Below are 243,793 nucleotides of genomic sequence, written 5' to 3'. Positions count from 1 at the left end.
AGGCTTGTCCTCAGATACTCATGTCAATGGTATATTATCTTAATTTGTACCCATCCCAACCATAGCAGTTATTCGGGGTTGAGCTAGAAACGATCTGTGACATGATCACATCCAGTGCGTCAAACAAGGTGCCGAAACGATAATAGTATTCTTAATAATATCTAACTAATCTAAGAAACATAAAATATTTATTTTCAGGAAATTTATCCTATGTGGTTGTGTTGTGCCGTACCTACACTACGATACAAACTAAAATTCACACTTCTGAAAATAAATCCTATAATCCAAATGAAATACTTTCGCCCTGGATTCACCTTTCGTATGTGTTGGTGGTCAAAAATCGTGGGTCATGCTGTATTAAGCAGAAAAAAAAAATGTACTGTAAATACATTTAAACTATTATTAGCATAGTAAAATTGTATATCTGTCCTACCTTCATCAACTTTATGTGTATAATTAGGTAACTTGTGGATAACGTTGTTGGCTGTACATAAAAACAACATTTATAATGTATCACCTTGTAGATTGTATTTGTATAGTTGTTTGTTATCCCTTAAAAACAATAAAATAAATAACAAAAATAAACATAATTTTGTGAATGAATATTTCATTCTACGTGTGTGATACTGATAACCGGGACTTTTTTTATATCATGTCATCCTACAACAACCTATCGGTAGATATAGGTACGTACGGTAATATGTTTACACAATATGAGCCGTTTTCATTGACCTTCAGTCATCCTTCAGTGAAGTTTAGATAGAAGTGTTCTCATTATTTATGTAGGTAATTGAAGAGCGTGTTTCACAGCATTTTTGTGACAACCACTGACATAATACCTACACGACAAAGTGCTATCGATTGAGTAGTAGGCGCTGCAGAGCAGTCGTTTATCAAGATTGAAGATATCAAATCGATCCACTAAAAATCAGTGTTGTATAAATAGAAGCACAGCGATTATTTGAAGCATTTATCGTTAGTCTCGTGTATTACCAACAGTTACAGTAAGTATCCAACTTTCAGATTAATATTTTAGCGTCAAATATAATAGCAAACAATTTATACAATTCATGTAAATTTTAATTCATCATTATAACCTCAAATCTTAGAGGATTTAAAAATTGGAGACGCCTCGACTGTAATTTTCTGTACAAAAGTCTGCCGATTTTTGCGGGGGAGGGGCAAGTCAAATGCATGACTGTTTCAGGTTTCTACGTAACGTACAAATAGCCATGTCAGGTAAACGTAAGTCCATACAATACATATGACCATTGGCCGAGCTTAATCTTAAAGGCGTTTTGTTGTTAAATCCTTCAAGACTCAAATCATCAAAGTTTGCAATAAACATGTATATATCCCAAGGCTCCCAAAATGTATGCAAACCTTCTGGGATTCACACACATTTAGGACTAGTTGAAGGTATTAAAATGATTTCTAGCTTGCTGGGAATTAATTCCTCATAAGTAACTTTTTTGGATCTAATTTGATTGGCCTACTATCTAACCGATCTAAGTTGTTTATTACGACGGGTCGACGCGGACTATTCACTCCATTTGTTTATTCCCACTCGTTAGTCTCCATTGGGACAAAAGACCCTATTATCTACCAATGACCAGCTGTTGGTTAAATTTTCAGATGGCTGTCCGCTGGGGTATCGTGAGCGCTGGTAAGATCAGCAGTGACTTTGTGAACGCGATTAACTCTTACCCTGGAAATGAACAGGTAACTTTGATCATTTTATAATCATCTATTATTATTGGAACTAGTATTTACAATAACAATTTAATAGCCACAAGCCACAGCAGGTAAAAATCCTACCGCGAAGTATAGTAGGTATTAGGTACCTAGTTGTAAAGGGGACTTAGGACTTATGATGATGGTTGCATATACAATAATAAGATAGGTAAAAACTTATTGAATCTGAACATATTGCTTGATGATTGATACTAATGCTGCAGGTAGTAGCAGCGGTGGCAGCCCGGGATCGCAGCAGGGCCGAAGAGTTCGCTAAGCTGCACAACATCTCGAATGTGTTCGACTCTTACAAGGCGATGGCGGAGAGCAGTGGCGTCATAGGTCTGTTTGATTAAATCACGCGCGCTGTATGAAACGTGAACAGCTTGAAGACGAGGTCTGAGGTAGCGAAATGACAGTCTGTTTGACTTGCCAACAACCAACTATAAGCCTCCGTGCCAGATACCCAACCGCAGTGCACGGATGCTTCCTATGTGCCGTGCTCGAGCATATACTCACTGTGGTGACCTGGGGAGCAAGTGAGGCTGCTCTACACTGTTTACAGATCGACGATTTCGCAATTCGCAAGACAGTAACTCAGTACTGCTAAATAATAACTAAAGGTCTACCCGTGGTCTCTTCAATAAAAATAAAAAAATATAACGAAGTGCGCCTAAGTATTCTATACTTAAGCAGTTTTCGATATATTAAAGGTAGGCGCACTTCGCCCCCCTCACCTTACTTAATGCATCGCAAACCTAATTTTATTAAACACGTTAAAACATAACAATACCTCTTTTTCAGATGTCGCATACATTGGCGCGTTGAACCCTGAGCATTACGCTCTCAGCAAACTGTTTCTCGAGAACGGAAAACACGTTCTTTGCGAAAAGCCTCTATGCCTCAATTCCAAGCAAGCGCAGGCCTTGGTGGACATCGCTAAAAGGAAGAAAGTGTTCTTCATGGAAGCTATTTGGTCGAGGTTTTCTCCAGCATATATATCGCTGAAGAAAGAGATTGATTCAGGAAAACTGGGAGAGGTCAAATTAGCGGAGGTTAACTTAGGAGCTCCTATTGCCACCGTTGACAGATTAAGGTGAGTACGACCATTGTATACATTGATCTTATATCTACATCAGGTAAACTTGCCTATTTTTGACACTTGTTCAGTTATAAGCTGGCGATTATTTCAACCTTTGGTAACTATTTCAAACCAGTTTTAGTGATAGCCCTGAAATACAGATTCCCATTTAAAGCTACCCATTTTCCATGTTCTTATGCTACATGATCACTACAACAACTTATTAATCTTGATAGCCCCGATAACCTTACATACGTTTTTTGTATTTTCAGCAAAAAGTCTCTAGGAGGCGGTGCCGTGCTCGATTTGGGTGTTTACGCTATTCAAATAGCTCAGTTTATATTTAATGATGAGCCAACGAAAGTGATAGCCACTGGAGCCCTCAATGAAGAAGGAGTGGATGTCGTAGAGCACATAATTTTGGAGTACAGCGGCGTCAGGCGGGCGGTCTTAAATCTAGACGCAACCATGAAGCTGTGGAATAAGGCCACTGTCACCGGCACCAAAGGACGGGCTACGGTATATTATTTGATATTCTTTTGTAAAAGAGCTGTGTACCTCGAAAACACATTTAGAAAAATTTCCAAAAAAATTCCATTTAACTATCGAACTAGCTCAATTTTTTTTACAACAATCTCCTCTTTAACCTTGTATATTTTTCAGCTCGAAGAACCGTTCCATTTCCCCAATAGCCTAATCCATGTGGACGGCAAGGTGGAGAACTTTACACTGCACACATCCAAAATCCCTTACAATTTCGAGAACAGCGCAGGGTTGGTTTACGAGTCTCTTGAGGTCGCGAGGTGTATCAAAGAAGGTAAATTTTAAGCGCGTACGCTCGTATAAGACGCTAGTCTGAACTGAACCGCCCTTATTGTCGATGGCGTTTAAACGGCACTGCTTAATTCAGTGTATAAAGTAATAGAATGATTATTTTATTTCAGGACTCGTAGAATCACCACATGTGAGCCACAGAGACAGTCTTATCATCGCCCAAATTCAAGATTCCGTCCGAAAACAACTTGGCGTCCAATTTGATGTTGATAACCAGGAGTTTTCTTAGATGGCTTTAGTATCATGTATATTTAATTGTTAATATTTTAAATAAATAAGAATGTTGATATTTTATTTTGTTGTTTTAGTTTCATAGAATATAACAAACAACACTCCTCTGATAGGTACTGGATCCAATCATCTAATATTTCTGACGCCAATAATTTGATGTTCTACAAGTTCATGGCATTGATACCAAAAAGAATATTAAATTAACAATTGATTCACAAGATGTATTTCATATTCTACTATATGGTGCAAGAGTGATGTGCTGAAATTGGTATATTATTGGTATCATATTCAGACAAACACAAACCTATAAAAACTACAAATTCATTTTCATCATCATGCTAATCAGCTAAGTCCAACTGTCCGAAATACCTGGCAACAATGCAAATAAATAGATTCAAAGGTGCAGCCCTCAGTGAGGCATCTTCTTCTTCTTGGTTAATATGTGACCTGAAACAATTGAATAATGGATCACTAAATGATTACATGCCTATTAACGCAATATAAAAATTATTAATAACATGACATACAGCAAATTGCTAGAATTACATAGTAAGTAAGTTGGCAGCAATTTATATAACTAATTATTTAGTTGAGTAACACTAAGATGAAAGTAGACGTTTTTGTACTACTTAATTGTCAAGTATCTATACCAGTTAACTAAAGAGGTTAACAAAATTGATTAATTATTATGAAAAGACTAATTGGCATCATACTCTATGTAGTGTGATATCATTTTTCCATCAACAGTATCACATGTACAGGCCCTGGACATAGCATATAGATAACACAAACCTAATTTCAGCACAAGCTCTGGCTAGATTTCTTAGGAGACTAATGGTTTCCGAGAGTGGTGGGTGTGTTAATCGTGCTAAGAATGCATATATCCATCTACCTGCAAATGAAAAGTTACATGTTTAATTTTTATGGTAATTAAAGTATGACCTTATTTTATAGAATGAGCTTTGGCGACTTCTGGCCGAAGGGTGTCGTGTTTCGGAGGTTCCGGGGCAAACTGCCGAATCCGACACAAGAGCAGCCAATTCAACGGAGCCACGCCGTCTTGTCGCCTAAATAGTGTTTAGTTGTAATTTTATAAAATGTATATGTATGTTAGTCTGTAAGGTATTTGTAATATGGGCCTTGTTGCCTGAATCAAATTTTAAATAAATAAATTAAAATAAATACTGGATAAAAGTATTCTTGCATAGCAATCAGATGATGAAAGATTTTATTTGGTAGAAACTAAAGATCATGCTTCTACCTGTTTTGTGGTCTATAGTGTCCCCAGGTGCGACTTCTCTTATAATATTTGTAAGCATTTCTAAACCCATATCCAGCAGTTGGGGAGTAAGGCCAAGCATACATGTAACAGTAGAATCATTGTCTATAAAAAATACTTTCCAACCCACAAGTGATTGATCAGGAATTACTATTGTTTTCACTTTGACACTCCACAAATTTCTTTTAGAAAGCTCAGCCATTATGTTACTCATGTATGTTCGAACATCTGTGAAATTTTTAATTTGAATTTTTTGCCATTCTATTGTAGGCTTAAGTTTATCTGGTGCTGGTTTTGTCCTTGGAGGCTGCAAAAAATACATACAAGCTAAGTGGATATATTGAAAAATAAAATCAATATGACTCTAAACTATGTAAAGATAAAGATAGTTTATTATTCAAGTAGGCATATTACAATGCGCTTATGAACGTCAATTAAAGGTAAATGAACTATGACTCTAATAGGGTGGTGTTTTAGGCGCTAAAAACGTAAATTATTACTTGGAACTCAACAATGCCGCTAAATAAAGTAAGTGTAATTTTATTTAGGGTTGGTTCTGTGGTTCACCTTCATGTGTGATGTGCTTAGCTTTACTAAGGAAATTGAGAAAAAACTTACCTCTTTGTAAAAACGTGATTGATTTTTGGTAAACTTTGTTATGTCTTTATCGCACACAGTTACTGCAGCAACATTGGCACGTTCTTTTACAACTTTAAGAAGATATTCTTCACCAGTGTTGGGTATTTCTTTCATTTCCACATCGGACCCAATTTCAAAGCATTTTGGTAACAAATCGTCATCTGTTTGATTCTCGACGTTTGCTGTATAAATTACACTCCTTTTCTCAGAAGCCATTACCGTTAATAATTTTATTTATTGTCCTGTAGACTGTTTACCGTTTACTCATACTCGATTTATTCTTATTCGTATAGAACAAAGTGCCTGACTGCCTGTCTACCCGCCTACCCGGCATTGTTTTGTTGTTTTACTTGTTTTTAGTTTTTTGACATTGACTTGACAGCTTGACAGCAAGTGCGTTCGAATAAACTATCAAAATACTTTTTCATTAATTCCTACGGAAATGCAATAAGTGAATGTAAATAATCGGCAATTGAATATTAAACAGAATTTAGTGCTCATTCGCCTTCTTAGTGACGAGCAAGTAACGAGCGTGCATAAATCTGAGTCTGTAAGATTTTTTACTATACATTTATTATATTATTTTTGTAAGATTGTATCTGAATGTATCCCCCTAACCTATCCTTACCAAGTTACCATAAGTACTGATACTGATTGATTGCTGATTTTGTGTTTTTGTTTCCAGAAGAAATATTTAAGAAGAAGTAAGAAAAAAATTAATCCCATTCGATCAGAAGTAATGTCTACATCGAGTAACAACTCCCAGTCTGCATATTCTCCGTCGGAACCCGAAACTCCACAAGTAAGTGTAGATTCATATTAATATGTACAGATCCGCTATTAAACTACGCAAATTGTTTTCTGTAAGTATTTTAAAACAATTGCAGGGCACAGCAAAGAGTCGTATCCAAGCACTGGACCAATCTCTAAACAATGTGGATGTTAGTAACAGCAACTGCTCAGAGACGTCGGTAAAAGAAAAAGAAATGCACCAAAAACGGATTCAAGCTCTTAGAAAAGAACTTGAATACATAAAGGTGACTGAGTGGGCCTTTGATTACGACAAAGGTTTCATTCAATAATTGACTTACAGCCAAAAGTAAACATGTTGTCCTATGTGTTATCTTTCTTTAATAACTTATTTTCTAAAGAACCCGAAGAAGATGATTATTCAAAAGAAAGTTTTTTAGCCGATCAACTATTAGATATAGAGAGCTTGAAAGAAGAATTAAAAGATGACACTGAACCAGAAAGTCTGGAGATTCCAAGAAATGTCGCATGTTTCCAGAGAACAGGTATAGCAATTTATTATAAGCCAAACCACAACAAGAAATATAATCTAATTAACAGCATCTATAGCTTTACAATATTTTTTTTTATTTTATCTGTTAAAGTTGTTACTGCTTTGTTAATCACTGGCTGTGGAATGAAATCCATAGGACATAATATGTGACTGCAGCTGGCAAAACATCCCACTTTGTTGCTTGACATAAGAATGAGATTTGCTTGTATTTTTATCAGTATAACCTGTCAAAGCAGGCGACAAACAGGGACATTCTTCCGGTCGTGGTCACATATGGTAGATAACCCCATGAAATGTTCTAAGAAATAATCACCATTTGATAACAACATCCTCTGATTCAAACTACAATTTGTATTTTTTAGGTTTAATAACATACACAGGTGACAACAACTATGTGCTCATAGACGGGAGTCTCTATTTTGACATAACACTTTCCCCCTTAACATTCAGTGTTAACGACAAGATCCTATACCTTGGATATCAGGATGACAATGAAACTATCAAAGTAGTGAGAGTCCTAGAGAACTATGGACCATTCTGGGGAGATTCTATGGACATGGAAGAGGATAAGTTCAAAGTGATAGAACATGTGATAATAGGGGAAGTTGGATACAGGGAGGAGAGGCTGGTGTTTTTAAAGGATAATGATCTGAAGTTCAGTCTTGACGAGGTGGAGGCAACGTTTATACCAATGAAGGGTGACTGGCTAGAGCTGATTTGCACTGTGCAGTACCAGGATGACAAGCCAGCTGATATTTCCGCTGCTCAGGTAAATTGAATAATTGTTCTTTGAAAGAAATTTCCAAAAGTAGATTATATTTGTTTGCAATTGAGATAATGGACTCTGGGATTTTAACTCAATAGAACAAAAAAAAATTAAGACAATATATATTTAATTTATTGCATTTCAGTGTTTGTGAAATTTCTGAATATTTCAGAATGCTAGGTTATATGGGGTATTACTGTAATGTCATGCTGCCAAAGTGCAGCACTAGCACAAATTGTAAACCATAGAGTATCTTATACCAAAAGAGTTAGAAATAGAGGTGGATTGTCAAAGTAAACTTTGTAGCCACAGTAAGGTTGTCTGGAAGAGATAGCTTTGTAGCGATAAGACCGACTGTTGTTTCCTGGTTCTATTTCCTATAAAATTCTCAAACAAAACAAACAAACATTTATTCAGCAAATAGGCCATAGGGGCACTTTTACATTCAAATTTTTACAATAAAAAATAATAACAAAATACACAAAAAAAACTATGACAACAAATATTAAAATTCTTTAGATATGTAAAAGTCTCTAAGTGTCAGAGATAAAATATAATTTAAATAAAAAGATAATTAAAATAAATATCCTTAGAGATTTAAATGGTCTCCAAGGCTTGAATTCTTATATAAATAATTAAGACACGAAATTAACAAACAGACAAGAACCAAATGAAGTGTCTCACTTAATGCCACTCAAAAGTAAAGTTACATACTTATAACATAACCTGTAGGTAGCCCATGTAAGCTCAAACAGACCGGTCTCCACAAACAGCATCGTTCACGAGTATGACGCGTATCTCTCTTTGCTTCTACATACTATGCCTTAAACAGTTTTTTGACAAGTTTTAAAAGAAAATTGATGCGTCCAAGGCTATATCAAGGCGGTGTGTTTACAAAAGGGCCTATTGGAAATGTTTAAAAACGGAACTTCATGAAACATGCTAATAGTGATCAATGAACATCTTATTTCAGGTACTGAAGGTGCTTTCATTCAAGCCACTACGAAGTAAAGTAAAGAGCACAGTAGTCACCAGCTGGGACGGGGAGTCTGGGACTTGTGATAGACAGTTCTTCTTTAACAGGCAGTCTGTGCAAAATGGGAGCATGCCACAAGTAGGAGCCAAGGTGAGTAAGGACAGTATCCCAATGTGAAAGTGACTTTAGGGTAATAAACATCACCCTAGTTAGGTAAAGTTGAGATTTGTGCTGGAGTTTCTTTAAATGTTGAAAAATTCAGAGTCAGTAATCTAAAAAATTCTGTATGGTAAATCGCAACTCCGTATAAACTTGTTTTTCATGGCCAATATTACGATTTTCTTGGAAAAAATCCACTTATTTTCTTATTATAACTTTTGATTCCATATTTTACTGTTCTCCAGGTCATGGTGGAAGCAATAGAAAGCAATCAAGGAGCTTGCACATGGAGGGTAACAAAAATGATGATTATAGAGGGTAGCCCTGTCCATCAGAACAAGAACAATGACAACAACAAGAGTCCCGAGGAAAACATAACACTTGAACTGGAAAAGGAAAAAAGGATCTCAGTAACATATCCCCTAGTATTTGAAAATGTTGACTTTCATCAAAGTGAAAATATGAATTTAGTGATCACAAATAACAGTGATCAAAGCTATTTTCTCAACAAGTGGATCATGCTTAGCAAGAAGAGGGATTCCCAAATTGAAGTCAAACCATTTCTCACGCGGCCAATGAAAGTTTATCCCGGACGCACAGTTTCGTTTAGCATCACCTGCTACCCAAAGTTACTGGGAAGTAGCAAAGAATGCTTGATATTCATGTTCAACGGGTTTCAAGTAAAGAGATTTATTAACATTAATGTTGTAGACAACAATATGAAACAGATTAATAACAATGCATACATGAATGACTCTGGATTTAAGTCCGAACAAGAAAAGATTAATGGAATGAAGGATGTGAGGAGAAATAAAGATAGGGGCTTTATCCCAGGTGTGAAGCTAGTCAAAGCGCCGAATTTCGTGCCAGTTAGACTGGGATCTTTCCCAATCCCTGACAAAGTGTGGGCTGCTGTTTTAGGAAACTCTGAGCAAACAGTGTATGGTAATGATTACGACAAGGTAGTGGACAGGATAGAAATGTCCTTGCCCTGTTTATGCCAAGAATTGAACATTACTAACTATCTCGACAGATGGCATACATTGCTATTCATGGAGGAAATACAAGCGAATATTTGTATGAGAGTGTATGATATGCCTAAAGTGTACTTGATCCACTGTCAGGAATATTTGGGGATTGAAATAAAGGGATTATGCGAAAGAAGACCCAGCTTGATAAAAGGCGATAGAGTGATTGTTAAAGATACTTGGAGCTCCTCACACTTTGAAGGTTATGTTCACGTAGTGAGAGGGGATTTGGTTTTGCTCAAGTTCAATCCTCAGTTTCACGAGATTTATTCAGGGAGTGACGTTTCTGTAGAGTTCCACTTCAATAGATCTACTTACAGAAGAGCTCATCAAGCTCTCAATTTAGCTATTTCAAATCTCGGCCCTGACATACTATTTCCATCGCGTCTTGTGACTCGCTCGCAGCAGGTGTCACCTCATGACATAGGCAACATTAAATGGTTTAACAAACTCCTTAATCCCGGACAAAAAGCTGCAGTCACAAACATTCTATTGGGAGAATGTCGTCCCATGCCATACTGCATTTATGGACCTCCTGGAACAGGTAAAACGATCACTGTGATTGAAACGATTCTACAAATAATCTCCGTTATACCGGATAGTAGAATTCTAGTTGCGACACCATCAAATAGTGCAGCTAATCTTATTACTGAAAGGCTGATTCAATACAGAGATCGTTTCTCTGGCTCCATGATTCGACTCATAGCCAATTATCTACTTGATTCTGAAAACTTACCTGATGTTATAAAGCCATTTTGTGCTACGCTGGACATAGCGAGGGAGGAAACCTCTAAGCCAAACTATCAAGTTAGGAAAGATGGAGTGAACCTGAATTGTCAGACATCTTTCATCGGAAGACATCGTGTGACTATCGGCACTTGTTTCTGCATTGGGACGCTGGCACAGATGGGGTTACCACGCGGTCATTTTACACATGTCGTCGTTGATGAGGCAGGACAAGCAACGGAGCCAGAAATAATGATACCCCTGACTTTTACAGACAAAGACAATGGTCAAATCATTCTTGCTGGAGACCCACAACAGTTAGGGCCTGTGATATTATCGAAATACTGCATGGAATTTAACATGAATGAGTCATATTTGTCTCGGATTTTGGAGACTTTCCCATACCAAAGAGATTTCGAAGCTTATGAGGATGGATTTAATAAGAAGCTGGTTACCAAATTGAAGTACAACTATAGATCTTTAGAAGAAGTCTTAAAACTGCCGAGTCAGATGTTTTATGACGCCTCTCTTGTGCCTAAGATGAGCAGAGAGGAAGCATGGATCTCCGATACTATAAACACTGTTTCGGAAGTATTTGACTCATCAGAGAGAACCGAGGGGGGTGTATTCGTATACGGCATTAAAGGAGTGAACGCTAGGGCAGAAGATAGCCCTTCGTGGTTCAATCGCGAAGAGGCAGCCATGGTGGCTCTCATGACATGCAAACTTTACAAGAGGAATATCACACCCGATGATATTGGAATTATCACACCTTATATAGCCCAGGTACTTATGCATACTTTTCTAACATATTATTATTGATTTTATGAACACCATTACACGCGGCTTTACGAGTAATAATGCACTAAAGGAAATTATTTAAAGTTTAAGAGTAATCATAGCATTTTTCATACAACTTTTGCAATGGCTAAACTTTATTCTTTCTTTCAGACAAAATACTTCCGGGTTCTTTTCGAATCTATGGGGCTACCTCAACCAAAAATTGGAACTGTTGAAGAATTTCAGGGGCAAGAGAGGAAAATCATACTTATATCAACAGTAAGGTCGACCGAGGCTTATTTAGTAGACGACCGAAAACATGCGCTTGGTTTTGTCCAAAATCCTAAACGCTTGAATGTGGCTTTGACCAGAGCCCAAATTGCTGTCATTCTTTTTTGCAATCCTCATTTGTTGTGTAAAGATCCTCTATGGGGCATAGTTGTCAGAAAAGCAGTAAAAGAAGACAAGTATAAGGGATGTGATTTACCTTACGACCTTGAAACTGTAAATACGGATATTATAGTCTAACTTACTATGCTTAAGATAATACATTGTGTTGTGAACTGAGTACGGGCATATGTGTTTTTGAGAAAGTAAAATAAATAAGTGAAATGATCAGGCACACAATTGTTGTTTAATTTTGTAAATTTGGGGTGGGAGTAAATAACCCAAAATTTATTTTATGCCTAAAATGTAGATGTTAGGGCAAACGACGATACACGCGAATGTCTATGATTTTCTCTGATAATCTTACAGAATTCAGAATCTTAGTTCTTCGAAATATATTAATATTCTGGCCATCAATCTAATTCAATCTTTGAATTGAGTTACGTCTGCAGGTCAGGGATCCTGAAGGAATATTATGTAGCAGGTAACCAGTTGCCTTGTGGTTTAAATAAAATAAATAAATATGACATTATTACACAAATTAACTAAGTCCCGCAGTAAGCTCGATAAGGCTTGTGTTGAGGGTACTTTGTTTTTTCGTTCGCTGATTAACAACAACGGCTGTAAGCAATATAGTAGATCTCATTGCACCCAGGATAATTCTTAGAGCTCTTGATCGTATTCGATCTAACTGACATAGTCCGGATTTGTTCTCCAGCACCAACAAGTGTGTAACGTAATCTAAAATACTGCGAACTGTAGCGTTGTAAACTAAACTAAGCGAAATAGGGTGAGCACCCCACCAAACGCCTGAACACTTTCACACTTCACACTTTTTAATTAGGTATTCAAAGTGCAAAGACCCATTCAGTTTTGAATCAATAATAGTGAGAGTCAAAATGGCGGGTGTACCTAAATAAAATCAAATGAAAAGCATACCATATTTTTGTACCTAATTTGTACTATTTAGTACCTCGTTTAAAAAAAATTGTACCTCACGGTACGTAAAGTTATGATCAAAAAACAGGTCACCCGCCATCCTGACAGTCAGAATGGCGGGTGTACTTTATTACGCTATGTTCCCGTGGTTATTGATAAATTCTATAAAAGCCAAATTTTTGTACCTTTTTTGTACCTTCATATTCAATTATAATATGAGTCATTTTATTTGTGCTTTCCAAGTTTTACTCATTTTATATTTTGCTTGCTATTACAATTTTGCAGGCGTTATAATTTTTCAAGTTATCGATTTAATTTTTAAGAAAATACGCTAAGGTACAATTATTTTTATTACGCCAGGATTTAGTACCTTTAATGTTTAATCTGTTAAGTTCTAATAGCTCAGAAAATCATGTCTAAAAATGATTTTTTTTAGGAAGATTTCTTTGAATTGGCGCCTAACCTTTTTAAGACATGATTTACTGAGTTATTTGAACTTAAGCAAAATATAAAATGAGTAAAAATTGGAAACTAAAAATAAAATGACTCGTATTATAATTGAATATGAAGGTACAAAAAAGGTACAAAAATTTGGCTTTTATAGAATTTATCAATAACCACGGGAACATGGCGTAATAAAGTACACCCGCCATTCTGACTGTCAGGACGGCGGGTGACCTGTTTTTTGGTGATAACTTTAAGTACCGTGAGGTACAATTTTTTTTAAAGGAGGTACTAAATAGTACAAATTAGGTACAAAAATATGGTATGGTTTTCATTTTATTTTATTTAGGTACACCCGCCATTGGGCTCAACACGGAGCCCTGGGGCAGTCCACGCCATATCAATCTTGAAGAGCTAATTTGGGGGTCTTTACCCCGGAAAGAGATTTGCATTTCAGAAAGGAGGTTACCCACAAAGCAGGCCAGCCTCGCTGGTATACTCAGCTTATGGAATTTTTCCCTGAGAATATGGAGCTGGACATTATCGTAGGCAGCCTTCACATCAAGGAAAACAGCAACAATCGAAGCCCGTTTCGAGAAAGCAAGCCGGATATCGCAAGTAAAAATGGCTAAACTATCCATTGTACTTTTTCCCCTTCGGAAACCAAATTGAGATCTTCGTAACAAATTATGGCTTTCTACATACCACTCGGGTCTATTTTTTATCAGGTGTTCAAGAATCTTTGTTAAGACTGAGGATAGAGCTATGGGGCGGTATGATCGAGGGTCATTAGGATCTTTACCTGGTTTCAGAATAGGCATAATCAGTTGTAATTTCCAGGATGAGGGCGGATGGACCGAAAGTAAGATGCAGTTAATCAAGTCTAGAAAATATTTAAGGAATTTATCCCCTGCTTTGGCTATAAAAGAATATGGGATTCCGTCATATCCAGGGGCGGAGTCTTTAACCGCTTTGAGAATATTTCTAAGCTCCAACCATGCTCCAACATAGTAAAAAGTTGATCTAGAGCGCCAGAAGAATGATTGTTTAGCAGTCCGATGGGAGAATCAAGGTCGATCAGATTTTTGGAAATCGTACTTCCCATAACCTGTGAGAACTTCGCTCACCTGTAGAGTAATCTCAGGAAAACACTATATACAGTTAAACACTTTAATTACTATTACATAACACAATAAATAAAACTCAATACAAAAATCAGCCTCCGCTGACAATTATAATTTTTGCTCGACAGAGAACCGTCACATTCCATTCAAACATCCCTCAAGATTCAAACCAGCCAGTCTGTCAACAATAGGGTTGTTTCCAATTTTTTGAAACGCTTGTATTACGTTCTATATCAACTAAAAGTTGCCGGAAAAAACAATTTTTATACTGAAAACGGCTTTAAATATGTTAAATTAACAAAATATATTTTGACAGATGCTTTCGCGCCCAAACGCTCTTTGAAAATTGTGTGACACAGTTTACGGTTTGACACTTAACTACATACACACGTAGAAGATACGAACTGTCAACTGACATTTGTCATTTGTTGTTTATCGCCTAACTGTCAACAGTGTCAATCCGAGAGTTGTGACGTCATCAGGATCTTCGAAGACGTTTCGAGTTTGGTCACGTGACGTGTGCCAAAAGATATTTTAAATTAAATATTTACAAAAATATGGTCATTACAGGTCCCCTAAAAGTAGTTTAACATGTTCTTATAATCCAAAAGAATTTATTGGGATACAATTCTGCCCTAAGGTTTATAGATGGAAACAACCCTATTGTCCAATCCTCTTTGCTCTAATAGTTTCAGATACAGATTATTCAGACCAAGGCCTGTCGACTTCCTTAGAAAGATATGACGCTTCATAATTGCGCATGTGTGGTCTGACGCTCTGGAAATAGATACCAGTTATTAATATAAAAATATTTTGCTACAGCAACATTGCTCCTATCTGACTTTGTCTATTCAACTTTGGGACAAATAAAATCATTTTTATCAAATATTTTGATTTATGTCACACTACCATATGTAAATTATTATTATTTTATATAAATTATTACCTATTTCAGTTTGTCTTTGTCTATGTTCATAAAATCTATGGAGGTCAGAGGCACATATACCCTCCATAAAGCCTTGCACTTGGGTCTGGCCGGTTAGAACATAGACAAAAGTCTGCAATGTCAATGCTGTCAAAGTCATTGACGCAAAACTATTTTCATTTTCAAAACTATCAATTTTCATATAAAATGATTAAATAACGATTTATGTTGTTGAAATAGATTTATTGATTAATTTTTAAAATTAAAAATCCACCGCACAGTATCTCCGCTCAGACTCGGTTAAAGTTTAATCCATTGTACTAAACTAAGAAACAACAATTATTTCAAGGTAAGAAATATTTTAATCTATAAATAAAATAAGTGTACTATTGCCAAATTCAAATATATAAATTTAATCTTACCACCCTCTTAAGTCGCACGGCCGCCCTATCGCGTCCAAAATTACAATCTAAATTCATCATAGATGTAAATTCTAACATTGTTTTAGCTGGCAATTTAGAACTCTGGTAGCTATTAGCAAGGTTAGTAATTAGGGACATAGGTTATAGTATTGTTTAAAATGTGACTGTTTTGTTTTAGAGGGTGAACGTGAGCAAAAAATCCTTGGGCGTCATATCATTTCCTTGGAAAGGCTCAAAATCAAAAGGCACGGATCCGCCACATAATTGTGACTAGTTGTAGTTTCCCGGTGACCATCAACAAGACCGCTGCACTGAGCTGTGGAGCAGAAAGCGTCCGACAATCGGATAGATGTAATAACAGGGTCTCTATTGTTTCCCATAAAGTTTTAAGTCATAATGTATTGTTTGTCCGCATTTTCGTTAGTCATAATTTGGTTTTTCTCAGAAACGCGTAACTTTTCAGGATTGCCATAAAACAAACCTAACCTAACCTAACCTATCTATAGGATAATCTAAGGAAATTCCTGAAAAGTTAACGGTTTCAGAGTTATGACTAATGATAATATGACTATCATTACATTATGACTTTCAATAATTATGTCAAACAAAGGGATTCGGTAATAACAACTTTGTCTGTCATATATTCATGTAATTTTTAGTTTTTTGGGCTGATATATGTGATATGATTACAAGTTACACTAATTGCAATTGTGGAGTAAAATCAGATGTGCCAAAGATCATGTTTTAGATATATAAAAATCTATATTAAATGCAATAAATAGTATATGTATATATATAAAATTGTTTTTATCATGAAAATTTTAATGACTTCTATTTATTGTTATGAAGGTGATCTGGGAATTAAAACATGCGCTAAAAATAGACAACCTAAACAAAAATAACTCCTTAAAAAAATCAAAAGATAATCACACGCACAGGATAGGTTAACTATTTGGTACCCACATCAATTATGAACCGAAATTACCGACCTGTGGTCTCATTGAATAAAATTCATATAGGTATGTAGATATTATATGGAAGTGTCACAGTTAGTTCAACAAGCCCCGTCCGATACATAAATTTATATAAAAAATGACTTTTTTCCTGCCTATTGTATGTTTTTCGAACGAATTAAGCTCTTTTGATCCTAATATATAGGAATAAAAATATTTATAACTTGATAATAAACTGTATTGTTACCTTTTATATTGAATAAACTTTAAAATATAGATATCATTATCTCTTAGGACAAAAGATGCCTGTGATTTTGATTAATATGTAACATAATATTTTTTTATTTGATAAATACTAATTTAAAAACCTCACCCCAACAAAAACAAAAAATGAAAAAATACAAAAAGAAATTCCGTCGCCGGGATTCGAACCCAGAACCACTAGCTAGAACTGGATCACTACCTACCAAAACCCGCCAGGCTAAACCGGTTGTCAATTTTAGTACTGAGATACAAAGAGAGCGCCACTAGTATAAACGAACTTTTGAAGGGGGCATTTTTTTGTATGGAGTTAGCGTTCTTCTCCTAGTGAGTATTATATTCTTTGATTCAGACACAATACAAGCATTGTGCTTGAAATCATAACGATATAATATTAAACTATATACAGCCTTAAATATAAGTTTAGATGTAACTACAATTTAACAAATCAATTAAGTTTACTATTCGTAATTATCTTTGTAAATGCAATCAACTTATCAGCGCCTGTCTTTGTAAACGCAATAGCAAACGTCACGCTACGGTTGACTACAGTCGACGGGAAACATTTCTTATTTTTCTATTTATATCTAAAATTCCTAATTCTGATTATGCGACCAAATGTGATATTTAATTAAGCACGAGTCCACTGTTAATTTCATTGACTTCACAGTGCAATACGCTCCATTCATGCTAGAATGGAGCAACCAAATAGCATAGTTCTGTGTGACAATCTCATTAAATGGTTGCAGACCTTAAATCTTAAGGCTAAACATGGAAATCCATCAGGTAAAATAGCATAAATATTGTATTAATATAACTATGTTAGGGTATTGCTATATACACTCTTGTTATCAGTGTCACTACCTACTCTGATATGGTAACACAAGAAGGAATAAATGGGATAATGAAAGTGATTGTCTCATGATTGCTTGGCCACAAACAAGTGGAGGATGCAACAACACTTACATTTATGCTGGCCTTTCAATCTTAGAGAAAATGTTCAGTACAATACCATTTAGTCTTAGACCTAAGTAAAGGCTTAGTCATCTATAGCAACATAGATTATGAACCAAAACAAAATTGAAGTATTTAATACTCTTTGTGTCATGGATATGGAGTCGTAATAAAAAAAATCTGGTAAATTCAGGGTCTAGGACATAGTAAATACTATTTCTCTATGACTTTTCATTACAGATAAGAGTTGGTTTAAAACAATAGTACTTTACCACCCACAGCTTAGTTAGTCATCAAATATTTTTTGACAGTTGAATAGCTGTTTGGTAAATTAATTTGGAATGGCATCTCATTCACTGCATTTGTAGTACAAATTTAATGTGCTTGATCTTATTGGAATCTGATGTCATCCTGAATAGAAAATGGATAAGACAACTCTTGTTCTCAGTAGTCGCACATTGATTTTCTAGTAGAAATTACCCACCAAAAACATTTTCATGTAAAATGTTGCCTAGATGAAAGGCTTGCACTGTCTAATACTACAAGCTCTAACTTCACAAACTCTGCACCTATGTGATTTGGCTGTTTAGTTACTACAAGAACTATTGTACCTATTTATGACAAAAAAGTAATGAACAGTGAATACATTTTTCAATTGCCAAATGGCCAAACCACATAATGATATTGCGAGTACATTGAATTCTCTACTTCCTTTATCTGAAAACATTCTGATCAAGGCTATTAGTTAACATTTCTAAATAAACTTATTGAAAATATAGGGGTTATTCCCACTAGTTACCACCAAGTTGGTAACTACTGGGATTTCTTTTCCCACCTTTTACCATTGGTACTACTAACTCAATTTGGTGGTAACTACTGGGATTTTTTTTCCCAGTAGTTTCTCACTTGTCATATTGCCAATTGAAAGCTTTAGAGGAGGCCTTTGTCGGAAACCCCAACAAACTAACTAGTGACAATTCAAAACAGTGGAACAGTAACTAAACAAAACTATAACCTCTAGCCAAATCAAAACTTGCCAAGACAAACACAATTTTTATTTGACAAAATAAAGATTTGTATTAGAATGGAATGGGAGACCTTTTTTATAGGCCTCTGGGCTGCTAGAGGATAATTAATTCAGTGAATAAAGGCTAATTTACATATTGCCAATTTTATTTATAAACTTATTATTTTTGATTTATAACAGGAATTGTTTTGTGTTGATCAGCGAAATCCTAAAAGAAAAATAATGACTTTTCTTCCATAGAGCTCTCAGATGGGGTGGCCATTGCCGAGGCTCTTACACAAGTTGCTCCAGAATATTTCTCTCCCTCATGGAATTCCAAAATCAAAACAGATGTGGGTCACAACTGGAGGCTAAAAGTCAGCAATCTGAAAAAGATATTGGAAGGTGTATTTGGTGAGTTGGTGAAAATTAACTAATTTTTGTATAGGTTGTTTTAGTAAATAAAAAAAAAAAAAAATTATAGGAGTAAGCTCAATAAGGCTTGTGTTGTGGGTACTTAGACAGCAACATATATAATATATAAATACTTATATAGATAGTAAACACCCATGGCTCAGGAACAAATATTCATGCTCATCATACGAATAAATGCCCTTACCAGCATTTGAACCCGGAACCATCGGCTTCATAGGCAGGGTTACTACCCACTAGGCCAGACAGGTTATATTGTATTGTACTGTATATGGGCGATTTTCCGCAACTCGATGACTGGCGCCTATTTTGCGTGACATGTGGGGGTGAGCTAGTCCTGCCAGCCCAGCTCCTCGAGGAATCCTATTAAACCTTTAATGTTGAGTAGGACCTTGGAGAGGTCTCTCGGGGATCTGAGATGTTTAGCCCTGTATGGAGTCACTCCGCTGCATTCCAGCACCACGTGAGAGGCTGTTTCTTCTGTCTCCATGCATTCTCGGCATAGGGGACTGTCTGTGACACCTGTCCATGACCTGTTATGACACTGGTTACCATACTCAGTCGGACCTTCCCTAGTTGCAGGAGCGCCCTTGTGAGCTTTCCGTTGATGCCAGGCATGGCTTCTTTTGCCTGTCTGCATCCAGTCTGGTTCAGCCAGTGTTCTGTGTGTAGTTTCCCTGTACATGGCAGAAGCATTGAGCGTTGTCAAATATAGCTTTGCTAATCCGCAAAATAATAATGTGCCAGTCAATCAGTGCTAAGCCGTTATATACTTGTGTGTTACAATTAATTAATTAATGAACAGAATATGAATATACAAAAGGTGCCACAGCATTGGTTGTCGATAGGGTTGATTTCCAATAGATTTTCTATGTATTTAAGTCTTTTTGAGAACCAACAATAATTACCCTTAATACTGGCAATTATCTATGTACTTGCATTTCATTTGTAAAATTAAATACAATTTTATTGTATTTAATTTTCCAAAAAAAAAAATCTAATTTATTTTATTTAGATATATTTGTGCTTGGAACAGGGTTGTATCCAATATAAAATCCATTTATAACATTAAGAAAATGGGAAAGATGTTTACAGAATTTATATTGTTACAGATTATCATCAAGATATATTAAATTTGAGCCTGCAAGACTTTTCACGGCCTGATGTAGTAAATATTGCTGAACATGCAGACCCTTCAGACTTAGGGAGACTATTACAACTTGTTCTTAGTAAGTACTTTAATCTCATTTCAGGAGCTGAAGTTTTGATTTGGGTTAAATTTTAGTTTAGGCTTGAGTACCTATCTGTAAATCTAGTCAAAAGGGGAACAAGTCTCGCGCAGCTTACGTATAAAAGGGCGTAAGTGTTACGTGGAACTTACACCATTTTACAATTGGGCTGCCTGAGACTTGTACCCTTATTCACTGGGGCCACAGCTATATCAAATAAGCTAGTCAGTGGATATTAGGGTTCTGTGGGAACATCACAATATTCTGTCCAAATAAGGGTCTCCCCACATATATTGACCCGGAATCGGCAATAGCCGAGCCAATAGAAAAAAAGCTATCTGTCTATGCAATAAAATAAAAATAACGTTGTTCGGCTCGGCTCGCATCAGCCGACGCGTATTTAGTAGCTTAGCTTAGTTGAAATAATAATTAATATGTAAGAACTGGTTTATCAGTCATTTGATGACTGATAACCACTACATTACATTAGTCACGTAATGAATGATAAATATAAAATCTATGCATATAAACAATATATTGAGGTTTCATGTCTGTTTTGGGGACGCAGGACTCATTGTTAGTTTTACTATCATTTATTGTAATTGCCCCCCATTGACTGGACGCCGCCGGCAGTACCAAATGTATCAATTTAAAATTTCTAGGAGGAAGGAAGGGACCGCTGTAGCTGTCCGTCATACCTATGTATATGAAGTGATCCTTATATGTATATGTACCTACTTATAGTGATTATTTGTATTTACTATTCAAGAGAGAAAATTGGCAAAACAGATCCTCAAAATTTCGATTTTGTCCAAAATTATGTTGGTGACTATTTTTAACCCCTAACCTAAAAAGTAGGGTGTTATGTGTTTGACGCCAATGTCTGTCTGTCTATGAGTATAGTATAGTCTGTAATATCGTACCTCTTCAACGGATGGATGCGGGTTTTTTTTTACGTGAAAGCGAGTTTCCTTGCAGTTTGAAGAGTATCTGCTCTTTTCCAAAATGATGTAAGGTAGTTTTGGCATAAAATGGATTTGGCATGATGATGATAGCTTAAGGGGTTTGTTTTCAAAAATATTAAAATTAAGTTATTGCTGATATAATTGTTAACCAAAAATTAGGTGTTAGTAGGTATCCCTTATTTTAGTGATGTCTCTCCTTGAGTTTTAAATGCCTAATCTGTATGACACAAGTCGTATTACCTAATTAGCCTCTATCTAAGATGTCCGTTCTTTATAGAATGGAATAGAATTATTTTATTCGTAAAAACAAACATAATATAACAAAAACATAGAAATTATAAAGTGCCATGAAATGGCCTCATCTCAGCATGTTGCTGGTGGCTTCCAGCGCTGATCTTCCGATGTCTTATCTGTCCTGTAATTTCAATAATATATTCGGCTCTTACATCGCCCCTCATACAACATTATTTAAACGTGAATGTGATTGTCGTCGGACATACCAATAAGGGACAATGTGTTGCTCCATTGACAAGAATAGACGATCAATGTCAACACCATAATGTATAAAGCAATATACTTGTATTAACAGGTAGACTAGATCCATCATATACATGTAGGAAGATTGCCTATGCATGGAAGCCTACGGTTTTAACAACAACACTGATATAGTGATAATTGGTAGACTTTATCTCGTTGCCATAAGGTATAAAAATGGTCAATTATTTGCTTCAAGGATGGTTCATTTGTTTGGCAAAAATAAGGATATGTTTAAATTCTTGATTGTATTAATAAAATACGTTAACTATCAGTGGCGGCGCGTCACAAATATCCATAGGGAACCCGGAGCTAATTTTGCTTTCCTTTTCTCCATGAACCGATCGTGCAAGTACTCAACGGGCTGAAATTAGACAAGCCGGTGGGAATCGAGTTCTTTGAACGATCCGCCACTGTTAACTATGCCTGACCTACCTGACTTTCAGAATTATTATTTACTCTTCGGAGGCTGCAAAAATATGTGACACGCTTTTATGACTGTCCAAATAAGATCGTGTCAGTTATTTTTCGGGCCTTGGTTGTGTTGTGACTGTAATACAATTTAGCTTGTATTCTATGTGTCCTGCTAACGAGAATTGATTTCATTATATTCATGAGGCTAAAACTTAAAGTTTTCTGCGTGTCCTATCATCCCCTAGTTACACATCCCCTGTTGCACTTAGGGACTTATCCGTGTTTATTTTGGTCATGTTACTATGTTTGTATTCAATAGGTTGTGCCGTGAACTGCGATAAAAAAGAAGAATATATTACGAGGATAATGGAGCTGGAACTCTCTTGTCAGCGGTCGATCATGCAAGCTATACAGGTACTTATTAATTTCCTTCCACATCCCAATGGGCCTGGTGAAAGTGTGAAAAGTGCCATAGCCCCCTTGGGGTCATTGTGTTTTAAAATACATAGCATATCAATAATGTCATTTTATATGACTACGCATAGCTAATGCGTCTGGGGACCTAGCCAAGGTAACAACTGTTGATAAAACATCCTATCGAAACTGACAAATGTATTGTCATAGTCACGTACGATTGTCATCTTCTCTAGGCCCCCTGGACCGTAACACTGGTGGTATGATGCTCTCATAATTGTGTTTTAGCAATATTTACAAACCGTTATAAAGGAAAACAAATATTTATAACTTTTATTAAACAAGACAAGGTTCCCAATACAAAAACGAAGCAAAAGCTTATGGGATCCAGGAGGCTAATTGCGTCGCTTAACTTCAAACTCAGATAAATCCATTCGACCCCCATTAGGAAATATCTACCCTATTACCTCTTCTTAAAAAAATACAAAAAATGCGTGAGTGTTGTGGAACACTTGGTTGGAACGAAGTATATTATTGTTGATAAACGTAGTATATTGCTGATTAACAAGTACAAAAAACAATTATCGAAACTGCTCACAAAATTTCAAAATTTAGATTAGAAATGCGACTTAAAGGCAGGGAGAGCAACTAAATTTAAGAAAACATTTTTGTACAAGCTGAAAATGATACGCTTAGCTCGAGCTTCACACTCGCTTAGTCAAACAAAAATATGAAATTCGAATGCAAAAAAATACAAAATGTAATGTCTGCACGTACATGTCCGGGGATCGAACGCGGATATCATCATTATTACAAATTACAAACTGTTTCTAAGCGGCAGTTTGCGAACTGCGCCACTAGGTATATGATATACGTAAGTCGGTAAAATTAGGCTAACTATTCTCGAGAAAAAATCTTAACGAAAGGGCTGTGACGGAAAAATCTTGCACTTTTTTTCGCCTAGCCCCCCATCCGCCAACCGTCCGATAAGTAACTTCGTTCCAATAAAAATAATAAAATACTTTTCAATAGCAAAATCTGACAGTTGGATTCATCTGAGTGTGAAGTTAAGCGACTCAATTATAAGTAACAGTAGGTAATATCTTGTTACCTTAATTACGAATAATATCTTAGCGGCTCAAACAAGAGTACACTCGGACCAATCTAACTCTGCATGGTATTTTCAATGACAACGTGTGGCCTTGTCATCATTACCTAATGTCAAAGTTCTATCAAAATATGACGTTTATACCTAATGCCACTCCGTCACTTTGATCTATTGAAATCGGTGCAAATTTAGCTTAGGCGGACTCTAGGTACTCTTCTCCTCATGAACTCAAACAAAAATACGTACTTTGCTGTTACAAAACAGTGAGCAAAATAGGAGTCACGTAACGGAAAGCGCCACAAATTAATTCCGAAATAAAATTAGTTTGTAACATAAATGTGGTTTATTACGATTAAGATATAAATCAACATACAAAGCAAAGATTAAATAAACACAAGAATCGATTTGTCGCTTTCAACTGAATGAGGTTAAAAAACTTCTGATTTCGAACCATATACTTAGTATTTTCTATATACCTACGCGTGAGGGACAGAACATACGCAATGCGACGAAATTAAAAACACGTTGTAACATACCTGACAACAACTTACCAAAAACAACCTACGTAATTTGGCCGGGTTCGTTGTCATAAAAACGGTGGTCAACAAAAAACGCCTACGTCACTTAGGACACTTTAGAAGAAGGCAGAAAGGAAAAGTGAGACATGACAAACAATAACAGCGATTTCTCTGCTACTCCTACTGAAAGTTCCATAAGACCGTCCTGTTCGGTCATTCAACGTCTAATATCCTTCCAGTTAAATACTAGATTGATGTTTCAAACTGAAACCTAAAGTGACAGAAGTCTTTTTCGTCTATGGTAGGTATGCGTTTCTTTAAATTTGGCATATCTAATAATATGTTATTTGTTTAAACGATTGCAGCGCCATTTTCGTTAATTTTAACACGTTTATCTTCATTGGTATTGTAGTTTATTGTTATTCTACTCGTTAAAAAACATCACAGACGTTGAGAGCAGATTATGATTCACCCTGTAGAACATACACGACAACGGCACGCAGTAACGTGTTGGTAAGAGTGTCATATCTGCGTGTTTTGTACAATCTGTGGCGAAAGTAAAAGTAGCAAGGGGAAGCCCCACATAAAAAGTACTCCCTGCGGTTGCTTCACAAATAGCAATCAGCTTACCTAAGTTAATCTAGACTTTATCGTGAAAGTGTAAACCGCTCATTGTTAAAAAACTGGGTTAATTATCGTAACAACAAACCACCATTTTCTGTGTAGAGAAATGGATTTACAGAGAACATGAATTGGACAGTCAGCTGATATATTCTATATGCATACTGTTGTGTGTACTGTTATATTATTGTCATTGTGACAAAATGCGAAGCGGAACAGAAATCAAATTATTATATTATATAGAGAAATAGTAGCTTTTAGGGCCTTTGCCAGAATCAGTTAGAGGTAGAGAATATCAACAAAATTATTTTTATTCGCAAGATAAAACTATGTACTCCCACAGAAACTATGTTCTCAGAAATACTCGTAAAATTCCTAGACCGTACACGGCGTTTTTTGTTTTGTTTAAGGTTTCACAAGTGCCACTGACAAATTAATATTAATGTCAAATTCACATAATTACATTACGATTATATCGTAACATACCATTTTATGGAATAAAGTTGGTCACTTAGAGAAAAGACAGAAAAACAATGTTTTCAGACATATGGCTTTTGGGAATTATGATGTTTCCTCAATTACAAATTAAGAAGCACTCATGTTGCGTAACCATTTTTAAAATAATTGTACGCAAATTAAATCAGCAATTAGCTGTATGCACCTGATATGCAGTTGAGCATGTGATATAACTGTATTACGGTTTACTTTAAGTAATTATACTAATTCATTCTTACTTGGTCTGAACGGTCTGAACACGATGATTCTGTGCGGCGACAACATAACATTCGCGTGAGTTTTACTACTCTAACATCAGGTTTTTATTTCTTGCCAGTGATAATGTATCAAATTCATTGATTGTTGATATCGGCTATACTGTGTAGGAGTTAGTTCATGTTGTATTTTTTAAACTGGTTCAAAATAAACTTATCGTTTAAAATTAGACACAAGGAAAACTTTATTTAATGCCTTAGTGGCGAAGCCCTGATGAAATAGATTTATTTATTTATAAATTCTGGTTTTGTACAACGTTCAAAATTATGCCTTGAGTATGAATGAGCCCATAAAGGAAATGAAGTCATCTTGAAATAAACCGATCTCCTGAATCCTCCACACTCTATGTAGATCGAATGCGTGAACGTGAATGGCATTTTGTTTCACACAAGACATTTAAATATTTGCTCAATTGCTTCAGCAGTTTTCAGGATGCGATGTAATTGATGTTCATTCATGTTTGTCCAACAGCGACGCTCACACGACCACGCTTCAGTCCATATACCCGCTATATCGCGTCACGTCCGTTAATCGTTTATGCAACCTGTGCTGTTGTTCCGATCGTCAGAACGTAGGCAATCGAACGATTTGGCGTACCAGTCAAATTGTGCTCTCCGGTTACGTATAGTTTGGAAAAAAAAAACCTGAAAATCCCTTTCGCTTGGAACGTTTTTGGTTCTGTCTTATCGGGGTTAAAATATAAAAAAGGTAGATTTTGAATGTCGATTTTAATTCCTCCTACACGTAACAATGCTCTGTTTACGTATCCCAAGGTTTCACGGTGAAACTTTGCTTGAACGTTTGATTCGCCTGAGCTCGCTTAAGCAGTTACAATAGTTAAGTATACTGTAATTTAGTGCACTCGATCACTTCACGCGTCATAATACTCATAATCGTATTACATATTGGCGCGACTTTACGACATTATGTCCGTTGCGTTGTTATAATATTGCTCAAGCGCGCTTTCGATGCTTGCATTTTTATACGGCTAAGAAACTGTATATTTTAGTTACGCTTATTTTATGTCCTTGGATCATGAGTTGAGCGCGAGCGTTTGGATGCGGCGGGCGCGTCGCGTGTGTTACAATGGTGGTTGTAGTCGTAGATTAAGCCTAGCAGGTGAGTTCAGGCGCTCATAGTAAAGCTAGTGAAATAGCCAGTACCTTTTATTCGAATAGTAACGCTCATAAGTGCGACAGAGATATAGATATTTGTGTTTAAGTGTAACTTTATGGATATGGTTAGTGATGTGAAGTGTTTGTGTTTAGGAATTGGAGACGTTGACGCTGGGCGGAAGGGGGGCGCCGCCCGCGGACGCGCCGGAGCCGGACACGGACATGAGGGAGGTGCTCGCCCAGCGGTGCCATGAACTTGACACGCAGGTTTGTTTGTTTACTTATTGTTTGTTTTCAAAAGTGACCTACTTATGTCAGTTGTTAATAAGGTCGACTTTATGCTAGTAGCGTTTTACTCGAAACGCTGGACTATGTAATCTTTGTATTGAAATGAATTGAAATGATATAAATATAATCCATTTTAAGGTTGTTGAAAAAAGATGGTTTTAACTTTTATAAAAAACTCGTGGTGGAAAATATTTAATCTCAAATTACAAATATTAAGACAATGTAATAACGTGTATGTTCAAATCCTGGTAAGAACATATAGGGAGCGTGCATGAACTGTAGGAGGCAGCACAGGAGCCGTCAGATTTTTGGCGCGAGGCGTAAATGTGATGTTTATTGTTCCGATGTAGCCCACAAGATGGCAGAACCTACTATGCACAAGAAAACACGAGACGTGTAAATATACATGTTTATGGTTCCGATTCAGGCCACAAGATGGCAGACCCTCCAACGCGCACGGTCCCTATATTTTGTGTGATGAACACTGATATTTGTTTCTGAGTCATGGGTGTTTTCAATGTATTTAAGTCTTCTTCTTCTTCTTCTTCTTTAGCCCTTCTCTACCCTTTGGGTGTAGGCCTCCTTCATTTTATGCCACTCGTCACGGTTCTGTGCGACCTGGAGCCACTTCTTCCCCGCAGTCCTTTTGATGTCGTCGTCCCAACGCATCTGGGGTCTACTTTGAGGACGTTCCTCCCCCCATGGTCGCCACTCCAGTAGACGTTTGCTCCACGAATCGGTTTTTCGTGCTATATGACCGGCCCATTCCCACTTCAGTCTGGCTACGCGTTTTACAACATCGGTGACCTTGCTCTTCTGTCTCAGCCACTCATTCGTTTTACGGTCTCTCAATGTGATCCCAACCAGTTTTCTCTCTAGCGCCCGTTGGACAACGCTTAACTTATGTAGTATGTCCTTGGTGAAGAAGTATTTAAGTATTTATAATTATATATTCTATATTCGTTGTCAGGGTACCTACAACACAAGCCTTATTGAGCTTACTGTGGGACATAGTCAATTTGTGTAATAACTAATAATGTCCTATAATATTTATTTAGTTTTATTTATTTATGTTAACAGCAATTTGTCAGAATTTTCAGGACGTTTTATCATTTGCTAATCTACGGAAGATTTTGTAACTTACCTTGATAATCGTTTCGTTATTATATTATTTTCCATGATGTTAAATAAATATTATAGGACATTATTACACAATTTTTTACGTTTATAGTTTACGTAACTGGCTGTCATGCCACAATCGTCTTATATTAACGTTTGATAACAATATTTAATACTGCGATATAAACATATACACGGTGTATCTTGAGGAACCTGAAATATTATGACCACGCAAATCTGAGGCTAAAAGAAGGGAAACATTTTAAATAAGTTTAAGTCATTTTTGCCATTTTTTTTGTTTGATTTTTCTTTTTTAATGTATTAGTAGTCACGTCGGAAAGTATCGGTACGAAAAATGTGCCAAAAATGTGTATACACTACCTTAATATATGGGCATTAAAGACGTGTATACATACTTTTGGCACTTTCTTCGTATCGATATTTTCAGACGTGACCGTACACAAAAGTCAAATGTTATTAATAAAAACCTGTCACTTAAAATTAATCTTTACTTATTTTTAGTAAAACCTAGTTTTTGTACAGTAGACAAATAATTTGTCACTTTTTTTTCAATTGGCATTAAATTTGAAGCTTATAGGAAATTTTAGTCTTTAAATAGATAGATAGACCAGGTATATAAGTAAGTAAGTAAATATTCTTTATTGCACCAACAATTATACATTTTACATACATGTAAAACTACAAATGAATTAAATAAGTTATTGTTACCTAACCCTATGGACGTCATGTTCGAAATAAAGATTTCAATTCTATTGAAATATGATCAGGAACGCATAATTGATGTAGAGTCCGTCCATGTTAAGTCGCCCGCTAACTTTTAAGAATCATACGAACCCGCCGCCAAAAAGCAGCTCCCATACAATCAATTTTTCGCTCTCATTTTCAAATTACACGGTTAAATTACACGAAACTTGCCATGAACATGAATTTACGTAACATATATCTATTGGTACTAAAGCAGAGACACTCTTCAGGTAGATTTTCGTACATTGACGCGCCTGATGCTATGCATGGGCGGGATAGAGGCACGCGCGTAATTATATTGGTATCCCGCCCATGATGCCGGTTGTCAATGTCACTGTGCGAGCTTGACAGGAGTATAATCATGCGCGGGCAATAGAGATAGCAACAGGCGGATATGTACGAAAATCTATCTAGAAAGCGTCTCTTCTTATTTAGCTATCGTTGCTAAAAATAGTTATTCAAGTAAAATAGACTTGTGCGTGTGAGTACTGTGCGGTTTAAGAGGAATTTCCTCCCGCGGACGCTGCGGCTGTGGAATGAGCTCCCTTCCGAGGTTTTCAGTATGGGGTTCTTCAAAAAAGGAGTGTACAGGATTTTAAAGGGTCGGCAACGTGCTTGTAACACCTCTGAAGTTGCAGGCGTCCATAGGCCGCGGTGACTGTTTACCATCAGGCGGGCCGTATGCTTGTTTGCCACCGTCGTGGTATAAAAAAAGAGCGCGTAGATGTTATGTATTTAAACTTCTTATTTCTTCGTATTACAATTTCTAGCCACGAAAACTAGAACAGTCACGGACTTAAATTGTTGAGCCATTAAGGTTTTACTTTAAATTGGACATTTCATACCGTTAGTATTGTCAAGCAAATAAGCTTGAACTTGTAAAAGTCGTTTGTAATGAGAGCGTAACTTGGATTGTATGGCGCCAAGACGTTGCAAACTAAGCGTGGTCGAAGTCTAGTTAGGATTGTTCTTCCGACAATTTGTCTCTGTCTGAGCAACGCTTGATCGCCCAGATATTTATGAGTAATGCGGTATATGAATGCAATATAGGTATTGTTTTATGCATGTGTTCTCGATAACCATTATTGTCTGCTGCTGCAGACTAAAACAGAACCATGAGTTGCGTGACAGTATGTCGTCGAGCAATACATTATATTTTCTAAACTTTCGTTAGTCAATCTGTTGACCATGTAGTTTCTAATTACTTTTATCTATTGAGCGTGGTCATTTAAATTCCTTGCTTAGTATATTCATTGTAATTTGGTGACTTTCTACATGTAATTGTATTAATTTAGTCACTGTAATTTTAAAACTCAGACTAATTGTTTCGACGAATATCATTAGCCCAAATCCACTAGATATAAAACAATTTGCAATATGCTTTTTTCTTGGATTGAAAAATAATGCAAAGCAGAGTCTTTATACATGTATAGTTTCTAGAAAAGTATATTAATTATGGTTAGGGAATGCTTCCGGGACTGAATTTATATGCGATTCCCGGGAATTCCCGGTTCCGGGACTGACTTTTTATAAACCAGCAAAGAGCACACTAATTATGGTGAAGCTAATTGGTGCGGGGAGTATTATTAGTGCGTAAATGAAATAATAGTGGGGTCGTTAAACGTTCCATAGAATCCCCATGTATATTTTACGCCCCGTGAGTACAGACTTAACTTTAATAATATTTCAATTACTGAACTTGGGATTATAATTTTCCAACAAACAAACAAAACATATTAATGACTAGCTGTTGCGGTTCATACGGTAACGGTTTGAGCAATAAATTTCGAGTGTAAACTGTTTTTTATTTATTTCACGTACGGTTGTTATGCGTGGCGGTGCGTCCTTGTAATAATATAAAGTGAGTAGAAATTACTGTAGCACTTGTGAATGATTTTAGTGATACCATCAATAATTTTACATCCAAACAAAATCGAATCAATTATAGTATTCTCTGAAAATTAGGGACTTAGGTCATAGTCCATGCGTTGACTGTTATAGTTCTAACTATTCGGTGGCAGGTAAAAATCCTCCAAGAAGAGAAGATGACGCTACTAAGCGAGGTAGCGCGACTAACCGCGACGAGGCAGGACGAGAGGCCCGACGACGATGATGCCGAGCTCGACGAGGCAGGCGCTTCACTCGGACCGGCACACGCGGGAACATTACGATACAGGTGCGTGTATTAAGGTTGCGCATCTGACCGCTGCGAGGCAGGACGAGGGGCCGGACGACGATGGACGATGACGCCGAGTTCGACGAGGCAGGCGCTTCACTCGGACCGGCACACGCGGGAACATTACGATACAGGTGCGTGTATTAAGGTTGCCCATCTGACCGCGGCGAGGCAGGACGAGGGGTCTGACGACGATGACGCCGAGCTCGACGAGGCAGGTGCTCCACTCGGACCGGCACACGCGGGAACATTACGATACAGGTGCGTGTATTAAGGTTGCACATCTGACTGCGGCGAGGCAGGACGAGGGGCCTTACGACGATGACGCCAAGCTTGATGAGGCAGGCGCTTCTTTTGGACCGGCACACGCGGCTATATTATGATACAGGTGTGTGTATTAAGGTTGCGCGTCTGACCGCGGCGAGGCAGGACGAGGGGCCTGACGATGATGACGCCGAGCTTGAAGAGGCAGGCGTTTCCCTCGGATCTGCACACGCGGGAACATTACGATAAAGATGGGTGTATCAAACTCTCACTACCCACCGTCCCCTATCGGTCAGCAAAGAGAATCAATCAGAAATTCAATTCAAAATTTTAAAGGTCAAAGTCGTCTTTAGGATGGCAAATGTAGATCCCTGGAAGGAGTTTAGACCTTGCTCAAGCTACTGCTTTCGCAGCTGTCACTATATTGCCGCAGTTCGATCCGGATACAAACATGCCGCAATGGGAAAAGTGTAAACATTAACTGTTCATTCCGCTCTCCAAGTCTACTGTTCAGTCATGCTGGACGTTTGACTGCGAGTCTGCCGTATGAGCTGAGCTTTGCTCTGTCCACAGCGCATAATATAAACGGGTCTTATTATAATTTTTACAGTAATATGCGAGCACAATTAGACGCGTTGAAGGACGAATTGGACAAAGTGGAACTACAAAGAGATGACCAGCGGGCGAGGGCTGACGCGCTCGAACGGGAGTTAGCGCTCATGAAGTTAAGGAACGAAGAGCTGCAGGTAAATACCCTAACATTTTTGACTGCAACTATACTGATATTACCAAAAGGCGATGACTGATTAGAAGAGGCCGGAATTAAATATGTATATATATATTTATTTAACATAAAGGGACATTAACAAAGGCACTTGCGGTGAGCCCCGCACTAAGCATGGCCCGTGTTGCGGGGGTCAAGGTCGTCACGAGTTACCACTATAATATATATTAAACATATTGATATTTATATATAAGGATATTTACATGAATGGAAGAGGAGTGTGGACTTGTATGTGTGTATGCTTGTTGTTAGGAAGGAAATGTTATACCGATATAAAATAGCTGTCGTAGGGTGTTATTTTTCTACATCAAAATGGATACTTGGTTTAAAAAAAAATACATAATTTAAAACCACTATCGTGTGGATAAATTATGACTATCATTTTCTTTTATAGAGAAACTAATAGATCACTTGATTAAATGTGAAATTGTTAACTATTAAGTTTTTTTTTGCTTTCATTGCACATCTCTATTTCATATTTTGAACTATTCTAAAGTTATCCGGAAGTGATCGCTCTTTAGCGAAAAACCTCCTGTTATTTACCTCTACATTTAATCTACTTTTAATTTACTGTGTTCAATATTGTATCGATATATGTAGTTATATCGGAAGTCGAGAAATGAGAAGTCACTATGACAAATTAAAAATACCACGAAAATTCCGGCCTGTGCTGATTAGCGTCATGATGCTAAGGAATGACGACTCATCCCCCTGTTGGACCAAAGTTCTTAAGGATCTTCATAATGATCTGTTGTGCGCTGCCTACATCCAACTTTCGTCGTCGAAGTCGTCGAACCATCTTGTTGGATCTGAGTCTGCATAATTTATGTTACTCTAATTCAATTTAATGATTGTTAACCGAAAGAATAACTTCTAGACATAATTGTTTATTGTATTATTTTCAGATAGCAGCATCAGAAAACGTAACGCTAAAAGATGAGGTAGATGCTTTAAGGGAGACGGCTGCGAAAGCGGCTACACTAGAAGCCACCGTGGCTTCGTATAAGAAGAGGATGGAGGAACATGTTGATTTGAGAAGACAGGTAATACTTGTTCTTTTTACTCGAATATCGCAAAGCTAAAAGGAGGGCTGGGATTTTAGTTATAATTTGTATGCACACAAATAATTTAACAGGCCCTCAACCTTAACTACCTGGCTGTCCGCGTCCGCGTCTACGTAACCATCTACGTTTCATCGGGGATAAAAACTGTTTGCTTCGCAGTTTTAAATAATTGCAACCTTTAATTTATTGTCATCTGCGAAAAATAATAGATTTTGAAAATGTGGAACTTGCGGAACTAATAAATAATCCATAAGATGGTTACAGCCAGCAGAAGGTGTAGCTAGGCGGGCGAGGTGTTCAAAATAAAGACTTTTCTTAACAATATATAGTTGCATTAAGTTCATTTTGAACACTGACTGACTATATTAATGTTTCGGGCTTCTCTGATATATTTCGAACTTCTTTGTATAATGTTAATTATGATTGTGATGTTTGTTTTATAGGTGAAACTACTCGAGCGAGCGAACACAGAGCACGTACAACGAGCGATAGAACACGAGCAGGCGGCCACGCGAGCGAATGCGTTACGCGCTAAACTAGACATTTATAAAAAACAGGTTGGTACCTTAATTCTAATGGGTGATGGACATCGATATTTTTATAGTTGACAGGGGCGGCAAACCGTGGCTTGCGAGCCACATGCGTCTTTTTGGAGGTAGGATTGCAGCTCTTCAACTGACTAAAAAAGTCACATTTTGAATTTCTAAAACTGGTGTTTTTTACTGCGATTGGCTCTTCTCAAAAGTTTGCCGACCCCTGCCTTAGATAGGTATAGGTATTCCAACGTTACGTCTTATATAAACTGTTATGCATCCGTATGTAATTTAAATTATTCGTGTTTTTAAAGTACATACATATCCTTTTATTAAACCACGTAACAAGTGTGCCTTCTTGCAGGTTATAGATTTAAATGAGAAACTAGACGCTGAAATGACGAAAGCGGACAAACTGGAGATAGAGAACAAAAAACTGTCGAGCCGAGCAGATTTCCTGCAGCGCGAGCGAGACAAACTAGCGTGCGACAGGGACGCACTGAAGGAAACGGTGGAGGACCTCACCCACTATACTATAACTGCAGGTATGGAATTATACACTTGCAGATAAGGTTCCAAAACACAAAACAAAAGCTGTCGAGTTAACTTGCCTGCAGTGCGAGCACGAAAAACTACAGGTGACCAAGATGTATTGTACCTAAACGGACCTCTACCACTACCCTATTTTTGCAGGCATGTAATAATTATTGTTCTAATATTGACCTTATACACTCACCGATGAGATCTACAATTATAAAAAGCTGTGCAATCGAGCCGCCTTCCTGCAGCCACAGAGTCCCAGCCTAGATCGTGAGGGAATGTCCAAGAAAAGAGTAGAGAAGTCTAGTTTTATGCAAAAAACGACCAAACGAACGCGCATTTGCCACTGCGTTTCTATTACTCTCACTTTCTCCGAGTTACAACTTCAGCCTTTTTATATTTCCTATTCGTACTTAAATTCAGTTACTGAAAGGATTCAGGAGCAAAACGGATGAGTTTATAAGTTAATTTGTTAATTTTCAGGGGCCAGCGAAGACAACGTATCGCAGGAGCTGATCCCGACAGAGATGAAAGATAAGCTAATCCGGCTTGAACATGAGAACAAACTGTTACGGCAGAACCAGGGTGCGCAGGCGGACCAAGGTTCTGTACAGGTAGTTCTTGTTTTGATTTAAAAACTCATTTATTCTGCGTCAGTAAAAAAAGAAAAAATGATAAGTTCAAAAGGGTTGGGGGCACAAAGAAAGACTAGTTTAAGAAATGAATCTGCGTTGAAAATCGATCGATCGATAACTGAGATTCCAAGATCGCGCTAAACACGTGTTTATCGTCAGTATTAAAAAAAGTGACCGCCATTTTAAACTTCTTATTTAATGGTCCGATTGCGTTCAACTTGATGTCGGACTGAAATACGACCCCATAATACATAGATAACAACGGTAAGTACCATACGAAAACATTCAATAGGCGTGTGAGGACCCTCAGAGCGAGCATACGCACAAGGCAATTTCTTTGCGCACAAACCGGCGTAAGTGTAGACTTGCCTCGGCCGAGGCGGCGCGCTCGGGCGAGCAAAACACGCGCGCTGCCTCATCCGAGGCACGTCCATACATTGGCCGTTTTGTACGCTAGGAAATTGCGTAGCGCGTTTGATCGCTCTGTGTGGACCCGCCTAATTGTTTAACGTATTCACGCGCAAAAAAAAAAACAGTTAAAACTGGCACCTGTACCATAGGGCAGATTGGGCAGAATACACTGATGACTTTCAAATTTTGTGGCTAAGTCTAACTCACACTAAATTGAACATGATTGCGTTCTAACAAGATGGCGTATTCCCCAGGCTTTGCTAGAAGACTACGCAGCGCGGTTAGAGAAACAACGCGCGTTACACAGAGAGCAGAACCAACGCATCATGCAGCTCGAGGCCGCCCTCGAGGCCGCGCCGGCGAAGGACCCGCGGCTCGCTACTGCCATGGAAGATAGTCAGCGGAAATGTAAGGCTCTCATAACATTGAAAACATTCGCGTTTTGAACACGCATTTATTTTGTTTAAATACCTTTATTTCCGACGTGTCGACGCAAATTCCACCCCTTAACATTATCATATGTAAATATTTATTTATCCGAGTCCTTTTCACGTCAAAAAACGCCAAAAATAACTCAGATTTGGCCTAAAGGTTTATCAGGAACAGTTCAACGCTCATGTCTGCAGACCCCGTATATACTCATCTCCTGATTGGGATCGAAACTACCTCTCTCACATCCTTACCTGTTGTCACTCAAAAATGTCACGCAAATGCATGCAAAACTTTACTAAACAAATACTTTACTACGGCACCTAACGGCGTTTTTTCAGTATGTTAGTTATACTGAAAAAACGCCAAAAATAGCGATGCAGTATAATGTAGAAGTATGCACTGCAAAAAGTTGAGTTATGCGATGATTATAATACTTGACTGCTTTTTGTTGCAGCATTACAAGTAGAAGAGTTGCAAGCCGCTCTAGCAGAAGAACGTCGGCGCGCCGCCAAACTGCAAGAGGCGCTCGCGGCGCGGGACGCCGAGCTCGTGGCCACGGAGGACAAGTACAAGCGCTGCGTCGAGAAGGCCAAGGAGGTCATCAAGTCTTTAGACCCGAGGGCCGCGGGTAAGCTCACGCTCATGTGCTAGCTGCACATTCATTATCATTTTCGATTTCATGTATATCATATTTTTCAACACAATTTGACTAAAAATATAAAAAAGGGTCCAAGCGCGAGTCGGACTCACCCGTGAAGGATTACGTATCATTTATGACGTATAAAAAAAACGACTCACTAGATCTCGTTCAAACCAATTTTCGGTGGAAGTTTGCATGGTAATGTACATAATAAAGTTACAGTTCTAAGTATGGGGAACCCCCAAAATTTATTGTTTTTTTTTTCTATTTTTGTGTGAAAATCTTAATGCGGTTCACAGAATACATCTATTTACCAAGTGTCTACAGTATAGTTCTTATAGTTTCGGAAAAAAGTGGCTGTGACATACGGACGGATAGACAGACAGACATGACGAATCCATAAGGGTTCCGTTTTTTTCCATGTGGCTACGAACCCTAAAAATTCAAGATGGTAGTCGATTTTTACGAACTTATGGAATCCTCATGGCATTAAGTACGCCTTTTGTACTATAAGGTTTTCTTTTGTGCAATAAAGATTAAATAAATAAATCCTTAAATATAAATTTGTGGCATAATTTATTTTGAATTTGACAACGATCGAATAGACCACGCAATCTTAACGCAATCTAAAATGATTGGAGTCGGCTTACTGTTGAGAACTCTGCTGTTTTATTGAAGTGTTTCTTGTTTGCAGCATTGCCGTCGCTGTCGGACATGACGTTGGGCTACGCGCGCGGCGCAGGCGCCGGCGCGGCTAGAGGCGACGCGACGCCCAACAATAACCGACACGAGTTAGTACATACCTTTATTAATTTTGAATATCATGTTAACGCGACACAGTTGTATTAGTTTCATTACGGGAGCTTGAACACATTCTTTAACCCTGTTCACAGTCTAGTTTTAGTGCTAACAAGTGTTCCATTAGTTTCTTTATAAAAGAGATAGTGATATTGTTTCGTTATTATCTGGTTAAATTACTTCTTTTGCTGTCAAATTCCCATTAATGTTTTAATATGTTGTGATTTGTTATGTTCTATATTATATCGATATATGTATATAGGAAGTCGATAAAGGAGAAGTCCCTAGGAGGAGAAAAGAAAAAAATTGAACGGAAGTAATTAAATGTGAAATTATAAACTATTAAGATGTCATTGCATATCTCTTTTTCACATTTCCAACTAGGTAATCAAAGTTATCTAGAAGAAATTATCGCTCTTTAGCGATCGATAAGATCGCCTGTTGTTTACCTCTACTTTTAATTTTCTTTAATATGTTGAGTTCTAAATTTTATTGATATGTGTATATCGATAGTCGATAAATGAGAAGTATCTAGGAGAATTAAAAAATGTCACAAGAATCACACACACATCACCCCGGCCTCTAGTTATGATTCTAATATGACAGGTTTTTACATCTCGGTACTCATTATCAGTCGCCTAGCATTGTCCCGACTCTCTAAACGAGGCAGAAGCCCGCCCGGCCATCTTATTTCACAAATAAGCGTATATTCTTATTGTGAAAACAATTGTCATCTAGCTTTTAAATTTAGAACAGAAGTTGTGTTTTTATTACTTCAGTTCTCTCACGATGTTTCCCTAAAGACATATCACAAGATGCTTCATACATACGTTTCAAGAAACTCATCGTGACAACCCGCGACCTCTAGTTTGGAAGTCGCATGCCTTTCCATCTGTAGCGCTCGCCACATGCACCCTTTAGGGTCTTTAAGGTGGTTCGATTTTCATACAAAAAACAATCGCTATTTATTAATTAATTACACAATATTATTACATAAATAGTTGCGCATCTATCTACTTTCGAATATTCATTTGCGCTAAATTAATAGAAAAACTTTGTTTCATACAGAAATCATGCAATAATCAACGTTATATTTTTATAAATTTTACTCATGTGTGTGTGACAAATGTCGTGTACAAATACATTGCGGCGTTGCCACTCCATGCATCGGCGCGACGTTGCGATGTTTGACGCGTTTTTAGCTGACTCTGTCGACACTGACACTCAGTGTGACCAGGCGTACGATAATTGTCGTACATGTACGATAATTTGGGCCCCGGTATGACGTAATGTTCCAAAGAGCATTATCGTACACTAAAGTACTATAATTTCAGCCCTTGGATGATGCCACCTTAAAAGTCAAGTAATTTGAAGCAAAATATGACACTTTCTCTCAGAAATAGGCTAAAATTAGTATCTTTTGGGTGTTCGGCTCCTTCTTGTAAATTTAAAGTTTAAAATGTCACAATTTCCTGTATACCGTTTGAGTCTATCCCAAAAATACACAAACATAAACAGATTTTTTGCGCAATTTAGACGAAAATTGTCTTTTTTTTATTATTAATTGGAAGTTTAAGCTTATTTTGCAAGACATTTTTAGGGGCTGCCTTTTTGATTGGCGTACGATATTTTTTTCAACGGTACAATAATATTGACACTCAAGTACGATAATTCTCTTCCGCTCACCTGGCAACACTGCTGAAACTTGACAGGACCTGGGGGCCTACCGCGAAAACCTAAATTCGCAAATTGCGGGGATCTTTCTCTTTTACTCTCACTAAGACGTAATTAGAGTGACAGAGAAAAATGCCCGAAATTGACGAATTTCGATTTTCCCGGTAGCCGCCCTGGTGCTTGAGGTACTTGATAGAAAGCAACGCTGCCGCATGTTCTGAATTGTGATTTTATGTGTTTTTGGATTGAAAATGATAGCAACGTCTAAATCAAGTTACAAAAATCATCGATATTCTGGTCCGCGAAAAACCAGGAAAAGTGTAACTGTAATTGGAGTCTACAAAAATGACCAATTCATAGAAAATATGACCTAGAAACTAGTTCACTTTTATAAAACTCAATTTTGCCCGAGATTGTACTTAGGCGAATACCTAAGGGAGCTAAGTGTATTGATCTTGAATAATTAGTTGGCTAATACATATATGACTCCAACATGATATGGACATTTACATCATAACTATTATACCTAGTTGGTTACTAAGTTCTGTTACTCGATTTCTTTCTTTCTTCCTAGCGTTGTCCCAGCATATTGCCACGGCTCAATGGAGCTTGGGGTCCGCTTTGACAACTAATCCCAAGATTTGGCGTAGGCACTAGTTTTTACGAAAGCCACTGCCATCTGACCTTCCAACCCAGAGGGTAAAACTAAGCCTTGTTGGGATTAGTCCAGTTTCCTCACGATGTTTTCCTTCACCGAAAAGCGACTGGTAAATATCAAATGATATCTGTTCTGAAGTTCTGTTACTCGATTTGCAACCTCTTTATTTCCGTTAAAACAAATGCTACCGAAAAAATAAAAAATGACATAATGTGGTGGATTTGTGAGCTATAATTATATACCACAAATAACGCTTATCTCGTCGTATCTATAATGAATTGGGCCTAAAAGAGAATCGTATTCCAAATTTTTGAAACGCTTGTATTACTTTTTATATTAACTAAAAGTTGCCTTAAAATTCAGCTTTTATACTAAAAACGGCTTTAAATATGTTAAATTAACAAAATATATTTTGACAGATACTTTCGCGCCCAAAACGCTCTTTGAACATTGTGTGACGTCACAGTTTATGGTTTGACACATAACTACATACACACGTAGAAGATACGAACTGTCAACTGATATTTGTCATTTGTTGTTAATCGCCTAACTGTCAACAGTGTTGATCCGAGAGTTGTGACGTCATCAGAATCTTCAATGACGTTTCGGGTTTGGTCACGTGACGTGTGCCAAAAGATATTTTAAATTCAATATTTACAAAAATATGGTCATTACAGGTCCCCTAAAAGTAGTTTAACATGTTCTTATAATCCAAAAGAATTTTTTGGGATACAATTATGCTCTAAGATTTGTAGATGGAAACAACCCTATTGCATTGCACAAATGTGGGCACCCGCCAAACATGATTTTGGGTGTGTCATACTCAGGGCTAACACAGATTCATTTGTGTGAAAAAGGTGTGAAAACCGGAAACTGGAAACCGTTCTCGAACCAATAGTGAAGCCCTTAAGTCACACCCTAATTCAAAACCAGTCATGGATCTTTGAACAGGACTCGGCTCCTGCACATAAGGCAAAAACAACTCAAGCCTGGTTTCGAAGGAACAAAATTGACTTTATTGCCCACGAAGACTGGCCGTCCTCCAGCCCGGACCTTAACCCCCTGGATTATGCCATATAGCAGGTTATTGAGGAGAAAGCCTGTGCTAAACCCCACACAAATCTTAACTCCCTCATGCGGGCCATAGTTAAGACAGTGACGGAATTAGACATGACAATCGTGCGTGCCGCTATTGATGACTGGCCTCGTCGTTTGAGGGCCTGTGTCAAAGCCAGAGGAGGCGATTTTGAATGATATTGTCATATGTAATTCCTGATTTTGTGTACTTCATTTTAATATATACTTTATTAAACTTTCGTTGGTATATTTTATTCAATTCAATTCAATTCAAATATACTTTATTCATGTAGGCCTAGCAACAAGCACTTATGAATAGTAAGACAGTATTAAATATAATTATCTTAATCTAATTATCAGAGCAATTTATTGATGTTGTAAATATTATTCCGTATATAATACTAATGAATATAATTCATAGATCAAATTTAATACTAAAAATTTCACAAAATATAGTCATATAAAAAAAATGTATAAAAAATACTAGTCTAGATTGTTTCTAGAATAAATTCTAAATGTCAAGCAAATATAATAAAAACAACAAAGGAAATACATGCATTGGAATATTCATTTCATCATCATTATTCCAATTTAATAAATAATAAATCATTTCGAATCACAATTAATCCCACGTTGCGTTATCATTCATGTAGTCTTGTGTGGTATAATAAGCTTTAGAAATAAGTTTACGCTTTACATGATTCTTAAATTTATTAATTGATAACTCAGTAATATGGTTTGGAAGTTTATTATAAAATCTCACACAATTACCCATGAATGATTTTTTAATTTTATGGAGCCGAGTGAAGGGCACGGCGAGCTTATGTTTATTTCTAGTATTAATATTATGAGTGTCACAATTTTTCTTAAAATCGGCAATATTTTTATGCACATACAGAATATTCTCATAAATGTATTGACAGTGCACTGTCATGATGTCAATTTCCTTAAATTTATCTCTCAGTGAGTCTCTATGGTTCATTTTATATATTGCTCGAATAGCCCTCTTCTGCAGAACAAAAATGGTATTTATCTCTGAAGCACCACCCCACAGTAAAATACCATATGACATAATGCTATGGAAGTAACTAAAATATACTAATCGAGCTGTTTTGACATCAGTTAACTGACGGCTTTTGCTTACTGCAAAAGCTGCAGAACTCAGTCTATTCGAAAGAGTAGCAATATTTATGTAGATAAAGATTATTGCAGTAACAGAATTTAATAACCAACTAGGTAGAAAACAATGAAATACATAAACACATAAATTGGATATGATGTGATCCGTTGAATGAAATTGACAATAAATAAAATAAATAAAAAAAATTCTATCTCTAGGCATTGTGTGAAACTTCTAGTTGTGTCAAAATATCGGGAAATCAATAATATAAACAAACATGGTAAATATCTCATTTCTTTTTATAATGGTTATAAATAGAAGGCCATCCAATTTTGTAACTCACTGTAATTTAATTAAATGTATCGTAAAAAAATTTTTTTAATTCTACTGTAAAATATTACCTACTTTTTTAAAGGCTGGGCAGTAAGGGATTGCTTTAATTTTAGAACAAAACAGCGTTTTTTTTTTTTAATAAATACCGGAAAATCTGACTTACAAATTTGGACTTTCTTAGGTTCATTCTACTTAGAATCTTCTCCACCCTAGCATTAAAAAAAGATATCCTAAAATATCCATACCATTACGTCACATTTTAGTGTGAAAGAAATTTCAATGTAAAACTAAAATTTCAATACAAATTTTCGGGTTTTTTTAGCACGAGGATTGATTATGCTAGTGATTCTGAGTTGGAAGAACCCAAAAATATCATGATGTGTGAGAATCAGATTTTTAATATTTTTATGGAAAACGCTCATATTTCTCATAAAATAATTTATTAATAATAGGTACTTGATAATACTGATAACAAAAAAAATTAATGAGTCTCGAACCCACATCCTCTTGCATGTATTTCCACGTACATACCGCAACGCTATTGAAGCCTACTCCCGCTGTGCCAAATTGTCTACTACAAGGATCCCAGTAAGACTGTTTGAATGTGTGAGTGATACTTAGAAATAGAGTCAAGAAACATTCTGTCGACATTAAGGGGTAGTTTTTGTACAATGAAGTGTTCAATGTTTGTTGTAATAGTTCAATATTTATTTAAAGAGTGCGCTAAACATAATTTACAGAATAGAAATACCAAGACTACTCCACAAAAAAATTAAAACTCAAAATTTGCAATTGTGGCGCCATCTAGTGAGGTTTAAGCTTTGGGTAACCTAGTCGAACCACCTTAAACGACGGCTCGGTATGTCTCATAGGACAACCAAACAAATAGTTACACCATTAAACTTTGGTAGATGGAGCGGCAGCGGCAGCGGCGGCGGCAGCTCGGAGGCGCGCGGCAGCACGGAGCAGCGGCTGCTGGCGTCGGCGTGGTACCAGCTGGGCGCGCGCTGCCACCGCGACGCGGTGGAGACGCGCTTCGCGCTGCTGTCGGCCGGCCACTCGTTCCTGGCGCGCCAGCGGCGCCAGCCCCCGCCGCCGCGCGCCGCCCCGCGCGCCGGCCCGCCCGCCGTGCCCTGACCCCCCGCCCGCGCCCGCGCCCGCCGAGTGCACTACGACAAGCTCGCCGCCAGGATACGGGAGATGTAGGCGCGTCGCCCGTTACACGGTACGTTCCCTTGCCGTTCCTGCCCTAGCGACCCCGCTGTCGGCCAGTCCCTCGCCAGTCGGGGTTGTCGATGTCCCGTTTGTTCTATACTCCGATCGAATATAGTGCGGTATCCTCGGTCGATGCTATTTGTCTAACGTTAACCCTTTTCTAAAGCTTTTTAACAAAAACTGCGTCGACTAAACACTGTTTATAATATCAAATTTTATCAATTAAGTATACATGACGCGTAATACCCCGACGAAAAGTCCAGCTGTGAGTGCATTTATGGTAAGATAAAATTTGGCATTAACTGACGGCGCTGGCCTGCCGGTGCCTTAGTAAAATGTGACAAAAGAGTAGCTCTAGATGGGCTTCTAATACATTTTAAATAATATTTAAATTATTGTAAATTATATGATTATCTTCTTAACCTCGTAATTTACTCGATTTCACGAAAGTCTTATAGTTAAGTTCAACGAAGTGTTTGTTGTTCAAAGTGTTAGTACGTATCTAAGTATGCTTACAGTTATAACTTGATATAACAGGACATCATTCTCACTATGATAGATTTCATTTATTTCGATCGAACATTACTATTCAGAATACATAGTAGTCTTTAACTGAATGGAATTTAAAACTGAAAACGATCACAAATACGAGGTTCAGAAGAGATCGATCCAAAAGTAGTTGAGGTAAATATACCGATCTATTTTTTTATTAGTGTAAATTTATGTAAGGTGTAGACGTACACTTGGTACATACATGTATCGCGTAGATAGATTCGCAATTAGTTGGGCTAACTTTTTGCGTCGTTGTAAATCTAAATGGCGAATTTCAGTACGGAGTTGGTCGCTTTTTGAGAACATTAATACCCATTGTTATCTATCAATTTATATTCGCTCTGTGCATCACTGTGGCACCGCCCTAGTGGTCTAAATTTATAATAACTGATGTGTTAAATTTGTTAGTGGCGCCATCTGCTAGAGCATAGGCCAAAGGTATGGCGCCATCGCTCGAAAAGATATCAGTGAAAGAATAAGGATCAAAGTTAAATGGCGTTCTTAAAGTCTTAATCATGTTTCGAAAGATGGCAGTAAATTTACCGTGGCCACAGAATTTACTAAACAATCCACCCCTATTTCAAATTCTCTTTGCAAATAGTAAGAAGATGTCGTCCCATGAAACTTGATATTTTCACCACGTCGTGCGTTGGCGTCTCTTGTATTTCCCCCACCACCAACTTCGCACATAGCCAATATAAGTATCCTAAACATATTGCATAAAAAGGTGCAATAATGCTATATAATCCCGAGACAATAATCTTGTTTCGATATAATTAAACTCAGACAGTAAATTACGTTACACTGTGCTAACATCGTAGAACGTAAATTAAGTTTTAAAATGCCAATTGATAGTGCGCAAAACTCGTAGGGACTTCCGTTGTTCCAAATTTTAAACTATCTACGCTTTGTAGAGACGGAATTTTAACGTTATGTTACGTTTAACAGGCATTTATATGATTACCAGCGGAGATAGTAGGGTTTGAACTGCTTTATTTAAATATCGTGTCATTCACGACGACGCGTGCCTTGACTCGTATTGTCGTGTTATTAAAGGTTAGATTTGACAAATCTGCGCGTCATCGTGGATGACACGAACTGTAGTATTTTGTTTTTCTCCTTTTATGAATATTCTGCATTTGTTACGCACACATAGTCCTCGCAGTATATTCATAAACTAGGTTTGTTATGGCTCGTTATGTTAACATTACCGATAAATATAGACTGCCGGCCGTATTTTAAATAATACCAAGCTTTTATTACTGACCACTGTAACAAATAAAACATATTTATGGAGTGTGGAATTAAAAGGAGTGAAATTTCTTATGGTAGAACTGTTGCAAAAGTGTCCAGCTCTCAGCTATAAATAATAGTTCCAAATCTCTCCAGAGTAGCGCTAGATAGCTAAGAACCTAGGCGTTATTGACGGAGTGAAGTGCGCTGTCTATGATTTGATTTTTTGTTCAAGTACTCTAGGTATTGTAGCGCCACCTATTTAAAGTTTTTTGATGACACTTTTTGGTACATGGACATTCCATTCCTTGCCTCCACCCTCCATAAACCTATTATTAGACTTTGATTGCGTTATAATACAAATTATAATATTCTTCATCTAATTGTGAGTTTTAATGATTTGCTGTTTACTGAAATGCTTCAGTTCTCCATTGTTTTTGTTTAAAGTATTATTAAGGTTTATTTAATGCTCAACCATTGTTAAAGTTAAGCAATGTATTAATACAGGATTCTTTGCAGTTTTCTTATAAGGTTCCTTATTGACTATTGAACAAATTTAATCTTAGATTTATTTATGATAAGTTATAGAAAGCCTAAGCAACTTGACATAAAACATGTACAGTTGTGTGCAAAATAATAGCAGTGAATGTACATTGTACAGTCAGCGTCAAATACTTTGTAGCAGTCAAAGTGGCCAAATAGTCCGGTACACCATACTAAATATATGGTGTACCGAACTATTTGGCTACTTTGGTTGCTACAAAGTATTTGACGCTGACTGTACCAAGCTGAAATAGAATCAAGCTGTAAATGTGACTAAAAGATTTATAACAGATGCGTAGGTATTTTCGAAAAAAAAAACAATGAAATATTTCTCAAAATAATAGCAGCGTCATATATTCAATGATCAACAACAATTTAAAACTAATAAAAACGGCACCAACAGTGCCAGTTCTTCTTAATATTTAGTAGCTTGGCATTTATTGCCAATAACGGCTTTACATCTCTTTGGCATTGAGTCAACTAAAGATTGACACCTTTCCCTAGGGATATTGTTCCATGCCGACTGTACCACATACCATAATTGGAACTTCATGGTAGGTTTTTGATTGCTGACAGCGTTATTGATTACTGTCCACAAGTTCTCGATTGGATTTAGGTCCGGCGATTGTGCTGGCCAAGGGAAACGTCGATGTTTTTTTGGTTTTAAATCACGCCTTCACAACTTTACTATTTGGATCATTATCTTACTGGAAAACCCACTTTAGCGGCATATTGTCAGTATATGGATACATTACGTCCTGAAGCACATTCAGATAATATTCCCTGTTCATTATGCCCACAATTTCAAAGATAGGCCCTACACCACCGTAAGAAAAGCATCCCCATACGATCAAACTAAGTTCGCCATGTTTGAGTCTATATTGTGTACTGCGGCATGCACGCGGTTCCTGCAAGTCACCTTACGTACTCTCGACGTCCCTTACTCCCAAACATTGCTTTCGTCACTCAAAAGTATATTGTAAGTAGTAGGCCAATCGCGTTATTGTTTGGCAAAGGTGAGCCTATGTTTTATGTGCCTCTTAGTTAACAGTGGCACTTTTCTCGGAATTCTGGCGTATAAGTTAGCTTTGATGAGTCGCCGCCTAACAGTAGAACTACTCACAGTTAAGTTCAAAGAGCTTTGAATGTGTTTTGAAGTCAGGAATGGTTTTCAACAGAGAAACAATTCTTGAGTCCTCTTTTTTTCGTTGTAGCCTTATTTATTTCTCTTGTTTCTGGTTTTTCTTCCCATTTAAGTGCATTACTGATCATTTTTGCTGAACATTTTATAATATCCTGGATATATTTGTATGTTTTTCCTTCATGTATTAATGAATGAATGATCAAACTTCTCTCTTGTTTAGAGGCTTCCCCTTCCCATATTTACAAAACTTGCTAGCTTAAATAACTTTCACACAACGGACAATTTATTATGGTACGGTACGGTCACGTCTGTAAATATCGATACGGACAAAGTGTCAAAAATATGTACACACTACCCTAATATATATATGATGATGATGATATGGGCCATAAGGTCGTGTATATATATTTTTGGCACTTTAATCGTGTCGATGTTATCAGACGTGACTGTACTATAAATAAATAACAAAGTGCATTCAAGCTCGAAGACAGCAATGTAATAATAGTTAATTACAATACAAGTACAGAAAATAGGAAATTCGCTACGAGCGGTGATAAAGTAAACCACGACCGAAGGGAGTGTTTTAAACCGACACGAGTTGCGAATTACCCATTCGCACGTGTATCGTACAACGTTTAACAGTACATATGGCTCTTTAAAGTATCGACATATGCACGGAAAGTGCTCATTCCCGCACGTGTGCGGGAAAGTAGCACCATATGTGCTGTAAAGACATTTTGATGACACTGCTATTTATATGAAAGTGTAAATAGTTATTCGAATTAAGAAAATTGAATTGATTCAGTGGCCAGTACAAGCAGTATTTTGATACACAGATTCTTAATATTAGACAGTCTTTTGAGTGGGCCTGGTTTTAGAAACTATTCACCATGGTACATACATGCTGCTATTGTTTTGCACACAACCGTATTTTATTATTAAAATTTTAAGTAACCAGTGATCCATTTATCAAATATGCTAAGTTTACACGAGATAAGTAGGTTTGTGATGGATGGGTTTGCAAATAAATTGGGCATAATTAAGCGTAGTTAAGAAGCTGTGATTAGTTTTAAGTTGATACATTTGTGTTACCAATATTAACCATGTATTTAATGCTTAAATTTTGGAGGATTTAACAACTGGAGATGCCTTGTCTGTAATTTTCTGTACAAAACAGTCTGCCGATTTTTGCGGGGGAGGGGCGCGTCAAATGTATGATTATTTGTACGTAACGTAAAAATCAGATAAACGTCAGTCCATACAATACATATGACCATTGGCCAAGGTTTTCGACAGAGGGGTAAGCTCTTAAAGGCCACTAGGCCACTCCAGTTGTTAAATCCTCCAAGGCTTAAATAGAAATGGCTTAATAGTGGTAACACAATGGAATCAATTAACTTTTGACTACGTACAGGTCCTTAACTATGTAAATTTTTTATGCAATTCACTCGTATTCATAACTGCATACAGTGGTGGTTTAGACACCAGATAGGACTCAACACAGGAATGTTTTTTTTTACTTTAGACCTACTTAGCTCGTGTAAACTATATGTTGTCTGTTAATTAACAAAATAAGACTATTTTAATATCATCACACCTAAAGCCAATTATTATTATCCACCTTTATAATATAGATATTTATGTGATAATTTCAATGTTATTATAAGAAATGTCAAATTGACGTAACATCGCCGTAGGTAAAATATTGACAAAGTGTACCTTTAGTGTAGATTCTTTTTTAGTTTATTTATTATGCAATATTCAATATTTAAGGTGCAGCAATCAAATTGTTTATTTGTATAACTTTACGTTGTATAAGTGAAATGTGATGAATTGTTGGAAAGACAATATACATTATATTATTCAGTTTTGAGATGATAATATATATAACATTTTCCTAACGCCGTGTTTTCATTTTGCCGTTACTGGTAGCCGTTTTTCGAAATGATCTTATTGGAGCTTTCTCTTATCTTAAAAATGAAATAAACGATTAATGGAGGTTCTTAGATAGTTATTAGGGCTTTAACTCCGCAAAGGACATCTTTATATATTTTTTAACTTAAGATTAAGTTCACAGCGTCTTTTATATCCTTTCCGTCTATAGTACGGTCAGCATCAAAAGTAGCGGATCAAACAACGCTTTAAAAGTGTAGATACTTTTGTTGTTTCATCCGCTACTATTGATGCTGACTGTACCAACACACTGACCCTTCACATAACACCTTTTTTGTTCTTTAAATGTTGTCTTAAATTGTTGCTCATTATTATGTACCTATTTTGTCTTGTGTAATAATAGTCTACCTTAACGAGATATATATTAAATCGTATTTATATTATACCTAAATTATCGAGCCATGGAAACTTTTTCATGAACAAGCTTGTTTAGACACTTATACATACCTTAATCTACTATAGATATTACGGAAATAAAAACCATATGATATTTAATAATTTATTTATAACTGAGATCACAAGCCACTTACAATTTACTTCCTACGGTTTCCAAAGCCAAAACAGGGTGAGTACAGTTCACAGACAATTTTATACAGTACGTTACGAAAACAACTACTTATATTAATTTAACCCTAGATACTTACAACAATATTTGTTCACTACCAGCGTTGTAACTGGAAACAATACGTCTATTTATATTCGGTTACATCATAAGTTACAAATGGCATGGGCATTGTAATTACATTATTGTAGACACACATGTAGGCACCATTTAATGGGATAACTCAATGTTTAGAAATCACTTCATAATCACTTCAAAGTTGACTCTACTTAAGGGGCCCACTGATTACCAGTTCGCCGGACGATATCGGCCTGTCATTTATTTGCGATTGTCAGCTTTTGCGAATAACTGACAGGCCGATATCGCCCGGCGAACTGGTCATCAGTGGGCCCCTTTAGTCTGATCTATTATATTAGATCATTCGGATAAACAAAAATAAGTAAAGTTGTACTACCTCAAGTACCATTTGTAAAATAAAATAAAATGTAATACAGAATCAATCATCATCCCATTATATGGTACACATCTTGCAGTGACCGAGTGCTATAATCAGATCGTCATTAATTGCGGTTGTAGAGACGTGTCCTTTCAGGTGTTATGGTGAGTTCGCACTCAGCTAATCGACTCTATGTTAGTCGAAGTCCTCGTCGGAGTCGGTACGCAGCACGCTGTCGGAGCCGGAGCCTGGCTCGCTGTCCACGGCGATCGCACTGTGAAAAAATACTATTAGGAAAAGCTAGCGTAAACTGGATAGTGATAGTGACGGCCAAAGTAGCCAAATATATCGGGACACATCCTTACTTCTGTGGTAACAAAAGAAGGCGACATAGCTGCGGGTATATTTTTAAAATTATGTGCTGACACACGAGAACTTACTAATAGATCACTTATGTAACTACATATAGTAATCAAGGGCAGTAATGAAGATTAGAACATTTGTTTTTGCTATCACGTCCTGTTATGATACATGCTATTGATAGCATGTTTATTAATGGGACTTGATTAAGAAATATGAATAATTATACATTTATTTTTAATTATTAAGAAATGATGATGATACCCGCTCTAAAATCTTAAACGGTCCACAAGAAAAACAGACTGACTGAGTGCTATTACATTTTGTAGGTTTGTGACGGCAAATTGTAGAAAACTACATTTCATGATACGTGAAATTCCAAGAAAGGAATGCCTTATAGAGAAAGTGGTAGTTACGTAAGTAGGTAGGTACTATATAAATCCAGCGGTTTGTCCTTTACACAATTCTCGTACAGAACACTAAAAGAATGTAGGTAATTCTATCTAATTATAATAGCGCACACGCCACAATCATTACAAAAATAAACACGAGTTGAGTTAGCAGCGGAGAGAGATGTAATTAGCAGGGAACTAGGTATTAGTATGTATGAGTTTGCAGAACGCCGTCGCGCTAGGGTCCGTATGCATTTATCAGGTTATTAGTCGGGCAAAAAGGGCAAAAACAACAACATCGAGGGAGGGTTATGATTAACTTTTGTTATTTCATGCGATTCACTCTGTTGCTGAGGTCAGACTTGCCTATTCACTGCTTCGCCGTTCAAACTAATTTCAATGATATTTCTGCAGAACAAAATATGTTGTTAAGTTCCCATGCGATTGATCGTAAGTAACGCAAAAGAACATGTTGCATTTTTATGAGTTGTATTTAGGTATTTAATTGAGGAGGGGCTAGATAATAATAATTGGCCCTTGCTTAAATTATAATATATTATAAGACGTACACACACACTTCTTTTAGTTTGGCTAGAAATACCTAAGTAATTTCTAAGTTAGACGAATGATTCGACTAAGTAGTCGAATATATACCGAGCCAACTCATATAACTCTGCGTAGGTCAGTAGAAGTTATTTTCCTTTGTAGGCGACACTACTTACCTAGTTGGTTACTAAGTTCTGTTACTCGATTTGCAACCTCTTTATTTCCGTTAAAACAAATGCTACCGAAAAAATAAAAAATGACAATGTGGTGGATTTGTGAGCTATAATTATATACCATACATAACGCTTATCTCGTTGTATCTATAATGAATTGGGGTCTAAAAGAGAATCGTATCGCAGTAATTGCGTTGCACAAATGTGGGCACCCGCCAAACATGATTTTGAAGTGGCTTGAAAACCTAAAAATCAATAAACAATTTGTTTATCGCACAATTAATAGATACAATAGTACTCAGAGCTTCGATGGCCGCAAGAGGTCTGGAAGACCACGCACCGTTCGGACCCCAGCTCTAATAAAGGCAGTGAAGGCGAGAATTGCAAGAAACCCCGTCCGGAAGCAAAAGTTGATGGCAATACAGATGTCTGTGAAGAGAAGCTCCCTAAAAAATCTGATTATGTGTACTTCATTTTAATATATAGTTTATTCAATTTTCGTTCGTATATATTTTATGTAGATAAAGATTATTGCAGTAACAGAATTTAGTAACCAACTAGGTACTACCTACTACCTATATGGTATTTTGATTTGAATTGCAATAAAAAATATGTTTAATCACCCGTTGAGATCCTTTGTGAGCTGGATATCGTCGCAGGTGGCGCTGTCGTTCAGGCCATTGAGCGCCTCGCAGAAATCGCTGCCCACACTCTGCAGGTGCTGCGTGTTTAGGTGGAAGCCCTGTTGACAGCAAGAACATACAGCAATCGCTTCCGCATACCCGCCGTCCGTAAACGAACTTAATTAAATAGTTCTCTCAGGACTCGCTTTTTACCGGCCTTAACGCTGTCCACATACATGATGACGTACAGGCTAGCGGGAAAAACGACGGCGCGATGCTCAGTAAATGTAGTACGGCCGCGAGCAAAGATGACACACGTTGCGGAGTTTGTTGCGGGCCTTATCGGGAGATCTAGCGGCTAACGAGGCACCGCTATGGACGTATTACCACGCGTCCTGAGAAACGAGAACCCTTACAAAGTTTTATCCATATCATCCATATCTTTACTTACCCCATTTCTATACATGCCTCGTTTTGAAAGCTAAACCGTAAATTGAATCACCCAGGGTCGCTTTTATAGTTAAATAATTGATCATCTTCCGAGGTTGCGAAATTAAGTAATCAACTTATGCTTACACGTGAGCAAAAGAGACACCATCATAACGTACATACGCTAACGACCATGGTATCCAAATGCAATAAGTAGGTACGACGTATAAGATTACGCCCTCGGGTATTTAACCAAGCATGTGATTAATCTTAGAGACATGCGTTAATTTCTAATGGCCTAATGGGGAAACAAGTGCACCAGGATACATGTCTCACATTTAAATATCATTAAATGGAAGCTACTGCAATTTCAGCCTTATGCCTTGATAACTATATATGACATTTCCATAATAATAAACTGATTCCTGATCAGAGTAAATAAGTAGGTAGTTAAACTGAAAGGAAACTGATGATGTGAAGGAATTTCCTTCTACGTTGTGCGTGACAGACGCAACCGTGCAGATGTTTCGCTACCCTAACCCTATATGAAAGATTGACATGAGTGACAAAAACGGGATATCGGTCTCTGTAATGTAAAAGTACAGTAAGCTGATACAGACAAGGATTATTTCCATTTACGTGAGTGAATATTTGCGTAATTGGTGGTAATAGATACTTCGATTATGTCACTGTGTGATTATCTCCGTTTATGACGGCGTATGTATGTTATACTTAGGTAGATACTGTAAATAGAGTTGCTGTAGATACTCTACTATTTCCTTTTTTTACCTAAAATCCCGAATTGGGAGTCCGCCCAGGGGGAAGACGCCACGGGGATATAGGAGCCGATGCCCCCAAACGTATCTTCAGACTAATCAGGGATTATTTTTTTGGGTTCTCACGGGATTAGATACTATGGAACAGATATGCCTTACTGTAAAAGTCCTAGATTGAAGCTTCAGAACGTCGACTCTTATATTATATGGTGTCATACGGTGACACAATCAAAGCTCTCTCGTTCCTACTCCACTTGGAACGAACTTGAGCCTGTACCTTGAAAGGTCCTCGATCGAAGCCGCAGAAGGTCGCCTCCATCGTATAAGAACGTGTGACGCCGAGATGACGCCACACGGTAACGCGAGCCGTGCTCTCTCGTTCCCGCTCGACTCGGAAGGAGCACGAGCCCAAAGCGAACGCCGGAGAGATGCGATGCATCAAGGCCGGGAGCATCTGTCGAGCAGTAAAAGAAATCCACATGTTAAACCATATATGAATGGGGGCATCTATGTTCATCTTTATATATTTTTTGTTCTGGGATTTTAAACCAATTTTCGTAAAATAGAGTTTTGTACAAACAATTGGTGTTAACACCTAGGAATAACCCGAAGAATTGTATCTGTGAGACGTTCAGGAAAACTCACGAGGTACTTGACGGGCTCGTCGGGCACCCCTCGGTCGCTGCCGCACCAGCTTTCAGCACCCGCACAGCCGTAGAAGAACACGTTCTTCTTGCGCGAGTGCCCGTGGTAGTCGCAGTACACCAGCGGAGGCTTCTTCCATACGCGCACCAAATATTCGATCAAACCCTGTGTATTGAAAAGCGCCATTAATCAATGGTTTATATAATGGAGATTGCACATAATGGTTATACGGAAGAAAATTGTAATGAGAGCTAGTATTTTGGAAAAACTTAGTGGACACATTGGTAGACAAAAGAAATAAGTCTTAAGTTTAGTAATGGAATTCTACTACGCTTACACCTATTTTTTTATTTTATTTAGGGTGTCTTTCATGATTTACGGTTTTTTTTTATGTACCAGTAGATACCTTATGTTACTCGCTTAACACTTATAATTACCTTATAGTTATAACCCACATACTATGTACATACATATGTATAAATATGAAGGTTCACGTACCTACAATCTCTAAAGAGATTGTGCAAAGATTGTAAGGACATTTAGGAATATTAACTAGAGATGCAACGAATAGTGGCTTGGCCGAATACCGAATATTCGACGGAGCCATCGGCCGAATAGCCGAATATGCGGCCGCCGAATAATCGGCAAGAAGTTTTACCTAAAATGAAGTAAATTCGGACGCGCGCGTGCATGCGCTGTGCAAGTTGCAACTTATTTCTCGCTGTAGGCAGTCTTTGATAAATATTGCGCTTATTCTGCACGACATTGCGGTGCGTTACATTTCGTCGTGTGTGTAAAAAAAATATTTTGAATTATTTTTCTCATCTTTTTGTATTACCTACTATCTATGAATATAAAGGTAGTCTGACTTGTAGTTTGTTACTTTTTATACCCCTCGTTTGCCGTTATAGATCTACGTGTTAATTGCCGAATAGTGAAATTGTGGCCGAATACCGAATAATGGCCGAATATTCGTTGCATCTCCAATATTAACGATGAAACGATTAAGTTAATCCACTAGAAATTACATTAATTTAATATTATTTCTATTCCAATCGGATCAACAGCAGTTGTTTTTATGGTTCTTAGAGGATTTTAAAGCTTGTCTCATAATATTATTATTACGACTACAAAATAAGTACATAAGCTTATGTAATTCACCAAGTTATTTTCAACTATCAAGCGCAACTTTACAACCTCAAGTCAGATGGAAAGATATCATGGAAAATCTCACGATTATAAACGTATCATATTAATAAAATGCAATTTAATTACGGTACCTTGGTGTGATAAATAGAAGGATGCAAAACGGGACTTGGTTTACTCCATCGCCGATTTAAATCTTCATTAGTCAAGCCGCATCGATGGCTGCAACAAGGATTAACATGAGACGGGATCGAGATAGGCGGCGAATTTATCAAACCGACACCGAGTCGCCTGGACGTGGATGTGTCCACCGCTTGTCGTCCGGAACTAATTAAATGTACAAAACTGACACGCGATCTAGAAGTATCTACATAAATAAATTTGTACTGCCAGATCGCGTCTACCACTATACTACCAAATGGTAGTTAGGTAATGTATAATCTAAATTAATTGCCAAATTATAAAATACTTCAGTGAGATTGTTTTTAACGCCTCGACTCGAGCATCAGGTACAACGTTCAGTGCGAGTGTCTCGTGCTTCAGAGGCTTCGCTTGCTGGCTGTCACTGTTTTTTCGCGACCCTAAATTCATTACAAAGTGAACGCTTAATTTGGGAATTGATAGGTAATTGCCAACTTGTCATATTTGTAAAATAGGTACATCCACTCTTCAATCAATAACTATTAGGTACCCCATTGTGTCGGTCAATTGTGTAATTATCAACCATAGTTAATAGCTTAGAAGTAGGAGGGCTTGTTAGGAACTTAGGATCAGTTGGAATCTTTAAGAGGGAATAATAGCTTTGCCATTCTAGCGAAATACAGTACGTTTTCAATGAAATTATATTTGCAATTAATAAAATTTATATCACAAACGTCATTAGTACTTCGTCCCTATTACCCTCAGTTTTCAATTGATATACACGTTTCTTTTCGTTCTGACATTTACATATCGAATGAATTTTGGATTTTTAGGTAGGTATACCTATTGCTGTTTTAAATATACACACCGTGTTTTTTTTTTACTTCCGTTAATATCAAGGGTGCATTCCTGAGATTGAATTCATTTCGGAGATAATCAATAATTTATTTTTATCTTATAAAGCCTTTACGAGCGTAGACATTTGCCTTAGGGCCTATTTACATGTTGATTAGTGTTTAGTACGAGTGTGTACATTTGCTACTAAACGTTAATTACCTACTATCTCGGACGTTTCATGTTTGAAATGACATTGATATGTCACAGTTTTCAATTGTTTGGTTGAATTAAATGTAATGCCCGTGTTACAACAACGCTATATGCAATATTTTATTTCTTTTTATTAAAAAAATAAAAATACTATAACATTTTTTTTTATTATCTATGCTATTTAGTTTCCTTAAACGTAATTACCCATACCCCGGAGTTCAAGGAATTCAATAAAAACACGCTGTACAGGTATTTCTAATTATAGCATTTTTTGTGTAAATCGACATTTAGAAACTTTATACATCTAAATAATAATATAGATAATATTTTATTGAATTGATATTTTAAATTGTATTTTATATTTACTGATGATTTATTTAAATCATTTTTATTGATTCTATACATTTTGACCTGTAAAAGTGGCCTTGAGGCCTATTTGCTAAATACATTTTCGAGTTTGAGTAGTGGACGACCATCTACTCGTATTTAAAAGTGGGTTAGACGTTCAGCATCGCGTAAGTATGACAGTTATTTTATAGAGCATCTCTTTCTCTGTTGTAAGAGCACTGCACCTGACCTAATAGCGGCAAAACGAAACGCAAATCGCGCATCGCATTTGTTATTTTATTACAAAAGTTAGCACGCATTTATTGCGACATTGGCGACAGTCAGCGCATTAGATGCGCGACACGCTCGCGTCGACAGTAACATTGATATTAAATAAATGATAATCGATTCTTGGGCTTTATAAGGTCGGTCTCAGGAAGAGCTTTGAGGGACAGTTTAATATGACAAGCTATTAAATAAAATGAATGTGTGACCACGTAGGAATTCGTCGCGGCGCGGCGGAGCTCTGCGGCGGAAGCATGCCGCCTGGAACCTACAACCCACGGCTTTACCTACTGGCTGTGCAATTACAATCAGAGTCGATTACGAATACTAAACGGATAGAACAAAGGTTTAACTACCGGCCAGAGCAATCAATCTATTTTCATGAATCTTAAAGAAAATTTGCGTTATCAAATCAGTATGTCGTCCAAATCTTTCTTTTTTCCTTTCCAATTTTCGTTTTTTCCGATGCGCATTCTCCATTAATTTTGTTTAAATAACAGCAGAGACCTGCAGCATTGTTGCGTTTTTATATGTAATGATATTTAATGAATTTTCATCGGCGCGTTTCGGGGTCTGTCATAATGCGCGACAGACCAAAATAATACATCGAAAGATAAATGATTTATTGTTGTCAGCATAAAGTCACGTACGCGACAGTAAATTTTGAACCAAATTTATGATTGGAGTTACCATCTTTAAGAGAGCAGACATGTCTGACAGTTAATTGAGTTTTTATGACAAACGTGAAAATAAAATTATTAATGATTGTAACAAGTAAACCTTAATTTTTTTACTCGTGTAATTATAATTTAATAAATAAGTTTTTAGCAAAAATATCATTTTTTGTACAAGTTTTTATCGCTGACTGTACTTTTCTTACCACGGGCATAAGACAGATAACTTAATACTCATCGAGCAAATTCTAAAAACTCCAAACACAATTAGGTTGCGTTGTTTTATCACAGAGTTCCTATGTCCACCTCTTGTCTCCATCATCAGATCAGCTCGATGGTACCATAATATTGCATTGTCACCCGACTTACATATGTATGCAAATTTTCAGCTCAATCGGAAACCGGGAAGTGGATCAAATTTAACTTGCAAGATTTGATTACAAACAGACAACGGTCAGGTGAAAGTAAAATCAAAGCTTGTAAAAAGCTTGTACCTAATATGGTTTATTAAGATTTTTTGAAGAGATGTTCAATTCAAACTCTTATCTATAGATAGCCCATATTTAATAGGAAACTTGCTGGTATTACCGAAATAAAGTAAGGCTTCTAACTGTATTGAGCGGGCAAATATTAGGTACTGCCACGTCTACTTCGCTATTGCATTGTGTATAGTACGGTACTGCATCAGTCGGGAAGGAAATAACATCTTAAATTGTGTCATTATTTACAGCTAGGTAACTTCAGCTGAGTGCGTCTGCAATCTACAACGATTCACTACAGCTCTCCCGTTATTAAAGGGCAATTCTTATCGTGTACGTGCTTCTGGCTGGCATAATAGTATTCATGCTACTCAGTTCATACACAATGTAACGGAGCAGAAAACAGTCACACATATTTATTTACCGCCGTATATAAATTATTACACGCCAGTGCGTCCTGGAACTGGAAAAGTGCCGTAATATTAAAACAAAAACTTAACTGCTCCTCAAAATGACTTCCCGAGAACGTCGTGGTCGCCGTGTTTTAAATTCACACCTCAAAGATCTTGATAAAATGAACGACGTAGGGCGGATCGACAAATTATTCCTGAGATAATGCATGTTTTGTATGCTCCGGATTTTATTGCGCGGCAGCATTTTGAGATTCTTTCGTTTACGAGATTTAATCCTTAACTTGGCAGCGTATCTGTAGCTGTACATATTTTTTGATCGTCTTTTTATGTAGAAAGTTTTTATGTAGTTTTTTTACCTTTCATGTTATTTTATTGTGCTGAATTTAGGTTTAAAGGAGTTTAATGCAACTATAGGTTTATCACTGGATAGCCGCGGGATGTATTGCGCTCATTTTTTCCTGATGGAGTGGTCGGGCGTTCGTCCAATTAGGAGTGGTTGTGGCGCATCATTAGTGGGAGCGGGTCCTCGGGCCGGCCCTGGCCGCGGCCTTCGTTCGCCGACCGGTTGCGCATCTTTTACTCTAATCAGGGAAAAAAATATGCGCCGGCCGCATGCGCGAACGAAAGCGAACAAGCGAGAAGTTGCAACCCGCCTGCCGTGTTTTATGTTAGATTGTTGCGGTACCACAGGCGCAATGAACAGGGCTGTCGTTAAATTTGAAAGTTATCACTGCAACATGAGAAAAAATCGGGTATTAATAACAATAAACTAGGAGTTCGGGCCGAAAATAGACCTTGTTAATACTATTAGTATTAACTTGTGGTACGAGTAGGTGCGAAATAGCGTTCATTTTCGGACAATTTCCGGAGGAGATAAAAAACTAATAAGAGGAAGAAATGACAATTTATGCATTGATAATCATAATTAGTTGAAAAACGGCATCATATACAAAAGCTTGCAGCACATGTCATGATCTGGTGTCATCAATCTATTTATCATATTTAAATCGGAGAATTTGTTATTCGTATTCGGAGGCTCCACATGCGTCAACCCTGCACGCAGGCAGGGCGCGGACGCGGAGAAGCCGAGCGGCTGGTTCAAGGGTCCGCCCGCCCATCTATTTATAGCGCGCGCCGGCGATGCTATCGGCCACGGGCAGCGCCTGCGCCGCCCGCACCGCCCTCGACGCACCCCTCGCATAACGCTCGCCCAATAAATAGACCAAAGATGCACTGCCATTTTATATTTATTCCGACTATTTATATCGTAATGACCATTGTTTCAGGCTCAGGTGGAATTAATAGCCGGCAGGCTATTTTAGTGCCACGCTCGAGATCGTCGTTACTTTGATAAATTGCACGTCGATAAAACAGGAATGCCATTCGCATTGCAATTGATACGTAGAGATAGTAATATTTCAATGGTGATAAATATCTACATCGACGGTTTAGATAAGTCGGCGTGGGGGAGCGGGGCACACGTCAGGCTCATCCGTATGCGTGTGCGCAGCTTCCTGCTGCGCGCCGCCCGCCACAACCATCAGTTCTCGATTGTTCACTTTTTTTTACAGTGGTTTTTTATCTACGTTGTTTTAGATGTCCACAGGACGGGTGCTAACTCTAGCAGTGCGGACACTCGCTACACTCGGCGGGGCTGCCGTGTAGCGCGCTCCAGGCTGGCACCGGACACAGCGCGAGTTATTTACGATAGTCGCGAGACAATCGCCGGCCTTATCCGGTGCTCCGCGACAACGACAATAACATGACGTGGCTGTCTTCATTAAATACCTCCTTAGGAATTATCACACGTGCCTAGTTTATTCTTGGCGCGCTGAATCACCGTGTTCCGGGCAAATTATGATAACTTTAGATTGTGTATTCAACAAAGTGCTCATGCTTCTGGTTAATTATTTCAGTTATAGTGCTGCTGCTATTAGTATGCCCATTTACTCGTATTGCAAAGTTGGGTGCTTAGATTTCTTTAAAGACGTTTTGTACATTGTCAGCGACTCGCCGTGGCCTAACGGTGTTCCTCCACTAATTGATTTCATTTGCACCCGCAGTGGCGGAAGAGCTATTCGCTGTAGAAGACAGTTCAACGACACGCCGCCGCGCCCGCGTTGTTGAGCCTTCGCGCGTCCTTCAAGGGACGTTGTTTCAATCGGTTAACGAGCACAAGCGAGGTAAACGCTCTTAACTCAAATTTTTCTAGGTTGTTTAATAGGTTTCTCTATGATATAAGTAGCATATTCCTCATATTTAATGAGGAATGAGGTGATATGCAGCAGACACAAGATGACTAACATTGGCCTTAGAACTGTCAAACTTAAGGGGTAGTGGGTAGGGCACATTGTTCGTAGATAAACCATAAAGTACGGCCACTATGAACAGAAAAGCGTAGTGTGTGTAGACTTCCTTTGGCTGATATGATGAGGTTTCGTTAGACTGGTCTGCCAGTGTTTGAATCGCTTGCGCTCGCCATGTAATGAAAATACACGGTCAGGAATGCGTCTATTACTTCAACCACACGCCTAGATTTATTTCCCTGATTACGTTCCTTCTTAGAGGCGGCTTAAAGAACCTTAGTGTATTGCAAAGTTATGAGCTTATTATTCCCTTATCGGTCAGGATTGTCCCATTAATGGTGTCAGCTATGTGACAAAGTTTAATAAATAAGCACCATTCATATAAATTTAACATCGATCAAGTGTGTACTGTAGCTAGTTATACTTCGTTTATCTTAATCTTACATCAGTTTTTACATTTTCTCATCCTTAAAAGTTAAGTTCACATTTCTTTGGCGAATATAGTTTTTACGTTATTAGTTCGTTGTAGATAATTCATATTAAAATTCAGCCATGCAGCTATAGGATTTTCCTTGATGTTATTATATTCTCAGGATATAAATGATCAGACGAATCAGCATAATTCCTCATTTCGATTCTGTATAATGACTCTGGTTTACCCGAGCGTTCGCCTCACATCACCTCCGCGCGATGAACATTGTATGAGTGAGACCAGATTACCTTCTGTATTTACATCTAAACACTGCACAAATGAATGAAGCATGAACTGACCTATCATTAGACATAAACGAAGAAATTGTTCCATTACACAGACCTGTCTGTTTTTGACAGCATAAAATAGATTACCACGAACGTCATCTTAATCTACGAGCATTCCCGTGCAAGATCATCCACAATTCTTATTCTCTTCGCATCCTGTGCACACGCTTCGTGAGAAACAGTGTAATTAGGACCTAAAGAATCGATCATAACAACAATGTGTCTTTGATGATGGGGGTTAATGAGACAACCGATAGGTTATGAGTACGGCTTTTATTCTATATAATTTGACATAGCACTCGTATATGTATAAGGCTACGCTAAGAGAGTTAGAGGGCTAGAGAGTGAGAGTGGCGTTGCATACACATTAAATCTCCCTTCTTGTTTAGGGTTGCGTAGCCAAAGGGTGAAACGGGACCCTATTACTAAGACTCAGCTGTCCTTCCGTCTGTCTGTCTGTGTGTCTGTCGGTCTGTCACCAGGCTGTATCTCATGAACCGTTGTCGCTATGACAACAAATACTAAAAAGTACGAAACTCGTGGTGAGTCCGACTCTTGTTTTTAAGGTTAACACAGGATTACATAGAAGAAAAGAATTAAGAGTTACAACATTTCACTGTTTATTGTCCCGAGTATTAGTTTCATCACTGTCCATAAGGGCACTGAATTCTTGATTTAATCTATTGATGTACTGGCTGGCGGGGCCCACAAAGCCACACTGGCAGGGCCGCCATGTATTGTGATGATGGGCGTTAATGAGATATCCGATAGGTTGCAAGTGCAGCATGTATTCTGTATAATATGACATAGAACTCGTATATATATTTAAGCTTACGCTAATAGAGTGTGTGTGGCGTTGCATAGAATACAACATGTCTTTCGAGAGCCGGTATAAAAAAAAACTTACATTTTGAAAAAAAAATAGCGTTCTATTTAGAATCCAATTACGAGCTTTATATCTTAATAGAGAAAAGACGTTAAAAAAAAGAACGAACACCGTGAATATATTTTACAACATTGATTTCGATATAAAATCTCAAAAGAGTGGTTTAACGGTTTATAAAAACGGCCCTGATATATTTAAGTTCACCCTAACTCTAGGTGGGAACTAGAGCTTGATTTCACGGGCGTCCATCGTGCGCGCGCGACGACAATCGATGAATGGTGATAAACCAACACGAACGCAAATGCTTCCGCGCCGATTTAGTATAGTCGGGCGGCAAATTAATACTTTACTAGGAAATAAATGAAGCAATAATTTCTACCTCCATTTGTTTTGATGACTGCAATATCAGTTATTTTTCTTCGTGTCTCGAACTAATAACTAGTTGAGTAGAACTGATGTTTCAATTGACTTTTAATAGGCAATTCGCTAGGTATTTTCAGTACCAGTTGCACATAAATAAAACTAGATCAAGCTTAATGAATTTACACATAGTAGTAAGTAAATGAGTGGTATTCATCTTAAAAATGATTTCCTCAGAATTACCTTTGATTCCTATTTTGGGAGATAATAAAAAAAATGAGTAAAGAAACTTCTTTCCAAAAAAAAAAATACAAGTTGCAATAACCTAACGTATTTGTTGTTCTTATGTTTGAACTAATTCTGTCTTTACAGTAGTTGATTTTTGGGCATTTCCATCTCAAGTTGTAGCCCGAATTTTTGTGTTAGAATTGGAAACTATCATATCATTTTTACGCAGAATCAATAGCTCTTTCCATCCTTACCGCAAAAAAGTCCCAATTTTTTTGTCCATTTATTTACGTTTTCAATATAACCTTAACAAAACGATAAGTAAATGTATAAAATCTTAGGGACACTATTTTATCGTGTTATTAAGGATCGAAAGAGCTCGTGATTCTGAGTGGAAATAATATAAATAATACGAAAATTCCAAAATTATAGATGCAAGTTGAGGCCTCAAATAGAAATGCTCTTTTGCCTGAAGTAACTAATTAACAATTATTAAGCAGATACTTATATGTTTCATGTGTATGGTTTATATCAACACACACACACACACACACAATTAAGCATATAGGTAGTCGCAAACTTTTCTAATTCCATTATTCGACGGTCAACTGTACTTACTCCTATTGATTTAGAAATCTTGTGATTGTTTGACGTGCCGCACGACTTTCATGGGCCATTCATTTATCCACAAAGCGCAACATAATCCCTGGACCAGGATGGTGGCGTCAGTCTCGACTGTCGTTTATTTATCCCACAGGATCGCTACAAAGGAATGTACACGTTTAAAGAAGTACCTATCTCGCCGCCAGCTCTGAAACATTAAGTGAGGATACTTAATGGGTCTCACGGTGAGGTTATTCAGGTCGAGTTCTGCTTTTAATTTTAATGCTAATTTTGTGTGTCGTTTATATATTCAATGAGAGTGCGTTCTAGAATCGTGGAGAAAGGACTGTTGATCAAACTGAAAAACATTTTGGAATAATAATGCAGTTCCATGAAGGAGACTTTTTAATGTAACTATGTTGCCAGCATAATATTATTATAAAATATTTAAGACACTGAATTAAACCTATGTTTGCTTACAATTGATTGATTTAAGGCTATTTTGCTGTACCTACGGTTACCAGCTCTGTCCTGGCGGAACTGCCCTTGGAGTAGGATCGAATACCATTTTTACACATTAGAATTGGATCATATTCTTTAACTTTAACACTGTTCTTAGGAATTCAGCCAAATGCCAGAAAACTTAATCATGATCTATCAAAACACAATTAGTACTATGGACCATGTTAATTGCAGGAATGTTACACTACATTTATGGGGGTATTATACTTACTTTTTTATACTACGTAGGTTACAAAGAAGCATACGGCACGCCTGATACTTATTATAGGGATACATAAAGGCACTGATTCGCTTACCAATTATATTTATATTAAAAATTACCAAAATGTCATTGCACAACTTTTATCAATTAAATCAATATTATTATAACATGTTTCACAAATTGAATGTCCCCTATTTATACTAAGCAGATAAGTAATTGAAGTAATCTCGGGGTAATGATAGCAGAAAAGCGTTTATGTTGATACTGAGGTCTTTTTTATGATAATTTGAAACGGGTAAATAAACAGTGTTGAGTCACGCCGTGCTCAGGGGTCAATAAGATGGGCAAGCACTCTGGTCGGAACAGAATGCCACCGAGTGCAGAGGTATTATTCAAATCGCTACCCAAGCACTTGCTAGCCGAGGGCTAAGGTAAACTAGTACAATTACGCTCTTTGGGTTCGCATTGTTGCTACGGAACTTGATGTTACAGTATACTGGTCTGTTAGAGCACGTGAGATGTCCGCGCTCGCATAAGCAAAGAGAAAAGACGGGCAGTGCGGCGCATTATTTACATAATCGCAAGGGACCGGGCGGCCTTGGCTGCAGCGCCCCTCGACTCTGAGGGACTTCTGCGATTCTTTAAAGGAACTTCAGTAGGTACCTACTACGATTAAATTTCAATTTGTTTTTGTAATGATTTAAATTATGCACAAAATTTTCATTTATTTTTGGGTAGGGGTGACGACCAAATAAACATAATAAGATCTCTTATATAAATAAATACTGATTTGACTAATTAAAATAATGTTATGAATGGTGCAGATAACCATAAAAAGCTCTACCATTACGTGCAATGCGCTACTGACATTTTATTTTTAAATAAAATAAATCGTTGATATGCTTACTCGTGAATATGCAGGAGCAGGAGTCTTGCCGGTCAAAGTTACGAGTACAATCAACAAAGGACCAATGAAACGATTTATAACATTATGTAGCTATTTTATAATTCAGAAACAACAATATCCAAAATAGGCCAGCTATACCGTTAAGTTTCACCTCCGAATTTGCATCGTAACGTCTCATTACGCGCTTAAGCATCTGCTTCAGCGCCCAGCGGGCAGGTTCAAGTTCAAATGACAGCAATGACTTGCACGCCAGTGTCGTTGACTCCGCTGCAGTGATGCAAGAGACGTAGACGGAGCGTGAACTATTTGCACGAGTCTGCCGAGCTTGGCCGAGACTCTGGCAAAGCGGCGTAAATAATTCTTAAAAGATTCAGATAAGGCCACGATAAGGCTGAACCTGATATTATAGGCTGTGATTGTCAAAATCGTAGTGGCCTTGAACCTGACTGCTACTTACCTATATATTTTACCTCTATTTCACTTTGATTATGAGTATTATGACAATATATAAATTCAAAATTTGTCACGACGTTAACAGCAGAGAAGTAATTTTATTTACCTTATCCTAAACAAAAACACCCTATTCTGCGGTAAACTGTTCAAATTTTGATACGTCATATTTAGGATATTAATTGTACCTAATACTGCGTACATATTCCTAAATACGGCGTTTTATATTTATCATAATACACCCTTGTCAGAACGAAATAAATTTGTCTAGCAAATCTACCAATGGAGAGATACACACACCTACGCCTTGATGCTAAGTTACACGCGTATGATCCTAAGTTACACGAGTAAAGTGTTAAAAACTCTGGAGATCAAAATCACCTAGAAGATCTTCGCCTGATTGTATGGGGTCTTAAGGCACAGCATACGCAGCTGGTCGGCGTGCTGGCGGTCGGTTGCTCGCAAAGCCCGCGGCTGCGCGCTCACTCGCGCAGTATTAGCGCTGCGACCCGCTATTATGCTGCCAACCTCACGTAAAAAGGGAGTAACGACACATGTGCGCCATACAAAGATATTGCCTTGCTGATTCAAGTGGCTGTATGCTTCCAGCTCTAGCTGCCATCGGAGGTAATTCATTAGCCGGCTCCGCGGCTCGTATTATTTATGGCCGCTTAGGTTTTATCCGAGAATTACTCGCTCATCCCTACTTCTGAAGCACTTAGGGTTACCAGATCAAACACATCTGAAAAAATCAGAATAGAGGAATTTCATAATTTGCGTTGAGAACAATAAAGAATTCATCTCAGTCCTCGATTATTATTTTGCTGGGAGATTTTCATAATTGGTCGGGAGTTGTAGGAAATGTCAGGAAAATACAAAGGAATCCATACCATCTGGCAACCCTAGATGCGCTGCGCTTTTAATAAAATACGACTTGGAATAATGGGAACATCTGAATAGAATCTCGAGGTCAAGGATTCGCGCTACAAAGTTCCTTTATGCATTTTCACAAGTTCATTACGGGCGTGCAGTTTTTGATTTATTGTATGCTGGGTTATTTATGCGAGACTCATTAAACATTTCAAGTAGATGTGGATGGAATGGCACTTGTTAGAATAACAAGCGAAGGGTTTAAGTGATTCCTCTTTTTAGAATACACAGGTACGAGTAAGAATAATGGGTAGTATTACCTGGATACATACTAGTACTTATACAAAGCTCTTATTACGTACTTAAGTAATAAACGGACTATAAAGATAATAATGGATGACAAGTTTGTAAGAAGTTAGTATGTACCTCACCTAATCCTCCTCCTAACCTCCTCCCCTCATTACCCTCGCCTCACCTCCCTCACCTCACTCCTCCTTATTTAATTGAATTTGTTTCTTTATCTGTATAACGTTGACATCTGATGTGATTCTATACTTAGTGTAAGTGTGACATAACCATAATATATATATTACGTAATGTGTATAATAACTTTACCTTTAAGCGCCTTGGTCTAGACTGTAAGCTTATATGTGAATTGATTAATAAATAAAAATGTAGAAAGCTAACCTGACCTAATCAACTACTTAGGTACAAAATATACAGTTTCCCATGTCTTGGATTGTCAGTATTTATAGACCAAGCAACAAGAAGGTATTGAGGGAAATGATTGGAACACAATTTTTGACTCCGGAACTTTGTTTGGACTAGTTAGGAGGTGAACATACTTCTTGATGCTAAATGGTGTCAATGTGATACCATAAATGAATTTAGCACCTCCGATTTATACAAAAACGATACCAAACACGGCCTAGCAGCTTCACTGATGTAGATGGGTTAAAAACTCAAAATTCTTTTCGTTGTCTTGTTTTTTGTCCCCAAAAAATGTGAGTGTAGCTTTTTGTATGATGGAATTTAGTTTTTAATTTTTCTGATGGTAAATGATAATCTACAGCTAAAAATACATTCAATAGCATTTTTTTATTTATTTGATATAATACGGAAAATACGGAAATACAAGCGAGATAGAGTGGTCCAAAACAAGACAACGAAAATAATTTCGACCCAGATATCAAGATAAAATTGAGAGCCCTAAATAAGCAATCAAGAGCGAATATCTCAAAAACTATATATGATATAGAAAAACTTGACTAAATTCAACATTGAGCATCGTTGCCTGGCCTAGTAGTCGTGTCAAATTCAGGCTGAATACTTATATATTAGAATTAAAAAAATAATTAACACTAACTACCACTAGTATGTATACCGAACTATTTGGCCACTTTGACTGCTACAAAGTATTTGACGCTGACTGTACTAGGGGAGCACATAAGACAATCGAGCTACAAGTAAAATTGCAGTTATGTGTGGTGACCTCATCCTCTTTGTAAACACTACGAATGCGGTGTCCGACGTCCGTGTAGCTTGTGGGTTACTGTCAGGGTCAATTTGGCAGTTTGATGTTTATGCGAGTAGTACGTAGTTGTCACGTGAGCGGGCTGAGGGGCCGTCTGGTTTCCGGGAAGGCCTCTGGACAGTTTCTAAATACAGGGCGCTGATGTTCGCATGTCGGAACAAGATCCAAGGTGAGGGTGACCACGGTCATATGTCCATAGACGTCACATGTCAGCGATTACCAAAATTATCGCCTAAAAACTTTAACATTCCCCACGAAGCAACTGTTAAACGTTGTACAACATTTTATATAAAGGATAGGATTTCATAATACAAAGAGTAAAGAGATTTAACACAATAGGTTTAAAGAATGTTATGCTGGTTAAATCATACTTTATTATATTTTATTATTGCTGTGTGCGAACACTAAGAACGTTATTTTGTATCACTCTGATATAATTACTTCACCTTTTACTATGTTTGGGAAATTTAGAAATATTCGGAATATAAGTACTATTTGAAAAAGGTTTATTTAACCCTCTTTCTATGAAACTAATCTCTCTGACATTATCAAGGACTTTTAGTGTCGGGTAAAATACTTAGTCGGCTTAGTCATGTCACTGGTGTATACTGATTCCTATCCTTAAATAGGTACACTGAAAGAAAATTAAAAAACACATATAATAACCTAATTAAGGTCATATTTAACTCTTTATCCGTCGGAAACTATTTGATTTGATCTAAAAAGATTTGTGAAATGTTGATTGGCCGACGTATCCAGTACCCAGGTTTGGGTTGTATTTAAAATAATGTCTGTGATGTAGACTGTTGTTAAGCATGCATATCAAACGCCGCGGGACCGTGGCGGCGCATAAGCGGCCGGTTTATTACCGCTAGGACAATGCGAGAGCTTATCAATCTTATGCACTTATGTGCAAAGACATGACGATTCTTCGGACAGTGTCGGAATTGCAAATCACCGGCTTGACATACCACATTCCGAGTCCGGAGGTGCTAACGTGCTTGAGATGCGTAGTTGTGTACCCTTATACTGTCCTAACCTTTTCTGAGTTTTTTGCCTGAATAGCTCGGTAAAATTCAGTTGTGAGAAATAGGTACCTAGGTTTGTAAACTATGTGTTTTGGTTATCAGAAATTTGGAGTTAAATTCGGAAATCAATAAGTGTTTTACTTAAGTAATCTCAAATTCTGCCATTATGCCAGATTACTTACTCATTTAAGAAGGACGGGACACGTGATAACAGCAAAAGGCGTACGAGCGTGAACTCTGCAAAATTTATTATGGTATATCGTAGGCGACGGAGCGGAAAGTGAAGCGGAGACGAAGAAAACCGATGCAATCCCCAGGGAATCCGGAAGCTCAGCCCAACGCTAATTGTGCAATTGAGCTTTAGCTACGCCGCGCCGGAGCACCCGATGTGAACAACTTCTACTTTTTGAGCCAAAAGGTCCCAACCGACTATTAACCACGCAAGCACGGAAGACGTTATGCTTCCAGAACGTAAAAGTGACGCTTACTGTTTCCCATGTTCAGGTTTATGTAGGAAGTAGTTGATTTTACAGCGCAAATTGAAAATTATGACCGACAGCTAAATGCAATACTTAAATGTTTAAGAGTTTAACGAACAATGAGAAGTGTCGTTGGCTCGCTTTTGTAGTGTTGTTTTTCTCGCTGACATAAAGCCTATGATCCTCATGATACAAAACGACGTATGTTTTATGTCGGTGATAAACGCTAAAGTGCTGGCTTTGTCAGTTGTCTACTATCGACTTCGCGCCCGGCCCGCCCGGGCCCGGCTGGTCAGCGACACCTTCTCGTAACTCATGAGGCCCTGGTACTTGCTCATTGCTAAATTCAATCTTAGGACAGTTTCTTCCCGATTTTGGCCACAGTATGCTATGCCTATGGAGACTAACAAGCAACGCTAACCGGCCTTCGTAGTCTATGGGTGTTGCTATATTACGGGTGTCACATGCGCGTTTCTGACTTATGAATCAATTGTTTTTACTAAGCAACCAAACCAATATTTTGAAAGTTGGCAGCAATGCACTTAATTTAAAATTGTACGTTTGTTTTTTTAGGTTGATAGCCATTAATCACACTAACGTTATAGCGATTTTAAAGCACAAGTGCTGTTATAAAGAATAGATAATATAGACTTTTCTTCAAACTTTTTATGTATGTTCTTATATTGGTGTTCATGAATGTATAATTGACAGATAACAGTAGAGGGGTAGGAAAAGTAATTTTTAAATTTAATTTTTTTTTAATCCTCTACTTAGTGTCCCTGGATGTCTTTCTAGCTATTTTTCTCAGGGGCCAAACCAATATTACAATCGTCGATAAGAAACTTAACTTCAAAGTCACGTGACTTTGAATGATAATATAGACTTTTCTTCAAACTTTTTATGTATGTTCTTATATTGGTGTTCATGAATGTATAATTGACAGATAAAAGTAGAGGGGTAGGAAAAGTAATTTTTAAATTTATATTAATTTTTTTTTTAAATCCTCTACTTAGTGTCCCAGGATGTCTTTCTAGCTATTTTTCTCAGGGGCCAAACCAATATTACAATCGTCGATAAGAAACTTAACTTTCAAAGTCACGTGACTTTTTGTAGCATCTGTCATCAGACATCACGATAAATTTTTTCTTGTCGTTTGGCGTTTGTCGATATACGATTGTCATATTGGTTAGGCCCCCAGTCGTCCACGTCACACGTCACTACACTCGGATTTCAGTTTCGTGGCCTGCTGGTATCGTCACCATCATAAGCTCTTTGCATTACCCTAAGCACGGCATCCTGCCATCCGTAAATGTTTACAAAATAAGTTAAATAGAGAAATATGCACAGAAATGCAAATAATTATGTGTAAATTATTCTAATGAAATGGTTCTAACTATAAAATTTCAACGCTTTAAAAGTTACGATAATCACTATTAAAAGTACCACAAGCAATCTGTAAACAGTAGACTGGATCCAAAGTTTATGTTGTGTAAGTATTATGACATGGAAAATTACTGCTGAGTATGAATATCTATTATTGCATTAAAAAAACATTGATTTATGTATGTATATATAGATAATTTTAGCCAAAATTTTTCACCACACTAAAAACTTCCAAAAACTTCGTTCAAAAACTGATAAAAAAGTTGCATTTATCCACAAGAGTGCCAAAATAATATGATGCAAATTTTGAGTTGTTTTCTTATGTTAGCTGGTAGGTTTGGCTTTAACAGTTTCATGTTTTACAGTTCGTATTTACCTCGCGTTGGTGTGGCGAAAATTTGATGTTTCACTCGGTGGTATAATTTGTTTAACCCACGTGCCTGAAACCCTCGCAACGCTCAAGATTCCACTTTTTGAATCACCCGCTACGCTTGAGTTACAGTTCAGTTTTGGAGTCTTTCACTTGCTCAGGTATCATATATTAGCGCTCGCGGTTAAACAACAACTTTAACTCCTTCTTCTTTTCGTGTCGTTTCGTTCCGTTTTTATTTGTAAAACAAATAACTTTTGCAGTCTAATGTTTAACAACCAAAGAAATTTACTAAAAACGACTCGAAAGATAAGCTCATTTGGTTCTAATAAGTAATAAAAATATATGGTAAACCTTTAAAACCCGCTAATTATAGCCCCGCGGGCAGGTTCAACAGTTCTTTGTCCAATTCATTTCAGAATGAGCCGTAAATATCTGACAGCCTATTCAGAAAACATTATGGAATTTAAAGGGTATTCAAGAAACTTAAACGTATAGCATACCTGCTTATTATTCATATTAGATTCTTTGAGATGATTGCCGTTTTTTGGTTTTGAAGTGTGTCTGCGCGATGGGACAGTCTAAGTGCTATTAAATTCAGTGACGCAAATATTAGTTTGCCTTTATGAGTTTTATGTAACACTTTTTAGGGTTCCGTAGCCAAATGGCAAAAAACGGAACCCTTATAGATTCGTCATGTCCGTCTGTCTGTCCGATTATTTTTCTCGATAATAACACGTGGCTTAAGCTGAATATTTATAATTTTAAATAAAAAAAAGTGATCAAACACATTTTGCCTGGGTGCTGGAGTGATGTGTCATTTTATACTATACATAATAAATTCAGCATCAAACGTTTTTAGTTATATTATACCAAGTGGGATTTATATTATCAAATTCTCCACTACCTAAAGGTTGCCGTGAAGAGATTTTCTTTTTTCAGCGATAAATAAGATCGCCTGTTGTTTACCTCTGTCTTTATCCTTGTTAATTTATTTTGAGGTTGTGAAATAAAGAGGATTTGTATTGTATTGTGTATGGATGTAAGGAGTTTCCTTCAATACAGGACTAATAACGATGCATTCCGTCTTTCATTCACACAGCGCAGCACAAACAGTCCGCTGCGCCCGAGCAGTCAATATTGACCAACCAACACAGATAACAAAGAACCGCACAACTGGTTGCAAACAAGAACTCCAAACAAAACACTTTATAAAACACAAAAAAGGATTTGGGGCTCCGTTTCAAAACCAGCGTGAATATTACAGATTCTAAGTAATATGTTAATAATAATTAGACCCCATAATATTCACGTTGTCTATTTAATTAAGGCGTATTATCGTATTAATCTTACTTAGGGAATAATAACGGAACATTTATAACAAAATAAATAGCGATGAAAGATTTTAAATATCTACTAGATCGAATCAGCAAAATGAAAAGAAATTGTAATAGATAGGTATAAAGAAGAAATTTATCTCAGTATAGTACATATTAATATGAACCTTCATTGTCAAGCCCCATTCACACTTGTCCAATTTTGAAATATCGTGTGTCAATATGAAAATTTAAATCTGACACTTAACACGATGACGATAGAGGCGTTTTCTGCAGACCAGGCTTCGTCGTGAGAAAGCAGTGATCAGAGTCCCAGATGAGGTATTGAGATTGAATTTACGATATTTCAAAATCACGTTCATAACCTTGAACCTGTGGGAAGGAAATCACACCTCGACACTACAATTCATAATCACCGGTGCCGAGTCTTATCCGCCCCTTTGAAAGCAAAACTTATAGTCTTTTGTTGTGTTGATGAAATCTTGTGTACATATTTTGATATCGAAAGTGGGCAGGTATATTTGAGAAACATACATTTAAATGCATTAGGAATTTAATAAGCTAATAATAATTATTTCAATTGCAACATTGCAAGATATCACAAGTAGCGACATCTAATCAGCGTAATACATAAACAATACAAAGAAAGCACGTTAAGAAGAGGTTAACAACAGGCGCTAAAAAGCGATCTCTTCTTGACACCCTTCAAGTAGCGGAGTACCTAAACTAACTGAATAAAAAAATTACGCAAAATAACGATAATGATAAAGATTTATGCGGTCCAGTAGATTTATTGTCACTTTAAGCGATGACAACGACCTTATCCTAAACCTAATTTAATTAAAATTAATTACTATGAGACGCCATGCAGATAAGCCTAGCACTAAACAAGACGAGGTCATTATCCCAGACTTACGAGCGATGTAACGGAAAACACATTAAAAATATAACTGCTTATCTATACCACCTACCACAATATTCTTAGTGAATCTGATGAAATGATAATAGCAATGTATGCCCGAGGAGCTGATTACCTACGATGAATTACGTAAGTGATTATTTTATTTAACATCAAGTGAATGATGGGGTTGGCGGGAAATTATAGGGGAAGTATAAGGTAGTGACCACACCTCTGACACCCCAGCATCGAGCACTGGGCGCAGGGCTTATTATAACGGGACCGAGCTAGCCTCGGTCCAGCTTCTCTGGGAAGCCAATAATTGCATAAACACGTAACCGTCGTTGTCTCGACGATGTCGGGGGAATCAATACATGGCTTTCCTTGCCATGTCACATTAATAGAGTATGGGATGGCCACCGGAGCAGAGACTAGCTAAAGAAATGACGAGCCGATGTGCAGATTTTATGGTGGGCGCATGCAATAAGGTGCAGTGGTTTCAACCAGTAGCTTTTGGAAAATGGGGATTTTATAGATTTTTGTTTACCAAAAATATGAATAGCAATTTTGAGGCAATTCTGTACTAACTTCATTGATTCGAAACCTGATTAAAGCGTGTGGTTATTTTATGCGATAAATGCAGCACCGTTGAATGTAAGAAAAACAACAATGCGCTTACAGCTGCGTTTACCGCGTAAAACAATGTAGTGTTATTAGGTTATTTGATGTAAAATGGGTGTGCCGCAAACGCATTGCGCTTAACACTGCGTTTATCGCATAAAACAATGTAGTGTAATGAGGTTATTTGATGTAAAATGGGTGTGCCGCAAACGCATTGCGCTTAACGCTGCGGTTATCGCATAAAACAATGTAGTGTAATGAGGTTATTTGATGTAAAATGGGTGTGCGGTAAACGCATTGCGCTTAACGCTGCGTTTATCGCATAAAACAATGTAGTGTAATGAGGTTATTTAATGTAAAATGGGTGTGCGGCAAACGCATTGCGCTTAACGCTGCGGTTATCGCATAAAACAATGTAGTGTAATGAGGATATTTGATGTAAAATGGGTATGCGGCAAACGCATTGCACTTAACGCTGCGTTTATCGCATAAAACAATGTAGTGTAATGAGGTTATTTGATGTAAAGTGGGTGTGCGGCAAACGCATTGCGCTTAACGCTGCGGTTATCGCATAAAACAACCGCGTGATTAAACCACTTTCGCTCGATAGAAAAAAATCACGAACATAAGTCTAAAAAGCACCATTTAAAATTTGTAAAAATTTTTGCACATAATGGGCTAAAAATATGAAAATTGTTTCTAAAATGCGCAATTATATTTTTGAACAAACTCTTTGATTTTTTTTTGTTATAACTATATAAATCCCAGGCACGCACATCCGTCTCGTTCAGGCTCAATGAGAGTGAGAGAAGAACCTGAACTCACAGCGCCTTACTCAGGGAGAGTGGATAGAGGGGCAATTCTCATTGTAAACAAACACAAGAAAAAAGTTAATTAATTGAAAAGTTTGCAAAAGGAATTGAAATGAAAGCAGTGAATCGAAGGTATGAGTTTTTTTGTCGAGATAGGTTTTGCTCTTCTTAATAATAATCATGCACATATGCATAATCAATTCCAATGAATGAGAAAGTGATGGGAGTAAAAGGGTTTATAAATATTATTCATGCATTACGATGCATGATTTTTTTTTCATAAGGTTCTTTATTATTGTAAATAACTAGGAAATATTGTGTAACAAATACAGAAGTTTTTTTGTGTTGACAATTACAGAACAGATTTTAAGTCCTGGTACTTTTTTGTTTTATTGCTGACATAAAGAAATAATTTGACGTTGAAAAAAAAAACCACAAACATCACACTGGCTGCCTTTTGCAGTTCAAAGACATTTGAAATGAAATAGGTACGGTTATAGTATTCGGTATTGTTTTCATCAGTAACGGCGTGGAGATGCGATATCATCTCTAGGGAACCAGCGGTGACCACGGTTGGCTGCCCGTACAGCACGACCTCCACAATTGGCCAGCATTCAAAAACTTCTGATGCCGTTAAGCAGTCACGACTTCCAGAGAAATACATCGAAAACCAAGCAAAAACGAGCAATTAAGTAAAGGTCGTGGAAATGAATTCCTGTTACAAAGAGTAGCAGTAAAATAGATCAATGACGACAATAATAGAGGTCTTTAACCAAATGCAGAAAAATACAGTATGTATCTGAACGTAAGGCAATTACTCAAACCCGTTTACGTTTAGGTGATACTGAGCAACTTTTACTACGGGAACAACCCCGAAATCGGAAAATAGGAAATTTCAACATCAAACCAGCAAAATGTATGAAACAGCCAATTTTATGGTTGGTCCCATGGTAATAGTTACTCAGTATGACCAGAGGCTACATACATGTGTACATTTATTTGATTTCGTGACGTGACGTCCGCGTTTGCGTTAAGTCTCATTTAGGGGATTTAGAAACAGCGCGCCAAGCGGAACGTTTTGGAAACTCAAAATCCCATACAAAATGAGACTTAACGCAAACGCGTAACATCACGTTACGCAATCGAATAAATGAACACTAGGGGTACTGAATAATAACGCGTTTAAGTAATTGCTTTACGTTCAGATACATACTGTTTACCTGCGGATTTGCTGCTTAAAATCAAGTTTAAAAATATGTAGAAACACTTGTAAAAATGTTCTAATACAAACATAAGCCAACTTTGATATCTCAAGTAAACCCCACTCAAAAACGACATTAAAAAAAATCGTAGATATCGTTTTACAAGCGATTAAAATCCCCATACAAATAAGTAATAGACACGTACATACATGCATATTTAGATTAAAGGATATAATTTCAATGCCAAACCAATGCCATCCAATGCCCTGATGTCTAGCAGGCGTGCACTTGTTTTTTTAGGATATTCTTTGGGCGTTGCATCTTTAAAGAATTTTATATTTATTACCGCAGCACTCGCACCAACAATATCGCTCAGTAATTCGTTCCGACAATTTTACGGAATGCCAAACTTGGGCGCTGCAATGGAATATCTATCTACAAATAAGAAAAAAACGTACCTATCTCATTACACTTCATCGCAAATGTTGGGTAATTGAGCTTCAGTTCAGGCCAATGATCCCGTCATCGATCGGTGAGACGGAAAAACAACCAGCTTCTAATAAGCATTAAGACAAACAAGATTGGAGTCTTGGCTTTTCCGTGGGATCATCTAAGCTGGACGTAGGGGGACAGACAAGCTGAGGGGCCCTAAATATGTAATTAAAATGTGATCTTATATGTGTTCTTAGATCGAATTGTTTGAAAAATCGAGTTTAATGTTTCATAGAACAAAGAAATAATCTTGCCATTAAGTATAATCTTGCTTATACACGATACGATAAACAACTTCTGAAATATTTTGAACTCAAATTAAAAAATGATGCCGCTCTAATAGGACTCGGTACTGTGCGTAGATAATCCTAAGAACATTTTTTTAGTTATGAACATTATATTTATGCAAAATTTTGATAAATTAACCGTGAGAGTATCCGGATGTTCCCTACTACGTTACAGCAGTCCCCTGGAGGAAATCGTGAGACAGCAGGGTAATAATTTGTTAGGCTTACGGAAGACCGGCGACTGCGGCTAACTGCCCGATTTGCTCGAGTTAAGGATGCAATTGCTCCATTGAATGGGCCACCGCAAATGCGCACTTGTCTCGAAGCGCCGACGCATGCTAAGCGAGCCCCGGATTCAGCGGGGCATCAGGCTTGCTTTGTTTATTTTCTCTCTATAAACTGCGGCAGCATGGGTGTGTCAGTTTTATCAAAGCTTTTTGTTACGCTTTAAAAGGTTAAACTAATTATAATTGGGATTGATGTTACATGAAAAACCGGGCAAGTGCGAGGCGGACTCGCGCACGAAGGGTTCCGTACCATTATTAACGGCAAAAAATATGTTTATTGTATGGGAGCCCCCCTTTAATATTTATTTTATTCTGTTTTTAGTATTTGCTGTTATAGCAGCAACAGAAATACATCATCTGTGAAAATTTCAACTGTCTAGCTATTACGGTTCATGAGATACAGCCTGGTGACAGACGGACGGACGGACGGACAGCGAAGTCTCAGTAATAGGGTCACGTTTGACCCTTTGGGTACGGAACCCTAAAAAGTATCTACATTCGATTACGTTATAAAAATTCATAGGTATGTGAACAACGATTACGCAATATTAAAGTGTGGACATGAAACAATTTGGTTATGCATGATATGGTAAATCTTTACCGCACTTTTTTTAAATAATACATAGTTAGGTTGTCTGTGACTTTTAGCATTATTATTCCACCGTAGATTTAGGAACATAAAAATTTGGAACATTTCAGAAATATAGATCACACCAAAAACATTTTCATGTAAAATGTTGCCAAGACGAAACCATAAGGCTTGCACTGTCAAAGTTATCAGATCTCATGTAGAGCCAAGCTTCTAATTCTACAAGCCCTAACTTCACAAATTCTACACCTTTCCGTTTCGTTACTATTGCATAAAAGAAAAGTAATGAACAGTGAATAAGTTTTTCAAGTTACGCCCATGCGCCATGCAAGAAACGGCCAAGCCACATATTTTGACTAAGATGTAGAGTTTGTGATGTGAAGTTAGGGCTTGAAGAGTTGAAATATGTATTTTTTACGAGTATTTATAACAAGGAACCCTCATTAACATTTTCATCCACTAGTTTTAGGAGTTGAGGGCGGGGGAGGGGGGTAAAAGTTCCAAGTTTTAGAATATTTTCATTGTTTGTATACTAATATTAGGGTATATAACAAATTTCACGTTTCTAGGACTTCAGGAACTACCCTAAATATATAGTATGAGATAATATAAAGTATGAGTAGGTTCACTATTGCAGTCATGTACAATGCATTATGTCTAGGACTTATGCTATTGACATTATATCCCGAGAATTTTGTTTATCTGGGAAAATTCAACCCTAGTTATGGAAGCCCAAAAAATTACGAAGCGCTGCGAGAAAAGGTAGGTAGTGCTTTTGTTCTTCGCTTGGCGGTCTTGATGGGGGCACTACTGTGCCCCCAGATTAGATAATATAATATTTCCTTTTAATACAGTGTTTGGCATCACATACCTACAGTATCCTGTATTATGGACTATGAAAATAGCTTGGACACAATAATTTTTTTTCATATAGTGTTGTGTTCCTGCCGGAGAGTAAGGTTGTCAGAGCTCAACGAGGGTGCGGAGTGTTAAGGTCGGCAACGCGCATGTAACTCCTCTGGATTTGGAGGCGTACATAGGCTACGGAGACTGCTTACCATCAGGCGGGCCGTATTCTTGTTTGCCACCGACGTAGTATTAAAAAAATAATAATTCCTGTAACATTGTTTCAAACAATCAAAATATGAAGTAAGAATGTACCTAATCTACAATTAAATGGGTAAATTCGACAAAGCCATTATTTTAACTCACAGACTACTTCTGCGTAAAGCAACATTAACATAATACTGTAAACAGCGCGCAGCCACTAGATACGCGAATTACGCGGGCTCTTCGTGCCGAAGTCACTCCGCTCCCCATACCATTTTATTTTCAATTTCAATTAATTTCCTTTGAATACAATTTTAACTTTTATAGCATGTTGTTTGTAAATCATATAAGAGTAGGAAACGATTCCTCCTTACTAGTAAAAACTGTATGACGGCAGAGACCACCTTTCCCGGATTTTACTCCCGTGAATTTCCATTACAATGGCGGTTAACTATTACGCGTTTTTTTAGTGCCATTAAAACGATAGCGGTACGCATTTTTATCGTAATAGTTGTAATCAGAGAACATGACAACGACCACCGAGAGCGCGGCGGCACTCACAAACGTTAGATTGACCGTTTTCATCGCAAATCTCCCGACAATTATCGAGAATCTGACAACAATCTTTCATTTGTTTTATTTGTTATTTCTGAGATTTAGAATTTTATAACCCTCTCAGCATTAAAAACATTCATCGCCGTGTCAGTGAACTTTTAAATTGCTTGCAGACATAACTATGCATAACTGTCGCGTTCTTGAATTCCTTGAATAAGTTAACAGAAAATGTTTGTGAAAAAGTTGTGCAATTATGGGATTAACCGCAAAACAGATATGCTTAACAAGAAAAGAGATAATGTAAAAAAAATGCAATTCGCAAGCATAATAGTGTTAATAGTAGTGCAGCATCTCGCAGCATCAGCATCACTTGCTGACGCTGTAGAGATTTTTCATTCTACTTTTAGTGTCATTTAATATATTTCTGCGGCAAAATATAAAAGTGTACAGCAACTTCAGAACCTGATTGTACCACGGTTGCGCTAATAGTTTTGTTTGGGCGCCTGTGCGGTCCCATTATTGCCACCTATTATTCAAAACAACGAGTCATGCGCCTGCTCAATTAAATGCTCTGCGTAGCGGCGCGGCGTAACATCTTCAGATGTAAAAACCCTTTGTATCAGCAATATATCAAACATTTTTACTCTTTTTGCAGTTATTAAAGTAATTCCTTGATTCTATATGGAAAAAAGTGCTTTTATTTTATCGGCTTGCATCAGCGCAAAATGAAATTCATCGCATCAATAACGAGACAGATAGACATCAGTTGAGATTTAAAAAATATTTTTAATATACCTTTGGGGTTCTAGGATTCTGTTATTGCGCGTCTTTTAAGTGCTGTGTCTTGTATTGTAAGTCCAATAGGGTAATAATTAGCTGAGTATAGGTCTTAAGTACGAGGTTTACGAGGGTAGCTACGAGAGATTACTTAACGTAGGTAGTGAAGAATTGCGCTAGTTGATATTAATTAATTAGTTCTTATTGGTATTTGTAGCTGTGGATTTGCAAATGTAGTTGTTACGAACAGTATTGAAACCTGAAGGAGTTTCTATTAATATTTGTAGTATATGTAAACTACAAAACCGTAGATTTAAAACAAGGGACCGGCCCGCTAACCCTTACAAAGGGTTTTGTATGGGTTTTGCATAATGCTTAAGTCACCATATCTTTTGCCCGACAAAACCCTTTTATTTTGCTTTAAAAGTACTTATCTAAGCGGTATCCCATTTGATTAACCTCAATACCCTTATAAACCCCTTATCATCCGCTCACCAATACCTTGCATATTGCTTATAATGGTTACCCTTATAAAGGGTTTCCCATTTAGCATATACTCGTAGGCGTGCTAATTTAAATCGTTTACTTTGTTCATAAAGCACACATTACTTCGCATCCGATAGCGAGCGATCGTCTATTATATGATGTACTCTGAATTCACAGTATCTATTCTACTAAGTAGATATTGTAAAAGGTTTCATATGTATAAATGCCAATCAGTACTGGCCACCTACAAAAGTTGTATTTGGAACTAATAAACAACAAGGGAAAGTTTTATAAAAAGCGCTAAATTGTTAAGGTAGCCCTTATAAAGGGATTGCAAAGTAGATAAGGCACATAGGATAGCAGTAAGCAATATCAAAGAGTTTATTATTTGGTAAGTTTTTCGGTAAGGGATAACCAAATGAATGGGTTAGCAGTTCGAACTCGTAAGTCTTTCACTGGGATAGCCGTCTTAAAGGGATGCCCATTGAAAGGCTTTTATCGAGGAAAGGGTTGTCCGGGCCCTGGTCAAAACTACCGAACGGATTTTGATTTGATTCTTTTTTATGACGCAGGTACCAGGCTGACACGCTACGTTTTTTAACCGATTTTAAAACAGAAAAATGTTTTTAAAGAAGAAAACCGTAGTTAGTAGAAAGTTTATCTTTGCTTTATAATTATAAGGCTTTAAATTGGGACACGAACGGCTTAGATACAGTATTGTTTTTAATTGGCTAGTAATAAAAGGTATAAGATACGAGTATATAATTATGTAAAATAAGCTAGTTAAACTAAATGGTACATTTACATACCAATATCGTTTCGAATTTCCGAGGAACGTTGAAAATTACATTAGAATTGAAAATAAAACATCCTTTAACGACTCTGAGGGCTGAGATTGGGCTAGATGCGCGTCAAAGACCGCCGAGCGGTGCAAACACCGTGCCACCAATTAACGTGCTCCCAAGCAACATGTCTGAGTGGCCCTGGCGGCGCTCTTTTAAGCCTACTTGCTTTTATTTCAACATCTAATATTGAACTCAGCTCCGCATTTGTTTGCGCGGCGCAATGTCAATGTCACAGCGCGCGCCCGCTGACCCCTCGTACGAATAATTGCTAATTTTTAGTTAGAACAGAATGGATTTTTTAAATACACAGTCACTGATCTAGTCTATTACGGAGAGAGTAGGTATATCAGAATTGCAGTTAAGTAGTTAGATACTTGGTAACCGAATATTTAAACAAGTGTATTTGAACAAGTTTGTATCTTCGAAAGAACCAAATACAATAGGTACCTAGCTAAAATGTTTGACATCGTGAATTATGTGCGTAACATACTGCGTTTTAAATATAGAGTCGTTTATTTAGCATGATCGTTCCGTTATCGATCATTACGAAGATAATCGGTGTTGGTCGTTAAGAAAATTTACGGCTGTGGTGTTTACATCGTACAGTGTAGCTTCAAATGCTACAAATTGAGGCCGTCATTTCGTTGAACGTGATATGATATCATATAATTACGTATGGATATTCAACTTCTCCGAAAACAGACTGATGAAAAATTTGCACCTCCCTCTGATATGTATCGGATCTTTGGGAAACGTTTTCCTTGTGGCTTACATCCAAGGCTTTTTAAGAATGCTAACAGTCGTATTCTGTTTTAATAACAGGTTCGTAATGAAATATGAATAAGTTATGGGTCTGATATGTCACTGTCAAAAGTGACGGTTTTGGTTGAAGAAATGTCACTTTTCAAATCAAATAAATATTGTCTTCAATGTACGCCATCATCGTTGTTATTGACGTTCCTTGTCACGCTTTAAACATGACATAATTCGCAATACTATGTCTTAGAATAAAATTTATAGTGTAATAATAATCAAACCATAATTTATTTTTAAAAGTCGCTGAGCAAATGTTGGTCAGTTTGAGGAGTAGGTACGGTCACGTCTGAAAATATCGATACGGAAAATATGTATACACTACCCCAATATATGGGCCATAAAGTCGTGTAGACATATTTTTGGCACTTCGATCGTGTTGATGTTTTCAGACGTAATTGTACAGCCCACACTTTAATTTATTGTTTCTGTTATATGCAACACCCAGTATAATTCATGTGCAGTGGACTGCCAAAATTACAACTGTACATGTTTTACCAAACCTACTCGTTGGATGGCAGACAAAAATAAGCGTGTTACTAAAAAATACCCTAAGTTTGAAGGGTATGTATTAACTGAAGTACAGACTTGTGGGAGAACTAAACACTGGTGACATAATAACGTCCTAATAAAGTAGGTTTATACAAATAAACAATTTTACCTATTTTAGTAATGTGACACTGATTTTTACTCCTTCTTGTGAAGTATAATTTTTCACAATCGAGCCGCGTATTCGATTCTAACGACAATCCCAAAGTAAACAAGAAGTAAATAAAATCGCGTAGTAAATTTTAAACTAATTATATTACGTTTTGATCAGTATAAAATAAGCTTTCGAATCATGGTTACCTTTTTTATGTTAAAAGCTTTATAAGTACATATTGCATTTTATGAGACAACCTTTGTGAAAGAACTTATGACCTGACTAAGTATTTCGTTTCGCTTTTAATTTATTGCATATGTATTTTATGTATTAAAAATGCCTTTTTTGCAGAATTTTCTCATTTTAATATGCCTATTAACAATCGAATAGGGACATAAATAAACACTAAAGAGAGAACTGTAGATATCTAGTGGATGCCTGTTAGGCGGCATTTATGTACGAACCAATTTTTTCTATTCTTGTTTCTGGCGTATAGAGATTGCAAAAATAAATTAGTAACGCGAGGAATAATTGCAGTCAAGTTGCGTGCCCCGATCTTCAATTGTAGATATCTATAACAAAGGTCGGCACACCCTCGGACTTGGAACGCGCCGCGCTCGTGAAAAAACTACGAGAACCCTTTGTATTAAGCAAAGAATTCGCGTCGACCGCAACAAGAACAAATTGAGCGCGAACTATTGTGCGGAGCGATTTGCAGAGATAACTCCCGTGTCGGGCGTCGCGGGCGCCGAGCGGCCCGCCGGACGTCCGTGCTCCGCGGGTCCCCCGCACCAGTCTCGTGCGCACATGACGCTCCGAAATTTCACTTCTGTTTACATTTCTGGCTGAATCCTAATCGTCTTCTGAGTTAGGAGGCAACGGAAGGCAGTGTATATGACGCAACGGGCTGCGGCCGCAGCAGAGAGGTATAGTTTGTTTCAGTGGTGGTTGGCGCAGGACGCGTCGCTGTTATAAGGGGGGATCCCGGGCTCGCGCGCTCAGTGTGCCCGAGAATCCCGTGTCGTGCGCCCCGCGAGTGTCCCGTCTGCTTCTCACCGCCAATATGCAGCTCGTCCTCGCAACATGCTTCCTGCTCTTCGCAGCCACCCTCGGCCCTGCTGCAGGTATATAGATCAATGATCATCCTTTGCAATCCTATGATTAAGTGTCAACAGGAATATTTAATTTATTTGGTTTGATAAAAAAAAAACACTAAATGTAACTTACGTAACCTTATCCATTAGGAAAATGTGTTCTAGCAAAAAAAAATGTTGGTACCTACCTCCTAATTCTAGAGACTACACCCAACCAACAACCGGGTACCACTTAAGATTTTTTTTGTAGGTAAGTACTTATACGATAATATAGCTCAATTTATCCAAATCAAATTAAAGTTTAAAAAGTGAAATTTTATATTTTCATTAAAATTTCTAATAATATTAACTGTTTTTAAACAGACGTAGTGAGGTTGTGACTAAGCCATTAAGTGTTGTTTACAACAGAAAACCTGTACCTTACATGATGAACGTAAGTACTGCATATTGCTAAAGGAACGATACAAAAAACAGGGACGCATCAACGCAATGCGACTTCTGCGAGTACGACAGAAGCGAGTTGCATTCGCAGGAAAGGCTTTCAACTTGTATTAGTAATGAATGACTAGTAAGATTTAGTCTTTATGACGTTCAAATAACAGCTTTGCGAACAACAGAAGCTGTTCTAGTAGGGGCAAGGTGCCCGCGGTGACCTACAGGTCTACGACCTTCATTGTTCAACTTTCATAAGAGTACAATGCCTATGCCTGCTGCGCCACCCTTACTGAAAAAACATCTATTAAGTGGCTTATAATTGCATTCTTGTTGGAACTTTGAACATTGTTCTTCCCATAACAATAATGTTGTAGGGGTTAATGAGTATTTTATTATACAAATTATATATACATTCAACTTTTTTAAATATCCTCATTTGGAATCCACATTAGACAGAACATTGGTGGTCGCTTCACGACTTTTCACCGATTAAGTATGAACGGATTGAACTACACTTAAGAGTCAGCTCAGCTGTTATAAATTTCTAGGGTCAATAAACGGGGTAATTTATTCTCTAACATTGTAATAAAATAGATATATTTATCTTGTTTATCTATGTACCAGATTATAATGGCACTGCACTATGTAAAAAGCTTTTACTTAAACTAAGAGATAAGATAAAAGACGAGAAGATTTTGACCTTTACAATTTATCTTTACATGAACAACTGCTTAAGAGTGATTTTCTAAAGAAAATATCAATAAACTTGCATACCTATAAGTATATTTTTCAAGTAAAACTTTAAATTAATCGGATAAAATTCTAAACTCGTTACAATTTTGAGTTTTAATCAAAGAGAAATGATTGTAATAGAGAGGTAAAGTCTAAGAAAAAACGGGTACCTTAGTTTGACATCCAACATGGCGCTGTGCTGCGCCATATATATTGCGATCACTGAATTGTCAAACGACAACTTTTGACAATCAGAGTTCCCGCAATATGTATGGAGCTATACAGCACCATCTCGTTTACCTGTCAAATCTAAAGGACGAAATTGTCTTATATTTTACACATCTTACACAATCAATGTATTTTTGGCAATAGCTACCTTAGATAAAAACTAATATTTTCAACAGTACGCACATATGAAGGCAAATGTGATACCTACATCGTACAACATGTTTTTATTCCTCTAAGGTAGGTAAATTACATTCAAGAATAATAAAAATGATTCGCTCTCTTTAATGTATCACAATATTAAATTAAATACGAAATAAAATTTAAAGCCTTAATTCGCGGCTAAGTCCCGTTTTAGTATAGTTATTTGTACAACAAGAGAGCAAAGTTTGATATTTCTTCGAGTGTTTATTTTGAGTCCCATGCAAGTGAAAGATTCTATAATAGATTCACGAGCGTAGCGAGAGAATCTAATTTAGAATCTTGAGCGTAGTAAGGGACTCAAAAGCGCACGAGATGTAAATAACTTTGATCTCGTGTAGTACACACACATTTTCACATCGGCAGTGGGAACATATTTGGAAGGTAAAAATACAACCTGAAAAAAAATTATCCGTCTTCATCACTATTTCACTCATTTTTCTGAAGGTATTCTAACAATTAAGTTTAATTACCGCAATAAAACAAAACCAAAGAAATTTAAATAAAATAATACGAAAATAATGAAATAACAAACATCAATTGACAGTTCAATCGACAACTTTTTTTTTGTAAAAAAAAAACTTTGTAAGATACGGTCCGAATTGCGGATAAGTACTACTTTCGTTAACTATAGGAGTGATCGTTAAAAGTAAAATTATTTACTTTGCGTAACAATTGCGTAAATTTTTATAAGTTCATTGTTTTGATTGTATGATAAAATACTTAAAATATGGTGTTTTTATTTAATTTTAAACTTTTAATTCATTAATTAATTATGACGAATGAAGACTCGTAGGATGTTTTGGAACAATGCGGTATGACTTATTTCGGGGGTCTATTATTAACCATCAATATACCGTTGAATTACGTGTGAATTTTTTTGTCTTTTTCTTTTTGCTAATGACGTGAACGGGACAAAAACAATAGAATCCAAAAATTTCGATCTTGTATTAGGCCTCGCACGTTGAAATGACATTCGAATATAAAGATCACTTGAAAGTTGGTTTGTCTCACTCAGTGAGCAAAATGCGACTTTGCTCACTGATTTTAAGCAACAAATTACCCTTGTTCGAGCTGCTGACGTGAAAAATATTTATTACAATTTTGTTTTGAAGTTGCATTCATTTCATATGGAAATAAATTACGTTTATGAAAAATGCCTTTAAAACTACACTGCCATAATAATTGCGCGTACAGGCTCGTATGATGTATTACAACATTGCGTACGTCCCATAGGATGCCATAAAGCGGGCACGGGCGCGGCGCCGTCGTTTTGCGTGTGTTGACTCAAGTGTGCTGCACTCTACCTGTGCACTGTGGCAGGCTCGACTGTTACAAAGCTAATTTAACGCATAGCTTCACAGGCGAACCAGCATAAAAATGATCCCCAATTGCTACGGATCTCGACGACCGGTTAAAATAGACGAGACCATATTCGACATAAAATGTTTTGGGAATTAGATAGCTGGTCGCACGCCACGACAGTGCTTCGTGCGCCAAGAACAATGCGACAGCCTGCGAGCACGAACACGGGTCCCCGCCGCTGTCACGACGCAGAATATGCAGCCTATATGGACTCGACGTAACTTAAGTTGCAATGCTCTTAAAGGCATGTTAGGAATATCCGCGAAGACGGTGCAAAAAACTTCCATTAGTAGAGATCAATATCAGTGGGAAAAAAAGACGAGACGAGATCAAATATTCGTTTATGCTATCATGGTAAATTATAAGTTATAACGATTGTCGATTTACATGATTGCTTTCTCGGAAATCAATTTACTTAGAGTCAACGACACAGTAAATCGCAATAAAATTTGGCTTGCGGTTTTACCTTGTAGAGGAGATTTGAGAATCGCTAATCAACCTTAATGATTCACAGCAATCAACATCGCTGGAACGATTCCGCTAATGATCCGTATCTGCGATTATCGGACAGGTTGTAGCGAGGGAACGGAAGTCAAGTGTTGGGAAAAAAACTCGAGGGGGTGAGGAGATGGCCGCAGGTGCGGGGTTCATCGGCCCGGAGCCGCGTGCGCGGGCAGGATGTCTGTCTCTTGGACATAGAATAAATTATAATTCTTTATCCGCAGACCGTAGCAAAACACCTCTTAGTATAATACTGTAGCTAAGATTAATGATTTCGAATAACGCGATCTAAGACAATACGGGACCTATCTGTTTAACAGAGCCTAGAGCACTCAATGATCAAATTACCATATGCATTGACCACGTTCAACATATCTCAACTCGGGCGAAATGAGATGATGTAATACATTAAAGCTCGATATACATACTTCAGTGTAAATCGAGCTTTAAACGGCTATCGTATCTTGTTACCGTGTGGGAAAATGTAGTTCATAACTCGCATTTCTATTCCCTGTAATCATCTGCTATACGGTAAACTAATGCACTCTACGTCTTCAGCAGTTCGTGAACATGAAAACTTTATGCAAACAAAATAAAATTAAAAGACTTCCAGGAAAAATGACTAAAATTGTCTGTAAGTTAACTAAAGTATTACTAATGCTAGATCAAAATAACATTCAAGGAAATTTAGCGATTAGATTTTGCTTAATCTCAGGTGATGATGACGATAAAGGCGTTCTTATAAAATAAACATCGAGTGGATATAACTGTTTTGCAAAATAGACCTGTTGTTAAAGATAACTGTTATATAGAATTACAGACGACGAGGTGCCTCGAAAGCATTGTTCCGGTCGTAATCACAACACTTAGCAGGTGTCGCTTTGTACCAAGAACTAGGAGATATTCAATGTTTATAAACTCTGATGTCTATATATTCAATATTATTGGCTTAAATAACACTAAATCCTACTAAGTTAATTCAATCCGTTGTCTTCTCTTACCAGAGGTTTTGGAGATAAATTGGTAACTAACAAGATTAAACGAACGCGCGCACGACGAAGCTAATTTAACAGACGAAAAAACTGCCCAAAAAGGTTTTATAGGCTGTTAAAATACTTTTTGAAGGCAGTAATCAAAAATTCAATCAAATTTATTAATACCTTATTGCGTCGGGTGCCGAAAGCGATCGAGCACTTATTGTGAGCCTCTTCTTTTTTGTCGCCATAATTCAAAGTAATGCAACAGGTGGTGTGATTGTATCATATTACATGATAAGTGTAGAGTTACCAGCAAACCCTCCTAAATAAAATTTCAGATGAATTTTTGGGTGGCTTTTAGTAAAAAAACTTGATTAAAAAAACTTAAGCATCTTTTATATGAAACTATGTAGGGGCTCAAAGGTGCGATGGCATCTTAAAATTATTGTTTAGCATCTTTAAGTTCGCTCATTTGCTACATTGATATCTCGACATGACGGCTGGATAACAGCGGCAGCGGCCCAATACATACGTCGGTGACAGGCTGGACATGCGGGCTCGTTAGCTATAGATTTCAATGGAACTATTAGCATTCGCGAACATTTAATTCGTCCGGACGGGACTGGGTCGGCATCGGGTTTGATTACTAAAAATAGTCCGGGAGGGTGCATTCCGGTGCAGGCGGGAGGAGGGCGGCCGTCCTTGGGCTCGTCTCCGCTCGATCTCTCGCCATTATCTCGATCCCTTTTTTGCGAGTCAATCGTTACCCGACCGCGAACAATTCGATCGATGTTCTCACGGATGGGAGTAATCAAAATGCTGGTACATTTTACGCTAAATTAACTCGAAGAGATTAGTTCGACATCCCGGATTGCTTTAAAGGTTCTCTTTAAGCATTTAGTTCTCTGGATGCATAGTCAAGTAAGTGCATCAAAAGCGACGCAGTCGTTTAAAATAAATCGTTCGAACGGTTAAGCCCTGAGGCTTAAATCATTCGTCGATAGTTTATCGTGCATGCATCGTTGAGATTCATGGTAATGTTCAAGATTAAATCCTATAGCGGGTTGTATCACCTACGAACATAAAGTAGGTGGGTAGATAAAGGCGCGCGCTACGGGAACTTGCAATATGGATCTGATTGTAAAACTTTATTGAAGCGGTTACTTTTTAAGTTCCTTGGAAGGCAAATCTCGAAATTTGTTACGATACGACATAATAAAATATACTTTGCGACTGGAGTTTAAAGTATTGGATAAATTTTCACTCTTAGCCTTTGCTTTGGTGCTTAAAACGGCGTAGGGAAATATGTTTTAGCAGTTTATTGCATTAAATCTGAGCACTAATGTGCTCGGTACAGAGTTATAGGTACTTAATGTTAACAATTACAACTCAGATAATATATCGAGAAATATTAATAACTAGCGTCCTGAACATACCAACAAACAGACACACACGGCGGGAGACTTTGTTTTATAAGGTGTAGTGATTTAAAGGATCTTGTTTCTTTTAATTGAGAGATTATAGATAAGCACATTAACTTTTCGGATCTATTTTTCTAGAATCTAGTTACCTACTGTTAAATTTGAGTAAATATAGTAGGTACATGTGAAATGATGATTTACATTGTACACTATTATTTTGTAAAAACCGTGCCAATGAAATTATTACAAATTGTAACATATGATAACATTCTAACTGGATATGTTTAAGAGCAATTTGCTCAAGTCTCGCCACTAGAGGCGTCAATGATTACCTTCGCATGGCCAAGTAATTCGCGTTATGCAATGCGTTACGCGCGCTGGCTTCACAGCCAGAGTCAAGTGTACACTGAACCAAAGTGCGTGCCTTTTTTCACTATGAAATAACTAACTTTTCAGGATTGCCATAAAACAAATCTAACCTAACTATAGGACCTATCTATAGGATAATCTAAGGAAATTCCTGAAAAGTTAACGCTTTCAGAGCTATGACTAATGATAATATGACTTTCTTTCAATATATATATTTCTTGCAATACTTACCTAAAAGTGGGTATATAAATATAGTTTTCTCAAACTTATAATGAAATTTTGACATGACTTAGGTACTTTAAATCAGGTCCGGAAATAGGTCCGTATCCGTTTTTTTTTTTATACTATGTCGGTGGCAAACAAGCATACGGCCCGCCTGATGGTAAGCAGTATCCGTAGCCTATGTACGCCTGCAACTCCAGAGGAATTACATGCGCGTTGCCGACCCTAACCCCCTCCCGCCCCTCGTTGAGCTCTGGCAACCTTACTCACCGGCAGGAACACAATACTATGAGTAGGGTCTAGTGTTATTTGGCTGCGGTTTTCTGTAAGGTAGAGGTACTTCCCCAGCTCTGCTCTTGATCTGGAATGACATCCGCTGTGCTGTGCCCTACCACACAAAGCGAGATGCCATTCACAATGCCCATACCTCTCTTGTGGACGTAGTTTAAGGACGTTGCGATGAGTGAAGATGACTTAGGTATGTAAAGGAATTTCATACAACCTTACACACCTAGGCCTGTAAAGCAACCTTCTTTTGTTTTAAAACTTCAAATTGTGACACAACATCTTGGCATTCAACCATCAAATAGGAGTAGATTCGTAATTTGTTTTAGCTGTGTAAACCTACGAATAAAACAAATTGACTACAATTGTTTTTTCATTGCAAGTTTGAGAAAAGCGCTATAAAAATCTCCCGACCTCTATAGTAAATAGTAATGTACTAGAAAAGAACAAAACATAAGTAAGTTCAATTTTCGCCATTTTCAGCAAGTTGTACTGTGTCCTAGACCAAAATGATCTATTTCGTGCAATATTTTTATAAACAGTGTCTAAGGTTATTACTTCTTAGTCTAGTAATTTTTAGTAGTGACTAATATTTTGATAAAAATACATATTACCTATGTATGCTCGCAAAATAATTTATAGCAATTTTTATGCAAAATTAATCATTTCATCGTTATTCGTTTAATCATAAAAATACTTAGCTGACTCCATTATCTTCTGTGTGAAATTCGCCACCGCTACTCCGGACGCTAGTGATGAGCATGGATATTTGTTCCTGAGTCATGGATGTTTTCTATGTATTTAAGTATTTATAAATATGTATATATTATATATATCGTTGTCTAAGTACCCGCAATACAAGCCTTATTGAGCTTACCGTGGGACTTAGTCAATTTGTGTAATAATGTCCTATAATATTTATTTATTTTATTTTTTATTTATTTATGTAGTATACCGATCCGAAAACTCTAAACTAGTTCAGTACCCCTAGTGTAAATAAATTCGATTTCGAAACGTGACGTACGAGTTTGCGTTTAGTCTCATTTTGTATTGGATTTTGTCGTCGTCGTAAGGTCATCGGAGTTCACATCTGTTCCGTATTTATAAAATGTTTAAAAATAAAGTTTTAATAGAATCTAATAAATCTAGTGCCCAACATGTCATAAACAAGTCAAAATTTAAGCTCAAGTGTTTTTATACATTTTTATACTAGTTAATAAAGGATATTTACGTGTTAAAATACGGAAGAGAAAAACATAAACAACATTAATAAATATACATAAAGACAGTGCAGTAGTGAGACGTGCAACAAAAATACTGTGAATTCGTGCAAAATTGGTGTCAAACAATAATTCATTAATCAAAATATAGTGAAATTCCAATAAGGTGCGTTCGGGTAAGTTTCGGACAATTTTAGGTGTTTTTTGTTGATGCTGATAGAATTTTATTTTCTCAGCTTGTGTATACGCTACGAGCCTGATTCATATATCAAAATAAAGAGAAAGAACTAATCTACTGCGTGTAATTTTATTAAATCCCTACACGTGCAGGTAAATGTGTAATGAGTGTTTAAAAATGAAAAAAAAAATTTTTCGGCCTCTGTGAATTTTTACGTGGTGGTGTAAGAACGGACGGGTCTGTAAAATCGATTCTATTACTGCTAGTAGAGAGTTCATTATAGAGAATAATCCGACTTTATCCGCTGACAAACATATATAGTAGATTTGTACAAAAGTATAGGAAACAAAAGTTTCCGGAGCTATTATATTTTTTTTCGACTTTTTCCGTCCGATCTTACCCGAACCACCCAAAAACACAGAAATTGTGGATCTCAAACTTTTTATCGTGGGGTCAACGACCTACAAGTGTTGGGTCAATAGCCGTATCTACAAGCGCTAAGAAAATCAGGAAAGTGTTTTTTACTAAAACTAAAATAAATACAACCATTGTAAATCAGTCTCGAGTTTTACTCAACATTCATTATATACTTTTAATACAAATGTCAGAAAACTCAAAATGTGTGTACCTAAGTAATTAGAATTAGATATACCTAATATCTTACTTAGAGATCAATCTTATTTGGTACACGCAGTTTTTTTGGCTTCTTTAAGTTTATACTAGTTTAATTTCAGTCGAAATAATTGAACACGATTGGAGTTTTACTTATTTATAATAATAAACATTCTAAATCGAAATAATTAGGTAAAATATACCATTTTGTCAACAATAAACCAAGCGTAACCGAACCATAATTTATACCTTGAGTGCAGGATAAGCTTGGATTGACAAATAGAAACAACTTGAAATTGCACTAAGTATGTACCTACACGTATTAATAAATCTTCTCTCTTATTAACATCAATCATCAAAATAACTAGCTGTAAAGATCAAGCTAGGAGAATGACATAATAAATATAATGACAGAGCGCCATCTATTCTTATAATTTGGAACTAAATCTTTTCTTTATATAAAAATATACATTTTTAAGCTTAAGAACAAAAAGCAATAAAATTCCAAGCCCACACTCAAAAGGTATACGAAAACCATTGAGAAGTTCCACTATCCTGATCCTGACTCCATGATCAGACTATAACACAATAATCAATATCATAATTGAGCTTCCTTATAATCCGTGTAGATTCAAAGTTTGGGAATACCTGACAGTTTCAGATCAAATAATTTTCATCCGATCTTTCACTACCTCGGGTAAGACCGGATCTCAGCCTACAGTAGCCGTAGCCCAATTTCAATTATACAGATATATCACAAATTTAATAAAACTAATATGTACTATGTAAAAGAAACAATAAACGCAACTACTTACCAAATAATGCCAAAACACTAGCGGAGTGTATTTTCGGACACACGATTTCTTCTAGCATTTTACTTCGCGGCACATAACACGCGACTCGTCGGTCGGAGCGACCAGTGCGGACTGAAGAGGGGAGCAGAATAAAATGGCGCATCACGTGGGGTTGCCAGCATTTAAAAAAGTCCACAAAATAAGGGTACAATCAAATAATACGATCATACCCGATGTCCGAGATTACCCGAACGCACCTTAAATAATACAAAGTAATAAAATTGATCTTGTGGTCGGTAGAACTAAAAACATAAAAGTGAACCCTCGATTAAATTTTAAGAAGCTCGATTAGATTTTAAGAAACTATAAATTTCTTCGACAGTGTTGTATTTTTTGTTGTAGTGTGCATAAAGCATTTTATTATTATTATACACATTGGTTCAGTGGTGTAGCGCTCTTATAACTTAGCAGTGCGCCGTATGAGACGTCGGTTCAAACCCAGTGTACAATGTTGACACGAAGTAAAGACACCGAGAATAAGTTACGAGTAGCTCTGAATGAGCTTCAGAAATCCAAAGAAACATGTGATAAGTTATTACAAGAAAGAGAAGATGGCGAAATCGAAATTAAGATAGTTTTGGAACGCCACGCGGCCCTAAAAAGTGAACTGGCAAAAAATTACGCTATTCTAAAAGACGTATCCAAACAACGCGATAATTTACAATCGATAATTGACACATATGAACACTGTACCGATGCTGAGATTTATGAAAAGTCCCTGTCTCGCATAACCGACCTTGAGCAACAATTAACCGAAGCTCAAAAAAACTTGTTAAGTCAAAAATCACGCATTGAAGAACTGGAGCATGCTTCTACCATGTCACTATTTAGCGAGTTAATTATCTCTAGGGAACATCCATGCGACCCAATCATCGAAATTGACCTCACGTCGGCTAACACTAATAGCGGAACCATGAAAAATGTCAAATTTGGATCGAAGAAAAGACACGCAAAACCTAAATATATAAGAAACGAATGCTTGAAAAGCAGCATTCGATATAAACTAAGCCTGCAAGGTAAAACACAAAGGAATGCTATCCTTAGAAAGAAAATAAGCAAAATGCAACGACAGTATAGGCTTGACATTAATGATCTTGAAGCTCAAATAAAAAGGCTGCAGTCAAACCTGGATTCGACATCAATAAAATACTGTGTAGCTCAAAAAGAAATTAAAGAATATATAGGAGCTCTGAAGGTGCTTACTGCCGAATTAGGGGCCCGCGAGGAGCAACGTCGTGAATCGCTCTCACCAGTCTCCCCGCCCGACGGACATACGCCGCTGAAGCCAGCCCAAGGGAATCAGCTTGTGGGCTCGAGATTGTCGTTGACAGGTGAATCCTTGAGAACCGAACAACCTAAACCAGAACCGAAATCTCAACCTATTGTTACAGACGCTAAGAGTGTTTCAACCTGTAGTAATAACGAAGTTATAGTGTTCTCGGATGAACTAGGCCAAGGTCTAGGAAAATTACTTAAGCGAAATTGTCCCAACTATAAAATTATTAATTTCTGTTATCACGGTGCAAACTTACTAACGCTTGTAGATAACGCACTTAAGCATAATTTGCCCCATTTTCAGGACAAAACTGTAGTGTTTTTATGTGGAAACAATAATAACTATACTAACATTAATGAAAATCAAATCAAACACTATTTTAGGCTCCTCTTCAAGCTTTACAAAGATTTTAAGTTAAAAAATATAATTATGTCAACATTGCCGTATTCATCTGATTCCTCATGTAATAAGGGAATTTACAACATAAACAAGCTGTTATATAATTTGACAAACTTCCATACGATTGGCTTTTATTTATTTGATATTAATAAATTTATTTGTGACCGTACGACGACGTATAATGAGTATGATGATAACCTTTATATCAATGTTTCTTGTACACATAAAAACAAGTATATTACCGCCAAATTATTATGTCATGTAATCAAAAATGACTGCTTTCGTGAATGTAAGACCAGCCTGATCAGAGTAAATATGGAAACTGTAGAGTCACTAAATTTAAATAGAAGTTTAAACTGATAGCGTCGACAGCGCCCGAGACCGCGGCCGCGCGCCCCCTCGCAAGCCGCCGTGGTCCGAGCGGCCGCCTCCTTCCACCGGAGCTCTCTTGCTTATATAATAATACTCAAACATTTCTTAATAATGACAGTAACAATAACGTTAATAACAGTCCTATGACGGAGCTAAACCAGGATATGACCTGTAAGTTGTCAATTAATGTTAAACCGATAAATAAATGTATGTTGCAGTTAAGCATTGCCCATCAGAACATTCAGGGTATGTTAAGTAAAGAATTAGAAATTGAACTTTTTTTGAACCATCATCAAATTGATATATTATGTATTACAGAGCACTGGCTCAGGAAACATCAGTTCCTTTTCGGCTTTAACCATCACAAAGTAGCTAGCTTTTTCGCCAGAGAAGGCGCATGTCGAGGTGGTTCCTTAATAATTATTAACAAAAATATAAAGTACAAAGAACGAAAAGATATTATAGGTTTATCCGTTGAGCGAACTATTGAGATAGCTTGTATAGAAGCAGAGCGATTTATTGTTCTTAGTGTGTACAGACCTCCGGCCTCGTCGTATGACTTATTTGAGAGCCAAATGGATGAAGTCTTGCGTAAACTCAATGGCACAACTAAACACATTATAATTTGTGGGGATTTTAATGTAAACTTACTGGTTGATTCTCCTGAATGTACTAAAATTAAATCTCTATTTTTGAGTCATAATCTTGTTAACCTTTTTATGTTGCCTACTAGAATCACTGATACTTCTTCAACTTGCATTGATAACATTTATGCTAACTTGGATCCACTTGAAAAATATATTATAAACAAATTGAGCTCTGATCATACTGGTCAAATAGCAGTATTTCCTGATATTAAAAATGTTACTGATAAAAATATTCAAAAAGAGTGTGTCCATGTAAATGAAACTCGTCTTAATGCTTTTAGAGAAAATATTTCAGATAAATTATCTAGTATACCTTATAGTAACAATCCAAATGAGCTATATAACTCTATGTTTAAACTGATCCGATCAGAATATGAAAATGTATTTAAGTCTAAAAAGGTAAAGGCCGCTGATAAACTCATGTTCAGTGACTGGGCGACTACGGGAGTCCACAAAAGTAGACAAAAACTATATGACCTTTATCAAGAGAGAACTTTTAACAAATCTGAAAAATTTGCTGATTATGTCAGAAACTACTCAAAGCTGTTCAAACGGGTTTGTTTTCTTGCTAAATCCAATTATATCAACAATAAAATTAAAAATAGTAGTAATGTTCCAAAAACAACTTGGCAAATCATAAACAACGAATCTGGGAAAAATGTATCTCGTACTTCCAGTTACCAATTGCACTTAGGAAATCAAATCTTAAATAAAGATCATGAAATAGCTACAGCCTTCGAACAGTTCTTTACTGAAATTCCAGTCACAACAACTCAGCTCTTAAATTCATCTTCTGCAGTTGCTGAAAGTCTGCTCAAAGGAAATATAACTGAATGCAGCACTACTTGTAAATTTAATTATGTCTCACCATCGGATATATGTAAAGCCTTTAAATTACTTAATATGAAAAAAACAATGGACATTGATGGCTTATCTGTATACATTATTAACTCAATAATAGATTATATTGCTCCATTTTTGTCACAAATATTTAATAATTGTATTGAAAGTGGCCAGTTTCCTGATCAATTAAAGTGCAGTAAAGTTATACCTTTATTCAAAGCGGGAAGTCACTCTGACCCTACTAATTACAGACCAATCTCAATTCTTCCGACTTTAAGCAAAATATTTGAAAAACTATTATTACATCAATTACAAAATTATTTCTATCGTAATAATCTAATGCATAGCACACAATTTGGATTTACTCGCGGTCGTTCAACAACAGATGCCGGTGTTCAACTAATAAAACATATTTTTGATGCTTGGGAGGGGTCACAGGATGCGCTAGGCGTTTTCTGTGACTTATCCAAAGCATTCGACTGTGTACATCATGACACCCTCATCAGGAAGCTACGCCACTATGGAGTTAGAGGTCTGGAACTTGGTCTTCTGGAATCATACTTGAGCGATAGAACTCAGAAGGTGACTGTAAATGGTGCAAGATCATCCGGCAGCAAGTTAAGAATGGGTGTCCCACAAGGTTCAATTCTGGGACCTTTTTTATTTCTCGTATATATCAACGATTTGCCTCAATTAGTACGCAACAAACATGACCTTGTACTGTTTGCTGACGACACCTCGTTGTTATTCAAAATTTACCGACAGCAAAACAATTATGATGATGTTAACGCTGCTATATCTAGTGTTGTAGATTGGTTTACTGCTAATAATCTTCTCTTGAATGAAAAGAAAACTAAGTGTGTGAAATTTGTATTGCCTAATGTTAAACCAGTAGTTTCAAGTATAAAAATTAAAGATGAGCTGTTGGATTTTGAAGACTCGACTATCTTCTTGGGTATGAGTTTGGATGCCAAACTCCAGTGGGGATCTCATATCAGTAAATTGTCAAATCGACTTAGTTCTGCCACATTTGCAGTAAAAAAAATTAGAACCCTGACTAATGAGGACACTGCTCGATTGGTCTACTTTAGCTATTTCCACTGCCTAAGGTCATATGGCATCCTTTTATGGGGGCATGCTGCAGATGCTAATTGTGTCTTTATATTGCAAAAGCGAGCAGTAAGAGCTATTTATAATTTGGGAAATAGGGTTTCCCTAAGAGACAAATTTGGAGAATCAGGCATTTTGACATTTGCGTCGCAATACATTTATGAAAATTTATTATATGTGCAGAAAAACAAACACCAGTTTAAGAAATATTGCGACATACACAACAGAAATACTAGAAACAAAAACAAACTTGTACCTACTATAACTAGACTTCACAAAATAAGTAAATCATTCATTGGCCAATGTGTTCGTTTTTACAATAAAATTCCTTTAGATTTTCAGATTTTGCCATTAAATCAGTTTAAGTCAGTCATCAAAAGGAAGTTGTGTAAAAAGGGATATTACAAAATCTCAGATTATCTAGAAGACCTTAACCCTTGGAGTTAATTAGTATGTGTATAGTGTAAATAGATAACTTATTTTTGTAGTAAATGTTACTATTTGACGTCATAAAGTGATTGTAAAATCCTATTATGAAAATAAAATGATATGATTTAGAAAGAGCGCGCCAAGCGGGACGTTTTGGAAACTCAAAATCCTATACAAAATGAGACTTAACGCAAACGCGTTCGTCACGTTATGATGTCGATCAAAGTTACACTAGGGGTACAGAACTGTAAAATAAACCTAAATGCACTGGCTATTTCCAACAAAGTCATACTTAGATGGGTAGCAGGGCACTCCGACATTACCGGAAACGGAGAAGCGATGAACTTCCTAGAAAGGGCGCAGACACACCCCTAGTTTGCTCGGAATCGTTATGTGGTATTACAAAACGGGACGCATATTCTCTGCTCAGCAACTTAGAAAAAACAAGAGCAATCGATTGGTGGAGGTTTGTCAAAGGACAATAACACTCGAAAGCTGTAATCAAAGGGTTCAATAGTAAAACTGCTAAGGAGCTCTTAGGGCTCAAAAGACACAAAACCTGCGCAGTGACTAGAGTATTGATTGGATACTGTAAGTTGAACAAACACGTTTCAAATTGGAAAGAAAACAGTTGCGACATGCAGGTTCTGATAGGAGTCAGAGGAGACTGCAATGCACATTCTCTGTTCCCGTGGACCTTGGATACTTAGGGCGGCACGTTGCAACTCTATGTGGTATAGAGCATTACGGCCCAAAGAATCTGGAATTTCCTGGATTCAACGGACATTAATAATGAACTTTAAAGGGCCGTAACAATAGATCACTGCTTGGTCATCGTGGCACTCAAAGGCCCACAACACCCCAATAATAATAATAGTAATACCGAACCTCTTCTTTTTACATAAAGGAACTAAATTGGAACTACCTTATACTAAAATGTTTATCCTATATAGTATACCTAGGTAAAATATAAACTATGTATTCAAATTTAAAGAATGTATCTTAGGCAGGTCACGTAATACTGAAATAGCTTTTTAAAACACAGAAGTGTGACGATAATACATTACGATATAAATCTCAGAAGTTGAGATAAGTCGCGTATCACATAAAACCGTGTTTAACATTCTGCTCTTGGGATTAAATATTAAAAAAGTGGCGGTGACATAATCGGACAGACAGACGGACATGACGAATCTATAAGGGTTCCGTTTTTTGCCATTTGGCTACGGAACCCTAAATAGGAGGATGGTCCAGCTAAGGGCACAACTTATGTTTTATTTTTTATTTATTTATAAAATACTATAATAACTTTTTACAACGTAAAATTGAATAATTTTATGAACACGAGGTTTTGATTCAATGGAAAAAGTGATGTTCCCCGCTGCTTTGGCTAGTAAAAATATGAGTCCAGGTAGCGAAGCAGGCTATTCAGCCTATTCGGGTTCTACAAATACTATTTTTAGCCTCGTTAGTGTTCAGGTTGATAGTAGACCGGTTCCTTGAGCCTGCCGCTCCTGCCCCGGCCCGGCCACTTAATGTCTTATTCTCCCAAGTATCTAGTACATCCTACAAAATGAATAATTTATAAATGACCTTTTAACAAAGAGTATTCTAATGAATTCAGCCCGTACAATTACATTAACAAATCAGTGCTTGTAGTTAGATTTAAAATAAAAACTAGCATTCACGGTGCATAGTTTCCCGTTTTTCATCTTGTAATGATTATTATAAGAAGTGCGTTCCGAGGAGCAGGAAGCCAATTAGATAACTATGTATGTTTCCCTGGCAAGATGCTCACAATTACACCCTAGACCATGGCGTGTTCTTTGAAATGCAAAAAGTTATTATGCGCACGTTTAATCATTTTAATTTTACTGCTCTATGTAATCATTTAAGGGCTAGCCGTAATAATTAATCTTCACATTATGAAACAGAAACGTCATGCGGAACAATGCATTTCTTTGTCGTGAAAAATAAACTATATTGCTTGAATCTGACATCACATGTATTTGAATGGAAAGGAACTGTCATTACGAGTACAACGTCCGAGGCGTGATTCACCAAGTTATTACAAAAGGGGAATCTAATTGTGATGCATCGATGGTCTTCTTCGAGGTTCGATTAATAATAGAACTCGCGCCCACGATATCTGTATGCGGCAACATCTGCTCACTTCCGACTGGTGACTACTACGGCTGAATGAATTAGTAACGACATCCGAAACAGTCTCTCTATTAAATGACTTGGTTTGAGAAAATAATCAAAAGGGCTTTCTCAGACTCAATATGAGCATCGGTAATCCATAAATTTCAACTTAATGTATCGCAATTTCAAAATATTTTTGTTAGAATTTTCATCCACTTCCTCCTTTCACGGCTTATAGCAATTTATGTAGACTCTTCGGCCTTTAATCTGAGTTTATAGCAAATAATAGTCCCGTTACCATCGAAATCATCGACGATGCAGCACGTGCGCTACATATTTGCTTTAAATTGCGATTGGTCGGCAAACATGGCGTCGCAATGTCAACGCCGTGACATTTGCAGCGATCGCTTTTTGGGCCACGGTCCGTTATGCCTGACGCACGTCCGGTGGATCAGCGCCGGATATCCATAGTTTCCTCGAGTGCACTTACCTTGGCAGTCCAAGAAAAGAAGAAACGATCTCTTATTGTATTTCTGATAGTCATTTCTAGCAGCTTATGATGATCGGCTCGACCCTTCTCAGTGCCTATCTTTACAAATATACTTTTTGGATCATCAAGTTAATGTCGAGCTCTGGTTGTTTGTCCATGAAGTTTCCAATGCTTTGCAGTATCACTCCTTTTCCACACTATTTGATTTAATAAAATCCTGCCTTATTAGACTGGCAATATCTTTTGTGATTAAAGTGATAGTAGTAGTTCCGATGTGTTCGGCACCGGAGGGCGTTCGCGCGGCGCATCAGTATGCACCGTATGCACGTGACTCAAGAGACGTGACTTGCCTTCCCAACACTCACCTCACTTCAAACACTACAAGATTCAAGTACTGTACACTTCAGCAACACATACGTCTGATAGACTTTATGCTACGGTATTGTTACTGAACGACATCCCACGGACAATCTGCACTTTCTAAAAGCCCTTTAACTTTAACGATCTTCATATCGATAAATTGCTTAGTAATCCTTACTTGGTTGGTTATAATGAAAGTCAGGGAAAACGAAGATGATGCAATCATCAATAATCAGGAAGGCAGATAAGTCAATCGCTTCTATTCCATAGGTATGCGTATTACTGCCGTAATATATTGTACTACTTAGCATTAGACAGATAGATAGTACGCATCTAGTCAATTACTTCATCAAACAAGGTAACACATTAATTATTGCCCATTTACGATAGCTTATAACATACTAAATTTAGCAAAATGATAATTATGCCCAACACAAACATTTTAGAAAATATCGTAAGGACTTGCAAAGATGAACTGCCTGAAGCTATTAAGCACGACATTCAGTTGAAAAGTTTGTAGTACAAAGGCAAAAGCGACGTCCGCTAGTAAAGCGCGGCATCACTTATGCATGAGCCTGCATTATGCATGGATTCCGATCGCGGGCGCAGGGCTCTAATAGCCGAAGAGCCGCGAGCGCCGTCCGACCAGCCTCTAAAGAAATAACGCTTTAAAAGGACTAACAATCCTTGTTAATTTTAGCAAACTATTAACCATACTGGGACCGGTCAATAGGCCACTTTCCGTTGGTAAATCTTCTGCCAATCGCATTAACATTGCCCGTTTACAGCAGTAAAATTGTGATCTGTAATCTTAAAATGCAAGAGTACGTAATTAGGCACGTGGAGCAGCAGGCTGTTTGTAACTGCCAGTGTGCATCTCGGAAGAAATTGAGTTGCTATTATCATTAATAAATGTTAACTTTATTTAGAACTAAATCATCAATAAAAAATGATGAAATGATCAAAAGGGAACCAGAAAAACCCTGAACAGCGTTTCAAAACAAAAGGCAGAACTCATAAATACATGATCCTGAATGAATCAATAGTTTGAGTAATAGGTATGATTGAAAATATGTCACAGTCACAGTCACAGACAATTATTTACTATATATTTATTGCAAAAATTTTTTTTAGTAAAAGCGGCCATAAAGCCATAACGCATTCTCTTTCAGTCAACCTTAAGACAAATAAGACAGATGGTAATGTTGCCAATGTGCTACTCGTGTTATAAATAAGTCAATAAGTCAGAAACATCCAAGAAATAATAAAGAAGTGTGGTTTCGTACTTAATTCGGACGAGTATTTTTATTAAAAAAAGGATGCTTGCCTATAAACAAAACATCATTTTACATCATACTTATACATTTCAAATCTATTCCCTAGCCTATACCTTTTATTACACAACAATATAGTTTACAAACATTATGATATCCGTAATCTAAACCAGTATAATAATATGCCAGAAAATGGCTTAGGTGCTTGTAACGAATCAGTTAATGCGTGTAGCACTCCGCGCAGCCGCCTATGCAAATAGCATCATGCTACCCGTAATCTCGCCAATAACTTCTGAGCAGGATCCAGATTCTATAATATAGAATCAGTAGGTGTACATTTTATGTACACCTTATTTTTCTCTTCGTTTATTATTAAAATAGAGTCAAGGATCACAGTCACTATTTTTATTTTTAATAGTTTACCACGCACTACTTAGAGAGAGAGTTGATTTAAACGCGCGCTGAGCTGCTTATACTTCATCCTTTGGTTGAGTTAATGGGCCCATTTCACCATTAGTTTTGTACTTAAAGAGCCCACGAGACGAAGGGAGAGGATTAAAAGCTAAGGATTTAACAATGTGACTATAAGGTCTTTACTTACGTTACTATAGCAACCCGTATTAAACGCCATATTCGGACCCTTTACGAACGCCATAATGAACTTTTAATCTTGATTGATTGGATACCCAATCGAAAATTATACAAAATAAACGAATCTCTATAAGGGACCGACTGGGACTAAGAGACAGATTTGAAAGATTAAACCTACCAATTAAATCGACTAAATATATTTATCATAAGTTGCGTGCATTTAGTATACATTTGTGCACGTTTGTACCCGATTTTCATATTTTTTATTTTACACGCCCAAGAATTTGTGGTAAACTCGCGGTATACCACAATTATTGGGTTTGTGTTAATTTAGGCCCATCGTAAGTCGGCAGGCAGCGACCTGCGCCACGGCTCGTTTGGTGTACGCTCCTGGCCCACTTGACCTAGCCAATTTCACGAACATTTATGTGGTGTACTTCCAGTGAATTTTAATTTACGTTTTTTATGTATGCAATGAACCCGAAACGTTTTGCATACCGTTTAGAAATCAACACGATGGACATGTTAAGATATTTTTAATGTAATTCATGTCAATTCTCGCGTACATTATACATACATCACACGTAATATATAGTGCCGTACTGTAGGACTACTAAAATTGGAGGTTCGATGTGTGGTACTATGTACAGATTTTAGTGAGCCAGAGCGACTTACATAACTCATAAAAGCTTGAAGCACTAGCTCATACCGAACCAAACCGCAATGAAATCGGGCCACTCGTCTCATTCGATGTTGTACATAAAGGCGCAGACACTGTCTGGCGTGTGGCAAATGTTTTTTTGTTCCTTTATACATATGCAAAGGCAGTCATTTTGTTAAAAAATCTGAAAACTTGGCACTTGCATTAAGTTGTAAGAGTCAAATCTTGAGCTTGATTTACATCCAAAGTGAAATATATGCATTGAGTAAATAATTGTCTGTTACATTTTAGAAGTTTATACGGGGTGATGTTTAAGTCGTGAACAGTTAGCACATCTCCCGATACAGCTTCCTTAAACTAACGCGGAGTGCTATAACAAATCACAATGAATAAGCTTCTTAATTAATTATCAATACAAAAAAACATCCCTATTTATCACCAATCATGGCCACCCTACTAGTCATGTGACTTAATTGCAATTCGTAGCGTATTGTCATGACTTATGACATTTGTCATTGTCAATGTAATTTTTTTAACGTTTCCAGCCAGTCAATGCAAAGAGGTTGAATTGTTTTTTTTTTTATTATGCTACTCGTACGAGTCCGTGACAGTCGTAGGTATGTAAAAAGTAGGGTAATCATGAGACTCAGTGAATTTAAACAAAAATAGTAATTAATTATAAGAAGATACATTTTTAGAGATACATCTTATAGTTTATACTATACTAAACGTACAGAAACACATATTTCTGATCACGATCTGTATTACCTATCAAGTAGCAAATATTGTAGTGTCAAGAAATAAGAAATTGTAATAACATTTTTATTTTAGAATATTGCATGTTCTTGTCATAATTGTTTTAGGATTGTCTACACAGAACTTGGCACACATCTCTCAATTCTTTGGTCGGCGATGTCTATAATGTCGGATATTCGTGATATTGAACTTGGCTTTCATCTCACATTTATGTTTTGATGGGATAATAGTTAACAAATCATCACATTAATAATTAATAATGAAATCTCCCGACGGCTTGATAAAAATGGCAAGGTATGACAATTATTGTAAATTATTCGATTTCGAGACGTCCGTGTTTTACGGGACAGATGCGGTTGAGTTTAATATAACAGAGTAAATACTATTATACTCGTATCTAGAGCGTGAATAAATACGTAGTACATATTTACTAATAAAAGTGTAATAAGTAGTAGTGTAATAAGTAGCGATATAGCACTGAGCGGAGGCGAGGCGTCGAGCGAGCGTGGTATGAACTTATGAAGACGAATGGTTGCGACTCGCGACGCGCCTACCCGTTTCCTCGGGGTCATATTCATATTTGTGTCAAGTCTCATTGTCGAGTCCCCTACAGACACACTAATGTTGACTCTGTACCGAGAGATGAATAGGCCATGTTACAACATTTACTGCAGGAATTTGGTATGGTCGGGAGAGATAAAACAAACACCAATGTATTTAACTGCTTCATTGTTCTTTTAAAAAAAAGTTAAAATAATAAAAAAGTTCGATAGGAAACTTAGCGATGTCACTTTCACAACGGAGACAAATTTATCAACACATCACGACTCTGACGACCGGTCTGGCCTAGTGGGTAGTGACCCTGCCTACGAAGCCGATGGTCGCGGGTTCAAATCCTGGTAAGGGCATTTATTCGTGTGATGAGCTTGGATATTTGTTCCTGAGTTATGGGTATTTTCTGTGTATTTAAGTATTTATAAATATTCATATATTATATATATCGTTGTCTAAGTACCCTCAACACAAGCCTTATTGAGCTTACTGTGGGACTTAGTCAGTTTGTGTAATAAAGTCCTATAATATTTATATTTATTTATCACAGAAACACCAACTCACTACTGCTAAAAAACGCTATAGATGTAGGTACAGTCAATGAATTAAATATCAACACGGACAAAGTGCCAAAATATGTATACACGTCCTAATTGTCCATAAATTAAAGGTAGTGTGTACATATTTTTGGCACTTTGTCCGTGTCGATATTTATTGTTTGTACACTTGTACAACATGTACCTACTTATAATAAAATGTTTCGTTATAATTCTGACTCGACGTAAATCCTTATTTATTTTTTGATACAACGTTCTGTAAAAAATACATTGTAGGTAGGTATATTTATTCCATCAGTAAATAAGAATTATAATAATCGGGTTCAAGTCGTTGAGGGAGTGCGCCTGAACATGAGCACGGCTGACCGCAAGCTACAATAAAAATGTGCCTGATAATGGGTATTCGTGCAGCCCAAATTGAATTATGCGTACCTATCCGATCCGATATATGGACTCATAAAAATAAAAAGACGACGAGGGATATTGCCACGAGATAAAATAGCTTGGGTTGCTTGGTCGCGTTAAATCCTAAATCAATTAAAGAATACACGTTCCTATTTTCTGAGTGTCGATATTACAGTTTATATTTATACGCCAATCGCGAAACGAGATAGGTAGCATAAGTGGTCAAATTTGGTGTTCGATTTTATACAAATAAAATAAACTACTTATTTATTAGACAGTTAGTCCAGTAACTTTTGGTGAAAAAAGTAAATAATAAGTAACTAAATATTCTTATTGTCTTGTTTCAGCACAAAGGATAACAACAATTCAGCTGGATGGCGTTCAATACTTCATTTCAAGAATGAACCCCTACAGTCCCGAGCTCAACTATTTCCTAGCATATCAATACTGCAGGTAATATTAAAACGATATTTAAAGCAATTAACTATAGCCAACAGTTTCCAAATAATCGATGATGAAATATGGAATAGCCTATACCAATATCTAACTCAAGAAGCATTCCCATAAGTACCTAATAATAAACCTGATATAAAAAATAAGTAAACTAACTTAACGGTGAAGCAAAACTTTTAAATCGAAGAAAATCGATTGACCGGTGTCGAATCTAGACCAAACTGGATCTAAAATCCGCGTAAACAAAACGTTCTCAATTTCGGTGTTAGCTTACATTTCTCACGGCCAACTTGATGTATTAATATTGTCGTGACTAGCGATCCTTATCTAGCCGTGTCTAGTGATCCTGTTTGGGTCCTGCTACACCTAAGCCGGTGTAGTATAACCACTACCTGAGCCAGGGCGTTAACAAGCGGACTCGCGGCTCACTCCGACCAGGAAGTGAGGACATTTACATAACCGTTGGGAGTTTCTGGAAACTACACAACAATATCGGAACGCTTCCGCGAGCTTGTAACCAGGGTTAACACTCGCACATAAACTGTATTGTATTGTAATCGATGACGCCGGCAAGAACTGGAACGCTGAGAACTTGTCGAAGTTCGCTTAATTTGTTCGAAACATAGAGCTGTATGATGCGCTTAAACACTCCCTGGGAACGTTATAGTTGCCATAAACGATAAGAATCGGTAAAATAAATCATCCATTAGCTGTTTCTCTCAATGAAAGTAATAGAAAATATTTAAACTTATTTATCTGAATACGCAATTATGCGTCTACAAATAAAAAAATAAATAGGCTAGTTGTCTAATATTTATTAATGGTATCAGGTTTGTTTTCAGTATGGAAGGTAGAGTTAAGGAATAGAATCTCCATATACCAAAAAGTGTCCGACAAAAAACCATAAATAGGTGGCGCTACAATACCTAGAATACTTGAGAAAAAAATCGAATCATAGAGAGCGCACTTCACTCCGTCAATAACGCCTAGGTTCTTAGCTACTCTACCTCTACCAGAGACATGTCAGTCGCTTCGCTTGACAGACAGATGAAGTGTGCAAAAGGGAAGCCATGACGTATATGAACAAGCCATAAGTGCAAAAGAGGCAGACTACATATGAGAAAACGTAACCAATTTTGAGTTCGAAGGCGGCCGAGGCGGCCAAAATCATATTGCCGTATTTTTTAACGTGAAAAATATAAGCGAAGTAATTTAGTGACGATGGTGTCATGTTGTGTGCCGGGTTGTAGTGTTTCAGGGCCAAAAAACCCAGGAAAATACTCATTTCACAGGTAATTATGATATTCGTAGCGAAATTTTCGTAACGATATTTTATCAAATTAACAGCATAAAAAGTGTAAAAAATCAATTATAACAGTTCATTATAAGTTTTTCTTCAATTGTGTGTTAATATTTCATCATATTAGTCAATAATTTAGAATATTTTGTGTAAAAACCTAAACTGTTACTTTACGCTAGGGCTTGACAAAATGTTCATATGACTGTATCGATAACTTGTCGGTATATTAGTAGGTATGGAATTAGTTGTTCACAAGACATCATTAAGATATTACCTTTATAACCGACTTAAAATAATAACGATTGTTATAATACCTTTTTTGAACGTGTACATGTTTAGCGATAAATTTAAACTTCACTTTCCAACACAGTACTTACATTTTAACCACTTTTCCACGGCTTTGCCGCCAACACAAGGAAACACAAGACAGCGTATACTTGTACACAGCGTATACACATCCAACCCAAGTTGTCAGCAGGAAAAGGCGCGAAATTCAAATTTTCTTTGGTAAGTCAACTCTTTGCGAACACATTTTCAAACAACTTCAACTTTATGATTTTCAACTTTTTCAAACACATTTGAAAAAGTAGTCGATAAAGCAGTTAAACATCGATAGATTATTAATATGTTGTAACATGACATCACTATTTTTGTTCGCACATAGACTTTTTTATGCACACACTTGCATTTCATTTTTGGTCACACTTTCCAAGTTTGACAGTCGTTCTATACTATCCTATTTCTATGACCTCTACTTTGGAGAGATTTGGAACTATTATTTATAGCTGACAGCTGGACACTTTTGCAACAGTTCTGCCTATGGAGAGTCTATTCCTTGCCTCTACCTTCCATAGTTTTTAGGATCAAATATCTTTATGGGATCCATTGCGTTAAAGCGATACAAAAGTAACAAATGATACTTAATGGCTGACAATCGCACTTTACTAAATAAACGCTTCTAAACAAATGGCAATACATCATGACGTCATGATGAAACGTCACTATTGCTTAGAAGCCGTTTCGATGTATGGAAAACAAAGAAATTTCGATTTTTGTGGGTGAAAAATTTCGATTATGTATTCTATACAATATATTATTTAATAAAATGTAAGGAAATGAATAATACCATTAATTAAATAATAATAAATAAATAATATAGGACATTATTACTTAAATTGACTAAATCGCACAGGTAACTATTTATTAATCTGTGCCCACAGTAAGCTCTATAAGTCTTATTTGTGAGTTCTTAGACAATGATATATTATATATGAATACTTAAATATATAGAAAATATCCAAGACTCGGGAACAAATATCCGTACTCATCACACAAATGAATGCCCATACCATTTTTACAATAATTAAAAAAATCGAAAAAGGTCAAACGTACATCAAGTTATGTAAAAATATTTTCGATAATGTCAATATCCCGAGAGGAAAATAGTCCCCATTTTCCTGAACTGAACAATTGTATGGAGAAGCGGCCGTCCCGCTTCCTCTTAAGTACCAGAATTTCAACCCAGGATCATCGGCTTCATAGGCAGGGTCGCCCCTACGCCAGACGGGGCGGTTTCCATCTTGGATGTTTCAAAAAACTTAAATTTTGAAGCTTTGAGGTCTTGTGTTTTTTATTATTCCCATATATATTTTAAGTTTCCAATTTATTTTAAGGAGAAGTGGCCCCTGCGACGAATATCGGATTTTTATAATGTCATTTGTTGGCTATCTTATAATATAGAAACACCTTAACTTTCAGCCCCCTCTCTTGAACCGTCACTGTGCTCATTTTCTATCTATTGAACTAGATTTAGTTATAAAATTCAAGTATCCACAAATCCTATACTTGCAAAATATCTAAACAAACACGGCTAAATAAATAAATTAATAATTGCTATTGAGTTAAACAGTTAAACTGCGGTTTCCGCTACCTAACTATTAACGTAGCATTTATAATTTGTGGTCTGTGGTTTGCGATGCATCATGAGAATGCCAGTATTATTAAAATATCCAGACAAAGAGTAAACAAAGACATTCTGAATAGTACCGTTGTGTTTAGTTTCCTTTATTTAAGCCTTGTTTTGTCACTAATGGCTCTTTCTTCGGAGTAACGATCCCGCAGCCTAGATCAACCACGTGCACGGTCAAACAGCTAAGAAAGGTCAGTCGCCTCGCCCGCGCACGATGTCCTTCCATTCCCACAGTCACGACCTATTTACTGTTCCAATATTGTTAACGAGCTCTGAGGAACAGAGTCGTGATATTTGAACATTGGCTATTTTGGAAACAAAGTTGGCGGGTATAAAATCGATTAAGGTCGCTTGAAATACTACAAAGAACTCATCGAAATACTTAAGATTCTTAAGAAACCGTTAATTGTTATTAACGACTATATGCATTCGATCTCTACCTATATTCTATTTGTCCCCTGGCAGTCACACTAGACAAGAAATGGGAATATTATTTTTATAGATTTAAACATAACGATGGAATCGATTAAGGACGCTCCCGTTGTAAAGAGACGGCGACAAAAAGATATTATGCGAATTCGTCATTCAAGTTGACAGGTTCATTGAGGTGTCGCGGGAGCAGGTGTGTGACGAACATGCGCCGGCGCCGACTATAACACACAAATTGCAGGAACCACAGAAGAAATAAGAATATACCATTATAAACCTTATGTGAATATCATAAGGACTTCGATCGTATTGTAGAAATTCTGCTTTGACACAAAAAGGAAATAATCTTTTTTACAACCGTTTGGGTTCTCAATAAAATCAATAGTTACGTTTTTGTCACCATTATAAAAAGATTAAAGTTTACCGAACTGTTTTTATCCTTACTGCTCGGGTCATAATATAAACAACACCTGTGATTTGTTTTAATATTAGATCTCTAAATCTTAGATATAAAATGGCCTTAATAATGGTATGCTAATAGTAGAGCTTTTTTGGGGCACATCACAAACCGCCAAAATTTAGTAGGCATTGGTAGTTAAGTATGTGGTAGATAATTCAATACTTATGTATTTATGTAATAAGTAATACCCTATTAAAATAGTATCAAATGTTGATCGAAACCATTCACCGCGGTTTTTAAATTGCTATCATGAATAGACGTCTCGTTGCTGTTGTTTTACCTTTCCAATGTATTTAACGGTTTATAAGAAAAGCTACTCGTATCTAAGAACGATATTTGCAGAAGGTAACTGAATGTAATTATATTACGGCTTGTCGCCGCGCAGTTTTTAGCATCAAGAGTTTTCTGAACTTGGGGCTGGAATGTCGTCCCCGCGGTGCAAGCTTGAAGCCTGTCTTTAGCACATAAATTGCCTCGAACAGGCTTCGGCGTATAGTTTCTATGCGAGCTAATAGCTGAATACGATTAGTTGGAATAGGCGGTTATTTAGATAAATCGCGTTTATGGATCCGGTGGAACGGGTTCATAACTGCTCACTGTCAAAGGATCTCAGGACTAGACATCCTCAATTACCCTCCCCAGAGAAATTCAATTTCTCTGCAGAGAGTATCAACAGATAATAATTTAATAATTTGTCTATTCAAGTACTGCATACAATAGTAAATCCCTTCTTCTATAAATGCGGAAGGAATTCTGTCTGTCTGTTTGTTGCCTCTTCACACTTAACGCAAAACCGATGGTATAGATGAAATTTGTTAAGGACATACCTATAAGATACATTTTATCACGGAAAGAGAGATATCAAAGTACTAATAAATAAATCTAGGCAGACGAAGTCGCGAGCAGGAGCTAGTAATGCATACATTTGTAATAGGCAGCATGAATCGTGGTTTATTCATAATCGTAATAGGTAACTAGAGAAATACTATGACTTTCATATGATAAAATAATATACCACTAAGTCTCGGATAACGATCCCGGGATAATAGTTTACAAGTTATTACTGTATTATAAAACTGTTGTTGTAAAGTGTTGTGTACCGTAGCGTATAAGTTGTCTCTAAATTGTACAGCGATTTGGTTTAGACTGTCAGACTGTATAAATTTTGTTTGAATAAATAAAATAAAAATAAAATTACCTACACGCTTAAGTATTAACTAAATTTACGCTTGTTTCAGATCGCTAGGTTTGCAGCTAGCATCCTTTGAGACAAAAGAAAAGGCGGACTCTATAACAACGTACCTCACAAATGCAGGTAAGAAACCTAATAGCGTTTCTGTTAACATTATATGTTCCACGCTTCATGCGACCCATTATTTTGTCGGACGCTGTATGTTGAATAGGTTTCGGATTTTGCATTTGGTCTCTTTCCAACACCAACCAACTTTTAATATCATCATGTTCCATTTGTAGTTTCTCCTAATTAATTTTAACGAGTAATTTACTACCCAATATTCAACTATTTTCGTCCTACGTAGGTACAGTTTTCTTTAAATAAACCACGTTAAATTCCAGGCTATAATAAATACGACTTCTGGACATCGGGCAACAACCTGGGCACGGACATGTATCTGTGGATGAGCACCGGGCTACCGTTCAACGCCACCTTCAACTACATGCGGCGCCTCACCGTCGACGTGCCCAGCACGCGCGATGACAGCATTGACCCGCTGGACGTTCCGCAGGGCAGCACCGCGCCGCAGCGCACCGCACGACATGGGTATGCACGCATTTTCATTATAAATTGAAAGACGTTGACTGTTCGATTGATGAAGGCTTTTGCAAATTGGTTGTGTCAAGCTGTATATAGATAGGTGCAAGCAATACAATAACGTGCATCTGAAGCTCATCCATAAACATAAATATTTGATTATTTATACTTTCTCTTTAGAGTCGCACTAATTGGCTAACAATTATACGAGTAACGATGTGATTTTATCTCGCTATGAAAGTTATTCCTGTACTCGTGCGATGGCTTTCGAGCTTTTAGAACATGATAAGGGATTCAGTATGCTTAATCTCGTCGTGGGATGAAAGTGCTTATGAAGTACCTACTTAGTAGGATGACGCCATCTTTCTCTTCTGTCATAATTATTAATAAACATCCCAATTTTGAAACAATTTCATACTCTTGTCAACCCTGGAGGGTCAATATGATGGGAGTGTGAATATCAGAATCTAAAAGTTAGAATAACCCCCTGGAGTGTTACTCTAACCTTAAGAATCTGATATTGATTCGATATTACTGTCAGTGTATGTATTATGCAATTCGCACCAATATATAGGTGACGCCCTCCTGAAGTATGTAAACCAGAATTTCTTAGAATATCGGTTACATTCGACATGGTTCTTGAGCACTAGGTCAACAACAAGAACTCATACTCGTATTGAGCTGTAAAGCACTAGACCGGTCTATAGTTCGTACACGTTAAGCACTGTCATGTCAAGATATTTTACCACGTCTTGTTAACTATGTTTTTTTTTTAAATAATAGCTCAAATTCGTTTTTCCAGCACCGAGCATGTGATGACGAACGGTTGCGTAGCCCTCAAAGCGCCCACCTTCCACTGGGAGCCCCAGCACTGTGGCGAGATCAAGGACTTCATCTGTGAACAGACGCGCTGCTACTACTACAACTACGGCTCCATCCCCGTCTCGTCCGCGCAGGGGTAATGCCAGGTGAGATGCCAGCCGTCTCCGGAGGCCCATTCCCCGACCAGCCGCGCGCATTTCTTAATCCTTGGGTATACATGCTTAACATCCACGAGTATCGCACTACGTTAACAAGACAACGTATTTACTCTTCTGGGCTAGATATAGATAGTAGATGTAGCTATGTGTGTGCTAACATGGAAGTCTTGTCCAACTGGTTCGACCATGGTCCGTCCAAGCGCGCGGGCCCGCGGGACACGGCCTCTGCGCCTACCCAACCACCAAACAAGAGCCCTACACCCAACATAATGCATTTGGCTATAAGTATTCTATATTTCTTAACAATATGGAGATCTTTTCAAAATTTTCAACAATTATTTGGTGGGTGGGTGAAGGGGGCTTTGCTTGGTATCTCTTGCTCAAGTGATACAATATTTGTAGTTTAAATACCTATATAGTTATGTCTTCTTCTAATATTAGTATAGTTACATGTCATAATAATTTCTTCGGTTTCATTAATCTCACTTATTTGCATACATATAAACTTTATTTTAAACTTATTTGTAAACGAAACTGCCTTATTTGTTTATTTTTCAACTAAAAAAGTTTTTGGTTATCTTTGTTGGGTTGACATTTGTACATGTGTGCATTTTGCAAATTGTAATACAGGCCGTTTCCTTTGCAATTCAACACCATCCAATGTCCGACTTATAACCGCCCAAAGTCCTCCACGAACCACGCGAATGCCACTCGATTAATGTCTAATTTACAAAAAAAAAAATACGTTTATAGTTCAATTACGCGGCAACACTATTTATACAATTTCAACGGTGTTGCTGTATAATTGTATTTTAACTTTCGTTAGCTAGACATTACTATTATCGCATCGAGTTTGTGTTGGCATGGTGTCATGTCGGACCGCGGGTAACACGAGGGGCGTCGTCTGTTTGTTCGGCAGGAAGCCGCTGTCTCTCACGACCACGACGACTGCACATCCGCTTACGTCGTCGTCTCCACCGCCGCCGCGCTCCGAGCATCTGCCGACCCATTTCACTCTCAACGACCTCATCGGCAAGCTGCGCCCCTCTTCGCTTGACGGTCTTCAGTCACCGCATCTTAAGACCGGTGCTCTGTTGAAATCACCGCCGCAAATCGATTCCCACTATTCGCGTGCTTCCGACGCTCACGCTCACGATATCGAACAGGAGCAGAAAGAGGAGCCTACGCAGGGCCCTTACGAGGAGGATGAGGGCATGGTTGGCGACGACCCGTCAGCTTATTTGACCAATATCGCCGACACTGCCGCCGATGAGCCCTCCACCGCCGAGCCGGACGCAACCGAGCACTCCGTCCACGCCAGCGGTATGCTGGCTCCGCCCGCCTTCTAGTGTCCGGCAGGGCGCGTGGTAATTTAAACCTATTAAATCAATCGGGTATTCTTTCTACCAAAAGTAGTGTTCGATTATTTAATGTATCGTGATTTACAGTAATTTTGCGATAGAGCTTGCTGAGGGTGCTTAGACTGTTCGTGTTGTGTAGATTTCTTAATAAATCTTTGTAATCGTCGCCAAACGACGTTAGGGACTAAAGTTCTTCGGGACTGTGTGTTCTCGTGAAGGTGCTGGCGACTCGCGCTTGCGACTTGCCTCCGTCTTCGGGAATGTTGAATATCACAAAATGAGAATTCCACGAATGGATACCTTGACTTCTACGTTAATTAAGTAGTTATATCAGATCTCTGGTGATTTCATTAAACCGTAACATGTATTAATTTAATTAAATAAGTGCAAAATCGGATTATTTGTCAGGACATATCATTCGACATAGTGGTATAGGTAAGATAGTGTTTATATTGATACGTACCTAGTTAAGTATTTTAAGTTGAAACTCAAGAATTTAAAGAATAGTGATGTAACGAAGTTAATAAAGTTTAAAATTTGTAATTGGATGTATGTTTCATTTCACAAATTTACCTACCTCTAGTAGGCACGTCCATGACACGTAAATTCATTATTTCATTCTTTTGGTATAGGGACCGTGCGCGTTGGAGGGTCTGCCATCTTGTGGCTTGAATCGGAACCATAAACATGTACATTTACACGTCACGTGTTTTCTTGTGCATAGTAGGTTCTGCCATCTTGTGGGCTGATCGGAAAAATAAACATCACATTTACGCCTCGCGCCAAAAACCTGACGGCTCCTGTGCTGCCTCCAACAGTTCATGCACGCTTCCTATAAACATTTTTAAAAAATCGACCAAGGTTCTAAGAAATGAATTTTGAGCTGTGCAAGCCGAGGACTTACATATATTGTGCAGTATGCTAAAGTCATGTGAAGCTGTTATATTGATATCGAAAGCTCTTCTTCGACTGTCACCGATCTTAATTTTGGTTGTTAGGTAATCATACCAGTTGACAAGATACGACGTTAAAAGCAAAGAGTGATTATAGAAAATTGACGGCTGAAATAGATGCGGCAACTCCGGCTGCGGCAACTATCAAAAGTTTACTGACTGTTTCCAGTGGTTACTACAAAACATATTTTATTAAGCTGTGAAACTTAGGGGTATTTTTAGGCAGAAAAGTAATGGTAAAGGCGAGTTAATGTACGAAAATCTATTTGGAAAGCGTCTCTGCTTTGGCGTTAAGCGTCATTACGCCCACTAGTACCCCGCCTGTTGAAGTGTTGACGTATTGTCAGCAAACGCGGTAAACACATTAAAAAGTCAAAAGGACTCACCAGCCGTTGATGACGCCCTCGACGTTGAGCATGGGCACAATCTTGAACACGTACTTGGCGCGCAGCGAGGCGGCCACGTCGGTGTCGCCAAGCAGGCAGCTCAGCGTGCCGTCCATCACCCACGACGCGTTGCTCTCGCCGGGGTGCACGCGGGCCGTTAGAAAGATTATTTCTCTGTCCTGCAACATTAATTAATTATACCTTCAATTAATATTTGTATGAATATCATATAAATTACCTACTTCAAATTATGAGAATAGCCTACAGGGGGCGGTTAGCAGAAATCAAGGCGATTTGCATTAGATGACTGGTTAAAAAATATCGTCGACGATCCCAAACTCACAAGCGGTATTGAACATTTAAGTCTAAGGAGAGACTTTGCCTCCTTGTGTGTGTTCTACCGCTTGTACAATGGGCTGTGCTCTGAAGAATTGTTTGACATGATGCCAACGGCCGCTTTCTATCATCGCACCGCTCGCCGTCGGCAGGGTGTTCATCCTCACACCCTAGAACCTAAATGGTCGCGTACTGTGCGGTTTAAGAAGAATTTCCTCCCGCGAACGCGTCGGCTGTGGAATGAGCTTCCTGCCGAGGTTTTCCCGAGGGGCTACAGTATGGGGTTCTTCAAAAAAGGAGTGTACAGGTTTTTAAAGGGTCGGCAAAGCGCATGTAATGCCTCTGGTGTTGCAGGCGTCCATAGGCTACGGTGACTGCTTACCACCAGGCGGGCCGTATGCTTGTTTGCCACCGTCGTGGTATAAAAAAAAGTAAACTAGTTTGCTATTTTTGAAACAAAAATCGAACATGTTAAAAAAACGATCTGTCGAAAATATTGTTTCAATAAGTAGACTACTTATGGGAAGAAATATTTGCTTAAAATCCAACTGCTTTAGAAGTTCAAAGTTAATTTCTCTACTTTCATGTTAAAAAAACGATCAGTCAGTAAAATATTGTTTCAATAAGTAGACAACTTATGGGAAGAAATATTTGCTTAAAATCCAACTGCTTTAGAAGTTCAAAGTTAATTTCTCTACTTTCATATTTTTATTTTATTTCTTAGGAAAACTTACAGCTAGAGTAACAAAATAGGTTGCGAAATAAAAACAGTAGGTAAGCCAAACAAGTTTCCACAGGTAGAAACTGCGTAAAGTACATGACGTGCGAAATTGAAAAATTAATAATAACTATTATGCTTTTAATTATGTTGCTTGAAAGCGAGTTTATTTTATGAATTAACAAAAGAGGTTTTAGGAAAATGGAATCCACGACAAGACTGCCAATGCCAATCAACCTTCTATAGATAATAGCATAATATATAGAGGAATAACTACACTGACCGTAATCGGGTTAGTCGGCGTATCGTCGGCGGATATCGTCAGCAACGGCACCTCGTTGTTGTTGAGGGAGTAGCAGAGCGGCTCCGCCCGCAGGTACGCGTTCGGCGGCAGCTGCAGACTCCGTTGCCAAAGTTTGGTCTGTCATAAAGGTACATAGTTAAATAAGGCATTATAATTTCAACCCAGATCAATCTTAAAATAAAAGAAATGCTGAGCAGTAGGATATTTAAGATTTCATAGCGAACGGTCTGGATGTTATGGACAGTGGGTAATCAGCGTTCCTTCAAACAGGGAGTGATAGTGCTGTGCTGTCACTAGTAAAAATGCCAGTTTGAAAGGTTTGTAAATAATTTCTAAACGATATAACTCACCATCATCATCGAATATGTGAAAGGGAAATGATAGGCGAGATAGACCACGTCGTTGGTGTGTGGGAACTCGATGTTAAACGTTACTGTGAGATAGCATTTGTTGTGGCTTCTCGGGCTTGCGTAGTGGTAGCTATTGCGGTAGTAACAAATGTCTGTGCCAGCTCGGACCCAGCCTGAAAATTCCGAGGTAAGCTTGGTTTTTGCTTTACATTGAGCCATGTCATAGTTGAATATAGCAAAGCAAGTCATAAGACTCATAAGCCCGCAAGAGTTTCTCATTAATAAAATAAATAACTGGTGCTATAGAGAAATAAGTAAGCATAAGAGTGCTCACTCCATCTATCAGTTTTCTTACCAAAGCGCTTATTATTTTCATAGTCGACATCTAGCATCAAGTAAAGGATTTATCAGTACTGCTACTTGACAATAGATGTCGCGACGAACGAAAAGTCTAATGAACAACAATTTTTAGCTAATATTATAACGATTAACTGGAACTCTATTTTTAACTCTTTTTGCTTGTAATATTAGTTGTAAATTTTTGAGCAATACACTTTTCGTCAGTCGTGGCATTCGTGACATACAGGGTGCCTATGAGGAAAGGAAAAAAATTAAACCACGCATTCCTGGGGTTATAAGGAGGAATAAATGTTATTAAAATCTAGGTCGAATTATGCTTTTTTATGTTGTTATTTTTTTCATACATAATAAATACATAACGTAGTACCTAGTAACACTAGAGAATCAATCTAGTGTAAAAGTGCCTTAGGGCGAGCTGGCAACGTTTATTGTTGCTATCTGTTTTATTTTTTATTTTTACAAGAGGCAATGTCATGTAGACTTCTTTGGGCATAGATTATTCAAAGCCAGGTCTAGATCCTTCTTTGTTAATAACCGCAACAAATACCGCACTGAATATTAAATAATAAAAAGGTTGGTTAATACAAAAATACGAATACGAAATATGTCTTTCTCGCTTTCTTTCTTTCTTTTACAAGAGTTTCGCCATCATAGGTACTCCTTAGATTAGATGCGATAAATGAATGGCCACTTAAAAATTGTCCAAGTCATTCAACATTCAGAATGACTTTAAACGTCAGTGGTGTTGTGTTAATTTTAGCAATGGACCTGAATTTCCAGAAATGTACTTTTAACCGAATAATATTAGTTTTACGAAGTACATACATGAAACTCTCAAAGTCACCGAATAATATTAAGAAAAAGAGGGTTGTCTAGTTCAACCGGTCAGCCTTTAATAACGGAAGTTTAAGGAAACGATATGGGAGCCTACCGCGAACCACGTTCGACGTGTTGCCTCTCTGTCGCACTTGTAAATTCGTACGTAAGTGTGACAGGGAGGCAATAAGTCGAACGTGGTTCGCGGTAGGCCCTCTGTTGAGTGTAACACTCATGGTGAAAAAGTTCCATCATGACAACATCGTGACACATCACATTGGCAACATCGTGACTTGAGCATTTAGAATATTTAGATGTTCCAGATGGGAGGACGGATCCCAGACAGCCATCAAGGATTTGCAATTCAAATTATTCTTGAAAATCGTATTGGAGATAGTGATAATACTAATATGTATTGTATGATTTTAATTGAATAATACCTAGGTTGAAATTGTAAATTGAATTTCAGGTAGGTAGCCTTTTTTAAATAAATTAATACTAAAGATATTGTGTACGTTAAGTTATGGGCTAAATGAGATACATAATAATAAGCGTAAACTTTTAATAAAACCCAATAATTACAAAACGAGCTTGAAACTACATTACTACCTTTTACTACCATATCCGTCATGGAAAAATGCATTTAATCTCCTAAACAAATATCACTTTCATTTAAATACAACATCGTTGTAGGTATGTATGTGGCTTTCCACGTTTACTACTAAATACGAGAACAAACGATTCACAATTCAAAACTTGTTGTTGGCTTGCGGGCAATTGCATTGCAAGATTCCAATTAATTCATAAACTGTAATTCTTCATATTTACTGATGTTCTGTATTTTGGGAGAGAAAATATTCTGAGGGTTAATAAGTCAACAATGACATTATCCAACTCGATTTGATTTATGCAGTCAATTTAGAAGTGTCAGTCTTGAAACAGTTGAAACGTCGCAATCATAAAGGTGTTTTGTACTGGTGATTTACTTACAATTTTTTTACACAAAAATGGCAATATCTCTATAATAAAGCCGAACTTAGCAGACATTAACGAACATTTTTAACTTCTAATATGGTCAGGAATATGATGAAAATTTTTCTCTCCTCATGGGCACCGAGTGTCAAGGAGCAGTACTGATAAATCCGCTACTTGACGCTAGATGTCGACTACGAAAATAATAAACGTTTTAGTAAGAAAACTGATGTATGGAGCGAGCACTCTATGTTTACTTATTTCTCTATGCTGGTGCCATATGTGTGTTAACCCTTTTCCAGGCATAGTACGATTTATCGACCACATACGCGCCAATAGAATTTCAACCTTAGCCATCCGATTTAAGGTTCAAATTAGATTGCACTTACGGAAAATGTGACTTTTCTTCAAATGAATCGTCGTCGAAACGAAATGTCGTCAAAGCTGGATTTATTGGAATATATTAGATTTTTTTGTTAAAACTTTGTAGATTGGTGCGGCCTGCAAAAGGGTTAATGTTCATATCTAATTCCTAATGAGATCAATGTGGAGAAGACCGTATATCGGACAAAAAGGTAGACAAGCTCTTACACAATTACACATACTCCACTTACAGAAGGTCTGTAGAGCAGAAAGAGCGAAGCTCTTTAACTATCTGAGCTAAGTACGTGTACAGATACGAGAGTTCTTGCCCTATAACGGTCTTATTTCAACTACAAATCTTATATGCCGTTCTTCCCCACATTGGCCTTATTAGAAATTTGTAAGCATTGTACAATTAATTACCTGGTCTTCCCAAAACTGCTTCCTTGACTGAGTACATAACTGGTTTCATGCCGAAATTAAATTGGCTGTCAGACTTCTCACAGTTGACGATGTTGAAGACGTACGGGCGCCCTTGTATCATGTTGCGCACTTCAAAGTAGAACCACTGATGTCTTTTCGTGGAGTTCACGTCAGGCATTAAAATCAGTTCGTACTCTCTTGGACCTATCTAAAGATTTTAAAGATTAAAATAACAATACCAAAAACGTTATTTACTAAATAGGTATCAAGATTATTCGTAAAAGAAAACATGTGTGAGTACGAGATGATCTTGTAGTGTAGTGGTATTGTAATTACCTGAATAGCTTTCCTCAAATTGCCAGATTCAAACCTGGATTCAAACGACAACCGGGTCGAAAAATTATTCACTTTTGTTATTTCTTCTTCATCTGTGTTGGACAGGAAAGTGCTCTCCGTACTAAAATATAAGTAATTCATTTGTAAAATATTTTCTAAATCGTGAACTATATAATTAAATTATTTTCAATAATACCTTTTTTGTGATGAGTTATCGGATAACCCAGCTAAAGAATTTAGCTGATCTAGATCATAGACCACTTCATTCATATAAGCTTCAGGGCTGATTGCTCTATCTACACATGATAGCAGCTTGACTCTGTAAATGTATAATTTAGACATAAGTAAATAATCTACATTCTGCATTGGTGGAATCTAAAAGTCTTAAGATTCACACGAACGTAGCCGTCGGCATACAATCGGACTTACTTACGCTTTGGTTTCAACATATTTTTTTATAAGGTCCAATTATGTTAAAATAACTTTTTTATACGTCACACTACTCACACTTACCTACAGGTGGATCGCTCCATTTTATTTAAAGGCTCAGGATGTGCAAGGCCCTGTCCACCTATCATGTCTGGAAAGGCCACTTTCACGAACGGAATCACACTTCTAACCCGAGACGCTATCGTGCAATACACCAGCGCAAATGAGCTGAACTTTGAAAGGTCTTTGTGTATCTTGAGGAATGAGCAGGAGGATGTAGCTGAAAAATAAATAATCAGAACCGAAGAGATAATTCTCATACTTTTACATACTTGTGATTCGGTAAACTGTAGACCTCGTGAATCTACACAGCTCAGTCATTTTGAAAGAAACCCAAATACAGATATGATAAAATAACATATAAATCGTTCGAGAAATGCGATCTGTATATAAATCGTTCGAGAACAGCCTGAAAGTATGAAGTACTTTTTCCTAAGACATTAATACCTCTCAATATGTAATTGTTTGCAGTACTCGTAATTATTAGAAAGCATACAATAAATGCCACAGTTTATGATGTATAATGTTTATATAGGTAAAATCTACTTAATTCAACAGCGAAAACTCTACTCTCGCTTCCTAATTTAAATAAAGTATTAAAAAAAAACATATTTGTGACATAATACTCACATGTACTTTCGTTAATTTTAGTGCATGTTTGGAACAGTGGAGATGACTGCAATGGGGCGGGCATCATTGGAAATATACTGTCACATTCTTGAGTGAGCGATAAATTAAGTGAAGACAATCCGTTCTTATTTGATTGGCACTGAAGAAAATCTTCGAGAATGGATCCTCTAGAATTAGAACGGCTCTTGACTAACCTAACTTGTTTATGGTAAGATCCAAATTCTTTAAAAAAACAAAAGTATCTGAAACAAATTAAAAACTCTTATTAATTTCTACTTTCTATTACTCACGTGCTGCTTCGTATAAACAAAAAGTAATTTTATTGATACAATTAATTTACCTTTTTAAGTCTTCTATATCTCTCTCATTTGGATTGAAAATCATTGCACTTTGTATACTATCTGTTTTCAAATTATGTGACTTCTCTACTTCCCCTTCGGTTGATTCCAGCTTATCGCCATCATTCAAGTCAAGGTCTGAGTATTCATCAGTTGCCTCCAAATCTAATTCAGGATCAGGTCCATCGTCTTCGAGGTCCGAGTTGATGGTCTTACTATCTGAATTTGCTCCATCTTCATCGTCTTCGTGACACGGCCATGTTGTATTAGTACCTGAGAGTAAGACACATAATTTTGCACTACATTTATTTAAAATCACGATTTATTTCGTAACTATATTCTCTCATTCCCAATAAAGTTCTAATTGTTACGTACAAAGCTGAAAAATGGATTTATTTAATAAATCTCATATATATATTAAGAATTCAGTATGAGGTCAATGCGGTCATACGGAAAATTTCGTATACGAGCGCATATTTCTTTTTTTTATTCAAACCGTAGGAAAAAGAGCCCATCTCCTTTTGACTGCTGAAACTAAAAGCAATCATGCTTTGCCGATGAAATTATTAATTGTGCAATTTTCCGTATGGCGGATTTGCCGCATGGACATTGGACTGATTGTGTTTTCGTGAAGGAGTAATAAACGCCTTTTATTATATTATAGCAACTTTTGTTACTAAATAACTCTGCGATGAGCAAACCTTAGGGCTTAGATATTGTCGTCATAAACTTCAAAAATATACAATATGCAAAGCTATTTGGTATTATAAACTTTCCACTGCTAGGAACAGGCAGTCTCATCTGGTCCAAATAAGTTTCTGGGGATCAACTTGAAGAATTGAGTTGAGGTTGAAGATCACGGCTGGGGTTAGTCCATCTCAGAGTAATTGAATTGTTGTATTTCATATCACAATCATTTCATGAAATAATCGGTTGGCCGCATCATGAAAAAGTTAAACGAATTATGAAGTGATTAATTTATAATAAAATGGCATTTCACGAAATGATCAAATTCTGTGATCTGGCCACGACATATATAATCTTACCTTTAAGTATAGGATTAAGGTTGAAGACCGCAGGGCTGGATGCAGGTACAGGCAGCGCCTGGTGCTTCAGGCAGAGCGTGATCACCGAGCACACTCTCGCCAGGAGCCCGTCGAACTCAGGCTCATCCGGGCACTGTGAGCAGAAGCGGTGAAGCGTCTGCACGTGCTTCTTCGTGCAGAGGGAGCGCCGACCTGCTTCTGAAATTTGTATACAAACGACATAGTAAGAGAACTATAGTGGTTAAAAGGTTAAACGCTCAAGTTTTATAATCATAAATACTAAGAGAGTATACTAAGAGAGAGGGTTAACGACCAGTCTGGCCTAGTGGTCACTAGTCACTACTCTGTCTATAAAGCCGCCATCGGCAACCTGGATTCGGATCCTGGTAAGGGCATTTGTGTGATGAGCACAGATATTTGTTCCTGAGTCATGGATATTTTCTATGTATTTAAGTATTTGTATATTGAATATATCGTTGTCTGAGTACCCACAACACAAGCCTTCTTGGCATACCGTGGGACTTAGTCAACTTGTGTAAGAATGTCCCCATAATATTTATTTATTTAGTATGTTTCTAGGTTCTTCGAGCTAGTTGTATTAGTTGTTAAAAAGTATCCCCTATGAACAGAAAATATCCAAATAGTGTTAACTAACAAACGAGTGCACATTACAAGAAACCAATTTGAGATTTGTTCATAACAAGTGTAAAAATAAATGGATAACTTCATTTCCCCTTTTGACCAAAGATAGACTAACGCGTGCGGTTACAGCTAGATATCAACCTTGGTGCATTCCGATAAGGTTCAATCCAACCAATGACGCACCGCGTGGCGTTCAAAGGGTTAACTTTGATCAAATTGACAAATAATTTCAAATATTGTGTGAATACGTACTTATATTGCAAAGGTGCTGCAGCGTCCTTAAGATGTGGGCACATATTTTCAGCCTTATGCGGCCCTCGTAGCGATCCCAGCGGTCGAACACCCTGAGGAGCACGCTACAGAGGCCTGTCTTCACGATCTGCATGCAGCACACCTCTGTGTGAGTTACGCACAAGTGACTATTGCATACACAATACACATGACATGCAATCGTGCTCCAACCAATGAGGATACGTTTTGTGGCTTAATTTCTGTTATTCGATATTTTTGCAGTCTTAAGAGATTTAGTAAGTAAAGTAAAATATTAGACTATTTCTTATCTATTGAAAAAATCCACTAATTAAAATTAGGCACTAAAATTCAGAAAAAAATTATGGCCATATTGTGCACTAATTAGAATATACTTCATGCTTGTTTGATCGAGTTGATAATTGGTCTTGATAAATAATATCACATAGCAAGGTATCACGCAGCTTTCTTATGACGACGACGGTATCTAAAACCTCATTGGTTGCAGTAGTAAATGAACATTCCTAGAGCACTATTCTGTGTTGCCGATCGATTCGACGAATTATCATGCGAATTGATCCAGTGACATTCCTCATTGTAGTGTTTCTCGGGCGTTTTGCGTTTTGAAAGGAACAATGATATTTACTGTCGTGAAATTAACATTGACATATTTAGTTACAATATGACAAATTTATGAACCAACTGTTGAATATATCTGATGATCAATGAGTGTAGGTATCGAACAAGACTAAACGGTAGAAATTAGCGTGACAATGTAGTCACTAGTGTTGCAGAACCCGAGTCATGCCAGTGCAACTTAGAATAATAAAACCTAGAAGACAAGTACAAGTATGGACTGCGTTGAAGTTAATTAAACTTCGCTTTGCTTTTGCTATTGGTTAAGCCTCTATACTGCAGTGACTGCTCAACAGTGCTCTTTTACTGGAATATTGTACGAGCGAGCGATTAGGAAATAGAGGGTTCTAGGTTTTTATATTCCCAGTGGCAGGTATATTCATGTATTGTCTCTAATTTTGTGTGACGATGGATGACTCAACTGTTCTTGCTGAAATAGTCGATGGCGTCGAGGCAGAGGCGCAGGCGCGCCGTGGGCATGAACCCCAGGCTCACGAGCACACGCTCGTACGTCGTCACCACTCCGTCGCGGATTAAGATGGCTGTGGTCACGGCTGGAAACGGGAGATTAAAAACAACATGGAAAAGGAGATTGAAAGCATAGAATTTTAGTATACTGATTAATAATTAAAATTATTTCATCATGCACACAAAATTAAACAAGCAGTGCCCGATCATCAAAGCACACGTAATCAGAAATGTGTACTTCTAAGAAAATGGTGTAAATATATTCGATATATTTATTTCCGATGCGACAATGCAGGATATAAATTCAAAATGCCGTTAAATATAATAATTAAGTAATTCTAGTTTTTTTTAATACCACGTCGGTGGTAATCAACCATACGGCCCGCCTGATGGTAAGCAGTCACCGTAGCCTATGGACGCCTGCAACTCCAGATGTGTTACATGCGCGTTGCCGACTCTTTAAAAACCTGTATACTATTATTACTCTAGGTGTGCGTTAATTAGCTTAAATTTAAACAATTTTCAAACAGTAAAGTACAGCAAGTCAATTCAGCATGCAATAATAATAAAAAAAATGATAGTGAAAATAATAAAAAAAAAACAGCACATAGGACATTTTAAACGTAAAAACAAGATAGAAAGTTAATAAATATAAAATATCATCTGAAAAGTAGCTTGGTGGATGCAATTGACAATACTTTGGTTAACTTGTTTTTTTTTGGTCTTGCGTTTTAGTGACGATTACTATAGGTAGTTAAAAAAAAAGCAAAATGAAAATGATATTAAGTACCACAAGAATAAGAACATAAGGGTATGAATATACTCACAATTCTTGGCTAGTTGTTTTAAAATCACTAGTAGCGGAAAAATTAGTTTGTTGTCTGTGTAATGTCCTTTAAATATGAGATGCATCGTTCTAACACATCCCAGTGTCCTTACTTTGTTTGCGAATTTCGGATCTGAAATAGTAAAGGCCAGTAAGCTCACTGCTATGCTATATTTGATAGGTTAAAATAAAGGTTTTTCAAAGTAGAGGTAAATTAAACTAAAAGTTGGTAAAACACCCAATCTAAACAAAAATCGAACTTCTACACGTTCGATTAAATGTAAACCACGACAAGTATCCACTCAATTAGGAATGGCTTATCCGAAAATTTTACTCATTCTGTTTTAGAATGATGATTCAAAAGTTACAAAACTTATAAAGCCAACCATTCATCTATGCCCGCCTTCCACTGCGAGCGTAATGGGCTACGTACGAAGTCGCAATGGCAAACTGAAAAGTTATGCTTCTACTGAATAAGAGTGAGTGGAGCGGATCAAACGGGTTCAAAGACTCGTGAAAGTGTTCGTAGAGTCGAGCGGATTCCGCGCGGACTCCGCTGGACTAGCAACACTGATTATCATAGGAGCACTTCCACCGCGAGCTAGTCATGGGAGCGGACTGAGCGAGTAAAAATGGGTCCGTTGTGTCATGGCGTCGTACGCTAGTTTTTGAGCGGACTCCTGTCTCATTTCCCACCTCGATCGCTCCGCAAAGTCCGCTGGCAGTGGAAGGCAAAAGCTGAAACTATTTCTTGGTGCTAGTGCACAACTAAATTTACTTCGGTCCACTTAGTTCGTTACCTCCGTTTCCGCTCATTACCCTTTTTAGTGGAAGGCGAACAAAAATATGGTGATTTGGAGGAGGAGTGGTGTTAGGAGAAAAGTAAAAATATAGAAGGTGAAAAGGATGACAATTAGTGTAACCTCGGGAGGCAAGCGGAGCAAGGATCCAAAGGAGGTCTTGCAGGATAACTTCGGTTCCTGAGTGGCGGTCCCGTTTATCGTACATGATACCGATCAACTTCCGTATTATGATCTGGGTACCCTTCAACGATATGAAATAGTAAGCGCACTGCATGCGGGCCAGGTTGTTCACTGGAATTAACAGAACTAATTAGCATACCTTTGGGAGCCAGCGCGGCGAGAATCCAAACTAAGTCCTGGACAATTATCTCGGCACCGACGGAGCCATCCCGTTTGCTATGGGAAGCAACGAGGTATCGTATAATTATTTGGGTGCCGTTTAATGCTATCAAGTGTTGGGCGCACTGAGTCCGCGCCATGTTGTTGGCTGAAAGATTCCCATATCATCGGCAATTCAAAAACATCAGAATACACCTACTAGCTAGTAGATGAAATAAAGAAGCCAAAAGGTTCGCTCGCGGCATTCATGCTACTAACAAACATACATATACCAAGTAATAACTATGTGCGTATGTTAATCTTGTAAAACACACTGCAGTGAAAGACATTTGAATTAACAATCACCTCATTATTCTGTTATCTAATATTGCAATGCCAAGACTTCAATTTGTATTCACAATGTCAAGCTTAGTGAACACATTGTAAATGTCACTGGCTCGACCACTGTTGTTACTTACAAAACAAAAGTATTTACAATGTGTAGAATACTCGTACTTGTCATTAAAGTTGCGGTTAGATTAAAGCATACGTTGTTTTTTATTTTTTTCTTAGCCTATTGGGCAAAGGCCTCTCCCCTGGTTCTCCATAACTCCTAATTTTGTGCTTCCTCCGGCCAGGTGTAAAGGAAGGTGTCAAATCGCTTGCCATCTCTTCCTGGGCCTGCCCTGCCCACGCTTCTCTACTGGCATCCACTTGGTGACTATATTGGCCCACCTATCCGGATGCATGCGATAGACGTGGCCGACCCAGTTTCATTTGAGCCTGGCAGTTTTTTTGCCAACGTAAGCAATGCGGGTTTTGGAGCGCAGCGTAGTATTCCGGACGCGGTCGGTCCTTCTAACACCTAGAATGCTGCGCTCCATACGTTATTTAAGTTAAGTATTTTTTGTCAATTCATATTTTTCTAGAGTAATGAATACGTATCAATTGTAGATTATTGTAAAGCTACGAGCCAAGTTCTGTAAAGCATCAGACTTATAGACCGAAATTCAAGCGTAGACTTCTTTTGGGGGTCACAAGACAGATCGTAAAAATAAAATGAGTTTAAAATAAACTTAATATTTTTTAATATTCTAAAAGCATTCTGATAATAAATTCGGTACAAGAGTTCCGCGGTCTTCCAGTTCAGTCTGAAATTCGACTTGAGACAGGAAATTCACGTTAGCATTACAAGGACAGTCTGCACCATAAAATCACATTTCCTTTGTTATTTACGTCAAAAATAAAGTTGTCATCATAATACGCGGACCATCAATTTAGGTTGATTTCGATGTCATATATGTAAATGTAAACGTTGGCATTTGATCGAAAAATCAAAATTAAGTTGCCATCATCGTTTAAATTGACATTTAGGGGTTGCCTTGCTACCGACGTTTGAAAATTTGTGAATCCAAAGAAAGGGGATATTATTATTTTAAATTTATATTTTTACTCTCAATCTTTAAAAATAATCTATTGTGTTGGAAAACAGTCTAGATTTTTTCACATATTTTTGACAAATTGATATTTAGGGGTCGCTACCAATATTTGAAAATTTGTAAAATTAAACAAAGGCGAGGTTACGGTTAGGTTATAATGACGCTTTTTATTATGTAGCAGTCACATAACAACTATAATAGGTAAATATTGACATGGAACATAGTAAAAGCATAGAAATAGGATAGTATAGAACGACTGTCAAACGTCAAAAGTGCGACCAAAAATGAAATGCTAGTGTGTGCGTAAATTGTCTATGTGCGAACAAAAATAGTGATTTATTTATTTATTTATTTAATCTTTAGTGCACAAAAGAAAACCTTATAGTACAAAAGGCGGACTTAATGCCATGAGGCATGATACAACATATTAATAATATAATCTATCGATGTTTAACTGCTTTATCGACTACTTTTTCAAATGTTTGTTTTTATAAAAAAATGTTGTAGGCATGAGTATTATTACTACTATTAGACCCTATTAGCGCTTCTAGTACCTTTAATTTATTTTTTAAATTTGATATTCGTGCCTCTTTCTACTGACAAGTTGGGTTGAGTACGCTGTGTACAAGTATACGCGGTCTTGTGTTTCCTTGTGTTGGCGGTAAAGCCGTGGCAAAGTGGTTAAAATGTAAGTACTGTGTTGGAAAGTAAAGTTTAAATTTACCGCTAAACATGTGCACCTTCTAAAAAGGTATTATAAAAATCGTTATTATTTCAAGTCGTTTATAAAGGTTAATATCTTAATGATGTCTTGTGAACAATTAATTCCATACCTACTTATATATAAGCAGGGGTCGGACAAAAAGTGCGAATGACGTCAAACCACTTATAGGATGATTTCAAATAGTATTTTTGATTTTCATAAACAATTATCACGTATCATTTATCAATCTCTTTATTGACCTCTTTATTAAACGATATCGCCACTTGAAATGAGTAAGTACGTTTTTGACTGACACATTGTCAATCAGATGAACAGTCAGCGTCAAATACTTCGTAGCAGTCAAAGTGGCCAAATAGTTCGGTACACCATACTAAATATATGGTGTACCGAACTATTTGGCTACTTTGACTGCTACGAAGTATTTGACGCTGACTGAACAATAAATTGACTTCGTTATTGTTTAGCTATTGTATCCTCACGATTATATTTAGCTAAAATTTATATTTACTAATATATAAGAAAACGCTCTAAAATGTCATCTTTACTCGAATATTGTGGCAATTTTCCGTTTTTGGAGGTACGTGACAAACACGTATACTGCTAATCTTACCTACTGTTCCCACTTTTGACTATTAAACCTATTTATCTGAGGATCCCACAGACTTGTTCTAACTAATTTGAAATAATTATACCTTATGGTAACAAGTTTCGTGAAATTTATTTTATTCACTACATCACCCTACCACCTGTATTATTAATTCCATGGATTTATTTACGATTATTTTGTTACTTCATTAATACTACTTTGTTACTACATGTCACACGGAAGTTTAAATACAAACTCAAACATCATCCTGTGTGCAAGATTAAGTACGTCATTTTTACGTCATCCGCACTTTTTGTCCGACCCCTGTATATAAGTTATCGATACAGTCATATGAACATTTTGTCAAGCCGTAGCGTAAAGTAACAGTTTAGGTTTTTACACAAAATATTCTAAATTATTGACTAATATGATGAAATATTAACACACAATTGAAAAAAAAAAAACTTATAATGAACTGTATAAATTGGCTTTTTACACTTTTTTCGCTTTTAATTTGATAAATTATCGTTACGAAAATTTTGCTAGGAATATCATAATTGCCTGTGAAATGACTATTTTCCTGGGTTTTTTGGCCCTGAAACACTACAACCCGGCACACAACATGACACCATCTTCACTAAATTACTTAATACATATTTTTCTTTTTAATTCTCTTATATTTTTCATGTCAGAAAATACGGCAATATGATCTTGGCCGACTCGGCCGACTTCGAATTCAAAAATGGTTACGTTTTCTCATATGTAGTCTGCCTCTTTCGCACTCATGGCATGTTCATATACGTGATGGCTTCCCTTTCGCAAACTTCATCTGACTGTCAAGCAAAGCGTTTGACATGTCTCTGACTAAAAGCAAACCATATCACACGTCACAGTAAGAACGTAATGGTAGAAAATTTGTAAAAGTTGGCAGGTGTTACTGGTGCCACTGGTCACTGGTGGTAGCGACCCCTTAATATTAATGAAAAATTCTCGTATTAATTACTAATTATTATTTTAGTAGGTAGGATGAAATTATGGGGTGAGAGTTTAAATAATTAAAACTGTGATTTTTGAATCAGCCTACTTGTCTAGGCTCCAATATATTTTTTCATTAGTTGCGTTATACAATGTTATTTAAGCTGATAGGATAATTTGTGTTATCGTCATACGTAAACACAATGTAAGGTAATATAATTGGTTTTACATTATCAAAGAGAGTTTGACAAATAGAGGTGTAGTGTCAAAGAAAACTTTGTTGCGACGTAAATGTACTGCCATCTTTCGACACATAATTAAAACTCTTAGAACGCCATTTGACTTTGATCCTTATTCTTTCACTGACATGTGTTTAATTTGTTAAATATCGAAAAGTGACGCCGTCTTACCGGGCACTACCTAAAGGTTATGGTGCCATCGCTCGAAACGATGCTGCTATACCTTTGGCCTTTGATATATTAGATGGCGCCACTTTTTTATATTTAACAAATTGAGCACGTATCAGTGAAAGAATAAGGATCAAAGTCAAATGGCGTTCTAAAAGTTTTAATTATATGTCGACAGATGGCAGTAAATTTACGTCGCTACAATGTTTTATTTGACAATACACCTCTATTTCAAATTCTCTTTGACATTATGCTGTGGTCTCTTTGAATGTCACCTGGAGCCGGTTTCATGCCGTTTGCCACCGGAACCGGAGACAGTTGTACGGATTTTCATAAATTTTAAAAACATTATTTTTAAGAAGTTGGTTTGGTGCATTAGCAAACTGATCGCCATCTATACGACTACCACCAGTTTGACACTGGCATATACGCTAGCGCGGCTAGCGAATGCGTAACTTACTTTCTATGCATCTCGCTCGACACTGTTAATAAAGGCAGTCGTGGTAAGGCTACTGGTCTTTAAAGAAATGCTTGAGAGATATTTATGTATAAGTATATTATCTTTAAGTATGTTTAAACATTAAAGAATTACTGAACTACGAAGAATGAAATAAACGTAGCGCCAGTAAAGGGCAAGGCTAATTAAAATGCATATATTTTTAATGCACTGAACATCATTTCTTTTGCATCCGTTAGTTGTCGCATTAAACTTTTTTATTACTTTTGTGTAATAATGTCCTATAATATTTATTTATTTATTTATTATTTTATTACTGCCACGCGGAAATAATACAACTAACCCTTAACAAAACATACGCTGTAAGCGTCGGTATTATTTTTGACAAATTACCATGACTGATAACTTATATACTTTAAATATACTTATATTTCTTGTTTAAATTGTGACAACTGATATCAATACACGAGGTGGATGGTCTATGTGGTTTTAGAAACTTTTGTTCGACTTGATGCCAACCGTTTAATCTAACTGGACGCACTCACTGATAATAAAAAGTAGATAGTGACATTTTAAAGACCCTAGCATTAAAAGCATCAATTCCCATGCATTAAATTTTTTAAGATCGCTTGCAATTTAATCGCAGGTGTTAGGCTCCTCCACGTAGACAATTGTAAAATGTTGTATGCCTAACGTAACGCATCATTTTATAATTGCTGACGGAGTACCATTAGAAAGCCAAAAACTCTTGGTACACAAATCACCTCAACATACCCTTTTTGAGCAAAGGATTTTTATTTTCTTTGCCTATCTTTTTGACATCTTTCTTCATGTTAACTGCTGCTTCATTGCCAGCTAATTGATATACAAAACAATTCAATTCATTGACCAATTTTATAAATGAAACAAGTTTACATATGTAGATATTTGTCATGATTCTCCTCAAGTCATTAAAAGCATTACAGATAGTTACCTACCTGAACACTTCTTTCCTTTTCCTTGTTTTAAACACAATGCTTCTCGTAATATAGCTGTTATATAAGTCGACGTTGGTGTGTCTCTTGATGTCTGGAATAAATTTCTAATGATAAAATAATCTGTACGATAACTGCTAAGTAAATTTAACACATCTTGATAGAGCAAAACGCCAGGGCGTCTCAGAAATAAAACGTATGGGACAAAGTAGTGTTAGTATTTACTTTGAATGTATGCATATCTGCTTGCATACGCTCAAAGTACATTTTCTACACTTATATAAGGGAATGTATTTTTTTTACCTCCAGGATCGTAAGAAGCATCTGGATAGCATTGGTTCTCTTGTCCCATATCTTTTCCAGTGTACATTGTCGTACATGCTTATCTGTAACAGAAAATATTATTTAGGTAATGAATATATGGTTGGTTTGTTTTGACTAATTTAACTAAAATACTTGAAATATGTCCAAAAAATCATTAGATATTTAGTGATAAAAATACATCTTGTGGTTGATGTACCTACATTAAAACTATATAAGAAAGCTTTTGAACCGTTTCTATCGAGACAGGGTCATGTAAAGATAGCCGTCCTCTTGTGACCTATGTATAAGTAACGAATGATCGCCTATTCCTATACCTATAGGTACGAATATGTAAGTATAAATTATTTAATTTAATTTTAATTTTATTGATAAAAAAGTTTACATGACGTTACAGTTGAACCAATGCGTCACGAAACTTAGACTAACAGCAATAATAATTATAAGCATTAACAATTATAAAACAATAATGACACTTTGACAAATTAAATTGGAACAGTTGAGCACCTAGCATCCATCGCCACACAGAATCTCAAGCATTCACTATACACTGCCGCCCATCGCCAAGCAAATAGATCGCATTCAGTCGTCGATGCGCATCATTATATTTTGTTGACGACCGGTCTGGCCTAGTGAATTGTGACCCTGCCTATGAAGCTGAGGTCCCGGTTTTAAATCCTGGTAAGGGCAATTTGCGTGATGAACACGAATATTTCTTCCTGAGTCATGGATGTTTTTTTTATATATTATATAAATCGTTGCTTAAGTACCTACAACACAAGAGGTTTTGAGCTTACTGTGGGACTAAGTCGATCTGTGTAATAAGGACCTCAAAATTTTATTTATTTATATATGACCACTTTTTTTCAATATATTGAGATAAAGTTAGCACAGATGTCTGATACATATTTTTTGTCTAGTTTCTTGATTAATGTTTATTTTCTTAATCGTACAATATTTAAAATACAATAATAAGATGTGGTCTTGTATATGTATTGTATACCTAGGTATTAATCGGTAGCGTACCGATGTCAACGTCACCTCTTAATCGTACACTATTAAAGAAAAGGCATACGATAATATAATTATAATTTAAAGATCTTGATGATATTTAGAGATTTGAGGTTTACGAAGTAAACAAGTGCTATATGGCCAATGCGGGGAGAGGAGGCGGCCTCGCGGGCGCGATGACCGCGCGATGGAACGCTTCCGCGAGATCCGAGATGCTTTGTTCTGTCGCAACTGGAGCACAAGGAAGGCCGTCTTGTGGTCTTTCCAATACATCGGCATCTAAAATTATCTTCGTAAATAACGATAGGTATGTACTTTATAATTGCTCTATATGCCAAGTCAACAGCGTGACTACGACTGGTCCACGGACGAGTTTTAATAACGTATGCCAAAGTCAATTATACGTTCGAAATACTTTGAGGTTGTGCAGTTTTATTAAGGATTACAAAAAGGAAATAGGTATAATAACGAATTGCATTTGAGATCTAGATCTAGATACCTATCCTAGACAAACCTGCTTAAGCGGCAATCTCTTGTTGCAATAACTTTCAAGGTATAATCCATAAATTTGACCGGTAGATGATAAATAAAGAGAAAACATATGTTATACCTAATGTTGTGTCTACAAGTTGTAAACAGCTGTCAAAATAATAAAACTATCAATCACTGTATTTAATGTTACATACTTTATCAAGCGAAAGCATGCCAAGAATTGCGGAAGCGTCTATAAATTAGCCCAAGTGGATGGGTGTTTATGTACGGATTGTACGGTCCAATAATGCAGTAAATGGCCTAGTGGGGCTGCGACAATGACAGCCCCTCTCGGTCGCGCGGTTGGCGCGCTGCCATCGGGATCCGCAGACGTCATCATCCTCTCAAAACATCATACATTCAATACCAAAACATCTAATGTTCTACATCAGATTCGTTCCAACCTGAGACATATATCCAGTGAATAAAGTTGTTAATAACAAATGACATCACTTGATAGTGATACTGTTTTGCAGTGTTACATCAAAAACCAAAACACAGTTTCTAGGAAATGCTGATGCTATAGCAACAGACGGACGGAAGCTCAGAATATAAATGTTGATTATACTATTAAAGTGCTATAGCTTCCGATGTCAACAGTTACCTACGCAGTGACTAAAACCTAGAAGTACGTAAAACTGTTCTTAATTTAGTACATTGTGTTAACACTTTACGCCTTATTTCCAGTACAAAATGAACTCACTTAGCGTATTATATTGGCAGTGAATGTGTTAATTGCTAGTCATCGTGGGTTTCTTTCGACAGCTTTTCTTGTGGGAGATTGTGACGGCTCTCTTCCGTATTCCTGCTGTGAAGACTGTGTCCATTCACGCCCCACCATGTGGGGCGGTCATTCGCCGTCATTTTGGAGACAACTGTGAGATCTTTTAACTATCGCTATAACCGCATCACATCACAACCATTTATTGATAAGATATTTTCTCCATTTATGGGGACTACGGCATTTTTCATGGACTATTGTTACTAATATGTATTTAACTATCTTTGTTGTAAACTTTTCTTAAATGTTGGTATGTAAAATATTGTTCATCATATCCTGTAGGCCATTAAGTCTGTATTTGGTTACCTAATGGTAAACGGATGTCCAAAGTTTTGATATACTTTTTAAGCTAAGAAGTACGTCATTTGGCGTTACCATGTTAGAAAACAAGCCTTAGCGTTTTTTCAAAAAACTTTGCAAGTTTCGGAAACACAAAACACACTTATTTAGTAGTTGATTGTTCCTAGATTATGCCCCCAGCAGCAAATACGATAGACTGTCAGCTACCAAACTGTAGATTGATTATTTTTTAGGTTCCAAGCCGAAAATAAATACTGTGTTCAAGAGTAACACTAATATTGTGCAAAGAACGAGCAGGAACAACTGATCGGCCGCATCAGTAGTTATGATCACTGATCAGCAATCATAATCATAACACGCAACTCATTAACGATGCGGATGGTGCCAACAACGCCGCGTTGTAAACACAGTCTGTTTCGGAGCACTCGAGGTGCCAACTGAACTAGGAATCCGATTGGCGGACATAACGTGGACAAATTATAACCAGAGGTACCTAATAGTGGTAGCGTTATCTATTTTATTATCAGTATTTGTTTTATGCGCTTCAATAAAATTAAAAAATAAACTAAGTGGTAAAAGAGAATTTTATGAACAGGGGCTGTAGCCAAGATGAAAATCCTATATCGTCAAACGTCAATAGAAAAGTAATAATATATTAGGATGATTAACAACGAAAAGTGATATGATCAATTCCATACATGATACCTAAGCACATATGGAAACTTGATTATGATTGATATCTTGTTGACAACTTTAAACCCCGACTTACAAATGCATTGCCAATAGAGAATATTAAACAAAACTCTGCGTAGAGAGCGCCACTAGCATACCTATACTGAGGGTCTATGGCGAAACACAAAAATCTAAAATTCGGTTTCTGCCTCTCTACCACTCTTCCATAAGTATTCGAGCGATAGAGAAGCAGATAACGAACTTTCAATTTTCGCGTTTCGCGATAGGCTCTCTGTATTTGATGCATCAATGTCATAGTGAACACATCTCATTAAACTGCACTATGGCGGCAGAACAATGCAGTAATACCCCCTTTTATTGGATCTTTGGTGGTAGTAAAATAAAGCAGACGTATCTTCTGTAAAGAGCAAGGTTACTAAAAATAATGGTCCAGAAAGCACCGAGTACAACTTCTTTCACATTCGTTACCCGCCAGTCGTCACCGCCACGTTATCCTTATTTTTTGTGACACGGAAGGAAACCTTTAAAAGGTATTTATTAACCTTTTAAAAATTCATTCGTGCGAGGATAACTTAACATGTCTTTCATTTAGATTGTTTCTATGGAATTAATTGTTGTATGTGTATAAATTGCAAGTAACGACTATGCATAGAAATGACAACTAAGTGCAATAGATGCGCCACTTTCAATTGATGTATGGCGTTTGGCAAACGTTCAACAATTACAATATGTAAATTATAAATAATCGTTCTATATTATAAATGAAACGAGAAATTATCGGATATAAACGGTTGTTTTTATCTACTAACGAAAAATATTTAACTATAGTGGGGTATAGGTTCGATTTGCAATTAATCGCTTAAACTGGTTTCGTTTGTTTAAACACTTAACAAAATAGCAAATTTGCATACTTACCTGTAGTGAATTAGACTCCTATACGATACCAATAAAAGATTGTAAAAACTAGTTAAATGCTTGGGCAATTATAGTTGATTACACGTAGGCATATTTAATGTTTTTTTGGTAGGTACCTACTTTCGACCTTAATTAAAATTAAAAACATTTTCACACTATCTATACCTACTGACAAATAATACCACAGTAATAAATTCGTCTAACAGGGCTTATATTCAGAAGTAAACACTTTCAAATAAAACTTTGAGTAAGTAGTAAATACCAAATATATTTATTTATATTGTAAGAATTTGTCCTGCGAATGTCCTGACTGACCCATCAACGACGCAGAGCCGTAACTACAAATAAAAAATTGAAATTTTCACATCAGATTCCATCTATATTGTGTACAAGAAATAAGAAGCGCTTTCTAGAGAGTAAAACATTTTAAAGTGAGTTTTGGAAAAAAATTCTTTGATGGGAGTTGTGAGGAGATTGACAGTTTGTAATAATAATCATTTGTTTTACAAGGGGGCAAAGTAGTTGTTCAATTCCTCGTGCTAGCATTGATAGCCGAGCTAGCAAATGATTCTGAAAAGTGGAATCTTGAGCGTTGCGAGGGTTTCAAGGCGCGAGGAAACTTTCCTACCGAGTGAAACACAACATTCTCACAACACCAACGCGAGGAAAATACTAACTGTAAAACATTAGAAATTAAATCCAATTGAATACTATTAAATATTTATCATTCAAAATCATAATTTCAAAGCCACCTCCACCAGCCGACATGAGATACCAAATCAAAATTTGTATTTAGTTATTTTGCCACTCTTGTGGATAAAATGCAAATTTCTATTCAGTTTTTAATTAAAAAACGGTTTTTTCCATTGAGATAGTTGAAACTCTTTGAAAGAAGACATTGAAACACAAATGTCACTCGTATTCAACTGTTTTTTAGCTGCACAATGTTCATGTAGATTTACTAAAACCGATATATGTAAAAACCCACGCGAACGAAGTCGTGGGCAACTGCTATTATGTCATAATAGAATATATAAACCAACACATTACAATCCTCTCTACCGACTGCTGTCAATGCGTCTGTTGTCTCCAACAGATTCGGGTCACAAAGACAAAAATATGCACTTCCTTTTTCCTAACTGGCAACTTGTCAATCTCTAAGGAAGTACTTCGCTACAAGGCGTACCGATTGGCGTACTGACTCGCAGAGTGACAGAACGTCGCTTCAGCAGAGCGTGCAGTGTCAAGGCCCGGGGAGATTTATAGCATGACAAGAATAGATCCCGCACGTGTATAAATATCTTTGATTGCTTAGATGTTCATAACACTTCGTCGCATTCTGACGGGAAGTGGTGAATGTTAACGATAATTGGTTATACGATTTGACATTTATTTATGAAAACAGGACATATTTATAAATATTCACTTTGAATCGGACTGACTAATGATTTTACTTTCTTGATTTGACCTTGAGTTATGATAGTTTTTATATTTATTATGCTAATTAATCACAGTTGTAAGCGTCTTCAGAACGTCCTGTCCATACAGGCGTCTCCACAATAGCGTCTTTAGGGCGTCGGCGTCTAGTCAGTGCTATGGAAAATGGCGTTGCCGTGCAGTTGCGCCAACGTTGCGTCGAGCAGCAACCATAGAGTTGACTAGTAGTCGCCGACGGAGACTCTAGACTACTAGAGGCTCACTCGGGAGACGCTGTTCTGACTAGCAGCGGCGCATCGTTGTTTCTGCACGTTCGTGGATCAAGTGTCTGAGTACGTCTCTCACGTTCGACGTGTTGCCTCCCTGTCACACTTACGTACGAATTTAAAAGTATGACAGACAGGCAAAACGTCGAACGTGGTTCGCGTTAGGCCCTCAGGTCTCAAATGGCATCGTCTATTTGGTAATTTTAAAAATATCAAGTTGTGAGGAGGCTATAAGCGACCCATAAAAAAATCAGTTCTCTGTTTTCTAATTGGTGATGGCGGCATGACTCATCAAAGCACCTTTATCGGGGTTGATGGGGGAGAGTGATAAAAAGTTGGGAAGTGCTGCGACTGGTACTACCGGCGCTTCGATAAATAAACACGAAAATAATGTGCTCCCTTCGATACAATAGTATAAATTAATGGTAACACTTGGTGGAACAGGCACGGCTCGACGCCTTGGCCGAGGGCCCACTGCACCAAAACTCGAGTTATCGAGCACGGCACGCGATACTGCTGCAATAGCGCCACCTCAATGCACGATACTATTCGGAGGTAATAAAAGAAAAATTGTTGTCCAGTCGGGCGACTGTATTTTTTTTAATGGCAAGAAAATCACGCAAGGATATACATATTTTACATGCGAAATTATACCGCGCCTCACTTTATTTTGTATTATAGCTACGCCAATGACATTATGTACGCTAAATGCAAAAATGTTGATAAGAATATTTATATATATATCATTTTTATTGCATTGACAATTATATTTTATATTGGTATCGACAGGGCCAGTAAAACAAAAATAAATATTTTTGTTTTACTCAAGCCTCAATCAGCTATTATATTAATCAATTATCTCAATCTGTCATTTAGACTAAAGCATTTGTAAACAAGAGCATGTCGGGCCATGCTCAGTGTAGGGTTCCGTAGTTACTCTTCTCTAATTGGAGTTTAAAGTAAATATAGTAGATTGTTACCCAAGGGATAACATCTTATATAACGGACGCGAATGTGTGATGGCGGATGTTGCCTGCTATACGTTTGTTTACCTATAAGTACATGCACCTTCCTTAATTGCACTTACGTATTTACTACACATTAACCATGCAGCTGAGCGGAGTGATGCATTTGCACCACGCATAAACTTATTTTAACAAGTTTCAGTGGTGTATCTTAGTTTTAAGTTCTTTGTGTGATTTGTTGTATATAAATAAATAAAATAAAAAATATATTGCTATATACATGAATAAAACACATATTTGAGAAAACTATAGTAATTTTAAAATGTTCTGGTTCATTGCAGCTAAAGCAAGCATGAAAAAGTAAAGTAAACCAATATGAATATAAAATTAGCAGGATTGCCTCTTACTTTTTAATTTTTACTCTTTCGTTCTAAAACTGCCAATAGTCAACGGCTTTACTCATACAGCCAATGAAACTGTTTTAGACAAAATAAATATTAAATAAAAATAGTAAAAGTAAAATAAGCAAATATTTATCTTAAATTTTAGCTTATTTACATGAATAATACCAAATAACTTTAACAACCCATTTAATTTCGTAATAACGTTTAACTGTCGATCTTTTTACTATGGAGGGGAAACTTTTTGCGATAACTCAATAGCAGCTAAATTGATCATGTCCGCTATAGTTTTCATTTAATGTCTTTCTTAAGCTCTACTTCCACGATTTTTTTCATATTTTTTGGAGCTCTGGTTCAAAAGTTAGAGGGGGACACATTTTTTTCTTTCGGAGCGATTATCTCCGAATATATTTAGATTTTATTGTATGACTTTGTCGGCTTTATTGATTTATATGCCCATGCTAAATTCCATTTTTCTAGCACTAACGACCACGGAGCAAAGCCTCGGACAGACAGACAGACAGACATGGCGAAACTATAAGGGTTCCTAGTTGACTACGGAACCCTAAAAAGGGATAAATCCTAAATTAACTAATTGGGGCTTGTCCTTGAAAAGATTTATGAATAAGGGGTAACGGCCCCATTCGAACTTTAAATACGTCAAATATTGTGACAATGTGACGACACAAGTGACGATTTCGTTTTTCGGAATTTTTCAAAATGGAGGAGTCATGGGGGTTCGAGAGTTCTACTACAATACAGTGCCACTAGCATTGGCTGTGTGCGAAGATGGTGGTGCGGGAAATACGAGTACAAGCGACACCAACGCACGACGTGGTGAAAATACTTGGGACGATGTCTTCATACTAGTTGCATGGCAGATGCCAACTGTCAAATAAGCAATATGTCCCACACTCACTAGGGCGGCGCCACAGTCATGTACGTAGCGAATAAGATGGGTCGTCTAAGACAAATCCGTGCTACGAATTTGAAAACTGATGTGGGTGGCGCTGTTCGGCTCCGGGCTTTATGTGGTAAACAGGGAAAGATTAGACAGGAAATGCCTTCTAGGTAAAATGAATATTCATGAAAGCGCAGTTGTGTCTCGTAATACTTGCTCTCCACATTAACCACGCAACTGTAAAGCGCCCTTAGAAGGCATCGCGTTTATTTTTAGCAGCCGTTCGTGTTGAAATTAGAGCATTACCTACCCTTTAAATTGGTTTTGCCTGTACATGCTTATTTCCGATCGACCGATTATAGGGTGCGTGGAAACACCAACCTTGTTGCGAAGCGTGTGGCTCAAATCATAATAAAAGCGTATTGGATTGTTTATTTATCATTTAGTCATTTTCGGCTCTTTTAGTTATTCGTTTAAAATTTGTTTATTTATAAACATCATTCGTATTCTTTTGAAATCGCAAGTTGTAGGTATGAGTTTGGGACGTGGACCAAATCAACGGTTAAACGCACATTAAACGAACAATTTACAGATTGTAACGGCACGCCAACCCTTCGTGGACAAAATACTGCCATGTTATTTAACGTGTTACAAAATATACATCTTTGGCACTCATCTATCACAGTCTCGCACTAATTTAGTTCGCTTCGTTTGTTTCGCTTCGCTACGAACTGGCTCAATTAGTAAAATCTTTGTATTCTTGTACGCCGGTTTTAGTGGGAGATGCCGTCAAAAATTGCGTTGGCGAGCAGCCAAAATGCAGTCGTTATGAGAACAAGCTATATGTATACAATATGGGGGGTCATAGTGGTCTAGACACATACATCTGTAATGACAAGTGGAGGATTATCAATGGACGGTAAAGTATGTTTGTTTGTAAAAAATCAAGATGTGTAAAAAAATTGTCATTTGTTTGGCAAGCCACACATTGACCGTTCAATATTATAATTTATGGCGACATTATTAATGACTTAGAAAACAAGTAAATTCTTTTAGACAGTATGAAGGTTATGATTTATAGGTACATAAACGTTTAATATAAGTTGAAATGACGCGATTATGTCGTACACTACACTTGAAATAATTACATAGGGTACACGGTGTTTTTTTTAAAACTCCGTTAACTTAGGGGGGAAAGCTAAGTACATTTAAGGAAACTGAATGGCCAATTCTTCCTCAATTGCTCAAAGGTTAACTAAAAGAGATCCCTGATAGGGATAAGTTCGTCTTTGTACAAATGATGTGTGTTCTTTTCTGTTTTATGTTTCTTTTTGTAAAATAAGGTGTTTTACTACTACTACTACTACTACTGAACGGCATTTAGCCATTTTTAATTAATTGTATGTCATTATTGGTACATATGTACGAGTAACTCAGGATGGTAAGTATAATATTTATTTTATGTTTGTTTAAAATAAAAGTTAATACAGTAACTGTACTATAGCACCATAATCAAATTGAGACTCTGGGTATCTCCTTATACTCTTAAACGTCGCCAAAATTCTAAAAACGTTCGAAGCCATAGAGCTGTTTTGACAAAGTTTAAGTCCATGTTTAAGCAGCCGTGTAAATTTAAGTAGGTAAGCCCATGAAATGCGGTTATATCGTCATGCCAGACATGAATTTACTAATACTTAATGAGAATAGTTAACGTAAAACGGTATGCAAATTGCCAACTGTCAGTAAATAACTTGCTGAAGGGGGCTTTACGTTAGCAATTTCAGGAAATCGAAAATTTGGAAACACATGGTGAAATGGCGTATTACATTTCAACGGTATTTAAACCGTTATTGTATTATGCTTTCCTTTTATGGACCTTTATGCAGATTAAATATATGCAATGGTAGAAAGATTACGGCGACCTTAAGGAAACAGTTGCTGTTATATATAGCCGAGAACGGCATTGAAGATAGCCTATTCGGTGAAGAAACGTGATGGCACTTGCATAATCTGCACGTTCACATTTAGGGGAGGTTATTATCCCTAATCATTGAAGTTAGGTTTTATTAAAAAAATTGTTTTGCATATCTATATAATGTGTAAAACTAAAATTTTAAAACTTTTCTTTGGGTAGATACTTCGCTTAATGATCGATTTACTAACTTTAACTTTCGTGGTTTACGACTTTACGCACATCATTTTAACAAGATGTCTATAATAAGTTTATGTCAAAAATTTCATTTTTAGGTACAAGCTTTTATCGCTGAGTGTACTTTTCTTTCCACTGGCAACTAATACTCATTGAGCCAATTCTAACCCCCAAGACAATTAGTTTGCGTTGTTTTATCATTATCCCATTCCCATGGCCACCTCCTGTATCCATCATCAGATCAGTTCCATGTTAGGTACCATAATATGGCATTGTCATCCGATTTAAATATGTATGCAAAACTTCAGCTCAATGGGAAATCGGGAAGTGGGTCAAATTTAGCCTCCAAGATTTGACCCAAAATGACTAACAAACATACATACTAACAGGGCAAGTTAAATAAAAGCTTGTAAAAAAGGCAAAATCTGCTCTAGATTTCTAGTAAACGTAATACCATGTCGCGGCCATATTTTAACTTTCGCAATAAAACATTTGTAGCCTGAATTTTAATCACGTTGCAATGTATCGATAATGTATTGTTTCACGAAATCTATTGGCTAACTGGTTAGCTACGGCCTATAAGTACATTTAGAATACCTACCTAAGATTTCAAATCAAGTGCTTTGTTAAATTTTGGGCAGAATGTTAACTACTATTGCTACGTTTATTACGTAACGAGTCCGCCCCTCTCTCAACACTGCGAGAACATGAGTGGACCGAAGCTTTCTGTGTCTACAAACGTACCTCACTGCCACCACCGCCAACTGTCACCTACAATTTAATGTGAAATATCTGATTTTGATTTGATACGTACCCTAAACGTCCTTTGGTGGCGTTTGGTGCACATTGCTGGTACTGGTGCTTTTCACGTTCCATTGAAAATATCTAAGTACCTACTGTGCGCTCACCATGGGAAGTAAGCCTGGCCGTGGGATCTAGTACGCGGTAATGGTGCTGGTGTAGCCATATGATGTATTCCACAAGGCAAAGCTATACAGTGCACTTACCATGGAAGGTGAGCCTGGCATCTCTGTACACAGTGAGGGTTCGTGCTACCACCTTGGAGTCTGGTGTGCGCTACTAGTGCTGGTGTAGCCATATCACGGGTTTCAGAGAACGAAGACTCAAAGTGCACTCACTGATGCGCGTTTATGCGCAGTGATGGTTCGTGCAAATTATGTGGAGTCTGGCGCGTGCTGTTGGTGTCGATGTAGCCATACGAATATGATATACGCGTCATGCGTATTCCAAATATAAAACTTAGAGTGTAGTCAACATGGGAGGTGAGCCTTGCGTTAATGCTCGCAGCGACAGTCGTTGTGATCTAGTGTGCGCCGCCGCTGGCGCTGATGGCCACAAGGCAGACCCAGAATGCCCTCACCATAGGAGGTGAAGCTCGCGTTGATGTGTGCAGTAATGATTCGCGCCACCCCCGTGTCGTATAGTATGCGCAGCTGCAGCTGATGACCACAGGGCAGATCCAGAGTGCACTCACCATGGGATGTGAGCCGCGCGTTGATGCGTGCAGTGATGGTTCGCGCCACTTCTGTGGCATCTGGCGCCCGCTGCTGGTGTTGCCGCAGGCGGTCGAACAGGCATTCTGCTGCCGCCTCGTCTGCCATGCGATGAGCTGTTTAATAATAAGATATTAGCCTATGTCAATTTTATAACATGTAGGGTTAACACCAAACCGTCCGTCACCGAAGCGTTCGTTAAATTTTATTGTATGGGAAATTTCATACTTCTCCGCTGAGTGACGTTCGACCAGTCCACTAATTATAGTTGGTGTAACTGGCCCCTTAGGGCCACTTGCACCAATTATAGATTCGGGGTTAATCGGTTAAACCTGGAGTTACCATGATTACCAGTACAATTTGACACTTGGTTAACGGTTTAACCGTTTAACTCCGGGTTAGTGGTATGGTGCAAGTGGCCCTTAGAATAGTAAACATAGAACTGTCATCATCATATGATGGCATCAAGGTGACGTTTCTACAAAAAGTGTTCTAAAAATAAATATTAGATTAGATTAGATTAGATGATTTATTTCATGAAAGATAATTACATAATAAATTTGCATTGATGTCAAAAATATAAGAATTTCTATTATGGTCGTCAAAATAAAATATAAATGAAAATAATAACAATACTAATGAAATAAAATTATAGCTCCAATAAGGATTGTCAATACAATTAGAATAACAGTAAGTAGGTAAATACTTACAAAATCCAAAATATAAATTTACAATGTCAAAACTTACGAAAATACGAGAACAATAAAAATAAAAACGATAAATTAATAAAAGAACACAATTAATTAATAATATAATTATTATTAATTAATTAATTTTGATTATAATTTATTTATCTTATAACAGTTGTATTATTGAATGTGATTTTCGTATTCTTTGACATTTGTATGCCAACGGACAAAACAGAGTGTTCAAATGTATATACATAAGACCTATGTGTACCTATGTTTTACAAGTAAAGCATTTCTGTGTAGCGTAGCGTAGTCATCATCTCTATCACTCTTCCCTATTAGTGCGACAGTGACAGTAGCGTTTCGTTCGCTATGGAGCGTTAACGATTGGCACGTTGGCTATACAACACCCTGATATCTAATTTCTCTTTGAACGCTTGATTGCTTTTATTAAAATAGACTTTTAGTATATGGTAAGATTTTATAGTACATGCCCTTATGTTAATTCATCGGACTGTTACTTTACTGAATCTAAAAGACACACCTAGGTACTGTGCCCCAACTTAAGTATCCACGTAGCCATACTACTTGTATAGAAAAGTGGATACTTATGTATGGAACCGACTGAACCTGGTATACTAATCCTTGCTAAATTATACACAAATAATACTTCATTTTGTATATAATACAACTACAATACTCCTTGACTTGTCATCGGCTATTCGAATTTGACATTAATATAGTTTGTCATTTTAATGCATATTCTATTGTAATCGCCCTTGTTGTGTTATTGTTGATGGATCTGGCACCCCAAAGGGGGCGTGGGTCGGTTGCATTAATATATTCGATAACTGGCCGAACACCCACGCACGCTTCATATTATGCTTAAAGCAAACAATACCGGCTTTATTATAAATTTATAACTCAGCTAACTTTGTTACAATACAAGACAGTGAAAACGTAAAAGTGAGTGAGATCTACTTAAGTACATGCATCGATCGACTCATACTAAGTAAATGTGTTGCGACAGTACCTACATGTTTAAATATCCTAGAATTCAGTGCAAAATAACCATACCATATTAAAATATGTATAACTGTTGTTAACCACGTTCCATGTAATTTTAACGATCCCGAAAGTGTCCTTCAACTTGTAACTTCGTCAGGTCGATCAATCAATTTAAAACATATTTATTATTTCAAATAACCTATTTATTATATCCTGCTACCTAAAGGTTGTATTGAAGAGATCGCTTTTAAGCGATAAAACCGCCTGTTGTTAGCTGGTTATATTTTCCTTAATTTTTTTTAGTTTTACATGTATGTAAAATGTATAATTATTGGTGCAATAAAGAATATTTTCTTACTTAAATACAAGTACTGACTTATTTTTTTATTTAGACTAGAAAATAAAATGCTAACCTATTTAAGAGGGAAGAACCTAACGAATAAACGGTACTTTTTCTATGAAATTCGATTTGGGGAGAAAATAGTTTCCACTGACTAAATCTTAATTAATCACTTTGATTTTGATGTCGATCGCTTTAGCATAATACATTCTTGGTTTATATAAGTTTCGTTTAAAAAAAATTGTTTCTTGTTTTCCAAATTTTGAAAATAGCAAGACCTATGAACCTAGTTTTTCATTGTGTCAGTAACATACTAAAAAATATGGAGAATGGAAAATATTTCGAAGTGGCAAAACATTGTACGTGTTATACTTCCCTCTTGATAGCAGTTTGTTATTCAATTTACTCTATCATTACTAGGTATGCATGAAGGAGCCTTATAAGCATACCCCGGGGTTTTTGGTGTAGAAATATTTTAAACTAGCCAAATAATATGTAAAAACTGTAAAAACAGATATCATTTCAACATTTCATAGCACATTTGGAGCTCTCTACGTATTTTTGATTCATAGTTTGGTAATTATTTTCCGATAAACGATGTTATATATACACTAAATCATTCCCGCACCCAAAACCCCGGGGTATGCTTAGAAGTTATAATTATGAGTAAAATATTATTACTATACATTATTTAACTGATATTTTTAATATTCGTTGCTGTTGGCAACACACACTGTGTAGGTATTGCGGTTTGTGATATTTAGTCTAGATTACTATGCGGATTAGGGTGCGTAGCCAACGTGCCAATTCGTTTACGCTCCGTATCAAATGAAACGCAACTGTCTCTGTCGCACTAATATGGACGAGTAATAGAGACAGATGACTAGGATACGCCACGGAGCGTATACGATTAGCACGATGGCTAGGCACCCTGGTGTTCAAAATGAACTCGCTACAACTTAGCTACTTCTGCTGCTAATTATGAAACCCGCTGACGGACAGACAAACGAACAAAGAAGGCTTAGTGATAGAGTTTTGTTTGTCACCATTCGGGTACAGGACCTTGAAATGATAAAAAAATCGAGATAGCAGTCAAGTTATTTATAAATGGAATATCCAGAATTTATGTACATTGATTTATTCTTATTCTTTTATTATATGTGAATGTTATTACCCAATGCATGTTTTCAAGTTAATATAGTCGTTTACTTTATAGCTACAATTTGAATTGGATGTGTTGAAGTATGGAGGATAATTTGTACACTTGCAATGTTAAGTAACGATACGATGTTTCATCATTCGACCCAATCTAATAAAAAAATGTAATGAATGCTGCTGAATCTATGCTGACAGTTATAGAGCAATTAAAATCTGGTTTGTATACTTTTCATTGGGCCTTTCAACTGACCATGACAGTGAAAAAAAAAAAAGTAATTATATCTCAGGCAGATGAAGTAAATTAGAGTAGAATTCTTTGGCGTGCTTGAGATTTGGCACTGATTTACGTGACAAGTGTTTTTGAACATGACTGGTTATTTTGTGTTTAACCTTGTGAATTTGAAAAGATCTTTAAAATGATTGAATTACATTAATGTTTTAGTGGCGGTGATTAATTATGACATGTAAATAAATATAGAAAACTGCCGTAAACTGCGGATGTTGTAGATATTGTACGTAGAAAATCGTAAGCCTTTCATGAAACACAAAATTCAGCTGCTACGGGGTGAATTCAGGTCAAACATACAATGTTCTTGCAGCTGCACTCGATTTCAGCGTAGGGATTTTTAGATCCGGAAGTGACACAAATTCAACAAAATTTCGTGGCACGTACGTGGCGTGTGTTGTGTTGTCCTTTGCTTGACCAATGTCGCCTAATGGTAAACAAACAGTGTGTGTTGTGTAGCGACCGAGCGCGTGTGCACCCCGCGGCGGTCGCTGCGCTACTGAAGCAGCGGCTGAAAGGAAAACCAAGCGGGGGCGGGCGCCGGGAAATCTTTTCCTCCCGTTCATTAATAAAAGTTTCCCTGTTTTGATATCAAAATTACGATCAGTAGTGATAGATGACTTTTTAGTTTCATGTGTGTCGGTATTGTGTCACGCTATGAAATTGATATAGAAACAAAAAATGGGTCAAACTATGCCAAATGTCTTTATAATTTATAAAAGTGTCTATGGTAAATAGTCTTGTGTTATCGAACTGTAGGTACGTATTGTTAAGGTTAAAAATTATACAAAATAATGATGTTAAATGACAAGGCTAATGAAATGCATAGGAACTCACGTTTTTTCTTGCTTTTTGTGCCGATGTCTTGCTGCGTGACGCTTTGCGAGGATAAATCGGCTGCTGTAAACGGCAAACCAGCCATAAAATTTATATATAACGGTGTTTGTATTAAAGTGACGTCACCATATTGATGACCTGTCTGGCCTAGTAGGTAGTGAGTGACACTGCCTATGAAACCGATGGTCCTGGGTTCGAATCCAGGTAGGGGAATTTATTTGTGTGATAAACACAGCTATTTGTTCCTGCCATGGGTGTTTTCTATGTATATAAGTATGTACCTATATATCGTCGCCTAGTACCCATAGTACAAGCTTTGCTTAGTTTGGGGCTAGGTTAATCTGTGTAAGATGTCCCCCAAATATTATAGTTCTAAGTATCTTATTTCATCTCTGCGTTTATTGCGGTTGCATCTTCAGCTACTGTTTTGGACAGTTTCGGCCCATTATCTTAATTATCTTATTCTTATCAAAGATTGCCCTAAACATTCTTTAATTACCTAACACAATAAGAAAAAGTTTAAGGTGCCTACCGGACATCTTGAATTCATTACAGCTATGTTTGTTGATTTCACGTACTGTTTTCCAATGGTACAACCATTTCAATTCTTGTAAAATAATTGTTTAATAAATGTATTCTTATTGAAAATTTTTATCGTTTAAAAACATAACCTTTAATTTAAATGTCATACGCACGGTTGACTTTTTAATACTGTCATTTCATCAAATATATGATGTATTCGACCAGTCATTTTGAAGGTTTTATAACCTACTCTATATTTATATTGCAAAGAAATTACCTAGCTAGGATCGACCAATTTTGAGGCTTTTGCTGATCCAGGCAAAACTTTAAAATAGAAAACGATATCATTTTACTTTTATAAACAACTGTTAGGAATACGATATATCATTTACTTATTTGCTTATTTAGCCAGCAAGGTAATACACTGCACGAGGCCATGCGCTTGGCGAGGAATAGAAGCATATGGAGGAATCTGGTCTTCAACAAAGGACACGTCACGATCCTCAGCATTGAGGGACCGACTGAAGAAGAATTCGACTAAATTTTAATCACAAAAATTTAGATTTTAAGGTGCCTACCGATTAGAATCTATTGCAAATATTGAAAAAAGGAAAACCTATATACCTAGTATTTTATTGTGTCAATAACGTACAACAAATAATGGAGAATGGAAAATATCTAGAATAAGAAAAACAAAAAATTAGCGCTCAAAAGTATATCTTTTACAGTCTTAGTTGTTCTATATTAAAGACATCACTTTTTGTTAAGCTGTTACAGAATGGTATATACTTATGAAACGTTATTTGATCCGCTACTTTTGATGCTGACTGTACCTGGTATACTTCCTTTTTAACTGCTTGGCTCTATTACGTCGTCATTAGGGTTAAATAGCCCCTGGGTCTTAAAGGTTTGAATTAATTAATGGTGGCTATTGGCCAGCGTTTCATACTTGCGGGCAGAAACAAGTATAATTGTTCTAGGTTGTGAGTAAAAATACGGCTAATCTAATTTAAATACATACAATTCCACTTAAATACAGGATGTTTAGAATGTGTCTACTAAAACAATTATATAACTTTGCAGCGTACTTACCCACGAAATTATAGCTGACGGCGGCAGCTCCCTAAGTAAAGCTCATTTAGTACCTAACGCCCGAACATTTGTAGTATTCCAAGCATTCGGACGAGTTCTGCATCGCTCAAATGTCAGCTAGTGCGAACTGCATGAGGCCAGTGCTATAGTTTAGGTTAGAACGCTGTATGAGACTTAAACATATATGGGCGCTTAATACCATCCTGTTTCAAAAGACTGCGGCTCAACCGCTCAGGGGTGTATTGTAATCGCTTGTCGAGTGCGGAAGAAGTGATTGCTCGACTTAACCAGTGTATTGTCTCTCTCTGTTTACGCATTGCTTGTTACGAATCTCGATGTCACGTTACACTTGGTTGCCTGAGGATCCGAATTGCTCGTAGTTGAGAAAGTTGTGAGAATAAACGGCCAGTTGTGCGCACACGTAAATGTCACCTGCGATCAGTATCGACACTGATCACGGGCAACATTACGGTTACGCAAATGGATCGATGATATTGACGATACAAGTGAAGGCCAATAGTTGGTAGTTATACTTCAATTCAACAAATGATCTTGTGAAGAATTAAGATTTTCTCATGACATCTTCAATTTCACCAGCTTTGACTTTTTTTTCTTTATACTACGTCGGTGGCAAACAAGCATACGGCCCGCCTGATGGTAAGCAGTCTCCGTAGCCTATGTACGCCTGCAACTCCAGAGGAGTTACATGCGCGTTGCCGACCCTAAACCCGCCCCCCTCGTTGAGCTCTGGCAACCTTACTCACCGGCAGGAACACAACACTATGAGTAGGACTTTACGAGTACGCGATTACAGTATCATTATTAAAGGATCTGATTCAAAATAACTCATTATTTACAAAAAAAAATATGGTAGATGAGGCAAACGAGCAGACGGATCACCTGATGAATGAATTAGCGTAGTTACGCTATACATATACATACTATCTAATTTATCAGTTGGACATCAAAACCAGTCAATTAGGTTGTCAGGCGACCTAGGCAAGATGACAGTCGTACATCGACCAACGCCAAACGAACAGAAAAAATATATTGTGATGACAGATGCTACGAGTCACGTGACTAATTCCATAAGTTATTTAAGTTTCGATTGGGGTTTTCTATCAACGTTTGTCATGTTCACTAGGCCCCTTCGGGACTATTTCACCACGGTCTCAATGAGGGCTATCGTTTTTGTGCTCACTAGTTGGCGCCACTATAGATGGTGGTCCAGAAAAAAAGCTCTGAAAATTCTGCAATGTTTATTAAAAAAAATATATATAATATATTGCCGCTTTATAAACCTGTTTAATTTTGCATATATATTAGTTTCCATTTTTTTTAAACCACTAACATTTATGTATATAACATCTAATGTTTACCATGAATAAACAAGGAGTGAAAAATTCGATAAAAATGCTTGTAACCCCACAAATATTATGTATTTGACATTTTGAAAGACCTCCGTCTACAATAGCGCTCCTAGCGGCGAAGTTAAACGCCCTTATTGACACCTATCACTGACAAATTTCTGTCCATTTCTTGCTCGATAAGTAACAACGGCACTTAGCGTCAATATTTAATTGTTGTTCCAGCAATGTACAGCGAATCATCACTGTCAGGGTTCATAGTTGTACATCACCGAGGTGAAACAGGAGCCGCCGTAGTTAGACTTAAATAGACTTCTCTAATTGGTTCTGCAACTGTTTTGGCATAGTAAAACTAGTGGCTCTGTGAACTGTACCCCTAGTGTAAATCTATTCGATCGCGTAACGTGACGTACGCGTTTGCGTTAAGTCTGATTTTGTATGGGATTTTGAGTTTCTAAAACGTTCCGCTTGGCGCGTTGTGTCAAAATCCCATACTAAATGAGACTTAACGCAAACGCGTACGTCACGTTTTGAAATTGAATAAATTTACACTAGGGGCTCAGTAAACCTCGCGTGCATAACTTAAAACTGGCTCTGTTATTTTGAAAAAAAAAAAACAAAAACAGAATAGACATAAAATCTATTTAATCATCAAATCTGCTCACAAGAATTTCAAGTGAATCAGTTTAGAATTGCAACCTGTAGAGAAGAACATACAAAAGCATTTTTGCCCAAGTTGAAACGGACACCTTCACTAATGCTCGGCCAATTATGTCAAACTATAAGTCGATGTAAAAGTTGCTACATGAACTTAAAAGTCTTAAAACTACTCATTTATTAAATACAATTTTTACTGCCTGGCCTAGCAGCTTTGCTTGGCTTGTTGCTTACTTCTGTTCTGTTCTTTAAATCAACAATGATTTTATTATTGCCAGACTATCAATAACACGTAAAGATAAGTATGTCTAAAGTAAACGCAATAAAAGCTGGACCTCATAAATTCAGATCTGTAAGATTCCTGCAATTTTTCGTGTAGCTCCAATAAGCTTGTCCGCTGGACGCCCATCTAGTTGCTTTCTTTGTAACGCAAAGGCGGGGTGTCAGGTACTCAGTATATAAGGACTCGTCACAAGATTTGCTCGCGTATTACTGTGTGACGCCTCTCTAGTGTCTCCAAAATGAAGGTACGGAAGCCTTGGTCGGACCGGTCGAATACAGTGTGACTAGTGAATCACGGTGGCTATTTAATTATGATCTGTTCAATCAGTGGTACTTGCTGTGATATGAGATGTGACATGAACTTAATGAAATTGACAATGTGTTTCTATTATTTATCTTTTACATATATCTTTGATTGTATTATAAAGATTGTTCAGTAGGGCTCAATTCTATTTGTTTTAATGACAGTGTGTGACATAGAACTCGAATGCTCGTTTTCATCATGGCAGATCTTTTGGTGTTCCGTCCTTGAAGAAGATTAGCGATGTCAAGCTGTAAAATCTGATAATATTAAATAGTAACACATATGGAAAATAACTTTATTAAAAATGGAAATACGGAAAATTACAGAATTAAATAAAAAAATAATTTTGTTATGATATGATACTTTTATATCGTCAAAATAACCTTAAAATTCGAACAACTATTAACATATTAGTAGAAATCATCATCCTACAATGTATACTATCTTAAAAAAAACAGATTGTGTTAAAGTCCATTTTTGCATGTAGGTCCTAGGTCTAACGGTGATATGCGCGTTGCTGGGAGCGGCAGCGGCGGGCGCGGCGCTGCCGGTGGCTTCAACCCTCTTCAAGACCATCATACCAGCTCAAACTAAATCCTTTGGATATTCTACTACGCAATACATCAATGCTGTAAGTAATCAATGAACTAAGGTTTAATTCCACAATAAAGTGGATTAAAAGATTCGATGGCTTCTAGTTGCTTAATAGGTTGCCAAAAGAGGAAATCGGGCTTTTTATAGAATGTAGGTATATACAGGAAAGCGCTTCTTATGATGAGGAGGAGCGATTCGATGACCATTTAATTGAATATTTTTTTCGATTAATTGATTATACAAAAGTATTACAACATATCTGATACTTACAGATTTATAGATCTAGGATGTCGAGTGTGCTTGACCTAGTTGCATAGTATAAAAAAAAAACATTTTTTTTGTAATAATGATTAAATTAATATATGTATAGAGACAGGAATAAAGACGAATCTATTGATATACCATTGATTAAAATCGGTTGGCAGTTGAACGATTAAAATCGGTTGCAGTTATGATGGAACTTATGAACGGACATTCAGGTCAATAAAGGGTACTTAGTTAGTTTAAGCTTAAATGAACACTTTTTCATGGGTTTTATAAAAAAATGGACGGCTTTTATTTTTCCATATAAAATAATTCAGCAAGCAATGTATCACCATTAACTGAAATCGTCGCATTAATGACGCGACGTCACAATCTTACAAGTGATCACGATGTTCACTTCGAAACAACTTGCCGATTTTAAAAAATCAAAATTAAGTTTTGTCAAGAATTTCATTTTTGATACAAGCTTGACGGTACTTTCCTTTCCACAGAGAACTAATACTCATTGAAGCAATTCTAACAAACCCAAACACAATTATGTTTCGCTGATTTATCACAGATTTCCAATGGCTAATACCTCCTGTCTCCATCATGAGATCTGCTCGATGTTATAATTAAATTGTCACCCAAATTAGGTATTTGTGTAAATTTTCAGCTTCTTTGTAAATTGGGAAGTGAATCAAATTAAACTTGCCTGATTTGACCCGTACAAACATAGTTACAATTTACATAAAAAAATGTATGCCACCACGGTGGCAAACAAGCATACATTTCATACCACGAAAACCTACGTCGCGCTTGAGTTTGTGGTTTCAATTTGACTATGACTATTAAAGTTTTTTTATTGACTAGCCTAAAATACAGCGTTGTATCTGTTGGACCCTGATCACATTTTTATAAATTTAGTTATAAGATATTTTGTATCAAATTCCTGTCTTTGTCAATATTTCGTTTTATTTTGTTTTTGTCAACAGTTGCCGACTTCGTACTCGATTGGACTGCGTCCGCAAATAACATACCAGTTGCCTCAATTCAGTTCTGTTGCTCCCCAATACACTCATTACGCGATCCCCGGTGGCTCAACGTACTTCTCTTCTTTTGCATCCTTTCCGTTTTACCCTGGAGTAGCTTCTGTCGCTCCAGTTGCTTCTATTCCCACTGCAGTAGCAGCGCCCAGCTACCCGGGCTTACAGCCCGTATCTCCCGCTTTTCCAACGCAACCTGAGAATACTCCCATCTTCCCTACACAGCAACCAACACCCACAACTCCGGGTCAACAGGCCGGAGATTCTGACACAGCCGTCGTAGATTCAATAGATTTCCCGAACCAGAATCAACAAAAGGAGAATAAACCTTCCGCGCCCCAGTTTCCCCCTGCTAGCAGTTTTCCGAGCTACCCTCAAACTTTACAAGATTTTCCGGGGATACCCCAGATCCCTCAAGGATCAGAACAACCTCAAATCCCTCAGGGATCTGAAGGACCATCTTTCCCACAAACCCCACAGGGTTCTGAGCAGGGACCTTCATTCCCCCAAATCCCTCAATTCCCCCAAGGATCTGAGCAGGGACCTTCATTCCCCCAAATCCCTCAATTTCCTCAAGGATCTGAGCAGGCACCTTCATTCCCCCAAATACCTCAATTCCCTCAGGGATCTGGCCAGCCATCATTCCCACAAATTCCACAATTCCCTCAAGAGGGCTCTGAACAGGGACCTTCTTTCCCACAAATTCCTCAATTCCCACAAGGTTCCGCGCCAGGTTTTCCCCAATTCCCGCCTTTCACCCCGTCACCAGCTCCTTCACCTTCGCCACCGGCTACTTTCCCTGGCGTTGATAATACAGACAAAGGCTTGAACGATGAAGACACGATATCCGTTGAATCGGCGTAAGTTTAAGGTTTACCTAATTATTTTGTAAATAAAAAATGATTTTCACAAAAATTATTTCCTTATCATTATCAGTCTTATCACTTATATTCCCATATCTACACAAATGGCCTGATGTTTTAATTCAAACATTAATTAATAGGTATAAAGCCCCATTTAGACGGTTTAAGAACTTGCATGTAATATTCAACAATTACATTTAAATCAACAATTAAAACTTTCGCGTTTTGAACATTTATTTATGTATTACCTTTATTTACCGACCGCGGCGACCATGACCAGTGAAATCTAGTCGAAACGCCGGGAAATAAAGGTAATAAAATAAATTGGCTATATACCCGGTTATAAATAACAATAACGAAACGCATGCAGGTTCTTGAACCGTCTAAATGGCACGTTATAGTAGATTTTTAACCAAGGGATGAAAGGTACCCACTTTTGTCAAGGTAGTTTGGCGATAGTCCGAGACTGAAATGGTGCCTTTCACAGCCGTGTTAAACACTCTACTTTTCATTTCGAATACGAGAAAAGTAAAATACATGTACATTTAAATAAACACGGCTAAGTATAAACTTCAGTAGTATTTCTTGAGGGTACTTTCAATTGACAATTTAGGTAAAAATATAGTTATTTATGGCATGGGAAGTTGATTATTAGAATAGAAATTGTACAACAAATCCATTTAAAACCAAAATTTTAATTGTTTATCGTAAAAAAAGAGAAAAAAACGTAATTAGAAAGTACAGGGCAAACGTATCATATTCTGCACACTTTTTAAGAACAAAAACGACCCACTTTCGGAGCATGAGAAATGAAAAAGCCTTTATCCAATATTTGCCATTTTCCTTCATTCATAACAAATGGATATTTGTTATTCATGTCACATCCCGTGTAGGCTTTTAGTTGTACACATATGGCCTGATGCTATTTTCGTAAGAGTGATGACTGATGATAGATTAAGCTCAAGTAAAGTGACTTATCATAAGTTAAATGTAGGCGTTTAACCATATCATACTTTTATGACACATTGTAATAAAAAGGCGTGGGACTTTAAATGTCAGTGCTGGATTATATTAAGGTAAGCAGTTCCTTGAATTCACTATGAGAAAAATAACATGTATATATGTCATCACGTAAAATGGTAATTAAACCCAGCATTGTCTTAAAACAAAAACAACGAGTTGCTTATTTATTCCGCTTGCCCTAATACGTAGTAATTAAAGAGTTTCTATACAAAGAAATTGTCATTGCTTTTGAGTGTACAATTATGAGAAAAATGACCGACAAATATTCAATATTATATTCTGACTTGCAATTATAACAAACCATTCTACATTTTACGGGCACAATTACACGTTTGAAGATGCCTTATTTTACAAATTGGTAATTGCTCAGATGAGTGACTGATGGCTCAGGGCGATTTTGTACACACTAATTCGTCAACTTTCATTCCCATATGGTCCACTGTCCTCTTTCTTATATAGTCCACAGTCTCTTCACCCTTCCTATTTCCACCACAGTGTTAACTTGTCACCTTAGCACTCTACTACCTATATACGGTATAAGAATAGTGACGAGTTAGGATGGTGACCATTTAGGATTTGTATGCTGATGACATGGCATTGTGGACGATTTAAAAAGGTAACGAAATAGGATTGTGGACGAATTCGTCCGGAGACAATTTGAAATCATTCTGCAGCAAAATTACGAAAATATACTAAACACTAAGCAGTGGGGAGGAGGGAGGGAGCTCGTAGAACTCAATTCTCACCGGTTCGTCTTCTTTGATCCTATATTAGGTAACTGTTTCAAAGAAAAAGTAAGTACTTAAAGCTGACGCCCTGCTATTGCAAAAAGACCGGTAAAATGTGACTTCGTTTAACTCGCGCACTGCGGGTTCCCTATGGCTCCGTACAAATTTTAAATTATTTCATGTAATCGGTAATTATAAAGACTTTTGACCAGACTTATACTAAGAGCTAAGAGTATTATCTATAGCGCCATCTATTGGCAAATCGGCTAATTAATGTGCATGACTTGATAATAATAATAATAATAATAATAATAATTGATATATATGTATGTTGGTTTTTCAAGGATAATTCTTTATCATGAAAACCGATTTCAATATTTTTTCTTTTGTGTGTAGGTATAATAAACGCAAAGGTGGTTTAATTGCAAATTAAATTCGGAAGTAACTTATGGTCTTTCAAATGATGTACCCCACTTAACCTAGTAGCTAAACTTTAAAATTTTAAATGTAAAATGTTGCTACTGTTATAAAATATAAAATCTTACTGATCTATACTCGTAGAGCTATTTTGTGTATGGCTTCACTGGCGACTAGCGACTGTCTAGCGGCGTGTTCGGCAACCAACGTCGAGCGTACAATGGATTTGAATAGAGTGTACTCAGGAGTGAGACCATTCACATGTTATGAAATATAGTCGTTTTTGTGTGATTTTTTCAATGAATTTGCCCTTCACTACAATGTGTAAAAATTCAAAATAAAAACTACAATTGTGCGGGATTTAATATAATCGCCTCTGATACCCTGCTGGTCTCCGCAAGTTGAGCATCCACTCGGTTGCACCCCTGTTCACCAAGCACCCGGATGTCGCTCAACGATCCATTCCTTCAAGTTGGCTCTAGTGGTGTTCTTGCCCGTGAGGCCGAGTGTGAAGAAGAACACGTAGGGGAACCAGTCCGTGGTGAATTGGAGGGTTATGTTGTAGCCTCCTACGCCTGTTATCGTGGGCTCGACCTGCCAAATGATAATGACGAATACCTAAACATTACTACGAAATACTCTCTTTCCATGGCCAATTAATGTACAAATTGTATAAGTAAAATATTAACTTTCTTTATAGTATGTATATTAGCTTCAGTGACTTTGTTCATATGAAGTTTGATTACACCGAAGGACAGACTGGCCAACTTACAAGCCCTTAAAAGTTGGAAGGAATATTTATACTAAACTTAAATCGACCGGGATATAATCCGTGATTACCTTTTATATAGTTTTTGAGGAAAACCTTTACCTAGTGTTCTCGTTAATATTAATAGACAAATCTTTCCTAGACGTATATTCTGCTAAATTTAAATAGCTAAGACCGATACCTTTTATAATTTGAAAGCCCAAAATCTTAACCTACCTACAAACGTATACATACAACAAACTTATATTGTATAAGGATATTTATTAACAATTACAATATACATGATGGATATATAGAGAGTTAGAGAGGTATTACTATAACTAGCTTAAATCTAAAACAGGCCCTTGAAGCATTGTACCAAAGATGCTGGCGGCATAATAATATTTACAGTACATATGTAAAGTATTACAGCACTAGTGCGAAAATTAATATATTACGTTACTGTGTCGAACATTTAAAGGGCCATATGTACTGTAAAACGTTGTACGATACATGTGCGAATAGGTAATTCGCAACTCGTGTCGATTTAAAACACTCCCTTCGGTTGTGTTTTAATTTATCGCCACTCGTTTCGAATTTCTTATTTTTCGCACTTGTATCGTAATGTACTATTTTGTACCTGCCGGTTCGGAAACTGCATTCGGGCGCACAGGATTGTTGTCTCAACTCCTGCAGAAAGCTGCGGAACAAAACAAGTTATCTAATAAACAGTCATTCTTAGAAAATATGAATGTAGTTTCGTCTAATTATGTACCATTACTTATTTATATCTTTAATAGAAGGTCGTAATTTTTTTTTACACAGATTTAACTAGTCCCAAACTAAGCAAAGCTTTTACTATTTGTACTAGGCGACGATATACTATACATAGAGAACAAATATCTGTGTTCATCACACAAATAAATACCCTTACCGGGATTAGGACCTGGGACCATCGGCTTCATAGGCAGGGTCACTACCCATTAGGCCAGATCGGTGGTCCATTCCAATTAGAAAACATGTAGGTATTTTCAGTAATATTTGTGCGATATGGGTAATCTGTTACATTCAACAGCATGCCTACAATACGACGCTAGTCACACTAGTACTCATATAGTACATAAAATGCATTTTCAACACACTTGCTCAAAACGACGTTTTTATTCCACCGATTTTTGGCTCATAATTCTAGATATTAAACACGCGTGCTTTTTCAGTATATTATAACACTCGTGCTTTTTTATTATATTATCCGACTGAGTTAAGAAAGGTAACTGATTGCTAATAATATGCATGGAAACGGAACCTTCTTAATTTGGTCGAGTAATACATTTTTTTAAACCAACTATTAGGTTTCAAATGTTAGTTCAAAGAGGTTTTATCATACCAAACATAATTTATAGATTAAATTAAACCGTAAATTACATTAATGAATAAACATAACATTTTATCGATTTGATCTCCATCCTTCGAATAGAAATACGAAAATATTAGCTTTTTTTATTTTTTAAATTGGCTGTTTGTCGATTTCGTTCGCGCCTTTGTTTTTGGAATCGTGCGTGAATAAAAAAAACGCGCCAGCCACTTTCCGTATTGGTCATAAAATTGGAATAGTTTGCAGGTTTTTAGTTTATATATTGACGAAAATATCATTTTCAAGCATTGAAAACGAAGAATACATAAAATTGACGTCGCCAGTAATACTAATAGAGGCAAGAGCCGAGAAGATAGCCTTTTACCATCAAAATCGGGTGAAAAATAATTGACGGCATATGTAACTTTTATTCAATGGAAAATCAGCAAAAACACCCAGTCATTCTTGGAAAACGTGTTGGTAGCTTACTTGAACTTACTTGAGCTTACTACAATGAACTGGTTAATAAGTGCCTACAAGCCCAGTACGCTTTGGTGCAATTATTCGATGTTAAAACTGTAAACCATCATTTTGTAAATTGTATTTTTACTGTTTTGAGAAATCTAATCTATAAGTTTTGTTTTTTCCTCGCAAGTGTGTTGAAAACGTCGTATGAAACGCGTGTGCATCGGTCATTACCCACATCGGCTTTCTTATCGCGCGCTCGCTTGCAGCTAGGGCGCACAATATCGCCTCGTGTGTAACGTAACCAACTTAGCACACTTGTATTATAATGTACTATTAATAAGGATTTGAATTAAAAAAAAATGAGAACTCAGCAACTCGCAACCCATAAAACCTCCAAAAAAAATATTTACTTCATTGAGTCATTATCACAAGGAACTGACAATAGACTTGAGCACCATACACCCTGCTCACACCTTTATCACAATTTCAGCCATATAGAACAATTAAAAAAAAACAACGGAAAATTCTATCGAACCTTCTCACAAAATTTCTCTAAAATCAGTTGATAAATATGACCTGCAGAGAACATATACGAAAGTATTTTTGCCCTTAAAGCTGAAAATGTACCCGAGATTGAAAATGTAGTTCGTACTTTCAACACTATATGTAGCTTGGCTGGCGGGTTAGCATGCACGACAAACTTTTCCGAATAGAAAAAGTAAGCTTGGCGCTCCTGAACCCTCTTCGACTTGTAACAGAAATTGCCGTGCAGGTAGGTGCGGGCGCGCCAACCGTGCTGCTGCTCTCTTCTTTTCCGGAGGTAGCCGCTTTTGTGAACGCTCAGACCTAAAATATTCAGGAAAAATATAGGTTTCTGCCCTCCGACCGTTTTGGCAACCAAGTTTCGTAACCAGTTGTGAAAAAAGAATATATCATCGTGTTAGGCAACTAGTTGCCCAAAAAGAATATCTATTCCTGTTTGACATCCAGTTGCCAACGAAGAATAGAGCTCAGACAGTTAGAGAAAATGTGGCTAGTTTCCAAGGCTTGAAGCCTTGACACAAATGTATATATAAAAGTACTTACATACAGTGCTGGGCATTCAAGAATAAAATCATTATTTGAATAAGAATTTGCAAGAATAAAATCATGGTGATATAAAAAAATTGAGCTTGCACAAGTAATTTATCCTCAGTATGTTGGTTACCGCTCTGAAGACTGTTCGGTAACAGCATGGAAATATACACTCCCCTTCGATCTCTGGCGTCCGCAAGAGTTACTTTGATGTTTCGAAGCTCGACATTTTGCTCTGTTTTGGTCAATTTCAATTACTATTATACAAAGCGACAATGACAACTCGTATAAGAGATATAACCCGAGATAATATATATATATCTCGGTGAAATGAGAAAGTCTTATTTGGTAACCAGTTGTAAACAAAGACATTTAATTCCTTTTCGACAACTGGTTGCGAAACTCCAGTGTCATCTACGGTATTTGTGGTTCAGGAATAGAATTTCTTTTTGGGCAACTAGTTGCGTAACAAGATTATTTCTTATTTTTCAACAACTGGTTGCGAAAATTACCTGCCAGAACGGCCGGAGGGGGTTTCTGTTGGACATGTTTCAACAGACCGGTTACAGGCAAATATGATTGGTAGTCATATTCATGAAAATATTTCTGCTTGCGATGAACGAATAGAATTATGAGTTTAAAAAATGTACATATCACAATGCATATATTCCAGAAAGCTTATTTATAGTGCTATCAGCAGCACAAATAAGTAGGTAATTATAATTATGGACTAACCTGATCTTCCATCGACTAACTTAAAATTGCTGGGATAAGGTTTCGGTATGACGTGCGCTGCTATAATATTTACAATCCAGGTAACGTAAGGGAATACATCGATGTAGATAGGCGGGTCGTCGTTGAGTCGCCGGCGCATGCCGCGGCGAGTGCAGGGCGCGTAGCCCGCAGAGAGGCCTATGAGTTCGAACTCGCCGTCCGGGCTGTGCGAGGCGATGGGCGCGCCAGGCCGCACGCCGCATCCTGATGTGCATAGGACGTGCGTTGCGCCTTCGCTACCCAAATTCTATAACAGATTAGTCCATATTATGAAAGTTTGTTGTACAGATCTAAACGCCTTCTACTGCTGGATACATTGAGTGTATGTATTATATAAAAGAAAAGTTTAGAGTCGTCCGAACTACGCTAAGTTTTCACGCCAAATGTTACATCAACTATAGCTCTCCTCTCATATAACCAGGGACCGGTCCGGTATCCCCTTCGAGGGTTTTTGAAGGGGTATGTCGTAAGGCTTTGCTTACCAAAGCCGTTGCTACCTAAAACCCTTTCATTTGACTTTTTAAGCACTTCATAATACGGGTAAGCTGATACCCGTTTCAAGCGCTTTAAGCGCTAACTCCGGGGGAAGGGGTATCGATTATAAATTATAACGCTTATGCCATTTTCAACCTTCTCTTGTTAAAAATAGAATCAAATATTACTTATTTACGTTTAAAGAGAAGTATTAGGTGTCTAGCGCGTTGACAGCACTGGCGTCATAATTTTTTGAATTAGGAAGCGGATATTCATTTTGCGGTATCTCTGAAAAAGAAACCCCTTCCTAGAGCTAAGTCAAATGAACGGGTAAGCCATTCAAAGGGAAAGCCAATCGTTGGGGCTATTCGATGAACGGCTAAGCCATTTAAAGGGTTTTTTTTCCTGGGAAGGGGTGGACGGGTCCCTGCATATAACTATGTATGTTGTGACTGCCAAGTCGGTGCAAATTTAGCGTGGTCAGAGTCTAGAGCGAATTGACCAGATTCAAACTTCATAAATGACAGCTTTTGTTCTATGCATCTAAATTATTTGTTTCTTAAGTATATAATTTGTACTTAAAAACTAATAATTAAAATGTCTTATTTTACCGCTTTCTTGCGATGGCGCCGACATTCTTTGTGTGTGTATAATTTCACAGTTTTCTTTCCCATTTTCTCTTGGTCGAAGTCTCTTGGTACAGCTGTAAATTATATGTTTAATGTACGAGTGCCTTTTTAATATTTAATAATATTTAGAGGTTATCCAATTATTTTATTATTTTATTACTCACTGCTGATATAATCAATTAAAATGACGATTTTGTTTTGGCGTTTTCTCTGACGTTCAGCGTATGATGGCAGGCAAATTGGGATAGTGTATTCTGTAAATAATATTTTACATTTAACTACAGTATACAAGTTAATATATTAAATGACATGTTTGAAATTAGAGGTTTTATCCACAGGAAGTAGATTTTAAATGTACCTGATTGCACAGGGCGAATGAGTTTACCGATGGCCATACTATTTCCGACTCCAAATCTAAAAATAAAGAAAAATGAGCTTGTATCGCTGACTGTACTCTTCTTTCAAGAGGCAACTAGTACTCATCGCGAAAATTCTAACTTTAAACACAATATGGAATATTACGCGAAACTGCGTAGGGGGCGCCACTACCACAATCCATCAAATTCTGAGGGTCTACCGCGAAACCAGAGAATCGAAATTTTGTAATTTAACCTCTCTATCACTCTTGCGTACTTTAAGTTGCTGTATGGTTTACGAAAGGTGCTAGTGCTACTCCCTATTAGGCTGCGTTGTTTTATCACAGAGTGCCTATGGCCACCTCCTGTCTCCATCATCAGATCAGCTCGATGGTGCTATAGTATTACATTGTCATCCAATTAACATGTGTGCAAATTTTCAGCTTCATTGGAAACCGGGAGGAAGTGGGTCAAATTTAACTTGCAATTATGGACCCGTACAAACGTAGTTGCATGTGAAATAAAAGTTTTTTTTTTAATGAGAAGATGTAGCTAGCTTTAAAAGTTTGGCCTATAAAACTCCGCGCAAGTAGGGCCAACTGAACAGGATATCTAGATATATATATTGCAAATTACTTTGTACTTAATCTTATAATACCTAAGAAAAGTTGATTTTATAAACAACTTCATGCTTTATGATAAACAAAAAAGGGTATAATTTTAGAGATATTCCAAGAACAATTTTATCGCTGATAGATGAGGTTGCAAAAGATTCCATAATAGGTCCTCTTTTACCCGATATGGTTGGGAATTTAATTAAGAATCTTGTGCGTAGCGAGGGATTGAAAGGCATGAAGTGCAAAAAACTTTGAGCGTGATTGGCACATATACACACATTTTTTCATTCACCCAAATATTCATACACTCATACCCATAAGCATACCAATTCCAATTGGTATTAATTAAACTGTACTTTGAAATGCTTTGTCTCAGGCAGTCGAATTTTGCTCACTGTTTTTTAGTAACAAAGCGCCCTTGTTGGAGCTGCTGAGGTGAAAAGTATATTCCACAACAATAGTCGCTATTTAAACGTTTTACGCGGTTATCACATAGTGCTATGCGCGTACTATTTTACTTATATAGCTCAGAAGAGGCGTGCGGACCCGCATTAAATGTGGAGACTGCCTGACCTGGAGAACTCCGGGTGTGCCGTGACTTCGCTGACCGGGACCTCGAGGTAGGCTCGAGGGCACTTTTCGCCCATCTTCAGCTGCATCAGCGACAGCTGACAGTCTTGTTCGTCGCGCTCGTAGTCGCCGAACACGACGTTACCTCTAATTAATTATTCCCAATTAGCTGTATATCCCTGCTTGTAGTAATTAAAAATGATCCATTTTCTTTTTTTCGTAAAATCAATAACTTTTGGGTTATTTCTACTCGGAATTACGAGGACTGTCGATTTAAAAAGAAAAAAAAATAGTTTTGTGACGCATTTTCACATACATTTTATATGAACCATCATAAAACTGACACCCAAAATTTTTATGAAAATCTAGGGAACTATTTCTCTTTGTTTCAAGCAAAATAATTAGTGTCAAAATAACCCAAAAGTTGTAAGTTTTTCGAAAAAAGTAAGAAGTACCATTTTTTTAAAACCTCCAAATGCGAAAGTAACTCTGTCTGCCTGTCTGTATGTCTGTCTGTCTATCAGTCAGTCGTAACCGGAAACCTTTGAACTAATTTAGATTAAATTTGGTATGGAGATATTTTAATTTGAGGCCCGACGACAGACAAAGGATATTTTTTATCAAATATTATTATTATCATCATCACACGGATGCAGAAGCTAGTTTTACCATACATACCTATATGAGCATAACAATAGAAAGGGTATATAATGATTGGTATAGGATTGTGCGGGTTTGTTTCATGAAAACTTGTAGTTTCCTTTTAATGTATGTCTATTTTTTAGAAAAATATTTCTGCTTGTACTACTTATACATACATTCCAAGTAACTAGAGCTCGTGAAATATGCCTCAAGTGTGTACGTTTTATGGGTGTACTATTTAGTTACAAACTTACATTTTGTAGTTCTTTGGCAGGCGCAGAAAGTCTGCCGCGGTACCTACGACAAATTGCCGATGCACCATCACTACCCGAGGCGCCTTGCTTGGGTTTAATAAGCCCGTCATAACTGCCAACAAACAATATTTGAATTGTACGATATGTTTGTCGTTATCATATTCCACATTAAAATCTGATGTAAATTGCCAGTCAAGTGCACGGGAACGATCCCTGGGAACTGGCTGACATGCCGGGTAGGAAAAAGTAATGCGTCAAACACATTTTAGAAAAAGGTGGTCAATATAAAACTTATAAAAGTTAACGACTCGCGTATACATATACATATAACACGTTATTCTTATTTCAATTGAGTCTACTGATAAAAGTATCCCGTCTGTAAGGGTGCAGCTAAAAAATAGCTTTTGATTATCTTCTTTAAGATGTCTATAGGAAAGACGCGAACGGGTTAAGCATACAATATATTAATGTGAATTCCATAATCTTACCGTGAACGTACTGTAGGTAAGCTAGCCATGTGAAAGTATTTTCTTTCAGAATACCGTCGGGTGGCTTCAACGTAAAGTCATCTTGACAAATAGATAAGTCCCTTATCATGCAAATGGATATGTGCACGTTTACTGAAACAAGGAAATATGCACTTAATAAAATAAATTAACCAACGCTAGAACGGTCCCGGGTCCGGGACGAGGCTTCCGACACTTTGTAATCTATGACAGGTGATTGGTGATCACGTGAGCTTTCAATAGAAAACTGAAGCGCAGGACCCGGAACGTTGTAGCGTAACTAGCGTGATTAATCCATTACTAAGTAAGTTTTTAACTAAGTATATTTAGTTTCACGATATAATATGCGAATTTTACCTAAATCTTGTAGGTACTTACTTAAAATGATTAAAAATGTGTAGATATGGAACTCCATTTGCCTCCAAGACAAGTTTCACAATAAACAGGTAATCATCTTCTAATTGTAAAGGCAGGAAAGAATTCATCTGTTTGTGATGTTACTGTATTGTGACACTTAAGACTGCGTCATAATGGCACTGTTATTTCGCGAAGAATGAAAAACAACTGTTCGGTAGTTTTGCTGTCTTTGATGCTGGAATTCATGTGCATACCTATTCAGAAAGATTATTGAAGTGCATATAGTTTTTTTATATAAATAAGCACATAGATAACTGTATGAATAATTAACTAATATAGGTTTATAAAAAAATTCAAACACTGCTCAAAACATTCGTACTTATTTATATTTACTAATCTAATTGTTTATGAAAACACGTTCTGCTGTATTAACAACAGTTTTGCGCCTTGTTTTGTTTAATAGGCGCTCTGGAAACTACTTGTTATTAAAGAGTGTTTATTTTTGTCCATGTTTAAAATATTAATTAACCTGTAGTATTTTTTTACTTTAAATTTAATATTGAACATTTACATGACATTACCTGAGAGCCTACTGCGAAACACGAAAATTCGTTATCTGCCTCTCTATCGCTCGTATATGCAAGAGTGATAGAGAGGCAGATAACGAAATTTAACGATATAATCGAGAGAGCGGGAAGCGTCTCTGTTTCAACTTGGGTAAAATTGCTTTATTTCATGTATGGGCTCCCAACTCAACTATAATATTCATTGCGATACGCTGTAGTCAACTATAAAAAAAAGACCAATCACTGTGCCGCCCTGCTCCCATAGAAAAGCCTAAACGGGCGCGGGGCGGGACTAAAAAGTCGCGCGATTATGTCTTTTGTACTACTATTTTGTGTACTGAGATACTTCCACTACACTCACTACACCAATTTTCATTAATTATTTTGGTTTTAGTATAAAAAAGTATTGTACACAATAGTGATACAATCCAGCCTTTCAATCTCGTACCTTATTTAGGCAACTCAGTAAGCTTCGTTGCCTAAACACGATACCCGACTGAGAAGCTCTCTATTATATCATGATTGTATAAAATAATTGTATCATCCGGCTGTTTTCCTCTACAGGTCGCATTCCCTAGCGATTGTAGTAAAATTTTGTGAGCAGGTTCGATAATTATATAAAATATTTCAAAATGACGTAGCCATGGCGCATCGTGAGGTCTATAGCTCCTAGAGTTCCTAGTTTATTTACCTGACCAACCCGACATGTCAGACTGTGTTGTTGTTTTGGTAAGTAAAGCAATAACATTATATTACTCATAAATTTCCTTAGTCATGAGACGAAATTGTAATATTTACAAAACGATACCAACTATAAATATCAGGTGCTAACAAAATGTTGTTTCATAATTAGTTTTATTGTAGCACACGCATGACGTTGCAGTCATTTAGTTTCTACTCGTAGTATCCTCTAATAATCGTTGAAAGTTTCATAAAGTATTTAACAAGACTGGGTGAAGTGATTCTAATCTATGTCATAAAAGGCTTTACTAGGTTGTGTGCTAATTACGTACTGGATTGAAACTTTTTAATAAGCATGAAATATATTATGCAGCTATTCCTTCTAAGCTTTGGTATTTATTCATATTATACATTATATTGTGCTTTAATAAAAAATATGAATTTCAAACCAAATGTGTATAACATTATAATATTTTGATTAGCAATATAATGTTTTTACATTTTAAATTACAGCCCGAGACTATTTTTTATTGTATTCATTTTTTATATATAACTTTTTAGCCCCTGTGTGCCTTTGTTGGCAGTACTTCACTTCATTTAGCGATTGGAAATTATCTGCAACCGCTGCTGAAGGTGAGGAAACCGACGATTGGATAATTGAGTATTTTTAGGGTTCCCTAGTCAACTACCCTTACACTTATAGTTTTGCCATATTTGTCTGTCTGTCTGTCTATCCGTCGGCGGGTTTGCTCCGTGTTTGTTAGTGCTAGAAAGCTGCAATTTGGAATGGATATAATCAATCTTGCCGACAAAGTGGTAAAATAAAAATCGGCTAAGTGCATGTTGGGCATTAGTAGGTATCATGTAAATTACAAGCATAAGGGAGTATCTTTGCAGCGCTTTGTACGTGTTTTAACAAAGGAGGGAAGACTCTTTGCGATAACTCGAAGACAGCTTATATAGGAAACAGTTGTTTATGTGATCAATAATCACCAAATAACAATGCAAGAACACCGACACGAGGGCCTACCGTGCAAAACGAAAAGCGTAACTTCTTTATCTGCCTCTCTATCACTAGGATATGAAAGAGCGATAGAGAGGCAGATAGCAAAATTTCGATATTCTATTTTCGCGGCAGGCCCTCTGGTGATGGACGGCTAAGCAGTATACTTATTATGTTCCTGCTCTACAATCCAATCGTGAGTCATCCTTAACTGATCATGTTCGCTATAAAAAAAAATTTAATGTCCCTATTACGCTTTATATTCACGTTACATTACTTTTTTTGGACTCATGGTTCACAAGTTAGAGGGAAGAGTACTCGCTTTTGCATAGTCCGACATAAAATAGTAGAAAATAAATGAGGGCGCCACTTTCTTCGTAACTGTCACATTTGTGTAAAATGTGTGTAAAATGGCAACAATTTTGTATGGAAATTGTTTAGTTCCATTTTATTTAATTTCTACTCTTTCATGTCGCACTGTACATGATCTACTTGATAATAGTGAATGAACATTTTTTGCTATGGGCCACCGTTTACGATTTATTTGAGAAAAACTAAAAAAGGGGCCTTTAATCCAATCCGGGTAACTATAGGCCCTACACTGAGCATGGCCCGACATGCTCTTTGCTGGTTTTTAGTATGACTTAAGGTTATTATGCGTCTTCACTGCACGCTTAAATCATTACCTACTATACTCACATTTTCAACAAATTTTTTTTGACAATTATGTTAACAGATGCGTATCTCCTTTTCGAATGTTACTGTTTATTGTTATTTTTTCAGAATTTTTACACAGTGAATACTACTTTGGAAATTGTTTTAAATCTCAAGGTGCAGTTTTCTACACACATACAACTTTTAATCATTTACAACTGTTGGGAAAGTTAATATTACGTGTAAGTAAGGTTTTAACTAAGGTACGAGAAAGTAGGTAGGGGTAAGATGAAACAGTTATATTCATATGTTATTTTTATAATCTCTCGAAAACTATTCATTGCTTTTAGTGTAAAAATTGGTAACTATGCATAACCCCGAGTAGATTTTAGAACTATTGGTTTATTTTTCGAAAATGTAAGGATATTGAAACATGCTATTTGCTTACAGATGCATAAATAGGTTATTTTTGCTGTAATGTTTTAGGCTTGGATAAATGTTCCTCGGATTCCTACGTGCATCATACTCAGGGCCATTTCGAGCCAAGGTGATCTGTTTCGATACACTTCGTATAATTTTCAAGTAAGTGATTCAATTGAAAAGGATGAAGATAGTTTATTATTCAAGTAAGCGTATTACAATGCGCTTATGAACGTCAAATAAAGCTACGCCAGCTCTAACACTACACCTATGCCCGAGAAGATTTAAATCCTCCCTCAATTGGAGGAGGGTATCCCAATATGAGACCGGCAAGAAACAATTGTTTTTTAGCACAGCATTCACTTTTCAAACATATTTCCAATTCATTTCATATTTGAAAGTAGTAATTTGAATAAATCCTATTTTTATCACAGCCAAAATTTAATTGTGGAATGATTATGCTATTTGATTCTATTTACTTTGTTTTGGCTATCAAATATCAGAGCAAAAAAACTTTTCAATCTATAAATATTAATATTTATTTACAATAACAATATGCATAATGGATATATACAGATGATTACTATAACTAGCTTATATCTAAAATAAAATAGGCCCTTAAGGCATTGTACCAAGGATGCTGGCGGCATTTCCTCGTTGTATCGCAATACTGATACGTTGTGCGAGGAAGCCGCCAGCTCTTCGGTCACCAGTTAGTTTTTTTCTTTTCAATCTTTTCTTCCGATTATTTAAAGTTATAAATTAATATGTGTTTCAAACGCGAAAGTTTTTTAATCGTTTGCATATTTACTTTTCCAGGTATGCGTCCCTCGCATCACCTACTGCCACTCGCATACTCGATTCAAATACCACTTCTTGGAGTGGTACATCCCTGCGAACTTTTCGGGAGGAATGGACTGGGAAGTATACTTTTTCGGACCCCGTCGTATGGAGTGGTAGCTAATTATGAATGTTGATTAAAAGTTATTGATACTACGATTAAAATTAAAAATATCATGAACACGTCGAAATCACAGGAAGGTAGTAGTAATAAATAATAAAAAGAAATACTTCCAGTTTTTGTTAGTCCATTAAATTACAGACCATTTACCTAGAATCCAAGATGATAATTGCTTGGAGAAAACGAAACGAAACTGTATCATTTCCATACATTATTTTTACTTTTATCTTCGCGTCTCGTTGACAGATAATGCCAATCGTAACATAAATAATCTATTGAAATAATAACATGATTTCTCGTCACTTTGCCTATCACTTTCGCTCTTACATGCTTGTTAGAACGTGACAGGCATAGTGACAAGCATAGAGGTACAATAAGAATAGAGATGAAATGGTAGAGCCGGCAGATGACCGAACGAGATGCTCTTATGGAACTTTCAGTAGGAGTAGCAGAGAAAGCGCTGTGATTGTTTGTCCTTGTCAGTCTCATTTTTTTTATTCCCCACCGTAAATTTTAGTATGGCTTAGGTAGGCAACAAATTACCCAATCGAATTACGTAGGTTGTTTTTGGTATGTTGTCAGGAATGTTAACATGTCTTTTTAATTTGGCGCATTGCGTATATTCTGTCCCTCACGGGCACGCGCGTGTAGCACATCTACTTGATCCTACCATGATAAAAATGTTGATGTTATGACAAGTGAAAAAATGCGTTGTAGCCTGGCCTGGTAGCTTCACTGATTCAAGGTAAAATTGAGAGCAAAATAAACACTCAAGAGAGGATATTTTATTATTTTTGGAGCAAGTTGCATCATATCGCAAAGTAAAAACGACTCAATGAGGAAACAACCTTCAAGAGGACATACTTTACGATTGTGTGGTTAAGTAAATCGTGCATTTCAGCTGATAAATGACGAATAAAAGAAATAAGACAACAGAGGGTTTCATACTCCACAGGGGCTTGTGTTTTCTTAATTACCGACATGCTTTCTCTACAATTTACTTTGGAATGTTCACCTCCTAGCTAGTCCAAATAAATTTTCGGAGTCAAAAACCAAGCATTTCCCTACGTTCTTGTTGCTTGGCCTAATGACGTAGGTATAGCTGTCTAATTCGGGGTTAGGCTATTCATGTCTCTCAAAAATTGGTGTGTAGGTAGTGTTAACTGATTATGATTTATCCCTTGTTATTTTAAGTACAGATTTAGAAATAAATACAAACTAGTATACGTTGTGGGTAATCTTTATTATTAACTTTTTTTTTGTTTCTACTATACTCACATCCAAAAAAGGTGGAGTAAACTGTTATTTGCTGGCGTGTGTTATTGTACAATTCTTTTTAGCTTTGAATACAAAAAAGAACCTAAATTTAATAACGTTATCACATCATCTTCACACATTTATCATTTCATTTAATCCATTGTTTTATCATGTTCATCAGTACATAAAGATCTTATTTTTTAGACTTAGTAGGTACATGATACCCTGTTAGGGCATACAATATGGGACATGTTACTTAATCCTAAATAAAAATTACAATAATAAAATTATCATGCAACACTAGGTTTAAACTAAATTTAAACATGAGTGCAATTTAGTATCTTGGTTCAGATATTTTGGAGCGGTCAAGGTGCTCGCAGATATCTGATCACGCCTCTAATGGCACGGCTTTAAGATGCTTCTTCAGATATTTGTTTGCACCTTCACCACCTCAATCTTCAATATATTTGATGGCAACTGTAATTTGTAGGGCTAAGATGGTCGGCTTTTTATGATTTGTCACCATGCCTGTCACGTTATAACAAGTTTGTAAGCGCGAAAGTGACGGGCATAGTGACAAGTGATAAAAATTGAACTACGCTGCCACCGCAGTAAGACTAAGATGGTCGGCTTTCTAACAAGTATGTAAGCGTGAAAGTGACGGGTATAGTGACAAGTGATAAAAATGGACCCATGCTTCTACCGCTGGATCATTTATAGTATTATAGGGTGATAATACTCAAAAACGAATGTCGCTGGCATATAAAACTGGGCCATGAAGTAGAACTCATGAATAAGTATCCTGCCCACCGTGCGCATCATCAGGTAGATCACTGTTCCTTGACAGTAGTGGAACGGGATCCGCGTCCTTTTGAATTGGTACTTGGCTGGCACGTAAACCTTGACTACAACACACTGCAAACTGAATCTCCTCGAGTTCTCTGAGTCTAGAACCTGAAAAGACACTTAATGAAGGAGGACAATGCAAACTTACCTTTTGACCTCAAAATTATATCTAATTGTAAGTTTGTTAACATTCGCCCGTGCATCGCGCTCGCGATGATACCTGTACAGAGATGTACAAGGAAAATCAACGCCCGAATGATAACTGAGATATTATTTTGATGTCAAAATTTATAATCAGTTTTTATAATGATGTGGCCTGTAGTGTAGGTTTAATATTGGGTGTAATTAATTAAGCCATGTATAGGTATAATATGTAATATAAATAGTTAGGATTTTTTTTTGCTACAAATAGCACCCTTTGTAAGTCAAGTAGGAACCCTTATAGTTTCGCCATGTTTTGATTGACAGACTTAGTCTGTTATCTAGATTTTTTGTTTTAATAAGTTTGCCTTTCAGCGTATTTAAGTCTATAATTATATAGTAATTTTAAAGTTACAAGGAGTGAAAGCATATTTTAACTTACATAAATCCATTGCGTTGCGCCCACATACCGGTGAGGTATTGTATAGTTGGAGGATCGGAACAGATTCGCCCGGTTAGTCGCATCACTCTTGCACCAACCAAACTTATAGACGGTATGTAAGCTAGCTGTGGAACAGTTGCACATTTTCCATATGATATGACACCTACATAATACATATTATAATTCAGCAAAATTGAAGTCTGAATTCCAATGGGATTGGCCAGTTGAAGTATCTCAGATATGGCGCTTATAGGATTCCCTGTCAATTCCTAAAATATTGTCAAAAATAATTTAGTATTTTTAGTATAGTGGCATCTTGTCAAAGTAAATTTTGTAGTCAACTTTTACTGCCATTTTTTGACACAGTACTAAAACTCTTAGAATGACATATGGCTAATTGATCCATGTTCTTTCACTGATAATCAGGCCAAAGCTAATTAACGCTATCAATTCGCAAACGAGTACGTAAATATCTTTTAGAGCATACAATTTTCTTCATCTTTAGAGGCACGTCTTTTTTAGATTTAATTGTCTTATACGGAGTTATATATATCTTTGATTTTGTCAAATTCTTCTTCTTTTTTTTTTTAATTTTACATCATGCATGCTAGCCCTTAAGGCAAAATAGGTAACAAAACTATGGCCCCATCTGTGCAAACCTTTGACAGTTGTCAATCCCATTGTACCATGTAATTGAAAAAAAAAAAAAACTTTTCAGTGTTATTTTATAACGTTATTTCAACATAGTTCCATGTTGCGTTAAGTTGAGCCATCGTACTTTTAGGCAGGAGTTCTTCAAAGTCCTCCACCTCTGGATCTACGACAACTCCCTCATCTTCTGCGCGCAGCGCATATGAAGCTTTATGGGCTGGTACAACTCGCCAAGCATAACATGGAGCTAAAAAAAAATCGAATGTTAAAGGAAATAAAGTCTCATCTCTAATAATAAATAAAATATGTATATGTCTTAAAATATCCTTAAGAATAAAGTGCAAAAAATATGTATACACTACTTAAATATATGGGCAATAAGGTCGTGTATACATACTCGTATTTTTGGAACTTTTTCTGTATCGATATTTTCACAAATATATGAAAAGTCTTACCCCAATGTAACAAGAACGGCAAAATTAAAAATAATGTCCAACAATTCATCCTGACAAACACCAATTCTAAATGGAATTAAAATTATAAGTATATTTTCAGGCTTATTGTAATCCTTTCTATGCTTGATGTACGTCTCAATGCGCGAGAGAACGCATTTAACCGCGTTTTAGACTTTGTGAATACAAGCAAAATTTACTGTTTACAAATTATGTGTGTTTGTATGAGCCTTTTTAATGTTTGATGCAATTGTGAGAAGTCATTCTTTTCACTCGTAAACAGTGTACCAATGGACCCAGCATTCCGTTGTTAAATTCCCAACTATTTAACGCACAAGTAGAGTAATTGTACCAGTAAACGAACCGTTAGGAATGTTTAGACTTTGTAAAATAGTGTATGTAATTTGGCATAATTTTATGTGGGTTTTAAGAGTTTTAATAGATCAAACAAGTATTCTAGTTTGTTTTCATTTATACAGTTTTAGAGTAATATCCCGTTATTTTACACTATATTAATTTAAATGTAGAAAAACGTTTTCTAATAAATGAACAGGTAGGCGCCAGTGAATTAACTACCCTGATAATTAGATCTATGAGTTTGTTTGGAATTTTAAACGTTTATATACGAATGCCTTGGTACTTTGTTTTAAAATTCTAAGACAATAAAAAAAAAACAGATGCGTAGTAAAGTTCATTTTCTACCCCCAAAAGTGAAAACAGTAGGTCTGGTTAGGTTCTATACACAATAGAACACTCCTGTTCATTTACTGGAATTAGAGGGTTTTGAGCTTTAGTCTTAAAATACGTGTTCGAAATCAACTATTTATTAGTATTGGGGAGTATTACTGCAATGTTCTGACGCCAAAGAGCAGCACTATCATATATAAACCATAGAGTAACTTAAATGCCTCAAACAGTTTTTGAGAAATTTTCACTATGACATTGATCCATTATAGCGGTTTGTTTACAGAAGCCGACCGCGAAACGCGAAAAAATTATCGTTCGTGTGGTAGAGAGTCAGATAACGAAACATCGATTTTCGTTTTTCGCGGTAGGCCCTCAGTATGTGCTAGAAGCGCCCCCTACACAGAGTTTTGCGTAACATCCCTTAGTGATATTAACTAAAGTGTAAAATAGCATGCATGTGTTCTTGTGACTGAAAGAAACCACACACTATATTTCATACTCGTACATGTTAAACTATACCAAATCGATGTAATGTTTAGGATTATACCTACCTACCTAGTAACGTGATCATCGTCATCATCATCATGGTGGCCTTTTGGTGATCCAATCTTGGATGTAGTAATATGATACACGAAATATTTTTCAGTTATAGAACTGAGCTGATGGTGTAGCTAATAGTAGCCACACCACCTGGGCCCTTATTCGACATGCTAAAAGTGACGTTTCGTGTTGATTTCCATTTGATGTGAGAAATATTGTGACTTGTCGAATTGCTATTATCACCACCTGTCAGTGAACAATATCCACACTAGAGGCGGGGCGTTGTACCGGAATAGTTTTTGGAACAGGTTATTTGTAATAGACTACTTTTAGCTTGTCGAGTATTTAAAAGTACGGACTTTGATTTCTGAAATAAAACAAATATGAAACTTTTATCACCTCGTACCTTCATTCTTACCGTTACTTTAGGTAAAATAAAATGTTGTTAACAGATGGTCGTCTGGGTGTCTGTTGTATCTAAAAATAATGTAATAATATATAACAAAAATATGACAATAGATTCATAGCCTTCACTCAAAACGTCACCATATTTCCGACCCTTACCGAAATAATAAGTTGATATTTGTATAAATAATCCTTATTTGTAAGACGCCTAAGCACGGCAAATACGTAAACTGCCTATTGGGGGTCATACTCGTAAAACTGGTATTTTAGACCTACTTTTGGTACGAGTAACAGAGACGTACTTTTGGTACGCAGTCCCAGCTCTAGTCAGGATTCTAGTTGTCAAATATAAGCGTGTCGAATACGTATTAGTTAACTGTCAAATGAAATTAGATCAACGGTAGACTTTTTTGTCGATGGGTATGGCTGCCATGTTTGGATTTATGACATTTAAAAGGGGATCCTAAGGCAGAGAGTAGTTTTACCTGTACGATTTTGATTCTTCTACTGGACGCAAGATAGAGTTAGCTGCCAAATTCCGATCAGGCTGACGCAACTAGGAAGAAAAAAGTTTTGTATGGAATTTGTTTCGCAAATCATTGCCAACGAAGAAAAAGAAAACGTCAGTGCTATTTATTCTGTCAAGTTTACATCAAGTCTACTGTCAGCCTAATTGCTTTGTTTGTTTTGAAGGCTTCAATGTTTTGTTCGGGTATTTCGTGTAATTTCTTTATTATTTAATGCAAAAATCGAAAATAGTCAACCGTGATCAGAGTAAAGAGCGAGTTTGTTACAATGCCAGCGAGAAAACGGTTTACTAAGTGTGAAATATGTGGCAAGCGAGCCACTCGAGAAAATCACGAAAAAAGGGATTTTATGGCGAAATTTCCCTTGGATGAAGACTGGTAAGTATTGCTTTAGATACTTTTGACCTTATTTTGGGTCAGCAGGCTATAAACACATCGAAAATTAGATATTTTACATTATTTTTCGTTGTGAACTAGGTACTATAACTATCGATAACTGTAGTTTTATTTGTATATCAGTGTAAATAATTAAATTAAATATGTGAAATTTCCTTAGAACTAGCATGCAATATGACCATAATTAATTCGTCGAAGATTAATAATGCATAAAATATCTATTACTTATGCATTAATGGTCATTAGTTAACATATTTTTTTTTATCTAGTGATTATTTAATATATTAACCTAAAATGTAAGAAAATTAATCTCTGTTTTTATGATAAATAAAGAAATATTATAGGACATTATTACACAAACTGACTTAGTACTAAAGTATGAATGGCATGTGTTGTGGGTACTTAGACAACGATATATATATATATATATATATATATATACCCACAACACATGCCATTCATACTTTAATACTAAGTCAGTTTGTGCAATAATGTATATATATATGTACATAGACCTAATTTATAAGTATTTATAAATACATAGAAAATACCCATGTCTCAGGAACAAATATTCATGCTCATCACACTAATAAATGCCCGTTCCAGGATTTGAACCTGGGACCATCGGCTTCATAGGCAGGGTCGCTGCCAACAAGGCCAGACCCGTTCTCATGATTAACAGACATATAAATACATAAAAAGTTAAAGCATTGATAAAGGGTTGTTGATAACTGGATGCCGAAAAACATGATTTATAGATGCATATTAGCGCGAAATAATCAGTTGATCATCTCATTAGCAAACACATGGAATATAAACTGTAGATAAAGTCATGTTTTTCCAAGACTGTATGTTTTCAGATGCAGGCAGTGGGCCAAATTTGTTGGGAACGAAGACCTGATACATCTTCCCATAGAAAAGTTACATTTATTCAAACATGTATGTGCACATAATTATGAAAATAAAGCATTTAATAAAATAAAAAAACACGACTTAAAAACTGTATTTAAATAATTCGGGTCCACATTAAGCCCGATCAGATAGTAGTCCAATTAAGAACTATCCACTATATAACACAACTTAAATGTGGACTCGATGCTAATCTGTTTTTTAGTACAAAATTTGTAGACAGGAGCCTATGTTTCAACCCTCCCCATTTTATCGATATCGATAAGAATCGTAAGCGTGTAGCGTACTACACTATTTAAATCGCTTATGTTGGTACTATGGTTCTTTGACAATTCTTTGTCGTACATTTTGGTAATGATTTGCGAAACAAACTGATTCCACTCGCTAGTATGGAAGTCCCGTCTCTTAAAACGTAGTGATTATATGCTCTTTGACAATGACATGCAGTTGCGTCGATGTAGATCTATCATAAAACGTACATGCGACGCATGTGACAATTGTCCAGGATGAAAGAACTATCTTGACAATTAACATAAAGCAATACAATACCACAAAATGTCAACAAGAAAACAGATTTATTATAAAAATACAAATTATATACAAAGCTTCATTTTAAAACCAATGGTCGTGGGTTCTAACCCCGGCTCTTAACAATGTGCATCTTGTAACATGTACCGATTTGCTTTTCAGTAAAGTAAAATATATTATCATGAGGAAGATGGAGTAGCCCCAATAAGGTATATTTTCCCCTCTGGGTTAGAAGGTCAGATAGTAGTGAGACAGGGAGATATAGTGAAGAATGCGGAAAAACAAGCATTTATTGTGTTGTTAGGCTAGTTCTTTTTTTCAAAATTTGAAAACGAACGCAACAGCATGCTCAAAGCCCCCTGTGAGTCAGAATCTGTTAAATTCAGGCTTAAGACGAAACAGGAGCTGAGCCCGTACACAAATTTGAGATTTTTAGGTAAAAGGTAAAAAATATCGCCGTCGCGCTGACGAGTGTGGCACCCCGTACCTAGCTAGAGACTATCCCTTGTGTGTGTACCAACAAACCAAATTTTAGACAAATATGATACGTCTTCTTCTTCTTTGTCGTTGTACTCTTTGCAGAGCGTCGTGGTCAACTGCTGATATCAGGCGCAGATGTTGCTTGCCGTACGATTTCTCGCCATTTTTCGCGGTTGGGGGCCATTCTGGCAAATGCGGTCAGGGGACCCTTCATGGCAGATTTGATTTGGTCAGTCCATCGCATAGGTGGCCTTTTGCGCGGTCTTTTTCCGTTTGCTCTACCCTGCACCACTAGACGCTCTATGGAGTCGTTGTTCCTCCTCGAGACGTGACCGAAAAAACTGAGTATGCGGGTCTTTACGAGAGTCGAAAGGCGCTGCTTGATACGGAGTTCTTTAATGATGGAGACATTAGTCCGAAACTCGGTCCAGGATATCCCCAGCATTTTCCTCCAGCACCATATTTCTAGGGCGTCTATCGTCTTTTCCTCTGTCTTTCGGATAGTCCAGGTCTCCGCAGCGTATAAGAATATAGGAAAAACGAGGGCCCGTACAAGCCGAACCTTCGTGGTGTTTGTGACGTTTCGGTGATACGTAGCCTATACGTAAAAACTAGCCAAGACAAATCCTTTATAATTTCAGGATTTTCTACACAGCACAGAACATGGCACCCATATAGATCTCAATTCCGTTGTCGGCGAGTCAACAACGACACATATTCTTAATATTGAACTTAATTGGCTCTCATTTCACATTTATGTTTTAAATTAATTATAGGCATAGACATACCATATCCTATTGTAAGTACAAAGTTTCAGAGCAATCTAGCAAGTCATTTTAAAATGAGAGCGTAACTACATTTGTATGGAGAACCGAATTTGCTGCGGACGCACAATGTAGCATAATCGGATTAGGACCAACCTCGAAATCTCTGTAACAGTCATGAAATTTATTATGTATATAAATTAAAGGCCCCTTTTTCATGCCCAAACCATTTAACATTTGGGGACCTCGAGGAATCCGAGCCATCTGGAAAATGTGTAGCATCAACACAACAGTCAACATTAAAACTTATTAAATTCTACACAAAAAAATCCTCGATATCTTTGCAGAACAATACATCTTGTTATAGAGAATACTTGCTGAAACTAAGTTTAACGCTTATACACTTCCAGGGGACATTCTCTTAAAAGGAAACTCGGAGGAATATGAATTCTATTTTTAACTATACCTTTGTACGTGGTCTACCCCAATATTAACATTTTACTCTACTGTGACTAAACCAGAAAGAAGGGTTATGGGTGTAAGTACTGATGATTCAGTACACCCAGTAGCTAGGTATTAGGATACTGGACGGATTTTTTTAAATGACGTATCGTTAGATTTCTCTTGCCATTCACAACCTACTTTTACTTGTTCTATTAAAGAAAAATCAATACAGCCGCCTTGAGAGGACTCCGAATATTAAATCATATTTTTTCTTCTAGCGCTTAAACTATTGAGCGGAGTACAGTAAAACAGACATCAGTAGATCCACAGTTAGTATACAAGTGCTATGCAATACAAAGTTACTAAAATTAACGGAAGAAAAAAGTTTAGGGCTAAATAATACGTCATTTAAAAAATCCGTCCAGTATCCTAAGGTACAGGGTGTTCTGAATCCTCAGTACTTATACCCATAACCCTACTTTCTGGTTAAGTTGCAGTCAAGTAAAATATTGATATTGGGGTAGATTATGTACAAATGTATAGTTAAAAGTGGAATTTTTATTCTTCCAAGTTTCCTATTAAGAGAATATCCCATGAAAGGGTATAAGGGCTAAATCTGGGTTTAGCAAGTATTTTTTACAGCAAGATCATTTTTTTTCGCAAAGATGTCTAAAACTATTTTATGTAGAATTTTATAAGCTTGAATGTTGCCTTACACGATTATTGAATAAAGAACGTAGATTTAGAGTAAAACGCGAATTTCTCCTGGATGGTCCACATTTTCCAAGATGGCTGCGGTTCCTCGAGGTCCCCAAATGTCAAATGGTATGGGCATGAAAAAGGGGCCTTTAAGGGGCGTATATACATACCAAATTTCATGACTGTTCAGACATTTCGAGTTTGGTCCTAATCCGACTGTGCTAATGCCACTATGTACGTAAACTGTAACTGTACTGCGGACTCAACCTTCACGTTATAATTTTTTAAGTATTAACGTTGCCATAGTAACGAAAATAATAAACACGTCAATTGAAGTAAACAATATTATTATATGCAAGAAAATTTTGCAAAATAGGTACATTAATGATTAATATGTAAAACACCATTAATTATTGAATTAAAATTATGATTTTGTGTTAAAAAATATGAGACCAATTATACAGCCCGATTACACGGGCTACATATTAAAAATGATTATCATGGAAACAGTAAATATACACAGGTGAACAAAGTTATAGTAAAATAGGTGCATAATTTCAGAGCTTGCCTGGCCCACCTGTACCACCTACCATGACCACGGCCGTCTCCTACTATTATTTTTTTCTAATACCTATGGCCTTACTAGCGAATAGTATTCCATGTTCTTGATCCAGAATTTAAACCCTTAACTACATATTTGTGGCACTTGGGGTTGAATTTGAAACTCTAGGGCACTAGCGTGGCTCTATGAGAGCGCCTTATATAGGCTTCTAGAGGATCAGCATTGTTAACCAGCGCGGAAATGCACCCAGCCTTCTGGGCACCCTACCAAGCGACCAGAATATAGGGCAAATATTTTATGTATACGTTTTTGACTTAGTGTTTTTATCATGTTTTATATTTAAACTTACAGTTGTCGAACTACCAGCAAAGTTTTTGAAGAGGTGTAGTTTTTATATTTCCTGGTACGAAACTGATACAGGAAATTGGAACATCAGTAAATAATCTACACCGAAGACAATGAAATATAGTCACATAATACTTTAATGTTTTATTTTATTAAAGAAATCGGTAAAAAAATGTGTTAACTGAAAAAGATAAATTTTATTTTATTTGTAATTGAATAACAAAATATGTATTTAATCTCCTTTTAACATAGGAATTCTCTTTGTGTAGGTACATATAAAATAATAGGTACTTAGGTCTTGGTAAGTAATATAGACAGTACAGTAGGTCTTATCTTAATAATTTGAGATCTCATACATGCGTTCCGATATATCTGATGGCGACTGTACATACAATGGGGTCGCGCATACGAGTACAAAGAGCATTAAAATAGTTATTGATAGACCAAGTGAGCGAGCTACTATGGTACCTATCTTTATATCAATTTTATGCATTATGTAATAGCGCAATACAGATTTTTTTTTTGACAAATGTAGTATTATTTTTATAGTAATAAAGGTTATTCATGAACCATCTCGTAATTTAAAAAAAACGGACTTTATCTCTAAATCATATGCCTTATATTTACAGATGTGTTAGGTTACAACTTGGTTCGTGAACGTGGTTTAGAAGCAACTTGAGACTGGGTGCGGAGTAAATTGCATCAATTTTTTTACAATTTTGAGCGTTTATAGGAGAATATGTGGAGCGAGCATTATTCGACGTGTAGGTGTGGGTTCAACAAAAAGATCGCATGTCAATAGTTCTTTATTGTCGTTAAAATTCAATTAATAATCGCCTTTATCGACCATCAACTGTGTGGTCACTTTTTAATTGATTGACGTTGTCAGGTACAGTTTCACTACTCGCCGCCGCATTGTTCATAGCGCATTACTTATCCTATCGAATACAAGATGTCGCTGATTCCTGTAAACTTATGTTTAAAAAAAAAAGACGCTTTACTCTATGCCATATATTGTAGGAAAGGAAGGGTATTCCCTGTCGTACGTCAAAAAATCCAAGATGGTGCCCAAGCCCATGGACAAAAAAGTCTAGCAATAAAATCAACACTTGTCAAAATTTGACATTAGCAATCCACAGTCAGGTGACAATCAAATCAAACCGAACCACTTCGAGTTCAGAGCCATTTCAAACTATATAGTAGTAATAAACAAAGTTGATTTTTGTTTGATTATTTTTTCTATGAATGAGTTTTGATTGTTCCAAATGATAATATCCACAGTTGATAGAATCAACACTTGATACAATCAACATGCGATAGAATCAAGTGTTGATTTGATGTGGACGCGAAATTTGACAGTTGTGCATCTCGAATAAGGCCCCTGGTATATTACTACTATATTACCTTGACTATGATTACAGATTAATTGAATTTCTAGGTAAATCAGAGGCATCGATTACTTACGTGAATTACGAGAGACGGTCGTTTCTCCTCAGGTTTTAGGTTGCCAAAAAAAAGCAAACCGAAAATAAAAAAGAAGATACAATTCTACGATTTTGACTTGTCACATCACACGTAAGAAAATACATGAATTTATAAAAAAAGAAATACAAATAATGAAAAAATTGTGGACTCCGTAAATTTTGATTTTCATTACGGTGAATAATAAAAGTAGGTATGGAATCAAAATAACGAGATGCCAATCCACATTGTTCAGACTATACCGAACTGTTGCCATATAAATAAGAATAATAGCGTCCTCTTAACAATGATCAATTGATCATATATTATTTGGGTAGGCTTTACATTTTTGATAATTACCATTTCGGGAGAAAACGGTTTCCACTATTCCAGTACATAAATCTTAACAAATCACTTTACTTATAAATAAACGGCTTAATACGACCAAGTTTTAATCACATTATTCTGCCTTTTTAACAATTCTAGGCATATCGTATTGTACAGTATACTATTTTTTGGCTGACTCTGCAGCGTACAATGCTTGACGGTTACTACATACCCGAGGAAGCGAAAGATTCTTCAAGTGGAATCTTAGGCGTGCGAGGGTTTCAAGGTACGAGTGTTAAACAAATTTTGCCACCAAGTGAAACAAAAAAAAAAAAAACACCACATCAACGCAAGGAAATTATAATTGTTAAAAAACCAAAACAAATAAATTAAAAATGAATATTATTATATTTATCATTCAAAGTCATCATTTCGTCAAAAGTCAATTCTACCAGCCAATAAAAAGAAACCACTCAAAATTTGCATTTGGTTACTTTGCCACACTTGTGGATAAAATGCAACCTTCTGATCAGGTTTTCAACATTCAAGAGAACCTTTACCAGCTGGTGTGGTGAAAATGTAAGTACTATAGTATTACTTACACGACTTTTTAAAAAAGATACAGTTTATTTAAACAGTGATATAAACACAAAAATCTTAATCTAAATAAATTAAAGCAACACCTAATCTAACTAACACACACAAAAGACTATTCGCAAAACTCGCCCCGATCGTTTGCGTCTGTAGCGCAAAGGAGCCCATCACGCTCGCCGCGTTGCTTGGACGGCACGTTGAACGGCGAAGAACAACCTTTGCATCGGAAACGACCCAGAGCGAGGGTCATGACAACTCTACCACAAGCGTTTACTCACTTCCCCAATAAATCGTCTTACATATAACAATACAAAACCGAACATTAGGGGCTATAAATCAATTTATTTATACTTAATCAAATAATTAATAAACTAAATTGCACTTGATGCATACAATTCAGTCATCGTTATATCTTCATAGAGACTACATAGTTTAAATTTGTCAGAAAATTTTATCCTACTTAACAAACCTAGCGTAATCATAACATAATTATTTAAATCATGTAGGTACACATGTCATAGGTTTCATATTATGTGTTATGAATATTAAGATTAGTATGCCTATAAAGTATACATATTCAATATTATTATCTTTAAAAAAAACACTAACCGCTGCTGATACTTGTAATACTTTCTCTTGGCCTATATGTACGGTTAGGTGTCATTAGTGAAATCCACATATTCCTTGTATTAGGATCGCATACTACGAAATACACAAATAATACAAAACCTTGTAAAGTTGAAGTCAAACAAAACAAATACGACCACAATAAATTATTTGTAAATGATAAAATACCAAATACCCAAGTTAGCCCTAACAAAAAGAATAGAAATATAGATAGCCTGAACTGAGCGCCTATAAGATCGATATCTGTAGTTCTCATTTTTCCATCAGGGCCCCTGTATATAGAGTACAAAATTATAGCAAAGAGGGCAATATTTGTTGTTAGTATTATGCAGATTGGAACAATTACACTCATGATTAGAATAAAGCCTCTAGGATAGCAAATTAGGTATCTACCCATTTCGGATTTTGTTGAATCCGGAATATAGTTATCTGTGTCAAGTAATAAAATGACTATTATTGGAAGAAAAGGCAAACCCCAACCTAATGCAGTACATTTCATCATAAATCTTGATGGTCTGCACACTCCTAAGACTCGCACATATCTAACAAATTGTAAGCCTGCTGTTATAAGCATCCACATGAAACTTGCCAGAATAGAATAGTGTAATAAGGCACCAAGTATTATACATACTACCTCCATGTGCTCAGCAACTTTGTAAATACCTTGGTCGTAAACGATTATTGTCGTGTCTAGATTAAATACTACAATAAATATTAAAGGCAAGGCTATTGCGCTTGATAAATGTAGTAGAACTTTTGTACCTGCTTTTTGTCTCCAAGCAGAAAAAACTGATGCTGTTACCCATATACCTACTATACCTACTAAAGAAATAAAGCTTCCAACCAATGTTATAATATTCAAAACCTTTTTGTGATGTGCTTGGACCTCTTGGTTTATTAAACTACCGCCCGCATTAATTAGTTGGCCAAAATGAGTTAAATGATAACATTCACAAACTGTTATGCTGTTATTTGTTGACTTATAGGGCAAACATCCTTTCTTTCCCCAGAAACCTGGAAGGTCTCTAGTATTGTCTGCTTGAAAATTCCAATATCCACAGATTTTTTTACCCTCATAACCAGATAAGATGTCTTTAAATACTAGAGGCATGGCGTGCTCTAAATTAGACGAGTACCCAGGAATAGAAATACCAATAACTCGACTGTTCATTTCATATTTCTTGAATCCAATTTCTGGAAACATTGCATCGTTATAAAATACACTTATTACAACATACAGTTCATTATTTTCATTCAAGACGTTGGACGTGGAAGTGTCGTTAGAGATAGATTGCACAGACGCAAGAATTTGATCTGGAATCCATGTAGCAACTTCTAAATTTTTAATATCAAGCACATCACTCAAGGTTGTGTTTTTAAATAAGGGCTTAATTACCATTTTAGTAAAATTATTTGAACACGCATTATTAATTATTGCTATACCTGTAACATTGTTTTGTCTAGGATACGAAATTTGAACCACAAATTGAGGTTTGACTGCTAGAAAATAAGGACTTTCCTTTTCCTTGTCTTCTTCTACCAAATGTTCAATTATATCATTTACTGAATCCAATATGACATTAGTTGAATTAAGGGTTTGCGATAAAAGTAAATAACCTTGATCCACTGACATCACTCTGTCCATCACCCATGCTGCGTTATCTATATCTCCTAGATCCACAGACTTATTGTTTTCAGCTAAATATAACACATACTGTAATGACATCGATAAGTAGTATAAATCAGCGGGGATTATATTGTCTACATTTCCGAGCACTGCTCCAAGTCCATTGGTTAAAAAATTGATGCTATAATTATCAGGTATATTACCTTTCATGAAATCAAATAAGAATTTGGTTGTCCAAGTTGGTTCATAAGTACTATCACACAGTCCTTCAACGTCACCCCATGTACCTCCAAACAAATAAGATCCTAAACAGTGCCTTTTTACTGGCAGGCCATTAGCTTGCAAACAGAACTGTTGAGGAGCGGCAATCTGTCCAATTCGTGTTAGATCCCAATTCAACCTAAACATGTCGTCACTAGTAGTAGGTAAACAATAAATTGAACTGGAAATATTCACAAAGGTATAATTGTATTTAGGAAGCTCTATTTCTGCTTTTTCTTTTAATGTGAGAAAAGTTTGAAGGATATTACTGGCTTTATCATCGTAAATGTCAATCATTGCTACATGCAAATGCATTAAAAGTACCATATGCTCGATAGAGAAATCCAATATATCCATTACTAAAACTTTGTTAGCATGAAATATATCGGTAATACTTGAAACTAAATTGGACATGTCGGGTTCTTCCATGTCATATGCGATGTTGTATTTTTCGAGAACAAGGGCAAATACATGTTCTTCATTACAGTTAGGGTTTACAATTAATTTATCCGTGGCAACTAATGTAAAGTTTTTTGTATGGCCTTCGCACCAGTATTGGGCTGCTCGGTATGTCACAGGATCAATTTCATACACAACTTTGTCTATGTCACTAAAATCATTCACTTCCTTTAATAGCTTTACCTGAATAATAGGTTCGTCATTAACGTCTACGACTTTGACGAAACCCTTAGCGTTAGAAAAACACTGAACACCTTTATCATTATCATCGGATTTCCACAAACCTGAAGGATAATAAACTGTAAGGTGCATCTTATTTTCTAGGTCATTGTATTCAAACATAAATTCGGTTTCCCTGAATTTCATTTCTACTTCACAAGCCATGCAAGTAAACTTAGATGAAGTATTTGTTAAACTTAATATTCCATTTTCATTAATTATTCCCTGTAACGACGAAGCCTTGAGTTCAGATACTTCAAATTTATCACCATCGTCGTCTTGCAGCATGGTAATGCTATCAGGAGGAAAAATTTGAAACCAACACCATGTTGAACTATTTAAAGCATTTACTGCAGCTAGTTTTGTAAAACCATATCTCGTCAACTCACCACGGAGACCTTGGTTTGTGCTTGGACTAGGCCTGGGACACTTTGTAGTAAGAAATTCATCGTACGTTAAGCCAGTTTCATCGTCAGATTCCTCGATTCCGTAACAAGTGCTATCATTTGGCATAAAACGAAATCCATAGTAATTATCAGGGCAACCTGACGGATAACGAATCTCATTTACGGAAAAACACAAACTGGGATATTTCATGCTACAAGTTTCAGTTATTACGGTTCTCTGTTCGACGTTGAGAAGCAAACAATTTTTCATCATAGTAGGCCGCATTTGTAACATGCTATGTTTAGTGCTAGTTTCCACAATTCGTCCCCAATTTCGGCCAGGAACATGCCAGACAACTGGGTTAAACAGTTTGGATCTATGAGCTGGTAGCCAAAAGTATTTATCGTTTGTCGCATTTAATGATGTTAATAAAGATATCAGGTCGCTTCCATCTAAATCTGTTATAACGGTAGTTTTTCCACTTTTGTAACAAGGATAATCCCAAGCAGATGATTTGTTGATTTGATAACAGTAACCACTGTTTTCGGAAATCAGGTGATGCCCCGGAGGACATTTTGAAAAGTCAAAATAGTTTGCTATTTGTTGACACGCCTGCATCTCTTCTAGGCTGGGTTCCCAATGAGTTCCATTGCAGTTTCTTGTAATGAGGCGTTCATATCTAAAGCACAGCGGTCTGGACGAGACGTTTTCTGCGAGTGAACTCGAAGGCCAGGTGACTTTAATACCACTTTTTGATACCTCACGTGGGCAATCCTGTAAGAAGGTTTAGTGGAAAATTATATTCCTTCTCGTAGTATAATTACAGTTTCTTGTAATATGAGAGGTATGCTTGGAATGTAATACCTACCTGTATACAAATATTGACTAAAGTTGCAAATATTAATGAAATATAACAAATAAAGGACATGTTGGTGAACTTGCGTATGCCTGCAGATACGCTTAGAGTACCTACTGAGTGTTTGATACATTATTTTTATCAGGAGATAAGTTGGTCTAAATGAAGTGTCAACATAATATATTAATATAAATATACCTGTACAGATACAGTACAGGTTGACCTAAATTGCATTGTTGTCCGCATGAAAAAACTGATACTATACATGCTAATACATTGATTCGAAGCTTTTTTTATTGTTTGTTACTATTTACATATTGTGTAATTAATTGCTCAATGTTGAACGGCACATTAAAACGATCTGTATAGTGGTTTTTTTGCTTTTTTTTAATTATTGATTAGAATTTTTGAAGATCAAAGAGGGGTTTGGAGGAAAACAAAATGATGGCCGACTTTTATTTGTCAAGTCTTGATCAAATTTTGTAAGGTTCAAGAGCTCCTCATTCGGGGTGGGATAGCTACGTAATCTCTATGTGGGATTTCATAACCAATTTCAATACGTTTTACGGATAATTCCATACGTTTTCGTAACATAGAGGAAGATTTTTTATGGTATGATGAAATTGCACTCTTATTGTATAGAATAGGGAACCCTATCTATTCACTAAATTTTATCGAAATATGTCTAAGGAAAACAGGACAACATAAATAAACAGCACATGACTACTTTAATAGTTATCGTTTATAGCTCTCCCAAGGTTAGTAATGTACTAATACCTATTTCTTCTTCTTAGTCGTTCGATCTTGGTAGAGTGGCCGTGGTTGTTGCAATGGTTCCACATCATGGTCGTTGTCTTCGTTCTCTTTCACAACATGCATCGCTAGAAAGCTGTCACAAAATCGTCTACTCCACCATTGTTCTTTGTAAGGCTTTGGAATATGTATCTTCGCTGACTATACTTTAGTTTCTATTTAGGAATAAGGCTCATTCACTGGACTGTTACATTTTTTCCCCGGACTCTTCATAAAAGTAATGTTTAATTTAATTATTAAAAAAAAAACAACCTGTATAAATACAAAACGGTAGGTAGGTACAATGTCAAGATCAGTTTTGATACGATATCAGTAGCAATATCAATTAGTGGGAAAGATAGCGTAATATGTGCAGAGTGGAAAAAAATAATGGGCCCTGGAAGGAAAGTGCATTAAAGTTACAACCTTAAGTTAGATACGAGTAATTTTACTTAAAGGAAACATGCTTTTATTATTAAAAAGAAACAAAAATGCGATCATAGTTTTTTTTTCAATTCCTTTGTCTCGCCACTTTCCCTCCAGAGCCTATTTTTTTTCCAGACTTTATAGGCAGAATAAACCCTTTATTAAAAATCAACAGTACATACATTTCTATGGCTGAAAAAGCAAAATAAATGCACTGTTACTAAATTGTTGCTCAACTGTGATCTTAAAAAATTTAGAAATATTAACGAAACCTGTAAGTATTCTGTAAATAAAGGATTCTTATTTATTATTGTAAGTAGGAGCTACATTTTCAGATGTGTTAATATTCTGCTTCTCGTGACGGTGACAAATAAGTACAACTAATCGAAGGATAATAATTTTTAAGAAAAAAAAACCGACTTCAATGAGGGAGACCGGTGAAAGAAATATTATTGTTGATTTTGGATATCATACAATTAAATTAAAAAGACTGGTAATATACCCGCAAAATAAATTATTTCACACCATGCATGAAATAATATTAAAATTGGCTATAAGTTTGCTTAAAAGAGTTGAGAAGTACCCTCAATTCCTAATGGAATCCATCATCAAAATTCAAGCTTTACAAAAATGTACCTTGAAAACCTAACTGCTGCAAACGTGAACTATGCGGCATTGAAGTGTTCTATTCTGTTCATCATCAGCAGTTCCGCTTTATCAAATGTCACTTCTACAAATGTAAATGCTTGATTTGATGATGAAAATACTAAGATCACTAAGTATATAACATTTAAAGAGTTCCCTCGATGCCTCATGGACCCCATCGTCAGAACTTAAACTTGAAAAAATTTGTCTTAAAAATCTAATTTGCTTCACAAATACAGCGAAGAGGACAAATCGCCAAACGTGAACTATGCGTCGTTGAAGAGTTCCATTCTGATCATCATCAGCAGTTCCACTTCATCAAATGTAAATGCTTGATTTGTTGATGAAAATGCAAAAATAACTATATGTATGCTCTTCACATTTGAAAAGTTCCCTCGATTCCTCATGGATCCCATCATCTGAACTGAGTTTTGACAAAAACGAGACCAATGTGTATATATAGATTCAAACAAAAAATAATAATTCAAAATCGGTTCAGAAATGACGGAAGAAACGTACGGACGGTATGAAGTAACAAACATTTAAAAAAAAACATACACACCGAATTGATAACCTCCTCCTTTTGAAATCTTGAAGTCGGTTAAAAATGGCGTACGTCACTGAATCGCACTCTGTGTCTTTTCCTTTCTCCCCCCTTCCCCTCCCTTGATATCTCCTTATTATGTTAGTTGTTATTAATATACGTGCTGGTTTTTTTTACAAGTTGTAGCTAGTGTTGGTAGGAACTTGAGTCTTTTGAGTCAGAATTTAAAGAACACGACTCGTTTTTACGGCGCTTAAAAAACTTCCGAGTCTTTTAAGTCCCGAGGCGAGTCATTTATTGAGTCTTTTTTAAGAGAGCTCAAAAGGACTCGAGCCTCCGAATAAAGACTCCGTCAACAATTTCATAGGTTTAACCTAAATAAAAATAATGAAATTATGCGTTATTGTATAATTTGTGTAGGTACCCAATACATGAATATTACTTAAAGACAAAGCATTTCGAAATTTTGCAAATAAAAACATTAAGAGTTATCTGAAAAGGACTCAAGTGCCTACAAAACACTGAGTCTCTAACAGGTTGTAAAGAACTCGAGTTTCGACTGAATATGTGAGTCTGAAAAACTGAGTCGAGTTTCAAAGCAGAGGACTCAAAGGACTCGAATCTTAACCAACACTAGTTGTAGCTACCAAACAGCGACGCTATATAACCGACTATGTTGCGTAGGTAGTAGACCTTATACTTTTTCAAAAAGGAAGGGAAGGGAAAGGAAAGGAATTGTCTACGAGTTAACTGTGCCTGTACTGTTAATTAGGAATATAAAATTGTGTAGACAACTTTATATCGGTATATTTTTCTATAATATAATAATTATAATGACAAATATTGATATCAATAACACTTGTACAAACTTTAAAAATTATTAAAATACAAAAAGTATCACCAGGAACTTTGTCATGCCTCACAAATATTAATTAAAAATAAATTTAGTTGTCATCATCATCACTGGGATGATACAAGTAAGGATTACTCACGAAGCACCGCACCACAGTCTACCATGCCGACTACGAGCATCATCCGGGACTCGGTCAACTTATTCTCTTGCATATGCCGTGCGCGTTTGCTCGTCGTGACCGGGAAATAAGAACACGTCAAAATTGCGTCGAAGAAACAGTTTCAAAATCAAATCTTAAGCTGAGATAATAAACTGTAACTGCTGACTAAATAAAATATTACTTACACCATGTAATAGGTCAGGCACAGCTCTAGCACGGCGTGGGCGTGGCACGGTGTAGCGTAAGTCATTCTAACTAAATAAACCTAAGTCATTATAATACTTACAGACCGATTCGGACAGCGCTTATAAGATGTCACCAATATGATACTGATCTGTCAGTGTCAAAAGTGTGTTTGATTGAAGAAATGTCACTTTTGAAACTAACAGATCAGTACCATATCGGTGTGACATCTTATAAGCATTGCTCGAATCGGGCTGTTAATCTCAACATCACACCCATTGATCAAGATGAACATTATAATTTCTAGTTAAGGAATTTTCCTAATAATCTTGTTTTCTAAAATATTTTGAATATTTTCATATAAATCACGATAGAAAGAAGGCATCCCAAATTAAAAATTAATTTGAGAACTATAGTCGAACCAAACGGACGTCTCAGCGTGTGGAGGAGTCAAATTTTTGTTACAGAAATTTGTCATTTTTGATGACATTTACATACTTTGTCATTGCAATTTGCAAAATCTGAGCTGAGTTAGCTTGGTCCGGCTCTACATTTCGAAAGGTTGTCACGCTTAATGTTCTCTTTTTAATGCGTTTGGGGAGAGTATAGTTATATTTTGATCTAATGTTTGTTGACAAATGAAATATGTCCAATTCTGCCGTCTCCCTATCATTCTGACTTATCAGTTTTTAGTCCACCGCTTGGTAGTGGAGGTGGCGGCACATTAGGTATAGTGGGGTCCTTCGACGCGTAGTTGAGGAGGTTTAAATCACTTGGCTCTGAGGGAGGCGCGTCTGCACTTTGCGCAGGTGCGGGCGCTGGCGCTGCGGGCACAGCCCTGGCGGGAACCAGCGCAGGACCTTGCGATATCAACGTATTGGCCAATGGTCTATACAAGGGTGGCAAATTTGCATACGGGTTAAAGCTAAACGGATCATACGGGTCGTAGAATCTGAATCCAGAGTACGTGTACGGGTAGGTGAATGGGCCGACTTGTGTGAATCCATTATAAGCTGGATTAATACGTCCCAAGGGCAAAACTTGAGAAGGTAAGCCGAATTCATTTAGTGGTATGGGGGATTCTGTGTTCGGCGGGAGCGGCGGTGCGGACGTCGGTTTGTTGCTGTCAGATTCAGGCTGCGGCTCAGGTGGCGGAATCTCGCTGGAGGGAGTTTTATCCTCGGTTGGAGCTTCTGCAGGCTTCGGCGGAGTCTCTGATGATGGAGCAGGAGGTGCAGGTGCTGGCTGTCCCTTGGGAGATGGCGCAGGAACCGGGATCAAACCCTGAAATTTAATCAAAATATATAGTTATACAAAATCATTTAATTGTCGTCATGTGTACACAATTTGCGTTCAATGGTCATCACTCATCTTACAGTTGTTTAGTTCATGTAACAATAACAACAAAATATTTTTTTTGTATTCTTTTCATTCAAAGGCTCCTTTAAGACTTCACTTTATTCCCAAAAGTAATGACCTGTCTGGCCTAGTGGGTAGTGACCCTGCCTACGAAGCCGATGGTCCCGTGTTCAAATCCTGGTAAGGGTCTTTATTCGTGTGATGAGTACCTTTCTGAGTCATGGGTGTTTTCTACATAATTAAGTATTTATGTATCGTTGTCTAAAACCCACAATATAGTTTTATTGAGCTTAATATGGGACTTAGTCAATTTGTGTAATAATGTCAGTTACTATTTATTTATATTATCTGACATTGACATTATTACATATATTGTCAGTCGCAGTTAGATGGCAAACGTTTTCGTAAAAACTAGTGCCTACGCCAATTCTTTGGATTAGTTGCCAAGCCCAAAGGAGGTAGCATGAGCCGTGTCAAAAAAGCTGGGACAACGCAAGGATGAAGAAGAATATTTAATTATATTAAAAAGTTTGGAAGGCGGCAGGCGGTCAGAAGTATAGCGCTCAGAATTAAGTTATTATGGCACTGATAAGTGATTAAATATTTTACTCGATCTACTTTAGAACTCTTACAGGTACAACTGTGTAAAACATGTCATTGATAACATACATTACTGATAGGGTAGTCCCCATACACGAAGGGCGAGTACGAGAAGCCGAAGGGGTCGTGCAATACCGGCTGATACACCGGGTACGCTTTGCTGGGTTCCAGATTCTGATTGGATGTGATGAGCGCGTTGTACACCTTCGGCACTCGACCCGGCGCCGGCGCCGGTGACGCGCATACTGCTCCAAGCAGCAACACCAACTGAAATATATATAATACAAAATATAATAGTTTCTGATGTTTGGGATATACGCATAATTTAATAACATTGATAACATTCGATTATTTTGTAATATTAATCTACTAACTTCTTTACAACATATTGGTGGTTCTGATCCTTTGTCCTACTTACAGACTCTTTTTATGGAATTAGCAGATGATAGAGCAGAGATTTCTAATGAAAACAATTTAACGCGTACTTTCTTAGGTAATTTTATCATTACTATGATCAAACGTTTTCTGCAGTCAAGTTTAAGCATTTAATTCGTATGCATACTAGATAATCACCTGCTTGAGCAAAAAGCTAAACGCTAGTTGTTTATACTGTTTTGCTTAGGTAAATCCTCACCATCTTCGATTATATCAATAACTTCAGTATTAGCTGGGTTTTTCTATCATACGTGGCTATCGTGATTAGTATCAGTTACTAGTCTGTGCTAGTAAATACTTTTAGCCTATAATTTTCCCCTCGTTATGATGGAAACTAGTTTATTGAATCTCATTAAATGCGTACAGCAATTAGGATTTGCCTTGAACATAGCGTCAACGATTATATTCCCGTCAAGAAATAACACCTACCTACGAGCCCCGCGATACTGTAATCATAAGTACTAGACAACGTGCATTCATGCATTTTATTTACTTGTTTAAACTTTATTGCACAAAATACAAAAATAATTTACAAATGGCAAATATTTTAGTTTAATAAATCATATTTTGAAGCATTAATAAAAAAAATATTAACAGCACATTGAATGGCAATGTAGCATTCTCATGCAACATGTTCTGGATACCCTATGCAATATTATTTGCCTAAGTAATCGAATCAAAGCAATCGAAGCCGCTTATTGCTTTTCAAAGTGACTGTTTGAATAGTAGCAAAAATATTTTACCACTTACCACTAACAGGGCAAGTGCATATCGGACAACGCATAATGAACGATTTCGTTTCTTCATGCAATATAAAAAAAATACAAGTAAAAGAGCGTATCTTCCCGGCACTTACGTCGTTTTAACGCCTTCGACGGCGGTAACGGTTATAGCCGTACTTGTCAATTGAATTTGAACGCCGAATTTGAATTCGCCGTAAAAGCCGAACGTGTTAATAAGAAGATCGGTTTTTTTTTATTATTAATGGCTCAATCGAAAGTCTATTTATTAATCAAGCTTTATTTAAGCTATGCTGGTTGTAAAAATACTCTACGCCGCGCCCTTCAAAATATGACATACGATGATACAGAAAACATACTAACAGTCGTAAAATGATTACTTACTGTACTTTGACTAACTACTTACTGTAGTTGGTTGGGTTTTTATTATCTGTGATCATATCTGTGACGTTCTAACAAGTATGTAAGTGCGAAAGTAATGCGACCATAATACAGCCGCAGCATGGCATTTACAAAGATAAAGTATGGAAAAGTCATATCATTCATCTCACTATGAAAATAGGACATGACGTGACTCACTCTCTAGTTGCAATGTTAACTTAGACAGACTCTAGTTACCTAGATGTATGGAGTGCCTCCTGTATTGTATATGGATGTTCATTTTTCATTTTCATGCCTAACCTTAGTGACTGGTTAGTCCTATTTGGTTTGTAAATTTTATTACCTGAAGGGTGATTTGTACCGAATATAAATTATTTTGTATATTTTATATGTTGTTTGTAAACATTTTAACTTTTAAACTAAGTATTATATATAGCAAAATACACCTACGTATTAAAATCAGTAAACTCATTACGTAGTAAAATATATTTTAGATATAGTTTTACAGACGGACAGTTTCATTTTGATAGACAGACGGACAGACAGACAGAAGGACATGAAATTATAAGGGTTCCGATTTTGCCATTTTGGCTACAGAACTCTAAAAAAAGGATTTGTTTATTCGGAATCTATGCTTAAGCTGTTTGAGGTTTTAAACGCTTCAGTTTAACTCCGGTGTGTTATTTAATTAATATTTCATTTGTAACAGGCGTATCGTACCATTCGTACCACACCCAGTAGATCACACGTTTGGTATATTATATTTCAATCTTGTTTTGTGATAAACATTTTTAAGTAGGTGCTTACATTATGGCTCACAATCAGATAATTAATTACCTATATAGCTGTTAGATATGTAAAGGTTTTTTATCATGGTAATACAATTGCACTACCACGTCGGTTCTAGTATTTAAACCAGTAAAACATAATAATAACAAAAATTTAATTTTGAATCAATTATTATTTTATCACACTAAAGATATCTACTTACTTGCATGCATATTTAAAGTACTGCTAGTGACAGACAGACAGAACGGGTGGAGTTGAATAAAAGCTTGTATTCGTTAAGCCGAGCATTGTTATAAATAATTCATAAATTAAGTATTGCATATGGAGCAACACCTGTAAATAAATATTTATATTTTTGCATAGGCCCCCTACAATCATACCATATATGTAGACTACGTGGGTATGCATTTTATTATTTAACTTATCGAATAAATAAATAAATTTGCTGATATGAACATTACTGGCTTGTACATTTTTCCCTTCCAAGCATAACAACCGTATGTGACATTGGAACACCAATTTGAACATCTAGGTACTTTATTGCAGAAGAAGACCGTAAAATATGTAACTATAGTGCATGTGCTACAACGGAAGAAAACTACTTTTGTTTTTTTTTTTCAAAACCTATCGTGTGGGGTATCAAATGAAAGAGCACTATGAGACAATTCTAGATATATACTATACCTTTTAGCCACCTGTTTTCTAAAAATCTAAAAAAAACATTTTCGAAACATGCCAACTTTGGGCTCCCCCAGGTGATATGTGGCTCGGTGATTTTTTCTAAAACACACTACAAACGTCTTGTCATATTCATATCCTCATATCAAACGTTAAATAAAGCACTTAGTAAAATAATAACTATAACTATTTTTTTAAGATTTTTAACTTTTTTGCTATGGGGGGATTTTTAGGAACTACTGGAAAAATTTAATGTTTTGGTCTAAAGTACCTGTGTACCACAAATCGTCGATGTGGATATATATGCGGTGTTTTCCGTTGTAGCACATGCACTATACTGGAAAAGTATGTGATCCTCATTGTATACAATTTCTAAAATCGGCCGAAAATGTGTACCGCGATCGGAAATGAATTAAACTCAAGATTTCTGGCCAAAATTCGTTTTCGTGGAGGTCGCAGTTCTAACCTAACCTACTCTTCTGGCAACAATTCGTATTCGTGGAGGTCGCAGTTCTAACCTAACGTAATTATTTTTCTCGCAACAGTTTCTTTTTGTGGGGGTCGTTGTATCTGACCAAATCAACTTTTCTGGCTAAAGTTTGTTATGTGCAATTGCGCAGTTTACTACCGTGTTTTATTTATATTCATTTTATTAACAGAAAGCATAAGGTTTTATACATTTCCTAGTACCATATAGAAATTTCGTACAATAATATCCTAGGAAATATATACATTTCCTAGGATATGTGTAAGTATATTATAAAAATCTATAAAACAACATTTAATACATTTCTTAAATGGCTTCGGAATTCTATACAAAGCCTAGCTTTCATATATTTCTGGTGACACATATATTTTCTTTTCCAATGTAGGTAACTGTCTTTTATATGGGTCTTTGTTGTGAATATCTATACTTTCTCATGATAAGCGTGTTTGTATTTTTTTTGTATTTTCATTTATTCGTTGCAACCATGGTATTACAGAAGTTCTTTAAATAGAGTACAATCATGGACCCTACTAGGGCGTAGCAACATTTTTATGTCTAAGTACTTATTTCTAAGGCACTCTCATATAAAATAAATCTGTAAACAACAACGACAAATAGAATAATAGGTAATTAAAATCAAATATTTACAGCATTACAATAATTAAAATCACGTATCATCCATATAAGTAGTGTTGTTATTATTATATCACTCTAACATTTATCATGTTCCATTTTTATTAAGTACATAATTATGGTTATTATTAAGTATTTATTTATTCGAATTATTCATAAATTCTTGTAGGTTGTATGGACATTCATTTAGAAGGTAACTCTTAAGCTTATTTACAAAATTATTATATTTGGTTTCATTTTTTATATACTGAGGGATGTGGTTATAAATTCGAATGGACATTGATTGTTTCATTACTGCTAGTCCTAATATTTCCAAAATTTTACTATAAATATTTTATACGGTTGTTAGGTTGTTACTATGTGTGCGCGCAGCATTGTTGGCCTGTTTTTTCTATTGTGAATATTATTACCTGTTTTTCAGGGCGTGTACGCTTTTGTTGTCAGGTAGCTAATTTGATTATAATTAGATCACTTGATAGGATGACCTTATTGCCAATATGTGGAGATCGGTATAATAAAGAACCTTTATTATCGCAAGTAAATACATTTTTTTTTCCAAAAACATTCTCTAAATCAATAGACGCTGCTAGCAAACCCTTAGCTGTTATTATTTTTGAAGACCTATCAAATTCACTTCATTGATTATACGCAAGAAAAAAAAACACTTAGTTACATGTATGGAGTGCCCCTTCAAAATATATTTTTAGTTATTTAAACTTTATTGCACAATATAAAATTGTACAAATGGCGGACTTAATGCCTTAAGGCATTCTCCGCAGTAAACCATTTCTATACATGTTAACTTCTAAACTAATAGCGGCTTACAAAGTACACCTGAGTTCTATTTTTAACCGACTTCAAGATTTCTGAAGGAGGAGGTTATCAATTCGGTTTTTTTTTTAATGTTTGTAACTCCACAACTTCGTCATTTCTGAACCGATTTTGAAAATTATTTTTTTGTTTGAATTTATATATATACAGACAAACGGGACCACCGTTTTTTATCAAAACTCAGTTCTGATGATGGGATCTATGAGGAATCGAGGGAACTCTTCAAATATGAAAGGCTCGTACATATAGTGATCTTAGTATTTTGATCAACAAATCAAGTATTTACATTTGTAGAAGTGACATTTGATGAAGTGGAACTGCTGATGATGAACAGAACGGAACTCTTCAATGATGCATAGTTCACGTTTGGCAATTTGTTCTATTTGCATGTTTGTCAAGCAGTTAGGTTTTCAAGGCACATTTTTATATTTCTAACCTATTTCGTTTTTTTAATAATTATCTGGTGGTTTATTTCATGCATGGTGTGAAATAATTTATCTTAAATACAGTCGAATACCCTATTGCGGGTATCTTACCAGTCAACCATAGGGCAAATCTAGAATGTGTCAAGGTGCGTGACAAACCTCCTTTTCTACATAATTAGGCGTAGGACGCTGTCTTTTTAATTTCATTGTATGAAATCCAAAATCAACAATAATCGTTCTTTCACCGGTCTCCCTCATTGAAGTCGGTTTTTTTTTCTTAAAAATTATTATTAAAATAATCTTGAAGTTTCCGAGTAAAGTGGCTGTGGCTAACGTCATATTTTCATAGAAATTTTACATTAGAGCAGAGCAACGTAGCTTGGGCTGACTCTATAAAGGTTCTGTTTTGGTCATTTTGGCTACGGAACGCTAAAAACGAATTCGAATTCAATTTGAATATGTCATTTTCATATTAAAAAGGGACCAAAGTGCCGGTTATCGATAAGGCCGAGTTCTAATAGCATATTCACGGTTGGAGTACCTTCTATGATCTGAGCGCCTCACAGACACACGACAATAAGTTCATGTATCTTTTGCTTGATATAATAAAAATTTGCCCGTCACTCGGCTGTTCACATTATTGACCAACTCTTATAATTATACAGAACCTCGTCATCGTATGAATGATACATTGAGGCTTTTTGTTCTGCGTTCCATTTCTTAGACCTTGAGGGTGCGGCCAAGGCACGGCATTGTGTGTCGATTTCCGGATCGCAGCAGGACACGACCTACAACTTATTCGGTCACCAAGATATAAAACGTACACTTAAAGGGCTAATACACCAATCGTGCAATCGAATCGTCGAAAGAAATTTGAACGTCAAATATTGACCATCTTTCTTCAAGTGTACAAATAGTTTCACGCAACTAAGCGAAGTAAGGCACTAAACCACTTGTTGTACCACAATAATTATTTTTTTAAGTAAACTGTTTATATTACTATATAAAGAACCCGTGTGTGTAATGTGTGTAGAAAATAATAAGCCACGCCAACATACTTCACATTTTGGTTTGAAAATAATTAGACCAGATGAATGGTCCACCCACAGATGCAGATTATCTAAGGTCTGAACTCATGTAGGCATTGTAGCCTAGTTAGGCGTATGATTCCAAGGATTAAAATATTGTTATGCTAAGTAATGACTAACGTCAATATTATCTCAATGTTACAACTACCCAATGAAATTGAATATGTTTTATGCAAATATTCTCACAAAGAGATGGCATGAAGACAAGGATTTTTTTTTTTACCTACAAACAAAAAACTGAAAATAAAGTAAACATTTATGCACACCTCCTGGGATTACGTCAACTCAGATTACACGTACCAATTTAGGACCAAACGAAGGTATTATTTAACACTATTTCCAGCTTAATGGAAATTTATTCCTGAAAACGCTTTTTATGGATCTAATTTCATTGACCTAAAACAGTTTTATTGAAATTCATAATAGTATAATCACACACTCAGATACTTAGAGGAACCTACAGAATCGATGTATTTAATTACTGTCGAATATATATAGATAGCGTATAACGGCCGCATTAGCCACATAATGTGTCTAGTTTGAGGTTTCGCAACATGGCATGTGAAACCAGCGGTCGTGGGTGCAGTAAAGCATATTGTCAGGAGATAATATCTGTGTCCTAACAATTTGAGACACATTAACCTACATGTGGCTGAACTTGAAGCTTTGCACAAGGTGTTGACTTTGCACGTAATTAATTAGTCTATTGTTTTGACTAATTTGACAATGACAGCGCTTACACTGTGACTTTGGCACAATTTTGGCGACAAACAATAGTATCTAACTAAGTAAACTACTGTTTAACCCCCAGAACTTGATTAAGTACTTGATGACAACCGAACGACATTTAAGAGGCTGTCAATACCTAAAGCGCGCACACTGTCTATTTGTATCGGAGTAAATGAGATAGCACTGTCGCATGTTACTGGGCCTGGGCAAGGGAATAATAAGAAAAATATTTAAATAAAAATAAGTGGATTATTAGTGTAATATTTAACTCGACCACGGTTTAGATATAAATGTTTTGAAATTGTGATTTTAATTGCAGACCCATAAGTCAAAACAATAAAGACATAAAACCGTTTAATTGAGATTTTAGACCAATCTTTGCAATTATTTTCTATCGAGCCAATTTCGTTCAATCGTGTATCGAGTACGACCACGGTCTTTGAAATATCATTAATATGAACATATATTTTTCTTACTTGACTAAAACAAATAGTCTTTCTTAAAAAACTGTTTAAGTAACATCAATTTCAAGGACATTGGGTGTTGACGGCCTCTTAATGAGCTAAGATTCGATCGAGCTAGAAAGCTAATAAAGATTTTATTATTATGTTTTGTAAATGAGGGTTCGATTAATTAATCTGACACATTAACCAAGAATATGTTTTTGAGGAAAGATCAGTTTTGCAATTTTTGCTTTAAACTTTTTAAAACTACTTCTCGACGTCGCGGGCTGACATTAATTAAAAATTCCTTACCTATCGGTTCATAAAGCACATAATTTTTATAACTTGAATAGAAAAAAGCGCTGGTGGTAGTTAGCGGTAAGACGGTGCGACGTGCAATCCGGGTTCAAACCCCGGCTCGTACCAATGAGTTTTTCGGAACTTATGTACGAAATATCATTTGACCAGTCGCTTTACGGTGAAAGAAAACATCGTGAGGAAACTGGACTAATCCCAAAGAGGCTTAGTTTACCCTCTGGGTTGGAAGGTCAGCTGGCAGTAGCTTCATAAAAACTAGTGCCTACGCGGATTCTCGGGATTTATTGCCTAGCGGACCCCAGGCTTCCATCAGTCGTGGCAAAATGCCGGGACAACGCGAGGAAGAAGAAGAAGAATAATAATGGATAGAGAGTTCCTTTGGTGCCGTTTGTACGCTTGCGTTTCTCGATCTATACGATTAGTTTTGCTTTATAAATAGTGCTGTTCCATTATTATGTCCCCACACAAGCGTCTACTACTCCATGACCAATTGAAATGCCAAGGCCTCATCGAACTGTCCGTAGTTCGATGGACTCTGGCTAGTAGGTATACATTAGCATTACCGAATATCTTCAATACTCTACTTATCAAAAATTTACCTGACCGTCGCAGAAGTTAGGGTAATTTTGGGGACTTGTATTTATGTATTGCGGAGAGGTATGTGTAGATTTCGTTAGAGGATGACTCAAGCACGCTAGACCGGGCCGGGGCCGGACCGGAGCTTCCAGCGCTTCTACCGATCAGCCGTCATAGAAAATGACGCGTCGGACGTCTCGGTCCGGGCCCGGCCCGGTCTAGCGTGAGTCATTCTTAGTTCTTTGTGAATTATAGAGTGATACTGATATTACATATTTCTTAGTAATATAAATAAGAGACTCATAAGGAATAAGACCCATAGATAAGTATGATAAATTATTATACTAATCTATGAATTCTACAATATTTTATTGTGATCTAATTGACATTCAACAAAACAAATTAATGTATCAAATTTAATTTATATTATATAATGCTCACTATTGAAAAATTAATTGACATATATAACTATTGATACCTAGTACCCGAAACTGTAATAATTAAGTAATCTAATCTGTAACTATAAACTGTATTAATAACTGCAGAGTATTGCATTTCTTATGTTAATCAAATTATAACGTGTATTATGTAATAATATTATAAATAAATGAGTATGAGTATTGCTCTTATTATTAATAATGTTATTACTGACTTACCTTTAACTTTTTAAATACATTTTGACCCTTTAATGAATTATCGTTTCGTGATTAATTATTTCAAAACGATATTCAATCTATTCCAAGGATCAGTGTCTGATTGGTTTTAAACTAAACCTCAAGTTAACATACTATGAAAGGTGCCTTAAAAATTACATATTTACGCAACTCAAATCACGCAGCTTGTCCACATTACAAACTCATTCCTCTTAAGGCATTGCATAGTGCATCATATGCTTAAAGATGTCATAAGACAAGGTTGAATCATTTTGCATAAATGGGTAGTAAAGTATTAAGAAAATTTTAAAGATTTCCATTTAATCATATTCCAATGAAACCTCTCGCAGTATAAGAAAGATAAATGGTGTAACATTTACAACGAGGCCGGTGCATCATTGTGCATTCTCAGTTAAGGCTGTGGAGGTCGGTGACCCTGCGCTTGCACAGTCTGCGCAGACTATTGAGCTGCATCTAAAAGCACGAAGCTACCTATTCATTATACGATGGCAAATTATATTCCTTTCTTATACTTAAATATAAGTTCTTTTTTAAATTTCTTCTCGTACCAATACCTTTTAGTATATCCTAATAAATATTTCAGTTTAGATCTTTTAATTATAAAATATTAAAAAAACCGGTTAATTCACGTAATTATTCGTCGCCATTGGCGACATGTTACGGTTACACATGTAACATGGTATTGGTTTACGTGAGTTAACCGTTTTTTAGATATTTTAAAATATGTCGCACGAAAATTTAATTTCAAAATATAAGTATTTTCTTCAAGCACACATTTACTTCTATTACTACTGTAACACACTACTGACAAAATAATTAGGATTCAAAATTAAATCATGCAATTAATATTATAATTTTAGGTATAACGATAAATTTATTGCGCTACTTTGCGCGAACAAGCGTGTAAAATCTGAAGTTAGTCATTGACACGTTCATTATCGACACCGCGGTAAGATTACGCGTTTACAGACAATAGAACATAAAAAGCCATCAGACATACTGTAAAAAAACAGAAGCGGAATGAATGTTTTGTCACTAGTTTTATTATGCCCATTTTGTTGCGGTGCTAGAACGCTGGCGGTTCAAACATGTTGAACACACACACAAAAAATTTAGTTTTTGATACAAGCTTTTATTGACTGTACTTTTCTTACCATAAGTAAATAATACTCATTGAAACAATTCTAGAAACCCTAAACACAATTAGGTTGCGTTTTTTCATCAAAGAGTTCCTGTGGCCACCTCCTGTCTCCATCATCAGATCAGCTCAATGGTACCATAATATTGTATTGTCACCCGACTGACATCTGTATGCAAATTTTCAGCTCAATCGGAAATCGGAAAATGGGACAAAATTAGCTTCTAAGATTTAACCCACACTAGCTTACAAACTTACATACTAATAGGGCAAGTTCAGTAAAAGCAACAATATCAATGATGCATATTTTTACAAATATTAATCATTGATATTATGTATATCACATGTGGAAGTATTGGGGCATTTATATAACGTAAGTCCATTTCTAATAATTCCTGACAGTTCATACCTATTTTCCAAGATGCTTGTTGAAAACATATAGGTACCATCCGCATACGAGTAGTTAGGTACATATGTCAAGAAATTGTTAGTAAAAGCTAACTTGGTGTATTCGTATGTAAGACTATTTGCTCGGCTTCTCGAGTGTAACAATTATTTACATATGCTGTTCAGTAAACAAGAAGCCACTATACATTGTCTGCTGTGATAGTCTGCTTTAAGTTATGAACATTTTCGTTTAAAAGTTATTACAGAAGTAAGAAACAAAACGTAAGGAAAACATAATCTTGGTGTATTCAGAGTTTTCAAGAAAACAAATAAAAGGTTTTATAATGCTATGCTTTATATTATGGCTAAAATTATATTAATTTAGTAACTAAAACCTTTTAACGCGGAACATTTAAAAGTAAGTACTCTTTATTATTGTCATTGAATGCTATGCTTGGAATGTTTTTTTAATAAGATTCTTTTTAATACCACGTCGGTGGCAAACAAGCATACGGCCCGCCTGATGGTATGCATTCACCGTGGCCTATGGACGCCTGCAACTCCAGAGGTGTTACACCCTTTAAAAACCTGTACACTCCTTTTTTGAAGAACCCCATAGTGTAGGTGTAGACCCTCGGGAAAACCTCGGAAGGGAGCTCATTCCACAGCCGGAGTGTCCGCGGGAGGAAATTTTCTCTTAAACGCAACCATTTAGGTTCTACATAGGGTACGGTTTCTATAAAGTTTTGTATTATGAAATATTTTTCAAAATAAAACAACCAATGCAATGTGTGTGATTTCAATAGGAAGCATACTATGCCTAAGGTCAATAAGTAAAAGTTATTCTTAGAACTAATCTCACCTAGATAATTATTATATTGTTATGCGTGACGAATAATTAAATTGGCGTGTAAGTTGGTCTTCAGAGGTAGTATGTGGATACGTGTACGTAATAATAAAATTAGTTTTAGCTTGTTATACGAGTAACTGAACTGGTACCATTGGGATTTAGCAGGTAAGTAGTAGGTGTTTAATTTTGAATAACAAAAATATGAATTAGACACCTTATCAAAATAAACGCTGATTAATCATATTATATTAATAAAAACATGTCGTAAAATTAAAGAAAAGTTTCTCGTTTTGATGTCCTTAGAAGGCAAATGTTCTACTGATTTATACTGTCCGAATAGTTTGCGGGAATCGAGTTAACGAACAGACTGTTTACATATTTGAATTAGTATGTGGCTTCTCTTATTAATTTAAACTTTATTGCACAAATTTACAACAAAAAAAAGAGTATATATGGCGGACTTAACGCTTTAAGGCATTCTCTACCAGTCAACCATTAGGATACACAGAGACAGTTTGGTTCAGGATTGCAAAAAGTGGGTATGAGAATAGATAGAAGTCGAGATAACTACGATAATTTATACGTACGCAAATATACATTTTAAATAAATACATATTCAATATATATATAAAATAACAACGACAACAATTTAGCCTATATATGTCCCATTGCTGGGCACATGCCTCCTCCCATGCGCGAGAGGGCTTAGGCTATAGTCCCCACGCTAGCCCAATGCGGATTGGGTACTTCACATACACCTTTGCATTTCTTCTCAAATCTATACAGGTTTATAAATATACATACTTATATATACTTATTTATGTACCTAGTGAGTGAGATATCACATTGACATCTAGTCACGAATGTTTTCAAAGAACTGCTTACGCAACTTGCTTTATGATAAGATATTCCATTGACTTTAGTTAATAATTGCAATATACAATCTCATGAGTTAATATAAATACGTTACTATCGCTTGTAAAAGTTTATGAGGACAAATATGTATATGTATGTACATACCATATATGTAAGTATGGGAGTGTGTACTTCCACGCAAAAGCGGCTTTGTAAGAACAGTACCCCTAGTGTAAATAAATTCGATTTTGAAACGTGACGTACGCGTTTGCGTTTAGTCTCATTTTGTATTGGATTTAGAAAGAGCGCGCCAAGCGGGACGTTTTGGAAACTCAAAATCCTATACAAAATGAGACTTAACGCAAACGCGTTCGTCACGTTATGATGTCGATAAAATTTACACTAAGGGTACAGTTTTGAATGAAAATTAACACAGGTATGTACTTTATAACGTCAAATAAGACAGATGCAGTGTTGTCTGCTTAGTAAGCCTATGACCTATGCAGAGCAATACCCGTGAAAAATATTGTAAAAAAAATTGGAACCTGGTAAAGAAAACAATATTATTATGGACCAAAATAATAATTTATGTTTAAGCAAATTAATTAAACTAACAAATAGATAAAGAGGAATAAAAATATTTCGAGTGGAGAAATGATATGACATAATTATGACTGTAAGCCAAATGATTTTCTGTCAAAATAATATTTTGCTTGCATTTTATTTTAGGGTTTACGTTTTAGGGGGGTTTTAAGGGCACCAATGCTACGATAGAAAATCACATGAAAAAATCCCGACTAAAACGAAAATAACCTGTCAAATAATTTTAATATTATCATTAATTCAGTTTGTAATATGTTTAAATTATCTTTAAGTTTTTATTTTCTTACTGTAATTTATTTGTGTATATAAATCGCTCAATTTGTAAAATAAAAGTTTTAATAAAGCTAGTTACTCACGTGCAGAAGCAGAGAGAGCCGCATCATGTTGCGCGCGCGTCGGCGAGTGGCTGTCGAATGGCTCTCGGAGCGCCCGCGCAGCGCAGCTCGCCCGCTGCTGGAAGTGCCTTGGACTTATCGATGCACAAGCTATAAGGTGCATATACACGGTGCTAATATCAAATGTGATCTGTTTACGATTTGAACTTTGCTATCAACTTGCACACGACATCCTATATTTTTTCAACGTACTTGACTTCAGGAGGAAGGATGAGGAGGAGGTTTCAATTCTAAGATAATATTACATTAGAATCACTCCTCTCCTCTTCTATGTTATTGAAATGAGCAGGTTTTTTCAGAGGGTCGAAAAGGACACTCTGGGTGAATATGTAGAGTCGAAAACACTAAGTTTTCATGCCAAGAGTTACATCAAGTATGGAGCTTATTTAAGTCTGGATTGAGTATGGTCGTTATGGTTGAGGAAATAGAACAACCAAAAACATTGCCATGTTAAATGTTGCCGAGACGAGACCACAATGGCTCGCACTGTCAAAAAGTTATCAGATCTCATATACAGACAAGCTTTTAACTCTACATGCCCTAACTTCACAAACTCTACACCTTACTCAAAATATCCGAATAATCGAGCACGTAGTTTCGTACATTGACGTGTATCCTTAAATTTAGTGCCTATGCGCGAGAGGTGACAGTTTTATACAGTAAGTGCCCTAACTTAAATATCCACATCGCCATACTAGCTTTATAGAGAAGTTGGTCATTATATTAGAGAACTGACAGTACGGTCACGTCATAATTCCTACTACTACTCGTAAGTACAGTCACGTCTAAAAATATCGATACGGAAAATGAGCCAAAATATATATACACGACCTTATTGCCCATATATTAAGGTAGTGGATACATATTTTTGGCACTTTGTCCGTATCGATATTTTCAGACGTGACTGTACTTACGAGTAGTAGTAGTAATTATGTAAAATTTAGCAATGTTGCTTGGTGAACATCAGCAGTGTCGCTTCCAGATCTCTAGATCTGGCGGTACGTCCTTGCTGGCGAATGCAGCGACACGCCCTGCGGCAGTGCTTTGTCCTACTAAACTGATAAGCTTCAAATTATAATTAGCCTTATTGCGAACCTTACCTTCTTGTGTTTTGGGCTAATTAAGTATAACAACTGCTGCTGTATAATCATTGCTCATTGGCCATTGCCCTTACAATATTAATTCTAAACCTCAGCCTTACTTAAAAATAAAATCCATAGAAAACAAGACCTTGAAAGGCGACGTATGTGGAGCTGCCTGGCTACTTTTTTCCAGCGATGACTTAGCAGCACATTTACAAGAAATCTTCGCCGCCCTCAGGGATAAGCATCGGGTGTCTTCGTTTCCTACCCAGACACAAGACCCCTGTACTCTAGTTAACGTCAATATAAGCGTAACTGAGAAGGTGGTGCAAGAATCAATACTGTTTTCTCCAACGGATCTGCACACATTAAATAAATACATTCATTACATAATTATGTGGGGACACGGGTTCAAATCTTATAAAAGAACTAAGCGCCTTGATAAATCTCATGTCAGCGGGCCCGAAAAGTTCCAGATCATTCCCCTCTTCTAAGGCGTGAACCTAAGCCAAAAATTATGGTGGCATTGGCATCCGCCGAATTGGTGTCGGATGCACGTCGGGCGGTTCGTATCATAAATTTTATCAGAAAATTGTCAAAATAAATATTTTCCAACCTCGGCAGCTGAGTTTTGGTGTCAAGGGCGGTTGTGAGACAGCGAGCCTTTCTGACTCGCTCGAACTATGAACCGTTTATAACAAAGTACGTAAATAACTGACTTCAAAAATGATATAAAAATACTATCCGTTAGCAACTGATATATTTGAAGTCGGTGCCTAGCAAAAACTTAAAAGTTTCAACCACACTGTCGAATGCTGATCCTGGTGCGGTTCGATAAGAAAGAAAATAGGGTGTTCTTTAGTTGGTTTGAGGTTATATTGACCGGTATTGTAATTGTATATTCCTGAACTTTTCCATAGATTTCGGAACCCTAAAAAATATAAGCTCTCCTGTTCAGAAAGTGTGATTTTCATGAGTTGATAGCCGGGTGGAAAATAGCTTTTCCCACCCTAGGGTGGAAAGTAATTTTTTTTTAAAGTTATCATGAGCAAGCTTATGCTATATAAAATAGACCCAGTGTCTGTACCTCCATTCATTTAAGGCGGTACAGACACCTATTGCTATCTCTTTCAATTGACAATCTAGCAATTGAATGAATGAAATGATTTAATAATGGGTTTTATAGACTGAATTCGTACCCAATTTATCGGGATTGTATCAAAAATCGTTTGCGATTTGTTGCATGTGTTTTGTTTGTTGTCTATAGAGTAGAGCCCATTACACTGAAACTTTTTAATTGGAAACAAAATCATAGAAAAGGCCGGAATAACGGATAAAACAAGAAAATTGTTCAGTTCTGAATAAAAATGGATTTATCGTGCGATTCCAGCGACGAAGAAATTAATTCAACTCCCGAATCGATAAAAGTAGAGGCGAAAACGGCCATCGATAGTTTGTTACCGGAATGTCCTAAGGAGAGATACATGAAGGCATACGACCACTTTATAAACTGGAGAAGCGCTAAGAAAGTAAAGCCGCTGTCGGAAACCATGTTTCTGACATATTTCGCAGAAATATCGAAGACATTAAAACCATCTACACTTTGGAGCACGTATACAATGCTTAAATCAACTATTCATAACAAGCATCAAGTTGATTAGAAGAATTTTACGAACTTGTTAGCATTTTTAAAAAGACGATCGGAAAACTTTAAAAGCAACAAATTAAAGATTGCTGAAGAGGTTGAGAGATTCTTAAACGACGCTCATAATGTCCTAATAATTTGTCTTTTTCGAATTGTTCAAATTTCTCTGTAAACTTTAACTAATTGAATTTAATTGTTATTATGTCGTTTACCTATCGCTGTAAGTATGTATCTGTTAATAATTTGTTCTAAAGAAATATATCTATAATAAACCTACATTTTTAGTGTTTGAGTTTCCTCATAGTCGAAATGAAAAGTAGAGTGTTTAACTCGGGTAAAAGTAACCATCTTGCCCTCGAACTATTAGTTATTAGTTATTTATTTAATATTAGCACTAACAGATAAACCTTACATGCTAACACTCAGATTACATTTAGGTATATTTACTTCTTAACTTATAATAGCAATATACAATACATTTGCGCTCGAACGAATGTCCACCCTTGGTTAACAATCTACCATTTTGATAATGTGAATATCTTTAAAAATAATTGCGCCGAGACTTAAAATAAATGTGCAGGTAAGTAGCAGCATACAAAACACTCCTCCAGATAGACGGTCAGACGAATAGTTATTATTATTATTATTATTAATTTCAGATAAATTTTATCCATATAATTGTTAATTTGGCATAAGGCTATGTTAGTAACTTAACTATTACATTATTTATTTATAGTTAATTGAACTCAAAATTGAAGGAAGGTACAATCCACCCTTTCAGCTATGACCTGGAGTATATTACAACGCCATCTACTTTATGGCTTTTGAATTCATTAGATTCAGTGCTATGGAATGGGAGTTATGATACCTCTTCGTAGCTCAAGCAATAGTTAATTTCTGAAGTTGTCGATAGAGGGCAGTGTAGGTAGCGCAAAAGTTTACACTTTCCTATTCTGCTACCATTTTTCAATGATTAATCATAATAATATAAATTATTGACTGACATATCATTTTATCATTTAGACGACCAGTTTGGCCTAGTGGGTAGTGACCCTGCCTACGAAGCTGATGGTCCCGGGTTCAAATCCTGGTAAGGGCATTTATTCGTGTGATGAGCATGGATATTTGTTCCTGAGTCATGGATGTTTTCTATGTATTTAAGTATTTATAAATATTTATATATTATATATATCGTTGTCTAAGTACCCTCAACACAAGCCTTATTGAGCTTACTGTGGGACATAGCCAATTTGTGTAATAATGTCCTATAATATTTATTATTTATTATTTATTATTTATTATCATGACAATAATTGGTCAATAGAAAAAAGCGCGAAAAAATTTTTTATGTTATTTATTGACCAGGACCTTTTGCGCCTACGTTTTTCAACTGACAAAATTGATTTGCCTGACTATACATTTATATATGTATATTTTCATTACAGACCATATACTTACGCGATAAAATCTAAATTATAAAATAAGACTCTAATGTGTTTCGCCTCGCCTGAAGTTCCAGAAGATTGATAAGGTGGGCTGTGAAAAAAGTCAACTTTCAGGGTAACCGAAACTAAATTGACACATTTGTTTGCCAATATTTCATGAAATATAACGGCTAGACAGGATAATTACTCTTTGCAGGATATTGATTTAGATATTGAGCAAATCCTTGGTACATTTTATACGTAAGAACGTTTCAGTATTCTTTATCCTACCCAAAAAATAATGGTATTTATTTAAAAAAAAAACGAAATTTCTTTTTTCCGAATCAAACAGAATAAAAGAGACGCATAAAATAGGATTTTTTCTCGTGCAAATACTTCAAATATTTGTAAGCATTAGATAGGTTAAAGGCAAAGGTGTATCTACTGAATATAGCTAACTAATACACCTCATAATTTGTGTGGAATTTTTAATGCATAAAATTTGAATTTTCAGGGAGAACGTCATGAAAAAATGCGGATGTAAAATTAATACGTTATGCCTCACAGAAGCCTATAGAAAATATTAAAACCGACATTAGGTATATGCCTTCTGTATCTCGAAACCTAAAAATATACAAAAACACTACAGTCAGCTCATTAGAATGAGATAGTTACATTTTAGTTGGATGCACATATCTGGCGTTATGAAATACGAGCCGAAACATTAAATGTTTTATTCTTTAGTTGAACAAGAGGAGCAAAAATACGCCTTATAGGCGCACTTATAGTACCTGGGGGCCTACCGTGAAATTCGCAAGTTGCGGGGATCTTTTTCTTTTACTCTCACTAAGACGTAATTAGAGTGACAGAAAAAATGCCCGCAATTGACGAACTTCGATTTTCGCGGATATAGTCGTGACTCGAAGTGCACCGTATATGAGGTAGGTTCTTTCTAGGGTGCTAGCTGAAAGTGTCGCCTACTTACAATGTAATGTATTGTAAGGGGTTGAAATTTAATTATTTTTAGCTTTTTGAGTATTCCTATTGTATATAGCTGATAGTATCCGAACACCCCGACACTTTGAATACTAAAAAGCAGGAGGCATGCCCAAGCAATTCAAAAATTAAGCTATGTAAAATGTGGCTGCAATACTAACACTAATTTGTCGTCTTGTATTTTATATTAAAGGTTACAATAATGGATGTTCACATAGAAAAGGTATTATAATCCCTGGGGACCAAACGATAAATTTGTTGGAATAACACGGTAGAGGAAATAAAGGGTTACGATCCGAAGGAAGGAGATCAAAAAATCTGTGATCGAAAATTATTTGTATTCATACTTAATAGCTATTTACAATTTTTACACACTTAAATACGTATAGCCACTATAATTATAACTTCTAGATCCATCACTCATAACCCGAACAGTTTGCATCTCACTCGCTGCCGTGCCGGCAAGGCTTCGTGTCAAATATACTCGAACGGTACATGACAGAGCCTCCTCACGACTAACAGCGGCAGTTGCGGCAGGCATACCACAAAAAATATTGCGAAAGGGCTAAAAAGTATGCAAGCGCCCAGCCACGCCATCAAAAACCACGTGGGCACAAACGCGACTTGGTCCAACATTATCATTTCACGCTATATTTCGGCTTATTTCCAAATAGTTCATAATTATACAGTATTAAAATTAGCGTAACAACTAAAATGATCCGTGTTGCGTCTTCGGTCGCAGTGTTTCCCAAGCTGTCGGCGTGCGTGCGGCTAGGAACGCCACCTGAAACAGCAAACATACACGCTCATTATTTTGCACTTTTGTAACACTTTTGTCACGTTTGCATCACAAAAATGAGGATGCGAAATAGCTAAATATTACACTTTTATCTATTATTGCATGTATATGGTTTTCGAACGTCTTCTAAAAAAGTAATATTAATTTATAATCAAATACAAATTAAGAATAAATATTCATAATACACTTTGAAACTAAAACTAAACTAAACCTATCTTAACATATGGGGTCTAAATTATATACAGATATGTACAGATATCTCCTAAGCCGCTGCCATTTGGTATTTGCCCATAAGACTGGCCGCGTTTCCTCGCTGGATTGCAATTCTAATGCGCTGATCGAGGAACGAGCCAGCCCTGTGGTCGCCAGTGGAGCGGATCAGAAGATACGTATTTTAATTTTTGAAAAAGTTTATGGCCTCCGCAAATACGTATCCGTCACTTAAAGATGCGTATTTGCGACGTTTTGCAGCTTCAGCAGTAGCGGCAGCACATTGCATGTAACACTATGGACGGTTTTTATTTTGGCGTAAAGTTCATAGTTACAGTTCTTCTTTATACGATAACTTATTGGCCCCTATCCCTAGTAAATACGTAATAAAGCCGTGAATGCTTTGTTTAACCTTCACTGTCCTTTAAAGCTCCGATAAAGTGAACGTTTAATTGGCAAGGGTTTAGCTTTAATTCCAGTAGTCAGTAAGTATGTAGGTAAAATAGCTATCTGTAACTGATAGGTATGTTTCATATTTCACATTAAGATAAGCTAGTATTGAAGTATATCTATCATTTCAAAGTATAAACACACGTTGAACAGAAATAAACATTACTCCAACGCCAATTACATTTATCTAGTACTCTAAAGATAAGATTCTTATTGCCAGGATATATATAATCCATATTTATTACGTCTCAAGGGCCTGAGTAGCCGCAACTTGATAGTGTCGATAAAATTATGATGAAGATATTTTACCTACTTACTACCATTAAAAGCGTGGCCAAATCTTGGAATACTGCGTGTGAAAAAATATTTGGCAAATCGCTCTCTTCAATCAATCACATTCTTATCGCATAATGTGGCACGGGAGCCAAGCCCGGAGCCAATTCGTCTTGGATTCATTGGATCCGCGAATCGGCAACTAACAATAGATTATAAGGATTTAGGTTAAATTAGGATCACGTCATTATCCTGTTCAGTGGTTCCTTTCTATATTAAATTGGGATGAGCATGTTTGGGGTGTTTTGCTTTACAATTGTTTCTCTGAAGACACTGCCTTTAATAAAGTATTGAAATGGTAGGTTGATAGTTTTTTGATAATTAGACAAAATTTTCTCCTAAAGTAGATACATTTAACGACTTTAACGGATCATAGGTATAGATTTCCAGATTTACTTTCATTACTGATATAAATTTGTTGTAATTAGATCTACCATTTATGAAAGTTTCTGGACCAAGCCCATCCCTAATTATTCTAAACAAGGGTCTGGCCTGTTATATTTTGGAACTCTTCGTGTCCTCCCGCGTCCTTATAACAACACCTCTGTCGCTTATCAAGGAGGACTGAGGTGTGTAATTTTCTCTTTAGGAAAGTTATTTTTATTGATTGATTCATTCATTACGCGGCAGCGTATCAAGCCAAGTTCAAAATGAGAGACCTGGCGATACAGAGGCCGCGTGTTATACTCGTATTACACGAACTAAGAGGAGCCACTTTAGACCCCTACGTAACTCAAAATCTAATTAACATAAACATATGAAATTTGGTTCATTTATTAAGAAGTTTGGTTATTAAGATTAACTGACTGACCTAACATCAAAAATCTAACCCATTCCTAGATGACCTAGCAAGTTGAAATTTGGCATCTATCTGGATAATTGCGAGGTTATTTTTTTATTATCACACTAAGCGCCTAGCGCACACAAAACGAATTTGTAATAGCAAAAATGAATTTTAGCATCGAAAAATAATTTTGTTCAGTTGTATCGTATATCATTTCCAGTTAGGAATACTTCAGTAAGGATATACTGAACTTGGCTCTCATATCACGTTTATGTTCTTATGGGACGGGATGGGATGGGACTTTTTGTACAGAAATAAAACCCACCCTCAACAGGTTGGGTTTTATTTCTGTACAAATGAGACGGTACATATGAGAGCCAAGTTCAGTATGTGCATCGTTGTTGACGTCGCCGACAAAAGATTTGAGATAATGGATGCCAAATTCTGTGTAGAAAATATTTTTTACAATGCATTTATTTTACTTGGATGTAATTCAACTTCAAGATTCGACTTGGCTAGTTTTTACATGCAGGTTATACATTACATTTGTCCGTTATTTTTCTAGAATTTGGATTATTGGTATAAATAGCCAAGTCAAATCCAGAAAGATACCCTTTTAAAATAAAAATACACTTAAGGCCAAAGACTAGCTGCGCAAACATACCGTCAGGTGACAAGCAAAACTTAACTCAACATTCTAGTAGTGTAGTCGTAAGTATAATTATCATTATAATGATATTTTATCAATTCTTAAATGTTTTATGATATTCTTAAATTTTTAAGGGTTTGCTATGCTTTATTTGTGTTATACTTAGTGGAAGTAGGTTGTTTAAAAAAAGTCCTGTCTTCCTTTATTTTTTAAAGTATATAAAATAGGATATAAAATAAAGGCACTGCATTATGTCTAGTAAAACGACAAAAGGGTAATACGAATGGAATATGAAGAAAATTTTACCATACCTACTTCATTATTATAATATTGGCTAGGTTAGGTTTCCACGTACTATAAATTAATTGTACTTAAATATAATATACTTCACAGAGCTTAAATTTACCTCACAGTAAGCAAGGTAACCATGAGGTAACGTATACGGCATACGTGCCCACGAGACCTCAATACCCGACCTTAAAATATTAACCTCTAAAGTGTTTATACCCAACTCGCTGACAGTGACATTCACCGTATACGGCTTACTATGGAAGGTAGAGGTAAGGAATGCAATCTCCATAGGCAGAACTGTTGCAAAAGTGTCCAACTATCAGCTATAAATAATAGTTCCAAAACTCTCCAGAGTAGCGCTAGAGTAGCGCTAGAGTAGCGCTAGAGTAGCTAAGAACTTAGGCGTTATTGACGGAGTGAAGTGCGCTGTCTATGATTTGATTTTTTTGCTGTGATAACGTCTTATAAATCGATGAACACCGGCAGCATGCACGAAAAAGTGTCACGTTGTGGACAGATCTCCATGGTAACTCCGATTGTGTATTAAACAAAAAAATGGTTGTCTGTAAAGTCGGTTTAAGGAAGATAATTTTGCGTGATAACGTCATAAGAAAAATTGATGAAAGAATGCATATTTTTATTCATGAATTGAATTGAATTATTACCACTAAATTATCATTATTTTGTATATTACAAAGAAGAAGTTACCATGAAGATCTGTCCACAACGTGGCCGTAAAGTTACCATGGAAATCTAATCTAATCTAATCGAGTCTCTTTGTGTGGCATTTTCTATACAAGGTGGCCCGTTTCCATTGTCAGTGATTATTATGTTATTATTCTGGAACTACCAAAGCTGTTTGTTTCAACCTATCTTATTTTGCTAACTTTGTTTATATCTACTAATGTAACTCCATGTCTATTTTTATCTTTTTCTGTGTCCCATGTGTTATGTAGTAGTTGTAGTAAAACACTTTGTTGTACAGAAAGAAACATAAAACAGGACAGAACATACATCATTTAAACAAAGGCGAACTTATCCTTTTTAGGGATCTCTTCCAGTTAACATTTGAGCAATTGAGGACCAATTGGAGAACGGTAGACATCAAAACACTACTACGGCATAAAAGAAAATATTTAATTTCCTTAAAGATAAGTAAACCTTTAAGTCCTATAACCTACAATATTTAAATGGGATATGATGTAATATGCTTATTACTACTGTTTGTGTTCTAAATAAAGTTCAAAAAAAATCCCATAAAGTTTTAAGTCATAATGTATTGTTTGTCCACATTTTCTTTAGCCATAATTTGGTTTTTCTCAGAAACGCGTAATTTTTCAGGATTGCCATAAAACAAACCTAACCTATCTATAGTATAACCTAAGAAAATTACTGAAAAGTTAACGGTTTCAGAGTTATGACTAATAATAATATGACTTGTAATGTAGGTACATAATAATACTTGAATAAACGCTTGACAGCGCGGGGTAGTCTTAAGTGATTCTTGCAATACATGAAGATTCCAATTGGTTGTGTTTCTCTGTGCTCCCGTTAATATAATTATCCCAAGGGATTTACTGGGGACTTTACAGTGGCGACGAGTCAATTAAATAAGCGATCTCTCGACGGACAATAAAAGTAACACCGAAGTTCGATATGTCGATCGGGAAGTTGAGTGTGTTCGACGTTAAGTGCGGGGTGTGGTCGTCGTACGTGGATCGGCTCAATATGTACTTGAAGGTTAATAAAGTGGCGGACGATATGAAATTACCAGTGCTTATCGCGTCTATGGGGGACGAAGCATACGAACTATTAGTGAATTTGGCTAGCCCGAAGGAACCTGCGACATTAACATTTGACGAGGCGGTAAAGTGCATGAGTCATCACTTACAACCGGCGCCTTCGGCGTTGGCGGAGCGGTTCCGGTTTAGACAAAGGAGACAGAGCGCGGATGAAACGATAGCCGGTTATGTGGCTGAATTAAAAAGGTTGTCAAGATATTGCAAGTTTGGAGATAAACTGGATGACAACATGCGAGATCAGTTCGTATGTGGAATCAGGAGTGACATTATTCGCCAGCGGCTCTTTGCTGAGAGTGACGACGTGACCTATGCGCGAGCGGTAAAGGTCGCGACCGCCCTCGAAGCGGCGGAACGGGACGCGGCCGCGGTGGAAGCGAAGGGGTCACGGGAGTCGGAGGCTAATGGGAGCGGCGGCGGCGGAGAGGCGGCCGCGGTGCATGCGCTAGCGCCGGCTGGCGGGAGCGGCCTACGCAAGCGGCAAGGTGGCGGACCGGGCCCGGCATGGGCCAGCCAGCAGCGGGCGGGCTTCGGGAGGGCCAACCGGTCCAGCGGGGGCCCTATAGTCGGGGCACAACAACGCTATTCGTCTTGTGGGGCCTGTGGCGCACAAAACCATACCTACGGGAGCTGTCGCTATAAGAACTTTATATGCAGCAAGTGCCAGCGCACGGGTCATTTACGCCGGGTTTGCCCAGAGTGGGGGAAGGCGGAGAGAAGTAACCTGTATTTCGGAGGTGTGCAGCAGATGGAGGACGCGGAGATCAGCGGGAATGAGTATGACATCGAGCAAGAATTAAACCATCTGTGCTTGAACGACTATAAACCAGTAAGTGTTTCTGTGTATATAGACAATAAACTTGTTACCATGGAGATTGATACAGGCACAGCTATTGCTTGTATAAGTAAAAAAATGTATGACGAGCTTTTTAGCCATTGTGAGTTAGAATCCGGAAATACTGTTTTCACATTTATTAATAATTACAAATTTAAACCATTCGGCATGATTAGACCTAAAGTAAAATACGGCAATATAACGAAAGTTTTGCAATTGTTTATAATAGATTCCGGTACGACTACATTAATAGGGAGGCAATGGTTGGCCGAATTAGGTATTAAGGTTCCAGATATACCTATTCCCAAATTTAGCTGTAACTTTGTATCTGGGAAAGAGGAATTGAAACATGTGAGTGACAAGATTGTTAATTTGCTTGACAGATATAAGGAGCTGTTCAGTGGCGGTCTGGGTCGGTACACGGGCGGCAAGGCGACGCTGGCGGTGCGCGAGGGGGCGGCGCCGGTGTTCCACCGCGCGCGGCCGCTGCCGTACGCGCTGTGTGCGCGGGTGGACTCCGAGCTGGACGCCATGCTGCGCGCGGGCGTCATCGAGCCCGTGGACCACTCCGACTGGGCTTCGCCACTGGTACCTATTCCTAAGCCGGATGGCACTCTTAGATTATGTGCGGACTATAAATCTACTTTGAACCCCGTCTTACTGATCGATCGTTATCCTTTGCCTAAAATTGACGATGTGTTAGTAGGTTTGAACGGTAATAAATATTTTAGCAAAATTGACTTATCGCAGGCATACAACCAGGTAGAACTAGACGAGTCTAAGATGTACACCGTAATAAATACTCATCGAGGCCTTTTCAGGTATAATCGTTTAGTTTATGGACTGGCATCGAGTGTAGGTATTTTCCAAAGAATAATGACGGGTTTATTAAGAGGCATTCCGAACGTTCAAGTATTTTTGGACGATGTGATAATTGGGGGTACGTCAGAGGCGGAGCATATTCACTCTCTGGAATTGGTTCTACAACGGTTGTTAGACAACGGGTTAAAGTTGAAGAAAAGTAAATGCGTGTTTTTAACTCAAGAGGTTACTTATCTGGGGTACGTGGTATCCAAAGACGGGATAAGGGCGGATAAGTCAAAAATAAATTCTATTCTGAAAATGGCTGCTCCACAAAACGTGACCGAATTACGTTCTTTCTTAGGGATGGTCAATTTCTTTGCGAAGTTCATTAAAAATATTAGTTTCATATTAGCTCCATTGTATAACTTATTGCGGAAAAATGTAATCTGGAACTGGGATGTTGAATGTGAGGGGTCTTTCCAGGAAATAAAGAAATTGCTGACGAGCGCGGAGGTACTGGCTCATTACAATCCGGACCTCCCGCTAGTGCTCACTTGTGACGGGAGCCCGAGGGGCGTCGGGGCAGTACTTTCACAAAGGGACGAGAGGGGGCGCGAGCGGGCAGTCGCGTTTGCCTCGAGGTCATTGAGCGATGCGGAAAAAAATTATTCGCAGATTCATCGCGAAGGCTTAGCAATAATATTCGCACTAAAGAAATTTCACCAATATTTATACGGTCGCAAATTTTTATTACGCACCGATCACAAACCTTTGGTTTCGATATTTGGCGAACATAAAAACATTCCTCAAATGACCGCTAGTAGGATACAGAGATGGGCCGTCATTTTGTCCGCGTACGATTACGAGATAGAATACGTCAAAACTACGGATAATTGCGCGGACGGCTTGTCGCGGTTGCCGGAGGCGGGGCGGTCGGAGGAGGCTACTATTCCGGAGCAGACATATTTACATTTCGCTCAAGAGGCTTTACTGTTAGATTATAATGTAGTAAAATTAAGAACGGCTAAGGACGCTATGCTTAGTAGGGTTTTATCGTATGTTAGGGACGGTTGGCCGCCAGAATGCGACATAGTTAACTTAAGGCCATATTTTAATAGGAAACAGGAGCTCTACGAAGAGCTCGGCTGTCTGATGTGGGGTCATAGGGTAGTGATACCGGAGAGCTGCAGGGCTAGGGTATTAGAAGTAATTCACGAACCTCATATGGGTATTGTGAAATCTAAAGCGATGGCCCGTAGTTACGTTTGGTGGCCCGGGGTAGACGAGGCCGTGGAGGCGGCGTGCCGAGCGTGCGCGGTGTGCGCGGCGCACGCGGACCAGCCGCCGCGCCACGCACCGAGCGCCTGGCCCTGGCCCGCGCGGCCCTGGGCGAGGCTGCATTTAGATTACCTGGGACCTATTTACGGTAAAATATATCTCGTTGTGCTAGACGCTATGTCGAAATGGATTGAGGTATATCAAGTGCCCAGTACGGCCGCTAGCTTTACGATAAATATACTCACGGAGTTGTGGAGTAGGTATGGGTTGCCTAAACAGTTGGTCACGGACAATGGCCCACCGTTTACTAGTAAGGAATTTAAAGAACATACCAGTCGTAACTTTATTGAGCACATATTCACAGCGCCCTACCACCCCGCGTCTAATGGGGCCTGTGAGAACGCGGTTAAAACTGTGAAACGAGTGATAAAGAAAGCTATATCGGAACAAAAACCTGTTTTAGAATCTCTAAATACTTATTTATTGCATTACCGTAACACAGAACATTCCTCGACGGGAGAAACGCCTTCTATGCTGTTAATGAATCGTAGACTCCGCACTAGGTTAGACGCCTTAAAGCCAGATAGGGGAGCTAAGGTCTTAGCCGCACAGAAAAAACAAACGGAGGCGGCGGGAGGGACGCAACGGAAGGTAGAGGCGGGAGACACAGTGTGGTACAGGCAATACTTACAAGGTGAAAAGTGGGTTCCAGGTACCGTTTTAAAAGAATTAGGGAGAACAAATTACAAGGTCATTGATAAGGATGGCAAGGAAGTGCACAGACATATCGATCAGTTGAGACGGAGGACAAGTAGGTTAAGTTCGCTGGTAGGGCCAAATGAAGATTTGGTTCAAACTACTCAGGAACCAGTAGTGAGGCCCGAAGAGTTGAGTGAGGGCGTAGGTAGTGGCGAGCTCGAAGCGGAGGGAGAAGAAGAGACGTGGCATGATGCCGACCGCGAGGATCCACAGCAGAGCCCTGCTAATGTACCGAACGCACCTGTACCGCCCCAGACTCGCCCTGAACGTCATGTGAGACAATGTCGTGTAAACAATCCTCCTAAGTATAAGTACTAGGTTTCCTTAGGTTAATTAGATAAGTACTTCAATTGGGTTGTAATTGTAATTAAGTGTGGAGGGATGTAATGTAGGTACATAATAATACTTGAATAAACGCTTGACAGCGCGGGGTAGTCTTAAGTGATTCTTGCAATACATGAAGATTCCAATTGGTTGTGTTTCTCTGTGCTCCCGTTAATATAATTATCCCAAGGGATTTACTGGGGACTTTACATGACTATCATTACATTATGACTTTCAATAAATATTCCAAACAAAGGGATCCGAAAAAATTAGCAGTGTCAGAAATTTACGTGGCACTGTTCTAGTGAGCTCTCTCTTATCGTCTTTTAATGTACTTATTATGTATTGAAACGTTATATTTCAAAATAGATTATTAGTAGCATGTGGTATCATGTAAGCCGCCGTCAAAGTGCATGGCGACTGTATTAGTGAATCAATTTCTCCATGCAATTTCGCAGCTCTCTGTACTTATAAGAGTAATAAGTATAGGAACTGAAAATGTATTCTTAGGCTTTTTATTTGCATGTTATAGGCATATGGTGATTATGTCATTTATTGCTTCCAAACAATGAAGACAACAAATGATAATAATACTAGAAACTTAACTATGTTATTTTCGATAATTATATGTATACCGGAAGTCAATAAGTTAGAATCCACTTACTATTAGATATCGTGGTCGGATTAACCCTGTCGTTATTTGACGCTGTTGATATTTTTAAAGTACATCTTAGAGCCAGACCAAGCTAAGTTGGCAGCGATTTTGGTAACCTAGCCTATGCAAGTGTTAGGTAAACGTCTTAATTTCATAGATGTTTGACGTTTAAAATAACACTTGCGCTATCTGGGCTATCAAAATCGCTGCCAACTTATCTTGGCCTGATTATATACAAGTGTTATATTATGTACAAACCTACTGGACGTCGACGTATGTATGTTACTAAAATGTTTCTTGCTTAATTTCCTGAACCCTTGTCACTTGGCTGGGGATACATATTGGCGGGGTTTTATTTTTATGTTCTCGGATCAATGTTTGAATAATAAAAATGAATTATTTTTGCTTACTCAGGTTAATTTATATTTTTTTAATACATACTTATCACAAAGTGTCGATTTTGTTCTAATTTGTAGTTACTCCGTCCTAATAGATCGCGTGCCAGGAACAGATTTCCAATCGCCTCACGGACGAAAACTCGTATATTGGTTAACGACTATGTATGATGAACCCTCGTGGACGTCAGCTACCGCTCCGTTAGCGGGTTGGGGAATGGCAGCCACCGAAACACGTAAAAAAAATGGTCATCGCCTCCTGTTTGATACTTCGTTAGAATCAGTTCAGAAGCTAAAAAGATCGTCAGCCGGTTGTATCGCGGTGTTAAGAACGTCAGCTGGTCACATAAACATGTAAAAAAATTATAAATAAGCGACCTTAACCTTTTGCAAAAATAAAAATATATATATTTCAGACTTGATCTAACTTTTAATGTGGGTTTGTAATAACGTAACTTGTGATCTAGATAAGTTAAAAATGCGCAATTAACTGTATTTTATTACAAATATAAACAGGTTTATTGTCTGGGTTTTATAAATTGACAAATTTTTATGCTTTTGATTCTATACTGATCATTTCAAATAAATAGCTAGTCGCTTAAATCCATGTATGGTACGATCCTATAGATGTACCAAACCGCGTGCGCCCGTGAGGGACAGAACACAGAACATACGCAATGAGACAAAATTAAAAACACGTTTTTACATTTCTTACACCATACCAAAAATAACCTACGAAATTTGGTCTGATTGTTTGTTACCCACCATAAACCAATCATACTTAATTTACGATGGTGAATAAAAAAAAGACTGTGGCAATGACAAACAATAATAACGCTTTCTCTGCTAATCCTACTAAAAGATACATAAGACTATCCCGTCCTGTCAGTTCCCCCACCACTCATACCTATCCATACTTAATAATACTAGATTCATGTTTAAATCGTACTAATAGCATACAGGTACGATTTTAACGACCAAGTATTTTTTAGCGAAATATCCACGTTTCAGTAAAAAATGGTACGATAATAAACTAATAATGTTTTGTATGAAAGTATTAAAACACAAACCCCAATATAATCTGATTTTATTATCTATCTACTCAGTCTATTGTTTTTTAGGGTTCCGTAGCCAAATGGCAAAAAACGGAACCCTTATAGATTCGTCATGTCCGTCTGTCTGTCCGATTCTGTCACAGCCACTTTTTTCCGAAACTATAAGAGCTGTAGGTACTGTTCAAACTTAGTAAGTCGATGTATTCTATGAACCGCATTAAGATTTTCACACAAAAATAGAAAAAAAAACAATAAATTTTGGGGGTTCCCCATACTTAGAACTGTAACTCGAAAAATCTTTTTTCATCAAACCCATACGTGTGGGGTATCTATAGATAGGTCTTCAAAAATGATATTGAGGTTTCTAATATCATTTTTTTCTAAAATGAATAGTTTGCGCGAGAGACACTTCCAAAGTGGTAAAATGTGTCCCGTCCCCCCCCGTAACTTCTAAAATAACAGAATGAAAAATCTAAAAAAAATATATGATATACATTGCCATGTAAACTTCCACCATGAAATTAAAAAAAAAAAATTTTTTCATCATATACATGTGGGGTATCTATGAATAGGTCTTCAAAAATGATATTAAGGTTTGTAATATCATTTTTTTCTAAACTGAATAGTTTGCGCGAGAGAACCTTCCAAAGTGAAAAAAAGTGTGTCCCCCCCCTGTAACTTCTAAAATAACAGAATGAAAAATCTAAAAAAAATATATGATATACATTACGATGCAAACTTCCAACGAAAATTAGTTTGAACGAGATCTAGTGAGTAGTTTTTTTAATAAGTCATAAAATAAAAATATTTTTTTTATCAAATCCATACGTGTGGGGTATCTATGGATAGGTCTTCAAAAATGATATTTAGGTTTCTAATATAATTTTATTCTAAACTGAATAGTTTGCGCGAGAGACACTACCAAAGTGGTAAAATGTGTGTCCAAAGTGGTAAAATGTTGAACGAGATCTAGTAAGTAGTTTTTTTTTAATACGTCATAAAGGAACCCTTCATGGGCGAGTCCGACTCGCACTTGGCCGCTTTTTGTAATATAGGGTACCTAAAGTACCTACCTACTTAATAAAATCAATTAGTCACGTTAGTTATATGGCATCAATTCTTTGGTTATAATCAAATTTGTTAGGTCTTTATATTTAATTTAACATTTTAAACAGAACGTCAAACTTCTAAAGAATATTAGACTTCTCATGCAAACCGCGTATGAAAGGAAATTAAAGCGGAGCTATTGCGGCAAAGTTCGATAGACAGTAAATATTTGTAAGCGCATTGCTCTTTTATTACTACTTCATTCAAAAGTACAATATTTTCTTAACAAAGTATATATTCTGAAAATACTGAAAATTAGCTATAATAGTGCAGATTGAAGAGCTGGTTGGTTGGGTTGGTGTCAAATGTCTAATGAACAATTTGACAGATTTCCGCCACTTTTTATATTCACAGCTATTACATTAATAACGTTTGATAGGTACACATTGTTTATGGGTAAACTTACCTATTATTAAAGAGAGCTCGTATATGTGGTTTTTGTTTTAGATTGCATTGGTTTAGTTTTACAGAACGAAACACACTATCGGTAAGCATATGAATCATACCGAATATATAAATGAAAAATTATTTAAACGTCTTGTCGTTTCGAAACTTCCACACAGAATGCCGATTATGAAACAACGAAGGATCCATAACTTATGAACTGGTTTTCATGGCATTGAATGTGACGTGCAATGACCTTTGAGACTTTTGTTTGCATAATTTATCCAAAAATAAGTAAACAAACAGTTCTTGGTATGATATATAATATACATAAATATATGTTAGAGGCTCGAACTTGGGGCGTGCCAAGGCGTGCAGTGACCTAATAAGTATTACTGCGAAACGATGTTTAAGTACCTACCTACTTAAGCGCGCTGTAGATTTAGCTAAAAATGTGCATAATTCGTGATTATATTTACGGCCCGTTTTGAAGAATGATTAAGACACGTTTAAGATCTCGGAAAGATCTTTAAAAGATAGATAACTAAACGACATGTCAAAATTGGCGTTTATTGCGATTCCGCTGTGATCCCAATAAGATCTATCTACGATATTTCTAACCTCAAAGTGACATTGGTTGTCCGAATCGAGCTGCTTCTGTCAATCGACATACAAACGATACGTAAATGAGAACTTATCGTTATCGTATCTCATACTTCGAATCGGGCCATTACTTATATTTACCAATGGATATGTCAATTCATTCATGCATTTAAAATGTTGTTCAAATTGTGAAACTTTCAATTCATCATGAATCATGCAATTATTATCATTTAAATAATCATGCAATTTCGATGTTTTCATACAATCTTGTGAGTATTAAAGTTGACCTTTACATTTATGCACACATTTAGACGGACACAATTTCAGAACACTTTTTTAAACACTGAACTACTGACCGAAGCCATTCACTGCTCCTTATTTTCCTTCAGGAAATCAGGATTTAATACTGTTTACATAACGTCACGTGTATTTTTACTGTCACTTTCAGTTGTACGCGCTGTTGTTTATCGCGGCGTGGTTCAAACATACTGTGCGCTCGCGCAGCGGCGCCGGCGTCGCGGTGCAACCAAGGTTTCAACACCTTAGCCAACTGTCTGCTCGCAACCGTCCCTCTCACTCATCCATCTAAGCTCGCATGCAACGGAGATGAAAATAATACCAACTACTGCAACGGCGTGGCGACTGGTCGACCTTCTGATCTACCATTATTGCTAATATACCCAAGTTGCTCAATAGCCCGCTTTAACTTCACTCCTTGTGCCACTTATGGGGTTTGATAGTCGTATTTTTAGGCGATCTATAATTAACGACGCTGTTACAAAGATTTGCAAAAGTTCGGTATCTTTGCAAGCGTTTCTAGAGGCATTGCATAGCTATTGCATATTTGGTCGTCAAGTTGTTGTGATCAAACCGATTAAAAATAAATTATAATCGCGTGATCGTTTAAAATCATTGTTTTGTATGACAGCATATTATAGGTATCTACTCTTAGTTTCATCAGCAAGGTATCTTTGGATGATTAGGTAGGTACCTAGGTAGGTACCTACCTAAATGGTTGGGTAGGTAGGTACCTACAGTCAGACCAAGCTAAGTTTGCAGCGATTTTGATAGCCCAGAATGTGCGTGTTAAGTAAACGTCATAAATTAATAAAAGTTTCACGTTTAAAATAGCACTGTCACAATCTAGGCTATCAAAATCGCTGCCAACTTAGCTTGGTCTGACACTACTACATATTATAAATCCTTGGTTAATGTTGGTGGTCTATTTCTGAATTATGATGTAGAAATTTTCTATTCTCAACAAACACAGTACCTAGTTGACTTACTTTATTCTTTATTCAGGCAAACACAAAGTATAAGTTTACAGCTACAGCCAAGGCACTTATACTGTTAATACATATGTAGTCAGAACATAAAATTAGTAAACTTGTATTACACACATTATACATTTTTGGAACTATCTCTAGAATTAAACATACATATAATGTATTACTAAGTTACATAGAGATTTAAAAAAAAATGATATTTTCGGTAACATAGGTAGAGTTTAAAAAGATCCTGATACTACGTTGTAGGGACGGCCAGTTGTCTGAGAATATGTCTGCGTTTTGGACTGTAGCTATGAAGTTATTTAGTAATTCTATTGCTCGGTATGTGGGTGCATTTGAACCGTGATAGACAATTACAATTTGTAAGATTTTAAAATTATATCTAGATACTAACTTGTTTTTTTATTTAATTAGGTGCATAATATGATGACAAAGCGTGTTGTGAATGTTTTTTGCTTGCTTACGTATATATATTGACGAAGCCTGCGTCGTTGATCTGGCCTCTGTCTTGATATGATGTTAAATTGTGTTTTTAATAAATGGTTTACTGTTTAAGTAGGTATTAGTGTATTAACACGAATTATTTAATTACGCATGGAAGCATAGTTTTAAAATTAGATATTAAGTACATTATTTTTGCTAGGTAGGTAATGGTTTTTTTTGTCACTAGGATTTCACTTTAGGATTGAAAGTAATTATATTTCTTTTAAAATTAAATATATATATATATATATATATATATATATATATATATATATATAACATTTGACACCTTTTTAGGGTTTCTGGTTTCTCGAACTTTTGTATTTCTCGAGGCACGGGAATTTTCGACCAGGAATTCTCGATTTTCTCGATTATCTCGAGAAGTTTTGAAAGTTTCAAAAACACCATGTTATTTTCATGTTTTTTATTTACAAATCAGCTTCATAGGAGGCGTAGGTGAAACCAATAATCAAACAAATGGTAAATTTTTGTCACCATGAATTGCACTTATTAACCAAAATTCCACCACAAACAAAAAAAACTATAGGTTTAGGCGTGCGCGCCGGCGATGTGATATGCTATAGTATATTTCTTTAGGTATTTAACAAAATGAAAACAAACCACAATATGGTATTTTATTAGGCAAGAATATTCATGTCGAATAATTTAACTCGATGTGACAAACTTACAAAAGTTTTACTACTTACATAATAGTAAATTAGTTTTGTAATATTTGTTATCACATGGTCCTATCATTCGTTTTTTTAGCATTAGAAAGAAGATAAGCGATCTTGATGTGTCTTTTTATTAAAAAAAAACACTTCAGAAAAATAAGTCCAAGCAAATATGTAACAATTATAAATCATACACGATTATTTACATTAGTAATAGTTACATTTTTTTTAAAGCGTTTTTTCCATAAAAGACGTGTAAATTTTTTTTCCAATGCTAAAAAAACGACGTATAATATTCAGCCGAATTTACACTGTCGTGATACATACTAACATTAAAATAATTCTACGGATTACACTCACGTATTTTTAGTCAAATACGTGACTAAAAATACGTATAATATTGAGCCTAAAACGAAACTAATTCTCCAGACATTTGAGGGTAGTAGTTCAAAAGTTTCAAAACACGAAAATTGGTTGAAGCCAGAACGATAGGGGACGGATCAAGCCAGTATTTTATTTGGTTGGTTTAAATTTTTAAGTACCTGAAATTGTAATAAACAAACATTGTTTACATTTATTTAACTACTTACCTGAAGAAATACACGAGTATAGACAGACCACGTGTTATACAAGAGATTTATTTCTCGAGGCATTGAGCTATTTTTTCCCGTCTCGACGAAGGACAAATTTCTCGAGATTTCTCGTCTCAAGAATTCTCAAGCAGAAACCCTACACCCTTTCATCTTACTAAATAATTTGAAATAACCTAAGCTCTTGACATTAAAAATAAAATTAAATACTACATTTAAGTGTCTATCCATTTTAATAATCTATGAACGTCGAGGGTTCGTCCACTGTATATATTCGTCCATTATATGTTTTAGCTTAGTCTCAGGTTGCGTTTCCACCAGAGATGTGCCAGGATGCGTAGCGAAGGATGTGCTTGTTAAGAATCAATAGAATCACTACACGCTGAGCGAGGAAAACAAATGAACTGATTCTATTGGTTCTTAACAAACACATCCCTAGCTACGCATCCTTGCCCATCTCTGGTGGAAGCGCAGCATTATGATCCTTGCCACATTTCCTTAGGTTTCTCGAATAGTTAAAAACTTAAACTTACATCATCCACAAGTATTCCTCGTTTGACTTGCTTGTCTGCCTCTGCAAGCCTCCAAATTGGGTACCTGTGAACAGGAAATTAAAGGATAGATGATAACCAGCTTTTATCAGGAAAATCAATCCCGCCATGAGTTGGAGTCACTCCGAGAGATCCGTACTCAATTATCCCTTGGAGTGGTAGGCCTCCCGACCGATTATGTAATTTAAATTTCAAATTTGATTAATTGAAATAAAATCAAAATTCCAATAACTTAAAAACGACATATGCCACTTGAAGAGTTATTACCTACACACACACAATTAATTATTATTCGTGAAACCAAATTATAATTTTCCTATTTCATAGGCTTTTATTATTTGTTGTTAAGCATAGTAATATACTTGACTACTTTACTTATATATAAACATAAAGTCAGACCAAGATAACACTGCAGTGATTTTTATACCACGCCTGTGCAAGTTTTATTTAAACGCTATAATTTCATAGAAATTTGATGTTTAAAATACCACTTACACTTCTCATCATCTTCATCTTCCTTGCATTATCCCTGCTTTTTGCTACGGCTCATGGGAGTTTCGGGTTCGCTTGGCAACTAATCCCAAGAATTGGCGCATGCACTAGTTTTTACGAAAGCGATTGCCATCTGACCTTCCAACCCTGAGAGTATTAGTCAGTCCTTACGATGTTTTTCACTGATGAGCGACTGGCAAATATCAAATGATATTTCGTACATATGTTCCGAAAAAATGGTACAAGCCGGGGGTTGAAGCTGCAACCTCCGGATTGAAAGTTGCATGCTCTTTTTTTAAACTTGCACGTCTGTGCTATAAAAATCGCTGCTGAGTTATCTTGGTCTTACTTAGAAACAACAAATCAAAAAATCACTTAACGTTTCTTTTTTTTTGAAGTCTAAGTAAGGAATGTTGCAGTCGAATTTAAAATAACAAGTCAATTAGTAATTAATGTCTATCAGTCACGATTGTATATGCTATGTTTAAATTAATCTTAGTTTTCAAGTAATTATCGATAAGTCTTGCCCCTCGGTAATCACGAAGAGACCCAAAAACTTTTTGGCCTCTTGCCTTGAGCGTATCAATGTTTACATTAACAGATTCTGATATCGTGTAATTAACAACTGCGCGTTTTCTTAATGCTGTTAATGTAAAGGGACTTACAAAATAAGGAAAAGCTAAGATTTAGAGAACACAGAGAAAGTTAATTAACATGTTTCAGCTTTTAAAATAATGTTTCAGTAAACGTTGAAAGGTAAAAGTAGAAGCTCTCTTATGTACTAATGCAGTAACGTAGTAAGATTCTTATTGATGTGTCCCATCTTAGAAGATAAACATATTCCAGGGAATTATTTCCCTGATGTCTTTTCTGAATGATATAGATAATAAAAGAGAATTCTCGAATGATAGAATTTGATAGATAATAAAAAAAAGATGCGAATATTACTAGTAGCTCGCCCCGAATTATGGACTGACTCGCGATTCGTTTGAAACGTCTAGTCTTTTGACCATATAATTACATAGATATCTATTTAATTTTCGATACCATTGGATAAAAGATAAAGAAATTAAAGATAACTGTTTTTTTGACTATGAATTCATATTAAACCCTTTAGGATCCACTAATATCAATTTTGAATAGGTATGATAAAAAAAAGGATTCCTTTTGTACCTTTTTGGTACGGAACCCTACAAACGATATTTCGTTTTTTTAAATGTTGAGTACGCATAAATATTAAATACGGCTACCACCAGTTTGACACTGACATATTCGCTAACGTCTGCGTAACTTTCTAAACATTTCGCATGCACTAATATGGCAGTATAAGCGAGATGCATAGAAGGTAAGGTACGCAGACGTTTGCGAATATGTCAGTGTCAATCTGTAAGGGTAAGGGAGCCTGTCGAATTCTCAGATATTAAATATTAATATGATCAAAAATCAAGAAATTCAAGATGGCGACCGTTTTTTATAATGTTGACTACGGATTCTTATTCAAACGCCTTAATATAAATTTCCAACATTAGTCCTGAAATTAAAAAAATTCAAAATTGCGAACTTGGTCCATTGATGACCCCGATTTTGTATCAAAAGTTATTTCGCACGCCCTGACCTCACTCCACTCCCAACTCGCTGCCGGGTGGTGCCGTAAGAATTTTGTCTCGCTTCATTCGCTCGTTAGATAAAAGTAAGGTAAACGTCCTAGTGCTCGACCTCTGTTGATAATTACTTAAGTTTAAAGATTAGATGTACTGGGACAGTCACGAGTACTAACGACGTCTACCTTATTCATTAGGTGCATTTATTTATTTTCTTTGGAAAATAGATAACATTTGGTATAGTAGTGATTTATAACTTGACCTAGCAACCATATCTACTCGTTGAACTGTTATTGATAGTCAAATATCAATAAGTAGATTTGAAATGACACTATTCTTGTACATTCAGTGGAGTGCATGCAGTTGACATAAATTGATACTTATTTCATTTATTGGTTTTCCGTTGACTGGGTACCTACGAAACTGTGACGCTCGCCGGATGCTAAGGGCGACATGGTTACGAATAAATGACACCGATGTCAAATGACATGGAAATATGTGGCAGCGAAATTTCGCCAATAGCTAATTCGCCAATAGGGTTGTTTCCAATTTTTTGAAACGCTTGTATTACGTTCTACATTAACTAAAAGTTGCCCTAAAATTAAACTTGTATACTAAAAACGGCTTTAAATATGTTAAATTAACAAAATATATTTTGACAGATGCTTTCGCGCCCAAAACGCTCTTTGAAAATTGTGTGACGTCACAGTTTACGGTTTGGCACATAACTACATACACACGTAGAAGATACAAACTGTCAACTGACATTTGTCATTTGTTGTTTATCGCCTAACTGTCAACAGTGTCAATCCGAGAGTTGTGACGTCATCAGAATCTTCAATGACGTTTCGAGTTTGGTCACGTGACGTGTGACAAAAGATATTTTAAATTCAATATTTACCAAAAATATGGTCATTACAGGTCCCCTAAAAGTAGTTTAACATGTTCTTATAATCCAAAAGAATTAATTGGGATACAATTCTGCCCTAAGATTTGTAGATGGAAACAACCCTATTGGTTATAGTAGTGACAACAGATAATATTAGCACACAACATAAGAGCGCCAGGGTTAGCCACTAACTCGGGGTTAACCGGTTAAACCCAGGGTTACCAGTACAATTTAAACCTGTGTTAACGGTTAACTCCGAGTTAGTGGGTAACCCTGGATGGTGCAAGTGGCCCTAAGAAAGTATTGTTAGAAACAAATACCTAATAAAAGTAACGATAGTTTTTTTTTAGTTTATTTGATAGGTACCTAGTAGAAACTTTAAGAAACCTACCTAAGTCTATTTTTTCTTATAATTATGCTTATTAATATGTAGTTATTCTAGCCAATAACGATCTATATGATCAAAATTATGATATTCTGAATTCTGTGGATTTAATTTTTGGCTGCTTGCCTTCTTATTCAAAATGATAATTAGATTAGCAGAAAAAGGCTAAATTACATGTTTCATAAAATACAATTATTCTGATTTATCCAGCTGCTTATAAAACACGACAAATCATATTACCTCTTTTACGCTTATTGGTATGATTAATGTCAGATCTGTATTAATTTTAATGATATTTTATTAATATGTCCTTATTCGTTAACATTCATTACCCTTAAATTTCAAGTAAAAAAAATATAATAGCTGGAAACGTCTGTAATAAAAAATACTTACCAACAATTAAAATTAAATAAAACAGCACTTGTAGTTGTCACTGGCTATAGTTCGTATTTTTTTGCATTAGAAAAAACGTAACAATCTTAACATGTATTTTTTATGAAACACGCTTTTTAAAAATCAGTAACTATGATTTATGAAAGTAAAATAGTGTAAATCATCGTATATTATTTATAATTGATACATATTACCCGTGATTTATTTTTCAAAAGTGTTTTTCAATAAAAAGACACGTCAAAATCGCTCAACTTCTTTCTAATGCTTAAAAAAACGGACTATAAAGGGATACGCTACTCATGAAGTAAGGGGAATGTCATGATCTCATGATCACAATCGGTACAATTTAAAAACAACATATCGAACACAACACAATTTAACACTGAGATTTAACATGCCAAGCAGTTTAAAAATATATAATTGGTACAGTCGGTAGGTACAACTTAATTTAGTTCAATGTTAATCCAAGGTTGTTCGAGATATCTGGGACTCATAAGGCACTTGATTAAACCAGTCATTTTTGCTTTGCGTTTTTCGGAAACGCCTGCGCTGGACGACTAACAGGTTTACATTCTCTTTTAACTGCTCGTCATACCTTAACCGGCTGGTTAACCTCAAGGCGAACAGCATTTAAAAACCTTGCCATCTTAATGTTTTGTTTATATTTTACATTTGATAAGACCTGTTCTTGTTATGTTATGGGCTTTATGACTATGAAACAGGAAACATATCTAATAATGGACTTATGGTTTACAATTATTTGGTAATCAATATTTCCTAACGAATACCTATTAATGAGGACCAACCTAATTGGTGTGGTGATAGCTGCTAGATCATCTATCGACTTGGATAACACACTATTTCATTGTAAAATAGACATACATATTAATCTACGAATAAAACCTTGAATAAAAATCTAGATTTGTACATTTGGACATAATTTCGCAGCAATAAATAGTTAATATAAACACTAACCTGGTTGGTAATTCTGCGGGTTGCTGGTGGTACTGGTCTCACTTTCTGTACGATACCTTGGCCTAAAAAGTAAATTCCATGGATTGTAGCTCGCAGCTGGCGCCTGATCGTTACCAATCTTAGGTTTGTTTTTATCATTTGTAGAATCCATTATAACCTGAGTCTTGAAAACAATACTTTTCTATTTAAATAAAATGGTTTAAAACAAGATAACTCTCTCGCGCAAGCGCCGGTTATTATACAACTTGTAGTAATGACAATAAAGTAGTAACTAAGTCACTCCCGCTAACCACCGGCTCAAACAATCTTGATAGCGTTGTTTTGATCCGAACATACCCGAGCGGGCACGGAAATAACCGAAGCCATATTTACACTTTATAACAATTTAAAATTACCGTTTAAGACGGCACTAGTACCTTCACGAGTTTCAATAACGTGTAGAAATCTCGTATCGAATGCAGCTGCATTAAGGGCAAACAGTGTAAGTCAAGCATTTTGCGGATAGCAAATATAAATTTGTTACTTCTGGAATAATAATGATGGACTTTGCGCCTTTGCTCGACTATTACAAAGAAAAGATAACGTCATTGGCATATTTACGTTGTTTACGTTTATGGTATAAAGTGACACATACCTAAGTCACACACGGCCCGATTCGAACTTTAAGATACGTCAAAAACTTGGTAAAGGTACGATATGTCAGTATCAAAAGTGACATTTCTTCAAACAATAACGTCAGTTGACATTGACACTGACATAACCAATCCATATCGTATATTTAGAACATTTTTGACGTATCTTAAAGTTCGTAGCGGGCCGACAGTTAATAATAATAATTTTATTTATGTTGGTCACATTCACCTTGGTCACATTAATTCTAAGCATGTATTAGAACTATATCGAATAAAAAAATACCAACTTGCAGTTGCGGGTGTACCCGACTATATAAAATAAAAATAAGTATATCAAATAACGTTAAATCATGATTACATCATTAAGAGCATAATTATAATAGGTACAAGCAAAAACTCGCTCAAGACATCAAAGTCGAAGGCAACCCTTTGAGTATTTTTGTAAAAGCTTGCTTGAGCGCCTTTTCCTCACGATGCAATGCACTTGTTCTTTAGCGTGACATTTCGGTAGTGAAAACACTAGGCATTTAAGTTTATATTATACTGCACTAGCTGTTACCCACGACTTCGTCCGTGTGTAACAGCAGATTTATTTCCCTAGTATACTAAAACACTTAACCCCTTTGTAACCTTATAAGGGGCTGAAATTTCAAAAACACTAAAATTGTTTCGTACTTTTTAATATTTTCTGTTCCTACTAATTTGAACTCCCTACTCAAATCTCAAATTTTTCAAAACAGCTTATCTCTTGTACGCTTTATATTTAAGTGAAACCTATTGTGTGATTTTCTACTTTCTAGCTTTTGTAGTTTCGGCTCTGCATTGATGAATCAGTCAATCAGTCAGTGCCTTCGCCTTCGCTACGCTACACCTTCGCGCCGCTTTGTACGTATTTGTACTAAGAAGGGAAGATGTTTTGCAATAGCCAAAATACGGCTTAATCGAAAATGTTCACTATAGTTTTCTTTGAAAGTTTTCACTTAGCTTTACTTTCACAAATTTTTATTTTATTTTTTGGACCCGTGGTTCAAAAGTTAGAGGGGGCGACGCCTATTTTATTTTCTTTGGAATCGATTAAATCCGAGGATAATTACGTTATGAAAAAATGGTTGTAGAAGAAACATTCGTTTTGAAAGACCTATCCAACGATATCCCACAAGATAAGGTTGAAGCGAAAAAAAAAATGTTTGCCCACTTTACATGTATTCTACCACTTATTTGGCTTGATTGATTTATATATCCATGCCAAATTGCTACGATCACCGATCAAAGCTGCGGATGGACAGACAGACAGACTGACGGACCTGGCGAAACTATAAGGGTTCCTAGTTGACTATGGAACCCTAAAAAGGAAGTGATACCACCAGTCAACGTCAGATGTATAAAAAACGTAAAAGACAAAAAATTTAAGCATACAGGATATTTATTTATTCACCTACAATACTTTACTGGCTGAATATATAGGTCATACTGAGCGACTTTTACTATGGGACTAATCCCAAAATCGTGAAAAAAAGTACTATTCCATAGAAAATGTCGGCCAGCCAAAAATATGAAACAGCCAATATTTTTGTCGCGATTGCAGGTGACTAAATAAACATTCTGTATGTTTAAATTTTTTGTCTTACAAATGAGTAAGGTGCAAAATATGGTGGTACCTATATATGATGTCGACTGTACACAGGCAACTGTCTATTTAGGTATATGTTTTCTACCTATCTAGTAGGTAGAAAACATATATTTATCTTATAGATAAAGATAAGAGCCAGACAAAGGATAGACTGCCGTTAGGTGGTCTTTAATGCCACTCATTTTTAGGGTTCAGTAGTCAACTATAACAGCTTAACCCGTTTTTTTTTCAGATTATTTTTTTTATAAGGAACCTCAATTGTACCGCGATATTAAATATGATTTTGAGAGATAAAGTTAATTACCACTACTTTTGACGTTAGAAAAATTATAATCTTAAAAAAACGGAGTTATGGTTTCGCCATGTCCGTCTGTCTGTCCATCCGTGGCTTTGCTCCGTGATACATAAATCACGCATGACGACAGAACGGTAAAATAATAATTAGGTTACATCCCATACAATATACATATATATATTTTTGCCTTAACCCAATTTTGTGGGGTATTGTTGGACAGGTCTTTCAAAACGAATAAGAGTCTCTAAAAATCATTTTTAGATAAAGTGAATGTATTCGGAAATATGTCCCCCCCCCCCTCTAACTTTTGAACCATGGGTCCAAAAAATACGAAAAAAATCGTAAAACAAACGCTTAATAAATACTTTAATGAAAACAATAGCGAATATGATCGATCTTGCCGTTCTTGTGTTATTGCAAAAAGTCTTTTCTTCTTAGCAAATATACGTACAAAGCGCTGCCAAGGTACTCCCTTATGTTTCTTATGTAGATGCTTAATTTAATACTTACTAATAGCCCGCTACCCTATTCTGACAGAATACTACGGAACCCTACACTGAGCATGGCCCGACATGCTCTTGGCCGATTCTTTGATATATGCCTCTTTAGTTTTGTAATTAAATAACTAAACGACTGTATAAACTGAACTGGTATTTTTTAATGATGCGGTTTTATGAATGTATGTACATATAAATACTACACAATAATTTCATTTAAAAAAATGATATTTCATGCAACAAGTTTAAGTTAAATTCGAATGTGGCTCTGTCTGTACATCGTCTTTCTACTTAAATGTGGCCAAGAGAAACCCCAACCACAAATTTCTCATAGCTGATAATGCAAACTAAGTATTTGATGAATATGCGACTCGATGGATGCGATAGCGTTAACATGAATGGATGGATGGATGGTCGGGCTGAATAATATATTAAGTAAGACGTTGAAGGAAATGAACCTTGACCGGAAACAGCTACTGAAGCATCTTTATGGCTGTGTAAGCTGTGTTACATTCGTATAACTTACACTTCAACAAGCCTACTTTTGACATAGGTATTATAACTTTTATAAGTCACGCACGCCTTAACCGAGTAACCTAGATGGAACGTTTATACATTGATTAGTGTTAATTGCGATTTCATACATTTGCTATTAAACGCAAATAGCGAATATAAAGCGAGGTTTAGAAAAGCAAGAATTTGCATGCAATTTTCATTACATTGCGGTATCTGATCAAACTTTTGAGTACAGTTTACCTTAGTAGCCGGCAATGTAACGTAAATTCCATGCAAGTTCTTGCTAGTCTAAGCCATGCTTAAGAACTTGCACCATACACCAGTCAATATGAAAACAGGCCCTTATGCAACTTTCAACCATTTACAACCTACAGTTTGGCATTAGACCTTTTAAAACAAATTTCAAATTTTTAAATCAAATTTTACAGTCAACGTCAACACAGAAATGTCATATAATATAAATTTGTAAATCAAATATTTTGATCACGATTTACATACAATAACCCAACACTAACACCTTAAGTGAAATATCAAACTTGTAATCATGAAGATACCCTACGTAATCTCGACAAACACTCGCGAGGCGTACAAGACGTCCGAAACCATGAAGAATTCCTTAGGCGAGGCTACTCGCAAAGTAATGGCCGAAGACTTTGAGTGGGATGACGGCTTGACTCCTCCTCCTTTGACGTATTTTGCTGCACTTCACCTTTCCAGGATATTCCATAGAATAAATCCGCTGCACAAAGTCCTGCAGAAAGATGTTAACATGCTCATGGATTTGTTTCCCGCAAATATTCCTCTCCGATGCAGTGTACCTCTTATTAGGGTAGGATTTCTAACATAGGTACCTAATGTTTTATTCAAGGAAACCATAATATGTTCGTAATTTTCTTTGATGATTTCAGGATGAACAATACTGGAAAAGGTCTTTTTATTTTAAATTTCCTTCGCGAGTGGAATTAGGCGTGACGTTTTGGAAAGGAAAGTTTTTATCTGCATGCCTCCAGGATTACCTTGAAAATGCAAATCCGGATGTATTCTTAGAAGATGAAGCCTCGGAACTTGCAACTCTAGTAAAGTCTTTATATGCCTTTATAAGACAAGTATGCGTATTATTAACCAAATTGTTTATTTGTATACTGTATTTTTTATTTCACAGGTAAGCCCTTACATATACTTTTTGGGTTTAAACCAACTTCAAATAGTGCATCAGCCGCCACCCCCGATTCCAAAAGAATCTGTCGTCGAAGATACGTGTCCTTTTAGCGTAGAAAAGGTATATGACCACATTCCACTCGCACCAGTGTTGGCCAGGCTCTACAATCTGGAAGAAATATCCCTCGTTTTTGGAATAAACAATGTCCAAGATGGGTATTTGACGAGATATTTTGAATTCAGCGCAGCTGATTGTGAATCCCTATGTAGAGGGCTGAAAGACTTGCGACACTTGAAAATTTTTCGTATCAATCGTAGCAACTTAGATTGCTTGAAAGTTAAGATACTCTTGCAACATCTCGTTGAAAAGGAGACTATAGAAGAATTAGATTTTAATCATTGCAAGATTGGCGATTACGGGATGAATGCATTGGGAGGTTTCATTTCTATTCACACTAATGTGAAACGAGTGCGAGTCGCCAATAATCGGTTCAAATCAGTGCAAGGCATTGCTTATGCTCTGCAGATGAATCCTGCTGCGCCTATCGAACTATTGGGTAACTATTAATTTTCATAGAATTATTCCTCACTACGTATTATTAACCTATTAATGACCGATTTTTTAGATTTCAGTTTGAACCCTATGTCCATAGAGTGCGCAACAATGTTCGCAGCAGCATTTGTGCGGTGCAAAGTGAAACCTCAGACACTAATAGTAAATTCATGCGGTTTTTACGGAGTATCTGCTGAAAAGGTGACGGTATATTTGTTATTATAAAATAAGTGTTTTCTATACATATCTACTTTTAATATCTGCTAATAAATGTCGTACTATTTTACCTCTCAAATTTCATACTTATACTTTTTTGACAAAGAGATAAAGAAACATAAAACCTTTTTAGATGGCGGGTCTCCTTAGTCTCAATCGCGGATTAACAAGGTTGGACATGGCTGCCAACGATTTGTCTGGGGAGGCGGAAGCGACACTTATTCGCGCTTTGGAGCAAAACAAAGTCGTGCTGAGGGTCGATTTGCGTAGAACAAGTATGTTAAATGTATTGCAAGTAAGACATGTTTTGCTAGACCCATGCTGAATTATTTTAAGATACTCATCATTGTTAAATAATATTAGTAGTGTAACTAAAGTTGCACCATATCAGTAGATAAACGTTATCAATGCTTTGACACCGCTATCTACGATAAGATTTCATTTTTTGTATTTGATAACTTATGCCCCTGTAAAATATTTCTTGATTAACTCCACGAAAAAAGTTTTGCGTAGGTAAGTACTTCGACATGTAAGATTTAAATATATCTATATAATGGGTACAGAAAATAATTGATATAGCTAGGGACTGTAGGTACATTTTCGGCTTGATTCATAAATGCAGAAGTTAAGAATTTACATGCGATATTCATGAAATTAAAAAGATTATATTACTTGCTTTGAAGCAAAGTCTGCACCGCGAGATTGAGTTTGTGATATTTATCATGTATTTTAACCAATATCTCATTTCTGATGAATTGGTTGTAATAACTTTTGCCCTGTCGCTTTTTAGCGAAAGTACCGCCTGTTGTTTACCTCTACTTTGTAACTTTAGTGTTCAGTGTTTTTAAAAATAATAAGCTCTGTTTTTAAATTGTAATTTGCAGATATATCGGATGCAACTCAGGCTCGGGTGAACGAGCTCCTCCAACGCAATAAAATGTTGTTGGGCGAAGAAAGAGAGCCCAGCGAGGAAATCCCGCCGTTGTACCTCGGCGAGCCGGAGTACCTCATCTGGGAGTACAATCCCAACAACCCGGACTATATACCTGGCCGTTATCCAGAGCGCGTTCCAGAAGTTTGAATGATACTAGTTTGGTGTTTTGGTGATGGTTTGGTGAAGCATTTTGACTGTCGCTTATGGCTGATGTCTGGTGGTGAGAAGTGAGTAACGATGAGCAGCTTTTCCATTGCTAGCATTTTTAGTGGTCACCTGCAGTAGTGTGAAAAAAACAATAGGAAAAACAATAACATTGTTCATGCATTACTTTTATTCGCATTTTTTCCTGTGCAAGAAAACCATCGATCTCATTCTCTTTTCGCCAACGCCGCATTTTAGAGCCCCTACACCCGAGAAGATTTCACTGCATTAGGGCTTGGTCAAGTTAAAAGCTCAAGCTGTCAAAGCTTCGTTACTATTTATAAGAAGGCGTAGCTTTGTCGGTTCCAGCGCTTAATGTTCGGCCGAACCCTAACTCAAAACACTAAGTTTTGCTTTCCATTGCTTGACATCCAGCAGCCGAGTGACGTCATGTTTTTCAAACAAATTTCAACTTTAGCTCTATATACTCAGAATGTTGCTACGCTAATGACACAGGACCTCGAGGGGTTAAGGGTCTTTATTTAAATATATACTTATAAACTAGAATTCATAAAAAAATGTATTTTAATAGTTAATAATTAAAAAACATATTAAAAATACGTATCTGATTTTACTAATATTTACTTAGGCTGTTCAACTTATAGGTTTAGAGCTTACGGCTGCCACGAGTTTGTCACTTACCTGACACTGACATATTCGCTAACGTCTGCGTAATTTACTTTCTATACATCTCGATCGCACTAATATGCCAGTACAAGCAAGATGCATTGGAAGTACCTAAGTTACGCACACGCTAGCGAATATATCAGTGTCATATCAGTGACAAGCTCGTAGTAAGACTACTTGAATTTGATCGTTTAAAAAAATATTCGCTATTCTCCCATTATTATAC

General features: G+C 36.7%; 12 protein-coding genes and 1 long non-coding RNA gene across 24 annotated transcripts; 8 read left to right on the top strand and 5 right to left on the bottom strand.

Annotated features, from left to right (window-relative positions):
* The first annotated feature begins 771 nt into the window (after nucleotides 1–771).
* LOC133519153 (trans-1,2-dihydrobenzene-1,2-diol dehydrogenase-like) lies at nucleotides 772–3,943 on the top strand. Its single transcript, XM_061853108.1, has 7 exons — nucleotides 772–1,004; nucleotides 1,636–1,722; nucleotides 1,959–2,076; nucleotides 2,539–2,830; nucleotides 3,088–3,334; nucleotides 3,479–3,632; nucleotides 3,760–3,943. The coding sequence occupies exons 2-7, from the start codon at nucleotides 1,636–1,638 to the stop codon at nucleotides 3,876–3,878; spliced, it is 1,017 nt and encodes a 338-aa protein (XP_061709092.1). The 5' UTR covers nucleotides 772–1,004; the 3' UTR covers nucleotides 3,879–3,943.
* Nucleotides 3,944–4,080: 137 nt separating this feature from the next.
* Nucleotides 4,081–14,597, bottom strand: LOC133519154 (gem-associated protein 2-like). 5 transcript variants are annotated; one of them, XM_061853113.1, is made up of 5 exons: nucleotides 14,434–14,597; nucleotides 5,778–5,997; nucleotides 5,142–5,466; nucleotides 4,673–4,772; nucleotides 4,081–4,327 (listed from the first exon to the last, which is right to left on the bottom strand). In XM_061853113.1, the coding sequence occupies exons 2-5, from the start codon at nucleotides 5,910–5,912 to the stop codon at nucleotides 4,219–4,221; spliced, it is 669 nt and encodes a 222-aa protein (XP_061709097.1). In that variant the 5' UTR covers nucleotides 5,913–5,997; nucleotides 14,434–14,597; the 3' UTR covers nucleotides 4,081–4,218. The 5 variants fall into 5 exon arrangements, with proteins under 5 accessions (XP_061709097.1, XP_061709098.1, XP_061709096.1 ...); XM_061853114.1 differs by having other exon boundaries at nucleotides 5,778–5,980; XM_061853112.1 differs by lacking the exon at nucleotides 14,434–14,597 and adding an exon at nucleotides 14,405–14,426 and having other exon boundaries at nucleotides 5,778–5,980.
* On the top strand, nucleotides 6,484–12,163 carry LOC133519149 (probable RNA helicase armi). The gene is made up of 6 exons (XM_061853105.1): nucleotides 6,484–6,600; nucleotides 6,686–7,093; nucleotides 7,464–7,870; nucleotides 8,841–8,993; nucleotides 9,248–11,542; nucleotides 11,708–12,163. The coding sequence occupies exons 2-6, from the start codon at nucleotides 6,904–6,906 to the stop codon at nucleotides 12,062–12,064; spliced, it is 3,402 nt and encodes a 1,133-aa protein (XP_061709089.1). The 5' UTR covers nucleotides 6,484–6,600; nucleotides 6,686–6,903; the 3' UTR covers nucleotides 12,065–12,163.
* A 538-nt stretch (nucleotides 14,598–15,135) lies between the features above and the next one.
* On the top strand, nucleotides 15,136–16,578 carry LOC133519155 (uncharacterized). Its single transcript, XR_009799589.1, has 2 exons — nucleotides 15,136–15,704; nucleotides 15,956–16,578. It is a non-coding gene; the product is annotated as an uncharacterized LOC133519155 (long non-coding RNA).
* Nucleotides 16,579–17,346: 768 nt separating this feature from the next.
* On the top strand, nucleotides 17,347–48,971 carry LOC133519150 (protein hook). The gene is made up of 15 exons (XM_061853106.1): nucleotides 17,347–17,777; nucleotides 19,213–19,365; nucleotides 20,496–20,612; nucleotides 22,845–22,939; nucleotides 27,226–27,339; nucleotides 31,266–31,420; nucleotides 32,295–32,430; nucleotides 33,374–33,511; nucleotides 33,976–34,089; nucleotides 34,430–34,610; nucleotides 35,089–35,219; nucleotides 35,906–36,059; nucleotides 36,538–36,711; nucleotides 37,418–37,514; nucleotides 43,295–48,971. Exons 1-15 carry the CDS (start codon nucleotides 17,687–17,689, stop codon nucleotides 43,518–43,520), a joined length of 2,076 nt encoding a protein of 691 aa, XP_061709090.1. The 5' UTR covers nucleotides 17,347–17,686; the 3' UTR covers nucleotides 43,521–48,971.
* Nucleotides 48,972–49,508: 537 nt separating this feature from the next.
* LOC133519148 (cytosolic carboxypeptidase 1-like) lies at nucleotides 49,509–150,857 on the bottom strand. Of its 7 annotated transcripts, XM_061853098.1 has the most exons (26): nucleotides 150,699–150,855; nucleotides 150,167–150,229; nucleotides 145,830–145,964; nucleotides 133,967–134,049; nucleotides 133,667–133,757; nucleotides 133,464–133,544; nucleotides 128,103–128,270; nucleotides 126,982–127,113; nucleotides 126,109–126,240; nucleotides 125,054–125,197; nucleotides 124,160–124,357; nucleotides 123,116–123,386; nucleotides 122,776–123,017; nucleotides 122,170–122,365; nucleotides 121,853–121,975; nucleotides 121,657–121,777; nucleotides 121,321–121,528; nucleotides 118,387–118,559; nucleotides 118,016–118,153; nucleotides 116,679–116,857; nucleotides 55,246–55,333; nucleotides 53,966–54,130; nucleotides 53,598–53,774; nucleotides 52,116–52,234; nucleotides 51,140–51,181; nucleotides 49,509–50,295 (listed from the first exon to the last, which is right to left on the bottom strand). In XM_061853098.1, the coding sequence occupies exons 1-26, from the start codon at nucleotides 150,703–150,705 to the stop codon at nucleotides 50,217–50,219; spliced, it is 3,555 nt and encodes a 1,184-aa protein (XP_061709082.1). In that variant the 5' UTR covers nucleotides 150,706–150,855; the 3' UTR covers nucleotides 49,509–50,216. The 7 variants fall into 7 exon arrangements, with proteins under 7 accessions (XP_061709082.1, XP_061709084.1, XP_061709085.1 ...); XM_061853100.1 differs by lacking the exons at nucleotides 128,103–128,270; nucleotides 133,464–133,544 and adding an exon at nucleotides 127,904–128,074 and having other exon boundaries at nucleotides 150,699–150,857; XM_061853101.1 differs by lacking the exon at nucleotides 133,464–133,544.
* LOC133519146 (uncharacterized) lies at nucleotides 84,014–115,887 on the top strand. Of its 2 annotated transcripts, none has more exons than XM_061853094.1 (6): nucleotides 84,014–84,182; nucleotides 106,964–107,069; nucleotides 112,466–112,542; nucleotides 112,803–113,007; nucleotides 113,801–113,956; nucleotides 114,898–115,887. In XM_061853094.1, exons 1-6 carry the CDS (start codon nucleotides 84,122–84,124, stop codon nucleotides 115,325–115,327), a joined length of 1,035 nt encoding a protein of 344 aa, XP_061709078.1. In that variant the 5' UTR covers nucleotides 84,014–84,121; the 3' UTR covers nucleotides 115,328–115,887. The 2 variants fall into 2 exon arrangements, with proteins under 2 accessions (XP_061709078.1, XP_061709079.1); XM_061853095.1 differs by having other exon boundaries at nucleotides 84,021–84,182; nucleotides 113,801–113,966; nucleotides 114,898–115,036.
* Nucleotides 150,858–154,248: 3,391 nt separating the features above from the next.
* On the top strand, nucleotides 154,249–157,191 carry LOC133519147 (uncharacterized). The gene is made up of 3 exons (XM_061853096.1): nucleotides 154,249–154,331; nucleotides 154,878–155,021; nucleotides 156,223–157,191. Exons 1-3 carry the CDS (start codon nucleotides 154,326–154,328, stop codon nucleotides 157,135–157,137), a joined length of 1,065 nt encoding a protein of 354 aa, XP_061709080.1. The 5' UTR covers nucleotides 154,249–154,325; the 3' UTR covers nucleotides 157,138–157,191.
* Nucleotides 157,192–159,428: 2,237 nt separating this feature from the next.
* LOC133519144 (uncharacterized) lies at nucleotides 159,429–169,304 on the bottom strand. Its single transcript, XM_061853093.1, has 11 exons — nucleotides 168,149–169,304; nucleotides 167,753–167,884; nucleotides 167,265–167,376; nucleotides 166,372–166,515; nucleotides 165,184–165,239; nucleotides 164,990–165,079; nucleotides 164,808–164,899; nucleotides 163,684–163,969; nucleotides 162,527–162,720; nucleotides 160,693–160,752; nucleotides 159,429–159,898 (listed from the first exon to the last, which is right to left on the bottom strand). The coding sequence occupies exons 1-11, from the start codon at nucleotides 168,183–168,185 to the stop codon at nucleotides 159,734–159,736; spliced, it is 1,368 nt and encodes a 455-aa protein (XP_061709077.1). The 5' UTR covers nucleotides 168,186–169,304; the 3' UTR covers nucleotides 159,429–159,733.
* Nucleotides 169,305–169,336: 32 nt separating this feature from the next.
* On the top strand, nucleotides 169,337–172,671 carry LOC133518602 (uncharacterized). Its single transcript, XM_061852264.1, has 5 exons — nucleotides 169,337–169,346; nucleotides 169,936–170,007; nucleotides 171,161–171,273; nucleotides 171,518–171,613; nucleotides 172,271–172,671. The coding sequence occupies exons 1-5, from the start codon at nucleotides 169,337–169,339 to the stop codon at nucleotides 172,409–172,411; spliced, it is 432 nt and encodes a 143-aa protein (XP_061708248.1). The 3' UTR covers nucleotides 172,412–172,671.
* A 12,948-nt stretch (nucleotides 172,672–185,619) lies between these two features.
* On the bottom strand, nucleotides 185,620–190,229 carry LOC133518601 (uncharacterized; the record flags this gene model as incomplete). Its single annotated transcript, XM_061852263.1, has 1 exon — nucleotides 185,620–190,229. A coding segment is annotated over one exon (3,756 nt), but the record flags the coding sequence as incomplete, so codon positions are not given.
* Nucleotides 190,230–193,494: 3,265 nt separating this feature from the next.
* LOC133519143 (uncharacterized) lies at nucleotides 193,495–209,498 on the bottom strand. The gene is made up of 3 exons (XM_061853092.1): nucleotides 209,284–209,498; nucleotides 195,937–196,134; nucleotides 193,495–195,192 (listed from the first exon to the last, which is right to left on the bottom strand). The coding sequence occupies exons 1-3, from the start codon at nucleotides 209,308–209,310 to the stop codon at nucleotides 194,578–194,580; spliced, it is 840 nt and encodes a 279-aa protein (XP_061709076.1). The 5' UTR covers nucleotides 209,311–209,498; the 3' UTR covers nucleotides 193,495–194,577.
* Nucleotides 209,499–238,584: 29,086 nt separating this feature from the next.
* Nucleotides 238,585–243,498, top strand: LOC133519142 (dynein regulatory complex subunit 5). Its single transcript, XM_061853091.1, has 6 exons — nucleotides 238,585–240,704; nucleotides 240,784–240,951; nucleotides 241,038–241,590; nucleotides 241,660–241,787; nucleotides 241,936–242,077; nucleotides 242,687–243,498. The coding sequence occupies exons 1-6, from the start codon at nucleotides 240,420–240,422 to the stop codon at nucleotides 242,881–242,883; spliced, it is 1,473 nt and encodes a 490-aa protein (XP_061709075.1). The 5' UTR covers nucleotides 238,585–240,419; the 3' UTR covers nucleotides 242,884–243,498.
* Nucleotides 243,499–243,793: the final 295 nt, after the last annotated feature.

The sequence above is a fragment of the Cydia pomonella genome, chromosome 6, assembly GCF_033807575.1.
Source record: "Cydia pomonella isolate Wapato2018A chromosome 6, ilCydPomo1, whole genome shotgun sequence".
NCBI lineage: Eukaryota > Metazoa > Arthropoda > Insecta > Lepidoptera > Tortricidae > Cydia > Cydia pomonella.
Note: the sequence above shows the minus strand (reverse complement) of the source record. Positions and strands in the feature narration are given on the sequence as shown.

Excerpts from the sequence above, each read along its gene's own strand:
- LOC133519147 (XM_061853096.1), top strand. Across the intron at positions 155,022-156,222 it reads CTACGCAATACATCAATGCT|TTGCCGACTTCGTACTCGAT; the intron begins GTAAGTAATCAA and ends TTTTGTCAACAG.
- LOC133519153 (XM_061853108.1), top strand. The coding sequence starts at position 1,636 with ATGGCTGTCCGCTGGGGTATCGTGAGCGCTGGTAAGATCAGCAGTGAC. Across the intron at positions 3,335-3,478 it reads GCACCAAAGGACGGGCTACG|CTCGAAGAACCGTTCCATTT; the intron begins GTATATTATTTG and ends TATATTTTTCAG. Across the intron at positions 3,633-3,759 it reads CGCGAGGTGTATCAAAGAAG|GACTCGTAGAATCACCACAT; the intron begins GTAAATTTTAAG and ends ATTTTATTTCAG.
- LOC133519149 (XM_061853105.1), top strand. The coding sequence starts at position 6,904 with ATGTTGTCCTATGTGTTATCTTTCTTTAATAACTTATTTTCTAAAGAA. Across the intron at positions 7,871-8,840 it reads CTGATATTTCCGCTGCTCAG|GTACTGAAGGTGCTTTCATT; the intron begins GTAAATTGAATA and ends ATCTTATTTCAG. Across the intron at positions 11,543-11,707 it reads TCACACCTTATATAGCCCAG|ACAAAATACTTCCGGGTTCT; the intron begins GTACTTATGCAT and ends TCTTTCTTTCAG.
- LOC133519154 (XM_061853109.1), bottom strand. The coding sequence starts at position 6,014 with ATGGCTTCTGAGAAAAGGAGTGTAATTTATACAGCAAACGTCGAGAAT. Across the intron at positions 4,773-5,141 it reads CACTATAGACCACAAAACAG|GTAGATGGATATATGCATTC; the intron begins GTAGAAGCATGA and ends TTTCATTTGCAG. Across the intron at positions 4,328-4,672 it reads AGAGCTTGTGCTGAAATTAG|GTCACATATTAACCAAGAAG; the intron begins GTTTGTGTTATC and ends CAATTGTTTCAG.
- LOC133519143 (XM_061853092.1), bottom strand. The coding sequence starts at position 209,310 with ATGATGCGGCTCTCTCTGCTTCTGCAC. Across the intron at positions 196,135-209,283 it reads GGCTCTCTCTGCTTCTGCAC|TTGGTGTTGCTGCTTGGAGC; the intron begins GTGAGTAACTAG and ends TATATATTTCAG. Across the intron at positions 195,193-195,936 it reads GGGACTACCCTATCAGTAAT|GGTTTGATCCCGGTTCCTGC; the intron begins GTATGTTATCAA and ends ATTAAATTTCAG.
- LOC133518602 (XM_061852264.1), top strand. Across the intron at positions 170,008-171,160 it reads ATCTGCAACCGCTGCTGAAG|AATTTTTACACAGTGAATAC; the intron begins GTGAGGAAACCG and ends TTATTTTTTCAG. Across the intron at positions 171,614-172,270 it reads ACACTTCGTATAATTTTCAA|GTATGCGTCCCTCGCATCAC; the intron begins GTAAGTGATTCA and ends TTACTTTTCCAG.
- LOC133519148 (XM_061853098.1), bottom strand. Across the intron at positions 126,241-126,981 it reads AAAACAACTAGCCAAGAATT|CCGTGACCACAGCCATCTTA; the intron begins GTGAGTATATTC and ends TCCCGTTTCCAG. Across the intron at positions 121,778-121,852 it reads GATAACTCATCACAAAAAAG|TACGGAGAGCACTTTCCTGT; the intron begins GTATTATTGAAA and ends CTTATATTTTAG.
- LOC133519144 (XM_061853093.1), bottom strand. The coding sequence starts at position 168,185 with ATGGAGTTCCATATCTACACATTTTTAATCATTTTAA. Across the intron at positions 164,900-164,989 it reads TTTAATTGATTATATCAGCA|CTGTACCAAGAGACTTCGAC; the intron begins GTGAGTAATAAA and ends TATAATTTACAG. Across the intron at positions 160,753-162,526 it reads AGCTACATATAGTGTTGAAA|CTTTCTGCAGGAGTTGAGAC; the intron begins GTACGAACTACA and ends TTTGTTCCGCAG.
- LOC133519146 (XM_061853094.1), top strand. The coding sequence starts at position 84,122 with ATGCAGCTCGTCCTCGCAACATGCTTCCTGCTCTTCGCAGCCACCCTC. Across the intron at positions 107,070-112,465 it reads CTAGCATATCAATACTGCAG|ATCGCTAGGTTTGCAGCTAG; the intron begins GTAATATTAAAA and ends CGCTTGTTTCAG. Across the intron at positions 113,008-113,800 it reads CAGCGCACCGCACGACATGG|CACCGAGCATGTGATGACGA; the intron begins GTATGCACGCAT and ends TCGTTTTTCCAG.
- LOC133519142 (XM_061853091.1), top strand. The coding sequence starts at position 240,420 with ATGAAGATACCCTACGTAATCTCGACAAACACTCGCGAGGCGTACAAG. Across the intron at positions 241,591-241,659 it reads TGCGCCTATCGAACTATTGG|ATTTCAGTTTGAACCCTATG; the intron begins GTAACTATTAAT and ends CCGATTTTTTAG. Across the intron at positions 241,788-241,935 it reads ACGGAGTATCTGCTGAAAAG|ATGGCGGGTCTCCTTAGTCT; the intron begins GTGACGGTATAT and ends AAACCTTTTTAG.
- LOC133519150 (XM_061853106.1), top strand. The coding sequence starts at position 17,687 with ATGGAGCAACCAAATAGCATAGTTCTGTGTGACAATCTCATTAAATGG. Across the intron at positions 22,940-27,225 it reads CGATCATGCAAGCTATACAG|GAATTGGAGACGTTGACGCT; the intron begins GTACTTATTAAT and ends GTTTGTGTTTAG. Across the intron at positions 35,220-35,905 it reads CGGACCAAGGTTCTGTACAG|GCTTTGCTAGAAGACTACGC; the intron begins GTAGTTCTTGTT and ends CGTATTCCCCAG.